Genomic DNA, 233732 nt, shown 5'->3' on the forward strand with positions numbered 1-233732 from the left:
CCTTACTTTCCATGAATGACAAGAACTTTCGAAGTTGTAATGTATCAAAACGTTGAAAAATGCAGTTTCGATTTATTAGAGGCAGTACAGTCTCTCCCCTGGTAGAGATCCCTTTCAGAGAGCCACAAAGCAGCAACAAGAGCAACAACAAATCAGACGGAGACTCGTTGGTGTCTAGTGACGCGGTCTGTAAGGTGGAGCTGTTGTTGCCGTCCACCTTTCCCGCCGGGGGACTTTTTTTTTTTTTTTTTTTTCGGCCATCCTCTGCGCGTTTTCACACGGCAGGTGGAGCTCTACGTCCAAAGATTTGGGAGTCAGGTCCAGTTCCGTGTTTTCCACCAGACAGACAAAACACCCACTTCATATCTCCTTCTTTTCCCTTCCTGCATCCCCCAGGCAGAAATCATCACCTTCTTTCCAAAGCCCTCCACCCGCCCCTCACCCCCTCGCTGCCCGCCCCTCCTTGCCAGCCTTCCTGCCTGCGACGTAGCGCTCCTCTCGCCGGGGCTGCGCTCTGATCGGCCGAACATTCGCCGCGCTCCTAAATTGGTTTGTCATTTCTGACCCCCCGCCCCCTCCTCTCTCTCTTGCTCTCGCTTCCTGACCACGGTCCTCTGCTCCTCTGCTCCGTTGCGCTCGTGGACTTCAGCTGAAGTCAGTTAAGAACATAAGGAGAGAGACGGGGGAGGGAAGAAGGGAAGGACCGGGATACAGACAGACGGATAGAGGAGGAGAGAGAGAGAAAGCGAAGGAGAGAGATACGCCTCTGTCCTCCTCCAGCTCTCTACTGGGCTTGTAGAGCGTTTGGACGGAGTAGAGCTTTTTTTCCCCCCTTCCTGATCGGGATCCTAAGCACGCAGCCATAGCTTTATCCCCATCCCTTCCTGGAGGAACACTTGTCCGGGCTCCCTTTTTTTTTTGCAGCAAGTCGGAGTCCACGCAGCGATAATCAAGTGAAACAAACCGACTAGGAAGGTACATTTGCGTCCTGCTGCCTGTTAAGAAACATCCCCTCTTCTCTGTGCTGGATGTGTACATATTTTCCCTCAGATCCCTGCTGCTGGTGATTGGGTAAGAATCCACTTTTTTTTTTTTAAATTCCCTCTCAAATGATGCAGATCTACGGAGACATGAGCGGTGAGCGTCTTTGAGATCCCTTTTGGCTGCATGTCAACCTGTGCATCTGAGCTGAGATGCTCTACGGCAGCGCTGACTTGGAAGCCTATGGGAATGTGGCCTGCGATTATTGCGCTTACATGTTAAACACGGGTTCGCACAGGATGCTTGTCCGGGGGATCGCGGCTGCGTAAGGGCGTCGCTCGGATGTGACTCAAAGCAATAAGCGATGATCCCTCCATTACCTCTCCGGATCCCAATCAATGCAATCACATTATCCCCGTGACAGCTCCCGTCGGCCTCGGCGTGTATACGCGTTATTATTCTGGTGCTGTACAGCCGCATGTATCTGCCTCACTGCAGGGCGCAATTACACATCACATGTACTGGCATGATGGATGGCAAGACTAAGGCTTCGCCTCTTATTAAGGGTTCTCTTATTTTATGCGGCTGTCACTCGCGTGTACAGATATGGGAATGCAGTAAGCTCGCAGGGCTCGGGGACGTGCTCGGGTTTTTGTCAGCCGCAGTCCAGAGGATCCGAGAGAAAAATAATGGCACTGTGTTTGGGATCAGCAGCATCCAAGAGGCCGGCAGCACAAGTCAATCATGCGGATTCACGGGTGTAAAAACATTGATTATGTTTACAATGGGAAGGCATCTGGAGGTTGGGTTTTTAGATGACCTTGGTGTATAACTGTAAATTACAGAAGGTGGCACACTCCTGCAGAAGAAGAAAAACCCAGCCATTTGCTTCAGAATTAGTTTTAATAATATTGAGTAACAAGTATTGCTTGCCTAATCCTGTTTTAATTCCTCACTAATGATTGACTGGACGACTAATCAGTGATTTGACAGACAAATAATTGCAGATAGCTGCCATTTAAATCCCTCCCCTCTTCAATAGGCACCCCTGGTGTCTGAGAGTCTGCTTGGGTGGCTGTGTACTGGCCTATTTGAATCACATTACCCTCAATATCCAAATGGCTCTTAGCAACAAATTTTCCAACTCTTTGTGGAGATCTTATCCAAGGGGAAGCAGGATGGATGATAATATGTTTACAGGGCGATGCAGCAGAGGAATCTGTTGAGCAAAAATGAAAGTGGTCACATTTTATCATGTTACACGGTGCCTGTTGGACCATATCGGCTAAAAGAGAGGCATGTTTCCTTAGAAATGTTTGCAGCTTTAGATAGGCTGAATGTAGATAAATGAATTTGGATCAGGACGCTTTTCATCTGATCACATTTTGACACTGCTCAACTTCAAACATTGAAGTATTTAATTAGGATTTTTTTCTAAATTAATCTTTTTTTATTTTTGTACATTTCCTCTAACTTCTTTATTTTGCAGTACACAACACGCACACAAAAATAAAATGATGCAATGTAATGATGTGAAGTTAAATGTAGTGATTCACTGATATGAAAATTTGGGCCGATGTGCAATATTAATTTCACTGTAATGGCCGATAACAATTTTTACAGATATATTTTATTACTGTTTTGACAACTTTTGGGGGAAAAAAAACCCTGGTCAGAAATGGATCGCAACAAGACAAAAATAAATATCAGTTGTTCATATCGGACAGATACCGATATGTTAAAAAATTACTAATATAGACCAATACCAATGTCAGTGCCAATATATTGTGCACCCCTGGTTAAAATAAGTTACAAATGGAAATACCGTCACACTGTTATCTCTAGTGCAACATAAAGTCATAGTGATTAGTGCAATCCATCTGCAGACTTCACCCTGAATACATCATCCCTACTGCAAAACATTGTGGTGGCATCAGGCTGGAAGGTTGGTATTTCTTCAGGAAAATAAGGAATCTTAGAGTTGATGGGAATAAAGATAAAGAAGTTGCTGGAAGAAAATCTGGTGTAGGCTGCAGAAGTCTTGAGACTGGGTGGAGAGTCACTCTCCAGCCAAAAGACTTTGAACATACAACTAGAGCTACAATGGTATGGTTTTTAGATTGAAGGATATGCATGTGTTAGAATGACCCAGTCAAAGTCCAGACCTTAATACAATTCACAATCTGTGGCAAGACTTGGAAATTGATGTGCACAGATGCTCTAAAGCAAATCTTTCTGAGCTTCAGCTATTTTGCAAAGCAGAAAGGAATTTCAGCCTGTAGGTCTGCAAAGCCAATAGTGACATACACATACGATAATAAGCAGGAACCTCATGCCTAATTAGATGTAATTGCAGAAAAAGGTTGTTATAAATTATTGACTCATGGGGACTGTTGGGTAAGGCAATTAGTTGAACTGGATTTTATTTAAGGGCATCAGAAAAAAATGGGGCTGAATTCAAATAAAAACCTTCCAATTCGTAATAATGCACCACATTGTGCCAAGTGACAAAATGTGAAAAAGTTCAAGCGTTGCAATACTTTAGGAAGGGACAGAATTTACTTCCTGCCCCTATTCACCATGTATATGTGTGTGTTTGTGTCTGATTTCTGAATCTGTCTCAAACAGTGGAGAAAGATAAGCTTTAATAGTTTTTCGTGTTATCTTGTCTAAATGGTTTACTTTTCTGACAGGCTCAGATAGCCTCTCAAGAGCCAGCCGCAGGACGTTTGTCAAACGGACAAGTGTGAGCGCGGGGTTGTTAAAGAACAACCAGAGTCGTGTTCAGTAACAAAATTCATGTGGCACCAATGTTTCTCAGCCCCTGAAAGTGTACGATGTGCAGCAGCGGACGTCGAGCATTCTGCTTACTGTAGGTCTGTCTGTCCTTCCATAAATTAGGTCACTGCTTCTTTTCTGTTATGATGCAGGAGACGGCTAAAGATTCGTGCTGAGGGAAAAAAAAGGAGGGTGAAGCACGGTGGTTGTGCTAATTCAGATCATTTTTGCTTGACTTGGAAGACCTCACTCTCCTTTGTTCAGAGCTGTTAATATCGCAAATACATTTGGTTTAGATTTGGAAGATTCCATGAACAATATCAACCCCTGAAACGGAAGGAGGTCGTTATTGGAACAAGGGATCGTCTGTTAAACATCTTCTGCTAACATGAAAACCTCCAGATAATGAAAATAAACCTTGGCAGGCAACACGATTCATCTCAGACAGACAGCGTTTGGGAAATGCACACAAGAATATTAAGACAAGCAGGCACATAATCAGTTTTGTTACAACTGTAACCGCTTGTTACTACAGTCAATTTGCATTTTCAAGGGGTAATGAGAGAATTTCATTTCAGCATTTGTGCTGTTAGTTCAGCTTAGTGGCTACGCAGATCCTAAAATCTGATTTACTGAGAATTATTTAGAAACAAATGATGGCAAATTTGCAGCTTTCAGTCAAAAAAAGTGGCTCATAATCCTACTCACACTCCCCTTGTAGATTTTCTCATTTTCTCCCTTTTTTGTCACACTTGTTTCAGATCATCAAACAAATTTTAATTTAATAGACTGAGACAAGAATGACCTAAAAATTGGGATCAAAATGCAGTTTCCAAGTAATAATTAAAATTGTAAAGGGAAAAAAAAACATTCAAACCAACATGGCTTTATTTGAAAAAAGTTATTGCCACCTGCTTAATGACTGGTTGTGCCAACCCCTGTTTGCAAAATATTTGTAATTCAGCCACAACGTAAAGTTTTCAAGCATTATTAGCATATCTACGGTAATTGAGTGGTGTAATCAGAGTTTGACTATACCACTGTTCCTTTTTTTTTGTACTAGTATTTTTCTGCATGTATTTGGTTCCAAAACGCTTAATTTTTGTCTTGTCAAAAATTTTCCAGAAATTCTTGGAATCATCAAGATGTTTCAAGGTAATGATATATGTATATATATATATATATATATATATATATATATATATATATATATATATATATATGTAATGGTTTTTACTGTGGAACTCTTGCATGGACAGCATTTTTACCACATCTTATCTCTGGTATTAAATCCTGAACACTGACGTTAACTGAAGCAGTGCTTTAGATGTTGTTTTGCAACCTTCTGAAATAGTTAACAGTTTGCTCCTAGAGTAATTTTGGTTCCCTGGCCTCTTATGTGAGGGTTCTCCTCTGGTCCAAGTTTTATCCATTTATGGACAGATGCTCTTAACATAGCTTGCTGTACTCTCAAACTCTTAGAATTTGTTTTGTTTTCCTTTCCAGATTGTTAGATGTCTATAAAATTCTTTCTGTGAAAGATTTTACTAAATCCTCAGTAAAATCAGGATTTAACATATTGCCAGGTTTGTTTGGATATTTCTTTCCTCTCAGTTAATGAAATCAAGATTTGGAGACACCGTTTGCATTTACTCAGGTCATCTTTGTCTGATGTGAACTTTTTTGAAGATCTGAAACACGACTCATGTTTCATGGCGGTGGTATAGGATTCATGTGTGACCCAGAACCATTTAACTATCACTGAAAAAAAAAACTACTTTTTTTGTTGCTATTTCTAAATATTTAGCTTACCTGTTGATCCTCCAAAAATATGTTACAATTAGCAGTTATCATTCTACATAAATACAAGGAAAGCATCTTTCAAAAAACTGATAATATCCTCTATTTTTGCAGTGAGTTATATAAATGGAAAGATAGGGCATTTTTTTATCCTATTGTTCTACAAATGATTTGTTTACAGCTTCTCCTCGCTTGACAGCATGGGAAAGCACAAGCCCACCTCCTTCCGGCTAGCAGGTCTCCTCTACCAGCAGCCTTGGGTCCTGCCAGTGCCCACATTCATGAAAAAGAAGTTGGATATTATTTTTGGGGTGATTAAGCTTCTCATAAGTGTGTGGGAGCTGTCTACTGAACGTATTCAACTTTCTGATTACAACTCCTTAGAAATATTGCAAAATCTTCTCTCTTTTGGAAGTGATTGCAGGCATTTTTTTTAAAGTTAGGTGGGCTTGGCCAACATTTCAGAAAGCTGTGTGGGTTTTGGGATCTTGCCAGGAGTAGGAGTTTATAATATCTGCCTGATGGTGATAAACTGCATTTAGCCTTTACATTTTCTGTCCTTTCACTGATACTCTGAAGACCATTTTTGACCTATTCAAATTATCATCCTGTCGTTGACTTTGACATTGACTAAACGAGTTGGACAGACGCATTCTTTTTGTGTTTGTGCATCCTGTTTGCAGTTGTTATCAGATTATTGGAAGATAATGTTGCACCCTGACCTAATCCGTCAAGGTTAGAGTGTATTCTGCCTCTAAAGCTAAGGGCTTTTCACCTCCCGCCTTCAGCTGATAAGAGCTTGAGATAGGCTTAAGTTGCTGAACTTATGCTGACATTACTGTGTTTTTATGTTCTATATCTGCCTGTAAAGACAAAGAGGCTGAGGAAAGTAAGCAGCTCTCTGTGTCCTCAGGTCCATCTCATAAAGGAAGCCTCTGTTTTGCCAGTATCTGTCAGCTTGGGTGTTGTAGTCTGTTGTCCTCGCCAGGGTCTGCAGCCTGCTGTCTGGAGGCTCCTGGCTGCATTCAACTTATTTTAACAAGGTTGACATGAGGAACTACAGTAAAGTGCAAAATTAACCTTTTACAGTTTTTTCATGCTATTACCACTAACATTAATGTGTTTTGGGGGGATTTTAGAAAATAGATTAACATGAAGTGACACATAATGTGAAACGGAACGGAAATTCATGCATCTTTTTAAAAAATTTTTTAGATAACCTGAAAAGCAGTGTTTGTTTGTATTCAAGTCTCTTTAGTCTGACTCTTCAACATAAAATCACCAAATAAATAAATAAATAAAGTTTACTGTCATCATTTTGAAGCAATTCTAATACACTAGAGACACATATGGTTTTGATTGGGGCTGGAGAGGGACTTGGCTCTCTGGAAACAGTGGGGAATCCTATAGCATAGCCATAAACCACGTTTTAATCCATCCACTGCCATAGTGGCCTGGTGCTTGCTCGACATGTTGGGAGGTGTTAGAGGGATCTCCCATTGGTGATGGGCCATTTTGTTGACTGGGGTTAGTGAAGGCCCTGGACTGCTGGAGGGTCTGTGTCCCTGGCTTGTCTAGCACAGGAAGAGATGGCCGTGTGGTTGGTTGGGGGGTTTGGGGCTCTCTGTCTCATGCTATGCCTCTCTGGCTTACAGGCTGCTGCCTGTGTGCTTCACTGATGACCTCTGTGTGGGGCATATGGTCATGCCTTGTGTCTGTCTGCCTGGGCTGCTGCGGCCCTCCAGAATCAGATCCACCTGTTTGTTGCTGCTCTGGGTGCTGTGTTGCAGGCATTGTACCATTTTCAACACTCTTACATCTATGCTCCTCCAGGTGACATACTCGCTCACCTACTCTCAGTGAACACAAACACACTTATTTTTACATATATTTCCACCCAACTACACACACCCACCCACCCGAAATCACATAAATAATCAAAATGGTTGAAGGGTATGCAAACACAGGTTACTGTTATAGCATTGTGGTTGCCTACTTTGATGTTAGATGCTGTCTTTATTTAGTAAAGTCAATCATGCAATTAGGATTCCGTCTTGAGATGTTCTTTTTTATAAAGGAAATCTGCCTTGGCACATCTAGGAAACCTTCTTTATATATAGTATGACTGAAATGCAATAAACAGAACAGGTTAAGACAAAGGAGATTGCAAGAGACTTGCGAGCAGATACTTAGAGACATTTTTCATCCAATCTGATGAAGGTTGAGCTATTTTGCAGTGAAATGATCAAACATCTCAGTCTCCAGTTGTTCAAAACCCCAAAATATTGGCAGCTGTAATTGCGGTTCTACAAAGTATTGCCTCAACACAATATTCAGTTTTCTTTTAAATAAACAAATAAAATCATGTATTTGTTTATAATCACCTTACAGCAGAAACTGTATATTGACCTATCACATGAAAGCACATTAAAAAACAATTCAGTTTGTTTAAGGTTGCAACACACTGCTGCTCTTTAGTGGAAGTTCCTTGCTGTGCGACAGCCTCAAGGGTGAGCCCTAGATGTTACCCTTCCTGGTTCAGGACAGTTTAGGAAAAATCTATATATAGGTGTTGGAGTACACCCAGATCTTGAAGCAGTGGGAGCATGTGAGAGCAACATGCTTGAAAAGGCCCTGACTATAGTTAGGTACAGTTGTTGGCTTGGATTTTTTTTTTATCTTCTAAATGAAGATGATGAAAATAAAGACTTTGTGCTTAAGAGACATAGTTCTAGTGGTGATATGGTGGTTGGTCACTGTAGAGGACATTGCCTGTTTGCAGTGGTGGGATTTGAGATGGTTAAGGTGACTCACTTTGTGGATGATCAGGTTACTCTTGTATTCAAATGTTCTTCATCGTATCCAGTTTTGTATTAAGTTAATTTATGCTTGGCAAGCCAAAGGCCTGTGTCAGAGAGCTTCTTAGATAAACATTAGGTTGTGTTTATTATGCCTGCAGAGACAACCAAGTTCTCTGCACAAATAAACCATCATGAGGCATAGGTTGTAAAAAAAAAAACTGCTTTCATAATAATATTAGTTTTTAATGAAAACACAGCTGTAGAATTTAACTGCTCTTTCAGTGGTTTTTCATAAAGCCACGATGATTCCTTTTGATTGATTCTTTTGAGTACCGAGCTTAACCTAATTCAAAAGGCCTCTCCTGTGCTAAATGACATCTCTCTCCTATATTAAAATAATAATCCATGATTCCTGCCTGGCTTCCTCATCCTCCTAAAGTACTTGGTCATGTGTTAACATATCCGTCCTCCTACCCGTCGGCTCTCTTAAAGAAGAAACCAGATTCCCCTGCATTTTCCATCATGGCCCTTAACTCATTCGTCCTTTCTTTATGCATGAAATCCATGTTGCTCTCTTCGCCATGCGGCCAGAGTATAGTACTTTATGGTGGGAAAAGGGAAAAACCAACTGTGGACTGACTCATTCATTGAGTGATTAGAACTGCCCTCCACAGTGAAATGTCTAACTCTGTAGGGATTTCTAAAGGCTCTAAAATCAACCCACCTCAGCTTTTTAGTGGTCTGTAGTTTTTGTGCCGTTTCCATGTTGTTCACTGTTCGGCTGCCCGCTAATGCCAGGTGTTACGGGCTATTTGTGAGGTGCTGAAAGTGATCCGTCTTGTTTTCCTGCTCACTGGATATTGCAGCGTTAAGCAGTGCAATGTAATCGAATCTTTAAACAACATCAGGCGGTGAAACTGAAGGTAAACGGTAAAAACAGACCGCACAGATGGTTGAATCTACCTTTCCTGATGAATTTTATATTGTGTCTGTCAAACAGAAAATGATAATACATAAATTATAATAATAATAATAGTAATAATATAAATAATAAAAGTACATTGTATTTGCATAGCACTTTTCTAGACAATCAGACACTTTATAGGAATCAAGTGAAATTGCAAACAGAACACAAGTAAATCAAAATCATAAAAGGAGAACACTTATAAATAACACATAAAAAAAATACGACAGTAAAACACAAATTCACTCCCAACTCCCCTAAAAAAAACAAAAAAAAACTAGACGTCAAACATCAAACGAATATATAAAATTGTTAAAAATGCATATCCAACATTGGTTTGACTAGGTAGTGTTGAGAATAAATAAATTCTGTTTTCCTTCTATCTCTTTTAGCCAGTTGCTAAGCTAAACCTACAGGAAATGACATGCAAAGGAGAGCTCTGCTTAGAAGAAATGACACACTAGGGAATGCCCTCTTTGGGGCGTAGCTTAGACAAAGGCTAACAAAAGAAGTTACCAACTGCTTGTCGCCATTTGCATGTTAGCTTTTAAAGGTAGCATGTCAGAATGGACCAGCTGTATTTTGGTATTAATAAATGGAATTCATGAATTCAACTCACTGATTCTTCTTTAGCCTCATACATCAAGAACTCAGCATGGAGAACGGATAATTCTCCACAGTAGATAAAGTAGTGCAAAACTGGGAAGCGGAAGGAAAATTATATTTGTTTCACTCATGTTTTCACAAATACAATCTCAATCATGCAATTGTATTCAATCCATATAACTTTGATACCCCAAAATAAAGTAATATAATCAGGAAACAGAATCCATCTACACTGAATTTAATCTCAGCATAAATCCAGCTGTTTTGTGAAAGCCCCGAAGATTTGTTAGAGAACAAACAGCATCATAAAAACCAACTAAGCAGCACAGCAGAAAGGTCAGGGAGAAATTTAAAGCAGGGTGAAATATTCGAGTCCAAACATTGGCCCTCGTAGAGAGTACTGCTAAATCCATAATCTGAAAATGTAAAATGAATAGGGCAACTGCAAACGTACCAAAACACAGTCGCACACCTAAGAGCATTAATCAGACAAGCAGCCTCGAGGCCCATCTGACTCTGAAGAAAGTGCAGAGATACACAGCTCAGGTGGAAGATTCTGCTGACAGAACAACTATTAATTGTGTAGTCCATAAATCTGGTTTTTATGGTAGAGTCCCAAGATTGTTGAATTGTTGGACGAAAACCAAAAGAATTCCCCCTTAGTTTGCCACAAGCCTCACAATCACACCTGAAAAAAGAAGCTTTGGTGAGAGGAGGCAAAAATTTAGCTTTATGACCTACATGTAAAACAGTATACATGGTGGAGAAAAGCCTGAACAAATGATGCCTCTTTTTGAAAAATTTTGGTGGCAGCATTATGCTATGGATTTCTGTAGTAGAAATCTTGTCCTAGCAACAGGGAAGCTAATAGAGTTAAATACAGGACATTTCTGGAAGAAAATCTGCCAGAAGTGGCAAAAAAACTTGTGACACGGTTGGAGGTTCACATTCACCCTCAAGCAGGAGAACAATCTTAGCCACAGTGGCAGAGCTACAATGGAATGATTTGGATTAAAGCATGACCATGTGCAAAGTTGGCCCAGTCAAAGTCCAGGTTTTCATCGAATTGAGAATTTTTGACAAGACTTGAAATTGAAGGTGCACCAATTCTTTTCATCCAATCTGAGTGAGCCGAGTGTTTTTTTATGCAAGGAATAACGGGCCAAAGCTGGAAGAGATTTGCAGATGTGATTGCAACAACATTCCCTCTTGGAGTCTGAAATGCATGCCGCACTTCTCAGATTTTTAATAGTAAAAGATTTGAATACCATGTTTCATTCTCCTTTCACTTCTCAATGATGTACATTGACTTATTGTATCAGAAATATCCCACTAAAATGCATTTAGGTTTGTGGTTGTTGTGCAATAAAGACAAACTGGCTCTTCGACTAACATATGATAATTTGTTTCTTGCTTAGATTCACAAGCGTTACTGATTAAGTCAGATATTTTTTAGCATAAGACAAAAGAGCTCATTCCCTGTCACATTAAAACAAGGAAGGGGCTTATTAAAGCAGACATTTTCACAGATTTAATTAGATAATCTATTTACTGAATTAAACAAGTTTCAAGAACACAAAAAGACAACCCAGCTTATAATTATATATATATATATATATATATCAGCTATACCAAACAAATAACACACAAGAATAGAAGAGTTGTAATGACAGAAGTGATTAATTAAGATTAAAGTACAACCCTATAATTATCACATCTTCAGACCCATGATTAGAATGAAAAGTTCCACAGAAAGCGCCAGCAATGTCACCTCATAGGAGAAGGTCTGTGGATCACATCTCGCCTGTGCAGGACTTCTTTATGCAGTTTATATGCCCACCCCCACCAACTGCTTTTCCTTCCTGAGTGGGTTTCCTCTGGGTACTCGGTCAGCCTTTGCATGCATGTTAGGTTAATTGGTGACTCCACACTGACCTAAAGGAGTAAGTGTGTGGCTGTTTTTCTTGTGTTGCAATCTGTCTTGGGTTTATACCCAGTACAGATTGCCTGTCCATAACTACCCTATGAGTCTAAGTGGGATAAAAACGGGTATTGAAAATGAATGGACTAAGGAAATTAATTTTACATTAAAATTCAGTATTACAATGTCCTCATGTTTCACAACCCTGGTCCTCAAGGCACACTGCCCTGCATGTTTTAGGTGTTCCCTGGCTTCAGCACAAATGATTTCAATTGACAGGTGTTTACTGAACTGCAATCAGCTGAAACATGTAGGGCTGTGTGCCTTCAGGACCAGGGTTGGGAAACACTGCTCTAGGTTATCATACCATGGGCATCTCACACCAGCTTATGCCTAAATGCCATCTAACTTTGTGTAAGTGTTGGTAAAAGAATAACAATAGAGTAGAGTGGGTATATAATCCTTTAAAACCAGAATACAACAAAGAAAACCTAATGAATATAAAGTAGGTTTTTTCAGGATTTTGTAAAAGAAAAAAGCAGACTTTGGAAGTATTGCTGCATAACATTTACAGATGATACACAATGCATATATACATATAAATATACATTTGAACAATCTGAAAACATCTCTTGCTTGGAGGATAAGGATGTAAATCAATACCAAATGGATCAAAAGCAGACATGACTGTGGAACAAATCATTTCACTATGCATTTTGTACACTGTTTGCACATAAGCAACTAAAAACTATTTTAACTTTTACATTATTAAAGTTAATTAAATTGTAAATCTCAACTGCAGCATCTTAAAGCTGCAATATGGCACTCTTATAAACAATTTGTTTTTTACATATTTGTTAAAACCATCACAATGTCCTCTTAGCATAGTATGAGACAGATATGAGGAAAAACTCAAGAAACGACCAGTAACAACCAGGAGGGTTTTAACACTGTCAATCACCCACGTATATACGAGGAGGAGGGGTGGGAGTTTGAAAGTACATCATACCAACATTCAAACATAGGGGTGATAGTGACAGTCTGGGGCTGCTTTGTTACTTCAGGCTTGCTGTAATTGATGGAAACATAACTTTGGCTTTCTATTAAAAAAAATCCTGAAGGAAAATGCCTAGTCATAAGTTTAGGTTTAGATTGCTTGGGTTGGCAGGAGATAATAATCCAAAGTAGACCAGCCAATCAATCTCCAAATAATTAAAAAATAAATAATAATCAACTCAGTTTTTTATTCTCAAAAACCATCCAATGTGGCTGAAGCAAACCAATTTTGCAAAGAAGAGTGGGCCAACATTTCTCTGTAAATATGTAAATAAATCTCATTTTCAGCTACTGAAAATGCTTTATGTCAGTCATTGGAAATGTTTGAAAACTGCATTATGCACAGTATTCACGCAGGTCCTCTTTATCTGATATTAACATTTGTCTGAAGATATTGTATGAAACATAAGTGTGACAAGAAGCTACAGGTACATTTTCACACCACTATAGGTATACATTGCTACTAACGCTTTTGTTCTTGTAAAGCTTTAGTTCAGACGCTATTACTCTTTCACAGAGACAAAAAAAAAGAACTTCATCCCCTGCTCCACACTTGTCTGCTGTGTCCTTCACCTCCCTGTACACCACTCAGAGCTGTCACCAGTCAATAGACACACATACATGCATGCATTTCCTTCCACACATTAATGTGATGCACATCAACAACAACCACTTTCCTTTAAACAAGCACGCTTGAACTTGAGTGCATAAGATCAGATGCTCGGAGGCCCCACATGGACTTGCCTGCAGCTGTATGTTTACAGGGGCGACAAAAAAACCCAGCGAATACAGAATCAATTATTGTAAGTTGCTCGCTCAAAGGTCTACTGATTATTTTTTGTCTCTGCAGGAAGGCCTTTACAATAGTGCTCACCTCCTTCTCCCAGCCCAGTCCCTTTAAACGAAGCATTTCTGTGTTGTTCTACGTGTGAAGCCAGCCGGCCAATGTTACTGATGGGGAATTCTTTGCTTTTGTTTGTCGGTTTACTGTAGCGTGCCGAGGAGGCCTCACTTGTTTGGAGAATGGGCTTCATGGAAATGAATCACACACAATGTGATGCAACACAGCAGATCAGATTTGAATTATGGGGCAGTGAACAATGAGGTCATCGCGGGGCTGGGGGCATAAATCTCTCGGTGGCATGGTGTATAAGCCGGCATTTCTTATCAATGGAGGAAACTACCGCAGGGTTTCAAAACACAGGATTGTTTAAGGACTTGATGCAAATAAAAGGCAGAAGACAGTTGTAAGGGGAAGTCTAGATTGGCTGTTTTATGAATAGTGTTGCCTTCAATTACTTAAACAGTCATGTTTTGCTGCACAGTAAAATATTTGTTGTAGTCTATTACAGCATGTTGTTGAATAGATGCAATTTATTCTTTTTTTCACTTCACTTTCCAGCACTTGCCCGCCTCTCATATCCCCAATGCTGCAACCAATGATATTTTCCATATCTTCCCCTTCTTCAGCAGATTGTCTGCAATCAACGTCGGCTGTAATACCATCATCCCTTGGCCCCTCTTAAATTTCTTGCTTACTGGGCTTTTACTTTAACTGCATTACATACATCTTCCACTCCCTGTTCATCTGGTTCCTTTCAGCATAAACCAGGCTGAAAGATCTGACTTGAAGCACGTTGATGGGACTCGTCATTTGATGGCAAATTTGGAAAACAACGCTGTCATTTATTGTGCCTGCTTTGTGGCCCGGCTGTGACGCTGATTGATATCGAATGGCATTTTCATTCGGAGTCTTTGGGAGTGAGAATATGTGACAGAGAGTATTGATCTGTAGCTTAGTTGTTCTTGTAGTGTGATAGGATGAAGAAAGGAAAGAATGACTACATGGTCATGCTTGATCGAACAAAAGTATAAACAATAAACATTTGAAACTTTTCACATATTGTCAGCCACAATCTTCAGTGTATTTTATTTGGATTTTATTTGAAAGATCAGCGCAAAGATTTTTTTACGTCTTTTTCTTTTTAAAATTTTTTTAAATTAAATATCTGTAAAGTATTGTGGGCATTCGTGTCCAGTCCCTCTGAGTCAATGTTTTGTAGAACTAGCTTTTGTTGTAGTTGCATCTGCCAAGGGTCCGTTGATCTCTGTCAGCTTTAAACCTCTGGTGATTAAGTTTCTTGCTTAAACCTCATTTGTTTTCACAGATTGTCAAATGGATTCTTGTCTTTACTTTGACTAGACTCATGTTTGTATGTTTAGGGGTAATGTGTTTTGTACCCAGGATCACCCTGTATTTTGCTTCACCCTTCTTCCCATCAACTCTGACCAGCTTCTCTGTGTCTGCTGAAGAAAAAGATTCCCACACAATGACACCGCTGCCATTGTGTTCCTTTTGTGGAATGGTGTTTCAAACTGATGTGCAAAATGAATTCTCTTAGACACACAAAATTGTTCATGATGACCATAAAATGTAACGTTGAGTCTTATTGGACGTAAGCATCTTCTTTGCTGTCCATAGCTTAAGGAAATCTGAAAATTGTCCTTCTTTGAGCTTTCTTATGATAATTGCTTTCAATTTGCAGCTTTTCCATAAAAGCAAAGGACTATATTTATTAATAAAGTTACATAAGAAGGCAATAGCCTACCATACAAATGCACACCACACTTTTCAGTTTGCAATTTATAAAAGTTTTGTTTTGGAATAACATGCATCATTATTGTCTTACTTCTTCACAGTAACTAAAATTTGTGGCTATTTGCTAACAAAATGCAAGACACTAACAGTGGCTAATGGTATGGTAATGTAAGTTTTGTCACTTGTTCCTTTTTGCATCTTGCCTTCCGCCTTTTTAATTTATCCACACAGCCTTCAGGTGCAAATCTAGCACCTTTCTCTGCCCAAGTTCATTCTTTTGACTGGTGAATAATGCTCGACAAGGAGAATTCTCAAATCCGCTGGGTTCCTTTTAGCACATTTACAACGTGTGATTGCAGAATAGACTGCACAAGTCTGAGGCTGACATGGTCCAACTGTCTTCAGATAAAAGCACCATGCTCCCTTTGGTGTGGATGCCTCCCTGGCAATTTGTCCCTGAAGTATCTTTCACATTGTGTAATAAAGTCATTTTACCACCTCTGCGTTGTGCAAGCGAACCTGATAGTGTCACACAAAGACAGATGACTAGGACCATAGCCTGTGGGCCTGCAGCAATAACTAACAACGGGCCATGTGCCTGTTTTCTAAAAAAAAATTGAAAAAGTGTTCACATCCTCCCCTTGAGTTTGCTGACAAGCCTTTTTTTGAAGGCTTTTACTCAAATAGGACTATAAATGATAGAAGATCTGTCATAGCTGAAAGGTAAAGTGTAGGTTCAAGATCTTTATTGGAGGATAGAGTAAGTGAAGTACTTGTTGACCAATATGGTCTTTTAAAAAGCTATCTTTGTACAAAATTAATTTACCAAGGTTTTTGCTATGGTTGGTCCATTGTGTGTAGGAGTCTGGATTTTTGAATGTATCACAAGGATTGTACAATCTCTGCTCAGGACTGCGTACCTGATTACTAGTAGCATTATTAAATCCATATTATTTATTTACAAAGTACTCTCTTATTGAGTTTTTCCACCTTAACTTTTCTGAATTTGAAGTTCTGTAATCAAAACTTCAAATTCAGAAGTTTTGACACTTGAAGGAATCAGTAAAATATGAAAATTACTCAATTTATAAATCTATTTAATCTTAACCTTCCTGTTTAAATCTTTTTTTCAACATAAAAACTAGCTTACATGCTTAATATGAGAGTTAGTTATTTCCTTTTTGTCACTAAATACTCATTCGATATGAACATGAAATACAGTATGTAATATGTTTCATATACATGGTAACATCCGAGGGGATAAATTTAAGTAAAACTTAACAATGAATAAATGTGGTTTGAACAGTGTAATAATTGACCAGCTATAGTCTGTATGCCATATTCTTTATGCTTGTTGTTCCTGCTGGCAGACGGCCTAGCCAATCTGTTTTGATATTCTCAGTGCCCCCCCCAACACCTCCCAACATTGAAAAATGCTGGCTACTCCCTTAACCCCTCTCCCTGAGAATCAAGTTCAATTCATACAAATAGTCATCTTCTTCATTTAAGACATAAATGTAATAATCAATAAATACGTATATAGAGATGTACCGTAGGAAAAAGACAGAAACGGTGCCCACTTTACATATTCTACAGTATTCTGCTTTATAGAATAGGTTTTGTTGTAATTATAAAATTCTGAAAGCACAACCAACCCTTGAAACAAATGAATACTTGGTGATAGGAAGCTTGGAAGCAGGAGCTAATATGCTGAGAGCTGCTTGCACGAGCAAGACATTTTGCTTTTTGGTAAGTGGTGAACAACCAGCACTTTTAATTTATCATTTGCTCCTTTCTTCCTTTTTTCGCACTCTCTCTTTGTCTCCTTTCACTGATCTATATGGGTCACATAGACAAGAGTCTTTCATTTTCTGCCTGGGCACAGCATGCATACTATTGCTCCATATTCTTTATGCTTATATTGAATTAGAGACCAAGGGGATAGCTGTGGTTTTTAAATGAACATTAAGAGGCTCCACCCTTTCAGAGAAAGCTTCAGCTCCGCCATAAATCTCCACCAACAGGCATCGACAAAAATCCTAGACTGTTATGATGCAATCTTTGGTTTATTGCATAATTACAAAGGCTAATACATGAAAAACGATCATGAAAGCATATGGCACAGTCCTAATTATATCCAGAGAACTGATGAATAATGGGGATGATGTGGCACAGTGATCCAACCGCTGCTTCTCACAATAGAAAACACTATTGTTTTCCTGTGGGAAAATGTGAAGCGTGTCTCATGTGAAACCTACTCTTCTTCCAAAAGATAGAACCGAGAGGAACAGAGGAAAAATAATGGAAAGAAAAACTCATCTATCCACTGTTCAGTAAGGCAAGAGCACCCTGACCAAAACCCTTTTCTCCAGTAACCCTCATAAGCTCCTAATAAACGCTCAAGCGCTCACCTGTTTCTGGACTTTTCCTTTTTCTTTAAACATTTAAAACATATATGATTGTAGATTGTAACACATACTACTGGTAGCTTTAAAACATACATTAGCAGGAAGAAACAGAAGACAACGGAGATATGAAATGGAGCTGTCTGTTTACATCAGTACAGACATTACTGATAGACTGATGTGGTTAGCAAGATCAAAAAAAGCACCCAAAGAAAGGACTCTGCTGTTTCTGTTTATAGATAAAAGTGCAACTAGAACAATAAGAGATTCTGATAACTAAGCAAGAAATGCCACAGTGTTTTGGCCTTATGATAATAGCCCCCATAGTTTCCGAATGTTATTAAAAAAATCTCCAGCTCAGTCTGAGGAGAAAACCCTTTAAACCTTTATTCGTGCAGTATATAATGGAGGTGTGAATAAATACGTACTAATAGGTTTAAAAGCAATTTTTTGGACAGTAATTTAAATGGTAACATTAAAATCTAAACATGAATAAATATCTTTCAAATACTGAAAGATTTTATAAAACACTACACATTTGGATTCATAACCCTACAACAATGTATTAGGAACGCACTAGATGGATTTTATATATTAAAGAAATTCTTTCTGCTGCTAGAGAGATGAGACTTGACACTGAATTGGAAAAAAGACTTTCAAGTTGACTTGGACCTGCCTTGCAAAGACTTAAAACTTAACTTGAACTAGGAAAAAATAATTCTTGAACTACTTTTACCGAGAGACTGAGGCTAGTCGTATGGTTGAGCCGAAAGTGAATTTCTACTGTCGTGAAACAGCTCCAGTCGCCAACTGTTTATGTGATCAGTGTTTCATGAATTTTCCCACCATTGTCACTTTGCATTGGGTGGTTGGTTAGAGAGATGACAGTGATTATTTACATTAGAAAGACAGGTTATTGGCGGTCCTCTGCCAATGAATATTTTGTGTGAAACAGAAAGGATTTGTGTGGAACAGGTTTTTTAGTCAAAAATAAATTTCAAATAAAAATATCTTAAGTGAATCCTAATTTATTAATTTTCATAGTGCCTTGCTTCTCTGATACTTTAACACCACATATCAGTTCTCAGAGTGTATTTCTCATTGGAAGATTGTTGGTGGTACACTGTGTCTTATATCCTTGTCCTGTGAAAAAAACATTTTTAATGTAATGTTAATGTTACAATGGGCTACAGTTTCATTAAAGGGCATTTGCATAAACTGCACAGCTAAAAGTTTTGGAGATTGGAGGTGTCTTAGTCTTGGGTGTGGTAGTCTAACAGTTCGAAATAATTTATCTTATGAAGTAAAGACAGAGGGAATATGACTGATCCATACACTTTTAGCAATAAAATACAGAGCTAACCCTTTAAGTCAAAAACACTATGTTACTGAGATGAGTTCTTGTGGCTGTTTTATTTCTCCAATAAAATAATGTAATATTTTGTCCCTTATTTGTGTCTCTTCTGCCTTATTTGTGTTGCCAGGTATTTACTTCCACTGGAAAATTTCTAATCTGCAACAATAAGCCTACATGTAACAAAAACAGGCACTCTAGTTTTATATCCCCACAGTCCTTCTCGAAAAGGAAGCACTCCTTCCTGCGATGGTTTTCAATACGAGTTCCGATTGTTAAGCTGGAATTCTTTCTGTATGAATGTATTGCTAAGGGTAGCTTTTCTCATGTGTGTCTTGGTTAAATCTAACATATTTTCCCATAAAGATGTTGCTGTGGTATACTCTGGGAAGTTGTGCCCTCTGACAGTTGAAGAGCGACTTACAATTTAATGAGTAAATCTTTTACAGGGGTTTAGGAAAATGGTGCCTGGCTATTGGTGTATGCATGGACTTTTCAGTGGCTACATCTTTGACCCTCTCCTACTTGTTCACCTAAACAAGCCTTAATGAAAATCTCATTCTTTTCCACGTTCCACTGCTTACGCAAACCTTGTTTTTCAGTTCCTCTCTTCTGCATCCGAACCCACTTCTGTTCCACCTTTCTTCCTCCATTCCTTCCGCACTGATGCCACCGGTGTTATCCAGCTAGATGTGAATAATGCTTACTGTCTTCCGAGAGAAACAAGTCAGACAAGCATGGATGGGCTGCATAGGTGGGGGTGCTCATCACTTAAGTTATTTCTTACTAATTATCTCTTGCCCGTGGTGGTTCTGCTGCATCGAAGAGCGAGCATAAGTATTACATTTTATATTTGCCTGCCTACACATGATCACACATATAAATAGAGTTCTATGAAGGCATCTAATGCAGAGAAACAGCTTCTGGCCTCCTGTGCTGCCTAATAGACCCAGTTACTGCACAGCCCTGCCCTGGAGCGCCACAGACGTCCAAGCCCAGATTGTTGATCTTGATGTGTGTGTGTATGAATTTTACATTTTGTTTTTTTTTATTTCTTTTATTTGTGTGTGTGTGTTCTTCCTTGGCTCACAGATAAAGACTGCCAGAAAATAAGGGCATACAGATAGACGCTATTTCCTGGACTGCATCATCCTTCCCAGAAAAACAGCAGTACACTCACTGAGCGCAAACACACACTCAGAACTGAACAAACTGCATTTGTCGTGCCAGAGGAGATACGCATGAATCTGTGCATAAAGCAGGGACTGAGAAGGGACGCAATGAGCTTAATCCTAGGGAGCTGGTCAAAATGTTTATCCTTAAACAATGATGAAAATTACTGCGATGAAAAGTTTTTCCAAGCAGATCAATGGAAAACAAGTAGTCATGCTTTTTAAAAATGTTATCACAAACTTCAATAACTTTTATTGGAACATTATGTGATAGACTATACAATCAGAACATGATCATGAAGTGGAAGGAAAACATGACGTATGGTTTTCAAAAGTTTTTAGAAGTAAGTGCCAGAAGAGTATGAAATACGTAGTGTTCAAAATAATCACTGACCATAATATTCTGTAATATAGGAATTAATAGAATGGGCTTGTTCAAAATAAGACCAGTATGTAGTATGTATCAGTCAGTGCAGTCATTCAATCAATGAGAAATCGTGAATCAAAGAGGCGGCCCTTTTTCAAAGACAAAGGCAGCACATGTTGGCCACAGTGCCTTTCTCTCTTTGTTCAAAAGATACTTTGATTAAAAAGTTGATCTGAAAGTAGAAAGCATTGAATGTTTTTATGAAATTTCATTATTGAAAAAACATATGCAGAACTAGGCCTGTCACGTTAGCAAATTTTGTTCAACGATTAATTTTCTCAAAAATTATTGCGATAAACGATAATATTGTTTGAAGACCTTTTTACACTGATTTAATGGAAATGACGTAATAATGCATGCGATTTCCTGCCAAAGATAGATACACTTTATTTTCAAAAGAACATTTAACACTGGAACTGATAAACAAAATAAACAAAACAACCAAAAACAAAAATAAAATGGATTCTCAGTCTCCATTAACAAAAAACTCACTTGGAAAAAAAAAACTAAACAGCATAAAGCCAAAGTGGAAATAAATACTGCATTCAACCAAAAGAGTGCAGATTATGAAGTCTGTATACTATGTTGCCCTTCAGTAATAATTAGATTTAAATAGAGAAGATGGGCACATGGACTACCTGATGCAATAGTTCACACTACATGATTTTTTGGCTCCTATTTTTCCCCTTACAACAATCTTAGATCGTTGGTCTTTCTAAGATTGTGTGGTGTGTTACGGTAGATCGTCGTTGCCGCTGCGATCTAAATCAGGATTTTCCCCGACTGACAGAGTTAACGCAGCCTGTTGAATGCGACAGGTAGCCAATCAGAAAGCGCGGATTCTCCTCTGTGCTTTCTGAGGGGAAATTACGTCGGGGAATCCCAAACAGCTGACACGGCGCAACCCGAAGTCCAGCGGACATCGGAGATGATATGTGGAAACAACATTAATGTTTATTCAACATGCAAAGAATATAGAAATGACAAGAGGAGGAGTTGGAGCCAAATTGCTACCGCAGTTGATAAACCCGGTAACTTTTCAGCTGTTCTTCGTTAACGTGACGTAAATAGGTTCTAATGATTTTCATTCAGTCAGGACTTTACGCTGACACTAGTTACATGCATTGCAGGTAGATTGTAGTAAAGCATTGATTAATGCCTAGTTTTAAAATTAGTAAACTGGACTTGTAGCCATTATTTTGTTCCCATTGTTGGACACCACACGGCAGGAACGAACCCGATCGAACCGTTATACCCAGGATTTCTGTCGACTAATGTGTGGTCTGTCAGGTTTTGAAAATGGGCCGACAATCGGCCGAAGATCTAAGATCTTGCAGGATAAGATAGTGTGCGCTGGGCTTTACACTAAGGAAATGAGGAAGGGAGGAGTCAGTGGAGAGCACCGGAGTTGAGCCTTTTTTCATTCGGTGTCATCAACAGAAAGAGAAAAAGGCCGGAAGAGACGATAATGCCGATAATTAAAATGACGTCGATAGTTTTAATTTATCGTACGATTAATTGATTTACCGTTTATGCGACAGGCCTATGCAGAACTCAGAAAGAGCACATTGGGAGGCCTAAAGAGACATGGTGAAATATTTTGTAAGGTAACTTAACAGTAAATTTAAGCCAGAGGACATTGGGAAGCACAGTGGTTCAAGCATTGTGCTATGGGGGTGTATAAGTACAGGTCATGCTTTATGTTGAAGAAGAAATGCCAAATGAAGTGGGTATTCAACAAGAATACGAACCCATCCATTTTCTAATTAACTAACCAGCTTCATAGATCCTGCAGAAGAAAAATTCTGCTGCAGCTTGATGGTACTTCTACCACCCATCATCGTGGGAATGTAATGTTATGGTTGATGTCTGGAGTTAGTTTTCCAGTACTCACATATCATATTGCATGCAGGCCAGAAAGTTCAGTTTTCTTCTCATCTTAATACAGCACTATACTTTACATGTTTTCTGTCTCACCATTCTTACATAAAGTCCAGATTTATGAAGTACAACTACTGGTTGAAGCAAATGGGCCTAGATACAAATCTGCACCACACTGGGGATATGTTTTTGCAAAAAAGTTTAAAAGCAATATATAATTTTCTTTTCAGTTCATAATCCCGCATTACTTTATATTGGTCTGTCACATATGCTTGTTGCTATAACATGTTCAAAGTTCAAAAAGCATCAGTGCTTTTGCAAGACCATGTATTGTAAAGGTATAATGGGACACGCTGGTAAGAATAACTGAACAAATACAGAAGTCGACAGAGAAAAATTAAATGACAAAGTTGGAAGAGGATGCAAACCATTTTAGATATGAAAGTCTGTCTCTGCATCTGTGAAACACAGGTACCAATTTCCCCTCATCCCTGGCATTTGACAGAGAAATGCTAACCATATCAACAAGCTATCATGGCACAAGAGAGCTTTCCACTCAGTAAACTGCCAGGGAGAACAGAGGTAGACCATTACAGTCTTTGATATCCCAACACTTAAGAGGTCATTACGAGGCGGATTGCACAAGCACACACACAAGCGTGGCGGCATAAACACCAAACAGGCGCCCCTGCAAGCCGCAGCGGCTTTGTGAACCGTCTGGTTCTTGTGTTTGAGTGGGTTATGGCTATTCACACAATCTGGATGGGGCCATTATTCACATGGCACCCCACATTCACTACATATTATAGGTATCTGTCTCTATTGTGAAAAATGACAGGGACTTCAGTTCAGTGAGCTTGAATAACACCCCCTCCTCTCTGTGTTCCCCCCTCGCTCTTCTCTCCAGGTTGAGGACGTCTTGCTGCCACTGAGATGTGATTCTCTGCGGTTTCATTTTCCTCCAACAAAAGAAGATATACACTATCAGGTAAGAATATGTGTGGCGATATTAAATACATGCAGTCTGGTTGTGTAACAATTTTAAACATATTTACCAAGGTACTCTGGTCAGGTCAGAATGCATTTTTATTTACAGCAGCCATATTTAGGCCTGAAGGGATAGCCAAGCAAATGCACACACACACAGCTGGTGCTGTGTTTTTTTTTTTTTTTGCAGACTCTACAGTATGCGTTATGCTTTTTTAGAACCCAAATGCGACCCGGGGTTTTCCCCAGAGACCTCAGGGTTCCATCTGTGCCAGGAAGTGCTTTAATTGGCCCGAACAAATGTGTCCTCTGAAAGTGCTAATCCAATCTGATTCGACCAGGCTTCAGAAAGAATATGGAAGAACGCGCGGCATGCCGTGAAGGCAGCAAGGATGGAAAAGAGCAGGAGAGACGCACTGGAAGCATGGGAGCAAACAGAGTTCTAATTGCAATTGGCCTGCTGTTCATTGAACGCATCAGCAGGAGTTTTACCACAAACGCAGACCTTCATCTGCCCATGAAGCCACTAACCACAACTTATTTACACTGTATTTACAAGCTGAGCAAGACCTGTAAAATGTCGAATTTACGAGCTTCCGTTTAATTAGGAATACTGTCTCCCAGAGTTGGCTGATGAATTGCACAATCAGTTTATTGGCAATAGAGGGAGGCGCAGTTGTTTGATATTGACACACTTGCCAAGGAGCAGCAGTTGACGTCCGTTTCTCACTAAGAGGAGAAATATATTGCATCTTTGCTGTGTAAAAACCCAGAGGTCATGTTTTCATGCAAGATCCTATTCTGTATTGATTGAATTGGCTGAGAGTAATGTGAAAGCAGGGTGCTCACTTTCCCCTACTGTGTGGTTTTGCATTTTTCTTTGCTATTGGTGATATTTCGTGGGTTTCATTTCCAAGTGCGTTTCACCACAGGCCTCAAAATGTCCATTTTGATGGTGCCGTTCAAGACGAGCGTTAGGCATTTTCTGTTTTGCCTTTAGATTTCATCCGTATTGCATCTTAATATTAAAATTTTTTTCTACATTCTGAAATTGTGGTTCAGTCCTCAACAAGTCTTGCAAAAATATTGCTACTCCTTTAATTTTCAACATTTTGTCATGTTCCAAACAGACTCCAGTGTATTTTATTAAGTAATCAGTAAAAAAAACTCTGAAAAGTGTAGCATGTATACATTATTGTGAAAAGATTTTGCTCCTTTTCATATTTCTTTCTTTTTGCTTTATTTGTCACATCTAATTGTTGCAAACCATTGAATTTATTTTAATATTAAAAACATGAGTAGAGTAAGTACAAATCACTGTTTTATTGTTCAGTATAAGGTAGAAAAATGATCCAAACCGATCTGACCCTATGTGAATAAATCAGAGCTTCTTTAACCTAATTACAGGTTGTGTTGCCCTTGCCACCAAGCATTTCCAACGAACAATCTTGGCAATAAGTATCTTACATTGCAGTAGAGGAATTTGGCCACATTATTTTGATTTAGCCACATTGGATGGTTTGCAAGCATGAACAACCGGTTTAGGTTGATGGGGTGACATGACTATAAAGATTTGTTTTTTGTTATTCTCTGATTGATCTAAAAGTTCACTTCCAATTGTCCTATGAATATTTGTCCTGCTGCGTAACGTAAGTGCCGTTGAAGCTGAGGTCACAAACTTTTTGTTGGACATTCTCCTTCAATATTGTGTGATACACAGCAGCATTTATAGTTCCATCAATTACAGCAAGTTGTCAACGTCTTCAAGCAGCAAAGCAGACTCTAACACGATCTTCTCTGATGTTCTGTTTCTTAAATACTGGGAGACATATTTTCTAAAGTGTTTTACTTTTGTCTCGTCAGTCCACAGAATATTTTCCCAAAAGTTCTTGGACTCCTTAACATGTTTTTAATGAAATGTGAGACATTCCTTTGTGTTGCTTTTTGTCTCCTTAACTGAGGTAAGCAATATTTTCTGTGCTTTAGAAGTCACTCTTTGCAGTTTTAGTAGATAAGGCATTGCTGGGACAGTTCACTACTGTTTTATGATTTGGAGAATGACTCTCACTGTGCTCTCATACTCTATTAATCAGTAAATATAAATTACTTTGTTTCTCATCTGTTCTTTCTTTTTTTTTTTTAGATTGGACATGTTTTGTAGACTCTGTTAAGCTTTAGGCATGTTTTTGGACAAGTTCTGTTTGTAGGATTTATTGATTATATGGGTCCAGGAGAAATTAGGCCTTTGTGTGACTAACAAAATTACCGTAAGTATTTATTCTTATTTAATTTGCAATTTAGCAACGAGGGATTTGCATATGTTTTTTCCCTTAATAGCTGAAATCATCATTCAAAATTAGTTTGATTATCTGAAATACTTAAGTGTTGGGAAAAAAAAGAAAAATATGTAGGGTAAGGCTGAAAAACGTTCACATACTTTTGGAAGCACTGTATATGATTTCATTTGTCATACACTTCCTATCCAGGATTTCTCAACCAGCATGCCTTCCTTCCTTCCTTCCTTCCTCTGCTCTCATATGAATCTGAATGCTTGCTTTGAAAGCTAACTTTGTGATATCAAGGCCTCATTTTGTCTTTAATTCAGTGAAACAATGAGTGAGAAGAAAGAACAGTGGGAAATGGGATATGTCATTCTTTGTGTTCGAGTGGTAGAGGGTATGTTTCTGTCCCTGCGAGAAACAGGTGTTTCCTGCTCCACGTACACAACCTTCATTTACCTCATTACTAATGAGAGCTCAGACTGAAATACAATCTGTACTGGCCGGATGTTAAGTGAGTTCACGCAGCAGCACAATGCAGATAAGTAAATTAACACACTCTGAAATTACATGTAGCACTCACTTATGATATACAGTACCTTGCAAAAGTATTTATACTGTATTCACATTATATTGGGGTGGTATATGAGCGACTATAGCAAATAAGCAGATATTATTGCGAAGTAAATAGAAAATGATGCAAGGAAAAAAAACCTAAGTTCTAAAAAGTGTTGCATTTAGATGTATTTGAGGCATCCTTTGTAGCATGCCTCTACCAGCTTCATTTAAAAAAAAAACTGATATGCTTGCCCATGGTCCTTTGCAAATTAGCTCAGCCTCCATCAGATTGGTATCTGTCAATATCCATTTTCAAGTGCGACCACAAATTCTCAATTAGATTTAGACTTTGACTTTGACTAAGCCATTCTCTAACATGCATATAATTTAACCAAAGACATTCTATTGTAGCTCTGGTTGTATGCGTATAGTTGATGAAGTTGTAACATTACTAAATGTGACAAAAGTGTATGAACACTTTTGCAAGGCACTGTGAACACCCAATTTATCTTTAGGTTGACAAACATTTACTAGAACAACTTAAGTGCCTGTATAAAATAATGTATTTGGAATTTTAGCATCAAATATGTTGGTAAATACGACTGTAATTTCAGTAATATCTTCAAATTTCTAGAATATCCTCTACTAATAAATATACAGTTAAATCATTAAATTAAAAGGCTAGATTATTGAAATTTTATTTCAATATGGAGGCCTTGCTTTTTGTGCCCATACTTACTTATTTTTCTAATAAAACAACCTGTGCACACAAACAGTAATATCAAACAGCTTGTGTGCACAAGAAGGGGGGTGCACCCCCCTTCTTGGTGCACCCACCATTGAATGCGCGCTTATTGTTTTACAACATGACCTGATAAGATGGAGCCCATATGTAAACCCTGCCAGTCAATGCCATCCACACAGCTGCTACAGGAAGGCTGCAGATTGTCCAGGGTCCAAGTTGAGGGCTTTGAGGCTGCCACTTGTGGCATGTGTGTTTTCTGTGCTGGCGTACTTTCGTCTGTGCTGTTTGTGCCTGTAAGACAGAAGCCTGTTTCTGAGAGTTGACAGATGGACCCGTGCAATTAGACACAGCCTGGCTGTGTGGAGAATTGCACACAAACAGACGTGTGGAAACCACATGAACCCAGAACCGGGCAGGATGCAGACGTCTCTGAAACTCTAGATCTGACACAGGATGCAATAGAGATGCAGATCTGAGACGTCTGTTTGCATGTCTCTAAGTCTGTCTACCTATTGGGGAATACTTATTTGTGTTTATTTAATAAATGAGATGGGGCTTTGAGCAATATTCATGGAATGAATAGAATTACCTTTATGTCTCTTCAAGCCATTTTTCATTAAATTTCATTCACAAATTTGACATTTAGTGTAAATATTTATTTACTATTTTTTTAATATACAGACACAAATGCCCTGTGAATTTATTAGGATTTATTAGTATTTGGATCATATTCTGTTACAAAATAATATATTATAATACTTAAGATTAGTCAGAATTGTTTCAAAGTGATCTGGATTTGGCTCTTTTTGTCTTCCCAATGACTGACCTTCGGTAGATACAGTAACCATCCCAGCAGAATGATGCTGCCACCACCATGTGCAATGTTAGTTTTAGGCTGTTAAATCTGTTTTGCGTTTAGGCAAAGAATAAAGACTACCTTTTACCTGAACACCTGCTTCCACATGCGTACAGTGGCTTGTGGCACACTTCAAACAGAAATATTTGTGTCTTTCTTTTAAGCAACTGTTTTTTTTCTCACCATTTTTATTATTAATCCCACAACATGCTTTATCATAATGAGATTAAATGATAGATGCCAAAGTAAAGAGGGGTAGTTACAAACTTTCAGATTTGTATTTGTTGAAACATCGGAAAACCATGTATTATTTTAGTTCCTCTTCACTTTTTTGTGCTACTTTGTTTTCACATAAAGTCCCAATAAAAATAATAGTTTAAGATTGTAACCTGATAAGGTGTATAAAACTTCCATACTTTCACAAGAAGAAAAAAAATCATCAGATGAATAAATCATTACATTTATTTATTTATGTAAAAAAAAAAAAAAATCTGCATTTTGCATTAATAGGTATCTGCTGACAATAATAGGCATACAAATGCAACAAAAGATAACAATTCTGAATTTAGCTCTAATAGGTATGTATTGACCTTTGGTAACAGATCGGCCCAGAGGAGATTGGATTCACACTGAAAGGTCATGTTTTAAGACTTGGTTGTGTTGCAGCTGTGAAAATCTCGCTGCTGAAAAACTCGAAAATCCCTCAACAAGTACCACCAGGACCATACCCCGTAAGCACTTAACCTTTAACTTTTCCAGTGGCGGGGCTCTTTGCTCAGCGGTGCGGCTCAGTGCAACTGTACTACATCGTTCCCAGGTGTGATGATGGCAATGTGTGAATGTAATCTGTCTTTCTCTCCTTTCAGCTGCTTCTCCTCTGTCATTCATGCAAACCCGAGCATGTTTTGTCAAAGCACGGATGAAAAGAGATTATGCATTGATAATTTATGAATATATGTCAAATGCTTGCAAATATTACTCCAGGAATTACTGTTTCTCCCATTTTTCCTTGGTGTGGTCTGACTTGTTGACTGTTCCGTAGATACAAGTCAATCCCTTATGTACTGTTTCTTTCCTCCTAAGATCTGAATAGAGCGGCAGGGGAGGACAAACGCACACACTTGCGCACGCCTACGCACGCCTACACACCACAAAGTGACACACATATAGTCAGATTAAAATTCATTTGCAAACACACACATATTGACACTTACAAATACAGTGCATTGGCACCTGAGTGCATTGGTACAACCTCCAGGACATGTACACTTGCATACACATATCAGCTGGGAATAGCCTACAGAGATGCTCTTTGTAAACAAGTTGGAAAAAGAAGCTATTCAGGGCCACACCATATTCCATGTAGGATTAGCCGCCTAATTTGTGTGAAGCGCTTTTGTTAAAGAAAACAAGTCATGGTAGTAAGTTCTGTTCTTTCTTCCTAATCGGTGCCTTTTCCCATTTATGGTGTTTTGCTTGCGGAATAGTGCTAATCATGTAGAGTATATTGTAAATGTAGACTTCTGAAGGGCTCAGCACAGCAATGTGCACATGCTCTCACAGATGTTTTCCCTCCATGTGTCTGTTTACCAGTTCAATTATCCTTATCATCCACTACAGAGATTGTTGATATATTTAGGGGCCTTCAACAGAAATTTAATCAAAAACACAATGTTACATTTGCAGAAAAAGTCCACTTTTGTGTTTACTGTACATCTTGGTCAGAGCTGGCAGATGTTTCATTTATTGTGAGAACATAAAGTGTGTTGCAAAGTAGCCAATTATTGAAAGCTTACATTCTGATTTTTTTTCCAAATAAATTAGTTTCTTCAGTGTTTCAAGAAGAAAAAGTTTAAACTCTTTTTAAACAGTTTACCCTGTTATTATACACAATAAATTGCAAAAATATGCACACACTTATACTTCTGCACATTTTGACACTTTATACAGTTTCGAGGAAGTCAAGTGATGTCAAGTAGCCAAGAAATCTGTACAAGTCGACTTTGTCATATCACTAAATAAACTCAAGAACTGATTTCTTTATTTTTTCAAAGTAAGAGTCTCACATGTATATACAGGTTGTTGGCTTAAAATACTCAGCTTCAAATGTGGGCTCATATTAGAAGATGAGACTTATTCCACCAGATATATTCATACTGAGACTTGCTTCATTAAGTCTCAGTATGAAGCAATTAGATCTTTAAAGATCTAATGCCTTTAAAGATCCAAAGGCATTAGATCTTTATACCAAGATCTAATGCCATGGGAAAAATACTCGATACACCAATAATTTACAATAAAGATAAAGAAAGATTGAAAACCAACATAAAACATATATCTTTCATGTAATTCTGTGAAAAACAGATTAAATAATTCAGTTTAATCACTGTGATCTCACTTTCAATCTCTGCTGAATTACTGTATTTTCAGTGCACCTGCCTGCTTTGGTTTGCTGATTGGAACACATCCGCCCACCAGGGATATGAAACTGCAATAAGATCCAGACCTCAGGTCTGTGTGATTTGAATATGAAATGATTAGATTATTGATTTTGGCTATTTGGATCATCCACCCGAGGTGATACCGAGGCGGCACAATCACCGCAGATGACATTTAGTACTGTGTTTACCTTCGCTGTCCCCATTGATTGCATCAAAATCGCCACCCATACATCCTGCAGGAGCTCATTGTCTCATCAATTTGCAAGAAGTGAAGGATGGAGCTCCTCAGAAATGCAACAGTTGTGGTCTTTCTATGTGCAAATAACCACATTGCCCTGCAATCAACAATAACGCCATCGCTATGGGCTAACATTTCAAGTACCTCTGAATCTCATTTTGAAATGATGCATTTCATGCATCTCCTAATCAATTAAAGCCTGTTGCATTAAATATTTGTCAGGAAATTTAGTATATTGAAAATGAAACTTTTTAATGGATCCTATTAACAATAATGTTTAAGTGTTAATTACATTTTTTAATTTTAAATACTGTATTTATCACATTTTCAAACTAAAATATATACATGGCATTCCTTTACAAAAATATTGACAAAATCCCCTAAGAACAACAAATGCATTCTAAATATCAGAAGTGATACATTTTAACATCAGTTTTTCTGTATTTTAAGAGTTCTTTAATGACAATTTAGGACACATTGTGCATTTTTATTTGCAATTTCATATTACCATTTCAAATGATACACTTTGTACCATCAACCTCTTACAAAGTACATGAAGACATCTTGAAGTTCAACCTTCGGATAAAAGTACAGCATATTCTTGAGCTAAGCATCCAACCTTGTCGAAGTACAGATCTCAAAAATATCTCAAAAATATGTATATCAGCATTGATAGAATAAAGGTTAAATCATTCCAACATAAGTATAATCCACAAAATATATAAAACACATGTAGAGTGAATATAAAACGTCTACATAAATCAGTCTGCACATATGGGGCATGTAAAATCTTTTAGAGTCCTATTCCACATTATATATTCTGGACAATTGAAAAAAAAACAATCCCTGTGGAAGATAAAAGTATAAACAATAAAAACAAACTGCAACAAACTGGCTTTATATGTGTCGACACTATTTAACAAATATTTCGTGAAAACACTTCTTTTGTAGTGGTCCCATGTTTATTTGCTAATATTTCCCTATTCTACCTTTTAAAAGTTCTCAGAATCTCTCATATTACACAATTCTCTTCAAGGGACAGCACAAATTTTTGTCAGACTTAACTCTAATCTGTGACAATGAGGTTAAAAAACATATTTTTCTGGTGAAGTCATTCTCTTGTTATACATACAGCTTTTTCCTTCAGATTGATCAGTTCTAGAAATTCAGTCCAATTATATGGCAACCACATTTAAGCTCTAAGCCTACACACAAGGATCAACCTTGCAGGCACCAACAATAACTCTTAATTTTTATCTATTTATTTTTTATATATCTTGATGCACCAGGTACATTTTTTCCTAGCGCACTGCTGGGCCTCCTCAATCCCAGCAAACTTTGAAGAAAAATCTCTTCCTCAGTGCAGATTCCCGCCTTTGTTCCCAGAGAACTAAAAACGCAACATCAAACAAATGTATTTGTAGACAAATGTTCCTGCTTCACTGTGGACATCCGTCACGGGATGTTATGTGCACATCACAGTGCTCAGCTTTGCTGCCGTCAAAGGGTCTCAAAAGGACTGTAACATTCAATGTATTCTGTGATATGCGAGTGAGGGGTATTCTTTATGAGTCCACCAGTGCGTTTTCTTATGCATAAGTGAAGGTGACAGTCTGAAAACGCATGTATCCTCCTCTTATCCATCTGTATTTTCAATGCCATTTTCTCAGTATTTAGACAATCCAGCCTTAAGTGCTCCCTTTTATATTTATATACCAGTGTTGATGCTTATGTATTATTGAATCATGAAGAGCCTGTAAGCACCCCAGAAAGGCCTATTGGAATAAATATTTCAAGACCTCGATACAGTTCACGACTGCAAAAGCAAAAGGTTAGGAGCTTGATGTCTTATGCAGAAATCTCCTTTTCTTTGCCTGACTTTACTGAATCACTGGGATCTGAAGTTTGCTGATTCTGAGCAAATCTTTGAAAGTTTGCGTTTCTCTGAGCCAGTATTTGGATGTCCTATTAGAGGGATAGGAGAAGCAGTCTTGTTATCTAGACTAGAGGGATCTCTTTCAAGTAAGGTTAGTTTGAAATGCAAAACCAAGGATGAGGAGCCCATGAAGAGCAGTAAACATTTCTAACCATCTTTACTGAGCAGCAGGGAGGAACTGCATTGACAGAGGATGTGGCACAAGAAATCCATTGAACGGAAAACGGGGATTGAAAAAAGATTGCATGAATGTAAACGAAAGGTCCAGAACTTGAAAAAGAATAACTGATAGTTGATGAAGCTCCTATTTATTTAGAGATATTCACCTAATTGAGGATATTCGCCTGTGAAGCCTGCTTCTTGGGGGTTTAAATGTATGCCACAAGTCTTGCATTTGGCCTGTTTTTCTGCCTCCTTCATCAAAGCACCATCACTCATTGCTGAGTTGGCTGTTCTTCATACTGTACGGGACGACTTTCTCTTCCCCCCTCTGACAAATACAATCGCATGTGCACATAAATGCTGCCTCCGGGTTTAAGGCACGGCTTTGACGGATCCATTTTGACAGTACTGGGTTCAGAGCACAGCGACAGAGGGGAAGAGGGAGATGGCGTCGGAGGGAAGAGGGAAGGTGGTATGAAGGAGAAGACAGATGAATCAAAGGGAGGAAAATAACGGCTGTGGCAGTAAAATCAACATCAATGCATCTCTCGCTGACATAATTGAGTGTATCAGAGGCAGTTTTGTAAACCATTAGTTTCCCCCCTCTTATGGGGGACTCTCTTCTATTTGTAGAAAACTGCAGTGTCATCTGTGTGACTACATGTGATCGTAGGTTTAGAAATGTGCAGTATTTTGCAAAAATGTTCATTCATAGCCCTTGAACTTTTTCGCCTCACAAGCAGAAACTTCAAATAATTTAATTGGGATTTTATGTAATGGACTAAAACAGAGGGCAAGTAGAAGGAGAATTATACATCGTTTTCTCATTGTTTTAGATTATTTTTTTGTCCTGGAAAGTTTTCAGTTGTGCCATACTCCTTTTCAAAATGATAAATGTCCTGTACACCCATAGAGCTTTATCAAGTCCAGAAGACCCCAAAGTGCTTCACACTACTTTCAGTCATTTACTAATTCACTCACACATGGTGGCAACAACAGAGGCTAAAGGAGTGGGGATCCAGCCAGCAACCCACTGATTGTGAGACAAACTCCTCCACAAACTCCTACCACCATCGTCCCAATAATTGATAGTTTGAACAGTGCTTTGTAAACTGGAATTGACTAATATTTGACAGAGGAGCAGCGTCTCAAATACATTTCAGTGTAAGGGGCTTTGTTTCTACCTTTAACGGAGTGTAAAGTTCATCATGTTGAGTATTTCAATCAGATTATCTGTAATTTGAGTTGGCCTATGCGGCAGATGTAACGTAATAGGCTCCAGTTCTGACAACATCATATTCAACAGACGTGTGCATCTCCATTTCAAATCTGAAGTGACATTTGCTTTTACCTTTGAAGCGGAGTGAGACATGAGCATACTTATATCCCTGATGAGCACAATTTCATTGTGTTTCTAGTTGCTACTGTGTCTGTGAAATAAGAAGTTTTATTGAAAAGTTTCTGTGTTTCTTGAAACCCACAGACAATCCCAGAAAGATGAAGAAGTTGAGAAAGGACTTTGAGGAAAAAAAAAATCTCTTCTAGTTCAGTGTTTGCTCAGTATCACCGGTTGGATGTTTGAACTTGGTGTGAAAGGGGACTAGACGTGAACAGAGGCAACATTCCTTGAGCCTGTTATGTCCCACACTGGTATAAACATGGATTTGAACTTTCTGCTGTTGTTTTTTCTCAGAAAATAAACTTTCAGCCAACTTTAACCCAAAAGTCCTTACCAGTAAATATTAGGATTCTGATGTTTAAATTTTTGACAACATAAATTTTTACCACTGAGCAATAAAAGATTGTTTATTAAAGAGAACCTTTTGGAAAGTTTTCACACAACACGTTTTTTTTATTTTATGTTAGCCTTTTTAGCGATAGCATTTTAAAGACCAATGTTGGAAATTACATGTTACCTGGATTAGCAAATGGTCCCAAAAAAATGGACCATTTGCTGAAAAACAACATACTCGGAGCAGTAATTAAGCCAAAATTGTACAAAAATGTATACATATTGCATTTAAAAAAAACAAAAAAAACTTTGTCTGCAAATACATTCCAATTCTAGAATTTTAAAGAGGCAGTATTATGTATTTTGATCAAGTTAAGTATGCTACCTTCAGTTGTTTATATATCAAATATGACTTAAAAAATTGACTTTGCAATTTAACGTGTTGAACTTAGGTCTCTGTCTCTTTAATAACTCTTGCTCTCTCTGAAACTCTGCCTACAGGAGGTCATCACATGGCTCCTCTACTAACCCTTTAATAATGTTTTACATGAGAAGTAGCTCATATCATGAGCTCTCAGCAGATGTGCAGTTCCAACAGGTGTTTGCTAATTGCTGCTGGCTAATCTGAAGGAGCTGAGAGGAGAGTAGAGGGGGTGAGATGCTCTGTGAGAAAGAAGCTCGGAAGCTTGGAAACATTTAGATTATAAATCTAAATGTCTTTGATCATGGATGACTTATAGTTATTGTGCTGCATATTTACAATGGGGTTTTTTTGTTGATAAATGTGGACTGTCCTAGTTAAATAATTAAACTTAAATTTAAATAATGACAGATCAAACCATAAGTGATTTTGGACCCTTATGGCTAGATCTAAATAATTTTAGAACAAAGTAAAATCCATCTTTCTGTTATGCATTCTAAATCTTTCTTAAACTTGGAAACAACCATCTCACCTCTAAAGCCAAAACACTTTTCCATGAATGACAGAAAATTCTTATACAGTCACACAGTAAATATACCAAAGGTTGTCGAAAAGAAATTCAGTGTTATTTGAGTCTGAAACGTTTTGTATTGTATCCCAGTCTGATGTTTGAGGATTGTTTTTATAAAATTTTAACCGGGAAAAGACTGCTCCATTGTTTTAAAATTAGCTTCTTATACCCTTACCTTTTGGAATTTGTCTTTGTCTCACCATCTCCTGCTCCACTCCCCATTTATATTATCATCATCATTTCTGCCTTGATTAATCCATCCATCTTTCCATTTTTATTTTTCTGATCATTATTCCTCCCTGGTCCTCTCTGCGCGCTATGCTATTTCATCTTCTGCCCTCCGTTTTTATCCTCCATCTTCTCTTCCTTCCCCTACACTCCCATCTGCTCCGCTTCTCCTCCCCTCGCAGTGTTTCCTTGCATATCTCCACCTCAGCCCATCTAGTCTCATGAGGGAGGCAGCGCGTGCAGAGTTGATTAGACTGGAGCATTTGAAAGTTCAGAGCAGAGCGCAACAGAAAGTGGTGCCTAGCCGGCAGGCAGAGACGAATCAAAACGGATGTGTCTTGCACAACGAGGTTGTTGGCGAAGGATTTTCAGGGTGGTTTCAGTGCATTGGATTTCTGGGAGCGTCCTCAGAGCAGTCAGAGTCAGCCATGCGGAAACTGCAGTGGTCCGGTCAAAGCAGGAGCTTTCCCCAGATGCATAGCATGTCAAACACAGAGGCAGAGGATGGTGTGTAAAAATGTTTTAGACAGGAACATACAGTACATACCTACACCTACACACCCATGCATATATATATATATATATATATATATATATATATATATATATATATGTATATACACACGATGGAAACCATATCACTATTTAGATTTGCATAGCAAGATAGAAAGCCCAGAAGACTTAAAAATCTTGTAGCTTTATTGACTAGAGGGAGCTGAGTACATAGCCATACACACCTTACAGAACCATCTATGATTTTAGTTCCTCCTTACAATTATGACCTAATTTGTGATAGTCTGCTACATAAAATTCAAATAAAATAGATTAATAAAATGTGAAAAAAAAACATGCATAAATACTTTTGCACAATTCTGCGTTTAATCTAAATATCACAGATAACAAGATGGTAACCACTACCTACCACAGATGTTTAAATGAGGACATTGCGTTTATACCATAATGACTAAAACATGTCCCACAGATGTTGGGGTGACCCATACCTTCCAGGCTGCTTTCTAGCACTCTGTGGTTCTCTAGTGCTCAGCTCAGCCACACAAAAGAATTACAAACAGTGCTGCATGAAATAAATCACTGTGCAGATTGTCTTTAGGCCACAGACGACAATTGTGCACATTCCTGCAATGAAACTGCCCCTCACCCATGTTTGTGCACATACACGTTGGCGCCTTCAACTGTGTGCCTACTGTACATGTTGGGATACTGCCAGTGGGATGCTATCGTGCTGCTTCCTCTGCTTCGGTAAGATATACAGAATCAAAATGAAAGACACAAGCTGACACGACTGTCTTGTCGAGTTAAGATTTGACCAGCACAAACACTAACTTGTCATTAATTGTGATTTTAATATAGCCAGAGGGGTCCATGTGTGTGACCTCTCCCTATCCTTAAGTTGAAGCACAACAGATACATGCTGTGGCCATGTTCCCAAGATGTTCATATTGTTTTGGAGCTGACAGTATGTTTCCTCTGAGCCTCTGGTCATGCTGAGGGGCAGCTCACTGCCAGTTAGTTTCTCTCAGCACAGAATTTGTCCCGTCCTACTTTGTTTTGTCTACATGACAATAATTTGTTGTTCTCTTCTTTACATTATATGTACAATATAAGCAGAGATTAGACATGTAATGATGCACTTAACTCACAAGTTGAGACAATATAAAATATTACATGGAATTTTAGCTTTATTTTGTTATGGACAACAAAAAATTTATTTGAGAAGACCTTTGCAATTTTAAGTGTACACTAGGTTTGACTTGTCTATGTACAGTATGTCTATGCATTGTTTTCATGTTTGTGTCAATCTGTGGTGGATACTTATATAAAGTGCAGAGGTGAGGTCATGCCATGTTTAGTTGATGTAAAGAAGGGCATGTAAAACATACTGAATCATTAGGGACTGACATTTTAGAATGCCTTGGGCATTTGATGTTAAAGATTATCGTGGATAGTATGGTTATTACGATTCAAAAATATCATACTTGATGCCCATGAAAATACTCAATCCCATTTTTGACACTGCAGATCTTTTAAATAAATATGGTTCTTTCTGATAAAGATTAAAAAATTATAACCAATAAGAGTGTAAAATATTCCATTTGTTAAGCCAATTTGGCAACCCTATGCTTGGTTTTATAAAAGAGCATTATCATTGTGGATTTACTAGAAAGTGTAGATGCTCAAGAGTTTAACTCCACTGAAAACATCTGCGAAAGTCTCTCTCACAAGAGTAGGTTAGGAATCGACCTTGACTTGCGCTGTTCAACATGCCTGTGTGCCGTGTGCATCTTTCAAATGTGGCCTGTATTTGTGTGCACAGTGGTGGTTTTGCGCGCCACACGCATGATCCACATTGGAGATGTGGTTGTGTTCATGTGGGTCAGGTGCGGTGATCTGTTTTGTGCTTGCCCTCAGATAATATCCTGCAGGCATCCCTGGCTTCACACACACATCCTTATTCTCTTTCGTTGTTGCTCTCAATAACTCTTGAGCTTGTGCTGTCCTCTTCACCACACAGCAGTCCAGTCTTTTGAAAACCATTGGTAATAGAAAGCCATAAATTAGCCGTGTCGCAGTGTTCACAGCGTGTGAGAAAAAGTAGTGGCTTATAGTCCAGATATTACGGTTTGTGGAAAATCATCTGTGACTCAGTGCTTTAGATAAATACAACCAGCTGGGTCAGGCTGGACAGGAATTAATCCGTATTGTTCTGAACAGTGCCCAGACAATGTATATCGATAATGATTATGTTATACCATGGATTATACTATGCATTCTGATGTAACTATTTTGGGCAGAAAATTACTATGAAAATAACACACTACATGTATCTTGTGTGACGTCATTCTAAGGTTTTTAACTAATATCTTAATGTTAGAACAGCGCCCTTTTCCAGCCAGAACCAGTTGGTACTTGCTTGCCCTGTACCACTCCTGCCCTGATATTCCTAATGTCCAGAGAGGAAACAACCGTCTCCATAATCAAAACCAATATGCAAAGTTTTTACATTTCTAACACAGTCTAAATTAGCCGATGTCGGGTCTTGACTTACATTTTAAATAAAACCTTACAACTCTGTGCTCCTACTGGCTTCATTATACCATTTCTTTTGCGCCTAAAATGCTGAGTGCTTGTATTCTGAACAATAAACTATTTAAGGGAGTCTAGGCTTCTTCATTGCTTTTGTAACAGAGTCAATCAGCCTAACCGTCACAAAGTCTTTGTTAGTTAGTTTTCTAGAAACAGTGCCTTCCTACTTCTAAATAAGAAAGTCAAACATAGGTACCAGTTGTTTAGCTTGAAGCACTCACCTTTATATCTGGGGTTCATTATAATAACAAAAATAATAATAACAAAAATAACTTTGTCTGGCACAGCAGCTAGAGAGTAAGACAGACTTTGACAAAATAATTTATTCATCATACTCTGGGCAGGGCTGTGATTAATTGTACATTGTTAGGATTTGAATATACCTCATTACAGTTCACAGGCCAGACTTCTAAGTTTTTCTCCTGATTAGTCATATCCCCGTTGCAAAATTAACTACCTAATTTGTGTGTCCATATGTGTATGTTTAGCCACTCCAATCAAAATTCCTCCTCCCTCCGTACCTACAGTGATGATTATTTGCTATGTCACCTTTACCCATTAGTGCACTCTTTACCCAGGAAACAGCTGTCGTTTCTGATTTTAACCAAAAAACATGCAGGCGTTCACTGACAGAGAAATGGTCCATGGTTGTTAAACTTACCTGGCAAGCCAACTGAAGGTAATTTACCATAGCTTGGCAGACACATGCCATTTTACTGAACATGGTGCATAACCCCTTGAGTTCTGTTCTGCACCAACTTCTCTGTCCAACCGAGCATAGAATGAACAACTGAGGAGACTAAAGAGTGAGGAGTACAGGTAAAAAAGACAAAGTGAAGGAAAACGACAAGGGAAAAAAACATGCATGAACTGCAGAGTGCTTTCTGATTCAATTGTAGCACAATGCAGAACAAACTGGCCAGATAAAATGCATGGGCAACTAGAACTCTTAAAGAGGTGCATGCAAATGTGTTTTTTTAATGAATAGCACAATATACCGTAGATCTTATTACACTGTATTGTTTTAATAATTTATTCAAAGTTAGGGATTTATCTGATTAATGCTAACTAATGAAACTTCTGAATAAGCTCAGTTTTGCTTGCCTTGTTAAAAAGATTATAGAAATAAATGTCGGTATCTTGCAAAAGAATGTGAGTATTTCAATTTTATTTGATTTGGTTTTTGCAAGTTATGTTATGGACTGCTTCACTGAGAATAATAATTCTTCTCAGAAATCCATATACAGTAGTCATGGATTCTACACTTTTTGTTTCTTGAATGATTTGAGCTTTTGTTTTGTTCAAGATTTGCGATATAGACAACATTTAAGTAAAATTATTTAAAGACCAATAAATGGGCACATAGGTTTACATTTTTGTGGATTTTCTCTAATCTGCACAGGGTCATAATTGTACATACAAGTTCAAATGTGTACAACCCTTCTCCCTGCAACTCCCCAAGTGGTATTTAGTTAAATATCATTTAGCAGTCTTTCAGTAGAGTTAAAGTCATTGCCATTCTGGAACCTGAATGTTGACTTACTGTATAATCAGTCACAGTTTGGTTTTCTTTAAGTCATTAACCCCAAGTACACATGAAAACAGGTGTTGGAATGGATAAAGTGTTTGGTATGGCTCTTTCTCGACTCTGTTGAAAATATGTTAACTATTAAAGACGGGACGTTGCCAGAAAGCCAACTACAAAAATTTTACTTTGCCATTACTGATACTCATTATGTTAAGTTTTATATAAGTGGACAGTTTAAACCACAAATATAACATTAGGACAGCTGATAAACTTTGTTTGGCAACTTGGGGTGTACAACATAGCCTAATAAAGTGAGAAGCATTTATGTGTGAAAGTTTGTATGTGCAAGTCAGGGGGTACCAATGCAAGTGCATATGCATGTGCATGTGTCTGCAAATGACACATGTTGACAAGGTAGCCCAAACCGGTCAGCACTCATTAGTGAAAAAGAGAATCCCTGAATGAAGAGTGCTCTGACAGCCAGGGTACCCGTTAGGGGACTGCACACATACACTTAGGCACACACACAGAATTAGCCCAACATAAATTAGCTCATTCATAGATGCAACCGAGTCTGTTAGTCTTGCGACCCTAGTGACAGCTCCGGTTATGTCGACCCTGTAGGAAATGAATATTTGGAGCAGAAAAAATTGAGACATTAAAACTGTATCACTTGTGCATGCAAAACTAGGAAGCACTATGACCTCATGTTTGTTTTAGGCTCATATATTTTTTGCTGATATCAACATTCACTAACTCAGCCAATCATATGACATCAATCTGATGAAGACAACTTGCTGAAGTTCAGGCCGAGCAGCAGAATGGGGAAGAAAGGATATTTAAGTGACTTTGAACATGGCAAGGTTGTTGTGCCAGACAGATTGATCTGGAGATTTTAGAAATTGCTGATTTTCTCACTGGTTCACTGAAGTTGGTTTGAAAAAACAAACAAAACAATCCAGTCAGTGGGATCTGTATGGATGAAAGTGCCTTGTTGGCGTCAGAAGAGAATGGACAAAGTGGTTCAAAATGATTTAAAAAAAAAAACTTTAAAGCCTTAAATCACCAGTGTTTACAATGAAAATATGTGGAAAACCTTATGTGAAACCCTATCATCCTAAACCTGGAAGGAGATGGGCTACAGCAGCAGCAAATCACACTGAATTAAGGGAACTCTAACGACAAAAATTCATTTCACCTGGGTTTGAATTTGTGGTCTCTTGTTACAGCAGGTACATGTAACACCCTAAATCGAGGATTGTCTCATTCTTTTGTTCTGGTCCTGGCTACTAGTTGATGTTTTGTCTCTGTTCCTGTCTGTTTGGGTGTGGCTCCACTGAGATACAGTAACTAGCTCAGCAGAAAGAAATGTGGAGTTTATTCCAAGCGACCTTCCCTATTTTACTCTTTTTACCAGTTATAAGGTTCACAGAGACAAATGATTTTGCCAGAGCTTATTTTCACAGCAGTCTGAGTACAGTGTAAACACATCACATATGTTCTGAAAATTAGCATCATTAGTGCCTGTTTATTCATAATATTTTAACCAATCAGCACATTAAGATGATGAACAGAAATAGGTTAGAAACACATGGCTTTGCTTTGAGGCTATAGCTTTTGTCTATTCATTACAGACTCTGTAGATGGAACATCTTTTTATGTCTTTATTTCAGCATATGGGAGGATGCAGCGCTGCTGAATTATTTACGCAACTACAGTGGTGTGACTTTGGTTTAGCCCTAGATTGCTTCGGGCTATTACAGCACTATCGTCTGTGAGGACACCACAGACAATAAGGGCACAGAAGAAAATGAAAGAGTTAATTAGGCAATGGGAGGGATGCTGGTGGAGCTTAAAGAGTGATGGAATAGCTTTTGAATTATGAAACAGTGGATGGAATGCTGCGACGGGTGGCATCCAGCCATATGTTACCACACAGTTCCTCTATCTAGCCAGGGACAGCTGGTCAGATTGCTCATGTTCAACCGAGTTAGGGACCAATCAATCAAAAGCGGGCAACTTGTTCGGCCGTTTAGGCAGAAGCCAGAATAATACACGGAACACTATTGTGAGTGTATCACTTTGGCGGCAATTAGGAATTTGTCAAGAACTGTTAGCAGACATGAAATCTCTCTACCACGGAAGCTTCTACTTACAGAATTAAACGGGTTTGGATGTTAACTAATCTGTCTATTTTCAACAAAGAAATGCCCAGTGAGTTCTTATTCTGATGCTTCATCAATTTACCAATTTGTATTGAATTTGGTTTCTCATAACAGAAATTGACAGCAGAAAACCTGATATTTTTAAGCTCATAAAAAAACCCCAGAAACGAATAATGTAAAAAAAAAAAACCTAAAAAAAACCTGATATTTTCCAAAGTTAGAAAAAGCAAAAGTAAACATTTTCCAGAGCTGGAAGATTATGATCAAAGTTCTTTAAAAAAAACTCAACTGATTTCATAAAATGTTTGGACTGCTTTGTAATGGAATGCAAATCAAATTTCCTCTTGTGCTGTTAAGCTTCAGCTGAAATTAAGTTTAGCTTGACTGTCCACGATAATAATCTTAAATTAATTTTCAATTTCAAGGATTTCACTTGCCATCCAAAAACAAAACAAAAAAAATTCCAGATAACTTTACATCTCTTATCGTGCCTTATGTTGTCTGTTCTGAGAGATTCAGATTCAGCATAGACTTGCCTAAAGGCATATCCGTCTGTCAAGTGTGCAGAATAAATGTTTTGTTTTTTTTCTTTCCATCTGAGTCATTCTCTTTATGCAACTAAAATTGTTTTCAAGTTCTGAAAAATATCTGAGAAGCTATTTGACTTCACAGCTCTGATATGATTGAGACAGCCTGATATTGTCTTAGTCTCTACTGGGCCAAAATGATATGGCCACATTGATCAATAGTCTCTGTTACACATGATTTATTTCCCATGGCTCAGGCTGTCTGCTTTGTTCCATCTGTCCCCAGCTCTTGCAAATTTCTGCTGCCTCTCTTTCTCTCAAAGTCTCACACACAGACACACAAACTTGACATGAATGCTTAGTTGGGGCTGTGTCCAGGTTCCCTTGAGAATGGAGACCATTTAGGCTCAAAATAGGACTTCTGCTGCCTTTGAACCATCCCTATGAAAAATTTGTTTCATACATAACTAGGTTCATTATATGACAGCTGCACAATGTTGGGATTCTTCTGCATACCTAAAAAAATAAAAAAATGTATGTGTATATTTATATATACTGTATATACTATATATATATATATACATATATATATTAAAACTGGTGACTTTGAAGGTGCAAACACAAAGCAATTGAGTTACTTGCTGAGTGGGCGAGTGAGCCAGTGATTGAACAATGTTGGCCTGCTTTAATCAGTTCATAAAAAAAGAAGTGGAAACAAGCCTCACCAGTCTGTCCCTGTAACAACTTATCTCAGAGACCATCGTCTAATAATTGTTTATTGCTAATGGACCATGAAATGAACAATTAGATCGGGACATCAATGTATTTCACACTTTGATGCTGATGTGGAATGCCAAGTGGAGTGAATCTTGATACAGATAGAACATCAACAGTAGTGAGCATTTAGTCTTGGATCTCTCTCATATTATTATAGATGTTGTGTACGTATTGGCATAAGATCTGTTTTTCTTGTAACATATTTCTTAGCAACAAATCATTCTGTTCCTAAAGCAAGGTTATTTGAATTTAATTTAAAATTAAAATGTATAGAAAATCTTTTTAATTTCTAAATTCTTTACTCTTCTGTCATATTGTTTCCTGACTTGCCCTGTATGCTAGCGGTTTGAAAAATGTTTGCTATTTGAGGTTAATCATTTATTTTGAAGATTTTCTTTAGCATTCAGGTACTTTTTGCAAATTTTTTTACCTTTAGAGCTTAACCATAGCAACATACCATGCAACATTCCAGTATCAAATTGTCTTAACATCATCTATTCCAATAATATCTAAGAGATATGGGAAAAATCTGGCAAAGATATGGCATAAACCTGAACTTGTGTTTAATAATAGCTACCCTACTGTTGCCAACTGTGCAACTTTTTTGCTGAGTTTAGTACAGAAACAAATTGGTATAGATCAGATTTTTAAAATATTGGTTATCAGCCAGAAAACTGCAATCAAGTGCACCCCTAGTTCCTTTAATCATAGCAATAATAACATTTACTCCTGCTGCACTTGCAGGAGAGCAGACTTCTGGAATTAGAAGAAAAAATTTGGGGGCATTTTTAAAAAACACAGATTTTATTACCTGCTCTCTTTCTGTGTGCTTTCTGTCTGCTTGCAAGAGGAAACGCACCTGACTTAGCATGTGCGAGTGTTGGTGACAGAGTAGAAGCATGTGTTTTTGTCCAGCTTTTGTCAACTTTGCTGTTATCACTTTTAAAACTTTGCCATGAGCTCATGGATGTCTAGCCAGCGATGCTTGGTGTGCGTAGTGCCTTGCCCGCTTAAATATGTGTGGCAAATAGAAAAGCCACCACATAGGGACAGAAATTGCCCATGACGTGATCTGGCCTTTCTTATAAAGACTGATTAAAATCAATAACATTTACTGTGAACATCCACAATTACTATATGTGATGATCTTCTTGGCGGGGGTGGGAGCTCTTGTTGGTGAGGCAGGGATGTGACTTCTTTGACAGAGCATCTTCTTGTGTTTTGATATGACATCCAACTGAGCAAATCTTCTTTGTGTCAATCTGCAGGCCTGTATGGTGTCAGGAATACTGAGCTGTGAAAGAAACAGCTCAGCACTCGAGCGCCTGGGCTCAGCAGGAAGCACCTCTATGTCCGCTTCCAGGTCAAAATCAGACGCCATGTGGGCCAGATGCCTGATCTTCATCTCAGCGTTGATCGCACCCATCGCCATAGGTAAGAAACAAGCTCAGATTGATGAGCCTTAAACAGACAGAGTTTTGTTTTCAAAACTGTTTTAGCTCTTAACATAATTTGCAATGATTTACATCATCCTCTGTTTTATTACTGTACACTGTGGCCAAACCCACAGTTATACTACACACACACACTCGTGAGCTGTGCAGATGAAGCCCCAGTAGGTCATGTCCACATTACCTCCTCTCCCCTGTGACAGTGAGCTTGAAAGACTCCAAAAACAGAGCTCTGGCCCACTTGGACTTAATCCCATTAATGGCCATTGTCAATCACACTTTGCCCACTGTGTGCTTGTTCACACGCCTGCTGCCACACAGATGAAATACTTTAAATGCTGAAATACTCAGCGCCCACACAGACCCTCTTCAGACACACACTCAGGCGCACCCCCCCCCACACACACACACACACGCCAGCAAACAAACACACAGTCTTCCCAAGTCGGCAGCCACTCGAGGCACACAAACACCACGGGCTTTGCTTCAGCACCACGAGATGAGTTTCAGTCAGGGGCATTTGCATCAGTGTCTGAAGAATAAGTCGACAAATGCAAATCAGGGTGTTTATACTGGGTGAGGATTAGCTGAAACAAAAAGTGTTCTGCTTGAGAAAACACGGAAGCAAACACACCCTTTTCTCCACCTAACCGAGTTTTGTCATTATCACAGGTTTGTGAACACAAAAATGAATATGATAAAAATTTTCATAGCAAAATGTACATTTCTAAGTTTAGAGTATTTATGAAACAAACAAAAAAAGAACTACTACTGAATGAGTTGACTACATTACAATATTTAAGGGTGGGAACTTAGATCTGTTTTCTGAAGATAATTTGGTATTTTCAGTTTCAGAAAACATATGCATTAAGCCAACTGTTTCAAAGAATTGGGAAAGTTTATATCTTGTCATTGGGATTGATTGAAATATATAAATATTTGGAGATCATAATCGGCTCCAATAAAGAGGTCATATACAAAGAATTGTTTTTTTTACCCCTTCAATCATATTTCTTAATTTTCTGTTGGATTCAAAACTACTACCTCTGTGAAAAACCCATTCATAACATAATTTGTATTTCTTTAGTTCAACTTTTTGTTAGGTTTTTTGTGTGTATTTTTTTAACTGTTGAAATTGTGATATCCTGTTCAAAAGGAGTTTGTACTGAATTTTAAAAGCCTGGCGGGCCACCAGGCCTTACTTGTGCCCCCACCAGGCTAAGCATTGCTTATTTATGCAAGTCTTTTTAAAATGTTTGCATTTTTTAAGACTTTACAGTTGGTGTTCAGGTATTAATCCTCCGATCTTTCAATAACACATAAATATCAAGTGATATTTTCAAATTTCCTGTCAACTTTAAACATTTTAAAACTCAAAAACATGCTGGATGAATGACTGCCCAAGCACCCAACCACTGGGTTTAGCAAGTTTTCTGGGGGAAACCTTGATATTAATATTTCCAATCTTTTCATTTAAAGTACCTTTCACTTTTGAAAATGTGCTGTTCTTTGTTTTACTCTGAAGATGCACATTTTTTCAACCGACACTTTGACAGTTCAGATGAGAGATCACCTTTTAAATCTCTCTCCTCTTCCATCTCACCCTCTCATTCTCTTTCCTTCCATCTTTTCAGCTCTTTTTCCACTCTCTTGTTCTTGGCCCAAATGCAGAAATCAATATCCTTTTGTTTCATCCGCACCCCCCTCGAGGCAGGGAGAGCAACTGAATAAGATTGTCTGTACCGTCCACAGCTGCCAAGTTTCTGTCGCCACTTGCACAACTAATGACAGACACATTAACGTGCACTTACGGCTCACGCGTTATTAGATGAAGGGAAAGATGGGGAGCTGGTGTCTGTGCGTCAGTGGATGTGTTTGTAATGTTTCTGTATCAAAAAGCTGGATGTTCTTTGTTATGAAGTGAAATGTGTGTGGAGGGAGCTCTTCTGAGGCAGATTGAACAATCTGTTATTGGACTTATGGGAGATATTGTAAAAATATAAAGAATAAGGTAACGGATGGGGCAGGATTATCTGTGACAGTCAGGAAATTTTACTCCTTTTGAGTGCTTTTCAGCTCACTTCATCTTATCGCTGCTTGATCATTTTAGATGACGATTTTATTACCCTGGATATTCACTTTTTCTGTGGATTCAGTGTAATTCTTATGAAATTATTGTTCTAACTTTAAAGGGATTAAATGTAGACCACATTTCAAGTAAATGCTTTCCGAAATATGTTAGCCCAGCTGGCCTTTGGGAGGAGGGGAGGTGCTGTAAAGGTTTTGTCAGATTTTTCTACATAATTTAATCTAAGTTAACCCTCCAAAACCAATCTCTCATACTGAAAAAATAGTAATACTGATTGTTTTGTTAATTTGCAAAGTCTTGAACTGTTTATAAATTGGCTGTTTTTTGGGGGGGGGATTTGAATTTGGCTACTTTGTTTGAGTGAAAGGATAATGCTTCAGCAAGTAGGGACATTTTGTACAATTGCATGCTTGTAACAGTCCTGGAGTGACCCTTTACTGTTGTAACATGACTGCACACTAGAAGACAAAGCAAGGTCTATGAAGACATTAATGAACAAATGTGGTGTGTAAAAACTGGAGTAGCCTTCACACAGAGTCTTGGCCAGAACCCAATACAAAACTTTGGGGATGAATTAGTGAAACCCAAGTCTTCTCATCCAATGGTACTGTCCGACCATAAAAATGTGCTTTTGGAAGAATGGTCAATAAGATAAACCTACTCCTAAAACTTGTAGAAAAGTCTTCACATAAATTGTAACTGCAAAGGGTTGAACCTACAGCATACATAAACCCTATGGCGTAAAGATGGCATGTCACTCATGTTGGCATAATACGTATTAGTACTTAGATATTTCTTCCATCTCTATATAGCATTACCTTGAAATGACAATACAGGGCCAAATGATATGTTGTAAGATAAATAGATGGTTTTAGGATTTGAATGGTCAGACAGATGATGTCCAGTGACTCAAGTGTTGACAGCTAAATTACTGTAATACCGTTAAATTCTCACAGGTTAAACCTGGGCTGATTATGTGTATAAAAATGAGACTTTCAGCTGATCTATTTACCACTTGTTATAATGGTGCCTAACCAAGATGTTCACAAACTCACATTTTTTCAAATTTTGCTATGTAAGAACAACAAACTTCTATGTATTTTATTCTAATATTATGTAACAGGCCAATACAAATGACCACATACAGAGAAAGTGCTGGAAAAGGATGCAATTGTCTTTTCCACAAAAGCAGTACCTGTTTTAAAACAGAACTGATTCTAGAATCAGTTTTTATTTGATTTTTTTTTAAATCAAACACTTTGGTTTTGCACAACCTGGCATCCACTGGTTTTCTGTGAAGATCTGTGCAGCAAGTTCAAATACACAAATTGTATCGTCTATGTAAATATCCCTGGAAATAGATGCCCTAGTATCACTGACTTCATTTATAAACACTGTTTTTAATAGCAAGCAGTGTCTGTGAACACTTAGCATTCCCAGTGAGCTGATTTGTAACTGGACCCAGCAACACTAGAAAACAGGAGCTAAAAGCAATGTTTACAGAAGGAATTATTAAGGTCACCTGGGAATGAGGAGGGAGCGAGAGAAGTGGTGCCAAGTAAACAGCAGTGGAACTGGTTTGGTAGAAAATCTTCTTGTACAAAGCTGTTGTACAATTTAAAATCTGAAAAGTTTGGTGTGCACTTTATTCTGTTCCCTTTTGCTACAATTACCATCTTGGGGTTAAGTTTGTTAAAGCTTTGCATATTCAGAGACATGTTTGCACATTTCTTTTGGCAAAATAGCTCATGCTCATTTAGGTTGGTTATATAGCATCTTTGTCGTCAATCAATTATTTTCAAGTTTTGCTGTAGCATCTCAATTGTATTTAGAAATTAACTTTGACTACGCCATAATTAGGGGCTCATTGGTACTGTTAAGGGCCCAGGATGGTCAGACCGAAGTCGAACTGTTGATGCACGATCATGTGGATTTCTGATGTTTGTTTTCGCGCCGTTTCACGGCAAACAAAACACACCGAGCCTAGCTCCCCCTTCTGCTGCGCTAACATCATGGTGTTTTGTCATGTGTGATTTACAATAGCATGTTAAACACAGCGATTGTGGCAAAGAAGAACGACTTTTACTAGTTCATAAGTTCAGAGGAGAAGGACACAAGAACCGAGCAAGAGGAGCTTATTTTAATACATGCTTCCACATGGCCTCCAACAATTGCTCCTCAAAATCTTCTTTCTGATTGAAAATATATATTTAAATATTCTAACTATCTATGCTTCAATCCCTCCTACCTTGCACAGACAGTCGGTACAGCAGCTCATGGAAGCATTGTTTTCCACATAAATAAACACACCCATGAAATTTAGACCAAACCCACAATAGCTCCACATGGAGAATGGGGTGAAAAGTTTGCCACAGGGGTTGTGGCAAGAAGTGACGGACGACATGAGGGAGAGAAGAACATTCCACAATTTTCATCATGCATCTGTGATGAGAACTGCAGGGCCCTTTACAGGTTTCTTCCAGAAATTATCTTTATTTAGCTCTATTCATTGTCCCATCCAATTACCAACTTTCCTGCCTTTTATTGAGGAAAAGTATTTCTCCACTACATGGATACAGAAGTGGAGAATGCAGTTGATTATGCTTGATTTGGGGGTTCGGAGTAAACCAGGAAGGGTTTGCAAAGTGTTTAATGACGGAGACTGAAGATTGCAATCTGACCAAATGTGTAAAGTACAAAAATGAATACTTTTGCAAGGCAAAAAATGTTAAGAAATAATAGTACAAATAAATACATATTTTTATAAATATTCAGGTGTAACGATTGAGGGTTATTTGTTTGTGTAATTGTGTTATTTTTGTTTTAATCTTTGCCTTCTGCCTAGTGTGGACCCAGCAAGGCAACACCTTAAGACATCACATCCAAAGCTAGTCTAGACAGCTGCCTCACAGTACTGTCAATCGATCCCCGCATGCTTCACTTAACCCTTTATCCACAATATAGATTCATACAGAGGCAGCCATGATGTGACCATTGAGAAAACGTAACAAACTAACACTTACTGCGGTAACGACCCAATGCCTTAAGCACCCTTGCTCACACACGCGTAGAAACCCCCTGATGTACCATCAGTGCTTCACCTGCTACCGAGACACACATCCTGTCTGAATGTGTGCTTATGGTCTAATCATGGCCTGCGGTGATACACCTATGTGTGTGTGTGCATGTGTGTATATGACTGTGTGTGTTCATTAAAGAGGACATTTTCAGTAAATGTCACTTATATATCAGTCCTATCTCTAAGCGAGAGCCTGCCATTATCAGCGCCATGCCCGCAGGTAGCAGAACCACATGGATATCATTGACAATGGCTGTGAATTTCTTCCTCTTCATTCCATCACTCAGAACATTTGTATGCATGTCTGGCCGTGACTGCGTGTGTGGGCGTGTGCATGCGCGTGTGTTTCTGTGGTGTGGTGAAGGGCAGTATTAAGTTGAGCTCAGGCAGAGCGTCATTGAGCTCATTCAGATTCTTTGCTGCATATGTGTAACCATGACGCTCCTCCAGCTAATGAAAGAGTCAAGGGAGGGAGGACAAGGTTTCTATGGCAACCGTCACAAGGAGAGAAAGGAGAATGGTGGCGTGTCTTGCTTTTTAGGGTCGTCGTAGGACTGTGTGCGCTGACTGTGGAAGTCTCCATCCATGCACATGCATGTACATGTGCAGCTTATTTTAGCAGCACCAAACAGAATGATACATCTGAGTCACTTATGTTTCAAACCAGTTTGATCCAGATTTAATCTACAATTATTTATCTCTCCATATGTGAATATTTGTAATATATCTGCTTACTTAGCTAGAGCAAAAACATTTCAAATATGATTTTTGAGAAAGAAATTATTCCTGAGACATAGTAGCATGTCTGAGCTTAAATTTAACACGGTTTACATTATTATTTCAGAGGGGTAAGGTGATGGAAAAACACACATCAACACCTCGGCTCATAAATCTATCAGGGGAAGACGGCTAAAGCCCTTGGGGTTGTTGCTCAGAGTGACAAAGAACAACAGTTTGTAAACTGCACCACAACAATCCTAAATCCCTGGGAACAGCCAGACCAACAGCAGCATTTTTATCTCTTTATGTACTTTAGGTAACATGATTTTAGCAGTGCCTTCCACTGTTATACATAACAACTATAGTTGCCTCCATGCACGGATAGCCAAAATCTGAAGAAGATAAATCACAGCACATGTGCAAGTATAAAAAAAGTAAGTTTTAAGTTTGTTTTTTTTTTCTCAAATGTAACTTTGAGAAAAATTAAAGCTACATTTAAAAAAATAATAATCAGATGTTACTTTTCACTTCAACTCATATCATTTCAATGGACTCATCAGGAAACGTATTACTGACAATATGTATAGTTTTCTTGGCCAATTTGGATCAAATCACTAAGTGTGACCCCTGTAACTAAGAGATGGCTAGATGCACATTGCAGTGCCAAGTAGAGGTGATTTAGATTCCAGGTTACAAAAACAGAATTTTTTCCTTTATCAGTGTAGGAACCCCTTAAAAAACTTTGCTCACCTTTGGCCACCACTTGTATAAAAGCCTACTTCTGCCACTGGTCTGAAACAGCAAACTGCACAAATGCAGCCAGCAAATCCATTTCACAAGGAACTTGCTATGATAGAAAGCTTTAGCAATTCTCGTGTTTCTTAATGTGGATAATTACCTCTCTTTACAGGTGAACAAATAAAGCTTATGCTGAACAAAGTTTAGCCCTGCACAGTTTAAGCCTTCACTCCTCAGACATGAGGAACATTTTTGACATATCTTGTTTCACAGTTTCTGAGGCAAAGACAAAAAAGAAGAAAAAAGAAAATCCAAATAACATCTTACCTCTACCTTTTGTGTGTTTGTGTCTAGTTTATGGCCGTGCCCCCATCCCCATGGCGGTGGTACGCAGGGAACTGTCTTGCGAGTCGTACCCCATCGAACTACGCTGTCCTGGCACGGATGTCATCATGATCGAAAGCGCCAACTACGGCCGCACTGATGACAAGATCTGCGATTCGGACCCTGCCCAAATGGAGAATACCCGGTGCTACCTTCCCGATGCGTACAAGATCATGTCACTCAGGTCAGTATTTATTCATTGTGGAGTTCCCCATATTGCAGCACAAATCTAGAAAACTTCAGTTGTAATTTGTTACATGCTGCTTTGTTGATCACAAGTGTTGCATGGTATGCTGCAATGTGCAATCTCGAATCGCTCCATTTGGATAGAGCAGAATGGCATTAATGTCAGCTGCTTTATTTGAGGCAAAGAGATCAGAGCAAGAGTAAGTGTGTGCTGTCAACTCTTAGTTTACGTGTTGAGATCTACGTTCATGTTAATCTGCTTCCAAGGAGATCACAGAAAACAACAGCTAAGAAACAACTACCAACGAAAAAAATAAAAAGGAAAGAAAGCCTAGGGTGAAGGGGAATGCACTTAAGGCAGTGTAACTTATGAGCTCTGTGTCTTGCAGATTTGCTGCAGCACAATATCATAAAGAAACAGGATAGAGATGTGTCAGCTCATCCTCTCCCCACTCACTTCATCTGTGTGAAAACCTCATCTACCAACTGTGTTGCTGGGCAGCTCAGTGATTGAAGGTCATAAAGTGCTTCGCAGAGTATTATCAGTTTATTATTGAACAATTGCTCTGTTTTTATCACTTCACAAGTGATGTGACGGCCAGTTAAAGAGAGAGTTATTTTCCTTTTACAGCTCTGAGTTGTCAGAATCTCATCTAGAGTAGGGTTCAGTCAGGATGGTTTCAGTTTGGAGAGTCAAGCCAACAAACTCCACCAAACGCCTTTGAAGAACAAACTTTAACCATGTAACAATGGTTAATGGATTACCCACATGGATAATAGTTTCAGTTTTTGTACCTTATTGTTTTTGGTCTAAGACAAATGTTTGGCACCAATAAAACATAAATGTGAAAAATAAGACCTTTAAATATAAATTAAGAATACAGTTAGGGATTAGAACCATACATCTATTCCTTTAGGCAAGCTTTAACATTTTCTATATATGTTTACAACTTAATTCTGTTGAATGACAATGTAACTTTTTTCAATGAAGATGGGATTTTTGATGAGGGACCATTAAAATACATTAAGTTAAAGACTGCATGGTGGCCTCTAGAGCACCACGCAGTGCAGTGCCAGGGTTCATTTTACATAAATGTTCCTTGAAATAAAGATTTTAGTGAGAGAAAAAGAAAAGCTAATCACTGTACAACTTCACAATGAGGGTACCGATAATTATGAAGTATTCTTCCAGCACTCCAATTGTTCTTTTAGTACTTGAGGTTGTACTTGTATTAAAATAGATGTGAACACATAAACATTCTTCAGACTTTGTAGCTCTAAGTGTTTAGAAGGAGTGTTTGATTAGTTTGGTTGTCATTTAAAACCTTGTGGTCCGTATCAGTCTCTATTAAAAGCTGAACTACCAGTTCATTCTCTAATAAGCAGGTATATTGGTCAGAACTAAATGGATAATACTACCAGGCCAAAGATAGCAATAGTAAACCAGGGCTCTCTGTAATGAGAATGTCTGGATATAAATAATTCAATTATGTCGCCATTAGTTTCTGGATTTTTCAGATCATGTGTTACTCTGACTTTGAGTGTCCCCCTCCCACTGCCCCATTATTTCCTCCCCTCTTCTTTCTTCTGCTTTACTACTTGCTGTCATTGTGCCTTCTCCTCCCTCCTCCATGTCTCTGGTCAACCACCTGCCTCTGACATGTGCTGGTGTTGTGATGGGCATTACTTTGGCCTGGCTTGGTCTCTCTAAACACTCCAGTTGATGCAGCCTGTGTGGCCATTCTCCTGCAAGCCAACCCCCTTTCTATCTATAATTTATATGCAGGCATACGCACGCACACGCACACACACATCAAGTTCCACCCAGGGGCTACACCAGACTTTAAGCTCCAATTAGCAGAGCCAGAGGCCAAACTTAATCTTGAGGGATCCTCTGCGGAGGTGACTTAGACCGGAAACAACTGTTTATCGCCTATATTTGAGGTGAGAATGTGAGTGTGTGTCGCTGTTGGCAAGTTTTTATTTAATGCACAGAATACCGCATGTGCATAGCAATCAAAAGAGCTCAAGTGTGCTCATGCACTCAAAGTCCTGTTCTGAAGAAATGCACACAGTGAGTAACAGTCGGGGTGTACATGCACATATCTAATAACCTGTTAATGTGCATTAAAGGTTTTTTGTGGGTTTTGCAGACATTGCCGTGAAGATTTTATTTTGTGAATTCCAGTCCTGCACCACACTCGCATCGCTCCTTACTCAGTCTGTTTCAACCTGTCTGGATCCCACTCTATCATTCCCTCTGTGTCTCTATCATCTCTGGCTTTCAAGCTCAGCTCAACTGGCTGATAAAATCAGAGCATGTTCTGCCTGCCCAGTGTTTCCAAAGTATCATATTCCTTCTTTGTTTTCTCCTCTGCCGCACTCCAAGGCCAGGGAGAAGCGTGCACACAAGTGCTGTGTGATGATGAACGTGTGCATATGTGCACATGTGTGTGCCCGCACCGCATAATTGGTCCTGATATCAAAGCCTCATATCTCTAGAGAGTCTCACAAGACTTCTCAGGCAACTTAGAAGGGACCTGATACTGCTGCATTTACCAGATTATCTCCCCATTGGGATACACTAGGTTGAAGTGGAAATGAAGCCTTGGCCATGAAAGTTAAGCTTAATCTGTTTTACTGGTACACTGGCCTTAGTTCAGTGACTTTGTCTGTTTTATCTGCTTCTAAACTGAAGCTCGAAATATTTTTTAAAGAATTTGCTACTGATGATTTGCTTTGTAGATGGCGTTTCAACTTATTTGAATTTTCTGTTAACTTTTTAATCTGCAACATAAAGATCTAGCTTGGTGAGATTCTTTCTCACCAAACTCTTGCCTCTATGGACCTTGCTTTGTATGCTGTGCATGCTCATGTTAGAGCTGAATGGGGCATCACCAAACTGTTCCCACAGACTCAGCAGCACACAATTGTCCAAAATATATTGGCATTCTGATGTTATAAGAGTTGATTTCAGTGTAACTTCTGGACTGATACCCATTCCCCGAACTATAATAGTTTTGTATGCAATCAACCTGCTGGGTACTGAGTATAAAAATTTGCCTTTATTGCAAGATTTGACACATACAGAATGAACAAAAATAATTAATTATTGTGCACTGTCCCTTTTAAGTAAATAACTAAATATGTGCCTTACCAATCTTTATATTTGACATGATGCGGTCAGGTAAGTGCCGTTCTCCTGACAACTGTCAAACTTATACTTGCCCATTGGATTCCCATACAGGGAGGCAAGATTTCTCCACTGCTCTACAGTCTAGTGATAGTATTCTTTACACAACTGCATCCAATTGTTGCATGCACTTACAAAGCTTGACTCCAGTTGCTTGGCCATGAAACCTCAAACTATTTAGTTCCCTCTGCAGTACTAAGGTCTGTAACTACTGACTCTGTAGAAGGTTGAAAATCCCTGCACACTCTGGACCTCAAAACCTCCTGAACCTGCTCTGTTACGTTTAGTGGCCCATCACTTTGTGGCTTAGTTGCTGATGTTTCCAATCTCTATCCCGTTTTTTATAATACCACTATCAGTTGACTGAAATATTTAGCAGCAAGCGAATTTGACGACTAGACTTACTGCACACGTGGCGTTCTGTCACGGTACCTTACTGGAGTTCACCGAGTTCCTGAGAGCAGTCCAATCTTTCACAGATGTTGGAGCACTCTACTTGCTTAGCTGCTGGTTGTTATACACCTGTGGCCATGGAGTTCAATGATTTGGAGAGAAGACCCTATACTGTAGGTAGCAGTGTATATGTCTTTTATAAATATGTCTGTTGTTGTTGGTTGCTTTCTATTTTTAATAACAAACAGTGCTATTCTGGCTTAAATGTATTCATTAATGTTTTTATATACTAAACCCACAAGAACCTCCATATCATTTGAGGCTCCACTAAAAACCCTTTTCAGCCCTGCCTTTTTTCTAAATAAGAAAGCTGGATATGAAATAACCAACACTTTAAAAGTAAACACGAAGAAAGAGCGAAATGTCCAACAGTAACTGAACTTCATCGCTATGTTGTAACTGCCTGAATGAGCAGATGTGGTGCCACTGTAAGTTTCTTTTTAAATAACTTCTTACATAGGACTTCAGTGACTTTATTTTGATAGGAACTGTTCAGATCAAAATTCAAAATTTCCCTGAAAATAGCTAACTTTAAATGTTTTTCACTTAGCTGAGTAGTTTGTGAACTGAGTGCTTGTGGTATAGTATGATGCATTCAAAAATCAGAAAAAAGTTGGACTTTTCAGTCTCCTGGCACGCAGACAGCAGTCCAGCTAGAAATTGTCAAGGCCCCAGTTGACTCTTTGTGCATCTCTGTTAAGGACATATGATTCCACTTTAGAGTGCTTGTTAAGCTCCCTCAAGTTCAACAACACTCTCCCATTCAGGTCCATGCATGTTTTCCAAAAAAAATAAATGTTCCTTTTTTCACTAAATCTCTCAAAGCTGTCACAGTTGGACACAGTCAGGGTGTGATTGGACGACTGTATATTAGAGCAATATTTCATAGCTGGGAGTGCTGCAAGCAAAAATGTTGAAAACCCTCCAAGTTACAGCCATTTGTTCAGATCAAAATTACTTTTTAAGGCGTATAGGTGCTTCACGATGCACTCCCTGCCCCGCACTGATACTTAAGTGCTTTATGAACCAAGCACCTTTTAGCCGGCTCTCTCTCTTTCACGTTCGTCTTCTTAATCCCACGAACACCACACTAGAGGCCAAAAAAATGTGGCCAGCCTCAAGGACGTGTAGACTGTGCACGCAGACACGTAAACTCTCCTCTGCTACCTCTGCCAGAGCTATCGTGTTAGAAAATTACTTTTAGACTTCAAACAGACCTTCCCCCTCCCCCGGCATCTCTATACCACCTTGTCACCTTGTTTGCTCTCCTCTTCCTTCTTTTCCATCCTCCTCTATCTCCCTCCATGCCTTCTAAAAGAGTACCTCAGCACAAAAAGAAAAAGCTCCGACAGGAAAAACATGGGTGGGGTGCTTTTTTGGCCCTTTTCCTTGCCTTTGGAAGTGTTAAATAGCAACATGCTTCATTTAATATTCTCCTATCTGTCACCCTCTTGATATTTCTTTTTTTTTGTCACTCCATTTCCAGCTTTTTTTCTTTTTTCTTTCCTCCTTCCCACTCCTCATTCCTCAAATCGGTTTACACTCCCCCATTTCTCACCCTCACTGTCACTTTCCCTTCCTCCATCGCCATCTGTTTTAGCTTTCACTTCCATTTCTGTTTTTACATTCTCTTTTTTTCTCCTTCACAGGCAATGAGCAAAGGTGGGCTACAGGCCGGGGGCCTAACGGTTGTAGCATGTTTCCTGGATTTAATATGCTGTTTCTATGGTTTTGGGCTCAGAGTGACCAAATTCGCCCCAGTCGTCACCAAGACAGACATTAAAAGTCTCCAGATGAAAAGAAAATATATATGCCACCGCCCTGTGAGCCCACACATGCATGTTGTCCAAAAAATGTACACTTTCAAAGAAATTGAAATAGTTTCTTATCTGTTCCTGCATTGAAGAACTAAGTCTCAGCCTTCAAAGCTTCAGGTTGATTGTGCTTATATGAAAATGTTTTTAACCATATGCATGGAAAGCATGCACTCTCGGGCTCCATATTTCGAAGGTGCACATCCACGGTAGTGTGCTTTTGAGCGTGTATGAGTAAGTTTGCAGCAGCAGCGTTTGAAGCATTCACGCAGGACACAGTAAAGAAACCTCTGAAGTTCTCTCCCTCTGACTCTCTGAATTATAGAAAACCACTTGAATCGCTGACTGCAATCTAGTGTTAGCTGTGCACTGCAGTTTAAGAATGTTACCGGCGGGGCACACCATACGGTTTGTCGCTTTTTTAGGGGTTTGTTTTCCCAGGCTTATCTGCACTTCATCTGTCCTCCCCATTTGAGTCTAATCCATCTCCTGTAAAAGAAGAAGACGAAGGAGAAGGCGAGAGAAGCCGAGCAGATAATGATGCATAAATAAACGTTACCAAACCCTACATAAATCTTACACTTTTGATCATTATTCCACCTCTGTGACTGAAGCCATAAAAGTAATATCATTGACTAAATTGAAGTTTTACATTGAAGTTGTGACTGCTATGTGAATGGGTGTTGTTTTGAAGAGACTGACTAAAGAATTTCTTTAAGTTCAGCGGGGTAATATTTGTTTAATTTTATCGTTGAAACATTGGGTTTTTGATGAATAGGCTATTCCATAAATATAATATAATAATACGATATTTGTGTATTTTAAAGTGATTTTCAAAGTGATTTTCTTTTGTCTTTTTGTGTTTTCTTTACCTTTTTAAGTCAAATGGAGCAGTATGTGTGCTGTCCATGTTTTTGTGCCATTGACTTCAATTCATAACGTAATTTTTGAACATACTACTATTGCAAGTTTAAATCTGATCATTTCTTGCATTTCCTCTTGGTGTGATGGGTTCAAAATTTCATGTTTTGTTGTTTTCCAATAACTGAAGATGCTTTTTTATATACTCTAAATCTACCAATTTGCATATAAAGACTGGGAAAAACTTACTTTTTGCGACTGATCAGAATCAATACAACCAATGCCCCAGACATCTAAAATTAACATTTTTAATTTGCTTAGATTCAAAACAAACACAAAATATCTGCAAATATGAATTGGAAAAAAAATAAGGGTTGGAAAAACCATTAAACTTTAAAAAAAAATAATAATAATAATAATTCCAGCTGCCATAAATGAAATGGCAGAAAATCTAGAATTTATGTATTAAACTAAAATTCAAATTAACATGTATGGATTCGGGAAACATTTTTAATGTTTTTTTTTATTTTTTATTTTTTTAAGATAGACCATATTAAAAGTCTAGTTTCCTTTCTGAAGAAATGTTAACTTTTTTGCCCACTCTGTGAGATGGGGAAAACAATATTTTATTGTGAATATTAATATTAAAATTCATGAAATTTTTTGACCATTGAAGTTAACAGTTCAATTCATTCAAAAAATGAAAGGACTTCAGAGGGTTAAATAAGTAGCATTTAAAAATGTCTTTACTTTTTTTTTTGGATCTATTCGCTCCACCTCTGTCCTGCCTCTCCTATGAATCTTTCTTCCCACTGAATGAGGTCATATCTTGAAACGTCCTACTTAATATGTGTGTGTATGTGTGTAATGGTGTATGCAATTCTACGTGCATGTGCTGCCACCCTCATAAAGTCACCACGGCTACACGGGATGCCCTGCAGCACCCTGAGGGCCCAACTGTCACCCATGCTCAGTGCAGTATTTTGGGCCCCCACACATACACACAGTTGTGAACATACATATGCATACGATGATGCACAGAATTCAGAACATACTTAAATATAAATGCTGAAATACACAGCATTTTTCAAACATGTTTACATATTTTTTGAATTACCACCACAGATTTTTATGAATTTACTTGGGATTTTACGCAAGATACCAACACAAACCTGCACATTTGTGAAATAAATGGACATATGGCTTTCAAAATATTTTTTTTCACATAATACCTGGAAAAGTGACACATTCATTTGAAATCAGTCTTTTTTCTAATACTTTTTAAAATAATACCTATCTGGTGTCAACAGGATTGTTTTGTAATCAAGTGACAGATAACAGTGCCACCAACATTCTTCTAAACTCACAATCAGCTATACCTTTGCACACGGAATGACAACTGGGCACTTTTTCTCTTAAACCTCTGTATTTTCACATGGCAGAGTCTCTGCTGTCTGACTCTGTTCCTCTGTCACTGCAGCTCTGCTAACCTTAGTTATCGTGCTTCACTGAGCAGCAAAGCTACATGGCTGCCTGAGAAAGGCTTGCGAGCGGCACAGACAGCGCTCACTTCCACCTCCTCTCAAACGCAAATGCACACAAAGTGTGACACGTTCAGAGACGACGAGCGTGAATCAGTGGCCTGGACATTGCCTGTGTGTAGACAGTTACTGACTACCTGACTGACTTGATACTTTGACACTGTCACTGAAGCGCAAATTCAAACCAGAACACTAGGCAGCGATCCCCCCACCCTGCCCTACCTTGGTGCCTGCTCCTCTGCAAATGTGCTGCATCCTGAAACCTCTGTGCTTTTATCAGGCGAGACTGACTGAATCCCACAGTTCACCTCTCTTCTGCTTCTGAGCAATGATAGAGGATAACCTCCTTCTTTGTAGGCACTGCATCTTTAGAATTAATACAGACTTAGATATTTTCTTGGCCTTTAGCTAGATTTAAATGGGAGGGTCATATATGTTTATTGTACAAAGTGAAAGAAAATCCACAAGCAAACATAATAAAGAGCGAAAGACTGGGATCTAAGCAAAGGAATGTGCCTAGGTAAAATAAAGAGGAAGAGTCCCCAAGTGTGTCCTGGAATTGGACGACGTGGAGGTTGCTATGGTTACTCCTGGAAGAGGAGAGGGGAGAGGGGGAGACGGCGGAGCTCAAAAAAACCCTGTACTTGGCTGTCAGTCTAACCAGAAGGATGGAACGATGAGGTGTTTTTGTTTGTGTTTGGTGCCTTTCTACATGATAGACCATACCATGTCATAATATTATAAATCAGTTTTGTTTGTGTTCACTGCTATTAGAGATAATAATTGATAAATATACGGAGCTGAGTGTTTTTCTTGGAAATTGTATGGAAAACCTTTACATGAGTTCACCTTTTATTGCAAACACAATATCTCTACCTGGATATATAGAGAAATCTGACCGTTAATTTTGAGTATATTGATGGAATTGTGAAAAAATCCTTAGAGGATGAAAATGTTGAGCAGAATAATTTTGGTTGTTAGAATTTAGCTTATTTACCTGTACAAGTACATTTAAAAACAATGGTTCAAATTTTTACTAAGTTTTTGAAATGTCTCTTAGTTGTTAATCTTGCATAATTACCAAGAAAAAAATGTTGATCAAAATGAACCCAAATAAAATGTATTCAGTTCATCACACAAATTTTATTGCATACATTTATGAGTGGGTTGTCCTAGATGTTTTTAACCCTTCAGTACAAAGAAACGAGGCTGGCTTTACTAGGCTGACCGCAGATTGATGGATTAGACTGAAAATCGAAGTTTAACTTGCAATTCTTGTTCGCCTGACTTGAGTGATCGCTGATCATCTCTCCAGCAGCTTTTTTTAATCGCTGACATCTTCCAAATGGCAGTTTATTTTGAATCCTGTCATGCATGAAGCTTGACAGGGCAGGGAGGGGATGCTGGTTGGTTTTAGACACCCTACAAACCATCCAGCAAGCAATACATGTGATATAGTCACTGTGTGTGTAAATGCATTTCGGTGTATGAAAAGCTCTTTGTTTTAAAAAAAAAAAAATCTATCAAAAGAAAACGTGACAAATGTGAGAAGGTGGCCTCCTCCAGCCAAATATTAATAATATAACACATTTCAAAGCTTTTCCTGTTGGGAAAACAACATTATTTTACCTGTGGTTTGTCTGACAGGCTGACAGAGACACATTCAGTGAGCTCCACACTGTGTTGGTGTTGCTCTCACTTGTGTGCGTGTGTGTGTGTGGGTGTGTATGTGTGTGTGCCGTGTTGGAGGGGGTAGGAAGACAAAAAGTGAGACAGATCTGTCATTTCTTCATCAGTAGAGTGTGGTTGGTCTGGTACAGGTGTGATGCATCTACTTCCATACATCCCCCAAGGTAGACATATACACAGACTTGTACAAACACACAGGCCCCTTGGTTTGCTCCCTATCTCTCCCTTCTGTCAATCACAAACCCTGCATCAATCTTCAATTACTTACTAGATTCCTTGTCTATCTCTCTCCACTGCTCCTCTCCTTCCACTTCCTGTTCTCAATGCACTTCCATCACTTCAGTTGTCCATCTCCGAAGAGCCCTTCTGAATATGTGTCTATAACCACATCAGGGTCCAATAAGACAGAATTGAGGCCAGTAGTGGAGGAATCTCGTGTGTGTGGTATATAGAGGAGGAGAGGGGGAGACAGTGGCTTTTTCTCCTGTAGCAAGATATTGTAACTATACTCTTTCTGCTGTCAAATGACTATCCTGAGCTCCCGCTGGTCATAACGACCCCGGAGACGTCATCTCTTCCCTTTTGTTCTCCTCTTATTTATAGCATCCTTGATTTGGGGTTTATCAATTTATTTAATAAATTTGTCTCACCATGAGAGACTTTATTAAATTTCACTTAGAATAAAATGTTATGTATTATTATTGTGTTACACAAATTGTCATTTTATGGATGCATTTTGGATGTGAATATAATGTTTTTATTAGCTGTTTTATTTAATAGTTTCTGCTTTATTTTTCTCACAGTAATTTGCATCCAGGCACATTACTCTGGAAGTAACAAATACATTATTTGGGATGTAAGCTTTATATAGCATAATCTCTAATGCATTCTTAATTAAAGAGTAGACACACTTGGTTGCAAGGCAAACATATTAATATGCTTTCCCATCATGCACTGACAGCAACTCCTTTAAACTCCTCTTTGAATCTTTTCAGATCATTTCCCTCTATGTCGAGCCATCTAAAATGTGCTCTTGCATAATTCCCCAGATACCACGCCTTGTAAAAATATGCATGCCCTTTTTCTTTTAAATTTTTTTCCCATATTTGGTCATATTTGATACACTAATACAGATTAGTAGGCTATTTTGAAAAATGTTGTCAAAACAATTCAAAGGTCATGGAAATTTTCACATTTTTCCTTGTAACACACTCCACTTCATTGTATTTTATTGTGCCTTAATGTGATGGAGGAGCTCCAAGTAGTCCATAAATGTGAAGTGGAAGAACAGTGTAGAACCATCTCTCACAAGTGCTTCTCTAGATCTCTTGGGATATGTCTCTTGCAACTTCTTTTCAAATAGCTCAAGATCAGTCTGAACTGAAACCAACTGTAGACAGCAATTTTTAAGTATCATCAAAGATGTTCAGTTGGATGCAGGTCTGGACTTTGATTAGGTAATTCAAAAATATATATATATATATATACTCTGGTCTAAATCATTTCCATTCGTGTACTGCTACTTTGCTAGACTGTAATTTTAGACTCACCATCATGTTGGAAAGATAACATCATATAGTCTCACCACAATCTTGAATTAATAATACTGAAATTTTGTCCTGTGTAATCATGCATACGATTTTTTTTTTACTTTGAATTTGCCAACAAATATGTCATCGTTGAAATTTCACCTGCAAAGATTTGCCTGCAAAAAAATTTGCCTGCAAATGTGGTGACCTTCTGGTGACTCAAGCCAAAGCAATCAGTCATCTTTTAGCCAATCAAATTTGATCAGGTTTCAAACAGTTAGCTGGTTCGCGCAGCTAAATATTAAGAGACCAACTTAAGTTCTCTGGGCCAGAGACCTTAAGTTGGTCTCTGGCCCAGACCAATTAAGCATAATTTGAAAGGCTAAAAGATAGTGGACTCCATCTAGTTCCGATGGCTTTAGCCTGGGTCACTACAAGGTCACAATATGGTTGCTGAATTTATGCAAGTGAAATTTTTCAAGGTGAATTTTGCAGGCGGCAATTTTGTAGGTTAGAATTTTTGCAAATGAAATTTTTAATGCTAAATTTAAAGCAAACATATACTGTAAGTCATATATACAATTATACTGGATAAAAATGTAATGTGTAAAACCAGTCTGATTCTAATGAGAGTATATTTCTTCCATAAGATTATGAGCAAATCAGTTTTCTGGATGTCTCTTTACAGCATGGGAGAAAAAAAAGCAAGTCGGTGACATTCACACAAGGAATCCATATTGCATGTTCAGAACATTGCACAACTCTCTAACGGAGGCCCACCCAGAGATTTCTCTGTGTTCTTCACCATCCGTGTTCCTGATGGCGTGAAAAGAGGAGCCAAAAGATTGCTCAGTAATACAGTAATGGAACATGTTACACAATCACATATAGTTTGTGGTTATGAATATATTTTTTTTACATTTCCAGCCTGTTGCTTGCCCATTGACTACTAAAGATAAGCAACATGCTATCTGCAACAAGCACTAGCAGGTACAAAAAATGGCAAGATGGAATATAATGTCATTTAAATTTTTATTTAATTAAACAAGAATCTTTTTATGCGGTTATGCACCGCAGTTTGGCATCATGTTTTCTTGGATTTGCGCCCAGGATAAAACATTTTTCCATGTCTGAGATTATTCATTTTCTGTTTGGGACCAAAGACTTCCTGGGGGATCATAAATAGTGACTTGCAATAGTATTTATGCCCTAAATAAAAATCTGAAATATGTGATTTTGAATTTGATTCAACTCCGTTGAGTAAATACTTTGGAGAATCACTTTTCAATGCAATTGCACATGCAGACCTTTTAGGGTATGTATATCTTTTCCAGCTTTGCACACCTCCACATAGAAATGTTTGCTCTTGCTTCCTCACCAAATGTCTCAGTTTCTGTCAGTTGTAATTTGAAGGACCTGTAAACATCACGCCTTTCCAAACATGTTTAATTGGAGTTATGCCCAGACTTGGTCTGGGCCAATCTAACTCATGAATATGTTTTGATGTAGCCATTCTATTACAACCTATTTGCAGGTGAAACTCTGCATCATCTTAAGTCTGTTTGCTGTCTGTAACAGATTTTCTTCCACAGTTGCCTCTGTTTTTAGCTCCATCCATCAACCCATAAATTGTGTGTAGTTGCTTTGTCCCTGCTGAAAACAAGCATCTCCACTCCATGATGCTACCACCTCCATGTTTCACAATGCTGTGTTCAGGGTGATGTCATTTATAGAACAGCTGTACTTTTACTGAGAATAAATTACACACTTGTGGACTCATTTTATTAATTAATTTACATCAAAAGGCAATTGGTTGCTTTTATATTGTTTTATTTAAGTGGCATAATAAAAGGTTTGTAAAACTTTGTAGTTTTTACTTTTAAAATTGTTCAATAACCATAAATAGTTTTTCTTCTTGTTTTGGAAGGGGCTATTTTCTGCTTTGTCTAAGAACAAAACATGGGAGCATGTAGTATGTATGCATTTAAATATGTTAAATAAATACATTTTTGGTTTTAATGTTTAAAAGCTAAATGTCAAGTTTATGTCTTCCAAAATCAGTTCCAGTTGTCCGAATATATGTATGTGTATGCATATACAATAAAATTACTTGTTCAGTTTTCAGACTTAAAGATGATATAGCACACTAATCACAAATTAATGACTAATTAATCATTGCATTATGTATTTAAAGGTAGTTTTACTGACTTTTATTGAAATCATGTTCACACAGTTCCATCTTAGTGTTCACAGTCTTTTTCCAAAAACCACAAAGGAGAAACATTTAATAGCAACATACATAGTGTTCACAATAATAAACGATAAAAGGCTTTGGGTTGTTTGTGTGGAAATTTAAGAAAATAACTTAAGAGAGATCTATTCCACAATGTTTTGGATGCGCTGTGTGTGCTCACACTCTTGTGGATGACGTCTCTAGGAGGGAATCTGTATTGGTCTGACGCTAGTACAGCTTTCAGTCTTTCACTTTGGTCCTCACACTTACTTTCAGAAACTTCTCGCAAGTCATCAGGATTAGTTTTACATCTTACTTGTTCTGTATTTACATATTGTTGTTCTTTATTTTTTAACAGGTTCACACGTGCAGGCTGCCATACAAACACAATGACCTCTCTGTGTTGTATCTGCTCGCAGGTTGACATTTGCTCAGACACAGATGTTGCCACACACGAGCTCAGTCCGCCACTGACAGCCTCGTCAAATCAGTGACATGGTCCTTTATATTCGCACAGATGATTGAAAGGGAGAGGAAGGCATGAAGAGAAAGGAGTTGTGCCAAAACATCAGAGACAATAACAACAGCAGCAGCACCCACTGCAGAAACACAGCCTCCTTATTCCCCGCTCGCCACAGCTCAACTTTGCTAGTGAATGGTTTGTTTGTGTGAAAGAAAAACCAGCAGGCAAGTCCGTGTCCAGGGCACAGCCTTCTTTGATGTGGTCATACTAATTAACATAAAAGAGGAAAAGACAAAGGAAAAAAATAAAGAACTGTGTTGAGAATAGGTTGCAAAGGTGTATGGGGTTGTGTGCATGGATAATCTGTGCATCTATTTGATGCGTGGAATATGAAAATTGTGAGTTTTTGCTGATGTTTTGGTGTTCTGTTTGGCTGAAGGAAAGGCAGATTTTTTTTGTAAGGAAAAAAACAGAAGGCAATGGAGATACTGGGGACACAAGGAAGTCATTTTTGGATCTGAATCAGGGTACCGGCTCCGTTAGTGCGGGGACGTCAGCTTGGGCTTTACTGTGGATGGAGGGATTGTGAGAGAAACAGAGGGAGGCTGAAGATGACGCCCTGAGGGAGTCAGGGATCAGAAAGGTATTAAGGCAACGGAGAGAGGGAGAAGACGGCAGAGAACGAAAGCAGCAATAAGAGGCCTACCACATATATCGGTGTGTGATTTCGGAAACTGCAGCTAAGTGGGTTTAAGACAGATAAACAGAGAAAAAAATTATAGTTGGAACAACAGACAAAGAAGTAGGAACTGAGAGGAATAATTCCTAGATGGGAAGGATGAAGACAAAGGCAGAAAAAAATTGGTTTATTATCTTGGCTTAGAAAGTGTGTGGAGAAGAAGGAAAAAAGGTGCGGCAGACAGAAATAGACAGTGAGAGAGGAGTGATTGGGGAAAGATATAGCACAAAAGGGATTTTGTCAAATCTTTGCTCCCTGCCCTTTATTTAGTCAATAACCTTCAGTGCTTTATGACTCTGCCAAAAACTTTTTTTGCAGTGTCATAAAACAGAAATATATGCACAAAAATTCATAGCTTCCGTTAGTGCAAGGCCTATTTTTTTAATTTATTAGTGAAAAGGTTCATGTCCACGTAAATCCAGTCATTTACTTTTCTTGTAGCAAACTGAAATGAGCAGTTAACAAGATTTAAAACATGAAAACAGAAGAAAAAAAATTGGCAATAGCTAAAAGGGAATCTAACGGATTTGGTTTTCAGGCACACATTTGCTTTGTCTCATTCTGGTGTGGACCAGATGCAAATCAAAGTATTAAATTCTCCTTTCTGTATTTTCACCAAAAAAATTATGTTTGCTACAACTCCCCCACTCCCTCTATAAATGTGGTGGTGTGGACACTCTCTATACCAGGGGTCTCAAACTCCAGTCCTCGAGGGCCGCTGTCCTGCAACTTTTAGATGTGCCTCTGCTGCACCACACCTGAATAGAATAATTAGGTCATTAGCCAGGCTCTGGAGAACTGATCTACACAAGGAGGAGGAAATTAAGCCATTTCATTCCAGTGTTTTGTACCTGTGGCACATCTAAAAACTGCAGGACAGCGGCCCTCGAGGACTGGAGTTTGAGACCCCTGCTTTATACCAAACAGAACAAAGATGTGAAGAGGGTTCTTATGAACAGAGGCCACATTGGTTTATCCAAAAACTAAGGTAGAATTTCCACAATGACTAAAACAGTCATCATGAAGGTTGTACTAGCCAATTCTGTTGGATCCTTGCTTTTTAGATGGAATATTCCTCCTCCTTCTATAATAATGAGACATTTCTTTTACAAAGCAGCTGACTTTCTCTGTGCTGTCAGTGTTCACATCCCCTCTCCTTAAAGACTTAGTATGGAAATAATTAATATTACTCCCGTTCCTGTAGGAGGAAACACATTCTTGTCTACTACTACTTGTCAGCAGGTGAAATGACATTAATAGCAGCAGATGGATTGTTTTTTTAGTTCATGATAGGAAAGATGTGCGGTCATTAAATGGCATTTTCTGCTCTGATTCACCACCGTGTCCCAGGTATTTGTGTTCATTTGTGGGAGTTGTGAGCAAACTTGTGGCAGCATGTCACTTTTATACCATTCCCACTCCTCACTCCACAAGTTGCACTGGTGACAGGTGACCGATGATGAAGCCACCGGGGCAAGAAATTAAAAAGCACAGAGGCGAGAAAAAAAGAAGGGAGAGAGAGAGGAGGGACATGTATTGTTATTAGAATATGACAGACATGGCAACACATGCAGTTTGAACCTTTTAAACTCTAATAACCCTTAAGTTGACCACTGACAAACTGGTCAGCAGTAAGCACCACGAACGTGACGGTAAGTAGTCCGCAGCCAATGTTCGTTTTCTCACACATGAATATTGCTCTAGAAATCAAATTATCTCTCATGCATATTTCATTATTCTAATTGTTGAATGATACTATGAAAAAGGGAGACCTGAGGGATCCAACATGCTCATTAAAAAATCTCAATGGGAGAGTCTGACTGCTTCTAATGTAAATGTCGTCTGTTTGACAGGTGTGCACAGAGGGAAAGCAAGATCAGTTTAACTAATTGAAAGGGAATATTCAGAGGACAAAAATATAGTTAATAACCCATCTTAAAATATTCCCTTTCTTCTCATATCTCCCCTTTTGTCCTCTCTACATAACGTATTCTTCATGCGTGTTATTTCAATAATTCATGTAAATCAAGAAGTACCATTGAGATAAAGTGGCACTTCAGTGTGAAGAGCATTTTAATGTTATAACGTATATCTGTCATGATAAATTATGGGCACCACCAGGCCCCCCTATAAATCACCTTTGCTTGCGTGGCTTGTTTAATTACACCTACTCATAAATCTGATGTGTGCATTTTTATCACTGTACACCTTATTGTACATGCTTATAAACATGCACACAGAGAAAGTGTGCTGTCTTACATTACCTGCTTTATTAGGAGTGAGAAATACTTACATTTTGTGTGTCAAAGGAGAGGACCCCCCTGGTGATAAGAATTAATTATCCAGAGTCTGGGTCAAAATACTTTTAAAGGCAGGGTATTGTTCTTGCTGCTGAACACACACATACACACCCCCGCACACGCGCACTCTTGTAGTGTCATTGTGAATAGCTCTTCAGCAACCATTGTGGGCCATCTTGCGTATAAGTGAACTCAATAATGTCTACTTCACAAGTATGTGTGGTCTGCTACATTTACATACATAAAGAGGCCTTAAACAGAAACGACACCTGAATGTCGGGGGGGATGCAGAGAAGTGCATCATGAAATTGTATGCGTCTGAGCAGATGTGGGTTTTACTAACAGAGGAAGCATGAAACTAAATGTTACCTGTTAAAAATGTCAAAGAAACTTATACACTCAACTTTACAAGATACAAACTGGAAGACATACTGTATATTACAATAAAATGATAGTAAAATAAACTTAAAAAAAGTAAATAGAGAAATAAAAACAAAAGGCAAATATCCAATATCACTAACTGCAGTCAAACATGAACATTTTGGTCCGCATGCAATGAGGTTAAGTGCGAGGACAACTAACACTGCTCATCACTCTGAACACACCATCCCAGCAACGACACATGCTCATGGCAACATCAGGCTTTGGCAATGCCCTTCCTCATCAAGGGCCCACTAGATAAATACTTCAAAATAAAGTACATTTGTGTAACATGAACGGAGCATAATTATCTGTGCCTTAAGTTACTTTTGAGAAAATTATTGTAATTGCTTTTACCAGTCCTTGTCTTTAGTTTGTATAAAATGTGGAATGTCCTTGGTCGTACATTCTATTTCACATTAGTCACGTTGTCTAATATTGTTTTTCTGTTATTTATTTAGTTAGGCTTTTCTGTTGTGTTTGATGGTTTTGTGTATGTTTGTATTGTGTTTAACTCCTACAAAAAACTGTATTGGTTAAATTGATTGATTAAATGATTCGCTGACTGAAACAAAGGACCGCCTTACTAGAGTGGTAAGAAGAGTATGGAAAAGTTATAATTATATTATATAGAGAGTTAGACGGAAGTGTGCATGTTTCAGCTACATAGACATGTAATAATAAATTTGGTTTGGAAAACGTGTTACCAGTTTGTGTTTCAATGAAAGCTATCACTTCTGTCACTGACACTTTCTGCACACTGTTGTTCCACAAATCCAACGTTGCTTGGTAAAACTGGGACAATAACTGACTACTGACAAATTAAAAAACACATACAGCACAGTGTCTTTCCATCCCTTATTTGCAATGTTCAGGGACACAGGAGTTGCTATGGTTATAGGAGCATTTGATTACACTGAAATTTCACCTTCTACCTTGCTCATTAAAATTGACCTCGGTGATTTTCTTTAATAACTATACCAGATGGTTGGGCTACTAAGAGCAGCTCAAATCAGCCTGTGTGAAATGAACAAGGGAGATTAGAGTTGGATGAATCATTTGAGACTGCAACATACTTCAATATCAAGTTTGTTTGTGTTGGAGTTATTTCGCTTAAGTTTAATTATCCAACCTATAATTTACATATTGTTCAATTTCTTCATTTACATAAATTGCTGTTGCTTTTTAAAACACTTTTCTTATAACAGCCACTAAATGTATCTCATTGTTTTCTTGAAAAATATTATTAAGCAGCTGTGGGCCTAACAATACATCACTGTGGTCCTACTCTGTTACATCATCTATTGTGTAGCTTTGTGTTCAAAAGGCTAAAACATAAACTGGTTAGCTAATTTTTTTAACTTTCCACTCATGTTTGTCTTACAGATGCAACAACCGTACACAGTGTGCAGTGGTGGCAGGGCCTGACGTTTTCCCTGATCCGTGTCCAGGGACATACAAATACCTGGAGGTTCAATATGAATGTGTTCCCTACAGTAAGTAGCAAAATCTCATATATTGTTTATTTCCTGTCCTAAAATGATTCACATATGCTGGACTAACATGCATACTGTATGAAAGACATTTCATTGATCGGGGCAAAGAATTACTTACTCTCACACCTCGTTCTGTATGTTTTATTCACTTAAATATTCTATAAGGACCATTTTCACATATTATGAAATAATGGTAATTATCTGTTTTTATTAATGATGAAAATAATTTCAATTCTGAGTGCCGCTTACATTTCTTTAGCTTTTTATATTTTTATCCTAAATTTTATTTGAGGTTTATTGTTCATTCTTGTTGTAATTTAACTTTGTAGATACAATATGTCGCATTGATCTAATTCATACAAACATATATTTTTATTAGGAAGTTAAATGACTCCATCCTGAGTGACTGGAGATGAGGGAGACTAATCAGAGACAGTGTGAACATGTGGTAAATGATCATGTGGTTTCTTTAATAATTTTAATTTTTTTCCCCTTGCAATTTCCTAAAATATAGGAAAATATAAAATATATCCAAAATCTGGGTTACCCCTCCAAGCTTAATGAATGCAAAGGGGATCATCATGGAGATTTAGCAGATTAAAGATATCTTTTTGTCCTTGATGTTTATTTTACACTCTTTCAGTGAGGAGGGTTTGTCCGTAAGCTTTGGCAAAATGCTTTCTCTGCATCCGCTTTACTAGAAAGCTAAATCTTATAATTTTCCAATATGTGCTGCCATTTTGTGGTTACTGTTCAGAATCAGAAACAGCTACCTATTATAGCTTGTTCAGCTATTTTTTTGTATTTGTTTCTTATACACATCTGTTGAGGTGTGTACTGTACAAAAATGTCCATATACCTAAATTAAAAGTGGATATTTTTATGAGATAAAAGTAAGAAATAGGAATGCATGATTTAAAACTTTTTCCTTATGTTTGACATACTTTGATGACAATTAAATTCAGCAAACTTGCCAGATTAGGAGCCTTTCTTTAGTCAGCGATGAATCAGTAACAGGTGGTAGAAGGACAGCCGTGCATTATTCCATAGTAAGAAGTGTCCAAAATGTCCAGCCTCTCTGGCAGAAATGGAAAACTTGAATGGTTTGAAACCATAACTTCCTAAAAACTTGGCATACCTCTTATTGGTTTATGCTTTCTGTATTATACCAGCTACTGTGGCAGCTAACAGAAATTTATAATGTGAAAAGTTATATTGGTCTATTACAAGTATAAAGTCTAACACTTTGTTAGATTTTGGAATAAGTACTAACATGATGGCCAACCAAAAAGTGGGTTGCATAGAAAGAATAGGTACTCCTCATTTAGTCTCTGCTGTTTTGTGCTTTTAAAATGATGATCTTTTCATCCCCAACTTTTTCTGGCACAATCATTTCATACCAGGGCAGCCAGATCAGATGTGTTTTGTCATTTCAAAAATAAGCCTCCTATATTATCTATTGTGTGATACACACAGTGTCCCCTGCTAGGCGGCTAATCTTCCAACCCCCAGGTGCTGAACAATCTTTGTCAAAACTGCTCTATTCAAAACGATCAATAATCTAACCACTCCTCAGAACTAGTAATTTGATGTGCCCTGGTGCCCTTCACAAGATGCGTCCAGTGTGTGTTGAAGGCACCCACTGACAATTGTCAATTTACATGTTGCACTTTGGCTCTCCTATTATTGCCAAGTTATGGTCAAAGCTAATTAACCAGGCTGACTCATTGGAAGTACATTTTTGAGCTGATTAGAAAAAGTTGCTGCTTCAGTTATTTCCATCAGTAAACTTGGCTTGATGCACCATGAGTAAAACTTTTCTTTCTCACCATTCTCATCTCTTAAAGCATTTTTAATAAGATGGCAAATACAAGGCCAGGGTTCCCATTTTTTCCATCTGTATGAAATATTTGATAAGTTAGGGCTACTCCTCATCCCCTTATTGCTGCACATTGATTATCAGCTGGCTTAAAGAAAGCTGTTGCACCATATTTTCAACGTAAGCTCTTCAAATCTTCTATAGCTGCTTTTTCCAGGGGGGATTCCTACTTAGAAGTTGAAATAAAACTAATAAATAAATGTTGGGCATAAGATTATAGCAACTGCATTACTCAATATAATGTACACTGATGTTTCTATTTCAATCAAAAGCTGGTAGATCATGTTAAATATTTTCATTTTACATTTTTTTACCTGTTTTTGTAAAACTGTTGTATTTAAGGTTTACATACATTGAGACATTTGTATCATCCCAAGCCTAAACTAAACTGATTGTTGAAAAGAAAATGTAACTTTTTTCAAAATTGCGGACACTTTTAAAGTCCTTGTCTCACAGCCATCTACAGTCTTGGCACTACAGTCCACACAGACAGCCAAGGTGATCTCCCACACTGAAGCATTCAATTATGTCGAGCTAAACGGCTCTTGCCTGGCGTCTAGAATGACCGGCAGATTAAATAATAGGACTATCAGAGCCCTCTCTGGAGCAGATGGAAACACAACCTGATACCTGCTTAATGCCCCGCCAAGCACGTGCTCACACACATCTGTTTCACGCCCATGCGAGCATCGGTGTTCTGTGGGCTTTTAGCCTTCTTTCAGTCATTCTTGACTTATCTTGGGCGTTCCCGCTTTTGAAAAAATAACCGCCTTGCAAACATACTTAGTTAATGGGGTTTTCGCAGTAAAGATCGGCAGAGTAAGATCAATCGGAGATGAGTTACGCTCTGATCTGATGAACAGTCGGTCAGTGTGGGTACAATTTCTCTCTGCAAAAATAGGCAGCATATGATACAAAGTCATTAGAGAGCTCGGCTGACAGATAGAGGGTCGTAGTGAGAGAGATGAAGAAACAACCTGCAAAAGTACTGTGAAGGAGAGAGTTGTTTTCGACGGCGCATTAGCATCTTCAGCTTTCTGTCTAAAGTGCTCAGTCTGGATCAGGTAGCACCGTGATACATTGCATTGCTCCTGGGGGTGTGTTTAGCCTGGAGAAATGTTTACAACATCACAAAGAAAGAATCATGTTGTTTAAAGATTAAATAAGTCTTTGGGTGTTGGGAGTCCACATTTCAGATGTTTCTGTCTGAGAACACCTCAACCTTTACATGGCAGAGAGCCATAGTATTGCATTCCTCAAATATTTATGAAATCAATTTTCTTTGAAAGGTGTAATAATGTGGAAATCTTGGAACAAGCTGACATTCAGACTGGAGCTTCAGCTGTCAACCATCACGCAGCACGCATAAAGCAGGAAATCAATTCTGTCAGCGGCATTGCTGCCAGATATATGTTTTGTAAGACATTAAGTGGGAAAAAATCTCCAAAGTATTGCCATGCATCAAACTGATTCAATAGAGATGGCTTATTTTGTGAAATGTGACAGTGTGCTCAGTCTGTTGCCTTTTTAAAAAGAGCACAAGGTCCAACTTTAATAAATCATTATTATGTTTGAAGGCAAGTTTAGGTATAGCTCAGTCAAATGAGTGCAACATCAGGGGATATCCATAACTCTTAGTGCATCTCCCCAGACAGTAGGCACACTGGTGGCGCAGCGTAAACATCTGACTCACCTAGCAATCATCTCTGAGGGCGACCGTTGCTAATCACAAACTAAGTGCACAGAAAGAAAATGAGCCAAACTCCAGAGAGACACAACTTCCCACCGCAGATGCACTTTTCCCTCACAACTGCCATTCAGGCAGAGTTGTTTCCAACTGCACAGATAGCGTAAACAATCCTCAAAGTGGGTTGTAAAACAGGCAATTCAATTATGTACGGTTCAGTTTTCAGTGAAATGATGCACCTTCATCCCCCTCCTCTTTATTCCATCAAATTTTTTTGGCTGGTGCTAGCTTCACCGCTCCTCATCTCTGCAGGTTTCTGGCTGTTTTCCAAATCTACAATCAAGTGCCGTCTCTTTTTTCCTCTCCGGCTCACCGTGGTGCGAGTGTGTGGTGGTCGTGTGCCAAACTAGCCAGCTAGCTTCTGCAGTAATTAGCCACCTGTGTATACTCGCTCATAGCACTGCAGGCATACTATAAATATCCATACATCCATTAGCACACTGCTGTACAAAGTGCTTCACCAAGGCAACTGTTATACATGGATGGATCTGATCTTAGAAAACAACAAAATGATGATTGGTGTAGCTTTAGTCATATTGATCCTTTAACACTGAATATATCAGGTTGTATAACTAAGAAAATATATTATTTGCGTTTTATCTCAAGCAGATTCTAAATTAAGTGGAAATTATTTTACATATTACACATATAATATATATGTAGGTATTATTAAGGCAAATCTGAGAAATTAGGCATTAACTCTGACTGCTAGATGAGGTACTGTATATGGCAAGGGTATGGCAAGGGCTTTTAGTTTGATCCTTTGCATTTGTTGAATTCTTATCCATCAACAGGTTACGTGCATCAACAGGTTGGGTGCAGTAAAATCAAAAGACACCTGAGGGGAATTTGCAAATAAATTACAGAATAACATTTCATGGACAATTCTTCTGACTTTATACTTTGGTGTAAATGTTGCATTACAAAATGTTGCTGCTGCTCCCATATTCATATTTCACATTTCAAAAGACAAATGGACAACTCACGGGAATTCACCCTTTGAAATGGGCACCTTATACTAGCGAACCTGCCATGGTATTCCATGTCTTATTACCCAGCCGTATTTCTAGTGGAAACTGTTCTTGGTAGTGGAACAAAAAGGTTACACCACTTGATGGTATCTTTAAAATAGGAGAGGACACATGGGCCATGTCTATCCATTTCCTCATCTTCATTCAGCATACTGCTGTTCTCTCAACTGCTGTTATAAAGCAATTAGGAATTATTAATCAGGAAAGCCAGTGATACGTTATGCAATACCCATGCAGTCTATTTAAAACAATAGAACTTGGCTCACTAGGAAAGCTAATTAAAAGATAAAATCAACCTTCTTGTCTGGCCAATTAAGGACTTCTGACGGGTTGGACCTTTGGAATAACTTCATCATGATGACACTAGACGAGCTGTGTGTGTGTATGTGTTGTCCTGGAAACAGTCACTCACCGTTAGGATTGCTTGTTTAAGTGTGTGTGCATGGTATGTTCATTTGTTTGGGCAAAAACTGCAGTTGTTTCCTTGCAAGAGAAGAGAAGATGGGAAAGGAACCAAAAAAACAGAGGGAGAGATGGTGGAGCGACAGCTGAGACAGAGATAGAGGGAAATGGGTTAGACGAGGAACAGAAAGAACGAATTAACTGATAAAAGACGGCGCACGAGAGCTGGATAGGGGAAGCAGGGAGAGAGGTAAGTGTTGGAAATACATAGGAGGTAATGGAGAGAACGGACAAGGAGAAAAGCACGTAGTGAAATAATGAAACAGGATGGCAGATGAGGATATGAGGACAACGGGGTGGGAGAGGGTAGAATAATGGAGAAAGCAAAGCAGAAAATGGCTGTGTCCAGATATGACCTTGGGCCCAGGCCTTGGACTGATTGGAGATCAGCGATAATCGCTTTCAGGCTGCTGTCGTCACACATCCTCCACGCCTCACAAGAATCCCACGCACATCGTCTCCGCTCTAAGACGAACACCTTCTCAATAAACCATACGTTTTCAATAAAAATGCTAATTATCTTTACACTGCAGCACAGTTAGGGTAGCACTGCTTGTGTCTCTGTGTGTACACAGGACAAAGCAGAAAAGAACGGTGGGGATAGGAATGGCATCCAAGATGGAGACTTTCATCCTGGTTAAAAATATTGTAATGCAGATTTTAATGAACAAGAAAATTTTTAATAAATGAGAGACAAGACAAGTGACATATCCCTATTATTCTGCTAATGTTTTCTAATATTCATTCATGCCTTTGCTCAGAATAAATGAGCATGTTTTTATTCTGTAGCTGCAAAGGTACAGTAAGTGATTCTGCAAATGATCTGTCAGAGATACTGGATTGATAAAAACCTCCCTCTTCCTCTGCAGGAATCAGTTCTGAATAATGTTAGGGAAGACACTGACAGACGCTGCTTTCTTGTTGATGTTCTTTTAGAATTAAGGACATTTTCTTGCAAAGTTGTCACAGCTCTTTTTTTTTTCTCCCCTCTTCTGCTTTTTAGCTACGCTCAGTAGCTAAATTAACGGTGGTGGAGAAAAACGTCTCATCTCTTTGCATCATCCTCCGTGTGCAGGCCCCCCTTGACAAAACCTTGAGGTTTCAACAGATGTCTCGCTGACATATATTGTCGAATTTTGCGTACAGAAAAATGAACGGCTGTGATCTTATGAGAAAGCTTGATGTCTTACCCTTGTCCTAGAGATTAAAGCAAGAGACACCTGGAAAAAAAAATCTTGCAATAAGCTCCACAGCAGAGGCGTCCATTAATCTAGTGAAACACAGAGCGGCGGTACAAATTGAATGGCATTTGTTTGACATTTTCTGTGCCATTTGGTATACTTGTTGTCCGCCACACTTTCATTTGAAATCTATTAGTTGCTGGCAACCTTGAACTCTTCATGTTTTTGCTCTGTGTATGGGAGGCTGCCTCAGAGCCTCTGGTAATTTGAAGGCCTTGTTCTTTCAATCCTCTGCCCCACAAAGTCTCCCTTTGTGTTGAATCAGTGCATTTAAATTAAAGGAATAATTTAGGATTTTTGAAGAGAGGTTCTGTTAAAAGGCTAAAATTCATAACTCTCTTTGCTTGCTCATTCAATATGCACACATATTTGTTGACTGAAGCTAACCCTGAAGAGAAGACCAAAGCAGACTTCTTCCTTATTTCAACTCTTTCAGCTTTGTTAAAAGAATTACTAATGATTTTACTAATGCTGTTTTATTATTTTTAAACTTGTAATTTATGCAGTAGCTGGTAATTACATCAGTGTAGCACCGATGATTTTCCTATGTGAAACACTTGAGAATGGAGCATGTGAAACATTTACACCCATTTCAACTGTCCGATGTAAAAACAAAGCAGTGTCAAAAATAATTATGGAGATTTCAAGTAATCACCATTTTGTCTTACCTTTCTGTTAGATAATCACTCTGACTGTAGCTTTACACTTCCATTCAACACTATGTGTTTTACACATTAAGATCACTACCAGTGCACAGCCTCCTATTGCAACGTCATTGGCTTCTATGTAAATAACCACCAAATGTAAACATGCCAACAGTGTATACGTTATCAAAATACTGTTTGCATAAACTGCTATCATATTGTTGAGATTTGAGCTACAGTATATCTTGAAAGTGTTCTTGGCGACTCTTAGACTAGTTGTTAACTTTAGTTTCAGGGACTGACTTATATGAGCAGCCAATGGAGCTACTAAGCAGGTCAAGCTGCAGGACAGAGTGAGACAGTCAGCAGATTATGGGAAGACTGAACATATTGGAACAAATATGCTAATTTCTATCCTTTTGAACTTTCAGCTTTGTCATAAAATATGCTGCATTTTGAAATTTTATAAATCTTTGATTTAAAATAAGTTTATTTGCCAAGCTAACCACAAAAGATGCTCAAAACGGTTTAAAAATGAACTCTGTCATCATTTTGTCTTTGTTTTGACTAATATTTAAACCCTGAATGCTATTCTTGTATTAATCTTTCTTAATATGATATATGTAGCTCCAAAAGAGAAACAGGAATAGTATATTCAAAGAAAAATTCAGACCTGTGCATCTTATGACCAAGAATCTGAACCTCTCTTCAAAAATCCTTAACTGTCCCTTTAAATTCACAGATAGCAGTCCTTCTGTCACACAGTCACACCCACCCTGCTACATAGACAGGCTATCTGCTTTCTTTCCCAGTTCTCACGAGGGAGTTGCCTGCATGTGGCGAACCATTTTATATCGTAACTCAAAACGACTCACAAACACACATGCATGTGCACCCATGTTGGGTTTTGACATCAACACGAGCTTCTTCCAGAGATTGCTTATTTATCTGGAGTTGTGCTAAGCTGCACCAGTTACCATGCATTTTTCATGAGCCAAGGATTTAATGGTTGCGTGTGTGCATGTGTGTGTGTGACATGCATTTGTGTTTGTCTTGTTCTTGGTGATGAGTTCAAGCATCAGTGTGTTGAAGAATTTATGCATGGAGAGCGCAAATGTGGTGCATGTGCACTATATATAAACATGTGTCATGCAGAAGTTTTGTGAAATGTTTTTTCCTTTGAGGACTCTCCCCTCTTTCTCTTCTCTCTTCTTTTCCTCTCTCATCTCAGGGGACTACTTCCATCCAGCAGGTCTCTAACAGTCTTGAAAGACACCGGGGCACAGCCTGCAGGATTAGGTTTTCTGCTATGTTCACATTCCACATGGGTTCCCCTGGGACCAAGGTGGAATGAAATTCATATGTTTAAGAGGTTTTCTTGCAAGTACGCACATTTCACTGCAGGGTGCTGAGTAGCTCTGCAGATTGAGCAGAGGAAGAGAATTAGTGTTATGGTATACCAAGATGTCATATTATGAGATCTTCCAATACTCAAAGATCACTGTTAGGTTGAAATTTGCTCCTTCCATTGACCAAACAACAAATTTCTTAAAAAAAAAAAAGGGGGATAAATTAGTTTGAACAGGTGAAAGGGCAGCAATACGCTGTTTTGAATCTGTTCGATGCAGCTGTAACAATTATTAAGAATTACAGTGTTCGAAAGGAAAACATCTATTGGAAGTAGTCATTTGTGTATTTTCATTCACACAAATAACTAGAACAACTAAGAAAACTTCATTTATCAATAAGAATTGGAAATGGATGGGAAAAAAAACAATGTCAATACAGTTAGCTCTGTGATTGACCAGCAAAAACTGTCCAGAGTAGACTTCTTACGCTTTCATTATTAATAGCACTTTACAAATTTTACAGTAAATGTGTTTAAAACAAAAGAAGGTTTGTATGTATAAAAAGATTTTTTATTTGTTAAAAAAATTTAAAAGATAGAAAGAGAGCGCTATAGATGCTTTGTGACATTCTCGGGCTTCCTTAGAAGTAGACAAGATAAAAACTGCAATGTGTAAACTGGTCAGACCTGGGCTGATTTTTCTTTTAAATTTAAAACGGTCTTTTACTTGTGAAAATTATTCTCAATTTGGAAGATATTTATTGAATGTTGTCTTGTCTTTTACTTATGAACCCAAAATCATGTATTGCCTCATCCCATGAGGTGGATGAATAATTACACCCTTAGTGTTGTGGTTAAAGAAAATCAGCGTCCACCTTCACACACACAGATGCTTGCACACCCATACTCACAAAAATGACATGCCATTCACAAATCACCAACTGGACCACTGTGGATCAGAAAGCACTATTATGTAGCACTTTTGGCTAGGCCACTGAAATGCAATCCCACTAATCACATCAATTTTCTAGTTTTCATTGCTCCACTGCTATTAGCATACATTAAAGAGCTCATTATCTCAGGTCATTTTGTTTTGCTCTGTTTTGTTCTGCACAAAGAGGTGAGACCACTAGGGGTACAGCAAAACATCCCTGTGTTTCCCCCATGTTATGCCAAGCTCCTGCTTCATCCGGGTATCCCCTCTCCATCTTTGTGCACATCTGTCTGCCATGTGCATCTCTGCTTCCCGTCTCCATATGCGTGTGCAACATATGCGAGATGCAATCCTGTCAGATAGCTTTCCTGTTGCAGTGCTGCCTCCTCAGACGCTTATGTAATGTTATTACCAATCACACATGGAGAGCATCCTGGCACTCTCACAAGGTTAGGATGAAATATGAGGACGATTATGGAGATCCAAGATTGTATTATCATGATTTCCTTATTATTGCATCATTAATCTATTTTTGTCTCTTGTCTCTTTCTCTCCCTTGTTCTCTGTATTTTTTTACTTCTTCAAATCGTTTGCCTGTGGCTCATGCAGAAGTAGAACAAAAAGGTAAGTCAATCAAACACACATACAAAATCAGGGTGAACCTGTCACTTTTTGATAAAATTGAATTCTTTGTACTTTTGGCAAGAGGACATTTCCTTTAAAGATAGCCTTCTATAGCAAAGCAGCATTTGGTGGAAAATTAGAAACACTGCTTATTAGACATGTTCTTGAGTCGGATTATTCTATGCTATTGTGGGAAATGTCACTTCTCCATCTTGCCACTGGAGTAAATTTTTATAATGAGCCATTGAGAAGAGAATTACATTGACATTTACTATTTCAAAAGCTGAACTGACACCAGTACTTTGAGAAGCCAGTGACTATTCAATCAATATTCCCAGGCTTTCGTGTGAAATCTGGAATTGCACTATTGAGAAGAATGGGAAAACCCCATCTGCCACATCTGGCATGTCTGTATCTGCCGCGCTGATGTGACAGCATTCCAGTTAAATTACAAAGACCTCTATGATTGGTTGCAGCGGCTTCCCAGAACTGACTCCATGTCCCATATCCCTCATCAAACATGACCTCAGTATTCCTTGACGGGAAGGCTGAGGATGGAATGGGAAAATAGTTATTGTAGCAACTGCAAAAACAGCAGACGATTAAAGATGTGCCCGCTTCTGACATTGGCGCTGACTGACGGAAATAGAAAAGGAGAGAAGCGGAGGAAGCATTGTGAGGCTAATCAGGACTTTAGAAGGGAGCGAGGAAGGGGAACCGAAGGAAAGAGTGGAAGTAGAACAAAAGGTGCCATTTTCTCTTTATCACATAACTGTAATACAAGAATGTAATACGTTGAAAGTAAGGGATGGTGCTGCTCTGCTTTAACAATGTGAGTATCATTCACTTGCAATCAGTGCTGTTTTTTTTACATGGACCATATGGCTCACCACCAAGCGCAGCATGGTCCTGAGGGTGACAACTGGAAAAAAAGCTTCGTCAGTAGTGCAAAATGGTACCAAACAAAACAACTTTTGTAGTGCTCGGTCACTGGTGGAGTGGGATTCGATAGGGAACTCCACGGGCCGCAAAAGTTGAGGGTTGTCCAGGGCATCAGTCATTCAAGACCTTCCAATTAATAATAGAATAAAACAGAATAGAATAATCCTTTATTAATCTTACAGTAAAGAAATGAACTTGTTACAGCAGCACAGTAACAAAATACACCCTTTTAACCCTCAAACGTGGTCGAAGCTGCTGTAACAGGCTGCCACACTTGTAGTGCCAATGACAGTGAAGAAAAACAGAGCACAAACTTTGTAAGGAAATGTTTGACATACATCACTACGTGGGTGAGGCTTATGTAATGTGTAATTATCCTCATTTTTCCTCAGTATTTCTGTGCCCGGGCATTCTACGAGGAGTGTACCAAAGTGAACATCTCTTTGAATCTGACCACCAGTCAGGTGCATGGTGCAAAGATCCGCTTCAAGCCTCTGATAAGATATACTACATGCCCTGGACCCCATACCGCACAGACACACTAACTGAATATTCGTCCAAAGAGGATTTCATTGCAGGCCGCCCCACTACCACATACAAACTCCCACACCGAGTAGATGGGACCGGTTTTGTAGTTTATGACGGTGCACTGTTCTTTAACAAAGAGCGCACCCGCAACATCGTAAAGTTCGACCTTCGCACACGGATCAAAAGCGGCGAGGCCATCATCGCCAACGCCAATTACCATGACACCTCTCCATACCGTTGGGGGGGAAAGTCGGACATCGACCTTGCTGTGGATGAAAATGGGCTGTGGGTGATCTACGCAACAGAACAGAACAACGGACGCATCGTGGTGAGCCAGCTTAACCCTTACACCCTTCGTATCGAGGGCTCCTGGGACACCAGCTATGATAAGCGCTCTGCTTCCAATGCTTTCATGATCTGCGGCGTTCTGTATGTCGTTAAGACCGTGTACGAAGATGACGACAATGAGGGGACAGGAAACAAGATTGACTACATGTACAACACGGACAAAAGCAAAGAAACAACAGTTAATATACCATTCCCTAACTCCTACCAGTATATAGCTGCAGTGGATTACAACCCAAGAGACAACCTGCTGTATGTGTGGAATAACTACCACGTGGTCAAGTATTCACTGGACTTTGGCAACAATGGTGAGTTCAATAGAGGATCTCCCTCAATAACCACATCTCTTCTCATTTCTTCTGTCATTTTTGATTCCACATGAGGTATTTTATTGAGAAGTGCTTCTTCAGCTGTGACATATGGAATGCTTATAGGCACTGATCTTCTTTCAGTACTTAATTCTGTGAAATTACTTGGAAAAAGTAGAAAAAAATATTGCTCCATCTGTGCTGTCATGACTCTCAGTTATGACTGTTTTTCACCTCCTCCCTGCAATCTACAGTACACATGTTCTGAACTCAAAATACATTCAAATGACAAATAAATCAGCTCCAGTGTACCTTCACTGCTGCTCCCTGATATACCATTGGAACAGAGTAATCAGTAGTGTTGCTATTTCTAGAAATAAGAGACATCACACATCTACCTAGATCTCTACCTTTAGAAGATTAGTGCTCAGACAGGGCTATGCTGAGCTTCAAACACTTTTACACTCACCAACTTTCTCTTCCCATGACCGTTGAGCATGCTTACAGAATGTAACCCAGAATGTCGGCGTGTACTGTAGGATGAACAGAAATATCTGTGTATGATGAAAGATCTCGTAGCCTCCGCTTGACGTTCATTATAGTTTCCTTTAGCCCCATTCGTATGAGTTTGCTATGACGTACTGTCACTTTTTACGCTTTAAGAATTCTGCAAAGGTCTATCCAATATTACGAAAGCAGGACTTCATTTATTTTTTCAGTGAATTGTTCTCCCAATTTAATTTATGACTGATATTTAACATGTCTTCACCTTTTATTTCACAAGATGACACAACTTGAATCACAATTCAAAACTCTGGAGCTATTTGCTGACATAAATAATTCAGACGCAACATTTTATTAGCCGTAATGTGTTTTACCACGCCCTCCTAACCCCGGACTTTAATAAAGTTAGATTTGACTATTCCTCTTTGCACAATCTCCCCAGATAATTCACAAGTTTAGTGCAACGAGCCAGCTAATCATTGTTTCAAATGTGGTATTTCAAATTAGGTATGTGGCCATGTACTTAACATAGTTTCTATGATTTTTGGAAGATAAAGCCCTCAGCATTACAGATCTGTCTATGACGGTGGATATCAGGTGCACATTTCAACATTCAGATCCCCAGATTTTTTTAAGCCTCCCACCACCTTAATTACCATCACTCTGTGTGACTTAAATGACAAATTGGTCTTAATACAGATTTATTTGCCAGATTTGCAGTTGTGCTAAACTTAATTTAACACAAAGTTAGTTAGTAGTTGTTTGCTTGGGTCCATCCTCTGACTTAAGATTTCAATTTAGTTTATTAATGAAGTTTTGTTTTTCTATTCCAAAAAGGTTTCAACAGTGCCAGTTGAAATACATACATATATTTCAACTGGCACTGTTGGGCCTGTTTGAAAAGGTCAAGAATACTGTCTATCTTAAATGATGTCTTGCTTTAGCTCTGGTATGAGTTGTAAGTTCGACCTCCTGTTCATTTTTCCCCTTGGATGGATGGAAGGGCTTCAGCCCCAGGAGCCTAAAGGGCTATTTGCCCAGCGTAATTGCCTTTCAGCACCTTTCTATGGAGTGGTCAAGGCAGTCTGGCTGCGTGTCTTATTAAATGATGTCTGAATTAACGCATGCTCTTACATGCAGTTAGGCAGCGCAGTACAAGAAATTATAGAAAGAGACAGTTGTAAACTTGGTTTCTACCGATCAGTGTGTGTGTGAGGGGTTTTGTATGTGTGATACTATGCTGTAGAAATTTGCTTGTTTGTGAGTGTGTTTGTAGATGTGCATAATGATGAGTATGCACGTGTAGTAATATATTTGAAGCATGAATTGCTGTTTTGTTCATGAGTGTTTATTCATTATTAAGGTGACATCATACCTATTATAGAGCTTACAGTGTCTCGGGAGGCTCTAGAGTGGAGATCAATGGGGATTCAGTGTGGAGAATGACCTCCAGTGCATAGCAACAAGCCAGAGTGCTGACCAGACGGAGATAAATACATACAATCAATTGAACATCACTCTTTTTATGTGCATCCTCGTTCCCCTGTCTCACTTAGGGAGGACAAAGAATAAATTATCTACCTTAACTACATGATTTTCTCATTCTCCAGAAAATAAAGTGACTGATCAATTCCCCAAAGATTTAATCTGTTGCATGTTGACACTACTGTGTGGTCTTTATCCCTGTGAAACCTGAAGCGAAGAAAGCCTCCTAATGTTGTTTTTTACCTTCAAATGCATGAAGCATTGAGCTAAATGCTGAAAGCAAACTTACTATGTTCCAGGTTTGGCATTTTTTCTTGTTCCTTTTTCTTAGTCTATTCAGAAAACACAGTGAGAAAAGGGTCTTTCAGAATGTTTCAGCTCATTACTGATGTATCCTAATGTACTCGCTGTTTTTGTTTTCGCTTATGTGGACTTCTTAAGATATGAAATGAGACAGGAAATGGGCCATAGTCTAAGAAAGAGACGAGGTTGGCCACCGAGGACAGAGAGTAATTGGGCAACAACAGAGAAGCACCAATTACTTAGTTGTGTCTACCCAGCTGGATAACAAAGGCAGGCGGTTTGAAAGAGTTCCCTCTGAGGCTCTGGGATTGTTCGGTTTCAGCATGCCAGAAAAGGAGCACAGTTTCCTTGGCACACATAAATTTAGCAGGCCAGGTACAAAGAGAATGCCGGAAAACTGAACTGAAGTTTTCGTCAGGTTATAGAACATTATAACACAATGGGTGAAATACCCAAGTTTTAGTAGGTAAATTTTAGGACCTGTGTAGATACAGACCTTTTGGACTGAACATTGCTTACAATGGAATGTGAATATATTTTTAATAAACTTGTAAAAATTGCATCAAAGGCCTATACAAGATCCAAATGATTGCAAGCACTGGGAAAATAGTCTTTAGCTACAAACAATGCTAAGGTTGGAATCTGTTTTCAATTCTAAACTAAAGGACTTTCTGTCATTACTATGGAAATCACACAGAGAAAAGAGCGGCTGTTGTTATCTTGCGTTTATATTTCACATGGTATTAAATAATAATAAGAATATGTAAATATTGTGAACATTTTTGACCGTTGACGGTGTGAATACAGATGCTTGTGAAATGAAATTGATATAATTTGGTTAAGATAAGTCCTGAAAAAGCCTCAATTTTTAAATTGTTTGGTCATATTCCAGATAAGAGCAGCTTGTTGACATTAATGGACAATTAATGTTTTCATGTTGTGAAACTGAAATGCATTTGTTCATCACTACTTTAAAATGTGTGTTCAAAAGACCCTTAAATAGTTTAAGTTTGATGTTGAGTCCTACTGTTTGTATTACGTGATCTCTGTTCAGCGTTACTTTTTTCCCTTAAAGCATAGCGTAGTTAGGGCAGTGATGACGTCTTCACATTGCCGTAACCAATGTTGCTGATATCTGGTGGGGAAGTTTGATGTCCGAGTCACTGTGCAAGAGACTTGCAAGATATGTGTGTTCTCCTTATAAAGTGTGCGTCATTGATAAGTAAGTTGCGATATTTGAGTGTTTACTGCAGCTAAATTTGAAGTTTATTCGTTTGCTCTTATTTCACCTGTTGCTAAGTCTGAGCTATCTGCTATATGTGTGTATTGTAGAGCGTTGTGCTGAACATACATATCTACTTGATGGGCGCAGAGGCATGGTTATTAGTTAACTTGTCTTAGTTTTGCTTATTAATAGTGATTTAGAGGTTGAGCTTATTTAGGTTTTTATCTATTTCCTTCTAAGTTTATCTAAGGTATAATGGCATGGTGTAATGTGTAATGATAGGAGACTTTGAACTTATTTTCCGTATTTTTGTTTATTGTAGGAAACCACACACTCACCCCGACACACCGAAACACACATTTATGCCCATCCATGTTCAATTGGATCAAGATCTGTAATACAGTTTGTATTACAGAACAATTAAAAGGATCTGCCTCGTGTCGTCATTATTCCATCTGTTGCACCTCATCCTAACATCTGGTCCTGAGCTGAATCCTGGCCTAAGTGGTGTTCTGGCCGACACACCAGGTTGAGAGCAGTGATAAACACAAACAGTGCCTTACAATCCTTCAACCCTAGAGCAAGCTCACCTACAATGTGAACTCGTTGGATTCATCAAACCAGTATTGGGTAATTCTGAATTCAATAGGCAGATTTTAAAACAGTCTGAGATTAATGAAAACTTAACTCTGTTTGTAAAAAAGGGGCATTTTTTATTCTTCTTGCACTAGAAAAACTATTGAATTAGTTATTCAAACTTTGAGGAGAATATTAGACATTAATTTCAGAATCAGTAAATATGGTTTTAAAAAAATAAAATTTTTGCCAACAAACATATAGTTTTCCCAAAATATTTCTATTTCTATTATAAATAATATTTCCAAAGGTTTCTACTGAGAGAAAGTGCATTAATGCATTCTCTGCTACATTACCTATTGGTTGCAGTGAGACTCCTGTATGCAAAGTAGTCTGGGACATGCTTGACAACTAAGTGAGGATATCCTTTTGAAATGCATTCTGCATGGTGTTCTGTTAATGAAAACTGTTCCACAAAATATTAGAGAACAAATATTTAATGGCCTTTATCCACATTCTCCTTCTATTCATTACAGAACGGTGTGATCCGCTAAGAAACCCTAGCATTTTCCATCCATCTTTTTGGCAGTTAGTTTGGTTTACTATACAGCAGCTTCTTTTTTATCTCTGTAATGAAGCTTGCCTCTGTCAAATAAACACAACAGAGAACTATTTTTTGTGTTGCAGTTGCACAGACTTCTCATTTGATAGTTATATAGAATTGCCTGTGTATCAGAGGCAGTGTAGCTTGTTGAATTGAAATTCAGTTTTTAGATGGATGTGTGTGTGTGGGGGGGGGGTGAGACCACTGTTAGTTTGAGAAAAAAACATGTGTGAGTGGGTTCAAAATGGGGTAAAAAAACTGGCAATGGACCAATTGACTCAGAGTCACAAATCACTTACTGTGCTACACAGTAAAACAAACAAATAAAAAAACAGTCCCAGATGGAGGATTCCTTGACTGTTCCCTTTTGGTCTGAAAAAATATGTGCCATTAGTTATAATCATTATCAGTCGTTTAATATATTTATGTTTCACAAAGTCAGAATGCTTAGTGATTAAAAAATCTATTTCTGTCATGTCTATATTTTTATCATTACCAAAATGTTAAACAACTGACTAATCACTCCCCAGGAGTATCCTCCATGTTTTTTTAGGGATTTAAAAGTACTACAGTGAAGGTAAAAAGAAAGTGCACCCCCTTTAAAGGTATGTAATGTGCTTCTTGGGTTGGATCTGATATCTCGCAAACTTTTGTATGTTGGCTTCAACTTAGTTTGATTAGTAATAATTTAAAAAATTATTGTCAAATAAGTAAGAAGTTAGTGGTTTTCAACATATTTTCTGGGCAAAATAATGGCAAGAACTAGTCAACCAATCATCTGAAATAGCCTTAGATATCTATCATTATCAGGTGTTTTGAAGGGATGAATCCAAATATCTAAATACAGTGTCACTTTTATATCTGATAGAGTAACAGTGGACATTTTAGGATTTGAAACTGTACTGCAGTTGTGTAAACTCCCACAGTATCTTCATGCTGTTTCTAAGGTTTAAACCGTTTTCATTAACATCTCAGTGGGAGACTGAACACAGATTTCTCTGGTTGTGTAAAGCAAGGAATAACCCCCAACCTCTCTGTGACTGGTGCAAGCTGTTAGTTAATTGTTTATATCTAAACTAAAGGGTACTCTAAAGTTCTTCTTATTGTTTACAAGTCTTGTCTGTTTAGGAATTTTTCCATTAACGAAAAAACACACGTGGCGATTGTTAAACTGCTAAAGATGGCTATAATTTAATTTTTTCTCAACTGTCCCTTTTAAAAGACAGCACTGTGTTGAAACAAACGTGTAACAAGCTAGAGAAGTAGTGTATGGAGGACGAATCTATACTTTATTTAATATTTATTGCTACAATACCTTGTTAGATAAGGTAAGACAAACACAATACTGACATTTAAATATGTTTAAAGTTCTAAAAGGGTGAAGTATTGATAAAAACTGACTAAAAGGAATAAAAGCACTTTTACCGGTGAGCATTTTGCAGCCAGTTTACACTCATCAGTTGTTGTAAAGCTTTAAGCTGCTAGTATTAAGTTGAGCCCATTACCATTTTTTTTAAAAACAATATTAATATAAGAAACATACAGTAAGTGAATGTGTTCACAATAAAGCAATCATTGTAAAACAGGTTTTCACTGTTTTAAAATAAAAAAATTATATAATATTGGTGATTTTTTTAAAAGTCTCTTTAGCATCTTGTATTGTCGTTTAGCATTTTTAGTATAATCGATACCACAATTTTGTCCATTGTAATTTGTCCTAGCTTGTAAGTCTTTAACTAAACCTCAAGACTTCCAAAAGGCGGCCATGTTTCCAAATCCAGAAAGTTCCATCAGAAAAGCTGAAAGTTTAAAATGATAAGCTATTATCTGCCAGAAGTCTTGCTCTGTCTTTTGCAGCCTGACTGAAACATAGCCATGTCTCAAAATACATTGTCCTTTTGAATTTCACATATCTGTGCTTCACTTTAGACACCTCACAGTCACTCAGCAGCCACTTTAACACTAAAGAGTGTTTGCTGTTACTGCAACCAAGAAACACTTAAGCATGCTATGCTCATAAATCAGATGCTCTGAATTTCCAAGCAGGTGGTCACTGGTCAGAATGAGCTGAATTGATTGAAAAACAGTCACAAAGTGATTTACCACTGCTTTTCTGCTGCATACATCTCTGGAGATTTTCTGTGAGCAAAAGAAATCAAACACCAGAAGAAAGTCACATAACACCTTACATGTTTAATTTACCATGGTTTAACAAATAACATTGAAGTTTAATCTCAGCGTAAACAGCAGATGTATAATAGAGTAGGATATGATCTTTTTTTAAAATGTATATTCTTTTTCCCTAGGTTCTTTACAAAAAAGCAAAATGCCTCTCTTCATCTATTGTTTCCCTTGTCTGTTTGTGTTTTATTCCTTTGCGGTTAAATCCCCATTCCTTCTCCCTGTGTTTCTCACACATAAACATAGACTCACAATGGCAGGAATCTTAACATTTCCTCTCTCTGTCTCGTACATCTTTCTCTTTAAATGATTGTTTTTTTCCATTTTTCTCTGTCATTCTTATCTCACGCATAATCTGCCCTCCTTCTCTTCTCCTACTTCTATCCAGCATCACAGGGTGGTTTCATCAAGCACCCTCAGATGTATATATTATAGAGGCCTGGTGCATGAATGCCTATGTAAAGTCAGAGTCAAAGTCGCTTGTCTTCGCATCACCCCTTTCTTCCAGCTGCAGTGCCCCAGCACTGACTTATTCTCTGCTGTTTATGGAGTTGTTTCATCATGTCTTCTTACATGCATATTATAGAGACTTTGCCCTACGCAAGCAGCATGGCTCCGATGAAACATCTGAATAATTTATTACCTCGAGTCTGCCTTGCCACACTTTAGAAAGTTTTCCCAACAAAGTCACAAAATTATTCATGTTTTCTGCATCTTGAAGATGGGTGGGGCGAACAGGGCTAAAACAGTGAACATGCCAACTCACACGCACTGTTATTCCCCACTTTGCATTTTTCTCTCTTTTTTATTTCCACAGCTACCCCACTGGGCTAGATTTCTGTTATTTTCTATCTGGGAAAATTCTTATATGCTGAAGTTGTACAAAATGCTTTATTTGGTTTTCTTTCAGGTTTTTTTCTCACCCTTTGGGATGGTTCTGTACCTAAGTACAGTATGCAATTCTTTGCATGTTTTACTGTTCAGAAACCACAGCCTTGAGTTAGAATAAAAATAAAGTAATTGTGAATCGCCATGTTTGACCTGACTTGTGGGAAGAAAGTTAATAAAGGTGGTAATAATAAAGTATGTGCATAGCTCTTCTCAAACCAGATTAAAAAGGTAAATAGTGTATGCTACATAAATATACACGAGTCACATTCCAATTTGATATATGATATGAGACTTTATAATAAAAAGCAATTTAAAAATACAAGCACAAGTTTTTGATATTTATACACTTTATTTCTGTAGCCACAACATTCAAGAAAATTCTGTAAAGTTCTGCAGATGAAAGTCAGGAATGACCAAAATTTTGTTTTTTAAAAGTAAATTACCACAAAAAATCCTTGAGGAAATAAATATATCACCATAAAAGCCAAACTGCATCTTCTATATAACATTGGATTAAGTCTTTACTGTTCTGTGTGATAATATTTTCCATGATTATAGTAACAGACATGGCATAAACTTGGTACACCCCTTTGTTTGCAGAACCACCTGCAGCAGAAATACCAGAAAGTCAGTGTTTTTTGTATAAGTTTATCCGTCTAACATCTTTGTGGACAGCAATTTCCGTCAACAGCATTTCTCTCAGGGTTGTGTCTGGAGTTTAACCGCACCATTTCAGCAGCTTCATTCTTTTCTCTCACTATGTCTGTTGTATATTTGCTGGTGTGCTGCGGCTCATCAGACTTGGAAACCTGAGTCGTGCTGCCATATTGTTTTAATAGAGAAGAGCCTTTCTCCTGGCAGTGCTTTACAAACAAGCCATATTTGCTTCGCTTTTCTAATTGTGTTTTTAAGTGTGAGTCTAGGACTTTTTTTCGATTTCTCTTAGCATTCCACAGTCTGACCTTTAGGGACATTTGCTGGGACTCCTGATTATATCAGATGTTGCCTTAGGTGTTTTTCTCTTGGGAATATTTTCTCTGAACTTTGAATAGTTTGGAAATGACCTAAAAGCCAGGCCCGCTGCGTAGTCTTCCCTCCTTGGCACTGTGTTAACTGTGAGCTCCAGACCAACACACCTGGAGCGTACTTCAACATTTACAAAGCTGGTCACACCTGCTGGTTATCAGTTATCCAAATGTTTTAATTAGCTGCACTGGCTGCTACTTTTCCCTAAAATAATTTTGAAGTAGCAATAGTGTGCTTTGTTTTTGTAGAGCTGTAGTCTGAATAAAACTTACAAAGAATTAAACCACTGCCTAAAAGTAAATATCAAGTACATCTCAGTTGTTGATGTGTTACCTTTCACCCCTGGACCTTTAAAATATAAATGTTCTAGCTGTTTTGTTTGTTTTATCCTCCAGTGACTTATGGCCCATATCAAACTTAATCCTAGCAATTGTCACCATATTTTCATTTACATACTACTGATTATGTTAATTATCAGAACCTGTTATCACCATTCCAATATGTGGATCTCTTATTAAGCTCAAAACAGATTGAACTTATTTTTTAATACTTACAGATCCAACTAAACTGCAATGTTTAGGCAAATATGTAGTAATTGTCATTGACTATAATCTTATTTATATTTAGTTAATCTACAAAAAATAATTATGACCTTTACTTGCCACTTTGTTAGTTTAGAGGAATTTAAGTGTTCACCCTTGAACTCTTAATGGTTGAAATCACAGAGTCCCATTTCCTGAGGAAGTCGAGCAGAGAATGTCTATTGTCTTTAGAACTCCATTCCCTTGTCTTTTACTGCAAAGTCCCCCCCTACCCTCTCGACACATACTCACCACACACACCCTGTTTCCTTCTCTTCCCCCTTGCCCATGCCTCTTGTCCATTCTCCTACTCTGCAACAGATTGCAATCAAGCAGTAGAAGTGCCGGGAATGCTGGAAACAAGCTTAAGTGGAGAGAACAACAGCAGTTAATGGTTAAAGTGGAGGCCATCTTTCACCGGATTAGACTAACCGTTTCACTGATTAGACTAACCCTTGTCACTTTTCTTGCTTGCCTGCGTGAATTCTGTCCATATCCACACTCTATTAGTTTTTTGCAATTTTCTGTTATCTATTGCAGCACTTGTTTCCTTAATACCCAAACAGTAAGTGAAGTTCTACCATCGTTAATCTTTTTACAGTTCATTCAAAAGAAATATGCATGGGGCTCCTAATACTTTTTCTTTGTTAAAAGGTGTCTCACTGTACCTACAATCTTTTGCTTAGACATGTTTTCCATGGCATGTTAATGCTCCTCTGCTCTTTCAAAGCTTCTGAACTACTCCCAAGATGTCCTGTGTTGTTGGTGCAGCGCCACTAAAGGATAACTTAATGGAAAAGTTGGGAACAGATTGATATCTGATCTCTGTATAAATTGTGTATTCTTTTGCAATGTCTGGTCACTTGGAAGACAAATTGCTACTTTCCTAGCACTTGAAGGGGATCTTTTTAAACTTACAAACAAGTCCAGCGTTGCTTAGGGACAGCTTGATTCTTATAATAATGGTGGTGAAAACAACTGATTGCTGTTATTTATTTCTATGAAAAGAGTTACAGGTGGGGATAGGACTGTTAAAATAGAAGATATGTTTGAATTTAGCACATGCACATACAGTGCTATGTAATAGATTTAATATCCATTGAGCTTTTTCACATTTTGTCATATTACAGTTACAAACTTCAAGGCATTTTTGGGGGGATTTCATGACATGGACTATCTATCAAGAAATGGTCAGCCACCTAAACTGACAGGCCTATCAAGGACAGCAATAATCCAAGAAACAGCAAAGAGATTCATGTTAGCAATGCTAACAGCAGAGATCCACCCCTCAGGTGAAAGAATGTAAAAAGGACAACTATTAGTTGATTTCACTTTTGGAGTTTGGCATTACAAAACCTGTTGCTAAAACTGGTTTGCCACAAGCCATGTAGGGAACGCACGAAGAAGCTCATAAGATCAGAATTCAACTTCTTTGCTTACAAAAGTATTTTCATTTACACCACTGTTTATTCTATCAATTTTTTACTCCTGACATGTATTCTTTTGAATTTCTATTAAATTATCTATTATTATACTCCCTCGAGAAAGACCAGGAACTTTGCCTTTTTCTTAACATTGTAATTTGTTTACCCCTCAAAGATGCCAACATTAGATTGTGAGAAGAATCACCAGGAGCTACTACTTGAATTTACGTGTTCATTTTTAATCAATCAAACTAACCTATGATTATGGGTGATTAGTGATGAGAAACCAGAGTAACAAGCTAAAATAACACAAACATTAATAAAAACAATACAATGATTCACTTCTGTTTATCAGGAAAAAATGATTTGGCTAAAATAATAAAAAATTCTGCACCTTATCATTCAGCTGATTTAAGCTCTAAGATTTTTATCAGACGCTCCCCAAGTTGCTCTCTGGAAAAAGTTATCTCTATCTGATTTTGAGCGGTCACTCGAAGGAATTAGGTCCTGGAGGCAAGAGGGCTAGAGGGATGGATTCCCATCCTAGCTGACTTCTTGTGTCCTTGGCTCTCTCCAGTAAATAACATAAATAATTCCATTTATGCAGCAAACAACATCAGTTGCTCCTCTGTCCAGGGGATGCATGCTTCCAGCAAACTGCAACATCTCATCTGCATTTGTCGAGGCTGAGAAAATTGACTTCATTGCCAAAGTTGACTTTGGGGATCGCTTCACTAAGGGATAGTCAAAGTTTATCTTTCTCATTATAGGTGGACAATACTTCAGATTATGCTTGGTTGTCTGCTATGAACTAAAGGGGGAATTGTTTATGCAATGTCTCCCAAAATCATAATGAAAACCATCAAAACAATGACACACTTTCAAACTGTTCAATTTGTGTTCCAACAAAAGAAGTCTATCACCTAGCTCAGAGTACGTTGACAAATCGCACATGGGTATTGTGTTTCAAAGAATAATCTTGACTTTAAAGGATAATATATAACATTTTAATGAGTTTATAGTTTCATTTCAACTTACCCTAGTTGCATGTCAAACTGTGTTTGGGCAAAGCACTGAATCCCAAGTTGCCTTCAGACAGACATACAATGGAAATCTGTTGATCACAGAATATTCATGGTACCTTAGACCTGAATAAAGTCATGATCTATGCAAAGACTTGATGAGTTATGTCCATAGTTCCCTTCCACTCAGTTTAAGTTCATATATTTATGATTTTTCCATGCCACATTTTCATATTTCTACTAGTAAAATTTTAATTTTCTTACCAGTTCAATATTATGCTCTAGTTTGTCACATAAAATTCCAATAACAGAAAACACTTAAGACTATGCAATAACTTTTGTTGGTTGTAAGGAAAAAATAATGCTATTCAATACTCTGTGCATCCTGTTTATGACATGAGAAATATTTGCTTCACAATGCACCTTTTTTATACGCTGGTGTGTGCTCAACACCCCTGCTAACACCCCCACTCCGCCTCCGCTCGCTCCCTGCCCATCCTTCTCTCTCCTCCAAATAGATTACGACAAAGCCATCTCAGCAGAGCCTGAACTGTGCTTCGGAGAGTCTGCTGCACCTGTTCTTTGCTTGTAGTGTGTCCTTATCAATTGGATAGCCCCAACCAGACCTTCTGTGTGCATTTGGCCCCTGCACAGCATTTCCTCTGCCCAACAGTAGATGCCAGAGCAAGCAGGCCAAGCCAGGACAATAGAGTGGAAGGGAAGCCCACAGCACTTCAGGAAGCTAAAAACAATTATGCAAACAGGTAGTATAGCATGCCAAATTAGCTGTGCTGCTCGGATTTTATGAAATATATATAAAAAAAGAAAAAGTGAAATCTGAAGCAGAGAGAAAAGTTATCAGTAGCCACTGGACTAGTTGCAAAATTCTATAGCTCATGTTGTAGCACATTAAAAAAATTTTGCTAGATGTTTTCTGCAGAATTGGCATAAATTTCAGAAGTCTGAAAAAACACAACCCATGATTTCTTATAAAGTTGAGAAACAAAGGTAAAAACAAAACATAGTTTGTCTTTTGAACAGAGGGACTTCCTTGGATTGTAATAGAAGCATGTAACTGGGAAACGTGCTGCAGGTGTCTTCGGCCACAGCAGGGGGATGATGACACAAATATCCAACCAACAGGCAGGCCACCAGGCCTAAACAGCCATGTTGGCTTATATACGGGAAACGTTAGCTGTGGAATAGGCTGCTGCCTAGCAGCCATTTTAAAACTGTCCTTGTTAGTCAGGATTCTTTTTTTCCCTCTTTTTTAATCTTAAAGCATCACTGCTTTGAAGTGCATTCTGTCTTATCAGCAGGCTTGAGCCACTCGCCACAAGCTCTGTTCGTACTGAGAGGCACATTTCTGTTAAAGTGTGGGTATGACGGAGCGAAAAGTAAGCGCTTGTATTATTGGGTGTATATTTGTGTGCTCTCTGCAGCCATAGGGGATGTGTGTTATCACAGTATGCAGCCCCTTTTTAGTGTGTGTGTACAGCTATTACGCCCAGAAAGCTCCCCTACTCCATGCAAACTCCAACTCCTAATTAGATCACTTTGACCTTACCTTGCTGTACCCATCTCTCACCACTTTTGATGCAAAGATCTCCTATATATAAGCTATTATCGTCATGGATATTGAGAAGCAGAGCAGGCACTTTATCTCACTTCTGCAAAACATTTTTGTCTTAGTTCAAATCTCTCTAGTCTTTGTCTCCTTTGCTTCGTTTGCTGCCCGTCTGTTGGTTTTCGTCTAACGGTGTCAAAAAAACTTGCCAGGGGAAATTCGTTTCACCTGCACCCCAGCCCCGTCTCTTCTTCTTCTTCTTCTACCTTTTTGTGCTGTGGATTTCATGAACCATCTGTTTACCAAGCAAGAAGTCAACAAGAGCTTTCTGGGCAACAGAGCAGAGGCAGAGACATGCAGTCTTACCCAAACACAGAAACAGTGTCTCGCACTCACACAGATACACACACACATATTCACACAGGTTCACGCAATGTCAGTGTGCATGCGAGATGTGCTAGCATCTCAGCCTGACTGACTGACGGCATCCATGTGGCCCCTCCGGTGTGGTGACAGATGACATCTTTGGGAACAAGTTTACTGCCTGCCGCTGTATCACCTTCCCCTGGGCTCACTCCAGTGCAGGGAAACAAAATAGAATAGACTAAGAAATCTGGAAATAAAATTACATTAAAACACTTAGTTTTCTATTTGTTTGAAACTGTTTTTATTCAAATTTATTTTGCTTTGAATGTTGATTGATTTTTATTTTTTAATGAAATGGCCAAAATAATTTTTTGAGTTGTAGTTTTCTCACCATATGATAAATAAAAGTCTTATTGCAGCTCTTGGCAATATTGCAATATAAGTTGTATCGTCACAATTGCTACTGTAAATATTAGCTATTTTCTGCTGGCTACAGAGTGAAGTGGATGAGGACTCGTCTCAGCTTATTTTGTCTCAGGCCCAGGGCTGTCAGCAGGCCTGGTTGCCATTACCTTTATATTCTGTTTTTCCCCATGGAAAATATTCCTGCTGCCACTTACTTTGTTTCCTCTCTTTGTCCTAAGCATAGAAATTACCTTGTGCCAGTTTTGTCTTCCCTTCCCGTCCATTGTTTGCCAGTCAGGACGACAGAGCAACAGGCCTCTCATTCAGAGCCTGGTTTAGCTTCGTTGCCACTGTTACCACATGCTTGCAAAATCCTGAACAACGCCAGGGAAGACAAGCCGATGCTAAAAACTGGGGTTCATTAAAAAATGTTCCTGTCCTTTTTATTTTATTATTTTATTTAAAATCAATTGATTTTCACTGCGCTATTTTATATTTAATATGGAATTAAATTATACATATTTTGACTAAATCTGAATTGAATTGGATACTGTATAATCAGTATGTGAGTTGTATTAATTTTGAATAGTTCATATTTAACCTATCAACTGTCTAAAGTTTACATTTATTGTGAATTGGTGTTATATGAAACAGCTAAACTGAACTAAATATAATATAAAATAAAGAGTTTATGATCCTGTTTGATAGATTAATCAATGGAACTCATAACTTGCAACGTTCATTCCTGGACCTCATATTTTATTAAAATTTTGATTGACATTGCAATATTGTATTAAATGTTGTAATTAACTGTGTAAAATCACATTTTACGGTCATATTGATCTCATGCTAGTTGCCCAGCCATGAAGAGGGATTTTATTGGTTTATGTTGTTCTGAGGCCTTAAGGTTGGCAAAGTAGCAACACATCAAGTCTATACCAAAGAATTTCCTGTTTAGGGATTTGTTTTTTTATTCTTTACTTCATCTGCAGCCAAGTAGGGTTTATAGATAGGATTCAAAATCTTTTTTTCTGAATCAATGTTTTTTTGTGTCATCTGTTTTGGCAAAGAGGACAGTGTTTACCTTAAGCTGAGACTGTTACAAGGCATTTACCCAAGGCCTCCTACTCTTAAATGCAGGCAGATATGTCAGCCCTCATGAGTATAACCTAGCCTTCTTCTCCATAAATGTTTCATGAACCTGTTATGTCATGCTCCCGTAGCTTCCCTACAGCCTTGAGAGACGCGAGTGATGAATTCATCACACTGGAAGATAAAGTGCTGCAAAAGTGCAAGGGAAGTAGCAGCAGAAAAAAAAGTGTGCAGGACCTGAAAGGTGGTGTTGATGAACGTAGAAGCTGATTTTGATGGAGCAAAGAATGTGTCAGGAAGAAAAAGACAATTTTGAGAGAGCAGGAAATAATGCCAGGAGAAGAGATGAGGAAAGGAAGGAGGAGAGACAGAGATTGGCTGGCGGAGAAATGCTGAGGACCCTCGTCTGTGATGCTTTCAGACTTTTTGTGTTACCACACCGGTAAGCTGCCAGTCGCTGTGTTTTCTGGCCTGTACTCAAATGACAGCAGACATCAACCTCAGATACACACACCCGCACACGCACATGAACACACACCATTACTTGCCTATTGTTGTGGCAGGGCCCCTAATGGAGCTTCCTATTTGAGTCCAGATAGTCACACACAGCCTCTGCTTCATAAGTACACTCACTCAGACAAACACGGGGCAGATTGACAGCTGGGCCGCGGCTGCGGCGGATGATTGATGGCAGCATTCCGCGGAGAACGTGCCAGGCAGGGGCAGCAGAGATTTCAGGATTTTGCGAAGCGACGCGGTTTAGGTGCAGAAACACTCCATCGAGCTCTGGAGAACAGAACGTAACAGGATGTTACAAAGGCTGCCAGTCAGGCAGGCAGACGGAAAGAATGAACAGCATCTTTAACGGAACTGGAGGGGGAAAAAAATCCGCAGAAAGCGAATGCTTCCAGTCCACGGTTAAATGAAATAAACACCCGCTCTTTCTTAGCACCACACAAAGTCACACTTCATTCTCCACTCTCACACCTTCCCATCAACCCCAAAGGAACAAAGGTGCAAAAAGATTTGAGAAAAGACTTTAAAAAAAAGGAAAAAAAAAATCAGTACAGGAAAAGAAACTTATTATGTGAATACCCTTAAGCGTGCCTTACAGAAATACAATCCCTTCAGATTTGGCTGATGTTGTTACCTCTAATTAAGCCCCACCAGCACACACTGCTGTACACTGAAAAACTTGTATTGATCTATATGTGCAACTTTATGGCAAGCTGTAATGAGCAGTAATGGTGGAATTTATACAGTTATGCCCTTTTTCTCTAGACACCCCACTAGGAGCTGACAACTCTGTAAGCTTTCAGTGACTGCAATCGACACTATGGGGCAGAAAAATAACAGAAAAATAAGTGCTGTTCTTTCTGATTTTGCTCAGAATTGACTTTCTGCTGCAGCAGGTGATTAAGGTTAACTTTTCTTCTGGCTGCAAACTATAGCTTAAGTGTTGAAGCGTCATTAACGATCTTCAATGAATCTTCTATGTTTAGGGTTTATCTAATTACGTCTGGAAGTTATGCTGCACTGACACAACATGAAAACATTGATAATTTGTACACCCCTGTCCTTCTGATCTGGGAGGGTTCCTGCTGCTTTCACTCCTGCTGCGTTTCTCGTTGCCTTTAAGTGCACTTTAGAAGATATGTGTTTCATGGCCACAGTTTTAAGATGTATGTAGGTGTTTATTTTACATTTACATAAAAGTAGTTAGTATCATAAAATATGAAAAAGAACCAGACACCAAAATAAAGCTGTGGTTTCATCACAGAATCTCTCTTGAACATTTTGAATTGCTGTGCAGTTGCACAATTACTGCAAACAAAAAACATTTATTTAATGTTTGTTTTGTTTTTTTAGCAAAAAACGTTAAATATAATTATATTTACGCCTACAGTGTCTTGGGTTTGGTTGCCATGTAGTGTCAGAGTAGATTTCCTCTACAAGAATTGAATAATGGAATATTCTTGTTGACTTTTTTAAACCAAGGGTATGTGTTGTGGAAAAAACTATTACCAAGCACTGTTCAGGTAAAATCACTCAATCAAGTTTATTTAAGAATCTGAACCTATTTCCACCTCAGTATGATAAACTTCATCTGATTAATGTAAGTACATTAGGAGTGTGGCAATAATATCCCAATTTAGGGAACACATCACTGCTGCTATATTTAGTGGCACCCATAGCTTTTGTTATAGAGTAACTGATGCAATTTTTCAATCTATACTTTAGTTTTCCATTTTTTCATCTAGGACGTTTTGATAAATATTTCCTGGCTTGTTACTTCCCCAGGCTGTAAATATCACATTCCACAGAAGTCCATTTTTTTAGCCACTCTTCAAAATGAGAAAAACAGGAAAATATACTACCCCTCCTTACCGTTCATATATATCTGTGTGTGTGTCAATCATCATGGTTATTAGTAATAATTTAATAGTAACTGTAACTTTTTCAACTTAACTAGATTTTGTAGGAACTCTAAGTTAAAATTGCATATGTTTTTGTGTGTTTCTTTGGGTTCATGGTATGACACAGGGGACATTTATCATATTTTTCCATGTTTGGCATATTAAACTTAAAGATACACACTATCCCAACCAACGTTTCATGTATATGTAGAATTTCCCCTTCATATTACAAATAATACATAATACAACTGCAGCATTTCTTAAATTTAGAATTACTTTTTTTTACTTTGATCAAAGTGAACATAATATTTTTTTCATGCTAATCAGAGTATTAAGGAACTTTTATCTAATAATTTCAAAATTTCTGTTTTTGTAGGAAATAAATGAAGACCCATTGATTCTTGCAGAATTGATGAAAAATTAATAAATCAATGTTTAACAGATATTTCTTTATATTAAGTGACAGGGTGCAAATGATAAATATCAATGTGTGACTTTCAGTTTCCCTGGTGCATGTGTGAAACAGAACCCCATTTCTCTTCACCCAAAATATATTCAAAAATAGAAATATGAGGAAACATGCCATCCCTCTCTACTTTTCATCTGTAAGCATGCATAAAGCTAATGAGAGGAAATAAATTATCCTATAGTTTTTATATATGGTATATTTTGTAAAGTATACTTTTATTTTTTGAGTTGATCTACGTATTGACAAACCTTTAGCTGACATTTAAAGACAATGTGACCTCTTAAAGTAGGAAAAACATGAAAACCTAGAAAATGGATAGAATTTACTATCTCTTTTCTACTTGCAAAGTATAATCAGCTGAAGAGCTGACAGGGGAAAATAAGATTTTAATTACATGGATATTAAGATTAATTTCAGTGTAACTCAAGCAAGTTTCAGGTATTGAAGTTGATCAGATGGTTGAGGAATGCTTAACTACTAACTTTATTTTCACCAGAGTGTAGATATAATGTGATATGAAGGCACATTTTTCTTAACCACTTTTAAAAATGGGAAAGAAAAGTAAGTAAACTTACCATTGAAGTAAAGGAGATGTTCACTGAAGTCAACAAACAATAGCTAAATCAGTTTAAAACAACTGTGACAAACAAAGCTGCCATCAATCTTGGGATTTGGCAGGAAGGAAAAAAAAATCTAAATATTGCAGAAATGAAGTATGAGATTAATTTATGTAAGGCTTTAGGGTGCCAAAAATTTGAAGTGTTTTATACGTTAAGACGCAAAGGTTGTTTCTATCATTAAAGATGTAGACATGACAAATATAGCCCGTCTGTGTACACTGTGATGTTAAAGAACAGTGGAATGTCAGTAATCAACAGTGGGCTGAAGAGGAGCTGTAACACTTGACAAACACACGTTTGGTTACTCTTTCGTTCCCTCTTCTTGTCTATCCATTCTTTATAACTGTCCCCTAAACAGGGTCAGTGTGAATAATTAAGTCCTTTTACGATGAAATATTGACAACAAAGAGTGTGCCATATGCATTTAAGTAGCTTCCCTGCCTCTTGCAATGTCCTCACATCATGAATCATTCATGACACCGAAAGAATGTTTTTTTTTTTTCCGCCAAGTTAGGCTGCGAGAGCCACTGCTGTGAACTGCTCCCTCAGGGAAGACTGCTAATCCTTTCCAGAGAAGGCCAATCATTGCTCTTATTTAGCAGTTGGTGATTTACTTTGAAATAATTACAGATTAAATTGTGTGTTTGTGTAGGTCTCACACACAGAAGCTTAAAGTTTTTTTTTTACTTTTTTGTTTTTATTTGATTGAATGCTTAGAGACATCTCCTGCACTGAAATCTGATGAATTAGGTGGGAACATTTTAAAGTCATCAGAAATATGAGCTACTTGCTGTCACGGCACTTTTGGTTTGTAAATGAATGCCTGTGAATGTGTTTGAAATCGTGCCGTATTATACCACTTCACACTAATGCAAATTCTTGTCTGATCAGTCTTTTAATTACTTTGTTTCATCTGCTATGTGTTACTCTTAGCAACCTGGCTCATGTATAATAAAGTAATAAGACAAGTTGGATGCATTATATTTAGGATAATTTAAAAAGCTCTCTAATTTACTTAATCTTTCTACCTTTCAGACTATCGCCCACCTCCCATGCTTCCACCCAATCGTGGAGGGGCAGGAGGAGGCGGCGGAGGCTCCTCCTCTTCTTCAACTAGCCGCGCCACCACCACACGTTCCCCTCCCTACTACACCACCCCAAGACCTCTCCTCACCACGTCCCCTGGCCAGCGGTACAGGACAACCACCACAGTCCGCCAGCCTATTCTGGTCCCAGCTGGAGGTTCATCGTCCGACTCCAATCACATCCCAGATACCAACCAGAAAGTGGGCCGATCCCCTCCTGTGCAAGTCCCTCCAGTGGCCCCACAGCCGCCTGTGCTGCCTCCTCAGGATTTCTGCACTCCAAGGGTGACTGCAGACATATCGTGGCCCCGGACGCAGCAAGGCCAGACAGCCAAGCAGCCGTGCCCTGTGGGGACCCTGGGTGAGTGAGGTGGATGGAGCATAAAGACATACTGAGTTAGAAACTCTGTGTGTGTACAGTGTTTGCAAACTGAGTTATATGATTCTGTATTTGCAGCAGCAAATCCACGAACCACATTAATCCCAACATTTTAATCATGTAGGGGATGACTCATTAACATATATCAAAACATTTTCAATTAAGAAACTGCAATGGCTGTTTACTCGATTGCTAACAGCCGGCAGATTCCAGATCCACTCGCCAGAAATATGACTGTACACGACAGACAGACAGACATTTTATCCTTGCTAAATGTTTTTGCCAATAGATCAGCGCAGAATATTGTGTGTGGGCAGGAGAATTGCATCCACTCATTTAAAGAAACTAATAAAACATGCATTGGAGTTAAGTTGGTTCTAATAGAATGACTCAGGGTCGATGTCTTTATATTCATACCTATCGAACATTGTCTTGATTTGTCAAAATCACAAACGTTAATAACTTTTATTGGACTTTTATGCGACACAAAGTATTGTGTGAAGTGAAGGAACTGTTTTTTAATTCTTTTGAACAAATAAAAAACTGATCACAGCCACATGTCTCTAGCTGCTTTGCACACATAGAGACTGAATTTTTGGCCCATTTCTCTTTATGAAACAGCTGAAGCTCAGTGAGACCAGATGTAGAGTGACCATCAGTTACCTTTCCTGATGGTCACCAGTTCTGGTTTGTTGTTTGAGTCATTGTCCTGCTGGGAGATGAACATCTGCTCCAGTGTCAGGTCTTGTGCAACCTCTACCAGAGGTAGAGTTTGGTAGAGCTACATTAATACATGTATTAATGTATTTTTGGAGCGGTCATGTGATTAATACATGTATTAATGTAGCTCCGTCCATCTTGTTATCTACTCTGATCGGCTTCTGTGTCCTTGCTGGCTAAAACCATTTCCACATTATGCTACCACCACGTTTCGTGGTGATGGTGTGTTCAAGGTTCTGCATATTTTGCTTTTAGCCTCACATAAAATGTGCATGTAAGTCAAAAGTTTAATTTGGTGTCACTGACCGGAGCATTTTCTTCCACAACTATATGTCCCCAGGACTGGCTGTGGGAAAATGTAAATTGGGCTTCTTGTGGCTTTTTTTGTAAAATAGATTTTCCCCAATGCTCTTTCACAAAGGCCAAGTTTGTGAAACACACAACTTCTAGATGTTATCTTAACAGATTCCTCCATCTGAGCTGGAGCTTTGCAGCGACTTCAGTGTTAGCATATGCCTTGACTGCTTGTCAGCCATAAGTGGACTTTTAATTAGGTGGCTTCTGAAAGCATTTTTTGCCACTTGTTTTATTTAGGTGTACCAGAGTAGTAAAAGATAAATGCTATTAAAGTTGCATATATTTCAGTTGTTATTATTTTTTCCCTTACATCAAAATCCTGCATTAGATTGTGTTAGTCTTTCACATAAAGCATGTATACCTTGCAAGGTCCTGTTGCTGTTTTACATCCTGATTCAGCCAAACACTGCAAACCCCAAAATGCCAAGCAGCTTTCCTGTCTTCTGGAGAATGTCATAGTTGTCTCACTCTGTTTGCTCTTCTTGTCTTACAGGCGTGGCCACATATGTGTGCTTGCCCCGTTTGGGCTACTGGGCTCCCCAAGGCCCTGACCTCAGCAACTGCACGTCACCCTGGGTCAACCACATCATGCAGAAAGTAAGTCTGAATGCTGCCACTGGCTCGGTCAGCCCTCAGCGATACGCTTGTGTTATGACTAAAACCCCGAAGCAGTTTTTCTCACCCATGCCGAAGCTTTGACCACAGGGAAAGATTTAGGCCATGTATCGCTTCATCATTCCTTAGCCCTAACTTTTATTTGAGATATGAGAGATTACATCGCTACAGGGAACAAGAAATGTCTAAGAAGATCATGAACTCACAATGAGATTTCATCAGAAGCGACAAATTAGATAATAGCTTTATTAATTTACTGTTGCATGAAAAACATTCCTATGTTTAAAACTTGCAAGAACAATAAAGACTAAAATTTTTATTTGATTTCAATAAAACACATAAATAAATACCATAAGATTTAAAAATAAGCTGCAAAATGTTGAAGTGAAATAAAAACTATGTTTATTTATCTAAATTCATTTTAGAATTTCGGTAAATTCTAAAATTTATCTACATTTTTGGAGCGGCCATCTGAAAGAGAGATCTTCTAATACAGAACAAAGAAATAAAGTGCACAGTTTTAAAAAAAATTTATTCAACAATATTTTTTGCTTGTTTTCTACAGTTATTTTGTTGGTAACACTTTATTTGACGGGTTGTGAATAAGACTGTCATGACACTGTCATAAACATGACATAACACCTGTCATGAACATGAGTTAGTCTTCATGAATATTTATGACTGTTGGTTCATGTGCAGTCTGAAAATCTGGATCTAGATATTTTTCTGTTCTGGATTAAAACAATGGAAAGATCCTGACAGGGGATACAAAACAATATTTGTATTTGCAAAAAAAAAATTATCTGCAGACACTATTTCATGCCAATTATCAAAATTAATCCATCCGTCGGTCCACCACTGTTGGAATAGCTGCCATATGCAGGGAGTTGTAGAACTGGAAATGTGTTTTTTTTCCTATATAGTGATTTCCTAAACAATTTGCCACACAGTGTGTGCATGCTTTATGTAAATGTCTTTGCTGTACCTGTCTTATGTTTTCACCCTATATGAAGTGAATTTTAAGCTAACCCTTTACATTTTTTTCCTCCCTCCCTTTCACCCATCACCTCCATTCCTTCACATTTACTTCTACCTTGTCCTGTCCATTGTCTTCTGTCTTGTTTCTCTCCATCTGTCATTTTGCTGGAACCTTCCTCTCTCTCTTGCTATTCTTCACCTGACGTCTCTTATAAACTTTTTCTCCTTTGCCGAACTTTTCCCTTCTCTTCTCACCTCGTCTAACTTTTTCCTTTTTTTTCAACTGCCATCCATCTCTCTGTTACTTTCACTTTGTGCTCCCCCCACCGCCTCCCTCCGCCGTCCTTCCCTGGCTTGCAGCTTCGCTCAGGCGAGACTGCAGCGATTGTGGCCAAGGAGCTGGCAGAGCAGACCAAAGGGCTTCTGCGTCCTGGCGATGTGCCATCCACAGTCCGGGCCATGGCCCAGCTAGTCGAACTGTTGGATGTCCAACTGAGGAACCTCACCCCCGGAGGCAAGGACAGTGCTGCCCGCAGCCTTACTAAGGTACTGCCTAAAGACACAGGAGGTGAACATGTACAGAGTGATAGAGTAAAATAGACTTTTCTACAGGCATCAGCATTTATTGGGCTGCGACTCAAAGTGACAGGAAATCAGAAGAAATATGGAGGAAGAAGAAAAGGGAAACAGATAGGGGAGGAGGGTCCTTTAGAGTTAACAGAAAGATGAATAGCATGTTCTTTTGTTTTTGTCTAAAAAAACATCTTTGTGCAGAGTTTGATGAAGTAGCAGGCATAACAATGTAGAGCTCCACATGATAAATAACTGCTTTTAGTGTTTCTGTTTCATCCTCTTCACTGTGTGGCTCTTTGTATGAAGTTTTGCTCGACATACCACAAGACAGATAACTGTTTTTAGTGTTTGGCAGAGTCCTTCCACTCTCTTTACAGATCAGGACCAACATTTAATAAAGCCGTCCTTCAGTTATTTACATTTAAAGTACACTGCAGAGCCCTGTGAGAGAATATACAGATCATTTAATGAACCTCTGTCTTTGAGCTGCAACTATTTAGAGGCAGTTGATAATTGAAATTTTGTCCTTCTTTAGCAGTCACATTAAGTCATTCTTTTGCAGTGGAGTTAGCCATGAGATAGACTGGTTAAAACTGCCTGATTAACGGTTTGCTTCACACAATAATCTGGAAATTTCTCTGAAAAAACTGTTTTATAAAGATCTGGCTCTTTAAAAATATATAGATTCTAGATGAATGAATAAAGCAGTAGTGAACCACAATGTCAACAGATACTTCAGTTGCATCTTTATAAGTTAAAAAATTGTAAGAAAATAATTTATTTCAGTAATTCAGTTGAAAAAGTTCTTTTTTGTAAATTTTGATAATTATGATGTACAGCTAAAGAAAAAAACCAAATTCAGTTACATAACACAAATAAAAATGTAGCTTTTTTGAGACACAATGATTGTGCAAGTCATGTTATTGTTATGACCTAATGGACGTGACAGTTGCCCAGTAGACAATCACCGACACTATCCATAAGGAGGTTCAGCCTCAAAAAAACATTTCTAAAGAATCTGACCGAATCAATGCTCTTTCCAAGAATATTACTGGAAAATTGACTGGATGGAAAAAGTGTTGTCAAAAAAGGTGCTAAAGCAACAGAAATACAGCAGCCTTGAGAGGATTGTAAAGCTGAGCCCACTGAAGAGCTTGTGGAGGAAATTATCAAGGTGTCCACTATGAGACAACAGAGATGTACCCAGGACATGGGCTACAGCTGTGAGATTTCCTTATTAAGTCTCTCCTGAACCAAAATCCATGTAAGAAGTGTCTTAAAGTACTATGGAGAAAAAGGACGGAACCGCTGCTCAGTCTTGTTATGAATATAATTTGGTACTATAACCTGGAGGAAGATAGGCTCACAATCCAAGTTACTTGTAGTAATCTGTTGTTTCTGAGTGAGGTAGTAGCTCTAAGAGTCAACTCACTATAGAACGATACTAACCATATAACCATTCTATAGTAAAAATTCATTTAAAACACAAAACGTTCCCATGTAATTACTACATTTTGGGTTTTTGTTAGAAGTAAGTTCTAATAATCAAAATAAGTACAATAAGTGCTTGAACTTTATCACTGCACATATAATGAAATTACAGCATATGAGTTCCATTTGTTTATTTCAATTACTGACATGGACTAACATTTCAATAATATTCTAATTTACTGACAGGTACTTGTATAAATTGAGTCTGTCAGTACTGCCCTGTAAGGCTGCCAGTTGAAAATGCCAGATGGGGAAAGCTTTGAAGGATAATTTTTCTCACGTTTATGATCATGGATTAGTTTTTGGTTGCTTCTTTTTAGTATAGCAGATTAGATCTAGTGGAAATTGTTAAAAACCTCTCAGAATTTCATGTTTCATATTTCAGACCACAATGTGTTATTGTGTTTACAAACCAGAAAAAATGTGATTTTTAAATATTGAATGTGACAGACACTAGACATACCAGTCAAGGTAAAAATTAGCCCTTTCCGGTCACCAACACATAACTTTTTCTTTCTTTGTTTTTTTTTTTTTAAATAAAAATGCTTTAAGTTGTTATTTGTTTCTAACGGGATGATATATTACTTTGGGATGCTTCCTTATTAACGTTAGGCAACTGACCAGTCACGCATGAAGGACTCTGTAATTAATGGCATCAATTAAGTTGACAGTAGATGCAGAGATCAAGTCAATATTTAAGGAATAAAAAAAGCAGGAAGATAAATATGTTAGAGCGAGAGAAGAAAAAGCAATAAGGGGTGGAGGACTGGGTAACATACAATTTGGCTACCAAAGTGTTTTTCTTTTCCTTTTTTTTGCACACTCTTAATGAAGTTAGTGTACTTCCTTGTGTATGTGTGTAATTGGTGAGGGGTATGAGGGGCCGTTTAGGACAAAATTTACGTTTTGTTTCTCACACACTACCAAAAACTCTCGCATACTCCAAAAAAGTAGCCACGCACACTCCAAAAAATTACGTTTTGTCTCTCACACACTACCAAAAACTCTCGCATACTCAAAAAAATTACATTTTGTCTCTCACACACTACCAAAAACTCACGCATACTCAAAAAAATAGCCACGCACACTCAAAAATTACTCACGCACATTCAAAAAATACTCAAATTGCGTATACACACACTACTAAAATGTCACACACACACACACAAACGTTAACTTTCTCGCTCACATACACTACTACCAGCTCGCGCACATACACACAAACGTTAACTTTCTCGCTCACATACACTACTAACAGCTCGCACATTCACAAACGTTAACTTTCTCGCACACATACACTACTACCAGCTCGCGCACATACACACAAACGTTAACTTTCTCGCTCACATACACTGCTAACAGCTCGCACACACACAGACGTTTATCTCTCACATACACAAGACTAAAGTTGAACACACACACAGTACTAAGACTCGTTTTATGTATGTGTGAGAGCGACACTCTTTATGAATGTGTGAGAGCGAGGCTCTTTTTGAATGTGTGAGAGCGAGACTCTTTTTGAATGTGTGAGAGCGACACTCTTTTTGAATGTGTGAGAGTTGTCACGGAAGAGGCGGGGCATAATTTTTGGATCAAACTGCGCATGCGTAGATCCTAAACTATAAGTTTCGATTGTTGACTCACTGTATGTTCTATTACTTAGTATATTTGTGCTTTTAAATATATATAGAACGTTTAACTTTCTTGTAGATTAAATGTGCTATAGAAATAAATGAATCTGATTGATTGATTAAAAATAGCAAAATTGCTGTAGTACAATCTGTCCACTGGGTGCCAGTATTACAGGAATTATTAACCGGCGCCAACTAGTGCCGAAGAAGAAAGAGTTTGCTATACCGAACATGGCTAACTCTAATTCGAAACGAGAGAGAATTGGTCAGGCAGCTGCCATTTTAAACACCATTCTATCTTCTCCGGAGGCAGCACTTTGACAGGCGCATTAAACGATTCAACGACTGCCCGCAGTGCTACAATCTGGCACCCAGTGGACAGATTGTACTACAGCAATTTTGCTATTTTTAATCAATCAATCAGATTCATTTATTTCTATAGCACATTTAATCTACAAGAAAGTTAAACGTTCTATATATATTTAAAAGCACAAATATACTAAGTAATAGAACATACAGTGAGTCAACAATCGAAACTTATAGTTTAGGATCTACGCATGCGCAGTTTGATCCAAAAATTATGCCCCGCCTCTTCCGTGACAACTCTCACACATTCAAAAAGAGCCTCGCTCTCACACATTCAAAAAGAGCCTCGCTCTCACACATTCATAAAGAGTCTCGCTCTCACACATACATAAAACGAGTCTTAGTACTGTGTGTGTGTTCAACTTTAGTCTTGTGTATGTGAGAGATAAACGTCTGTGTGTGTGCGAGCTGTTAGCAGTGTATGTGAGCGAGAAAGTTAACGTTTGTGTGTATGTGAGCGAGCTGGTAGTAGTGTATGTGAGCGAGAAAGTTAACGTTTGTGTGTATGTGCGCGAGCTGATAGTAGTGTATGTGAGCGAGAAAGTTAACGTTTGTGTGTGTGTGTGTGACATTTTAGTAGTGTGTGTATACGCAATTTGAGTATTTTTTGAATGTGCGTGAGTAATTTTTGAGTGTGCGTGGCTATTTTTTTGAGTATGCGTGAGTTTTTGGTAGTGTGTGAGAGACAAAATGTAATTTTTTTGAGTATGCGAGAGTTTTTGGTAGTGTGTGAGAGACAAAACGTAATTTTTTTGAGTATGCGAGGCTATTTTTTTGGAGTATGCGAGAGTTTTTGGTAGTGTGTGAGAGACAAAACGTAATTTTTTGGAGTGTGCGTGGCTACTTTTTTGGAGTATGCGAGAGTTTTTGGTAGTGTGTGAGAGACAAAACGTAATTTTTTGGAGTGTGCGTGGCTACTTTTTTGGAGTATGCGAGAGTTTTTGGTAGTGTGTGAGAGACAAAACGTAATTTTTTGGAGTGTGCGTGGCTACTTTTTTGGAGTATGCGAGAGTTTTTGGTAGTGTGTGAGAGACAAAACGTAAATTTTGTCCTAAACGGCCCCTCATAGAGGGGTGCTGCACTGCTAACAGCTGAATTGTTTGAATTTGCAGCTTCAGAAGAGAGAAAGGTCCTGCAGGTTTTTCACACAGGTATTTCCGTTTCCTGGTTTGGTTAATTACTTTGCAACACCGTTGTCCCTTGTGTCTTTGGGTTTTGTTTTGTTTTTGTTTTTTTTATCCATTATCCAACACATTATGCCTTGTGGGGTCGCATGTGGCGCTTGTGCCTATCTCCAGCAGTCAACGGGCAAGAGGTGGGGAGACAGACAGGACGAACAATGATGCACGCACACACCCACACCTAAGGAGAATTGAGAGAGACCAATCAACCTAACAGTCATGTTTTTGGACTGTGGGAGGAAGCCAGAGAACCCGGAGAGAACCCATGCATGCACAGGGAGAAGATGCAAACTATTTTTTTGAAGAGAAATTATTTTATACTCTCTTTTAATTTGCAGTATGTTATCTTCCATGCAAGCTTGTGTGTATTTGCTTGTGTGTGTATTATCACACATGACAACACCACACATGAAATGCAATCATGTGCTGCAGCTTCTAGAGATACACCAGTCCAAATTTTCTCTTTGCCAGTTCCTAATACTATTTAAGAATGAAATTCAGATATGTTCATCAACGTCTCTCCGGCTCTTATTTTCCTTAAAACACACAAGATTATCAAATATATTTGGCATTAGCAATTAATGCCATTAATTTAAAAAAAAAAACATTTATTTTTTATCTTTAATTCAGAATTTGTATTTTTAAGAAAGGGTTTGGGCAGTTTGTCTTTTGTTTTGAGTCAAAATATTCTCTTTTGCTCTTTTTAAAAGGAACAATTGATTTTCTAAAGTAAAAACCTTGACATTTTAGTAGAATAAAAGGCCTTTTAGAAGTCAGTTATTTCAACCACCGAAAAGAGTAGAATGTAATGAAAATAAATTACACAGAAACTAAAATACAATGCTGCAACTTTCTTTATTATTAACCCACATAGATTAACTTTGTATCAATGGATTATTTCATTCTTAATAATTTTAAAATGGTCTTCATGCAAATCTTTTGAAAACTTTTAATACACAAATACTGTAAATAAAAGTGATATAATAATAGAATTTAAAATATTTCTTGTCTAGCCTTAATGACCTAAGGCTAGATAATTGTGGTCAATAATTATTTGTATTAGCAGTACATTAGATGCCACATTGTGTTTTTAAGAGTGCATTCAGTGTAAAACAGCGCGTTTAAAGCAAAAACAAAATGATGACAGAGTTAGTGTTAGTGATTAGCACAGTTACATGTCAATAGTTGTCGCTGTGCGTTTAACTGATAAAATGGCATCTCAACGCCTCTAAATTTTTAAAATACACACTGATACCAAAAATAAATATAAGTCCTCATCCTTAAGCAATGATGTTGTTGTTTTAACTTAGTGGCACATAGCTATGGTACGTTTCTCATGAGTTGGTTACCGAGTTGGCCTTTTCCAGCTGAAAGTGACCCGACTCTAGTCACAAGCTATTACTCAGTGCATGATGCTCTTGTGATGTAGCTATACAACCCTTTGAGGTTAACAGGTTTGTTCTGGTCTTGATCTCCACTTTTTATCAGCATCTCTGTATCAAACTGTTTCTTCATTGGGTTTATTATTCCTTGGTTTTTACTTTTGCTCCAAAATATATCACCGATAAGAGGGCATGATCAATATCAATAATAGTTCATCTTGGTTGCATTTATCTCAGCAGAATTGCACACAGGCTTGTCTGGAAGCAAATAACTGGCTATCCATCTCCATTTCTTGAAATGCCGTGTGTGTAGCACACATTGAGAAACAGCGGAACATGATGGATACCCTGTTGCGTGCGGCTTGATCACGGCCTCCCTGTGTTAAAAATAATACCTTCCCATTTTTGTGGCTCTGAATTAATTACACTTTGTCCTTGTTGGTGTTCTTGCATCGTTGTTTGTTTGTGTCGACGCCCTGGGCTAATAGAAAACCTAACATGTTTCAAAAATGTATCTGGTCAACTAAAAAAACCAAGACAAAATCACTATTCAGCGGATCAAAGGACCCCAACATCCACATGCATGGTCTGTAGATCGAGAATTATTTTCTGTCCTCTCCCACCGACACACGCATACACACACACACACGCCAACACATGGTAGATGGGGTTGCTCTTTTTTCTCCTGATGCAGGCTTTTTTCCTTCATACTCCCCTGAAAAGTCTTAACGTCAGCACCAGTCAGCAATGTCACATCATAGAACATGGCTTAGGAGTATATGCAAGCTGACACACACACACGCACACCCACACACGCATTCACACGCATACCTCAAATATTTAAATATATTTTCAACAATAATCTTTCGCTGTCACATCGCAACAGTCAGGCATTTGTAATGCGTCTCCTTAAGCCAAATAAGGCTGCATTTCAGGGGAAAAAGACAGCATGCGCACGACTCTGCACAGGTCTGAATCCAAATGCTAGAGCACACGCCTCAGGTGCAGCAAGAGGAGGCCTGTGAGTGATCGATTATATGATTAGCCTTGGTTATGTGAAACAAAATTATACCAACAGGCTCTTTACTCTGCCAGATAGAAATGTGCATGATTAGGGATGTGGTGTGGCACTGCCCTCTCCTCGTTAATTATCCGTGGCACTAATTGCCAAGTGAGGAGAGTGTGCAGGAGGTCTACATTCTTAATAGAGACAAAAAAATAATTGAATTCCCTCCCCTGCCTCTTTCTGTCTCTCTCTCTCTCTGTTTCTCTCCACTTCTTACACTTCATCTACCCCTCCTCGGTCATTTGGTTTTGGGTAACTGGGGACTCGTTTCATGTATACCAAATTGGCAATTTACCCATGATGAAGTTGGTGGTGTGGAGAGGCTTTGATGCTTTAGGATGCCCTAAAAGGAGGTAGCCAGCCAGATAGAAGAGGGGCAAGAGAAACAATAGAGGACAAATTTGAAGTGAGAGAAAACAGCAAAAAAAAGAGGAGTGGAGCAAAAACAATGTTAGGTTATGGAGAGGACTTTAAAGCTTGATGATGTCTAATATTTAGGGGTAAAATAATACATTCAGCTCACAAGTTGAGACAAAATTTTAACAAAATTTTCAGGAAAACTAAAAATCCATTTGTTTTGTTTTGCTTTTAAAAAATGTTTCCAAAATCATCTTTTTTGTCTCACTCTGAGGTGGCCTTAAAGCCCAAAGACATTTTTTTATTATTATTCATTTTCACAAATACAGCAACTGTTTTAAACAATCTAATTTACATGTTGAATTATCTGATTCAGTTTTGATCAGTTTAGGTGATTTAAATTTTATACTAGAGATGATCAAATGCATTTCTGACTGTCAAAATGGCAAAGTAACCCTTTAACTTTGAGTCATTAAACAATTTTATATCACCTTTAAAGATGTTAGCCAGCATTGCATGGCAATATTTTCAAACTATGCTCATGAATTACTTATATTTTGCTTCTGTTATTACTTCCATTTTGTACTGAGTGGACAAAATGCTGCCACACAAATGACTTAAAAGTTAAGGGAGTCTTCTTTAATGCTAATGTAGCTAAGTGTTAAAAGTAAGTTTGAAGAAGGTCACCATTTGACAATCCATACTTTAAAAGTGGAATTGTTATAAGAGTAAAGTACAGTAAAAAAGAAAAAAAAACATAGGGGTTATTTGGTCATCTGTTGTGTTACATTACACTAAAAACTATATTTTCAGTGTTTACATGGAATTTTAAAAAGACACAAAAACTTTAATTCTCACTGTTTAATATTGTCACTGAGTCCTATAATAATGCCAGAGTTCTATAAGATAATGTTTTATTACATTCTTTAAAGGCACACATTTGCTAAATTTGAAAACATACTGTGTTATTGTGCAACATCATGGAAAAATATCAGGAATATATTTGTGGATATTTGTCCGATTCAACTTCCAGATATTGAAATGTGTGCAAACAATTCTTTAAAACTATCTACTCCTGAGAAATGTCCAATCTGTTGCCAGGTTACACATAAACCCTTAAACAAAATTAAGCATCATGTGAAATTGTGGGTTATCCACATTAAAATGAGTTATGTGCAGTCTTAGGCTGAAAGAGGATGTATAAAGAATTCTACAAAAGTAACAAAAGACCTGATGCTCGATCAAACTAAAATTTAAGTGTTTGACTTAACAGCCATGGCATCACAAAAAGAAAGTAAGCATCTGAAAATATTTGGGCAATATATTGAACCTGACTCAGTTACAGCAGTTTGGTCACAAGAAGCAGGAAATGTCCAGCAAACAATTGTCAAAATGTTTAAAGACAATTCTACTAGATTTTTTAAAGAAAGCAATAAGAAAAACTTCTCAAATGGAAGGAAATCCTCTCATTATTTTGACATTTTGCAAAGAGCTTCATAATTCTACCTGGCCTAAAACAGGAAAGACAAAAACCTCTGTCCTTTAGAAAGGACATGAAAATCTGATTTCCTCCGTATATATATATTGTTATTTGCATGTGGTCTTTCAGTAGCATTGAAAACCTTGTAAATGTGCCAGCTAATTTACTATAAATAGTTTTTTTTAAAGGTGAAGCCATTCTAGTACCAGTGGTTATGTATTTTTGAAATAAAGCTGAGCTGTTTCAGCGCACCACCAAAGCTTTGTAGGAGCAGTGTCCACAGCCAGATTCCTCTCATTCATGTTTATTAAGTCATCTCCATCAAAACAGCCAGAAAACGCAAAAACTACTTTCCCTCTTACTTCAAATTAGGAGTTTCAAACATAGTTACCACAGAATTTGAACTTATATCAAGTCCCTGACACATCCAAGGTGCATAATAATAGCTTAGAGCCATGTTGTTTGATGAAGCCTTGAGTTTTCAACTGGATTGCGTTTTGCAAGACACATTTTACTTTGATGAATAGGCAAAAAAAAAATCTTTTGAACTCCCTACAACTAATAGCAGATGAACACTCTCATGAAAACATTCTCACACTTTGTCCCATCTCAACCAGGCAAAAAAAAAAAGATCCGTCTTTCCTCTCGTGTTGCCTCTGCATATTTCTAACATCCCAGCTCTGGGCTTTTACACAGTACAGCATACTGTACATGTGCTTGTGTGCCCAAGTTCACCTTGGGTGGTTGGGAGTAGTCAACCAGCCCAGTTCTAGTCTGCCTTGCCGCTGCTGTTTACGCTGGATTACCCCTATGCCTCAAAGCATTTCACTTCTGCCCCATTTATTGTCATGAGGCTGTGTGTATGTGCTCACAAATGTGCACAGCTTTCTTGAATTTTGTGGTCTCACTAAGAAATACACACTTCCTAACTGGCGCCCCTTATCTGTCTCTGCAGAGAGTTCTCCCCCTCTTTGAAGAACCCCTTAAAAAACCCTCTGTCTCTTTTAGCCCCTAAGTCTTCCTACTTGTGCACGATAGAAATGTCACCGACGGCACCAGAGCTCCTAGACACACTCCGACACAACCCCACACTTATATTCATTCTGTGTCTGTCTTTCTAATACTGAGATGTCTAGCCCTTAAAGGAAATGGCATCCCTTTTTTCTGCCTTACCTAACTCCCTGCTTCTACAGATGTAATCTCAGTGCTGGTGAATAAAGTTTCAGTGGCGAAAAACATTGATGAAATTAAAAATGTGAGTTCAGTAAGAAGCAAAGAGAAGTTTAATGAGAGTAGAGAAGCTTGGTTATCGCTAACACATAATTGTGAGCATTTGTGAGCATTATGCACAAGCAGCATGAGTAATGGAGAATGAAACGCATCACCAAAGCTCTCATATCTGCCATGGCCACAGTAAAGAATGTCTTCCCCTCGATCTGTTTCCTTTGCCTGGGCAGCTACTGAACAGCAAGTGGAGCAGAATGATGAACAACAATGCTTCCCCTTAGCCCGTAGTCCACACCCCCAGTTGCACACACAGACACACACAAATTACCACAGGCACATGCATGCCGCCCCATTCAGCACATGCCACACAGCTCTGATTTGAACTCCAGACAGCAGTGTGACAGTATGGGAAGTAACTCAAACAACAGTCATGAGAAAGATATGAAAAAGACATGAATGTTAAATGCTAAAAGCAGTTAAGAATAATGACTGTGATTAAAATTTAAAGCAACCGAATCAACTAAAACAAGATTAGCATGGATGAAAGAAATTAAATATGTACAACTCCAGAGTAGCCCCAGGGAAGAAACGGGGACAAGCTTGAGAGTGTTCTGCAGGGTTCCACAAGTTGCTAAAAGTTGCAGGAGAATCTCAAGGAGTGTTGATCTAGAATAAGTCTCATAAAACAAGTCTGATCTTATAAATTATTCCAAGTTTTGCATGTTTAAAAGAAGAGTTGAAAACACTTTTTTCAAGTCTCATTTATATAAACTCACTAAAAATATAAGAATTTTCTTTACATAAATTATCTTTTCCAGCTCCAACTTGAATTTTATACATACTTGAGACATAGGCATTAATGTCCACAATCTTTGCTTGCTGTGCCTTTTTTGGTATTTGTGCAAATGGTGAAGAGTATATGTAAATCACTACACAACGATGTACTTTATACTTTGTAGTAAACTACAAGATTGTAACATTTGTGTGAACTTTGTCCTTGCACCAAGTTATAGGAAAATAAACTAATTCATGTGTAAATAAATAATAAAACAGGCACTGGAAGCAAACTTTGATTTGCTTTGATTCACTTTACATATCTGAGTACCTACACATTACTAGTCACAATGGCTCCTATGTAACAGTTGTACACATTTAGATGGAAAATAATCAACAGACGCAAATCGCTATAAGATGTAATGCTGAAAGCAATTATGTCCCCCAACATCAAATCTAATGTCACAAAACCTGTGGCATTAGGTTTTGCCACAGGTTTGTGGCAAAAAAAATCAGATTGGCACAGATTTTGCTTTGATATTACATCAGAGCAAAATCTGATGTAATATTTATTGTAAAATCAATGAAAAAAATAACATGTGAATTGTTTTCTCTTTTTTTTGAGCAATTGTTTGCAATCACATTACCTGAGAATAAGTACAAACGGCTCTCATAAGCTGTGAAGGTTTCATCGAATAATATAAGTTATTATTTATTATTATTTGTAAGGTAAGCTAAAAACACACGGGGCCAAAACATAATAAGGACAGTTCCTCTTGCGTAATCAATATCTTTATAGAACACTGGACTTGAAAATAAAAATAAAATAATTCAATTTGATTCATTGTTTTGAGAAAGTACATTTAGAATTCACTCACCTTCAGTTCTAAGTTTGTGAGACCACTGTATATTTATTTAGTTCTAACTATAAAACTACTTTTACAACAAGTAAAAGTAGGAATTCATCATTATTCCTGCAATGTAGTATTAAAAAAATATTATCAGGCTGGATGCAGGCTGGTGAAGAACAAATAAACAAACTTTGATTTCTTGTTAAACAAATTACACTTTAACAAAGGTGTTCCAGGTGCAGGAAATTGCCATTTTAAAAATCCCAGGGTGCAGGGAATGTGAAACAATTCTCAGCACACCAATAAGATGATAACACTGATGAGACTCTGACAGGGAAAACAATGCAGAATACATACTGTATATGTTACAGGAGATTGTAAATACAATCAATGATTCAAACCTGTCATAGTCACAGGAGGCAAATGTAGACAGAATGTATGGAGAAATGGAAATCATTTCAAAATAACATCAGGAAATAAAACAAATGACACACAATGGAAATAAAACACCAAAATAAAAACGATGACACCCCAACATAAAACACTGATATTAAATGGTAGCATTATAATTTGTTAGTAGTAACTGGCAGAAAGAAACCAAAAACAGCTGTAGCTGCAATAATGTCAAAACTTTCTTTAAAGGGCTTGAAAGCCTGCAGCCTTCTGTCACTGTGTTGACAGGATGTTGATCGAAACAAGTTTGCACAAGTGTGCTGAACATCCACTGCTGCTTATTTCTGGCTGTTTGCTGAAGAAGTGGATTAATTAGTTTTTGTTTACATGTAGCTCTCCCAAACTCATCCGATATGCATCCCTGCTAATTAGCTGCTAGCGCTAAAAGAGGACATAATATTATCATATTAGCTTGTTGGGAGCAGTGTTTGTCCATGTGTGTCTGTGCTTTACTGTATTTATGTATAGGTATAACCCTCACAAAACACCCCCAAAAAAGAAAACAGGATAATTTCTAAAACAGAAAAACTTGAATTAGATCTCATTTATCATGTTTAGTCTCTTATCAATTTCTTGCAGTAAAACCTTAACTGTATATTTGTGGCATTTTTGGGTTGGAACAACACAAGATAGCACATAACTCTGGTTTACAAAATGAATTAATGTGATACCCCAGCCATAAAACTGGAGCAAGCAATTTCCCATAGAAATCACTTGTGTGTATTTTTATCTCGGTGTGAGTACAATTATTCTGTGAAGGTAATCAAAGTGACCATCATGAAGACCAACAAAGATAGCAGACAGGTCAGGAATAAAGCAGGGTTAAATAATAATTTTCCCATTTTTTGAAAATCTCACTGAGCTCTGTTCACTCTATTCTCTGAAGATGTAAAGAAAATACTTCAACTGGCCAACCTACCAAAATTTGGCCATCTACCTGAGCTGACAAGAAGAATATAAAACAAAGAAGCATTCAAGAGGTTTATATTAACTCTGGAGGAACTGCATAGAACCACTGCTGATGTGGGAGACAACTGCCACTTGTGCACTCAACAAATCTAACCGTTTTAGAACAGTAGCAAGCAAAACACAACTTTTGAAAGAAGTCCTACTTGCACTTTGCCACAAACAATATAAGTGACATAGCAAGTGAAGGAAGATGCTTAGGTCAGACAAGCCTAACACTGAATGTTTGAACGTTTCCAACCTGTAAAGTACTACATATGGTAGAAAACACTTCATCCTGACCCAACGTTCCCTATAGTGGTTTGGATCAAATTAAATTCATGTGTTAAAATGGGCCAATAAAAGTTCTGACCTAAATCCAATAGTCAATCTGTGACAAGACAGGAAAGTTACAGTCTGCAGATGTTCTCCATACAGTCACAGTCTGGGCTCTTTTACACAGAAGTGTGAGCCAATATTTAAGTCTCTTAATGTGCAAGGCTGCAGTAAGCCGAAAATTAAAAAAAAAATTTCTTTTTACTTCACAGAGTACACTGCTTTGCAAAGGTCTATCACATACAATGGGTTGTGACATGACCAAAACTGGAAAAAGTTTAAAATATCTTATCACTTATGCAAGTATTAATACAAAGAACGCAACAATTGCTGCAGCTAATTTTCTTGTTTTCCGTTTCCACTGTGTACTGACACAGGGATCAAGTCGAGTGCTGAATGTGCGAACGGCAAAAAAAAAAAAGATATTTTGCAATCCGTTTCTTTGCCCTTGTCAGTTCCCTGCCGGAGATGCTTTTAGCTTCTTTAATAGCACCTGTGTTACGTTTCCCGCTTTCTCACTGCCCTGCCTCTGAAAACTGAGTTAAAGATGAGCTGTGTGTCTGCATGAGGGCTGGTTTACAGATCAAAAGAAAATAAGGAGACAAAGGGGAGTGTGAGATGTGTGTGTTTGATAGCACCTGTATTTGCTTCTCTGCCTCTCCTGCTCCCGGTGGACGCCTGTCACCATGGACTCACTGGACTGTTTTATCGCTCTCCCATGGCTTTTCCCACCCCCACCTCTGCACCACTTCTCCTTTCGCTCTGTCTCTTTATCTCTCCCTGGGCCTTCCTGAGATGTGTGTAGGCGTGTGTGTGTGTGTGTATGAGCGTGTTTTGGTGTTTAAGCGAGAAAAGCAGGAGCTGACTTCTTGAGACTATAAGGAAATGTGAGCTGAAGATAAAACACAGCAGGTATTATACGGTGGAGAACATTTCATGTTCGGCATAAAGCCTCTTCTCGGTCTTCTATAATATCTTTGGATTCAAAACTGCATCACACCACTGGATGTGAACCAAAAAACCCCAGAAAAAAACAAACTCCAATTTCTTTCTGACACCCACAGTATAATTGTTCCAAGTGGTGGATAAGACTGTTGTTTAAAAGAAGAAAAAAGAGTTTTAGGGTGTCAACATATAGTGATTGCAATCAACTAACAAGCTTGATTTTCAAAACATCTGTGATTATCCTCATAAAAAAACAAAAAAGGAGCCTGGGTACTAAAAATGTGCTTTTCATACAACATTTTAGTTTTTCCTTTTTTTATTCATATCTGCATGGGAATGCCATATTTGCATTGCTGCCATCGTATCGTCCTGACTTCTGTAATTTATCAACGTGATAAATTAAACGCTCCTGCATTCTCACAACTCCTGGCTTCAGTAGTTTGGGGTGTAGCAGCGCTGCTTGTGCCATAGTCATAGTTGCATTTATTTTTACATGCTTCATGACTGACTGAAATGGTGAAAGCATCTGCACTGGCTTCAGCTATATGACCTCTGTGTCTTTATTGCTCCCCCAGGCGATGGTTGAGACAGTAAATAATTTGTTGCATCCAAGAGCTCAGGCGGCGTGGAAAGAGCTGCCCACCAGCGAGCAGCTGCACTCAGCCACTCTACTCCTCGACACCGTGGAAACGGGTGCTTTCATGTTGGCCGACAACCTCCTGAAGACTGACACAGTGCAGGAAACCACCGACTACATCCGTAAGTACATTTTACGGTCCCTTTTCAACAAAACCCTTTACAGCTAGACCTACAGATCTCAACTATTTGGAAGGTCAACCTTGAAGCAAAACTGTTTGGAACATTTATCAATTTTCAATCAATATCATCACAGTTTTGCTAAAAGATGTTAAAATTGTCTGACAAGTCCTAGTTCACAAGGTCGCAAATGGAAGTAGGTTATATTTGTGAAGTTGCTTGGTCACAAAGTTCAAAATACAGAAAAGTGTAACACCAGGGGAGCTTTAATGGTTGCAGTAGCTTCTTTTTACTTTGATTCCATCTTGTAACCACAGTAAATCATCTGAGACAGTGTATTTGGGGAATAATTAAAAACTTTCAAGATGTTAATAATACATTTACAAAATTTAATTATAATTGTAATAGTAATTTCATCTAAATTAATGATATGAACTGGAAGAAATTTTATAATGTTTGTTATCAAAGCTGGTTTTCATTTGATCCTCACAACTGACCTTCTGAGGATGAAAGTTGGAGACTCTTGAGTCTCTGTCAGTGATCTCAAACTGCATTACTAGAGGACCGGAATCCTGCAACTTTTAGATGTGTTTCTTGGCCTACACACTTGAATTAAATGACTAAACTGCCACTCCAGCATGCAGTCAAGCTCTACAGAGCTCTGCTAATTAACTTATATTGGAGCCAGGTGAGCTGAAGCAAAGAGATATCTAAAAGTTGCAGGACACCGACCCTTGAGGACTGCAGTCAGTCTTGAGGACTGTGGTCAAATAGCAATCAGCTGAAATAATCAAACAGTTGGGCGGGCTACCTTATTTTTGTCACCTTAATCATTTGATATGCTGAGGTGGGTGAACCTACATAAGCACAGACAGGGTGTCTGCACAGTGTAGCATGTAATTAGTTGTTGTTGTTATTATTATTAGGTCATTGAATAATTGGGTCACAGCATTCATGTCTTTGAAGTCTTGGTGAAAAGTTTAGTTCTTAAAGAAAGCTGACTCACTCAGAGTTTTGAAATTCAAACTTCACACAGATGGCCCCCTTGGTAATTCTTTTGTTTTTATCTCAAGCTTATGTTTTACCTCTCTATTAAAATACATTAAATTATATGTATTATTTTACTAACATGCTATGTTTCTCTTCTAAATTCCATATCAGTTTAAGAGAGAAAAGGACAATCTTTAAATAATTAAATTTTATTTAATTATTTTGGCATATTCAGTGCAATTCAACAAACCCCCATTGAACCACTGCTTTCAAACATTTTGTGAATCTCCTCCAGGTGTTTAAAGGTAATAGGATGACATTTCTTTCACGTACCACGGAAAAAAGGATTATAATAGCAATATTGACAACAACATTGACAGGTGTCATATCCACATCCTGGTTTATTCTCTGACTTGATGCTGATGTTTCATCCATCTTAATTACGTGTCAGAAATTACTGTAAAACCCTAAATAGTCTTGAATTAAAAGAGAAACTCAGAATTAAATAGACTGTAGTGTTTTTATTTCGAGTTTCGTAATTCAATTTCTCTAAGTGAAAGCTGGGAAAGATGATACTGTTGTTCTGTGGTGGATCTGGTTGGGAAACAAAAGACAAATATTCACACAGGGCTAAGCTGCATGGTACACAAAAACAAAAGCGGTAAAATATAATGCTCTAATAACATGATTAATTAGTTCATATTCTGCAGGGGGGCAGAGCAAAACAAAACAAACAGAACCCCATGAAGCTGTCAGTGATAACACAGCGTGACAGGTAGTCAATAAATATACAAAACAGAACACGTGTGCAGTTTTAGGTGGTCTCTCTGCTGTGCTTCAGCAGATTTTCCGCGGCTGCTAAAGGGGAAAGATGAGGCTTGTGAAAGAGGAGCTTTATTGTCAAATTATTGCTTCTCTCGGTTCTGTGAAATTCAATTATTTGTTTTACATGGAAATAGCTTGTGAATTTAGTTGATTTAAAATGGCAGGCATTGATATTTCTATTGTTAATTACAGTACATTAACATAATCAGGTATGCGACAATGTGTAGTAAACAAAATCAGTACTCAGTAAATAAAATTATTTCAGCAAATCTGATGCTGCAACTTTCAATCTTACCTTTAATTGTTAATTAATGCAACCAGCAACATTCTAACATGGGCCTTGAAAGTCAGAAGTGTGAATGTGTTTTTCACAGAAATTAATTTGAAAATTTTACATTTTAATTCCTCATTCATCACATATGTATAATAAGCCACTTTGTAATAAATGATGGTATTTTCAGATATCTGGTTACTGTTTTAGAAGTCAGCAAAAATGGACTTAAATGCTTTTCCGTAAAAAAAAGTCAACATCCTGTGCATTATTGCAGATCATCTTTGTGAAATGCTGTTTTTAGCAGACTCCTCCAAGTCTTAGTGGCCCAGTCTGCCCTTATTGATCTGCAAGGTATATAGTCGTTTCTTCCAGACATTCATGCTAAACTGGCTGTTCTAAAGGCATCATCCAGAGTTGATTCATAATGACTTACAATGTCCTGCTAAGGTAGTGAAGCTTTTCCCATTTTGTTACAATATAAACACAAACTTTAATGTGTTTTGCTTGGAGTTTGCCGTGGATATCATACACTGGTACATAGTTGTATAGTGGAAAGAAAATGATTGCTATTCAATATTTATTTACAAATAAAATGTAAATGGTGTTGCATGTATTTGTATGCAAACCTTTTGCTGTGATACGCCTTAATACATTCAGCCAACTGTGTTCACAGATTTACTTAATTAAATACTTAATTTACTTAATTTTACTTAATCTAACAGGCAGAGATAGAGAAGGCTTTATGAGACATAAAAACAGAGGAGAAGCTGAGATTTATGGAGGTTTTGCCCCTTGCACTTCTTCTACGTTTTGGTCTGTCAAATAAATTTCTTGTGGAATGTATTAAATTTTAGCTGTTGTGCCATAAGATGTAAAACATAATGTCGAAGGTATGTGAGTAAAAAGAGATACTAACTCCCCTCCCTTTTGGATCTCAAGCTTTGTAATTCAGTAGACCTGTTTACATGCACAACAAGTCATGCAGCAAGCTGAGGGAGAGGAAAAAAATCTAGAACGCGTTTCATCGCCTCTTTAAAGGTTTCCATGCTTTGCTTTATTATGAGGAGTAAATATGCAAAGCTGTCAAGATGGAGGTCAGTATCAAGATGTTTCAAAGGGTCAAACCCACTGAGATACTTATCTAACAAAATGAAGGAAAAATATTGGCCTTGAGGCTGGCATGCTTAGTTTGCTGGAGACTATCATTTTTATTTATTTATTTCCATATTTTCTGCCCTCTGCTCGTAGGCGGAATTGACAAAGGAGAACAAAGCTTGTTATTAAGGCATTGTGCACACCACTTTCCTTTTTTTCTGTTCTTCTTCTTCCCTAATCTCTTTTCTCGCCCGATCATGTCATTACTGGGCTGCGGCACAACAGAGTTTTGCTTCCTCTTTGTTTTTCATGCCTTTAGGAGACGATATATCTGTGAGTCTTCATTTCATCTGAACCCAGACCAGCAAGTCGCACCCACTTAGATCCCCCCATAGTTATCCTCATATTTACTTCCAATGTGATTTGATATTTTTAAAAACTTCCTTCACATCATCCCCTATTACTAGAATTCAGAGTGCTTATGCACTACTCAGTCACAGATGAAAAGCTACGAAGGAGGAGCAGGAGAAGAGAGGAAAATGAAGATAAGAGAAGAAGAAGACTGGATGAGTGCATGCTTGAGGGTGATGGTGGCAGTTGAATGTCAAATGATGCTCTGAGGCCTTTTTTTCTGGCTCACTTTTACATCAGTAAGCAATGATATTACAGCTATTTAAATCACACAGCATGGTGATTACATTACTGCAGTCGGAGACAGACTGTTCAGACAGATAAGATTCCACAAAGTTTGTCCTTTACTATATGACTTTGTCAAATTCTTGATTAGTGTTAAAGGAATAGTCTGGACATTTTGAAGTAAGGTTCTGTGAAAACGTTATTGACTGTTAATATCTTACATACAGCAGATAACTCTCTTGGCATCTTCATTTAGTATAAATCCAGATTAGTTGGTCTAAGGGGCTGCATGCAGCTAGCCACTAGTCCAAGAGGTGACTTCAAACAACTCCAATCTGAAAACTCTCAGAGATTTATGTGAACACATTTAATAAACTTTTAAAGGTTTGCCACATTCCTATTGAGTGGTGATATAGACATAAACTGATGTTTATTTATACAGGAACTGGAAGTAGGTCTGTAATTTTTTTTTTTTAAATTGCCATGGGACTTTTGACAAACAATCTTTGATTAACCGTCTGAATTTTTTAGGACATAGAATAAATATCACTTAACGGAAAGTTACATTTAGGGTACGACACTTTACATATTTTGGGAACAAAACATTTCTATTTCTTTAGTTTTAAACAGTTTTTTCATGAAATGCCAGAGATAATGCAGAGTGCCATATGTAGCTTGCCATAGAAATGTATTCTTCTGTATAAAAATGTTATCTGTTTGCATGATAAACTCCCTTGAGAAAACATTTGTTGTTAATTGGTATTATATAAACTAACTGAATTAAACTGAAGAAAAGAGCTCCCGTTTCACAACTTTAAATATGGCTCCACAAGGTCAAACATCCTAACAATTTACTGTCTTACAAAAAGCACATTCGGCGCTTTGAAAAATTATGTAGTTAACGTAACACTTTTGTGAAACTTATATCAGCTACAGTCTGGTTGGCATGACTTGCAGTAAAATAAACAACTAACTCGGGCCTCTGTCTTGGTGTGTCACTCAGGAAGAGCATGGCAGATGTCACAGTCAGACAGCAGGGAGTGTCCCATCAGACCGTCAGTTCCCAAAACCACACACACACAAAAAACTTTGTAAAAGTCCACTTGAAGTCATTACAACGCCACCAGAATACGCTAGGGTTAAAAGCTTGTGGGGATGTTATCTCTAAAGACCATGGAAGGGTCAATAGTATTAGCTTCATTAGTTAATTAGCTTCCTCAGTGAGTTAGTGAAAACAACTAATTCACAAGCTAAAAATCTGCTTTCTAGGTTGTTGATTTGAAGAGTAGAAAAAATATGATATTGTGTTTATTAAGTATCTTCAGTTATAGCTACTGTTCAGACTAACTTAGTACACCTTGCTTTAATTTCTGTGTTTTAATACATAAATGGTTCATGTTGTTTTAATCTAACATGATTAGATTACACAAATATACACACAGATTTGACTACACTGTTATCTATTAAAGAACGAATAAATTAAAATGGGAACCCTAAAACTCTAGACAAGTACATAACATGCAATTTCACACATCGTAATTATTATTTTATTATTATTATTATTATTAGTTTTTTGTTTTGTTATAATGACACTGTAAAACTGTGGTGCTTTTATGCTAAAAATCCTGCACCATCCTTTTACGTGCAGCAGCTCTGTCCAGCAGTTTGTCTTTCATACCTAGTTTTAACTTATATAATTCCTGCAACCCATCTCCGCCAATTATTTTTTCCCCCAAATGCACCGCATAAATATTGTTACATAAATACTCATCAAAATGTAGGCTACTGCATGAACTTCAAACAAGAATATGCCTTTTTTTGGTGGGCTGCGGGGAGGGTAAAAATCATCTCCACATTCTTCTTTTTTTTGTGTTGTTAATCTTCCCTTCCAGCTAATCCAGTGGGAAGATCCTCCATGATTATCTCTCCCCCTCTATTCATAATCAGCCCCAAACCGCCTGTCATTTTTGCACCTCCCTTCCTTCTTCCTCACTTGCGCCTCCGTCTTCCCTTACACTTTTTAAGCTCATCCCCCGCCACATTCCCCATCCTCTTTTCTTTTCCTAACAAGCCTTTTAGATGAGAGTGAGTGACAAGAATAAATTATTTGACGCAATTTAGAGATTCTACTGCAACTGTAAGTGATATTATTGTGTGAGATTGTGACTGAGGCACGGTACAAGGCAGACAGATAAATAGTGTTATTATTAGAAGCAAAACAGTGATTTTGAAGGGATAACACAGCGGTAACAGCCCGTGTGTGTGATAACGATAATGAACAAGTGTGTTTCTAAGGAGGAGGATTGTCATGACATGGATGTTTTAATTAGATTAGACCCAGCATGTTTCGATACCCCGCCGATCAGGGAATAGTGCATGTGGAGTGTTTGCTTGCACCTACAATACCTTACAAAAAAGTATTCACACCCCTGGAATTATTTTCACGTTACAACTGCCAACTTTGTTTTACATTTATATTACAAGCTAACACAATGTAAAGCATACCCTTAAAGGTACATGGTTTCAGCCTTTTCTTTACAAATAAAATTCTAATTTGAAAAGTGTGGCATCCATTTGTCTTCAAGCCTGTGAATCAATAATTTGCAGAACCGTGTTTTTCATTCCTGTGGGGTCCATGTCTACTAGGTGTGCACTTCTTACTGTCTTTGCATAGTAGTTCAATAAGACTGTGAACAGCAACGTAAAGGTCTTGCCACTACACACACATATACACGTATGACTTTTATTTTGAGGTGTCAGAGTAAAGCTTTTCATTGTAGCTGTGGCTGTATGTTTTTGCCCTGATTTAAAGTGAATCGTTGCACCATTATACATTTTTTTGCAATCTTTTAGAGGTTTCATATTTTAAAAATGAACCTTTATGTAGTTTTATGCATCTTCCTCTCAACTCAAATCACCTTATCTGTTATTTTTAAAGAAAAGCTTTCTCACTTCATGATCCTGCCACCATCATTTATTATATTGGAGATCACAAGCTTAGGGTACTTTTGTTTGTTTGTTTTAGTCATAAAAGTATATTTGGCTTTAATCAAATCAGAGTATCTTCTTCCAAATATTCTCAATTCCCAAGTTATTTCATAATTGTATGTGCATGTGCGAAGAGTAGAAGACTATGCATCTTTTTTCCTTCCTCTTTACAATTTTGCATTGTTTTATGTTGATCTGTCACATAAAATCACAAAAAAATACATCCAGAAATACTTTTGCATTGCACCGTATTGTAGGTGGTTTGGTTCGGTGAAAATGTGAGTTACAGACACATCACCTGTGTGTCTTTCTTTCTCTGTGCATCACTGTCTGTATTTATGTCTGCCTCCATTTTCTCTCCTCTGCACCTCAGTATCTCTTTCCTCTGAGCCCCATCTATTAAACTCAGCAAAACATTATAGTCTTTTTCCATCTGTCTCCACTCCAGTCCTCTCCTTTCAACGCATCCTCTCATTTCCCATCTCATCCATTCTGCTTCTCTGACTGCTCTCTCCTCTTTTTTTTTATTTCCAACCTCCCCCCAGCACTTCTTACCCGTTTTTAGCTTCTCATCCAGGCGCTCTTGTTTTTTATCTGACTTGTCGCCATGTTGTTTACTCGATCTGAGGGGGCTGTTTTCACCATAAAAAGCAGCAGGCTAAATCACCAAATCACTCAGAAGCACAAGATAGCAATACACCAAAGGTATAATTAGTCCTTAATTAGAAACTTTATCTAACACTTTACACGGTTGTAATCAGGAATGTGCTAACGAACTAGAATTGTGAAATTAGATGCCGACAATTCAAACGAGGCAGGGTAATCTACCTCAATGTGTCAGACCAGTTGCTTGGAGACACGACTTCAGTTTGAAGTATAAAAATTTCTCATTATTTCTCTTTAAAGAATGTCAGCATTTTTTTTTATTTAGCTCTTTAGAAAAAGTTGGGAACTCCTCGAGGATTCAAGCCTGTGTTCTACTTTGAAGCACTTTGTGAGAAAACATGCTTGCTACAAGAGTCTGTAAAGCAAAGCAGATGATGTCATGTGTAAAGCAATGATTTGACATTAAGGTGTATGTTTTCTTTTTTTTTTTTTTTTTCAGAGCTGGAGGTAGCCAGACTCAGCACGGATGGAAACCTTGCGGATCTGACGTTTCCTCAGTCAGAGCAACATGGAAACGCCATCCAGCTGTCAGCCAGCACTCTGAAGCAGCACGGCAGAAATGGTAGAAGACAAGTTTCATGGACTCTCTTTCACTAATACTTGCTAGGGCATCTGTGGGCCTTCTCAACCTCTGCTTAACTGAAGATCATTTATTTTCTTTTGTAAACACATTCACTGTTTACCACAAATGTTTAAAAGTGCATGCTTGCTTTTTTCTTGTTTTTTTGTGAAAAAAGTCAATACGCTTTAGTTCTATGTGCCATGCTCATTTGTGAAGGGAAGAAGAGTTTTCTAAATCAACCTAGTGTGATTATCTTTATTTGATGTTAAAATTTGAGGACTGAAACACTTAACAGAGACAAAAACAGGAAATATGCTTGTAAATATTTTTCACAGCACTAATAAGTAACCCCCCATAAACCAGCATGTTATGGTTAATTTAGCATATGAGGCAGAAGATTTTTTTTTTTTTTTACATATATTGAGAGCATCTTGTCCATCTCTTCTCTCACAGGTGAGATCAGGATGGCTTTTGTGCTGTACAGGAACTTAGGTTCTTACCTGCCGACGGAGAACGCCAGCGTCAGACTGAGCAGCGAGGCGGTCTATCCAAATTACTCCGTTATCGTGAACTCCCCGGTCATCACAGCGTCGATTAACAAGGAGAGCAATAAGGTGTACCTTTCTGAGCCCGTCGTGTTCACTGTCCAACACCTGCAGGTAAGTGGGGGCTTTATCAGCAGAATTAAAAAAAAAAAAACGGTATCAGAAGAGAACAAGCCTGGAAGTTACTGTCAGATCAAATATACTTCCCTGCAGTTGTTTTGCACAAAGAGAAAGAAAAGTTTTTTTTCTTTCCTTCACCTGGTTATCTCAGCAGGAACACTGCATTTCATATTTCTCACCCATGGATTTTCATCACTAGAGGTTTTAATATTTTTTTTAAGGTAACTGCTACCTGAATAAAAATTGGTCATTTATTCAAGGTTGGCTGCTTCAAAATGGTTTTTTTGTTTATTTGTTTGTTTTTCTGCTTGTAAATAGTTTATATTTTCAGCCTCACAAGTTTTCAAGGAACTCACAGGAAGTTCATTGAAAAAGTATCACAATCACTGGCTTCCTGTGTGTTTTCAGTAAATTTTATACTTCCTTTAAAAAAAAAAAAGCAATTTCATCTAAAAGAACTTCAATGTAACATGCTTCACACACCCAGCCCTCTTTTATGATCATTAATGTCTGCTGATCAGGTGCTTCTAGCAGTTCCCAAGATGAGGCTGAAGTGAAAAGGGGATCAGACTTTTGCTGTGGCAGCACCAAAGCTATAAAACCAGCTGTCTTCAGACATTAAATCCTCCTCATCTCCTGGTGTTTTTTAAACACCAGGAGATTTTTCCTCTATAGCTTGTAACTCTAATTGAGATTATTAATTTGTTTTTTAGACGTTTTATATTGTTTGTGGTCTTTTTATATTTTCTTTATTGAAACAGTGTGCTCATTTTATCTTCATTTACACTAAGGCCCATAATTATTAATCTTTCTTAGATAATAAAATCATGCAAAAGGTGTATCCATTTTGAACAACCAAAAATGATTTATTTTCATTTACATTTTATAGCCAAAAAATAGATTTTAACTATATTTACGCTTCTCAATGATCAGTGGAAAAATCTTTACTGGCATTACATAAATCAGACACAATTTCAATGTTTCCACTGGTTTGTTGACAATTTATCTAAAGTGAAGAGCAACGAGTCTGCTTGCCATCACCCTAATCTTTATATCCTTTCATCAGATTGAAGTCAGTTTTCTGGCTGAATTGAATTGGATTGGAATAAATTTACCAGCTGACCAGCAGTGCACAGCCACATGTTTATGATTCCACGAGCTTGAGAATCGTCCAGTCAGTTCAACTTTGTCTGGCATCTCAATAAAATTCAACAGCATGGGAGGAAATTTGAACAGTTTTACAGATATGAATTTTTAACATTTCTGTAATTTATCCATTGTGTTTCTTTGTTTTAACAAATTTGTTATTTTTCTTTCAAATTAAGAGCCATTACTCATAAATTATTCCCTCAGAAAGACTTCATAAAAAGAGCAGAATGAAAAACATGTTGATCATCCTCATGTTTGTGCCCCCATCTCAAACTCAAATTGTGAGTGAGACACTCACATTTTATATCTTGAAAAAGTTTTGACACTGAAATGTAGATGTTCATGCAGTAGGCAACTTGGAAATTTCTATGAAACCTCATTCTTAATTTACCACAGTCAACTATCATTATACACAAGTGTTACAGAAACTTTATTTTTAGGTTTTTATTTCCATGTATTTCTTCACACCTTGCAGAGATTATCACATCAGTGATATCCCTCAAACAAATTAGAAAATAGTAACATGATGCTTGAATACAGTTGGGGGAACAAGCTAGCTGTGCATTATTATTAGGACCTATAGTATATTTGGAGCATGAGCATGATGACTATGCAGTGCCATCTCAAACTTGATTTTTTTATTATTATTTTCAGAACTTACACACTCTGTATATATATATATATATATATATATATATATATATATATATATATATATATATATATATATATATATATATATATATATAGGTGTTATGAATCTGCTCGGTGAAGTGATAAGAGGAGCTAGGGAGTGCGTCGCAAGTGTCTGCGGTGGCTTCAGATGCCTTTGTGTTCACTGACTGCAATTATTTTTACTGCAAGGATTTCACCAGCAAAAACTTTATGAAGGCTCCAATCATCTTTGGAAATTTTTGCAAAGTTTTTAAAAGTGGATGTAGTGATACTCTTTGCTTCAATAATATCACCCCTCTAAATTCTCCCCCAGACTAGACAATCTTATATGCAAAATAGCTTTATGGGTATGAATTCAACAGAGGATGGGACAAACTTCAGTTAGATATTTCATTCATTTATGTATTTATGCTATAGTATGTCCTTTATATTTTGTCCTCTATAGCATAACCTAGAAGAGCATTAATCAGAGAAGAGATAAAGGCTCTGGAGGAGCAGCATGGAGAAAGAAGCTTGAAAGAAGCATTATTACAACTAATAATGGTTCTCGCATAATTGTCACATTGCGTAAACCCAGTCAGGTAACCTGCTTCCTGTAATGTAACCAGCAAATAAGATGTGCCTACTCAATAAAGGAGAGTTGCACATTTCTCAAGAATTACTCATGCAAATAGTGCAATACTGACCTTATTTAACTGAGGTAAAACGACATTTTTAAAAATGGCTTTTAAAAAGACTTCTCACCCCTGATGTCACCCTGGACAAGTGCTCTGTTGCCCATATCAAAAAACCCAACAGATTGTTTGAAGAAAGATGTAAAAATTCAATTTTTCGGGGCGTTCTGTGGTGGCGCAGGGGGTTAGCACGCCCCACGTTTGGAGGCCTTAGTCCTCAACGCGGATGTCGCGGGTTCGACTCCTGGTCCCGACGACCTTTGCCGCATGTCTTCCCCCTCTCCTCACCCTCCTTCCTGTCTGCCTACTGTTGAAAAAATACGAGCCACTAGCGCCGCAAAAAACTCTTCGGAGAAAAAAATGGAAAAAAAAAATAAAAAATAAAATTTTTCCCACTAGAGATCACAATAAATTATGTGGAAGTATGTTGTCAGATGAAACCAATATGGAAAATGTTTGCACATGACTGAACTTTTAATTCTGTAGTGAAACATGAACTTGTCAGTATAAAGTTATACAAAGTGTATGTTTTGGGCTAATTTTAAAAAGAATTGGTGGAAATAACTTTGCTCTTAAGCTATGAATCAGATGCTACTATTACACCTGACCCCTTCCCCCTCCCTCCCCACACACACACACCTGCTGTGGGGCAATAAAAGCTGTTTCTAATGCTTGAATGAGTATTAGGCTATACGTTTTTAGGTTCTTTTGTTTCACTCCAACTGTGTTTGACATTCTCTGGATGAGAAAAGAAGATTCTTCTGATCTAACAGACTGAAGTCCATATTGTCTCAATGACGATGGTCTGCACCAGAGTTTCATTATGTGCTTCTCATTCAACAAGCAAATGTGTATCCAGTTGGTGACCCAGCTTGTTGGCAGCAGCAGACTCCTCACTTGCTCTTTCTGAGAGCAACTTTACAGGCCTAACAAACACATCGACAGTTTACACAACACAAGCCGCTCCTGCGCTGCAGAACGGCACACAATGATAGCGAATGCAGGGCTGTCACCTCCTGCCATGGCACTCTGTTTATTTGTTGCTGCACTTTTGCATTCTGTCTCTTCTGTTTGTTGTCATGTTGCTGTGTGCGTGTGACGCGCTGTGTAATTCCTCCTTCAGTTTCTTCCACCGCGTTCTCACACTCTCCAGCCATTTAAATACACAGATTTCAGAGCCTCAAATAAATATTAATGTCACATAAACAAGTTTAACTTGGTCAGTCCACAGAATGGTTTTCAAAAGTATAATCTTCAAAATGTTTTTTGTTTTTTTGTTTTTTTACCATTGTGGTCATTGGTTGGTTTTGGTAAGCAGTGGTTTAAACCTCAGACCCCTAACATGGAGGCATTTTTTTCCTCTATTGTTGATCTCTGAGCGTTGACCTTAACTGAGAAGAAACATGGCTGCTTTAGAAATGCTTCTGGGGTCTTTTGTGTGATTTGGCACACCAGGCACTTGTGACAAGGTTCAACATTGTTTCATATTTTCTACGTTTGTATAAAATTGCTTTCATTGTGTTTTGCATTAAGCCTTGGTAATGGCTTTGTAACCTTTTCCAGAGAGATAAAAGACTTAGACTTTATTACTTTAGATCAGAGAGTGATGTATTTCTTTTTAAAACCTTTTAGCGTTCTTCATGTTGTCACATAGATTCTGTTTGAGTGATTTCTTGCTTCTACGGGTCTGGCAATAATTATTGCTGGGTGTGGCTAGTCTAACAAAAGAAAAGAAAACGCAGAAGAAATCAGCAAGAAGGGACTATTTTTCATCATAGCGTTGTACTATTTTCCTGGCCATGCTGCACCACCCCCACCTCTCTCGTCTTCTTGTTGTCTGTCTTTGGATTTCTCTTTATCACAATCTCTATTTATTTTTTTTCTTCAGCAGTCAGAGAAGAATTTCAATCCCAACTGCTCTTTCTGGAGCTACTCCAAGCGCACCATGACGGGATTCTGGTCTACGCAGGACTGCCGACTGCTCGCCACCAACCGCACACACACCAGCTGCTCCTGCACCCACCTCACCAGTTTTGCAGTACTCATGGCTCAAGTAGAAGTCAAGGTATGTATGCTCTTTAGTTTTTTTCTTTTGCTTCGCCAGCTTGTTACGGCAGAGGGGAGGGTACTGAGAGGTCAGTTATTCATCATTTCATAATGAACAGCTGGCCAGCTGGTTAAAAGGTTGTGAAGAACAAAGGAGGAGAAGACACAGGCCACATGTGTTTTGCAGATTGGATCTCTTCAGTGCTTGAGTGTCGGTTGGTCTTGGCAGAGAATATTTTTAAAATTGATTTGTTAAGCCTGTTGATGACATTTTACTGACAAAATATTATGTAATACTGACAATAGGATCTCAGAGTTCTGGTTTAGTACAGGAGACCCGGAACAAAGCTCCAGATCGCATTTTGCTGTAAAAGTGATATTTGATTAGAAGATGAGAGCATTTATTTGGATATCTGTGAGCCGTAGTGGGTGTTGGATAAAAGCATTACTGTCCCGTCCTGTCTGGAATAAGCACTTTTCATCGTCTTCTTTTGTTACAATAAGGTTGTGCTTCTTTTCACGCAGCTTTGGATCAAGTGCGACACTGGTTCTGTCCCCATGGGGACGCGGATGTGTGTTACATCTAAAGAGGTCATGGTCAGAGCTGGCTTGGCAGGCCTTTGTGAACACTGTGTGAGGTTTTGAGCAGTAGATCCATCACTGCAATGTTACGGTGAACATTGCTCTGCCTGCCAGCTTGCAGGACACTGATGGATAGAGCTAGCACACCTGTGCAGCGCGGCGTAACGCTGCGGCCCTGAACGCTCAGCGACACGCAGCCAGAACCAGATCAGCCAGGGCTGGTGGTGGCGCTCTGTCAGTGCGTGTCTGGTCTTACAGGAACATGACCCGCGTGTGTTTCCAGTAAACCAAGGTTAAACATAGTTATACTGGCTGTGTGTTTACATATTATTAAATTATCCCCCCCTGGCTTCTCTTGTTTTGCTTTTGCTCACAGAAAGCAGACAGCATGCACGACATGCTCCTGGACGTCATCACGTGGGTCGGGATCCTGTTGTCGCTCGTTTGCCTGCTGATCTGCATCTTCACATTCTGCTTCTTCAGAGGCCTGCAGAGCGACCGCAACACCATCCATAAGAACCTCTGCATCAGCCTGTTCATTGCTGAATCACTGTTTCTAGTCGGGATCAACAAGGCCGATCAGCCAGTAAGAAGTTTGTTCTTATTATAATTCTTGTGGACAGCCATATTATTTGTTTGGCCAAAGGCTCAGGAACTCTGTTTTTTTAACAAGAACATAAAAAAGGAAAATGAAAAAGTAAACTTTATATTCTGCTTAAAGGTTCAAATTATGTCTTTTTATTCTTTCCACTGGTCTGATATACTGCTTTGCCCACAGTTATTGGTACCTCTGGTAAAGATGTTTAAAAAGGTTTCATATAAATACATTATTGGCAACTTCATAGTGTCAGACTAAAAATTAGGAAAAATCCAGCGTGTAATTTAAAGGTATTGATTCATTTGGAAAAAAATTATCTTAAGAATTAATTATTTCATTGACCAATCAATGACAATCCAATTGAAAGTAAATGTAATAGAGATATATTTTTTGATATATATATATTTTTTTACTTTACTTTTAAGGTTGGTCAGAATATTTAAGAACTTCTAATTAATAATCAAGAATTTTCCTGTGTGTCATAAAATTTAACAGTAGCCCATTTATTTTAGTTATTGGCCACTATATAGTACAAAAATCCTTATCTGAGGGGTAAAATAGCCTCCAAACCTTACAGTGATAGCAACAACCATCAAACCATTAAACAGTATCTACATGCAAATCAGGTGCTTGGGATTGATGCCATGTAAAAGACTTTTCTGACCTACAATCACAATGTTATTTGAAGTTTGCTGGGATCTAAACTGTAGCAGTGAGTTCTGATAAGATGGAACTAAAACTAAACTCTTTGTCAACAGAAAAAGGATGATGTAAATTTGTGATACTGTGAGTCTTTTGTTTTACCAAGGTCTTGAGAACCTTGTTAGATTGCATGACAACATAAATTATTTTAATTCTTAAAATGTGTCGCATTTGGGACTTTTGGCAGGAAAATATGAATCCAGATGAACACAGTTCACCAGACACACAATCTTCCTACATCCTATTGAAGATCTGTTTTGAGCTGAAGAGAAGAAACCGCGAGAGAGGGGCCAAAACTCTGAATATGAAAAGAGGAATGGCAATAGACATAATTGTATAGTGACCTCTATTGTCTCAGTGCATTTGAGCAAGAGTAAAATGTGAAAAGATTGTCAGTTGATAAGTAGTGTTCCTACAGATGTGTTTTACTCTGAAGTGCCATTGACATAAACTGCCATTGACAGTGACGTCAACAGATCTGACTGGCACTGTAACATTGTTTTCATAATAGATATGAACACATTTTGTAGATCTCCTGAGTATCAAATAATCATAAACAAACATTTCTCAGGGTGGCTTCCTTTTCTCTCATTACCAACTGATGGACTTACTGCAGTGGTTCTTCCCCAAAATCCCTTGTTTTCATTTTAAAGAAAACATAATGACAGATTGGTTGTACAACAATTTCCAGCTAATTCATAAAAGCATTGAGGACCTGGATAGAGTTAAACTGTTGTACTTTACACGGCAAGCTAATTCACCCATGATAAATATGTGCAGGCCGAGGGCTTTAATTTGCCTGTTTGAAATCCATTCCCAGCAATCACAGAAATGATTTACAACACATAGTGCTCTTTACACAGACCTGCCTCATAATCTATTAAAGCTTATGTGCTGGCTTAGGTGATGTCATTGCTGTGTTTCAGTCTTCATTTGTCACCTTCTCCCTCAGGCTGAAGGAGCTGCAGTCTCGTTCTCTCTTACTGCATTATCCTGTTAACTGTGCAGACAACATTAAATAAACCATTTCCCAAAACAAAGAGCCACTCGCTGCACATTTTTGTAAATGTGACCCCACGACTGACCATTTATTCCAGAGCATCACCGTACTTAAAGTGAGTTCACAGTACATGCGTCACTGCTGAAGAGCAGATTAAGCCTGTATGAAACACAAGGTGAAATAAAAGTGCACTTTAAAAAAAAATACTTTCTTTTTCTCAGGTGTTGATTGTTAATATTTGTCAGTGGCACCTTGAAAAGTTTATTCTTTGCAAGTAGTTACAGTCAAGGACTACTGAGATTGAGCAAAGTCAAACTTAAGTTTGCAATGGAGATGCTACCAAAACAAAACATCATATTGCTATTGAATTTTTTTTATTATTGTGTATTTTTAGTAGATAAGTCTGTAATGCTATTAAATCTTCACATGATGATCATATGGTAATATTTTCACAACTCCTCTTCTATGGGATCAGGTCTGATATTAAACACTACTTGATAATATTTGAATAACACTGGAATTCATTTTGAATGTAATTCAAAAGTTCATTTATTATAAAATGAGCTTTGCATTTATATGAAAACTAATCCTTCACACTTGACCTTTCTATATCAAAACAGTGGGAAGCAGTTCCATTTTGTAGAGTTTTAAAAGGCTTTTTCTTAATGTTATTTCTGACAGTGGTCATTCTTATGATGAAAATATATATATATATATATATATATACCGTATATATATACCGTATATATATATATATATACATATAAAAATTTAAAAAAATTCCCTTCTCACCCACCGCGGGTGGTTCTTATCCTCTGAGCTCGGGTCCTCTACCAGAGGCCTGGGAGCTTGAGGGTTCTGCGCAGTATCTTGGCTGTGCCAAGGACTGCACATTTCTGGACTGAGATGTCTGATGTTGTTCCTGGGATCTGTTGTAGCCATTGGTCCAGTTTGGGGGTGACTGCCCCGAGGGCCCCGATGACCACAGGCACCACTGTGGTCTTCACCTTCCAGGCCCTCTCCAGTTCCTCCCTGAGGCCCTGGTATTTCTCTAGTTTCTCGTGCTCCTTTTTCCTGATGTTGCAGTCGCTTGGTATTGCTACATCTATCACAACGGCTTTCCTCTGTTGTTTATCCACTACGACAATGTCTGGTTGGTTCGCCATTACCATTTTGTCTGTCTGGATCTGGAAGTCCCACAGGATCTTAGCTCTGGCGTTCTCCGCCACCTTTGGGGGTGTTTCCCACTTATATATAAGTGTTTATATATATATATATATATATATATATATATATATATATATATATATATATATATATATATATATATATATATACTGTTATATTAAAAAAACAGTTCTGAGGCTGTCATTATTGAATTTTGTATTTAAACTTTTTTTTTAATCAATTTTCTTAATATAAGTTGTGTGCAGTTAGTAGCATGTTTGCATTGCAACAAAAAGTTATTGGGTTTGAAGCCCAGCCTTAGATCAGCATAGCTTCTCTCTAGGTTCGCTGAATTTGTCCCATAATGCAAACATGAATGTGCTCCTAATTCTATAATTTTAAGGCCTCTGTTTTGACTTCTTATATCTTTCAGTACTGATTTTATTTGATTATTTTATTACTTTTATTAATCTTATTCAAAACCATTTTTCTGATATACTTTTGTCTTAGGTGCATGTCAGACCCCTTAGGTCAGAAGATGCAGATATTTTGTTCTGTTTTATAAAGTAAAGGAAACAAAGGTGTGTTCATGATTAGGTGTTTTGTATGTTTCTAATGTTAAAAAAAACACCTTGTTTTACATTTAACCCTTTTCCTTATGAAAGTGCTGAACATGTATGCTGATTTGATTATACACAAAATTGAACTGAACTCTTCACCTTCAGTAAAGCAATTCAAGCTGCATATTAAGCCAACTACAGAGTATTCAAACTGAAATTACTCAAGTTTGGATATTGACAAGCCTCCTTGTGCTTTATTGCTTCAGTTCAAAGTCGCTGAGTCACTTTGCTGCAATTTCTTTTTCTCTTTTGTGCCCATATTTGTCATTGACTAAAAGTCAGTGCTGCCAACCCAGCTCATCCTTTTTTGTCAGTTCCTGATGAAAAAGCTTTGCTACCTTTGTCTGGAATGTGGTCAATCAGCACAGGCTGCAGCTGTGAATGCACATGTCTCTTGTATCTTCTCACTTATCCTCTTAAGTTGTAGACAGCGAGTGAAGTATGAAAGCATGCTCAACCAATGTATCTGTCCTGAAGTGATTTTTGAGTCTTTGGCCTGAAATATGCTGTTATGGTATGGGATATGTTTGTAAGGTGTGGTAAGTCCAGTCTTCTTTAGAAGTTACATATTTAAAAAAGGAGCTCAACATCCCCTCTTGGAACCTGATGATGGCTGTACCATGTTTTAGGAATGCTCACTTTCAGCAGTGGCCAGACCAGGTGGGAAGGTCAATGGATCTAAATCCTTGAAGAAAGTTGACGAAAGGCTTCTGAAGAAAAAAAGGCAGGCGTTCAACGTCTAGCAGGAAAGCAACTTTAAAACAAAGCGGCAGAACTACAATTAAAGGTTTTGCTTGAAACCCATTGGTTAGGATGACCGAATCAAAGCTCAGATCTGAATAAAATTAAGATCTGTCAGGATTAAGAATTGTTTGAAGAAGCAATTTATCCAATCTGACTAAGCTTGAGCTATTTTGCAAAGCAGAAGGAGATTATATTTTCAGTGCTAAACATCTATGGTGAAACATGTCTTGTCAGCATCATTTTGTGAAGAGACTTTGCTTCACTGAGATTCCCAGTCCAGTCTGAGTGAGATGGAGCTGAAATTTTAGCATTTATATGTGCAAAGCTGTGTTAAAACATATCCAGCAGACTTTCGGCTATTGATACATGGAAAGATGGTTTAGCAAAGTATTTACTAAGGAGGGGAGAAAAAATCTTTTCAGATTCATATTTGAAAAAAAACCAAACTGAACAGCATGTGTCCTTTTTGTTTTCATTTGACAATAACACACAGTGTTGTGTTGATTTGTCACATGAAATCCCATGAAAGCACACCCAAGTTTGTGGTTTTTCAAAATGTGAAAAAGTTTAATTCGTACTTTTGCAGGGCACTGTATCCCTGCCAGCAAAAATTTCATCCCTAAAAATGTTCTTCCTTTTGTGAAAATGATAAATTACTGCTCTAAATCGGACTCATATCCTTATCGCCTGCAGTATATTTTCTGCTCTCCAACTAATCAGTGCAGGCATCCACCAGCTTAAATATTTCTGTGTGTATTTCGACTCCAAGTGTAATTCAAGTCTTCTCTTTCTCTCTCACCAGATCGTCTGTGCGGTCTTTGCGGCCTTGCTACATTTCTTCTTCTTGGCAGCCTTCACCTGGATGTTCTTGGAAGGGGTGCAGCTCTACATCATGCTGGTCGAGGTGTTTGAGAGCGAACACTCCAGGACTAAGTACTTCTACCTGGCAGGGTATGGCGTGCCAGCTGTCATAGTGGCCGTCTCGGCCGCCGTGGACTACAGGAGCTACGGCACCGACCGAGTGTAAGTAGTGGGGGTGAAGAATGCATGGCATGAAGCGGAGAATGGATGATGGGGCAAGGAGGATGGAGGGGAGGAAAGTGGGGACTGAGGCTGGAGTGCCTGCTGTCATTTTGGCTGCGACTGCCACAGTGGACTCAACAAGCTTTGGCACTTCTCAAGAGTCGATACAGAGAGGCTGAGAGGGGAGAGAAGCTGAGAAGGCTGAAGAAGAGGAGAGAAATATGGGGACAAGCAGCAGAGAATGCACCACAGAGTGCCTGCGTGAGCACAACAGCAAAAATGTGTGAATATGGAAGGATTTAGCAGGCAGGATAGAAGGAGGGAGCAAAAGAAGTGTGGCTTAAGTGTGCGAATGAAAGCATTTGAAAAAGGGGGTGATAGAGTGGACTGTTAGCCTGTGTACACATCCATTCTGGTTTGCACTTGACTGTGTCAAAATGTGGCTGGCCTCTGCTGCAGGGGCACACAGTGGTGGGGAATGAGGATGTGCTTAAAAAGCACAAGGTCGTGTATTGACATATGGTTGACACCTTTGACCTCAGACGTTGCCGGACTCCTAGAAAACAGCATGCATCTCATTCATATGAAGCATATGCAAAGTAAGCAACAAAAAACTATGAAGGCTATACCCAGTTTCACTTGAGTGTCCGGTCCAAAATCTGTGAATACTATGTGGTAGACCAATGCAAGGTCGTTCATTATTGGTAAGTGGAAGTTTTTTTGTTTTAAAGAAAAATCTGTAGAACCATCTTTTGCTGTAACTACAGCTGCAGGTCAGATAAATGCTAGTACGTACAAGAAGTAAAACTTCATTCATGGTTGCAAGAACAAGATAAAAGTTCATTCTGGCCAGGACATTTTATTCTTCATGAGAAACTTAAGTGCAGAACTGCTAGGAGACAGTGAGAAATGTTGACAAATTGACAGTATTTCCATTTTCATTTATTAACCAAAATGAGAAATAGCTGATCAACACACAACTGTTAGACACCACATGAGAGTCCAGCCCGGGTGATACCTGTCAGTTCAGGTGAACATTCTCATGTTGGTCAGTCTGAAATTGCGCCATACCCTGTCCAGATGAAAGCAACATAAAATCCCAAAAATGTACATTAAAGTTTTGATCATGTAATATTGCTAAATTCGGAAACGTTTGCGTACTCATTAGCTGTCCCTCATTATGTGGCTGTTTGAAATTTAAACAGGACATTAACAAAGTGAATGTTGGAATTTGACAACTGGTATTGGCAGAAAAAAAATATCTTCCAATTAAAATATTGAAATATTGTAAGGTATATAACCTTTAAAAGATTCACTGGCCCAAATGTTCACATTTATTGTTCCATCTGGGACCTACTGTGGCTCAGACACCGCATCGCCTCATAGAAAGCGAAAGACATGGGAGGGACTGAATTTAGCTGTGCTTAACGATCAAGCTACACCAATTCACAGGCCACTTAGATCAATATTTCATTGCAGAGTGATCATTAAAGCATGAGAGTCTGAATGCCAAGTTCTGGATGAATAATCTCACTGCATCCCATTAGGTAGCGAAGCATTGTGGAAAACTTGAGACGGCAGGTTTGAAAAGAGAAACGAAGAAAAGATAAATGGCACGCCATGCGTTAGAAGAATGAAGCTGAGCGTCACAGAAATATCAGGTGTCATTAAAGGTTTGATCTTAGTAGTTTTTGGTAATACTGTACCCAAATATCTTTTTAATAGCTCTGTGCCTGTCGGCCTTCGCAGTAACTGACAGAACTATTTTCACTGGAAATCGCTTTTCTTTGAAAGCAGCAACTTTAATCACTCATTTATCACTCCAGCTTTGAAAATGACACCACTTATCATTTTTAGCATTAACATACTGAGACAAAACATGTGAAAACATCACACATCATTCCTGCTGTGTCACTCCTGAAAATGTCCCCTTTTTTTCCCCTCTCTCGTTCATATCCCGTAATGAACGGTGGCTCTAACTTAGCAAAGGAGCCCTAATGGAGGGTTCTGTGACACAGTCAGGGACCCATAATGGAGGGCTCACTAATGTGTTGGAAATTGAAAGATTAATAATTCAAAAGCAGCTGGTCATGAATCAGTTGGCCATTTTGCCGCCATCTTTCTCTGCAAGCAGCTGGGCCTGACCTCAGCGGAGGGCACTGTGGGACATTTTCTTCCCCCCCCCTCCTGCTTGCTGCGATTTATGAGTGAAAATGTTTTTGGATTGATGTGCGTTAGCATACAGCAGTATATATTTTGCCAGTGCAGCTAACCTCAGTGTCAGAAATTGCAGGGTGTGTCAGTATTTTCATGCAGGTTTTATGTTTGCGTGCAAATATTACGTGTCCGTTTGCGTGCCTTTGCTCTCCACTTTAACTTCAAGCTCCAGACTCTATAAATAGCCTTGTGAGGCCCACATCAGTAACTCAGTATTCAAATGAATTGAGTTGTGTCACATTTTAGCAGCTGCAGTATGTTGCGATGTCATATATCTGAGCCCTGAGGGGGAAGTAAAGGTTTATAAATCACAGGTACTCATCCCGTGCTGTCTCCCCCTCTGTGTGTGTGATGTATGTTTGAGATGTGTGTGTCATCTATTTTCCTCCAACCTGTAACACTTCTCTTACTTCTTTTATTTTCACCCACTTCCATTCTTTGTCCTCCCATATTTCCGCTGCTGTATGGCTACTTTGTGTCTTCTGTTCTCTCCCTTGTGATTGTGGCAGCAACTCTTTGCTAGACTGCAGCCATCTGGGACAGGGGTTGATTTGGTTTTGTTATTTACACTAGTAAAACAAACAGAATTTAAGCTCTAAAATTTACAATTAATTTTATTTGGGATGTACACTTAATAGCAAAATGTTGATGTTTACCAACTAAAAAAAAAGAGACTTTTATTTCTTTTTACAATATGCTTCTTCAAATTACTTGATTTCAATTACTTTATTAAATTTGGTAGGTTCTAACTGTTCTGTTGTATACTGACTTAAACTTTGGACACTAAAATTTAACTGGATTTGCAAAAGGTTGGAAAAATCTCTGAAAACCAACCTCTAAGTAAAAAAGCTAACCAACTTAGAAAGGATCAGTATGATTTGGAATGTTTTGTTCCCTAAATAATATGGACTTATTAAAACATATTTTAGTTATTATGGGTCTACTATAAAATTTGCTTTATAATATGATGTATTTATGGGTGAGACCAAAGCAATAATGGAGGAAGCTTTTAAAGTCCAAATATATTTTCTTGACACTTTATTTCCCACATAAATATAAAAGACTACTAAAGACTACATAGTCCATTATTCAATCAGAAAAGCCTGAATAAATAGATTCAGGCCAAAAATCATCTTCATTTGATTATGTATGGATGAAGTAACATAATGTTGGATTTTGGGAAGTTGCGGTAATGACATCAGTGTGTGAGAACACATTGTATTTCGTTCAATCAAGAGCTAAAAATTAAGAAAGTAGTAGTAAAGACAAAGCTATGCTGCATTTATGTATTTGTACAGTGTGCACATAGCAACACACATGTCCTTAAACATTGAGGTTAAATAGGCTGAACTGAAGGACACTTTAACTCAAAGAGACACTTTAGTAACACACATACAAAACAGATGACTTTGTAAAAAAATATTAAATAATAAAAAAAAAACATGAATGCCACACAGTATTTTTTTTCAGACTTTTGCACATGCAGAATTGGTTACAATAATTGGTGAACATGAGCTATTAATGTCAATATCATGAGTTCAAGCCCTGTTTTTTTTCCATCATTTTGTTTACGCTTGTTATCCTAGAAGAACAGGTCCTGGATATCTGCAACTCACTTCACTACCAAATATATCTACATTTTTGTTTAGACATTTTGATGTCTTTTCAGCCTTTAAAATTGTCACTCTGTATTGATAAACAGACTTGATTAAAATGTTAGTCATTTTATTACCTTCCAACATTTCTTTTTATGGCTTATGCATCTGTTTGCTGTTATGTTTCCCATGCATGATGTCTCTTTGTTTCTGCTTCCAGGTGCTGGCTCCGCCTGGATACATACTTTATTTGGAGCTTCATAGGACCTGCTACTCTCATTATCATGGTAAGATATAAAAACATACAAGCTTTAAATGGCACTGGGTTCACTTTGAGAGAGGCTGTGACGTACTGATGCAGGAGCCAAGGGCTACATTAAGGTGTTTGTTAATCCAACACAAGGTTTGCCTGAGCTCCTCAGCAGTGTTAGAGTAAGCAGAGGGAACTTTGTGTCAACTTAATAATTCCCATTCACGGATTAGCTCTCACAGAGGCACACATTCCTACAAGCTGGAAATCTCTGGAGGGGACACAGAGCACAAATCTCTGCACGTTACACAGATTATGATAATAACTCGGCAAAGTTAAGATGTTATTAGGCATTTACTTTTTCGTCTAGGAGATGTTTTTCTTCCTGACCCAGCTGTTTGACTGTAATGCCAGTTGAACATGAGCTGCCAGATAGTTCCCAGCTCTCCCATAGGAACAAAGCCGAATGAGTTTCAGCAGTCGGCAAGCTGTTATGAGAGGAGACATTCCACTTGAATAACTAAACAGAGACAGAAATAGAGTGAGGTGATCCAACACATTATTTGATATAAACAGAATGAAACAATGGGATACATGTCCAGTTGCCATTTTATTTTTTTATTTTTTGTCAGTTTAGAAATGTCAGACAGTGTCCCTCAGATCTAGTCAGAGCAGCAATAAGAGCAGAGCACGGATGAAAACGACACTATTATGAGCTGATCTGATTGGTGACAGCCTCTGAGACCCTGGCACAACGGTCCAGGCAGTCATCGTTAAAGCAGCCCATCTACACATTAGCGAGCCAATCGAAAACACAGCATCTACGAGAATTGTGCTTCTATTGTTACAGTGGTCATTAAGTGATGTAATGACTGCTGTATTATCCCTCAAGCTCCAGTTGCTGTATTTTGAGCACACAAAGGTGGGTTGATTGTGTTCTGAAATTGTGTTCCCCAAGCCAATTACAGCTGGAAGGAAAATGAAATGATGTGCGCTGTTTTGGAGTTGTAAGTTGCTCCTTTGACATTGCGTCTTTTAATTAGTCTCGTCGCTGCGGAGAATCTAACATGCATGCCTGCATTTCTGTGTTTTGCAGCTGAATGTAATCTTCCTCGGTATCGCCCTTTATAAGATGTTCCATCATACGGCCATCCTCAAGCCAGACTCCGGGTGTCTGGACAACATCAAGTAAGTTTTTCTGTTCGTACCAGTCTGCCTCTACACAGCAGGGCTTATGCTGAAAGCAGGGATGGATTATACAAGCTTGGATAAATTATGCTGAGAAAAGAGTTTGACATTTTGGGGAATAGACTTAGGGTGTGGTTGTTTGCTTGGCAAAGAGGTTTGATGCTGCTCTAATGTTTGGTTTCATTAGATTGGGGTTGGGTAATGAAAGGGTGGAAGTGTATGGTTTGTTTGGCACAGCTGAATGTGTAAGCAAATTATTACGTTTACGTCAGTTGAATTATCTTGCCCACACTAAAAAAGACAATGGAGCTCCAACTTAAAAAAAAAAAAGTATTAATTGGTCACAAGTAATTGAATTAAGTCACACTTACTTTATTTGCCTTTACACCTTAATAAACATAATAATTTAACGTAAGTAAAGTTAACTTGATTTCTTGTGACCACTTGGCACAAAATATTTAAGTTTGATCACTTGTTCTCTTTTTAGTGCATTAAAAAAGAGTATATATCAATAAAGTTGTATCTTTTTGTTTCACTAAAAAAAATAGGAACAAAAAAATAATTTGACAGCAGAATAACCTCGTTAGTTATTAACCTCATTAGAGATTACATTCTCTATCTTTACTTCAATTACAGATTTTTTTAAAAACTAAAAAGAAAAATGACTGTCAAGAACTTCAACTTGTCTGTTAAGGAACATTGTACATTTTTAAAAACCTGACTTCTTATTCATTTAATGCTAACTGTGTTAAACATCCTGTAGGACAGTAATATGTATACCGTTTTTGTCTCTGAAAATGTTAAACAACATTTTTTTTGCTTATTATAGCAAATGCTTTCTCCCACACACAGAAAGCATTTGCTTTTCACAATATTAATAATTCATAGTCTTTTGGCAGAAAGAAGAAACAAAAGTATTTAGAATGCTTACTTATTTTTTTATTTATCTGTGTATTTCTTAAAGAGAAATTGCAGTCAGCTGGATTCGGTATTGGCTGGAAAAAAAATGAAAATCAGTCCCTAACTTCCGACTGATGTTTTAAATCAAGTACAGTTCTTTTATTCTGGAAAATATTCACATAAAACCAAGTGTTACGTGAATATCTGTTTACATCTATGATGTAATGAAGCTCAGAGCCACCTAAGCTGTGTTTAACAAATATTTAACAGGGAGAATGTTATGCTATGTTTGACAGTTTACCTGTCTGAGTGGAGGACAAACACAATGTGCCATTTACCCTCAGGACCACCAGGCTGTGTCTGTCGCTTAGGTGAAGACTAATTAATGAAGTTACAAATGCTGCCACCTGCATAAATGCACAGCACTTTCAGTAGCAGTCAGTAACCCTACGAAGCTGTAGAAATTCAATAAAGTTAGAGGGCATACTCCAGATAAGAGCTCTAAGCAGCAAACGTTCCGATTTAGCTTTTGTTAACCGAGAGTTAAAATTAGATTGGTAACAAGTAACCGTCTACAAACATGTCCACATAAGTGCACTGGAGTTTTATGCTGCAGAAATTTATAAAAGTCTTGTGATTGCAAAACAAGCCACAATTCTCACCCTTCTACCACTATGCTTTACAGCTGGTATAAGTTGCTTCTGCAGACATCTTGTCTTTGATTTCTACACCAAATGTGGCTCTATAACTAATCATCCATTTGATCTCGACTGTCCAAACTGTCCAAATAATTTCCAATACAAGAAAACTGATTAACTCTTGATAGAATTAAACTTTATCACATTTTGTGGCAAAAAAGAATTAATTGTTTTTCTAAATGCTATACTAAATAGCTTCTGGCTAACTGTTGTGCATCTCAGGTCAATGTTTTGTGCCAAGTCTAAATGAAACATATTTCATATTTCCAAGAGTTTATTTTTCCTTTAAATTGCATAACTTATGTCAAGGGTTTTGTTCTACAGAGACTGAACCTGCCTGATATTCTGTAATTTCTTATTTCAAGTTCATACTTGAATGTAATTCAACCTCGTTTGATTTTCCCTGCCAATGAATTCTTTTATGAAATCTGTGTTATGTTAAACGCTTAGCAAAAAGTTATTGAAAACTATTTGCTTATCTCTGTGTGCAATAAAGGTATAATGTGATAAATGACTAAGAAAAGAAATCAATAAATTTAAATTTTATGCTTTTATTTTGTTTTGTGTTTTTCCATAGCCTGGTCTGTCTTAACATGGTGAAAGTTGTCTAAATTGTGTGAAATCATCTTTCCCTTCATTATGTCATATTTTTTATATATTATTTCAGTATTTATTATCCCCCTGTAATCAGCATCATAATTTCTGCTTTTTTATTTCTTCTTTTTACCTTCTATTTATTTTCTTCACTTTGTTTTCTTTGTCTCTTTAATCTCATGCCACCCTCAGTTATCTTTGTTGTGGATTGATTCTGGTAAGGCGTCTTTCTAGTGAGATATTTTGCTTGGTTCGCTTGTTTTTGTTTTATTTGTTTGAACAAACTACTCAAAATACCTTATAAACTTCATTTATTGACCACCTATGATTTATTAGGCTCTAGTATACAAACATTTGACTTGATCTGGTGAAATATGATGCCTAGCAAAAGTTTTCACATTTGTTCTTGGGATTTAATCTATCAGAGTTGTGCAAAAAAACAACAATTCTGACTTAATTACATGTAGTAAAAATATAAAAAGTGTTACAATCATTTGTATTCGGTCCCCTTTACCTGGATATCCCTAAATAGTATAACCAAGAGCTTTCAGAAGTCAACAGTAAACATCTGTTCTTTGATGGGTCAAAGGGTTTCTTAGAGAACAGTCTTGAACAACCATGAGGACTGCAAGATATTAGAAAGAACTTTAGAATAATATAGCTTGTGAGTTATAAAGTAACAGTTCACTAATCAATGATAATGTCTTTCTGCTTTGGGCGTATTGCAAACATTGACCCCAGATAGTCCGCAATCTAGCTAACTGATGTGAAAAAAAGAAAATAATTATTGCTTCCATCTCAACAAAACTGTCTTATTACAAAGGTTGCACATCTGCAGTTTTGACAACAAAATAACTTTGTTTTATTTTCTTAATTGAACTAGAATATCTGAATTCTCTGCTAAAATGTTTTCTGTTGAATTAGACAAGCATATCCACATACAAGTGTCCTAGGGAGTCTGAATCGGTGTTACTTCATTAATTCAGATTTATAAAGTGTTCAATCTGTTATGTGCAATACTAATATTGAACACAGCCAAATTGCAATAACAATTTGCAAAAGCAAGTTCAGGCCTGACAAATAGCATCATAAAGATCAACGGACTTAATAAACCAGTCAAGTTTTATACTTAGATGTTTAAGGCAGGATTATGTTGTAAAACTTTATTACAAGCTTTGAAAATTATGCTTAGCACTGTTGAATCTGAAGATGGAAAGACTATAAATCAGACAAGTAGCCAAAACTATTATAGGTGTAACACTGCATGAGCTGGCATTTATCCATAACTCAGTTGAGAGAATATGTTGACTAAAAACCTATTATCCGCAATCCACAAACATTTCCTTTAAAGAAAAGTGGTAGTAAGAAAATCATTGATAATTCAAAGCTGCAAATACTCCTAACTAAGATTTACCTAAAGCCATTTGGGAAATATAGAAGAAGGTCATCTGGTCACATGAAACCAAATGTAAACTTTTTGACATGCAAGCTGGTATGTAGAGGAACACAAATTATCTCGAAAACATTCACCCTACTGTGAAACAACAGTAGTGGCAGCATTAAACTGTGAGGTCTTTTTTTTTTTTTTTTTACAGCAGGGAGGCTGCTTACTGTTGATGGGAAGACGGATGGAACTAAACAGAGGAAAATCCGGAAATAAAATCTATTAGAGGCTCCAAAAAGTTGAGATGGATGTTAATCTTGAAGCAGGACAATGACCCTAAACATGCAGCCAGAGATATCATGCAATAGTTAAGATCAGTGCATATAAATAGATTAAAATATCCCAACCTAAATCAAACTGAAAATCTGTGGCAAGACAAAATAAAAATAAAAAATGATGTTCACATCCATCATTGGTTGATCTTATCTTTTTCCTTCCACTTCACAAGCATAATATACTACTTTGTCTTGTTCCATTTTACACCAGAGCCCAATAAAATACAGGGGAGTGAATATTTTTGCAAGGCAATGTGTTACAATGTTGGTATGTGAATTTGGGGCAACAGATATGAGAGAGAACCAGTAATTCAAGAGGGATTTGGAGGAAGAGGTGAAATGGTGGGATAAAAGAGAGAGACGAGTGCAGCCGTTATTGAAGAGGGTCATCAGGCGAGCTTTATTGGAGGTTCTGTCTCGCCTGAATGGTGCCACAGAGGGCAACATCGAATCAATCACCTCGGTCTCACTCACTTACTCTCCTCCTCTGTCTCCCTTCCTTCCTCATAGCTCTTCTAATATCTTCCTCCACATGTTGTCCCCCCACACTTCCACCCCCACCGCTTCCCTTTGCTTCTATCCCTCGCATTAGAGGTGATCACTGCCCAGTCAGCCAATCAAATTAACAGTCATCTTCTCGGCTGCGGCAGACCCAAAAGTTTGACCTTTGGAGGGAAATGTCATTTGTAATGGCTATAATGTCCCTCTACTTACTGCCCTGTGAAGCCAATCACATTCACACAGACACACACTTATGCAAGCACCTGCCTGGATGTGCCTCAGCATGACCACATTTCAATGACATTTGGCCTATGATTCATTCGTTTGTAGCCTTTATTTAAAATAAAAGTTTAGAGCCTTGAAAGCTCTTCTTTGGAAAGTGAATTACATCGAACAGTTAGAGTTCTGGACACCATTAAAAGTAGTATTCTTTAACCTTCTGACATGTGTTCAGACTGATGGAGTTGGGCTGCAACTCGCTGAAAGTACAGCGTAAAATACTTAGTGTTTTTGACAGCAGCAGTTGATGTAATCTGCCTTTTTACCCTCCTTCCCTCTCCTGAGATGATATCTAAACGAAGAAATCCACTCTGACTTGTAAGGGTATAACTCTTTTAAGTTAAACTCCCACTGTTCCTCCATCCCTCTCCCACAGTGTCACGGCTCTCTGTGACCCCACTCTGACCCCCTCTCTCCTGATCCCACATGCATCAGCCTCAGCTGACTGGTTTTTCTGATGCAGAGAGCAGGCAAAGTTTTGCCAGTCTGAATCTTAATCATGAGGAACACACTACAGCTGATGGAGTATTGCTCATTTTCAATTACTTCCCTTTCCTGTGCAGGTCCTGGGTGATCGGCGCCATCGCCCTGCTGTGTCTGTTGGGCCTGACCTGGGCGTTCGGCCTTATGTACATCAACGAGAGCACCGTGATTATGGCCTACCTTTTTACCATTTTTAACTCGCTGCAGGGCATGTTCATCTTCATCTTCCACTGCATCCTTCAGAAAAAGGTGAGTCGGCAGGAGGGGGAATGTTTGACATAAGTGAACATATAGCACAGTCGTGGCCAAAAGTTTTTTCTTGTTTTTTTTTACAAACTTTACTGCTTCAGTGTAGTGAGAATGTTCTATCAGATGTTTCTGTGCAGACATTCTATTGCAAATAGGAATAAGGCCAAATGCAGACCTCTTCAAGAAACTTGCAACACATTATATAGATTAATTACACACAAATGGATGCTTGAAAGTTTTGTTGCTGTAAATTATGATTATTTTCCACTTGCAGGTAATGAAAACATGACATTTAAAATTTTAATTTCACATCTGCCCATTAAAAAAAACATATTTAATTCAAAAATGTGGGCTTAATGAAAAGTGAAATGTTATTTTCAAAAGGCACCTTTTAATCTGACAAACTGACCTCGCTTATTGGAATTTATTGAATATGACTGTACAGAACTGGGTCCAGAGCAAAGAGACAAGATCAGATTTTAACAATGTTTTTTGGGGGGGTTTTTTTGCAAAACATATCCAGTTTAATTTTGTTTTTGTAAATAGAGTAAATGTCTGAAGTTTTCAAGAATCTGTTAATAGTATCAAATATTCCAGTTAAGGTTTGGCAGTTTGATTATTTTCATGTTTTCATGGCAATTTCATTTCAAGGTGATCCAAATGCCACTGAAAATTCTGTTTTCTGTTTTACAAGTTGAACTAAGTTTTCATTACTAAGCTGATATTGTGTTCTAACACAGCTAATGATACATGCAATCCTTTAAAATGAGAAAACATGTAAAATTGGCAGGACACCAGCACTGGAGAGCCCTGCCGCTGACTTGGACCTAAGAAGCAACTGGACAGTGCTTCGCAAAACAGAGAAGCACTTTTTTGCGAAGATTTTAATTGAGAAAGGAATATATTTTATTAAAAAGTAGCTTAGAAAAAAAGATTTAGAATGGATCCGTACCCAAAGATTCAGTGTGTTGATCCCTGAGCAACTTACTCACTTTTACCTTTTGACATGGTGCTTGGGAAACACACCACCAAACTGCTCCTGGATCACCGGTCAGCATTTCTCTATGGAGAAATGTTTCTGTGTTCCCTAACCTGGAAATGTAGGAAACATTTACATCAGCAGCTTAACACACAGAACAAATTAGTTTTTTCATGAACTTTCAAATTTGCAACTGAATTTTATATATATATATATTTATTTTTTTGTTGTTGTTTTTTTTTATAATGCTTTGATGTCCGAGCAGCAGTTGTAACAGTTGCACACTGATTTTACTTTGCTCAAATTAATTTCTATCTTTCCTTTTATCTTCAAAGGATAACCGCCTTTACACTTTCACTTTGAATGATGAAGTTACATGCAACTTCTAGACAGAGCTAAGACATCATGGCATAAAATTTTTATGTACATACACTATATATATATAAATATATATATGTGTGTGTGGGTGTGTGTGTGTGTGTGTACATGGGATATGGGATCAGCTATCCAGAGAGTTTGTCCTCAGAGCTGTGCTGAGGTTTTCTTTGGCCCCAGACCAACTCAGTTTCTCCCAAGATGCATGGAGCAACTCGGCACGCAGCTGTTCAAACAGAGCATGTGGCAAGACACGTCTGCCAGTCCAACAAGCTTGTTAAAAATCAATTACGGCTTTATTTGTTCTAACTTGATTGGGATCTAAGTGCAGATGCTCTGTGTGTACAAATGCATCAAACGGCTCTCCAAGGAAAGTCTCCTTTTCGGTTGGATTTGTGGCTTTTTTTAGGGTTAGTGTTAGCAGAGAAAAGTTTATGAATTTAATCTTTTAATGTCTGCTTTTTATGGGTTGAATGTTTACTCAGGGAATATGAGTAAAAGAAGTGTCTTTTACCCTACTTTGTCAGAAGAAAAAAAAATGTCCTCAATATAATTAAGGGTGAGGTAGCATACTTTAGTCAGTTTAAATTTTTCTTTTTCACTTTACTGAATCCGTAATTCATTTGTGCTTAGGTGCGCAAAGAGTATGGCAAATGTCTGCGTACTCACTGCTGCAGCGGCAAGAGCGTGGAGACGTCCATCTCCTCCTCCAGTAAGACCACCACCTCACGGACCCCAGGCCGCTACTCTACAGGCTCACAGGTGAGCTTACCTGCCTGCACACCTGGACGCTACAGCACAGCAGACTCGCAGGTGAGGCGGGAGCGCGCCATGAGGGGTTTGGGTCCATCATTTTTCACTTTCAAATTGTCAAAAAAATGTCACTGCACAGAGCTCTGCAAGACTATTGATACCGCCTAAACTTTCTCACATTTCATGACATTTCATACACAAACTTCAATTTATTTTAATGCTATTTTATGTGACAGACTAGGACAAAAGAGTGCAGAATTGCAAAGTGGAAGATTTTATTTTCTTTCTCCCCAAAGTTAACACTTTTTACAACCAGATTGCTGGCTCTACCGGAATTGAAAACTGGTTTTTATATGTGGCGACCGACAGCTTTGCCTCCAGGAATACCTTGATTTAGCACCACTTCCCATCAGTATCCCCACCACATGGTGCTGCCACCACCATGTGTCTTGGTTGGAATGTTGTGTTCAGGGTATTATTTGTCCTTATAATGTTCTTTTGATGTGTTCTTGCCATGTTTCAATCAAGGCCAGATTTTTTAAGTGTATGGAGAAAAATACTGGCAGCAGATTTTCCCTCCTGAACTGTGGATCTGAGCAGATCCTACAGACTTAACTTGGGTCTCTTTGCTGCTTCTCTGATTTCTGTTTTCCTTGTGGAACCTGGCAGTTTAGGTGGACAGCCATGTCTTTGTCCTTTATGTGAATTTGTGCCACATGCTTTTATTGATGATGGATTAAATGGTCCTCTGAGATAGCCAAAAATTGAGATATTGTTTTATAACCTGGCCTACTTTAAATTGTCCACAGTGTTATGTTTGGTTTGAATGTTGTGTTCCTTGGGCTTTATTATTCTGTTTGTTCACTGATGTTGCAAGAAAAGCTTTCAAGGCCTTCACGGGATTTATGCAGAGGTTACTTAATACACATGTGGATCTTATTAGGCAATTTAGGAAAACAATTAGTTGCAGTGGATTTTTATCTTGGGCTATCAGACAACAAGGACCTAAATTCAAATGTTCACTATACTTTTGCTATTTCTAAATTTTCTTTTTTTACTTAGCATTTTCCTTCCACTATACCAATTATGCACTACTTTGGGTTCTTGTGCCATTTGTTGTGGTAAAGTCATAAAATCAGGAGATCTTACAAGATCTGTGAATAGTTTTGCCAAACACTGTGCATCTTAATGTAATTAGTTCTAACAGCTGATTTTGATTGGCAATTTTCTTTTAGTATGAAAGTGAGGTAACCCAAACCCCGCCCAACATGGACATTGTTGCTGACATTCAGGTTTACAGAGTGAAAACAAGACTGATGCATGACTTTTTGTCCCTTTCTCGTTGGTTTTTGCTTTGTCTTTTTTCTTTACTGCCTCTCCTGCCCTTGTTTTGCACATCATATTCCACTTTTCTCACCCGATTTCTTCCCCTTTCTGTCATCCTTTCTTTCCTCCCTTCACTCGGCCCTGTCCCCCTCACTCGCTCACTCCCTCTGTCACAATTGCGTTTTGCTTTTTCGTTCTTGCCTTTGCCCCGTGCCCCACCATCCTCACTCCTGTTCCCCAACACTTTCTCTCTCCCTTCGTTTCTCCCACGTGTAGAGCCGCATCAGACGGATGTGGAACGACACTGTGAGGAAACAGGAGTCCTCCTTCATCACTGGAGACATCAACAGCTCCGCCACGCTCAACAGAGGTAACCACGGGATACCTACCATTTGCTTCCACATCACTGTCACTACATCTACTTTACTAATAGCAGGAGGGTTGGAGGCTGCATAGGCTGTCATTTAGCAAAGTGGTGGGAGTCCAAACTTCTGATTATTGTATCCTTGAAGCAAAGATGATGAAGAGAATAAGGTGTAAATATCACTTCCTGTTTTTAATGCAGCTTCTGTGGGTGGTTTGCAGGAAAAAAAGAAAAAGGGGCAGCCTCCTGTCAAAAATAGAACACCGGCCAATTTGCAACACTTTAGAGTGGCAAGCTAGTACTGCAGGGGGGTATCTGCATTGAAAATGAAGATGTGTGGTAAAGCAATATTGAAAAAAAAAGTTTGTGTGTATTTCTTAGCGTGGTGGAACTCTATTGCTATTACTTGTCTCTTGATAACTAAATGTTCAGTGCCCTACAGAAGTCTAATTTCTGAATTAATGTGATAGACCAACACAAAGTAATGTATAATTGTGAAGTACAGGATTATACATATACAGGGGGGAGGAGAAGGGCAGGTAACAAATAAAAACTCACAAAAAGGAGCATGCATTTGTTTTCATCTCCTCTGAGCCAACACTTTGAAGGAGTGCAATTATAGCTGCAAGTCTGTTTAAGGTTTAAGGAAACACTGCAAGGTGTTTCTCTACCTTCTCCCTGTGTATTTGTCACCTCAGATTCCAGTAAAAAAAATGAGCAGGATTACTATTGCAACAACACATCATCAGTAGGGTAAAACTAACCTGTCTCACGACGGTCTAAACCCAGCTCACGTCCCCTATTAGTGGGTGAACAATCCAACGCTTGGTGAATTCTGCTTCACAATGATAGGAAGAGCCGACATCGAAGGATCAAAAAGTCCTGAACACCAATTCTCACATCTTGCCACAAATTCTAATTCGCATTTAGGTTCTGGACTTTTTGCTCTAATGCATATTTATGCTAATCTAATTGAAGTTGTGTTCATGTATTTGTAGAGTTGCAGGTGTGCCAAACATTTTCCTTTTTTGATGATGGGAATTGATTAGGTGACTTCTGTGGATAAACCCTTGCACTAGATTTTATTTGGGGGTATTGGAGTAAGAAGCATAGAAAATAAAAGTTTGCCTCCATTTTTAAATTTTTATTTGCAAGAAAGTTTCATTTGTAAAAGAAAAATGTATTTACATTACTCTGTGTTGGTCTGTGAAATGTTCAGCGTCTAAAGACCTTATTACGTAGTTTACACTGCAATATGCAAATGAATAATTACAGTACACTTAGGTAAATCCAGTTATTTAGATAAGCTGATTGTATTCAATTAGGAGTAGTATAATTAGAAAGCTTTTCAACAAAGGTTTAGCTCATGCAGTTGAAAATATCACTGACATTTTCAAAGCTGTCTGTTTCCTTCACTCCAGACTAGGACACTATAATGGACCATAGTAGCAAAATCCATAAGCACAACCAGCTTAGGGCTAGTGTAATGAGGCCGTAGACACCTAAATGGCCAGACAGTCTGACACGCACACACTCACACCAAACACACTCTGCCATTTGTTAGTCTCCAAGTTGAGGGGTGGCCCTCGCTTTCTTCAGGCCACTAATAAGCTGTTAGCATGACAGATGGATACTAAAGCAGGCACGGTGCGTGTCAGCACTTGAATTATCACGCACTTAGTGAGGCTGGGCTTAGGAAACTCACACCTCCTTTCTGCTCTCACTCTTTTAAAGTGCGGTGGACGGAGCTGCTCAGCCAGAACATTTCCAAATGACTAGAAAGGGTGACACAATGAGCGAAGGTGGAATCACATTCAATTATTTCAGTTCGTCGAAATTTGCGGCTGCATGATGCGAGAACTCGCTTGGTTGTTAAATTTTAATACTCGCTTTATCTGATAACACTCAGACAACAGCATTACCAAAAGAAAGAAGTAGTTCTTAATAACAGCATAATTATTCCCGGGAGATGTGTGAATTTTTCCAATCAAATATGTTTGAGTAATGACAACGGTTGCTGATAAAGACAGAATAAATCCAGGCAAAGACAATTGCATCACCGAAGTAACGTGTAAATTGACAAATAATGTGCGGCCGCACGCCAGATAGATTATTGCATAGAAAGAGACAGCAGAAAGGAAAATTATTTTTTTTATCCCGCCTGTGTTGCTGAAGTCACTCAAAGTCTCTTCTGTAAACTGTCTTGAAAAAGTCTGAATCAAGATTTTTCAAACTAGGAAATTCTTTTTGACAGTTTTTGAACCGGTCATCTGTGACAGCTGTAAGTCCAGGCTGTATGGATGATTTTCTACATGGTTCATTTCAGCAGGAAATGCATACAGAGCTAATTTATGTTACATATTATAGGGATAATTTAGCTTGTTCACTGACAAATACCTGATACAAACCTCCAAACGTCAAATACAGCATGTTCCATAACAGACAGATATTTAAGGCTTATAAAGTAAATTAGAAACTTTGCTGCACTCCTTTGTGCCTTTCTGTCATTTTCAGGACAGGATCATTTTGATTCCACACTATAAAAAAAAACTACAAGTCAGTAGGATTTGATGGCCTTTTTGACACAGAGAGTTGAACTTCTTGCATGTTGTTGGTCATCTTACTTTACTTTTAGCATAAGTTTTATTGAAATATTGAAGCAGGAAATTTTCCGTTGGGACATCTCTACTTTAACCATTGATTTTACTTTTTTCCTCTGTTTTTAGATCAGGATTTACTCATTACAATTTCACACAAAGATTCTACATTACCATAGGGGTAAAAATATTATTGTATTGTGTTGACAAAAATAAGCTGTTTGAAAAAAGTTAGGTAAAAGAGACGGTTTTTAAAGCTCTACCATGCCAAAAAAACAATTTGTTCCAATGAAATACTGATCAAAGCAGAGTAGCCCTATGGGTTAAAGTTAGCTATGGCATAGTATGCTACACTTAAGATAAAAAAGTTTACATTTCTTTGATCCTGTATTCAGTTACAGCAAAAACCCAGCCAACCTCCACCTTCAACAGTCACAGATCTTAAGAAACACAAGCTGAGGAACAAGAATATTAAAATCTCTGGGATGTTTGCAGCAGATTAAATCCAAACAACCACAGCACTCTCTAATACAAACACTGCTGAGAGAAATATTCTTCTATCATGCCAGAGATTTATATAAAAATCATTTAGATGTTTTAGTGTCTCTGTTAGCCGTAAGACAAATACTCACTTACGAGTTGAGCTTCCGAGCCAGTTGTTGTTCAGTATAAAAAGAAATTGATACGGCCTGTCAAGATCATTTGTATTCTATGTTATTTTTTATAAATGTAGTGTCTTAATGTATACATGATTTGTCTTGCAGCAGAGGGAGAAAAATAGCACATTTTTTGTGACCCTTTTGTCCATTAGCTATGGTGTATTTATGCGTCTCTGCTGAAGCGTGTTGAACTGCAGCACAGCCTGCTCTGAGCTCTGCCACGCTCTCGTTGTCTCTCTGCCTCCCATCCCCTCTCCTCACTCAGCCTGTACGCATCGGCTGCAAGAATGACTTGTCAAGCTTTTTCTCAGCTTTCTCTCTAAACAGTGTTTGCTTGTTTGATTCACGTGTCCTCTTCTCTCCCTCTTTCTTCCAAACACACACTCGCTCTCCATCTCACTCTCCCTTCTTTTTTCTCTCCTCTTCTTCTTGCTCACTTCCACTCTGCAACGGCTACACGCTCTGTCCTTTAACCTCTGTCTTCCACTCTTCTTCGTTTTTTTACTCGACTGCTTTTCTCTCTTTTTTTTCTCTCTTGACTTGGCTGTTGCTTTTCTTCTCTCCTCCTTTTTCTCTTGCCTTGGCTGTTGCTCTTCCTCTCTCTTTCTCTATCTGCCTGTACCAGGAGCCATGGCTAATCATCTTATAACTAATGCTCTCCTTCGTCCCCATGGTACTAACAATCCTTATAACACTCTCCTGGGGGACTCGGCAGTCTATAACAACCCAGCCGTGGGCATGTACAACACCCAAGGTGTGGCCTAATGTTCCTATTATGAATGTTCAACTTTTAAAAGTTCTTTTACAGTTTTTTTTTATCCTTTTTTCTTTTTTTTTTTTGCATGGCTATTTTATTTAAAAGCATTTAAGCACCTGACTTATGGTTTTGACATGAGCTGATGAATGGCACTGTAACTTACTTGCATGGATACTGTGTCATTGTGATTGTGTGACTTCACCAATGTAGTTGCAGACTGACATTATCTTGTAGAAGCTGCTAAAGGTCTTAAAGAGGGACACCAAGATTGGTTGTGTGATGTAGAATAATTGAAAATGCGTCCAGTTGGCTGTAAATGAGAAGGTCCAAGAGCAAATCCTCCCCAAGTAAAATAACAACGCAAGATTTTCTGGATTCTTTGCTTTTGTGTGAGACGGTTGTTTATCATTTTCTTTCTCTCAGCCAAACTGCAGTACTGTTAGGAAGGTTTGCCCATGACAAGCTTTTTTGTTGCATCTAAATGTTTCAGATCTTCAAACATATTTTAATATCAGACAAAAATAACAAAGAAAAACAGAAAGCAGTTTCCAAAAGATGATTAATTTTGTCAGGTGGAAAGAATTATCTAAATCAATCTGGCTCTTTGTGAAAATGCAGTTTCTTCCTTTATTAAATGATTTTTTTTAAATGATTTTATTTTAACACAAACAAAAGCAATCTCAGAATATAAAGTAGGCTAAGAACACAACACCACAAATTATGAGACATTTTTGTCTGAGCTGCATCATTTAAAATTATGTTCAAAGTAGTTGGCATACAAAATAAAATTAATATTTAAAAAATACAAAAAATAATTTATGCGCTTAATAAAAAAACAAACATCATAAATATCCTACAAGTCTGGAACAGATTACAAAGACGTTTCTAAATCTTTAGCACTCCAGTGAACCGTAGCAACAGCCATATTTTTCTGTTGAAAATAGCACAAGCGTGCAAAACTCTTCACTGAGTGGCCGGTCACCCAAACTTACTTCAAGAGCGTATCAACGACTCATCCAAGAGTTCCTGCAAAAACAGAACACAATATTAGGCACTGCAGGCCTTTCATTCATCATGAAGATAGATACTAGTTCAGAGTGACATGATCTCTATCAACTATGTTTTAAATGTCTCCATTGTGACTGAATGAAAACGATTCCATAAAGAAGAGTTGGCCAAAATTCCCCCGCAGTGATGTAAAAGACGCATTGGCAGCTCTGGCAGAATGCATTACAGCTGTTGCTGCCACCTCTGGTGACAGTAGCGGAAATTAGTTTTAGATGGTAATTACTGTCACGTAGAGCCAGATTGATTTACATAGCTTTTTAATGTAGTCAGAGACCAAACAACTCCTGACGGTGCACGTTTGCCAGCAAGTAGCACTTCCTGCTATAATCTAATGTTTTGTAATTGTTCTGCTGTTGTGGTTTTGGAATCAGACTGTTGGAACTTTTTGGAGCCTAAAAAAGCAAGAAAGATCTACTGTGGTTAAAACAATAGTAGCAACATCAACATCTCTCACACAAACGTAATGAGTAAAAATGTGTCTCAAAACCAGAGGATGAGATCTGGGTGTTCTGGATAGTAATATATTCACTCTTGAATTGGCCCTGCTTTAATAAGCAATTAGCTTTAACTCTGAGGCTCAAAACTAAGATGACTCTGACCTTTATCCTCTGCAGATAAGAGACACAGAACTCAATTATAAGTTAATGGAAGATAAAAAAAGAAATATCACTTTGTATATCCTGATGTATCCTCGATTTTGTGTGCATGTTTCGTTATTGCAGCTTTTTGCTTTGAATGTTGCTTTGCATGCTTTATGTCAAGCTCATGTACATTTATGCAATTGTTTCAGTTTTAATTGTATTTTTTGTGATGTTTTTTTTAATGTTTTTATCTGTGTGAACAATGGTTAACCTTTGTGAAAAGCAGCCGGTCAAATATTAGGGAATACTACAGAATTGACAAACAAACATCTCATTTTGAACTATTGCTCTTGTTAAATTGACTCACACATTTGTTTCTTTTCTCTCTTTCCCCTCATGCTGTCCATTAGCACCTTACCGAGACACAAGTACGTTATGAACTACTTCTGAACTCTTAAGCAGTAACTTTCTTTATTCCCTTTTGATGCTTTTAGAGCTTCTTAAGAAAACATTATGTACATAATTCTACACAATGCTTCTACATCATTTCATACTCAGGTCATTTGGATTATTTTCATACAAATCAAAAGGAAGCCTATTTATCTTTGAAAATGCAATTTGTTTAAAATATGCATTTAATGCATACATTTATTTCAGCATTGTTACTGAGATGCATTACATTGGAAGTATATTTAGCATTTTTTCCATTAAATATACAGGAAAACATTTTTGGATATTGCAGTAAAGCTCTAACTTTTTAATTTGTTTCACATGAAGAGCTCACTTTAACTGCTAAAATGACTTGTGAAGCTTCTCAGACATGAATACATGAATACTTGAAGCATTCAAGCGATTGGGGTTCTTTTGTCAGTTTATTTATGAATTCTAACACGTTTTTTTCTTCATTCTTTGCTCCTCAGAGGGCATCCTGAACAATGCCAGAGACGCAAGTGTTATGGATACGCTCCCTCTTAATGGTAACCATCCCAACAACTTCAGCATGGCCAGCAGCGAGTACTTGAGCGACTGCGTTCAGATCCTGGATCGAAGCGGCGGGTACGGCACCCACAGCAACCACAAGGAGACAACCCTGGAGAAGAAGATCCTCAAGGAGCTGACATCCAACTACATTCCCCCTTATCTCAACAACCATGAGAGAGCCACCACTGAGCGCAGTCACAACCTGATGAACAAGCTGGTCAACAGCAGTATGGCCAACGGAGGTAACTGGTGTCATTTTTTCCAGTTGTGAGGGACCCACTGCTTTAGGTTTTGCTCTCCTCAGAGCCTAGAAGCTTCTGCAACCAGCAACACAACATTTATACAATCTTTCTCCTGTCCAACACTATGCAAAAACACAAATGTTTGAAGCAAACCTAGAAATCCCACTCTCAGTTACAGGCTTATAGAAAAAGGAAATACTATGTAACATTAACTATTTCAAAATTAGCTGTAGTTCGGAGAAGCTTCAGTTTCTCTGTCTTCACCATGTATGAATCTCCTTTATTTATTGGTAAGATTTTTTTAACTGTCTCTAGATATCTGAAGGAGTTGTATATCCTAACATTGCACAGCTCTAAGCAACCTTCATTTTATGCAACACATCAAGCGTTAACTTTGATGTGTTGTACCTAGCAACTGAAATAATTGCAAAATAGTAAATGGTTACAGTGAGGAAAATAAGTATTTGAACACCCTGCAACTTTGCAACTTCTCTCACTCATGGAGGCTTCTGAATTTTTCATCTTAGATGCATGTCTACCTAATACATAATCTAGATGTACATGCACCTAGATAGTGCATGATCTAAAAAAAATATGGAAGTCTCAATGTATGTTTTTTTATTAATTTATTTGCTTTATTTAATTTAAATGCTGTGGTTTCACTGAAAACCAGCTCTGTGTAATCAGAAGAGGAGATTACATTGCAGGAATATGTGGCAATGGTTGTAAGTCTAAAAGATATTTATTTCAAAGAGGAAATTATTGAGCCATCTCTTAACAGTGTAGAGCTAAAATCATAAGAATGCCAGCAGCATAAATTGTTTCTGTAATTTCATTATATCTTCCTATAATAGGTTGACTTTTAGTAGATTTTAAAAGTTTGTTTTTTTCCTGTTCTTTCAGGGAGCATGGCTGGGGGAAGCAGCAGCTCCAGCAGTGGAGTGAGTGGCTGTGTGGGCAGCAGTAAAGAGGACAACAGTCCTATAGTGCTGGACAACCCCGCCGCCTTCCCCCATGAGGAGAACCTGGGTTTGGAGATCATCCGAGAGGAGTCCAACGCACCCCTCCTGCCGCCACGGCCCCCCCCACCGGACAGCCACCCGCCTCCTCCACCTCCTCCTCACAGCTTCTCCCGGCAGCGGCGCATTGCCCAGGAGCCCAGTGAGAGCTTCTTCCCCCTGCTGACCAATGAGCACACCGACGAGCACACGCATTCGCCAAACCACAGAGACTCGCTCTACACGAGCATGCCGGTTTTGACAGACCTCCCCGACGGGCAGATGAACGGGCTGACGGATGGAGAGGAGGACAGCTCTGGGGAGCTCCAGCCCTGTAAGAGTGCCACGGCTCCAGAACTGGATGATGTATACTATAAGAGCATGCCCAACTTGGGCTCCAGGAATCACCTTCACGAGCTGCAGAACTACTACCACATGGGCCGCGGGGGAAGCGATGGATATATGGTGTCTGGGAGCAAGGAGGAGTCTGATTCATCTCCAGAGGAGCCACCAGTGGACCCTTCTCATCTGGTCACCAGTCTATAGAGCCAGCTGAGTCCTTTATCCCTCCTAAACCCAGTTTGACTCTTTCAAAGTTCAAGTGATATCATTCTGTGTTGCTGACTGATAGACAGAGCTGACCTAACCCTGGATTCATACACTGTGCGACACAACAATTGTTTCTGACAATGTGGCTGAGAAATCACTGGTCAAAAAAACTGGTCAAATCAGAAAACGTGTTGTCATAAATGGTGCGAACTGAAAAGGGCGAGTCCCAAAGACAATCTGCGAGCATCAAGCAGGAATGGAAAGTTCAACTCAGAACAGGGAGGGGTTCTGCAATTATGTATCTGTGACTTTTAATTTGGAAACTTGGACTGATTGTAGCCCTGCAAGATCCCCCCGGTATGGACCTCTAGCAGATCCTAGCAAATAGTTTCCACTGACACCTCTACGTTGGCACAAGCCCTGGTTATTGGAGCTGCGTGTCTGTCTGTGTGTCTGTCTCTCTGTCAAAACTCTTATTCCAAGAGGGTAGAGTAGGACCTTCACTGATAAACTTTCCCCAAAGAGGCGTCACAATCCTGCCAGTCGAGTGAAGGATGTATTATATATACCCTCACTAATGATCGTCCACAACAAAACCCATATCATTCTGGCAGTTCAACTGCATCCATATCATAACGATATTCCAAACTCTCTTCAAATCTGCTAAAACTGGAGTTGCGTATGGGCTGGTGTAACATTCCTGCAAGCTGTAGTGGCTACAGAAAACAAAGACAGAATATAATATTACAAATGAATGAACAAGGGGGGGGGGGGGGGAATAGGGTTTCATCGACTCTTCGCTCTTCTGTAAAGGTTTTTCATCATCAGAAGGATTGTGAGAAACCAGAAGCTGTTTATGTATTGTACAGAATAAAATAAAAGATACAAATGTTGCAAGTCTTTTATTTTTGGATTTTACGTTGCAAACTTTGTGTCTCTGGGACTGTTCCTAAGTGTCACAATGAAATATATTCTGGTCACGGACTGACCTCAGAAGGAGCAAGGAACAATCTTTTCGTGTCATTCTTTCGTAAATACGACAAAGCACTCCTCAATTAATATGCATTTACCCTACGCACACGACATTCTGTTTTTTTTTTTTTATAGCAACGGCACTGTCACATTTTGCAAATCAGTTTTTACTGTATGCTTTACCACTGTGTAGATGTAAAACTGGATGGAGACAATGAAGTGATAACGGAGTAGGTACCTTTCGGGGAACTGCGATGCTGGTGGAGGAGCTTGGATTAGAAGTATAAAGATGGACCAACAGACTGCAATAGGACGCTTTATGAAATATGTAATTTCTATTGCCAAGTTTTTTAACTGACATACATTGTTGCCCTGTTTAAAATAGATAAAAGCTGTTATTGTCTGAGCTATCATAAAAGCAGGTGAGGTGCCACGATTCCAACTGGAACATGCACACGACAGCTCCTTCCAAAATCCCAGAAAGCCGATGTTTACTAATTAAAAGGGGGAGGGGAAATCATATGTGTATGAAGTGTAGCTTGCACATGTGTCCCACAAACCCCCTTCATTTCTGCCCCAGAAGAGAAATTATTTATTTATCTGTTCATTGGTATAAAGAAGGCTAAACAAGCTCAGAGGGAAGGAGGCTGGCTTCAGGGAAGAAAGGATTTAATGCGGCACTGGGTTTGTTTTTTTGGTTGTTTGTTTCTTTTTAAGTTATTACGATCATAATTATTATTACAATATTACTGATAATTATTTATTCTTTTTGTATGGGTTCCAAGTTGAATGATCTCATAACTAATATTTGTTGTAACAGTGAAAGTTGTTTGCCAACAAATAAATTACTGACATAGCTTTGAGTTTCCGTGTCTTGGGTCCTTTTATGTCTTTTGTTTATTTAGAACTTAATGTCATATATTAAAGAAATCCATCAGTGTTTTTTTTTCATGACCATCATGAGTCAAAGCTGTAAGTATTTTGCAGTGTGCTTTTTAAATATATTGCTACCCACTTCCAGCTTGTAGCATATATAAACAGCCTATATACGCTGACTGGCCAAAAAAAAGTCGCCACCTGGATTTAACTAAGCAAATAGGTACAAGCCTCCTATTGGATAAGTACTGCATAGGCGATTATCTTTCAGCTGGCAACAAGTTATTTAACCCCAGCTGATGCAATGAGTAACTCCTCATTTCTTAAAAAACCATGGCAAAAGACACATCCTGTGGTCGTGGAAAAGACGTTAGTCTGTTTAAGAAGGGTCAAATCATTGGCATGCATCAAGCAGAGAAAACATCTAAGGAGATTGCAGAAACTACTAGAATTGGGTTAAGAACTGTCCAACGCATCATTAAAAACTGGAAGGATGGTGGGGAACCATCGTCTTCCAGGAAGAAATGTGGTCGGAAAAAAATCCTGAATGATCGTGATCGGCGATTACTTAAACGTTTGGTCAAATCAAATCGAAGAAAAACAACAGCAGAACTCAGGAGTATGTTTAATTGTGAACGCAAAAGCATTTCCACACGCACAATGCGAAGGGAACTCAAGGGGTTGGGATTGAACAGCTGTGTAGCCGTAAGAAAACCTCTAATCAGTAAGGCTAACCAGAAAAAAAGGCTTCAGTTTGCTAGGGAGCATAAAGATTGGACTCTGGAGGAATGGAAGAGGGTCATGTGGTCTGATGAGTCCAGATTTACCCTGTTCCAGAGTGATGGGTGCATCAGGGTAAGAAGAGAGGCAGGTGAAGTGATGCACCCATCATGCCTAGTGCCTACTGTACAAGCCTGTGGGGGCAGTGCTATGATCTGGGGTTGCTGCAGTTGGTCAGGTCTAGGTTCAGCAACATTGTGTGCCCAAAGAATGAGGTCAGCTGACTACCTGAATATACTGAATGACCAGGTTATTCCATCAATGGATTTTGTCTTCCCAAATGGAACGGGCATATTCCAAGATGACAATGCCAGGATTCATCGGGCTCACATTGTGAAAGAGTGGTCCAGGGAGCATGAGACATCTTTTTCACACATGGATTGGCCACCACAGAGTCCAGACCTTAACCCCATTGAGAATCTTTGGGATGTGCTGGAGAAGGCTTTGCGCAGTGGTCAGACTCTCCCGTCATCAATACAAGATCTTGGTGAAAGATTAATGCAACACTGGATGGAAATAAATCTTGTGACACTGCAGAAGCTTGTTGAAACAATGCCACAGCGAATGCGGGCTGTAATCAAAGCTAAAGGCGGTCCAACAAAATATTAGAGTGTGACCATTTTTTGGTGGCGACTTTTTTTTTGGCCAGGCAGTGTATTTCAAAAATCTTTTGAGTGCCTTAAATGAGCATTCCTCATGGCAAGACATAATCAGATTAAGCAACTTATTCTAGGAGCATTTTGTAGTCCTAGAGGTATATATGCATGCAGCAGGTTTGCATTGTATAACATCTATTTATAAATGATTTACATATGCCAAAATAAATTCAAAAAAGCAATTGAACGTAGTGCATGACACATGATGGCCACCCAGGACAAAAGTAGAGGCTTCCTGCTTCAATGTAAGTTCTTGAAGACATTATTTTTATGGGAGCAATTTATGTGATGAGGAAGTCCTGAACTATTTAGCTTGCAAACTTTAAAGAACTGCCCAGATATTTATAAGAACTCTGTGGAAAGCTAGTCTGCCACAGAGTCAGGTCTCTGATTCTGACCAGCATTGCTGTCGGATGCATCATGATTTCCATTTCTACCCCAATTACTTTCACACCAACCTGCTTCATATTTGCATGGTGGCAGTGAACGGAAGCACCTGAAGATTTCATTTCTTTTAGTAATGTTTTACTCACAAGGCTTTACTGCACTACAGAAATTTCTCAAAAAAAATTTTTTCTAAGACGATGTCTGTCTGACGACACTCAAACTCCAGAGCCATTTTTAGTCATATACTGATTGTCACCTGCAGCTAGACTATAAATGGTAACCTACCTGTCAGTACACACCACTGGACAGTAGTCACTTATGATTTAATTTACTGAAGCAAAAACTAATTTTAAAAAAACTGTTTCATTTGCTGAAAGAAACTGTATGCAGACAAAAAAGAAAAGACTTCTGGTCACCTTGGTGGTCTGTCTGCTGACTAACTCTATAGCAATTTGTTGTAACCGCTTGAATAGTGTTGGTTTCTAATCCCTCAGCTTTCAGTATCTTTCTCCCTTGATACTAAGACTCTGATTGAGTCATAATCCCTCTTGCACAAAAACCATTTTTTCATTTACCTCAATGGTTTTTCTGCATAGCAGGATTTTTTGAGGAAAGAGTAGTTTGGTCACACGTACAGTTGAAATCAGAAGTTTACATACACCAAAAGAAAAAGAAGAAACACACTTTTGTTCTCAGTGTCTGAGGTTACATCAGACCAAACATCTCCTGTATTACTGTAGAACAGTTAGAACTGCCACATTTATTTCTATTTGCTAAACTCCACTGTAATGAGATAAATAATATGTCAGTCCATGTCATCAAAATCAAAAGTTTTTATACCAGGGGAGACAGAAGAATAAACTTGATTAAAAGATTCAGCTCTCTTGTTTTAAAAATAAATAATTTTATAATATCTCTTCAGGTAAGTGAAAAAATTGAAAATATACTTTCAAAGATAACAGTAAAATGGTCTGACAGGGTAAACGAAACCATTTTAACTGTGAAAAGGTGATAGACTCATTTTATCTAAGTTTGCTAATTTTTGAGGGAATGATAAGAATGTTTCTACATTTGGTAAATGAATTACTATTTTTTTACATTTGTCAAAATAGTGTCAAAATGTGTTTTTACTTCAAGTTTTCATTGAGTGCTTTATGTAACAAAACATTCCTTAATGATACTTAAACATTAACTAAAAATACACTGTTTCCATCTTTTCCTTACAGTGCTGTCAAGTCGGTAAGTGAATTACAAACAGTGCTGCCATTGTATTGTAGCAAATACAAATTGTATGGGTATTCTTTTGACATCTAAATGAAACCAGATACTTACATACGTTGTGTAAAAAGATACGTAACCTTCTTTTCTTACTGTGTGACAGTAAATCAAGCTAAACATTTCCAATGTGAGGTCATTAGGTGGTGATTACCAAGATCCTCCTTTTATTTTCCAACTTACAGAAAAAATAAATAACTTTTTTAAATTTTGGTTTCCTTTTTTAAACTCACAGCTGGGCATTTCTGCAGAATTTGGTCAAATTGCTGGTTAGACAGTTTTATTTTGACAAAATACTTTAGATGTCCTTCTACAAGCTTCTCACAATAGTTTGCTGGAATTGTGGCCCATTTGCTGCCATCCTTGTTCGCACACAACATTTCAGTTCTGCAAAGAAATTTTCTATTGTGCTGAGATCTACACTTTCTCTTAGCCACTTTATAAATGATTTGTTTGTGCTTTGTTTAAAGTTATCATCCATTCGGAAGAGCCATTTAAGTCACAGGATTGTGTAGAGAGGAGGCAGGTTGTTGAAAAATTACTCTATTAACTTAGCAAAATAAACAAAACCAAAAACAGACAAAAATCTAAGTCTTGGGGAAAAACTACACTAAGCCTGAGAGGACTAGGATACATGCTGGAGGTAACAGTAGAATCTGATCCTGAACTGAACAACAAGGAAATAAGCAAAAGAAAATATTTTTTTTAAGAACTAAGATATACAAAGAACTATAACTGAAGACTGTCACTAAGATCTGAAAATGTTAGGATCTTGGGTTGTTTTGTGTTTTTCTGAGTTTTTAGTTTGGTTTATTTGTTGTCTGTTCTCCTCACTTATTCTCTGACCAGATCATTCTTGTTTTAATTATGTTAGTAAGATCATGCTATTAATTTCTTGTGTTTGGTTATTCTTACTTGGATTTGTGTCTGTCATTTTTCTCTCTCTTTCTCAGCCTGGTTCTGGTCTCCCCACCAGCTGCACTCAATTAGCAATCAGTCCCGGTCCATTGTTCCACCAAACACGCTCCCAGTACACCACCACCTCTCCATCTCTCACTCCTTGCTGGTTCCTCTTGTTCGCTTCATGTCACCTGGTTTCTGTTGCTCTGTGTATTCATCCCACATTTTTGTAAATTGTTTCTGGATTTCTTAATTAAGACTATTTCATTATTTACCACGTGGATTCCACTTCCATTTTGGGCCTTCTCCATACACACACCATGACAGGAAATGAATACATATGGAAAAACCAAGGTTAAGAACAAAGAAACTTAAATCTAATCTAGGTGATAATCTTGAGATGTTTATTAAATATTTCTACACTCCTTATGATTGCAGAACACACCAGTCCCTCTTGCATCACAAGACATATTTTGCATTTGGAGTAATATCTCCTTTATTGAGAGGCCTTTCAGTACATGTTAAGGATAGAACATTTTTCACTATGGCTAATGATGCTGTCTTACCAGCTTGAGCTAGTGTGCTCACAAGGTGTGTTTTGTTGCTCCAGGGTTGATTCAAGCATTTTGCACCAAAACAAGCTTATCTCTGAGCGCCCAGACTCGTCTCCTTCATGGATGCTGTGATGGCTACACATTCCTGTGGTAATTATATTTTTGTATAATTGATTAAACAGATTGACACCTGTAGATGTGTGGTGGAAGTTACACCTAAGGACGAAACAGACGTATGGAGGTCCACAATTTTGTGTCCTGATGTCTTGCATGGTGTTTTACATGGTGTCACACACGGAAGCATCTCTTTGACGTCTTGCCTTAGTAATAGGGCAGTTGGGTGTGGAGGTTCATTTGTTTTAGGAAATAGAAATAGTCGTGGAAATCCTAACTGACATAAATCAGGAAAGGCTTAGGCTAATTTAATGTCAGACACAGAATTTGTTGTGTCTTTCATTACAACATGTGTAAATGTCTGGTTTCAATTTCTATACCATCTAACTGAATTTCTACAAAACTGGTTTAAATAAAATTAAAATATGTTTTCGTCCCTGCATTAAAAACATAAATCCATTCCACCATTTACTTCTAGCTACACCACCAAAACTGTTTTTCTGTCACTCACTTGCATAGTGTCTGGAATTTTGCCATCTTTCATTTGCTTTAATCAGGAAATTTGAAGAACATAACAATGCAACAGGAGTTAGGAAAATGAGAACTAGTAGGGAACAAAAAATATGGTAAAAAAAAATGGATCGAAGGAAGAAGAAAATGAAGTTTCTGTAAAGATATTTTCTTTGAAACCAAGTGAAGCCACCTAACATTCACACCTCCCTCCTGCTCGCTCTTTCCTCTGCCAGAAGCAGCCTGATTAAATGAGCGTTGGGCTATGTGGGTCATATCTCTGCAGGAGTGCTCTGATCGGTTAGTGCTGCCTGGCTGTGTTATCTTCCTGCTCTCTCTGTTTCGCTGCTTCAAGGGAAGGCATTCAGTTATGTCTTACAAGGTGACATGTCTCTCACACTCAGCTCAAAGACCAAAGGCAGAGGGGATGCGATGATGTGCAGGATTTTAAATTGAAGGGAATCAGTCTGCTTATTGTGTTTGTTTATGATTAATTCATAATTTCTTCAAGCTTGTGGAATTCAAATGCGGTGAATTTAATTTGAAAAAGCTAGAGTAGAAAGTGCAAAAATCTGATCTTTTATGAAGTGCACAGATTCAGAAATGTTGCTTCAGTTTTCCAAACTTGAGACGTGGCAAAAAGGAGAAGAAGAAAAAAAACCCGTCAGGATGTCACAGAATACACTTTAGAAGAAGTTTCTAAATACCCTTTACGACATTCATGAGTTCTCAGATGAATATGCATACTTTTTTACAAACAGATCTTTTGCATGTTTTCGAAGGCTTTAATTGCATCTCAAAGTTCATCATAACTGCTAGATTTTGTTGAAGCCCACAGAGAGTGAAGCAAAAGCTGATTGATAGTTTATGTGTTATTTACCAAGTCCTGTGAGATGGGTGTAACCTGCTGTTCCTGCAAAATCATGTTGGGGTTAGAAATTAGTTTCGGTAACTGGCCAAATAAAGATGAATTTAAGAGTGTGATGTAAATTAGGTCAGGCCACAAGCCACAGTGTCAGATTTCTGATTCAAACTAAGAATAAGGTTTAGTTTCAACACCAATGCATCTTGGTGTTGCCTCTCCTTAAAAACGCCATCATTGGTCTTGAATAGTCAGGTGCATTCTACTTGTAATTGGAAGTCAGATTTTCCAAGTGTCCAGTTAGAAATAAAATGCAAGTTGGAATTCCAGCTGGATAAGTTTGTGTATTCATTAAAATCAGATATGACTTCCATACATATAAAACACAGTAATAGTTGCCAGCATAAAGCACTTAACACTTCTGACACTTTTTTGTCCCATTACACATTCCACGGTGTTGCACATTCAAATGCACTCGTTCATAAAGGAAGCTCATTTATTTGAGGACTTGGAACTTAATGAGGCTTTTTCGAACATGATGAAGTTGAACTCAGTTCAGCTCTTCCTGGCATTGTTTAACTGAGCTCTATTCAAGACAGCATGAAGATTAACTCCTTCAGAGGGAAACGTTTTATACTTCTTCCAGAAAAGTGCTTCGCAGCATTTTCATTGTGACAGCTTGGTGGCTGTTGTGTGTCTTTTTGGGGATGTGATTGTGACAATGTCTGTTCCTCCACTATAAACATAACAATCCCATAATGGCATAAACTAATAGATTTTATTGTTTTTGGATGGCTGGCGTTCCACTACAGCAGTGAAGAGGAGAAGACCGAAGCAGCAGCTCAATGCTTTCTGTACGCTTTGACTTTTCTCTCAAGTCATAGCAGAGGTAAACCCCTAAAATAATGGCAAAGATGTTAACTTTACTTTACATGAGTCAGATGTTATGTCAGCTGATTTTTTTTTTTAAATTGAGAATTTTATTAAAGATAAACACCATCCTGGAAGTGCTTTAAAGGTGGCTGAAAAAGAAAACACAATTAAAATAGATTAATTTCCTGTAACATTTTCAGAGTGATTTTACTTTTTGACATTGAAAGCCGGAAAATGTGAATGACGGCAGGTGTTTTGAGATTTCAACCAAAATGAAGCAGCTTATGTGAGCAGTAAAAATGGAAAATGATCAGCACAGATGATTGGCTGATTCTTTTTAACTTTAGCCATGAACATAGTTCAGAAAGTTTAACTGGTGAACTATATGTGTTTTTTGATTTAGAAATAGTTCTTGTAATGAACTGATTAACAAAGCAGCTTTTTTAAGGGAGGTGAAAGAAAACCGACAGTCATTAATGGCTAGTTTTTGTAAAGAGCAACCTATCAGTGTTAAGTTTCCAGTTGTGATTTCATTCTTTCACCATTCTGTACATTTGTGTTTTTTATTGTTTCATGCCCACCTTTTGCAGATGTTTTTTCTTTTAATAAACTTCAGAGTAAAGTGGTTAATGTTGTTGAGCAATATCTAGCTTAGAGTTATTTTAAATTGATCAGGCCTCATAACTTTGTCAGTATTTTTTTATTAATGTCAAGTGGCCCAAAAGGTGATAAGAATAGTAGTCATAGGAAACAGGGAGTGATATAAAATCATTGCATAAATTATTACCGTACCCATTTTTATGATCATCATAAAATAACTAATCAAAAACTCTTAGGTATCATGTTAAATAAACCAAAATATTTTGGATGCATGAGTATGCTCTTGTACAAAACAGAAAAAAATGGAAGAACTGGCAACTTGTGGGTCCAAATTGACAACCTGGTGTATTGAGCTGGAGAGGTCAGCATGTTTATTTAAACATGCATATTTAGACATTCACATTTACACAAATACATTGTAATTTTTCTTTTTACACTATCTGCTTTCACAGAATTAAGGATAGGTAAATATAAGGTTTTTCATTAAACAGGTAAAATTCAGTTTGTTTTATAATAAAAACAAATATTATACCAAACTGATTGAATCAAGTTACCTTTAAAAAAAAAAGTCAAGTAGCTAGTTTATATTTCTTCCTCCAGCTACTGTAGTGTGAAAATGAAAATGTTAATTTCCACCTCTGGATTGGATTTTACCATTGACTAGGAGCAAATGACATGGAAACAAACATCCACCATCTTGAAACTGGCGAACAATGTGGTGTCTGTTAATGAAGGGAAGTGTGACATTTAAAGTGAACTGTGAATCAGCTTAATGTTAAAAAACCAGCCCATCCATTTACAGTATGACAGTTCAATGTTTCCATCTCATTTGCTTCTTCTGCACTGTTAAGCACCATGGAAAACAGCAGGTCTATTTCCGCATCCCTTCAGATCCGTCCTGGTTTGGAGCACATTTCTTCTGAAACCGATTCCAGCAGTCATTAGGCGAAAGGCGGGGTACACTTTTCAAATTCACCAGTTCATTAGAAGGCTAACAAAGACACAGACAAAAAAATGCACTAGAGTTAATGTAGTCATCAGATAATCTGATACACATGTGTTTAGAAAAAAGTTAATAAGAGCTTATTACAACCAAAGATCACTTGTGATATTATTTTGTACAACAGGCATGTAACCACTTCTATTTAAGTTCCCAGGGTGTTAATTTAACATTAACACACAGTAAATACACATTATTGTCTTCTTTTTTTGTTTTTCTTTTTAGAAAAAGTCCAACATTTAATTTGAGTAGGGGGAAAAACTGTAAGAAGTATTGTTAACTAGTATTTTTTAACAAGCTGACCAGTGGCGCTGTTATTGACAACTCTTTAGAAAATGTGATTAAATCATTTAACAAATTTAAGCTACAAGAAGAAAGCCAGGAGTTTGTAGGAGCTTCTAAATAGTAATTTGTGACACAGAGGCCAGTTTCTTTTAGCCATAGGACACAAAGCAAAATAAAGACCGCTCACTTATAGAAAAAGCCTCCACAACATTTCTATTTCTACTTAGGATCCCAAGATCCCAACAAACCTTCTGCACAAGCTGAAAAACATCACAAATGTAACCATGTTCAGATGAAGCAATGATTAAACTTTTTGGTTATTTGGTAAAAAATTGCTAAATATGTGGATTAGCTGTAGACTGTTATGAAATTTAAATGGCATAATACTGAGTAGAATTATAACAATTAAGAAAAGCAATCAAAATAATGCTTTAGATTTTGAGGATACCAACTTTACTTTCCAACTCTTAACTTTCTGAAGGACAGACTTCCTTTCTGGTAAAAAAAAAAAAAAGTGAGTTCTGCACCAAAATAAGACAGGGCACTCTGCTCCCCATCCCATTCAGGAACTTTTTCTGACTTCAACCCCAGAAGAAGTGTGATAGAAGATACTACTGGCTTTGAAACCTTACATTTTTTTTAACCTTACATTGAGTTATTATGTCATTTGCAGAATAAGACCAGTTATTTCGAGATTTATTTTTATCACTGAATTAGTTTATTAAATAAAGTTTGAATTTTCAGAGCAAGATTATACTGCTATAAAATAGAGATGGATTCGCAATAATTCTAATGTGCCATGAGACTGAGGTTTCTAAGTTATATTAACAGTGTAGAAATAGTTTAAACTGCAAAAGGAGGACCTCCACTGACTGCTGCTAACGTGCATAAACAAAGCAATGCCCATGCCAACCCGTCTGTGTCTGGTCCATGTGAGACAGCACAGCTTAGGCATTGTCTCTTCACCTCAATTTTCCATGTGAGCGCCCCGTGGAAGAAAAACACTTAAAAGGTAAACACAGGTCACCGTGAATAATTCACCACAATCGGTAAAAAGGGATGCAACAAGCCTTAGCTTAGGAATGAAACAGAGGGAGCTGAGAGGTGGGAGGAATGGACAATTCATTCCATCCATCCATGCGCTTGCTTCCCTTTTTGAGGTCGCAAACACCCCCATGCATGTTTAATTGGCTTTGGGATGGCATGGATTCTGCTGCCTCTGCTGTGAGTCAGATTCAGCACGCCTTTTCTGGAGTGTGCCTTTTCAGGGGAGACTCATCCATGCTATTTTAGGAACACATTAGGAGCCCAAAAAACACTGACATTTAAACTATCTCCTAGATGGCTGGGAAAAGCGAGAGAGCTAGTCACCAGTACATTTGACAGATAGGCGTTGGGTTGCTGCCAGTGTGCTGCTGGGGGAGTGCCTGTACAGTAGGCCAGTCCAATGTCAAATTACTTTCCCAAAGGAATGCTTATGGTTCTTTTTAAAGTGATCCCATTTCACTTGCAAAAGAATTGATTAAACTGAACCAAATGCGAAAATCAGTCATAATTCCGGAGACTAAATAGGAGGAACAGATGAAATGGAGAAGTACTTTCAATTAATAATTCAGCTTGTCCACACAGGAGCAAAGGCAGTGCAAGTGGAAAGGTGTACTGTCAGCCCTCATGACACCCACGAACATTTTGCTGTAGCAAGATGCTTTAATGAATTTTAAACCCAGACAGTGATGTTCCTGTAATGACTTTCTCCGTTACTAAAGTGAGACTTTACAGAGAAACTATTTCTGACTTTCTCCCTGTGGTCAATGATGGAGGGAAATGGTGTAAATGATGATGTTATGCAGCTTCCCCAAGACTTCCTTGTATGGAAGAATAGTGTCTAATAAAGAAGCAAAAATGACGACATAACCTTCTAGTTTTTCCAAGTTCAGACAGGAATAGAAGGTACCGCTATTCTGTAAGGAGACAAATTTACCATGCATATGAGACTAAGCAATTTAATTTATATATACAATTTATAAAGATTGCTATCTCTAAAAATAATGTGGGCCTTGTGTGCATATTGTGACGATGACATTTTTATAGTCTTTCTTATTGTTGTCAACAAATAAAATACTGCTCTAATCAAAATGACCAACTTTGAGCTGATTGCTTCTGATTGGCTACTGGTGGGCATAATCTTGAAATATCTTTAGTCCATATAGCTGTTTTTCTCTCTCTATGACATGTAGAAAAAATAATGCTAAGTGAGGTAAATCCTTCACCTCACCTGTCGCCTATAATCAGTCTCCCTGCAGGCAATGCTAAGTCATTTAACATTTAGCAGGATGTATGCACTTCTCAGAGTTCTCCTTTTGGCTGTTTAACTTGTAACAAGCTTCTCAGATTTATGGAACAAGAGGCATGAAGTTGACTGGCTTTCTACAAATTTGCGTTTTGAGCTGGTTCACCCATTGTAACCAGTTGGTCTGGATCCCGTTATAAGTTAATTGGCTAATTTAATAAGCTGCCACTGAGAATTTTTTCAAATGTCTGGAATACTTACTGTATATCAAAATAACTTCAGCTCCAGCTCATTTCAGATTAGGCGGTTGTGAATATGAAACTACCATATGTACATCTGCACACACATCAATAAAAAGTATGCAGCATGTTTTACAAAAATCATTTAAAGGTTAGGAACACGTGCTTTGGAGCATTTGTAATCACTTTTAGCTGAATTTAAAACTACCACTTATTAGAGAACCTGCTGCACCTAATTTTATGTAGCCATTAAAAAGTGTACATGTGTTATAGTCTATAGGATTCTTTTTAAATCAAAACTGACAGAGCAAATCTCAAGAGAAAACAGGAGAACTACCCAGTAAAGGCCTGATTGGTGTAGCTCTGAAAGTAATGCTAAATGTAAAATTCACGCCCCAGAATTTGAGATACTACTCACATGTACAGTAGTATCTCACATTAAACATAATGCAAAAGTGGTAGAAACATAGCTTAAAAGATTCCAAGCTGTAACTTCAAAAAAATCGATCTATTCTATTCTGCCTGGAGTGTGACTACTAATTAAATTCTTCCCTTAAATTTTGCCTTTTATTTTTCATGTATTTGTTTCTTTTCACTGATATCTTTATTAATGATTTAACATTTTCTTGTTGCCATCAATTTTTGTATTGTTTAGAACACTGCTGCTGCAATTTTGTTTTTCTATAAACATATTTGACTTGTTGGTATATATTGGAGTTACACACTCCAATATGTACCAACAGAAACTCCACAGCAGAAATTTAAGTTGAATAAATGAAAAGGAATAAAACACAGGCAAACAGAGACATTTCCATCATTTCTGAGGCAAGTGATTCTCTACAACTAAGTTCCAATTATAAAATGGCTTCAGAGGACATTCTAAAAAAAAAAACAGTTAAGAACAAACTTTGACAAAACACCCACATTAACCTTGTCAAGTTTGTTCTTGATGTGTTCACAGCATCAGACTTAAGCGTGAAGGTTAAATAAAAGTTCAGGTGATCTAAGCTTCTGTTTTACTTAAATTGTTCTCCAGGAAAGCTTATTAAGAAATATAAATAGACATTGTCAGCCGAAACATCAAACATGTTGGAATAACTTAATCATTTCATAATGGGAACTGATTTAAAACGTGATGAGATGGAAATCCACCAAGTTAATCTTACCTCAGTTTTGGATTACCTAAAGTAGTTAAGATTTGCATCAGATATTCTTTTCCTGTCATATTGGGCTACATCAGATATAGTAGAACCATGACCTTGTTGCGGGCATTGTCCCTTTGAAAGTAAATGACATGTGAGCACATCTGCATTAGAGCAGACAAAGGAATCAGGAACCAAATGCATTTTTTAGTTTAAACCTCTCACTCGCAGCCATACTAATGGAAGAAGAGAAAAAACAGCTGCTGGTGTTATCCAATGAATTTTTGTAACACCGTGGAAAGAGAGGAGTAGAAGCAGAGAAAGCAGAAAAAGCCTGATGAGGGAAGCAAGGTGTGAATGATGTGCAGACACAAAAAACATGAGACTAACAGGATGGAAGAATAGCACCATCTTTCTCTGCTTTCTCTCCACGCAGGACCACAGCCAAATATGGTGTATCTCTGAGGGCCCATCCCTCACTTTTCTTTTTTGGTTGTTTTGTTTGTATTTTTTTTTCTTTTTTCTTTTTTTTTTTTTGCAATTGGTAATGAACAACAGCTGCCTACAATGGACCCAGCAAGCAGGCTCTTGATTGTAGCTGCTTACCAAAATGAGGAATGAAATACTCCACTGCAATTTTACTCCAAGAACACCGGGGCTTTTCAAAATGGAGACTTGGTCCATGGGCATTATGGTACAGAACACTACTCCCCTGTCTGCTAAGTACAGTTTACAAGTAGCTCTCATCTGCTTTAATGTGATTCCATTGGCAGTGAATATGGTGGTCTTAAATCTTTGCGAATAAATAGGGCTATTGACCTTTACATGAAGCTTTTAGCAGGAAAAATATTACCTACATTGAAATAATATTCCTATTTTTTAGGCCTTTGCTCTGAAAGTGATTCAAGGTCTATCCAAAAGTTTATCATTTTTAGTATGTATCTGTTTTCTTCCACTTTAAGTCAAATTAGTTGCCTTTTTGGAGACCACAGCGTGTGACACACAAACTGGATAAGCAGACGTATGGTGAGCCGGGGTGTAAACACACTGCAGTGGAAGTACTGAAGTTATCAGGGTTTTTCGACGTTACTTGCAGCTTTAATTGCAAGTTGTATTTACTTATATTTTACACAAGAACATAAAACCAAGTCCTGTTGTTGCTCACACTGTCTTCTAGATTATGTTTTACCTCTTTTTGATACAGCATTGTTGCAGTTGTGCTCACAAGTAGAGATACAAGTAGCCCATTAGGGAAAGCCCCTTCTCAATTATTATTATTTTTTTGTCTGAGTGGCGAGACAAACTTATTGCTTGTCCTGAAGGAAAAATAAACCTGGCTGGAATCACAAGAGACAAATGGAGAACAATGACCAAGTCATGTGGCTAGCTCCAAGATTGTGGAGGATGGATGTGATTGTTTTTGTTTATTTGTTTTCTGCTCTGCCCGTCCTCCTCACAGCTGTCAGCTTGACTGTCTGGGGGTGGCAGTTTACCTCAGTATATTTGGAGTCTTGGGCTGTTGTTTGGATATGAATCATGAATCCTCTTCTCATTCCCTCCAGGAGATGCTGAGTGCCAGTTGCTATGGCTACACAACATCTTGGCTCAGAGAGAAACCTTCTGAGGAAATTCAGACCGCTCAGACGTTTTTTTTCTTTTTCTTTTTTCGCCCCTCTCGCTCTCGTTGCTGCTTTACTTGTTAGCTTATCCAAGCTTGTGAATAAAACCTTTTATTAAGCTGTGAATGTTGAGGGCTTGGGTACAAGGTTGAGTGGTTAATATTTTTAAAGTTTTCTTTTCTGTTTTATGAGTCCCAATTTCACCAAACTGAGAGGGAGCTGCTTTTAGTGAGTCAGGTTGAAAGGTCGAATACAAGGTAGATCTGGTTAGTGCAAATTTATAAAAGCGCTAAACAGGTGATTTGTCAGGATCTGTGTTTTTCCGTGTTTAGTTAGAGTTTTTTGTGTCCTTGAGTCTCTTCGTTGTCCTGTCCTCCCCTTGATTGTTCCCAGGTGTGTCTCGTTCTGTGATTACCCTCCCGTGTATTTAACTCCACCTGTGTTCCTTGTTCCTCGTCGGGTCCTCGTCAATGTTTCGTCAATGTCCAGTCTAGTCGTCCTCAGTGTTTCCTTGTGCCTGCTGTTCGTAGTTTTGCCTGGTTTTCATCATTAAATCATCATAATTCATCTAACCTGGGTCCGCTGCATCTGCCTCACCACCAACACCACCCGCACTTCATGACAGTAGGACCCGACCAAACCGAACGGTGAGGCTAGCTTTAAAATGGACCCAGCTGGAGCGAGGTTACCTCCTAAAGGGCAGAGCGGCCCGAGGCGGAGGTCCGGCAGGGAGGACAGGGAGCTGGCTGAAGCCCTCGCCGACCTGCAGCGGGAGCTATTCCGGGGGACAAGACTGGTGTTGGCACCCCCCGGATATGGCCCCCGTCGATACCTCCGTCCGGGAAGCCAGCGACCTGAGCCGCCGGTGGAGCCGGCCCCTCGTCGCTTTCCGGAGCCGCCACCTCCGCTGCCCGCTCGGAGACAGCGACGTGAGCCGCCGGCAGACCCGGTCCCTCGTCGCTTTCCGGAGCCGCCACCTCCACGGTCAGCCCGGAGACAGCGACGTGAGCCGCCGGTGGACCCGGCCCCTCGTCGCCTTCCGGATCCGTCACCTCCGCTGCCATATCGGAGACAGCGACGTGAGCCGCCGGTGCACCCGGCCCCTCGTCGCTTTCCGGAGCCGCCACCTCCGCTGCCCGCTCGGAGACAACGACGTGAGCCGCCGGTGCACCCGGCCCCTCGTCGCTTTCCGGACCCGCAGCCGTTTCCCAGGCTTCGCTCCGGCTCACCTCCGCAGCCGTTTCCAAGGCTTCGCTGCGGCTCGCCCCCGCGGCCGGTTCCAAGGCTTCGCTGCGGCTCGCCCCCGCGGCCGGTTCCAAGGCTTCGCTGCGGCTCGCCCCCGCGGCCGGTTCCAAGGCTTCGCTGCGTCTCGCCCCCGCGGCCGGTTCCAAGGCTTCGCTGCGTCTCGCCCCCGCGGCCGGTTCCAAGGCTTCGCTGCGGCTCGCCTCCGCGGCCGGTTCCAAGGCTTCGCTGCGGCTCGCCTCCGCGGCCGGTTCCAAGGCTTCGCTGCGGCTCGCCTCCGCGGCCGGTTCCAAGGCTTCGCTGCGGCGCACCCGAGGCCGAGTCAGCCGGCGTTCCAGCCGGCGCACCCGAGGCCGAGTCAGCCGGCGTTCCAGCCGGCGCACCCGAGGCCGAGTCAGCCGGCGTTCCAGCCGGCGTTCCTTCCGAGACTCCCAGTGTTCCTTCCGAGACTCTCAGTGTTCCTTCCGAGACCCAGACCCCCAGCGCTCCGACTCAGACTCCCTGTGTTCCTCCAGAGACTCCCAGTGTTCCTTCCGAGACCCAGACCCCCAGCGTTCCTTCCAAGACTCCCTGCGTTCCTCCAGAGACTCCCTGCGTTCCGACTTTGACTCCCTGCGTTCCGACTCTGACTCCCTGCGTTCCTCCAGAGACCCTGACCTCCAGCGTTCCTCCTGAGACCCTGACCTCCAGCGTTCCTCCTGAGACCCTGACCTCCAGCGTTCCTCCTGAGACCCTGACTCCCAGTGTTCCTTCCGAGACTCCCTGCGTTCCTCCAGAGACTCCCTGCGTTCCACCCGAGACCGAGACTCCCTGCGTTCCACCCGAGACCGAGACTCCCTGCGTTCCGACCGAGACCCCCTGTGCTCCACCAGAGACCCTGCCTCGGGGGGCTCGTCGTCGCCGTCTGTGGGCGGCCCCCGGGACTCATCGCCACCTCCAGCGCCGCGGACGGCCGCCGGACGGCCTCCGTGGTTCCCGCCTCCAGCGCCGCGGACGGCCGCCGGACCGCCTCCGTGGTTCCCGCCTCCAGCGCCGCGGACGGCCGCCGGACCGCCTCCGTGGTTCCCGCCTCCAGCGCCGCGGACGGCCGCCGGACCGCCTCCGTGGTTCCCGCCTCCAGCGCCGCGGACGGCCGCCGGACCGCCTCCGTGGTTCCCGCCGCCGCGGACGACCGCCGGACCACCTCCGTGGTTCCTGCCTCCTTTGCCTCCGCCCACCCTGTGGGTAGTTTTTTGTTTGTTTATGGACTCTTGGCCCTTCTTGTGTTTCCGCCCACGATGGTGGGTAGTTTTGTGTTTTTCTGGACTCTGGCCCCCCGTCCAGCGCCCCTCCGCCCACCCTTGTTGTGTTTTTGTTTTTTCTGGACTCTGGCCCCCCATCCGGCGCCCCTCCGCCCACCCTTGTTGTGGTTTTTTTTTTTGGGCGTCTGGTAGCCGCCCTTGAGGGGGGGGTACTGTCAGGATCTGTGTTTTTCCGTGTTTAGTTAGTTTTTTGTGTCCTTGAGTCTCTTCGTTGTCCTGTCCTCCCCTTGATTGTTCCCAGGTGTGTCTCGTTCTGTGATTACCCTCCCGTGTATTTAACTCCACCTGTGTTCCTTGTTCCTCGTCGGGTCCTCGTCAATGTTTCGTCAATGTCCAGTCTAGTCGTCCTCAGTGTTTCCTTGTGCCTGCTGTTCGTAGTTTTGCCTGGTTTTCATCATTAAATCATCATAATTCATCTAACCTGGGTCCGCTGCATCTGCCTCACCACCAACACCACCCGCACTTCATGACATGATTGGATTTAGAAAAATGTCTTATATTTTATTAAATTTCCAGAGTCTTAGTTGTCTATGAGCTCTTTGTCTAAAACATTGACTGTCAATGAGAAAATTATTTTGCTTTTCTTTTTCAATCTTTTTCTTATGGCGACAATGCTCCCATTGTGCTCAATGATAAAACTTAGCAAGCTGCAGAGGTGGGCTTTAACAGCAGCTTGTTTGACTAAAAGGTAATTGTTGTACAGTTTGTGTATTTAATTTTGCAACATGTTCTTTTTCATGAGGCTTCTTTGCACCAAGATTGTCAGACTTACCAAAATGAATGAACCAGTGCATGTTTAGACCTTTGTTATTAATGATAGTTAATTGACAAACACTTGTTTTTGTTTTAGTATGAATTGTAAATGAGGTAAAAAGCAAAGCCTGTGATGTATTTTTAATCTCAACAAAGTTGTTGCTCTTATCCTGATGCATTTAAACTAAAAATGTTGGGAAATATGTCGTGTTCTGTGTTTTCTGTGTGTTAATTTCGAGTTTTCGGTGTCTCTGAGTCTCTTCGTTGTCCTGTCCTCCCCTTGATTGTTCCCAGGTGTGTCTCGTTTCTGTGATTACCCTCCCGTGTATTTAATGCCACCTGTGTGTCTGAGTCTCTGTCGGGTCCTTGTCGAATGTGCGCTCAGTCCTTCGTGTTGTCCTTTGTGATACGGTTGCTACCGGTGTCGAGCCCTGGCTTCCGCTCGGCCGTGCTGCCCGTTGGTTGGACTGTTTTCTGGACATTCATCATTAAAACCATTAATTTATGACATCCTGGGTCTACAGCATCTGCCTCACCACCTCAACACCCGCAACTCATGACAAAATATTTTGAAGTGCGCAAGAAATTTTCATGGGAAAAGAAATATATCTGAAGCTCCACAAGTGCAGGTACAGGAGATTTGGCTCACATCAGTCAGTGAACACATGAATACTGATACACACAACAACCAGAAGAAAACAAAGAGTTTGGCTCAGTAGTTTTAGATCAATGCATGTCAGAGATTTGGTTGCAGAGATGATGTTGAGATTTTGAGGCATGGGATAGCTGAGCAGAAAACACAACTGATGTCACTCATGCCAGCTAAGAACAGGAAACCATGAGGCCACAGATATTAGCCATAACATTCAGACAGTGGGGTCAGAAGAGTGAGTGAACAACAGAAAGCATGAATTCCTCCTGCCTTGTATCATTGTTCAGGCTACTGATGGTGAAATGATGTGGAGGATATTTTCTTAACCTAGAAAATGGGCTTAACATTGTTTAAACCTCTCAGCCTACCTAAGTTGCTCTCTTGAATCTCTTGAATTTAAATAGTCTCAAACTAATTTCTTGAAAATATCAGTGGGTTGACAGATGGCAAATCTCAACATAGCACAACAGGGATGTGGTAAACCTGATGAACATCATGGATGTACAGAAGACAATTCCTCTGTGTCAATTTCATGTCAATTTGAAATTGACACAGAGACTCGACAATTTGAACCTTGTCGAGTCTTTGAAACAAAGAATGTTTCAAATCCAGTAGGGAGTCAAACACAATACAAGCAAGGTGTAATAAAGTGACTGAAAAGTGCATTTTGTTTGCATGTGCTACAGTATTATTTTATAATATATATATTTGTAAATAATTCTCAAGAATTTCAAACCATAATGGGTTAAAACAAGAGGACTCCAACCAGCTTTTCTGCATAAAGAAGCTCTGAAACGCCTGGTACACTTGCAGAAATCTCAGAATTGGCATAATGACATCTTAAATTTGAAAGGTGAGAAGATCTCAGCACCTGAAAACCAGAAAATGTACTGATGGAAGAAGTAGAGTCTCACTGCACAAATTTCTAAAATGCAGGTGATGCACTTGTATGCCAACCAAAAGGGCTTCACAGCATGAGTCTGAATGTACAGATGAAAGGAAAATGGGGGAGAAAGCTGAGAGCACTTTAGAAGAGCAACATCTTGAAGTAAGTGTAGGTATTGATACTCAGTCTCAAGCAAAGATTCTGCCAGAGGACCCAGAACATGTAAGGACCAGAAGGAGAAAAACACTTTAAGATATGATTTGGAGCAACTGAAACTGCAGCTCACATAAAAAACAGCTGAAATTGAGAAGAAGACAACTATTTATGAGGGGTTAGGAAAAAAAAAAAGACAGAACATTGAAATGCTCCAACAAAAGTATGGAAGGAAGAACTCTGAGAAGTGAAAATAGCTGTGGAAGTATGAAAAGTGCCTGAGTGAACAAGCAGAGACTGTGACAAAATACAGAAGCAGCTGTGATGAAGATGGAGGAGGATCTGTATCATGAAAGGTGACTGTGGCAAGTCTTTCTAAGAGACAGCAACAAAATGTCTAGAAAGGAAACCATCCAGAGTCTAATGAACGGAAATGAAAATATGAAACAGCTCACAGACCTTTTACAAATAATCCCCACAAAAGGCCACTATTATGTAAAATTGACAGTTTTAACTTTACAAAGTGTTGTAATGTTATTACTGCATCAAAAACATACCTGGACTGTTGCAAAATGGCTGTGTGGAATTAGCTCTACCTTCGAAGGTGCAGCTTTGTGCATGTAAACCTGTGAAAATGTTTGCTTTTTAAAAAAATCTTTGTTCATAGTTAAATGTGTAAAACCATTGAAGAAATCTTAATCTCAGACAAGGACACCCTCTGTGGATAGGAAGCAGACATATTTAGAACCAGTGTCCCCATGACAGTTAATGGGTTAAAACATGGATTTTACTTTTTAAAGTAATAGAAAAGCCATCAGAACCAAACCTAACTTAAAAAACAGGCACCTCTGTGGAAATCATTAGTTAACTGTAATTAAGAAAACAATTAAATAGAGCCTACCATAAAAGAAGTACACAAAAAGATGTAAAAGCATCATTTTAACCCATCCAAAGAAAGTCAACAACAAATGAAAATCAAAATCATTTTCATCAATGAGTTTCAAAGCCATTCCTAAAGTTTATTTTAGATAATTCTGTGATACATGCATGTTTAAAACACCTAGAAATTACCTGAAGGTTGGCTGCAGTCGTTGTCACTGTCTGTGTCACACTCCTGATGGGTCTCAGGCAGTGATAAACCCATAACCATTATGATCTGAAAGGGTCTTGCCCAATTGCAGAACAAAGTGTGATGAAGTACAAAGCGAAGACATCCCATCAGCTTTTCAGTTTGTGTTTGAACAGAGACGTGGTATCACTTTCCAGAGCTGGGGGCAATGCACAACAACAGTGCTTGTATTTAATGCACTGAATGCATTTGGATAACATTTATATGGCAGATTAGGATTTTTCCATTCTAATATAATTTTATTTACTGATTCAGACCTAATAAATACCCAAGATCAAATTCCAGACTTTTTCATTCTGCGAAGGAACCCTGAGCTCTACTACAGCAGCATCAGGAGGCATCTTCTTCTCCAGCCTCTCCAGCTCCCCTGGACATGTTTGACCTAAAAAGTGAATCCTGAAATCTGTGACAATGGAGCTAACAGACTCCAACAACAATTTCTAGCAGTGTTTATTGCACAAGCTTACTCTGCAGTGAACAAATCACACCTGCAAGGTAGAACATAACCTGTTTTTTTCTTAATAAAAAAACTCAAGTTTTGCAGATAATTTGAGCAGATTTGTAATTTCTGATTTGATGAGATTTGGGGTTATTAAGAAAACATCTAAGATCACAGCCTTGAATGTTTTGGCCTTATGATAGCAATGTGTGCCTTGATTCCGAGGAACAAACATTTACAAAAGCCTTCATGTATCTACCTGTCGTTATTTGCGTGGATCACAGCTATTTGAATAGAGCCAGCATGTGGGCTGAGCTGGTACAGTCGATTTTATTGACAATAATCTACAGATATTTGTGTGAGAAGGAGTTCTGTAAATGTTGGCGTTTACACAGGAAATTGAAGAGGCATCATTAGACATTCATTATGAATAAATCTTTGCTAGCATGATGATCTTGCTTTGATGAATGTGCCTAATTGAAACACTGGTAATTAATTTCCACTGAGGTTATAGGCAAAAAGATATCCCACATACACACTTAAACACGCAGTGACTCTGCATTGCCTGTTGCTCTCCAAAAAGCATTTCATCTTTTAAAAAAAAGGCATGACGGCAGTATGTAAAAATGGGGTGCATATTTTGTTGCCCTTGTGGAATCTGGTGGAATTAAGATGCCCTGAGACTCTTTAAAGTAAACAAGAAGACATTATTGTAAGCTACAAAGACAACACATTTTTCATTTAACAACTAATCTGAAATTTAAATGTAATTTAAGAACCATTCAAATGTATAAGTCACAATTCACCTTGCAATGTTAAAAACTTGGCAACATTCTCACAGCATGAAATTCAGCCAGTTTCTGTGTCTGTGCAGAGAAGTTGGGAGGGTATTGTAAGCTTCTATACATCAATAACTTTGCATGTTTTGATGAATTGTTGCTTTGCCTCACTCTTCTCCTGTCACTAGTATATGTTGTGAATGTTCAACCCATGCAGGAAAAGGATTATAACCAGTATGCTTGCTGTGGCCTCCAAAGACTCTCCATTTTGTATCTGCTGCCTCTTTTTAAATCATTGATGCGTGAAGTACCCACTTATGCAACAGGGAGGGTGGCTTGTCAGGGGTGTAGGCTGCATATGTTGCGTGGAGGAATGGAGGTTGTTGTACTGTTCAAATAAATGTTTCCACAGCAACCACATGCTCCATTAGGCCCTTATCAAAACTCAGGGATAAAGAACCCCAATTTCCCCTCTGTCTCATGCACACATGCATACAATTTTTACAGTCAGATCTGTCAGTGGGATTTAAATTTTGGTCAGCAATTGCACAGTGCTACCCAAGGACATAGGCTACAGTTAATCACTTGACCGACTGAAAAGAGACTCTTAAGCAAGGGTAGCGATGGATGATGTATTACCAAGCATTGCTAGGAAAAAGGAGATGTGTTCAGGAAAGGACACGAGCTCTAGCTTTTTTGATTCTCAACAAGACCTGGTTTAGAACAAGTTCTGTTATTCCATGGACTCCACTGGGTCCATGGAATAACGATATATTTCTGAAACTTAATGATCTTGTCATTTTGTTGAAAATTGTGCTTTTTCTACATCAGTTTCCACAAATAACAAACATCTAAGAGAAGAAAATGTACTGTATCTATGCTTGTTTTTCAAAAGTTTGTTTTCCTATCTTTTAAAACCTTAAAATAGATGAATAATAATGATTCTTTAAAAAAATGACAATACATTTTTTAAGGGTATTGACCTGATTGTATTAAACAATCTTTAAGTTTGCCTTTTTAAAATGTCATGTAATGAGTCTTACATTAGTTTCACGGGGCTAGACTGAAAAATCGATTGTAAATTTGGAAGACCCCTGCACTAGGTGTTTTCTTATAATCATTGTCAATAGAGACGATAAAAACTGTTGGTACAATGAGTCAATGTCTTCTTCCATTTTATGGATAAAGTTGAGGGAATGAAGGTCCCTTGGACCCAATGGAAACTCCTGTCATACTTTCTCATATCTCCTTTATCTCCTGATGAGCTCTGACTGTTTTCCAGAGGTGAATCAGTATAGTCAGTAGGTTGACTCTCTGTTTCTCTAGACTGTTGAACTCCTTCTGCCTTCACAGACCCTCAGTTGACTGCCCTGCCACAGCTGTACTATTACTATCAGCTTACTCATCCGCATCTTACCTGCCTGCCCACTCTCCTTCCTCTGCACCTCATAGAAATGGAATCCCCGCTGTTTGACCTCCAGACCTGAAAACAAGGATAAAGCAAGTTTGCTTTGGATTTTATTCTCATATGTATAAAGGAGTTTCTCATCTCTGAGCTAATGCCTCTCTCCTCTTCCTCCTCCTCAGACAAGAAATGCCAATAAACCCATTCAGGTGTTTAAATAACCTATTTTTCAACTCTTCTGGGACTGTGTGGTCAGTAAATTATAGGCAAAAAATCCCCCAATACTTTATGAAACTTCCCCTACTGCAAAATCACTGGGACTAAAAGTAACAATGTAGCCATGCCTCATAGGTCTGTCTATCAAAAATGGGAAACGATTTGTTTTTGCTCCGTTATGACTCCTAGACTTCCTATAATTCCTAGGAAAGGCTATTGGGTTCTAGCAACTGTTTGTATACATCTTTTAAAAAGTTGCTGAGCTGCACCTTGGGTGGGCTTCAAAAAGCCTTGTAGGCCCTAAGGCTTAACAAAACACTGTAATACTAGGAAAGGCTCCAGGAGCAGCTCTGTTGCCTAATTTTAGGACAAGGGCAATGTTATGGTGTTGGCAAAAAGCTAACAGAATGTGTTGTCCTATATTGTGGGTGTAGCACAGCGGTGCAATAGTTAAAGTTGTTGCCAAATTGCGAAAGATTTCTCATTCAGTTTTTAAAAATAGATACATGTACATGTCTAACGGAAACTTCACATGGTCAGCCAGCAGAATAATAACGTCTATTGTCAAACTAATAGAAAATGAATCAAAAACCAAACATGGATTAGATGTAGAGAATTGTAAAGTCATTGGTATCAATTTTCAAAGAATTAGGTTATATCTCCTTTCAAATTGAGTGAGAACGTACAATATTTTTGATTTATGATTTGGTCACCAATGCAAGCCAGTTAAAGAAGCAAGAGATATTCTAAATTTAAATGTGCTCTTGATCATGACTGCTAAAAAGTCATGGATAGCTGATTAGCCATGTGAATGACCACATTCAGAGTAGTCTGATTAAACTTCAGAACCCATTCGATATTTTATCACCTCTATCCTGCTGATGTGTGTCTGCCTTTTATTTCAGTGGCATAGGAAAATAACCATCTGGCATCGCCCTGCTATGCATCTGACGCTGTAGTAAACACAATTTGTTACAGCCGGTTAAGCCGGGCAGTCACACATTTTTTTAGACATTAAAGAATCCATCCTGAGCGCCACGCCTCTAACATGTCATGGAAAACACACTTGTGCCCAGAACTGACACAACTGCAATCCAATAATCTGAGCAATTACCTAATAATAAAATAACTCTAGCTCACATGACACTATGTTCGACGCACCTGCTGAATGTTTTTAACTGAAAGTGAAACTAAGCAAAACCACATTTGGGATCAGTTTGCTGGTCATCGTAACCACATGCCAACAAACATTTTACAATGGTAAAAATACAAAACATCTTGAAATAAAAAGTTACAGTTTGTGAAATATTGCTTTTGAAGTAGAACTTTTATGTGAGGAAATATGTGTTTCCTGCCTTTAAGCTTTTGAGAGATCTTAATTGTTACTCTATATCCTTACTCATTTTTTGGAGTAAAAATTTTAACTTATGTATAAATCCTCTTGTGTTATGATAGAGAGGGAAGGAGAGTGACAAAGAGTAAAAGCCTAAGAAGGGTAAAATAATGCATGAAGGCAGAGCACAAATGTGGCCCAGGCAGTAACAGCTGGGCTGTATCAATATATCTAATGTTCCATCCATTTCTGTGAGTCACCTTTCTGTTTGTGTATTTAATGAGTTAACACAGGTGGGCAACAGCTTTCATGGAGGATTTCATTTGGATTGCTTATACAGCAATTAAACACTGGCTTTAACTGATGATTTTACATTCCACAAAGTGACTTTTTGAAAATGTATTTCTTAAAGAAAACTTAAATAAATAAAAAAAATACAAAGAGCTTAGAGAAAATTATGCTTGGAGAAAGTAGTAAATTGAGTCAGTTATATACAAAGCCTGCTTGCACAATTGTGAAAGTAGCATTTAAAATATGAAAACTGTCATTTGAAAATTTGTCTCCATCCCACTCATACACAGCCTGAAACACATGCATCCAAAGCATTATCCTAAATAGGTACACACAAACATAAATACACAACAGCTACACAAGCTCATAGTGTGAGCCCAGAATCTACAGACCGACTGATGGCTCAAAGATCTGCTGCGCTAAGCCTCAAATATTTATCACAGAGTCTTGTGGTCTCTCATCTGCTGCCACATGTTCATCGACCCAATGCCCCTGCTGTCTCAGTGTACATGTCTATATGTGTGTTTGTGTGGCCTTGTATTTGGCACATTGCAAGGCCCATTTTCCAACAAATGCTATGTTTTGAAGACCCACTGGAAGTCACTTCAAAGTTCTCAGTTTGGAAAGAAGTACAAGGATGTTTGTATGTGTCATTAAATACACAAACAGAAAGGGGTTTAATACTTTTTTATATTAGTTTGTGTCCTTGGATTATGAAACTAAAGCCTGAAACTTCACAACTTTTTTTTTCTCCCCTCCAGGGGTCTTTTGTGGGCTCTAGTGTCCCTTATATGAAAGTAGGCTGACAGGAAAGAGGGAAGAAGAGGGGGGAAGACATGCAGCAAATATCGCCGGGTCCGGGAATCGAACCCGCTACAGCCGTGTCAAGGACTCAAGGCCTCCAAACGTGGGTCGCGCTAACCCCTACGCCACCACAGCACGCCGAAACTTCACAACTTTTTAAACATTTTTTATTATTATTATTTTTTCCATTTTCAATTTCAACAAGTTATTGTGGGGTCAAGGTCAAACATTTATCCAAACTGAAAACAGTAAAACACACTACAGACGACTTACTCTCACACTGCGTCTTTGCAGAGCTGCTTCTGTACTTGTAGAATTTCATTACTAAAACTCATGGCAACCTAAAGTTATACCTCAGTTTTCAATACAGGCTGCAAAGTGGTTTAGGTTGTCAGCACTGTTTGCACATAGCAAGAGGCTCATTGATTATATGCATTGGCAATGCATTTTTCCAACACCATGCTTGTTTGGTTATTTAATACCAGTCTGCAACTGGACTAGGATTTTAAATGATTAAGAGTAAAGTATTAAATAGGAGAGTAAATATACCTTTAGGTCAGTGGACAAGAAGATATGCAGTACTAGATTTACAAAATCAGATGAGAATTTAGGAATGTTTTGAAGCATTTTAAGTAGGAAAGACAGAATTGTTAAGACAGAATTGAGGGCCTGAACCGACAGAATTAAAAGTAAATGCAAAAATATATAAATGGCCCAATAAATAATCACTGTGTTCAGGGCACATATACAATTTTACTCTAATTTACAGTGATGCAGATTAATTATTTAGAAAGGTGTCGGGTTATTTTTAACTCATGTAAATAACAGGATATAAATGATTATTATGTTTTAAACATTACTAATAACTGGTTTTTGCAATATTTATTTGTTATTCTTGGTGTAGTCAAGTGGTACAAGTTAGTCCCCTCAATTTGTGCCTTTGCCAATTTGTATACGTAGTGTATTATTGCTTGTGTTGTTTGAAACCTGTAAATTTGAATGTTGAGATATGCATTTATTCTTTGTGCCATACACATTTGTGAATTATGTTGTGCACTTACAAATGTACACTTGTGGATCTTATTGTACACATACAAATCTTGCGCTAAGCTTTGTCAAACCTAACCTTTGTTTTGAGAGTAATTTAGGTCCATAAAACTTAATTTACAATCTAATTGGTGATATTACATCAGCAACGACTATATCTAAAAGCTTATACCTTTTAGATATTTTGTTCATGTGTGTCCATTCTCTGATGGCCATAGGCATGCACATGTATATGAAAATAGCATATTGACAGCAGGAGGCTGTTCTGGTGCCTCTGCTTCTGCACTAGCTTTAGGGGCTCCATGTTGGTGGAAGCCTGTGGGTCCAACATCTGCTCACCGTTGGTGGGAGACAAGCAGCGAGCGATCATTACAGCCCATTTCTCTCATCTCCTACCCACTCACACCACGCCATTTCCCATCTTTTTAATCTTTCTCCTTTCCCATTTTCCTGTAATCTTCCTCATTGCGTTATCCACCTCTGTCCCTTGAGTTCTGTCTTCACGCTTTATCTTTTCCTTGCTTATGAGATTCTGTATGCATATATATATATATATATATATATATATATATATATATATATATATAAGTATAAGTATAAAGAGGGAGGAAAGGAGATTGTAAGATGGCATTAAAAATACTGATATTGCTTCAGGTGTTTCAGGGAGCAGGCTACCTAAGACATATGAGATAAGACGTTTAGGTTTTGCATTATGTACTCTAAATTCTCTAAAAGAGAGAATTTCTACGATGTTTCTTTTTCATCAGTGATGCCAGTAAAATAACTTGTTTTTTACTGGCATGCTTTAAAAATTAAAAGCATTTACATTCCAACAGTATCATCACAGGATACTGAATCATGCTTTTAACACAGTTTATATGCAAAAAAGAAACTGCCTGAACCAACCATTGAGGTTTAGGCTCTGGTCTAGGCCCTAAAGCTAAAAGTACAGTTGTGTTTCTGTGTCTCAAGGACACCTGCAGGACAGTGTGCCCTGAGGACCAGGGTTGTATCTGTCAGGATCTGTGTTTTTCTATGTATTTATTTTGAGTTTCCGTGTCTTCTGAGTTTCCATGTTATCCTGTCTTCCCCTTGATTGTTCCCAGGTGTGTCTCGTTCCCTTATTACCTCCTGTGTATTTAATGTCACCTGTGTCTCAGTGTCTTCGTCGGGTCCTTGTCGTTACTTGCCGCCCTTGGCGTTTGTCGTTCCGTTCCTGTGTGCCCAGTCTGTTTTTCATCCCTCGTTTACCGGTTGCTACCGGCGTCAAGTCCTGGCTTCAGCTCGCCCGTGCTGTCCGACTTTGGGACTGTTTTGGACTGTGTTTATTTCTGGATTTACTTTATTAAAACACCATTTCTCATCATATCTTGAGCCTGCTGTGTTTTCCTCACCACCAATCACCACCACCTCATGACAGTGTCCTAAACCAGAGTAAAAATGGCCAAATGCAAAAGCACACCAGATTTTCTGCAAGAAGAATCAATGTATTAGTATCCATCAATGTATTAGTATCCTCCCACTTCAAAATCATCCAACACTTGATGTTATTAACATGAAATCTCGTTGAAATTTGTTCTAGTAATGGGAAAAATGTAGTAAAGTTCAAGGGATATGAATACTTTGGCATGTATGAAGAAACACATGCTTGAACAAATAAGACGACTTTGACTTAACATGTTTTCATATCTTGTGATGGACTGGCAAAATGTCCAGGGTATAAACTTCCCAACGAGAGACCCTGGAAGGATAAGAGTGTTAGATAATGAATGTTTTTATACGTGGGCATTATTTTTGGCATAATGCAGAAACAGGAAGTGTCAGCTGGTATGAAAAAAAAATGCTGCACATTATCAGAGCAAAAGTCAGTAATTTGGACAAAAATCAAAGACAAGTCGATAAGAGGGAAAAGCTGAGCTGTTGATGAAATTTGTTGCTGATGTAGGGCCGGCAGTAAAGCTACGTGTGTTTTTAAAGTTTCTCAGTTCCTGTGGTGTAAACACAGCAGTGTTGGAAAGAAATGTAAAAACAAATTGTTTATGAGGAAGCTACATGGAGTCTATCTTTGAACTTCTTAAAGTCTCATCTTCTCCAGTGTCCATCTGGCAACTCTTTCATTTTTACTCTGGCCACTCATTTCACATCCAACACACAAAGAATACTTTAACTGTGCTGTCATTTATATCACTGCATATATTGCCACTTATGCTGAAATGATGGGGACCCTGGAAGACAAAACTGCCAAAAACATGCCAGGCTGAATTTGGACAGCAAGATCTAGATTTACTCCACTTATCTGAAGCCATGCACTTCTAAAACTAAAGTAACTCATGTAAATTAAAAACTATGCTTGCCAAAATGTCAGACATAGAAATGTCTCACATAAAGCAATTATTAAAACACAGAGGACAATTTACATGTTTCTCAGATTTCTATGCATTTATTTCAGGGTATTGTGGTGACCTCTAACATTTGCGTATTTTACATGTGCGTTAAACATAGCAGATTAGAATTGATCTACTATGATGTTTGGCTGTTACTGTTACAGCTTCTAAAAGGGGGACAATGGTATGCCTGACAAGTATTACTACAACTGTCTAATGGAATAATAATAATAATAATAATAATAATAATAATAATAATAATAATAATAATAATAATACAAAACATTTTTTACCATGAGGTTTGGACAGTTATTCTGCTCAGGCAAATATAATAAACCACCTCCGATTATTGTGCCCCACTAATGCCCCTTGCTAAGAAAATCTTATGTGGATATTATTTTAAATGAATAATAATATAAGAAAGAAGGTAAATGGCTTGAATGAGAATTATTTTTGTCCTTCATGTATTTTTGTTTATGTCAATCTTTGACCTTTGTGCTGTGAGTCTGATATCAGTCACTCATTTTGTATTGTAGCTCTGCTTCCTGTCTGTGTTTGTACCAGAAACATGCAACACAGGTTCTGGTTTTAATGTGTTCAATTCCATGCTATTAACTAATCAAAATTAATGTGTAAAAGTCCAATCCAAATATACCTATATATTCAATATTTGAATTTTGAAGACCTCAGACTGTCTGCCAACAAACTCAGCATATGTCCCACTTGAAGTAGGAGAGTCCACCAACACAGATCAGCAAAAACTTAGATCTGAGAAAGTCACACCTACATACCACATATTCTTTTGGGCTGAGATTTAGCACACGAAAGTGAAATGCTTAAACTCCATTTCTAGAACTAGGAACAGTTATGATACGGAGTAGAGAAAATCCCTAACATAATGTTTCAGGATATGATGTACGTAGGAGAGTATTTGGGTACTCTCCACACTGGAGCATAACTGGTAATGTTGGTTGATTAGGCATTAAATTCCATTTGGGTCAATCTTTAATTTTAATTTAAATAAAGACATTGTGTGATGTGTGGGGGATTTTGGACTGTATGTTTTTTTATCCATTCTCATGGATAAAAATGTTAGATGTTAAGTGATCCAAATAACCAGATGTAAATTTAATTCATGTTTGCTGTTTATGTAAAGAATGAAAAACAGATCAAATTCATTCTTTTTCCCATGACATCACTGTTTTGAATAGTTTGTAAACATGAGCATCTCAGCATTTCCACCTCGTTTCTGTATTTTTAGACCCAAAAACCATTTGCTGCATCGTGCAGACCTTCTGTTTTGTTAGCTGACTTCATGCTGGCTTCCCACACATCTTAATGGCATGACATTAATTAAGAATCCAGTTCTTGCAGACATTTAAAATTTTATAGGACTTAAGGGATATTACTGTGGTGATAGATGATTGAAGTCTTAATGTAGAACACTGAATTCTATTCACCATACTCTTTTTGTGGTAATCGTGTCCGGGTAGTTCACAACAAATATCTTTGAAGACTTTGAATAAAGACAGGATCTTAATTTATCTTCTTAAAATTTACAAAATAATTGCCGTAATGAAAAACACTTATCAGTTCAGTGTATTATGACAGTATAATGAATGTTAATTATGACTAGATATAAAACTAAAACCCTGTTATACAGAGGAATGACATACAGTTCTACGAAAACAAACCAGGATCTTTTTGCTTCAAGACACTGTGCAATAAAAAAAATGTAATATAAAATGAAAAAGAAAAATTTCACTGTGAAATGAAGTGAAAAAAGTTAAGTTAAAAATTTGTATATATTTATTGAAACATAATAAAAACAATAGTTTACATAAAACTAAAACATGTCCAAGTCTGAAACAATTCATTACTCCCCTCTGTTTTTTTATCTGGTCTGTTTAAGATTTTTTTTTTCATGCTCTGTCTCTTACATTCCTCCTTCTGACACCCACATAGAAGCACACTCTTCCTCCCACTGTGAATTAGCTGTACTATGCCCCTTATATTTACTGCATCATTAAAGAGAGAAGAGAAGATAGGTACAGCGAGAGGATTCAGGTAAGAAGGACTGAACGCCTACAGTTTAAGCATTCAGAGAGGCACCACATAAACTGAGATCCTAACACCCACATCCCATCTGTCACATGTGAACCTTACACAGTTTTCCCTGGATATGATACCTTTTCTAATCGTTTCCAGGTAGATATTTGCTGCACCGTGACCAGAGAGGTACACCAGCCCTTTTTTCAATGGGTTTAAAAATCTGAGTGTGGTCTTTGCTGTTGTTTTTATCCTAACAGTGTCCATATATAGTTAGGAAAATATGATGGAGCACTGATAGCATGATTTATAGCACAGCCTATTGTTGCAAAACAATTACTCCGGTTGAAGTAAAAATGATAATAATATTTTTAAAAAACAAAGAGACTAAAATCTGCAAATGACACTTTTTAAACATGTTTTACCTTTATTTTATAAAAAGGTGTAATCCTTTTTTTTTATGTTGGCGTTATTAATATACTGTTTTTTGTGTGTTTTCAAAAACAGGACAGTTTTCAAAATCTGAGAGTCTCTGCTCGTCTTAGAATAATCAAGAAGGTGTCTGACCTGCATAGATATGTAGGTTTTGAACTTATGATAGACAAATGTATTCCAGAATCCCTACAAAACAGAAGTAGCCCTTTAGATACTAATATGATTATTATTTGTAGCTTACTAGTCGTAAGCTACAAATACCAACTTCACTATCATCAGTAAGTTGTATTATACAGCAATATTCGTACAGTGCTTCCCATGCTGTCCGTGTTGACTGGACAACAAAATATAGAAAAAAATTTAAAACTGTATAGGGTGCAAGTGAGAGATAATTCCCTCTTTCCTCTATGTTAGCCATATTAAGGCTTTTCACAGATATAATCAAATATTCTCATTTTACAATAATTAGAATGCTTCTTAAAGCAAGAAATTGAAATTCTGAAAATTCAGACAGTAGACTTACCAATCTTACCAATCTTTTTAAAATAAAGATAGTGAAGTTAATATTAATCATTTGCTTTGAAGTTTGAGTAATTAGGTTTGTTGCTGTGGCATTTCTAAAGATTTTGCTTGGAGTTTGTTTTTAAGTGTGACCCGAACCACCAGGGTCATGTTTTAATGAATTAGAACACGATAAAGTAGAACCGTATCTGTCCAATAACTTTTAAAAACATGTTTTTATTACATTCCAAGGTGTTTCAGAACCCCATGACAAAATGCATCTAATTAAATCATCTGCATGTCGAGAATAAGATTTAAATCTTACATTTAATTAGCATTACTAAATGAATTTAACTTTTCAAACTTTCAAGCCTTCCTAAAAATATCGTGGTTCGCTATGATTCTCTCAGAATTTGAACATTTATCGACTTTCACTTTTAAAAATTTGACAAAAAACGTTTGAACCAAATATTCTTAGTGTTACTGAGCTAACATGTTACTTTTCATTATTGCTTTGGTAAACCATAATGAAAAGTATATTTGAACAAAGGACACAGCAGCCAGCAAACTTTTAAAGAGGTGGCCTTTCAGACCAGAGAAAGCATAGTTAAAGAAAGAAGGATGTTCTTCTTCTCCTCTTTATCAGGCTGCAAGCTGAAGACTTTTTCCAACCTGCTAGAAGTGCATGAAGAGCGGATATTTTACATTCTATCTCCATGGATCATAAAAGTTCCCCCAATATCCTGTCTGAGTTGATTTTGCTCTTTTGCTTCTTTATCTCTCTGTCTCTGTCACAGTAGCATTTTAATACAAAGACTGCATCATTTTATTTACACAACACAACTTGATTTAAGATGTTCTGGAAATAAAAGCACTTTTAGGACATCATTTGATTGAAAAATAAATATGTTAATACTGAACATTGTATTGATAAATAGAGAAAATATGTTTTATCATCATTGCATTGTGTTTTTTTTTTTATCCAGCTATGCTTCTTAACAACATGCCGTATTCTGATTAAGTTAAGCAGAAAGAGGAATTTTTTGCTAGACAAATAACTATTTACCAAATCTCGTTTTTAAAATATTTCTTAAAAATACATTTCACTAATATTAGACTTTGGTAATACTGATCCCCTCATTTCTCACACACTCACAACCCTGATTCTGACAGAAAATATGTGCTCCTTACCTACATCTGCTGATAAATTCACAAAGGGTCATAAGGGCAAACGATTCAAGACGAAGAAAATAATATTGTTATGGTTTGATGTCAGCCTCATGTGCTGTAATCAGAGGGATTTCCCTGCTGTGTTTGAACGCTTTCTAGCCCTTTAGTCTGTGCCAGATCATTGGAAGCTTCTGCCAGTGGAAGTCCAGTGGTTTCCTCCTCATCTGTTCTCCTTGTTACAGTCTTGTTTCTGTGCCCCAGATTTTTACTGCCTTGCCTTGTCTCAGTTTGACTTCAAGCAAGCTTCCGATCTCTGGACACCAACCTTTTTGTGGGCTCTGCCCTCTGAGTTTTGGCCAAATCTTGGAAAATTAATCAGATCTCTCTCTGTTCATGTTTGACCCTTGGCTGTCTCTTGGTTTACCCTCTGGATCCTGAACATACTGCTGACAAATTCTCTTACATGTGTGAACAAATCAAGCCTGTCCTACAGACTCCGATTCCATGTTACCTGCTGTGAAGTTGTCACGCTCTCCTGCCACTTCCTGGTTCCTGGTGAGAGTAACTCCACAGCGTGCAGACTGAAGAGGAAGTGCCTGAAGATGGTCACATCCTTTTGGATCCCAAGGATCCAAAATTCCTGAAGGAGTATTCCGTCTGGATCAAAAACCTCATTCCAGTCCTAAAACTTTCATTTTGAATCTTACATTAGAGTCTTTAACACCTACTAACCCGTCCTCTTTCCTTCAAGAGTTTCTGGGGGGCTCTTGAAGAGTTTTTCTGACTCCCATTTAAGATAAATCTTTTCAAAATATGCACTGTGTTTGGCTGAATTTTCAGGTCCTGTCTGGTTCATTACAGTTATGGAATGTAAATGAATTAAATATTTCTGGGCGATGGTGGAACAAAAGTGATGTACCTGCATGAGAGCCACATAGGTAACAAGACAACAACAAAAAAACATTTGATCTTCAGACCCACAGAAGTTAAATTAATTTCCAATCAATTTCAGCATTTGGTAAAGGAGTTCTTTTTGCTTTAATTGTACTGATGGGCTCCTTATTTTTGATTCGACTTTAACCCAACAAGTTCCCACTACAAAACAGAACGAGGGAATGTGGAGAGCTTTGAAAGCAGGTTCTTTTAGACAAACTCTTTAATCTGTAAGGAATGATGCAAGTATTTGGTCAAATCCCTTTCAGCCCAGAGAAATGCAGTATCCTCATCTCATCTTGCTCACTGTTGGTCTGTGGGGGTGCACGTGCAGCTGTCTCGCAACACTCCTTGAAAGCCAAACATCATGAAACTCCAACACAATCCAATACAGAGAGCAGCTAAGTGGCCAGCAAGAGGAGCAGAAATCATTGGTAAAGATGTATATAAACTCCAGAGGGCAACATTTACAGATCAGTCTCCGGCCAGATGTAACCTCATGTCCATACAGGATGAATGGCACTAAAGTAAAAGCGGTTTTGCAACATCAGATTGAGTAATTCAAACCTGCAGATGGCATTGAAAGATCAATGGATGTCTCAGTTTTATACATCCATGTAATTTGCATAAATAACTAAGTTATAAATATATTTGGTTAATGTCTTTTTACAGATAAAAAAAAATAAAAACGCTTCATGTAAAACTCTGGTATCAAGTTCCCAGCTTGCTTGCCTTTGAGTTTCTAACTGAAAGTAAACATTTTGACCAGGAGTTTCTCTCTTTCAGCTGATTGGTCAGTCGCAAATCAAAATTTTTGATTGACATCCCATGTGATCGTAAAATTGTACTTTGAGGTTTTAAAATTTATTTTATTGATCCACCCCACAGTTACCTACACTGTAAAAATGTGCATCAAGAGAAGCCCACACACTTGAACTTCACTGTATTTTTTGACAACCTTTCGATCTTGTTTGGGCCTTTGTCAGGTCAAAAGTCAAAATTTTATGAAAATCATCGCTTGTACTGAACAAGGTTCAAACAAAATTACTTTGGTGTGTAGGGTTGCGTGAAAAAAATAGGAAAACAGTTTCGAAGAATAAACACAAGCTGCAGCATTGCATTTTGTTTTGTTAGTGAGTTGGTGTTTGAACAAGGAATGAAGAAAGAACCTCCCATGGTGTATGTATTTTAACCAAAGAAGGGTATATTTGATGAAGAGAAGTAGTGGGAGTGAAGTGATGCTTGGTAAATAATAGTGAGAAAAAGAGAGGCTGCACCCACACTATACCTCATTAAAGTAATGATCTGGGTGACAACTAATATGCAAGAGTTTTTGACAAATTGTGCATCCCAGTCATATAATAATGAATCCACAATGGTGAAAATGACACCCTTGCTTCTAGAAGGAGATACGATTCTTTCTTGACATGACCTCTGGCTCAAGTTTCTCCATGACAACAGTGCTGATTGATTCTACTTGCTTGCTCATGCTAATTAAAGCTTTGGGGTTTTTTAATGAAAAGACACACATGAATACACCTGAATGGTGGTTGGAACAGTGAAGGGCTTTAAATAAGGTGAAGATCCAAACATCAAAAGTAAGCGGTGCAATGTTTTCACTTGTCAAGAGCCACTTTTTCCCCCCTCGTACCATGCAACAATCAGCAGCATAATTGCATCAGTGAGTGCCCTCTGGAATTTATAAAAATCAACATAATCCTCTGCCGTGTTTGTGCAGGTGTGCGTGTATGCACATTGGAGTTGAAGTTCTTCTCTCTTTTTTTCACATTAAGCATGATTTACTCTGTGCTATTTCTCCTGACAAATCCCTTTAGGTTGGCTGTTTTATTACCCTCCCTCTCTTTCACCGTCCTGCATGCAAACATGCTCGTACAGAATGTGCTCACCAACACACACAAAACACGGGGATAGTTGACTCAGTGATCATCCCTGCTCTTTGGCTACATCTACACCTGCTCAGTTTACCACCTCCCACATACATTCATGTACACCCCTACACACAAAAAAATTGGTAAACACTTGCTGCACTTCCAAGCAGCTCAAACAACTCCCAACTTAGTTCCCATGAGAGCAGCAGTGGGGGAAAGACATAGAAAGAAAAATTAAATGAGAGCACAAAAAATAAGACTATGAAAGCCCTTTGTTCTTATGTTTCTTTTTCTTTTCTTTCTTTTTTTTTTTTGCTTTCTGCTTTGGCTTGTTTTCCTATCGTTGCACCTCCTTTACCCCAATTCTTATCCCTTTTGCTACTTTTAAATCATGTCTTTCTATCTTTAGAACATTCCATTTTATCTCCTCTCACTTCCTTTTAAACTTTCCCCTTTCCTGCTCATCCTCAGTGCTTTGGGTCATTATTTTACTTCATGGGCAAAGATTCTGTTTACCTCTGGATCTTAAGAGCTTATGCCAAATTCAGCCATTTTGCCCTCTATTTCTCTGGAACCAGCGTGGGCACACAGAGAAAGCTTCTCTACATGGAGATGTCATCCACTCTACATCTGCCTCTGTGGCCTGCTGCCCTATAATACCTATATGTGCGTATGTGTGTGTTTCTTTGCACTCCAGTGCACATGCTAGCCTGTGTGTTCGCTTCGTTGGCTGCCAAACAGTTAGATTTGCTCTTTGAGCATAGAGGTTTTCCCTTTCCAGAACAGTTTGTCCCAGTTTCCTCACTGAGAAACGCTTGTAGCATTTGTGGCAAGCATGACTGTGTGTATGGCTTGTGCAGGGGTGTGTGTGTGTTGAGGGAAGGGTGAGGGTAGAGCATGAGAGAGAAGGAGAGAGAGGGTCTGTGTTGGTGTGTGTTGGCAGTTGTGTTCATTTGATTCTCCCCACTTAAAATAACTTTACTGTTCAACTTTGTGAAAATGTGTCTTCATGTTTAATGAATGCTTGTTACATTCAGTGGTGCTATTTAAAAAGTTAGTTGTGCTAACCCTAAAATACAAATCATAAACATTAGGTCCAGTAAAACTAAAGTGCTATACCAACCGAGTATTTAAGGCGCTAAAGAGCTAAATTCAATCATCTTGATGCCTACCTTGTGTCAGAGACACGTGTTACAGCATAGTATTTTGTCCTAAACAAGATAACTTTCTGTATTGCACATCTTTCTACATGATTTCACTGAAGGAAGTTGTTATTTGAAACAAACCTTTCACTCAAGGTTTCAGTTTTACAGTTATGACTATGGGAAGGCTTCGGACAGAAAGGAATCAGCGTATTTGCTGCACCACATCATAGATGTATAATGTGAGGAGAGTAAGTGGAACCGCTGCGCAAACAGTCTTTGCCCACTTCAAAATAAGAGCATGAGTATAAACGTGAAAACTTGTAGTAGTTGATAACCAAAACTTCAACACAGATGTGAAACTGTACTCAGATTAAAGCTTACAAAACAGCCAAGTAAATTAAAGCTGTAGGGGAAGTTCAGTTAAATGTTTTCAAAGTGAGTTAAAAGTGCTAAGAGAAATATTATCTCCAATATTTGTGAATTAGCACATTAGCGAAAGTGTGCTCATCACTATCTGCAATAATTTACAAAAGTGATGAAAGAATAAGAAATAACTTTAATCAGTTTAGGCAAATTACTGCTCAATCAAAAACTGATGAATTCCACATAGCTCAGGTCTTCAGTCTTGGAAGAATTTGAGCAAAAATAAAATAGTACATTACCTCTGGAATGTTGGTACTTTCATAGTGAAACTTACTCAGACTGATTTCACAACAAGCAGTCTAGCCTATTTCAGTCAGATAGATAACACAAGTCAAGTTAAAACAGGGTTCCTATACCATTCTTGAAATTCTTTCTTTCCTTTTATCATTTTTATTCTGAATAAGTATGAGAAAAGAAAATTTTGTTTGGAAAATGATTTTCTTGTCCTGACTTTTGCTATGCTATTTTGTTTGAAGTTGTATCCATCCTCCACCCGTCCAGTTTTCTTTGTAGGTCCTTTCAAGCCACTGTAGAAATATGTGAGATAAATTTCTTGTAGATCATTTAATGTTTTAGTCTATAAAACTGCACAGAAAACACAGAGAACACTGGAAATATGAATCTAAAAGAGAATGGAATTTTAATATGAAGCCTGGCAAAAACACAAGACACTATTTGACATACACTAAGTTTGTTTTGTGTGCTTTAATGATGATGATTCTGTTCCTGTCATGTCAATGAGAGATCAGGCACAGAAGACACAAAGTATTTCTTGCCTATAGATGCAGAAGCTTTCAGAGCAGCTCATCATAAATGCTTCTGTGGTTTTGGGGCTGTCTGCAAGGCCTGCAATTATGATAGGCTTCAGTCCATACAAATCCATCCCCTGACATGCCTTTTCATCTTCTTGCACTCATCTACAGTACCCCATATTATTATCGTACAGAAGGGGTCTCTATATTCATCTTACAGGATGTGCATGTGTACTTGTCTGAATCAATAAGAACACAGATACAGGACATTGCTTTGTTATTCAGGTACTCATGTAGCGCATGTTTAATAAAATTACAATGAAATAATGCTAATTGTGGTTTACTTGCTAAATCACATACTAAGTTAATCTATTTTGTGTGGCTGTTGATTTGCACATCAATCTGGGGCAGACAATAACCAAGCACTAATTTATCTTCATGCACAAAAACAACTGTTTCTCCAACAGTACAATTATATTTACAAGAAATCTGAATTTTGTGGCCATTTCTCAATTTAGGGTGATTGTAAAACTTTGACTTTGTGATGTTAGACAATTCCAGTTTCTATCTATCTTTAATTGAAAGAAAGATTTTTTTTTCTATTTTTCTGCCTGAATGGTCATTAATTATCTATAATAGGACTACAGGTAATTTTTGCATAGTAGGAAGAAGCTATGAGAAGACTTAATCATATTGTGAATTAGACAATGATCACTTAGTTAATATTTTGTACATTAGTGTAACTACAAGTAGCAGAATTTTGCTCAATGTGTTTATATTGTAGAGAATGTAAACCTTTCTTTTACACTGACATTCCCAAAAGTCTACAAACATTTTCATATCTAGTATGATCCATTACAGAGAATGCTGAAAGCTCTAAAGAATTAAACAATGAAAGTCTTGTTGCTGTGCACATCAGAGTACAAAAGTTGCTAACCTGCATGTTGCCAGAATTTTAGGGTTTGTGAATTGCAGTTTTTGATCAGAAGTGGTCACTCACCACTGGCAATTACAGGCACAGTGAGTTCAGCACAGAGCACTTTTAAATCTCTGGGAAAGGTACAGGTCAGCAACTTCTAGCAACTTCTCGCTTTTTTCCTGGCTGCCTTGTGCTTGCTTTTTTTTTTGATGGCTTATTTCTTGGTTTTAGTCAGACAAAGAAATAAAATGCAACTATGGTAAGCTACAAGCCTGCATACAGTTTAAAAGTAAGGGTTAAAAATTTGGTCTTTAGCCCATTTTTTTGTTGTTGTAAAGAAATATATTTTAATGTCCCTTGAAGTTTAGAAAATCCTATTGAAGCATTCAAAAAGTCATTATTTTTTCAGGAACTTGGACACATGCCCAGTGGATATTATGAAAACCATCCAATCAAACAACATCAGCAGTGACCAGATTTTCCTTGGGTTTCAGGATATTCAGGGTGTGTAGACCTTTATGGCAAAGTTAGAATGTCTCCAACTGCCACCATTGACTTGTTTGCCAGAATGGAGGCCAAGTGAGAATGATTAATTATTGTATGATTAAAGGAGTAATTGATTTTCATGACTCATTTCTGTTCTGTTTGAGTTTCAGGGACAACATAAGGCAAAATGTATCAAAACTCTTTCAAAGCAAAAGTGTAATTAAATGTAATAAGCATGCACAGCGTGTTCAAAGTCAGCCGGAACACCCTCTGTTGAAGGCTGACTTTGACAACAACCCAACAGCTGACCTGCACAATGGGACGTTATTTCACATCAGTAACCATTGGCCTTGAATGCAGAGTGATTAGCTGCTAACAGGGCTGCAACAATAACTAAATGTGGAAGGAAACCTCCTTGGCCTGTGTGAACACATCAAAGCAAATCAGACTGCATTCACTGAGTTTCATAAAGTTAATACATATTTAGTTGTACATATTTTCTAGAAGAAACCCTTACCTTGATGACCAAGTTACTGAAGGAACATAATTGTCCGTTTGTTTCCTTGGAACTCAATTCTACAGGGTCTAGCAAATGTATTCATACACCTTGAAGTCTGCCTCTTTTCCATGTATTTTATAGACATTTTAATGTGATAGATTACTATAGAGTGCTTAATTGTGAAGTGGAAGGAGGAGGATATCAACTTGCTTTACTCTTACACGCCTAAATAAAATCCTTATATAGCAAATAATTACCTTTATTAGTTGTCCAATTAATAGCCTACCTGTGTGTTCTTTGAAGGCAATATAAGTAAATGGAGATCAAGGAACACAGGAGACAGGCCAGTGAGAATGTTTTTGAAGTTTAAAACAGTCTTAATTTGTAAAACAATATCTCAAGCAACATCTTGTAAAAAACACTGTTCAATCCATCAGTCGACAGTGTCTGACATTAAATCTACCTAAACTTTTCCTGTTTTAGATCAGTTAGGATAAACCAAAATTATTTCTCTTTTCTATTGCTCAATATCGATGTAAAAAGAATGATATATTCTTAGAACTTTTTTCAAATTTCAAAGTTTATACACACTTAACTCTCAGGCAAATGTCTTAATAAGTTGCTTCAGCTTGTCCACAATGTTCTTTCCTCATGATCGCATCCTTTTCAATTCTGCAGCAAAACACCTCAATGACATGATGCATCCCCATTTTTTCTAAATGTGACGTTGGACATTATCACCAAAACATTTTTTTTTTCATATTGCATGTCTTCATAAAAAAAGTAGATGTGTGAACTGTACTCTTGATATTATTTTACTTCTGAGTAATGGCTTCTTCTTCTCTGAGTGACCTTCCAGTCAGTTTTGTAACAGGACTCATTTCATAATAGATAATGACACTTATGAGTATGAGCTTTACACAGAATCTTCATAAAGTCTTTTAATTTTAATTTAGGATTGATAAGCATGTGGTAACACCAAATCGTGTTCATTACTGAGACACAGAACACATCTCCACATTTCACTGTGAATAATGAGACTCTCCTGTCTCCACCCAAAACATCATGATGGCTGGCAGTGCAATGGGGCTTACACTTGGACATAAGTGCTTGAAGACATGAATGTGACATCTTTAAGTACATTCAGGCATCTAAAATTTGTACTTGGCTTGCAAAGCCAATGCCATGGCTATGGCTTTGCAAGCTTTTGGCATTGTTTAAAGGCTTAGTAGTCTTAGAGTATTTAAGCAATGAATGAAATAATAATACAAAAAATGTATCTTATTGTCCTGACATGCAGTAAATACAAAATATTTGGTAATTGTAGGTGACCTAAAACTAGAAACATTTAGTTTGATTTGTTATCAATGAGACAAAATGGTCTGACCACTCTTTCCTCCGAAAGTCCTCTGTATAAACGCTCACTTATTGCAACTCTATCACGTATTTGACTGAAACCATACAGATGATCTTGGGTGACCCCATATAAAAAGCCCTAACCTGAGTCAGCCACATCAGCAATAACAATATCAGTTGTCCCAATACCTCACTCCAACGCTAATCTAAATCTATGTGCCCCACACAAACACACATGCCCTTAAAAGCACACACTGATAAATTGCATATATGGCAACGACCAAGATGGTTCCATATGCCTCTGCTCACCCCCTCCCACAGTCCCGCCATCCCTGAACCTGACCTTCAGTGTTATTAAGAAGCCTTCTCTATTCCTGACACTGGCACGGTTCATCCCTGAAGAAAGCAATTCATCCATTTTCCAATAACTTACCACCCAAGGCAATTATGTCTGTTTCCCTGCCACCTCTCTGCTTCTCAATAAAGTGCTTATAAATGGGGAGGGCAAAGATGTGAATCAAGGAAGTGATTCTGAAAAGATTGCTGGGTGTGTGAGGAAATGAGACGGTGAGAGAGTGTGTCTGCCAGAGAGCAAGAGTGATGGTTTTGTTAAGAGATGCGTGAAGATAGCAGAAGTGATATTAAAAAGTAAAAGTCTAAAGCGAGAATGAGTGCGGGCTGCATGGAAGAAGTTGTGAATTCGACATGTCTAAAGCTGTATTTCGCTCAGCTGCATTCACACACTGCTCAGGCGATGCATGCAGACAGAAGAATGAACAAAATCTTTGGAGGTCTATTGGGTTACAAAGGTGGCACCTTCTGTTTGTCAACACAGAACGTTACAGTGTTGTTTGTATTTCACTTGGGTACCTGTAAACATGCATAACCTCTGCATTTCTTTCAATGGATAGCATAGAATACTGCAGGGTGAATTAGTAACTAAGACAGAACAATATGTGAATACATTATCTGGATACTATCAGAAAAACAGAAGTGTTAATAAATGCATAAAAATATGTTTTAATCAAAGGTTTAAAAGCAATATTAATACTGTTATATCAAATAACACATATAGAAATGTTGTCTTAATAACTGATCCCTCCTCAATTATGCCTAGAAACCCTCAAAATAAATACATTTTTATTTACAGGAGCATAATCCAAAGTTTCCTTCCATATTTTGCATTATTAATTTGAAAATTTAGAAAAAGTTGTACACTAATGTCAGTATATTTAATCCCACCTGCTGCATGCCATTTATAATTTGTCTTTTGTTGTTTTCTTTTAAGTTGATTGCAAAGCCCATGGGCATAATATATATATTATGCCCATTGTGATGATACATGATATTCAATTGAGGCAATGTATTGGTATTGGTATTTATTAGTCAGGAAATAGCTACAGGAAAATACTCACCAACAGTTCCTGTATTATGAGAGGTCTGAAAGAAAATGGTAAATAGCCTGTACTTGTGTAGCACTTTATAATGTGTCATTCACATGATGATAGTGGTAAGCTTCACTGCTGCCTTGGTGGTGCATACAATCTCTGCCCTCTGACCGCCCCCAGCAGGCCAGGTAGTTGAACATTTGAGACAGATAAACTGCCAACCCACCGGTTACAGGACAAACTACGTCCTGAGCTCAACAAGCCTCAACAAGAACAGCTAGGAAAGATTCATATCTTTGACTGCCCCTGCCTTGTCAAACTGTACAATGTATTAACAGAAGTAGTCCCAATAAATTGTGTTACACAATCTTATATACGTAATAAGAAAAGGTTATTCTTAATTTGAAAAAAAAAAAAAATTGCACTACCTGAATTTAATAAAATTGAAGGTTAGATTTTTCCAAATGAGTAAGTCTGAGATTATGTAGCTGTCAGGATCTGTGTTTTTCTGTGTGTTTATTTTGAGTTTCCTGTGTATCTGTGTCTCCGTGTTGTCCTGTCTCCCTTTGATTAGTTCCCAGGTGTGTCTCGTTCACTGATTACCTCCTGTGTATTTAGTGTCACCTGTGTGTCTGTGTCTTTGTCGGGTCCTCGTCTCATTTGACTTCTAGTCTGTCGTCTGTGTACCCAGTCCGTCGTCTCGTCCATTTGTGTAACGGTTGCTACCGCCGTTGAGCCCTGGCTTCCGCTTGGCCGTGCTGCCCCTTTGTTTTGGACCATGTTGGACTGTGTTATTCTGGACATTCATCATTAAAATCATTCATTTATCGCATCCTGGGTCTACAGCGTTCTGCCTCACCACCTCTACACCGCACTTTATGACAGTAGCTGAATACAGATGAATTAATTTTGGCCTTACCTCCTTTACAAGAGATGCCACTAACCAGTGTTGTATAGTAACGAAGTAAAAATACTTCACTACTTTACTTAAGTATATTTTGGAGTACTTCATACTTTCCTGGAGTATGAAAATTTTTGATGACTTTCACTTTTACTTCACTATATTTCCGAACTTAATTGCGTACTTTTACTCCGATACATTTTCAATGTGTGGTTTAGTTACTCGTTACAAAAAAGCGAGAGAGAGAAACGCAAGTGTTTTGACCCCACCTACTGATTAGCAAGTAGCAAGTAGGCTACCGAACAAAGTCCGTAGCCTGCTTGCCTGGGCTTGTTCATCACCACCAATAGGATACTTCTTCTTCTTCTTCTTTTCTATTATGGCGGATCACAAGCAACTTTAAGGTGCATACCGCCACCTACTGTACATGAGTGTGTAGAAGCATTACTTCATATCTATTAAATTCTACTTTTTAATTTTGTATTCTTAAGATAAATAAACAATGCTTTCCTTAATTTGTGAATATCTGTTATGTTTCCTTCATTTCCTAATATACCTTTAAGATTCCATTCATGCCCCATATTTCTAACTATTCTCTTTAATTCTTCCCTTTCGAGTTCATTTGACTTACAGTTCATCAATATGTGTTCTACATTTTCTTTCTCTCCACATCTCTCACATTTATCATTATTTTTCCTCCCTATTTTATAAAGCATGTCATTTAAGTAGGTATGACCTACTCTTAATCTACTAATTATTATTTCTTCTCTTCTGTTTCGTTCATTAATGCTTCGAATTCAAACTGACTTTTGTACTTCATATAATCTTCTTCCTTTCTTATCTTCATTCCACATTTTTTGCCATTTCTTGATTTCTTTACTTTTAATTAGGATACACCTGTTTCGCTTCTCCCATTAAACACAAAGCAAGTCTCGCAATCAGTAGCAGTCACATGGAAATTCTATCTTACAAAAACTCCCCGTCCAACTTGAAGAAACACATCGAGGTAACTTCTTATGAAATGGTTATAATCCTCCTGTTTCAGTAACTATAGCTTGGTCACTAGGCACTACTGTATTGTGAAATCTTGACCATAAATGAACTTTGTTTGGTATTGTTTCAGTTCCACACGTGGTGTATTTAGCTTAGGCTTAATGTTGACTGTAGCAGGCTACCTAGACTCCTCTGTTCAAGGGGGGACAGAAGCCATAGCGATAGCAATTTAGACTAAATTTAACGAATATAGGAAAGGCATGCAAGTTCAAAACCAGGTTTACAGATGCCAATAAGCTGCATTTCCCTCCCAATTCTTTTTTTCTTTTGCATAATGACCAGTTGTGTGCACCACCTACTGACTGTAGGATTGACTGATTCACTGATTTGTGAAGTAGAGTAATCGTAACAGCTCTTTTTCTTCATGTTGGCCGCATTTTCTGTACTATTTATTTTTCTCATTTTCAGCACTGACCTTACTTGAAGGGAAAACTTAAGGCTTACAAAAACTTTGTATTTTCTGTCCTGGAGGGTATACTAAGAAGCTGGTTCAGTTGTAAAGCAGGTTAAGTTAACCTTGTGCTATAGGTAAAGCACCTAATTTTCTTAACTAAATGATGCCTGCAGGTATATCTATTAGCAGGTTTAATTTTGCCTGCACTTGGTTGTGTACATTATTTTAAGTGTATTTGACAAGTTTACCAAAATATAAAAAATGTCATTCAAACTGCATTTGCTTTGTTTTACTTTTTACTTGTACTTTTCATTACATTACTTGAGTACATCCATTTTTACAGTAATTTCCATACTTAAGTACAAGAAGTTTCAGATACTTTAAGACTTTAACTCAAGTAACATTTCAGTCAGTGACTTCGACTTTTACCAAAGTCATATTTTGGAGAGGTACTTGTACTTTTACTTGACTCTGAGATTTCAGTACTTTATACAACACTGCCACTAACTGCGATAAACATCATTTAATGTAAAAAATAAAATTATTAACTTTGAATATTGCCCAGCTGAATAAATGAATAAATTGTTATATTTTTCTAAAGTTTTAAAATTATATTACACTATTGCAAATAAAGAACAATTCATGTCATGAATTTACAAGAGATGCCAATATTGTGGAGTGCACTGTAGTTTTAAAAGTCAAGTAAAGGCATCTATTGCCCTTTGCTAGTATAAATTAATCATATATTCACCCACACATTTTTGTTACTGCTTAGAACCATGGTTTCTAAGCAGTAAAAAAAAATCTTGTTAAAAGCATTTTGTTCACGGTTTTCCATCTCATAGCATAAAAGCTGAGAGCGAATCAGGCAGATTGTAAAGGTGTGATCTGCTCAATTCTAACATCTTTCATGTCTTTTGGGTGTATTTTATAATGAATGATTAACTCTGCTTGTAAAATAATTAGAACATTCCCCAAAGCCTAACTTTAACTGATAAACTAGTGTATGCTGCATAATCACCAAGTTATTAGGTTATTAATTAAATCAGAAAGGTAGTTGGGCAATTATAAAAAGAGTTCATGTTCTAAAGGTTCACCCCAGTATTTTCTAAATAAGTTTTAATATAAGCCAAATAAACCTTTTGATGCTGATTTAAATAATTTACTGTTTTGTCCATTTCACTTTCAAAGTTGTATTTGTTAAAACATTACAAAAAATAGATGACGACTAAAGATCATTTCATTTAAACCTTGAAAAATTATTGGTAAATACACATGGATACAACTGGATCTTTTTTTTTTCTTTAACACAAACATGAACAATCACTGTGGAGGACAACAGAATGTCATTAGGAAGTTAAGCTTGTGTCTTCACCACATTCTCCTTCATCTTTGGTTTATAGAACAAAGGAGGCCTCTGATTTAACTGAACAAAAATTAGCTGTTTAAACCTGCCATCACTTTCCTCCCAATTTTAAATCAGATTTTCTATCATGCACGCTCATCATATGGAATTTCGAGGTAAAGTTTAACCAATGAATTAGGATTCAGATTTAGGTTTACAGATCAATGACGGCTGAATAGATTGCTTTGTGAAAGCCGAAATGTAAACACTTAGTTTGAAGACTTTTGTCAAGTCAAGTAGTATTTCCTTTTTTACTAAACAGCAAATAAAAGTTGAAGTAAAAGTGTTGTCAGAGTAACAACACAGATTTCCTGTTACCTCAGGTGTGCCTCTGATTAGTTGATCTTTCCATCAGGATGACTCCTCTCACTTAATCACACTCTGATGAAGGGAACACATTGCTTCATGTTGTATAAAACAACGTGCTCAACATATGTCCAAACTTTGGAAAATGTGTTGAAAAATGTCATAAGAAGTGTGTCTACTTTATTGTAAAACATCCATTAAACATCTGTATGTCAGTTCTTTGTTGCAATTAGATAACCAAAGTAACTAAATATGAACCAATCAGCAACACCCTTATGTCCTCCACGTTACAGCGCTTCTGATTAGGGTTGATACTGAGTTACCAAAGTTTTACAGCTTGTTTAACCTCGTCCTCTGACAGTAGCAAGACTTTCTCTGCACCCGGGAAGACTAATAATAACACTACCCACGACTGAGAAATCACACCTGCCTACACCAGACACAGGCAAGAAAAGTGACACATAAAAAGCAAGACAGGGAGAAAAAGAATAGCATATGTGTTTCTGAGTGTAGACCAGGGGAGAGAAGGAATTACTGAGCAAGGATGATGCAAACAACACATGAAGTTGGTTTACTCTATGTTAAATAAGCAGCTAGTGTGTAGTAGAACTCCCCACACACAGGCTTTAGCCACAATGCTGATACTTTCTTCTTGTTGGTACATTGTTTTATTTACTCAAAACCAGAATAATATCTAAAACACTGCAGACCTCACTTGCCTCAGCTAATGTCAGTGTTTTTTCTTTCCCCCATATTTTTCTGTTTAGGAATTTTAGGAATACTATATAGAGAAGCGTTTTGACTACAGGTGCAAGGGAAACTATCTAAAAAAAAGATCTAAAATAAAAAAGGATATCTAAAGATTTAATAACGTGATTGACTTCATTAAATCCAAATGCATCTGTCATTAAAGTGAACAGACCAAAACAACAAAATAGGTACCTGTTTGTATGACCTTCAGCCATTTGGAGTATTTGTATGGTCTTTTACATTTGTGTGTGTGCGTGTGTGTGGGTGTGCGGGGGGGTAGATGAGTGTGGATGTGTGTATGTAGAGTAGGTGTGTGAGATTTGTCACCTGGGGTGTACGGGTACAAAGCTGTTAGAATGGTGAGAATGACAGAAAACACACAACCCAAGAGCAATAAAGGACAAGCAGCCTCTGTTTCTGTAGGCTGCCACAGCCCTGGGCGGGTGGCCATCCGGCTCCTTCACAGCCGACACAGAGCTAGGTCCACAATCAAGCACAGAAGCACGAGTCCTTTCATACATGGAATCATCAGTTCAAAACTTCAGTTTGTATTTACTCTGGTTATTTTGGTCAGAAAATAACATTTATTTCATGATCCGAAACATGTAATTTTAACGAGAAACAAAAACAGGAGAAATCTGTAAGGTGGCAAATTCCTTTTTCAGTCTGCTGTAAAGTATACACTTACATACTTGAAAACAAAAATGAGCCACAGAAAAGGGATAACTTAAAAATATATATATTTTTTTATCTAAATGTCGTTGATGATGAGCATTTCTACACTATTTTTATGCAGCCTCTATGCTCTGACACTTAAATACCAATGTGCTTCTGAGATGGAGCCGACATTATTGAACTGATTTTTTAGACCATTTGTTTTTGCATGTCTCTTTCAGTCGTTGCGTTGGTCTCTTACATGTACTTACAACTTCTATAAATACACATTCAATTCAAAACCAAAAGAGCGAAAGAGTCGTTTATGCAGCGCCTTCTGAAGGATCTGCGGCTGCATGTGCTTGAACCTCTGCAGCACCAATCAGGATAAGTGATAGAGGGAATGTGAGAGCGTAGAATTGCTGGACAAAATGAACCATGTATTTGGGATGCACAATATTTTATTTACTAAATGGAAGAGAATTTGATCTTTAATTGAAATACTTCTAGGTTGAAATACTTGACTGATTCTATGTTCTACAAGAGCATTAACCACATGTAGTAAGTCATACTTTACACCAACCTAATTTTACTATGTACAACATTTTTATTCCTTTGCTGTAGGCTTAACGCATTTGCCATATAACCACTTTGACATTCTATATTTTTGCAGTTTTGGTTGTTTCAGACCTTATTTTTTTAGCTACGAAGAGAACCCATCAACTATGGGTCAGACTTTTAGACCATTGATCTTTGCAGGAACATTGGAAAGTTTTTAATCACGGACTGTGATTTTAAGGTAATGCCACAGCATTCCAGCAGGATTCAGGCCATGACTATGACTAGGTCACTCCAAAGCCTTCATTTTGTTTTTCTTCAACCATTGAGAGGTGGGCTTACTGGTGTGTTTTGAAACATTTTCCTGCTTTACAACCCAAGTTCACTTCAGCTTGAACTGAAGGAGGCTTTCCTTCAGGATTTTTTGGTAGACAGCAGAATTCATTGTTTCATTTATCATAGCAAGTCTTCCAGGTCCTGAACAGCTCCACTACCACCACCATGGTTTTCTGCAGGCGTGATGTTCCGTACCTTCAAAAGGGTTCAGCTTCTGCATTGTCAGTCCACAAATGTTTTCTCTCATAGTCTTGGGATAATCAAGGTGTGCTCTAGAAAAGTCTTAAGGTTCTTTTTGCTAAGCAGTGGGTTTTGTCTTGGTACTCTGCCATGCAGGTCATTCTTGCCTGGTCTCTTGCTTGTGTTGGAGGCATGAACTCTGATCTTAACTGAAGCAAATAAAGCCTGCAGTTCATTGGATGATGTCTGGGGGTCTTTAGTGACCTTGTAATGAGTCGTTGCTCTTCTTTTGGGGAAATTTTGGTTAGCTAGCCATTCCTGTGCAGGTTCACCACTGTTTTATGTTAAAGCCATTTGTTGATAATGATTCACTATGTGTTTTAGAAATGGATATATGTTTGAAAGCCTTTAGTTCTGTTAATTTTCATGATTTTTTGCTAAAAGCTAAAGCAAACATGACCTTTAAACTTAGAATATTACATCAGACCAATAAAAAACTATTTTTAAAAACAGAAATGAGGTCTTAATGAAAGTATGTTTAATACTTGCTCAAAAGTTACTTTGAAAAGGTACTTGACAAATGAGACACATTGGGCCATATATTCTAATTTGTAGAATATGAGGCAAATCTTCTGCTTCCAGGAGCTTGATGGATTGCTCCATTTCCTAGTGTTGCATCATAAAAAGTTCTCTTTTGCAGCCAGTTCTTTAAGTTTCAGCAAAAATAAATGAAGACAGTTAATGATCTAGAGAAACATAAAAGCTGTTTACTAAATGTGTGCATCCATATTAGCTATCAACTACTCTGAACCAATATTACATGAAAAAGTGAAATTACAACCAAGTGTGCTGGTTTGAAAAAGGACATTGTTAAATCAACACCTAAAAATGCTCTCACAGTTTTAAAGCTAATTGGTACTGCAGTAAATTAAAATATATATTTTGATTAGGCTCATTTGTGTAAAAAAGGATAACTTTTCAAAACAAGATATAAGAAGATATTAAGCATACTTTATATTATGTAAGCATTTTAATATTACAATATTTTGTATTGATCAGATGTATTATTCTCATTTTAAATGTCATGTTTTCATTTGCTGTAAGCCAAATACTTAGCAGAAATAAAGGCTTGAAAACATCAGCGTGTTTGTAATTAATCTGTATAATTTGTTTCACTTGGTGAATTCAGTTACTGAAATAAATTAACTTTTCAATGACTGTAATTTATTGAGTGCAACTGTCTGTTCCCTTTGAGTGGTACTGCTAACAGATTTTTTTGACAAATGCAACTAGCTTAGCTGCAGATCAGTTAATATACTCCAGTACCAGATGTGCAAAAAGAGGATGCCAAAGCAATATTTGCCTAAAATTTCTTCAGATCCAGTCCAACACAAAACAGATACATTGTGTGACAGGAAGGGTTGTGATTACAAAAAATTACAAAATGTTCATGAAATGTGACATCACACATTATTAGGTCCAAGATGAGATTGCTGCAAAATTCTGGGGAAACTTAAAATTGGTTTTAGGGATCAAGGGTAAGGTTTGTTGAACATTTTGAGATGGAAAATTCATCAACCAACCTTTGCCACACTCCATTATCAGGTAATGTTTGGAGAAAAGGGTATTTGTTGAAGATCTTTGTCTCCAACTTCAGCTTTGAAAGCATCTCTTTATAACTTAGTTGTACTGACATATTCCAATTTTAGCAACCACTTATAGGACAATATGTGGAGTTAATGTCAGACATAGCTGATTTTTCTCAGTAATTGGTGGAAATTGCAGCAAAGGAGTGCAAGTATTGGCCTTGCATTCATCAGGTAGACAGAAAAACATTCCAAATGAATGGAAGAGCTGCTAAGATGCCCCGACGACCCTAAGGTAATGATGTCAAATTGTGTTTACAACTTGTTTTGCTGCCCCTGTTTGGCCTAGAATATCTATCAATTCAACTGGAAGAGGACAATAAAAAATGTATGACTTATTTTCATTTGAGGGGCAAAAGAGGAAAGCAAGCAGAACTATAAAATAAATAAAGTAAAGAATGGCATGAGTCCTCCTTTAGCAAAATAATGTCAATCAAAAGTAGATTATCAGCTGTAACAATGGTTTGTGTTTTTCTGTTTGTTTTTAAGATATAAATCTTACATTGTCCCCTTGAGGAGAATGACTCGGCTCCGGATCGATCCATTATTGTTCATCCCACCGTACATTCCTATTCTAGATTCAGTGCATCAAGTAATCAAAGCCTCATGTTGTTTGACAAAGCTTTTCATGATCTGTCGATGATGATAGATTGTGTGCGCAGCAAATATAATTAGGGATTTCAGCAACATAACATATTTTACTATTTTACGCTTTCAGAATAGTGAGTGTGTTGGATTTGTGTGAACTGACAAAATGTTGAAATTATTTTTGTACATTCCAAGAATTTACAATAAAATTACAATTGAAATTTAGAATTATAGATGTAATTTTCATACTGCAGTGCCTCCTCTATTGTTTTCTTAAGGGATGACTATTGCTATCTGTAACACAGCTTGTTAGGCTGTTTGCCTCATTAGTGAAGATGATGAGAAGGAAAACATAAAGTATTTGTATCAGATTTTGCTTCATTATTCAATTGGTTTTTCCACTTTAGTGTGGGAAAACACTTATAAAAAAAAGAGGATTATAAGAGAGTCTGGGAAAGTACTGTGTGCCAGCAGATATCTGGGGAATTCCTGAATAAATTAAGCTCACAATTACAGACACACTAATATAGATGTGTACACGCGCACGCACACACACCCACACACACACACACCCCCCCACGCACACACGCCTCCCCCCCTCCCACACACACACACAGACTTAAGCAGACAAATGGTTGACCTACGGTGTTCCCACGACATCTGTTCGCACAGCATCCAGTTGGTTGAGCAGAAAAGCCACAATGGGCTAAACTAGAATATTACAGGAAATAACAAGTACAAAAATAGCTTAGCATGAATTTCTGGAAATCATGCTTATCCTATTTTTCTCTCCAGTTTATTGACTAGTAGTTGTCAGGAGCACTTTTAATGCTGAAATAGTGGACAATTTTATCTTACTAAGATATAATTATATAGTTAAAACAAGCCATAGTACTTCTAGACCTTTTTATCAACATAATACATGCTCAAATTAAATTAAATTAAAGTTTGCTTAAGAATTTTAAAATTAGAGGCTTTTAAACATCTTTAATATATAGCTGCTGTATATACAGAATTATATTTATTCTATGCAAATACACTGACCATTCAGTTTATTGAGTACATTTTTTAACATCATTAGTAAATAAGCTAGTCTTATGGCTATCACATGGTAGTAACTAAATGTATGCAGATATTCAGACAAAATGAAGATGCATGGTATGAGTTGCAAGTTCAAACAGAGAATCACAATCTGAGGGAACAGGGATTCAACTCACTTCAGCTGTCTACCATACATAGGAAAACACAGAAGCAAAAAAAATATTAATCTAATAAGGCATGCAAAACTGCAGCACAGAACACCACAACACTGAAAACTAAGATGACAAATTAAAATCAAAGTCCTACAGATAATGACAAATTATCCATTCCTCTACCTCAGTGTCAGAATGTCTTGAATGAATAGAGCAGAATAAGATACACAACAGTTTTGTTTTGGTGTCAAATGAGTCTCAGAATAGTTTCACCTTTAGCTTTGCTGTTTCACACTTTTGCTTTGAGTTTGTTGACAACTGGAAAACATGGAATCTTCTTTTCTTTAATCATTCTGGATTTCACAGTAAATAAATAAAACATGCAGCCTGTTTAATGTTGGCTGGCTTTAGATGTAAACATAAAAAGCAATCAGTGCCAAATCACATCAGTTGCTTTGTTTCTTTGATTATTTAACTCCAAAAGGTAATTTATTCCCCTGGTAAACCTGAAAGTTGTGATTTCTCGTAGCAATTAGGAAGATGTAGTGTGAGGGGAGATTTGTTGTTCTAATAATGTATATTCTTCTCTCTAGTTTCAGTTCATTATTATGAGTTCAGTCGATGAGTAGGGCAACCAGTTGTCTTAATAATATCTTTGAAATTGTTTAATAAGCTGGTCTTTTGCTTTATTTTTGCAACCTCTCCACCACAGCCATTAGTGCCACCAGTACTCCCTGTCTCCCACAGAGTTTGACTTTAATAACTGTAAGCATGCATGTTTTTCATGAGCATGTAGCACTGAAACTTAATGTAATGTGCTGTCGCAAGTAATACCTTATAAACACACCTCAGGTGCTTCTCAGTTTGAGATGGGAGTTTGAGCTGCTGCACAACTTAAATCCTCGCTGAAATTCAGTGTAAACTGTTATTTACGTGGATTGGCTGCAGGAAAAATCAATTCTGTTTTTTGTGGGTAATTCTGGACACCTTAATGAGTGTTTGTAACGCAAACAGTGTTTCTTTTTCAATAAAATGGTGAGTGAAGAAAGAAAAAGAGAAAACTGTGAGGAACCAGAGAAGCAAACACTTCAAAATTTGCTTGGCAGTTTGTCATTCTTTCATTCTTTTTTTAGTTGTTTTTTTATTTTTGTTTTTTACAGTCTCCCAGCCGGGAAAATTGATACGCTGCTGCAAAGTCTAAAAACAAACATTAGCATCATAAAGCAACGCCTGATGCATCCACTGTATGTTTTCCACTTCTAAAGATGGTCAATTCCTAAGCAACAATTCAAGGAAGCGCTGTTGCTGAGGTAATTGTTTTCTTTTATTATTATTTTTATAAGCTGTATGGAATAGATTCGGACCGAGTGGTGACAGACTGTGGGTGGACAATGACTGCCTGGATCCAGCACTCAGTTTTGTTTGCACCCACATTAGTCACATGGGAAGGGACTATAATTGAGTCAAGGCATCAATGGGAATACATGAAGTTTTGCCAGACTTATAAAACACAGATGAATTTCACAGTTTTATACATGTATAAATTAATTATTCCATAATGGCCTCACATATGTTTCACAAAGCCTCGTAAAATGTGGGGTTGGATAATTGCAGCAGTGTTATAGAAAACTGGGCCACCATTCGACCACTCACAGAGTTTTCTTTTGATCTACTTCTAACTTTAATGAACATGAAGGAAGACTTAGCTACAAACCGCTTGGGAAGGATATATGAAAATCTGTTTTGAAATTTTATGGTGGACTGGTGTTGTTATGAAGACTTTTTGAAGTGAGTGGCTTTGTGACGGCGAGTTTTCAAAGATGGAGAATGGGACGCACAAGAGAGATATACACAAACAGATGGAGCACTTTGTTGTCCACACACATTTAAGTAGATCTGAGAGAAAAAAAATCTTCACTTTTCAAATGCTTAAAGCAGAGGTCAGGATCTTTTAGAATCCAAAAAGCCATTTATGCCCTCTGCCCAGTGAAATAAAATTTGTTTGAAACCTCAAGGACGATCTTACAAATAAAGATAGCATAGTTTTTCTTTATAAATATCTACTATTGGAAATTTGTTTTGATTTTTACATGAAAGAACCACCAAACTCAAACTAAAAACACTTAAGTTTTTGTGATACAGCATTGTAATAAATGGTAAATGGACTGAACTTATATAGCGCTTTTCCAGTCATTTTGACCACTCAAAGCGCTTTATACTAGTCACATTCACCCAGTTGCACTCACATTTATACACCAATACGCAGATCGGTAGGCAATTTGGGATTAAGTGCCTTGGCCAGAGGCACATCGACATGTGGCAGGAGGAAGCTGGAATCGAACCTACAACCTTCCAATCGCAAGACAACTACTCTACCACAGTCGCCCTGCGACTAATAGCAGATATTACACATATGGCTTCACTTTCACAGTTGTTACTGTCACACAGCATTCATGCATTCAAACTCTGGATATATAGATAACATTCAGACAGTTAAATGCTCTCTAAATTTCCTAATGGCCCAACCCACCCATTAAAGATATTCAGGCTCCTGGAAAAGCATATTTTTATAAAAGTTACTTACTACTTGCTAGCAAGAACAATGATGTGGTTATTAACTATGTTACATCTCTTGCTGGTACTTTAATGCCAGGAATAATCCTAACCATCTTTCATTTTTGTGCAGAAGTTGTGCTAACTATTAATTTTTAATATATTTAAAATGTATTGTTACAACAGAAATAGCAAAGCCAGGGAGGAAACAGCAGCAGGGATGATGATACAGGATCTTCTCAGGTATTGATAGATTATAACTTGTTAAGAAAAAAAGGTTTTTACATATATTTCAGAATTATCATCCCCACTCCAAAATATTGTTGTCTACATTATAACAAGTGTAAGCAGCATACTGTTTCCCATACAATTTATTTCTCACACATCATTGTCTCTTTGTCTGATTTTAGATTAAAGAAGAAAGATTGGAAACATTAGTTTCTTAGATTTCTGAAAAAGTAAGAGCTAACTCTTATGCTGACTGGAACATAATTATTTTTTGGTGACTCATCCACACTTGCATGGTCATTGTTTACATCAGTACTGTTGATTTTGTATTAATAAATAACATGGTTATTTAATTTGAAATGTTACATTAACATTTTTCATATACCTATATTTTAAAAAAGTATTTACTGCACAAAAAAGTAAGCCATTATCTGCTCCGCAGCAGCCAGGTCTGAGTAACACAGACATTGGTCGAACAAGAAGACAGCGACAAACTTGTCTCTTGTAGATATTCATTATCTGATAATGTAGTGTATTATCACGACTGTGAATATTGACTGTTAAAGTTATTTTAATTGGCTAAAAATGGCAGAGGTCACACTCTGACTTGTCATTAGCCTTCCCCAACAGTAATGGTAACTTTTTTACAAATTCACAGCCATATAAAGTCTTTCTAATACAGATAAGAGATCATTTCGAATGATAGCTTCAAACATCAGTTCAAAAGATCTAAGCTATTTCTTTAATGGTAGCAGATTGTACTCCATACACATATATAAACATACACGTGTGAGGGAACACATTATGGGCCCTGCTTCCCAGGAGTTGGCCCTTCTGTGACATTTGGAAAGGGCAGGAGCAGCATCACTCACATAAAGCACACACGTGCCGCTTTGACCTCGGTGTCATGAGGTTTCAACATAGTCCCCCCCTGTACAGAAGTTCAATACTCAGATTAGCATCAGGAATAAGGATTAGCACACTCCTGCGGGGTTTGGACAGCATACACTCGTTTCACCAGGCTATTCCTCAACCCCAGGGGGACAGCCACACAAAAACACAACACACTAACCTGCAAATCCACATGCGTTTGGCACACAGTGTATGGGGGCAGTAGGACCAACGCTTTGATTTATGCTGAATGGCGTTCATCTCTACTCAAGCCAAGTTATTGGTGTATTTGTTAATATTTGTCAAAGCTAAATCTTTGTTTTTGTATTATGTTCTTAGAGTGGATAGTGAAAATGTTTGATGTCTATTCCTGATTCAGTCTTTAAGTAGATTACATCTGAAGGCAACATAAAGTGTTGCCTTCACATTTTGTCACATCACATACACAAACTTCATTGTTTATTTTTACATTTTTGCACAATAGGCCACTGCATGATTATGCAGTAGTAGGAAACATGATCCAAGAATTTCAAGTTTCTTTTCATAAATATAAACCTAAAACGTGTGGTGTGTAACTTAACTTACACTGAGACACTAAAATAAATATGTCACTTAATTTAGTAAATAATCCACCTGCATGTGCTTTAACCACAGTTTGAATGTAACTGTTCTATGATGAGTTTTGTGAAAAAACATTGGGAAAAAAATTAATGAAGCAGCCAGTTTAGAAATAAAGTTGAGGAAAAGTTTAAACAGGATTGGGTTATAACACAATAGTCAGAGTATTACTCAATATATAACCTTTAAATTGAGCTTGGTACAACTATGAAACTGTTGAGGACTATTTATCAAGATTCTTTGAGTGGAAGAAAAGTAAAACCGAAAAAAATCCAGAGTGAAACAAAGTTAAGAGAAAGATAGATAAAACTACAGATAGAGCAATCCTGCCAGACACTTCAGAGGATACAAAATACCTGGATGGCCAAAATCAAAACCTAAATGCAACTCCAAATATGTAGCAGACCCTGAAAAATTATGTTTACAGCTGCTCTTCATCCAATCTGACGGAAAGAGTTGAGTCTTTGGATGTGCAAAGCTGTAAGGACATACCCCAAAATAATTACATGCTGTAATTGCAGCAAAATTTGAGTCTACGAATTTTTGATCCTGTATTGAGGTTTGTGATTGTAATGTAACAAGCAAGTCAAAGAGTTCAAAGGGTTTACATACTTCAGCAAAGTAGTCTAGCTACAATGCAACTAAAACCAAATTAAAATGCCATAAATACTGAGACAATCACAGAATGCAAGCAGCAAGCAAAGCAATGTCAGACAACGCTGATTAAAACATACTTGATTTTCACATACAATTGTTTCAGAGCATTGGACCCAGCCCAGAGAATCCACAGTCCCCACATTTCCACACACTGAGATTTGTCACCCTGTAGGCATCTAGATGAACTGTATGGAGTTACAAGGTCGTTAATGTAAGAAGGAGCCAAATTATATGTTGCTGTAAAGACCTGGAGGTTTATTTTTTACTGAATCCTGATTTTAACTAAAAGCCAGTGAAGGTACATGAGAACTGACAGAGCGCAGTACGGCGAACTGGTAAGCAATTCTACAGCTGGGATTCGGCACGTCTCTGATGGCTGAAGCAGGAATAATGAGAGCTATAATAGTCTAGACATAACAAAGCAAAAACATGAAATATAGCTTCTTGCAGTCAATAGGACAGAAGTTTTTTGTTTTATTTATTGGAGGAAAATAGAACGAATAATATATGTAATTTATTTGTCAAATTTTGATTGTTTGTTAAGATTATGTCTACTTTTGTGACGTCGCATGAAGTTGATTCCTAATAATCTAATGGATTTGAACTAGACTGTGTTTTGAGGCAAACAATAATCTGAGGTATTGCTACAAAAAACAATTAAGGGCCATACAGTGTCTAAACTTTACTAAATATTGAGTAGTGAACATTGTAAAAATCTTAAGCGATAGCCCAAAAGGAAGCATAAACCAATAGAAGGGGCCAGTTCCAAAAATTAACCCCTACTTTTACTACAGATCAGGGATGCTAGATAGATGTTCCCCTTGAGGTCACATGAAACATTCTACTCATAAGTAATAGATGAAATACTGAAGAACAGCTTACAGATCAAGCAGAACTAAAATAGAAATTTGACGATAATCTAAGCTGATATTTTTATGTATCATTAGTAACCCTCAGGAGCACTGTCTCTATGCTGCCTTTGTAGAAAACTTGACTGAAATTCGTCAAACATCTAATTCATAATGGCAGTCTGCAGCTCAGATGCACTGAATACAGCAGAATATTATAACTTTTTTAGAATCTGGCATTTCTAAATCTTTTTAAAATGAATCTGCTCAATTATCTCTGCTGTGAAGTACGGGACAGAGGGAAAACTGTCTCTGCAACAAAATAAACTCTCCTCCATACTTGACTGCCTGTGCAGCCTTACATAACGATGCCTCACAAGCCACCTCACAGCAAGTGAACTTGTTCAGTATCATCAAGAGGCATCTCTTCTATTTTTCACTTTCTCAGATTTAGCGGTGGATGGCTGACTTGAAGTAGGCCCTTCTAAGTCAGTCAGAGTTAGATCATTGATTTTTACTTACGCGAGGTCCGTGGAAAGGACAAGCAAAAAAGTGTCTAAACAAAGCCGCCGACTACTTTATCGTTTGGAGCATTGCTGCGTGTCAGACCTCAGTGTTTGCTGTGTTAGAGGCACTTTTGTCCCATGGTCTGCCCTGTTTATATTTAACAAGAAAACCTGGATGCTTCTGCGGCCACAGTGTGCTTTTCGCTCAGAAAGCTTAACAGAAGAGCAATGGCTTAGAGACTGGGTTCAACGCAGCGGGTTTGGCTGTTTTTATCTCCCCTGTCTGTCTGTCTGAGAGGCTGCAGCTCCTCTCCTTCGATGAGTCACTCACTGGGCTGCAGCAAAAAAAAAATAACGCTTTCCTACTGCCACACTGTGGCTGCTGTAATAATAGAATTAGATATCAAAATCTAGTCCCTCCAGTTACGACTCCGGCTTAATGGGACAGTGGTGGTGTACACCTGCTGCGAGTCTGCAAGAGTAGTGATTTTTTTATTTATTTTAGTTTCAGAGAGGGAGCACAGACTTCCATTGTTCAGCGTAAACCTTTGCTGGAGCCATATTTTAGATCAAAGTAGAACACTAACTGTGAGCAAAATCTTACATCCTTCCCCTTTTCAGGTTATAGAAGTTTTGCAAAGAAGCAAGAAAATGTCATGTAGAGCTACACTGTTAGACCTTTTATTGTAATTTTACAGTAACTTACTGGCAACACTGTTGCCAGCAAGTTACTGTAATTACCATTCTACAGTACCTTTACTGGCCAGTAAGTTACTGTAATTACCATTCTACAGTACTCTTACTGGCAACACTGTTGCCAGTAAGTTACTGTAATTACCATTCTACAGTACTCTTACTGGCAACACTGTTGCCAGTAAGTTACTGTAATTACCATTCTACAGTACTCTTACTGGCAACACTGTTGCCAGTAAGGCAACAGTACCCTTACTGGCAACAGTGTTGCCAGTAAGTTACTGTAATTACCATTCTACAGTACCTTTACTGTTATGATATTTCACAGTTAATTTTTACTGTGAGTGTGCTTTACAGTTATAACTGCATTACTGTAAATGTAGTTTCTAGTATAATACAGTAATTGTATTTTATAGTAAAGCTGGTCTACTGTAAACTTGTTTCACAACATAATGTCAGAGTTTTACTGTAAATTAAAGTTTACATTTCTTTAAGATAAGAATATTTTACCATAAACCGAAAAATTTCATAAAAGAAATTTTAGTCCAAGTACTGTGAATAACAGGTATTTATTTTCAGCAGATTTGTAGAAATAAAATCCATTTACATATTCGCAATGTCATAAAAAACAATGTCACAATACAATATAATGTGCTGTAAAACAACAAAACCATAGAACACATTTCCTACATCAGAAGAACTTTTATTCCATTCGTCAAACAAAATCAGTGGGATCCATCTTGTGGAAGCTGAACTGTAAAGAATAAGACAGACAATGTGGGAGGTCATGAGATGGTCAGGAAGTTATCTACATTTTCAAATCGACAGGAAGTTGACAAATTAAGCTGAAGTGACAATGTTCACATGCATAAAATCTTTGTCATAAAGCAGCATTAAGTTGATAATTTGTTTTAAAAAAAATCAATTGGACTGAAGTGATAATAGAAGCTGCATAAAGAATGAGCAGGACTGGCTTCACTTCAGGTTTTTGGATTGTTTATGGCAAAAGCAGTCAGTCAGTCAGTCTTCAGTAATTCAAAAGATTGCGTACTACAAATGTCCCCAAGGGGACGATGAAGTACAACAATCTTTTTAGTCATTTTGTTGGTGCTGACGGATTACTGCAAAGGTGTGCCTAATAAACTGAAAACTGCATAGTATAAAAATACACCACACTTAAACGACTACACACTTATACATTTCTGTGATTTATTAAGAGATGCAGCGACATCCACTTTTTACCACGGACACAGAAAAGATGTAGGCTACTCTAAAGGGCTATTGTGTAGGAATCACATGGCATTTATAAATAATCATTAAAATCATATTAAAAAGGCTAAAGTAAAGTCAGAGCATGCAAGATAGGAGGAAAAGACAACAAAATAATAAACATTTACATTTGGTAAAATACTTACCTAGTTGGAAGTCCTCCATTCAAATTCAGCAAGTTGTTGGAAGAAGGTGGTGATCTGGGAGTTGACACTGACTACTTTCTTCTTGACAAGACTTCCCGTCTTGCGGCTTGTACCGACTTTGGCTGTGCATTTGGTACCAACATCTGGATTGATCCTCACAAAGAATCTTTTAACAGAAATAAAATATATTAATTGTAATTTTTAATGAAGACGTACAATACAGCAATCAGCTATGGTTCTTCATCATCAGTCAAACTGTCATTAAATTTAATTCATAAATGGCTTGGTGTAGAGTACTTGCCATTGTATCATCTCCAGCGTGGTGGATGCTGACTCCTGATACTCCAGATTGAAGACAGAATATGACCCAAAAAAGACAGCAAGGACGCTGGCAAAGTCATGTAGTTGCTCAGGCTGGAAAAATACCTTCTCCTCCATACTGACCATCCACCGGGTTGCAGACATCAAGCTATTTCCTAAAATAGACAAACCCTTGTCAGGCTAACGCTAGTGAGTAAAAGTACAGACTACCATAACAATTACATACATTGCTACGAAAAAATTATAGTGATAGAAAATATTCCTCTTACCAAGCATGATTACCCTTGGTGTAGTGGGTAAGGTCATTTCCATTTCAACAGACATCTTGGTGGAAGATACCTTTAAAACATAAAAGGAAAACTCTCTTAAATATGAATTACTGGTAGTAATTTATATTTAAAGGGCCAGTTCACTCAGATTACAACAGGTTTTTGAGAACCTCATCCCGGAGACTAGACTAGATTTTACTCCTACATCCTGCTACCACTCTGAAACAGCGGATGTGAATGACAGTTTGTGGGGCTAAATGCATTTTTTAAAGCATTACATTCCACAAGTGTTCAGTCTGACTTCTACAATGGCGGTGACTCCTGTGTATGTGGGACCTGAATGCAGAAAATGTTCTGAAGGAAGCAGGACATTGCTCTATTCCACATGCAAACCGATAATTAGCTGTGTGTTGATGTTTCTTCACATGACTACAAAATTCTGTAAATTCTGAAGTACGAATGCTGCAGAATTTACACCTGTACATAGTTGCACCTGTTAGTACTGACTTAACTTTAAATTTACAGGAGCATGGTTTAAACATGTGAACAGTCCTTAGGTGTAACCAGGGTTGGAAATTAACTTTTTTGTCCACCTGCCACTGTGGCTGAACCAACTCAAAAAATAACAGAAACTACTTTAATGTTTTTCACCTTTGTCCTCATTTACAGACTCTTATACACTATGTTGGAGATGTAATGGTACTTTAGCAGGCTAACCAGCTGTAGCAAGCTCAAAGTTATAGATTAGGTTAGCTGCTCCTCTACATTTCCAGACTATTTTGTGGCTTCAAATATGTTTGAAGAGCTGTCTTTTTACCTGTTGTCTTGTCTTTTGAAGAGTTGAAGCTATGTTAGCAGTCAGCAGGACAGAACTGCACAGCCACTTGGAGGGAAAAAGCTTAGGAGTTAAAAAAAAAGGTCATCTGAAGAAAAGAAAAAAAAGAACAAAGTTAGAAATTCATCCTTGCTGACCTACATAGCTAATCTGCACTTTTAACATCTGCAAGATCATGGTTTAAACAAATGAACAGTCATTAGATGTAAAAAAAAAAAAGAGAAGGGGGGGGATCAATTATCAGTTAAGGTTATATTGTTCGACAAAGGATGTAACAACAATGCTAACAGACACTCAGCACTGAGCTAATCTCAACCCAAAGCCGCCCGAGGAAGATTAAGCGGTAAAAGTCAAGCTAAAACCTTCAGCGGTAAAATTAGCACCTTTGCTAACGTTAATTCCGAACCAGCTCAAAAAGTAACACCATCATATTTTCCTATCTTTCACCTCATTTACAGACACGTAACTTATAAGGTTGCAATATGCCAGTTATATAAAACACCAGAGTTAGTAAAGGTAACGTTATTTTACCAGGCTAACCAGCACAAACGAGCTCATGCTATAATGCTAAGTTATAGCATTATAGCATGATGCTATAAGTTACGTTAACTCCATCTAAAATGTACATTTCCAGACTAGGCTTTGGCTTCAAACAGTTTTCTAAGAAGTGGTTTTTTACCTGTCTTGAAGAGCTGAAGCAGTGTGAGCCCACAGCACGGAGACAGAGCTGCACTTGCACTTGGAGAGAAAAAGCTTCGGAGTTTAAAACAAACGTCATCAGAAAACAGTTGGAAGCGAAGCCACGCTTGATGACGTAGCTAGATAAACTGCATATTAATGTTAGCTAGGATGTGAAAAAAACAAAAGTACATGCTCTCTTTCTGCCTTAAAAATATGTTAACCACTAAAGGAGTAAAAATACAGAAACAGGGAACCACGATGAAGCAGCTATGATGACCGTTGGAAATCAAATATAATTCTTACTGTATATGATAAGTACAGTACCACTACTGTAATGTGTAAACAGTAAATTACTGCAAATTCAAAACATACAGTAAATTACTGTAATACTATGTACTATACCCATAATGCAATGCAAACTACAGTAACTACTTGTAAAGATGTCTTATAGGGTGACCAAACGTCCGTATTTCCCGGGACATGTCCGTATTTCACGTCCTGTCCCGGGCGTCCCGGGTTTTTTTTAGAAAGTGAGGAAATGTCCTGTTTTTTAAATTACCTTCATTGGACCATTATATTTACAGGCACTAGGGCACTGCGCACGGCCCTGCGTGTGACGTAATCCCTGAGCCGCGTCAGTGCGGGCAGCCCTGTTCTTAATCAGAAGATAGATAGCCTGGCTGTCAGTACGCCAACAACATACGAAAGCGCAAATGTATGTTTACCTACTATTTACAAAAGAGTTTCCCCGCTTTCAGACTCCCCCCCCCTCGCTACAACGTGTCCTGGTTTTCCCAACTGAAAATATGGTCACCCTATTTATGGTAGTTTTACTGGGCATTTTGTGGTATTTAACTGTAATAAATACAGCAAAGGCTAACAGTGTATGATGACCGTTGGGAATCAAATATAATTCTTACTGTATGTTATAAGTACAGTACCACTACTGTAATGTGTAAACAGTAAATTACTGCAAATTCAAAACATACAGTAAGTTACTGTAATACTATGTACTATACCCATAATGCAATGCAAATTACAGTAACTACTTGTAAAGATGTCTTATGGTAGTTTTACTGGGCATTATGTGGTATTTAACTGTAGAAAATACAGCAAAGGATAACAGTGTACTAACCAAGAAGAAGAGCTTCAAAACACTCTCCATCTAAACAGTTAAAACACTGTCTGTCCTTTACCATAAAAATTCATCAATCACAGAAGATGTGGACCACATTTTTATGGCATCTCTGCCAAAAATGAGCAAAACTGATCAATTTCACACTGAAAGTATACATTTTTGCAGTTCTATTACAAAGAGCATTCTATTCACTATTAACTCAAGTCTGGCTTCTGGTGTTAAGAGACAGTGAGGTTTTACAAAGATACAGTTTAAAAACTGTGAAACATGTAGTTGAAAATCCTTTTAACGAAATGCCAAGGAAAATGTCAGTGACCGTATGTTTCTCACGCTGTATGGAGTACAGCCACCACTGGCCTTCCCAAATATCTTCAAATGTGGCTTGCAAATATTTGTGGTTGTGAAAAACAGACATTCTTGGTGAACACATTAGAGCAGGGTCTCTTATCAGTCATATCTCATATATAATACATCATATATATCACATAATAAACTCAGCAGACTCGCAGTTTGAACTACTTCTCAGTCCTAAGAATGGCTGCAAACGGCATCATGGAGGAGCGTTATTGTGATAACTTTGGGAACAGCAAGGGATTCTTAAAAAGACAGAGGCCCAATTTCAAGGTGTCAAATTGCAAAATCAAATTTTCTTTTAAGTTATATTTTATATACACAGCATTTTTGCAACAACATAGTTCATTGAGTGTGCTATAAAATGGCTCAGTGTGCCTTGAAAATACATAACAGGTGCAGGCTTGCTTCCTGAGCAGATGCCCTGACTAATTAACCAGCCAGCATCGACCTGTTACTGGCAGAAAAGTACAATATTCTGTCAATTGGCAACTTAAAAATTACAATAAAATGCTTAATCTTATGTTATTGGATTTCATAATTGTCATAATCAATATGTTACAGAGCAGCTCTGAAAAATCTTTTTTATCATTATTTATTAAATGTATCATCAGGAGTGAGAATTCACATTTTATCAGTAAACACAGAAACTAACAGCATGTACTTGGATGCACATGTTTGGGTGCATCAAAGCCTTCAATCAGATCAATGCTTTGATGCATAAACTTAAATAGTCTTGGAATTTCTTCATTTTACACTGGATTTAAATCCACGGCTCCTGTCAAAGAATCTGCAGCACCCACACACGCATGCAAGCACACACACATATTTTATACACATATTAGAAATGTGCTGCAGCTTTAGAAAAACATAAATTCTTAACCATTAAAAAACTTGGCAGGTCTGAATTTGAAAAGAAGCATAAATAGATTTTGGCCAAACATATATAGTCATTTTTGTCTCTGTGTGTACATAAATTAAAGTTTGGATTTTTTTTCAGCATTTTCAGAAAAAAATATCTACTGTGAATAGATTTTATTTTTCTTGCAGCCTTCTTAGACATCTTTATTATGAGTATCAATAGTTAGGGAGAGTGCTGCAGAAACAGCTAGCTAAAGTGAAGGAACTTAGTGCTAAAGCAATAGTTTCACTAACTAACTCAACAATTGGCTCCACCAGCAACCTCCACAGACTTTGCCCAGGGTGTGAATTATTTCAGCTGCCAGTAGGTCACACCCCCACCGGGGAAAAACACCTGGTGTGTAGTTCAGACATGCCAAAATTTTTACAGAAAACTAGCTGGTGCTGTGGGGAAGACAGCAGGCAGGAACAACCTTACAGCTGCACACACGTGACTGGAATTTGTGTACTTACATTTTCAAGCTAATTTTTTCTGTTCTTACAGTAGAAAATAAATGTGAAGATTTGCCATTCTACAGCAAATGCTGCAAAACAAAATCTGTGCATCTGCACATGGCAAACTCAATAACACTGAATTCTGGATGAAAAATTAGTTAAGAATAATGAGTCCTAAATGTTTAAACTGTTTATATCACCTGAGTTCTGCAAATATAAGTGAGATGTTTATTCCAGGAAAAAGAAAAAGAAAAAGGAGACCAGAAAGATTGTGTGTGTTTGTGTTTGTGTGTGTGTGGGTGCACATTTTGGTACTTCAATAATGAAACAGTCAGTGAAGCCCTTAGTTCTGACAGGTAATATGCACACATTCTCACACAAGCACGCACACATCCACAGCTGTTCACATACTGTTGCAATTGAAAGCTGTCAGTCTGAGACTTCGCCCTCCACAGGGATTTGCACCTGACGACAGCTCCAGGACTTCACTCCTTCTCAGCTCTTTGATATTATCCCTCACCTCCAGATTCTCAACTTCTGTCCTACTGCTACACTCACCTCTTTACTGCCATCCATGCACACACAGTGCACACCTGCAGCAAAACCCTTCAACGGTAAAGAAAAAAAAAACACTAAGTACTAAAGCTCCTCAGTATAATAACAGAACCACAGATGACTCCTGAAATTGATATTTCAGTCCCCTGTTCAGTTCACTGCAGACTGACAGTATCAGTCTAATTGGCAGCTGTTGTATGTTCACTTGCCCAGCTTGTTGTGGTTTGAAAGAAACTGCAGTTGAAATGATTATGCAGCTGAGACATCTGGAACAGAATCTATTTTTGTGACAAAGAGTTTCATTGTTCTTAGATAACTTACTTTTCTCTGTCTGCTATGGTTAAATAGGATCATTCATAAATTGGACAACTTTAATTGTGTTTACACAAGTTAGCTTAATCAGCAGAGGCACCTAAATGGGACCTGGTACATATTCAGCAATCATTTTCCAGGGAAGCT

General features: G+C 38.1%; 1 protein-coding gene across 12 annotated transcripts; it reads left to right on the top strand.

The window, feature by feature from the left end:
• Positions 1–458: 458 nt before the first annotated feature.
• adgrl3.1 (adhesion G protein-coupled receptor L3.1) lies at positions 459–166536 on the top strand. Of its 12 annotated transcripts, none has more exons than XM_032562033.1 (26): positions 459–1071; positions 23653–23733; positions 45270–45435; positions 52433–52646; positions 71270–71379; positions 81275–81289; positions 82624–83412; positions 103206–103616; positions 105205–105308; positions 106665–106850; positions 111478–111516; positions 121938–122121; positions 130032–130154; positions 130608–130813; positions 135206–135382; positions 136322–136531; positions 141579–141799; positions 145832–145898; positions 146958–147049; positions 152304–152472; positions 154460–154639; positions 156182–156275; positions 160151–160279; positions 162342–162359; positions 162852–163154; positions 164058–166536. In XM_032562033.1, exons 3-26 carry the CDS (start codon positions 45276–45278, stop codon positions 164696–164698), a joined length of 4842 nt encoding a protein of 1613 aa, XP_032417924.1. In that variant the 5' UTR covers positions 459–1071; positions 23653–23733; positions 45270–45275; the 3' UTR covers positions 164699–166536. The 12 variants fall into 12 exon arrangements, with proteins under 12 accessions (XP_032417924.1, XP_032417929.1, XP_032417928.1 ...); XM_032562038.1 differs by having other exon boundaries at positions 160241–160279; XM_032562037.1 differs by having other exon boundaries at positions 154460–154588.
• The last annotated feature ends 67196 nt before the right edge of the window (positions 166537–233732 follow it).

The sequence above is a fragment of the Xiphophorus hellerii genome, chromosome 5, assembly GCF_003331165.1.
Source record: "Xiphophorus hellerii strain 12219 chromosome 5, Xiphophorus_hellerii-4.1, whole genome shotgun sequence".
NCBI classification, from domain to species: domain Eukaryota; kingdom Metazoa; phylum Chordata; class Actinopteri; order Cyprinodontiformes; family Poeciliidae; genus Xiphophorus; species Xiphophorus hellerii.

What these genes read in the sequence shown, in the direction of transcription:
- adgrl3.1 (XM_032562033.1), top strand. Translation starts at nt 45,276, where the DNA reads ATGGTGTCAGGAATACTGAGCTGTGAAAGAAACAGCTCAGCACTCGAG. An exon ending in GTGCCCTGTGGGGACCCTGG is followed by an intron (nt 103,617 to 105,204) that starts GTGAGTGAGGTG and finishes CTTGTCTTACAG; the next exon opens with GCGTGGCCACATATGTGTGC. An exon ending in ACTGCATCCTTCAGAAAAAG is followed by an intron (nt 152,473 to 154,459) that starts GTGAGTCGGCAG and finishes ATTTGTGCTTAG; the next exon opens with GTGCGCAAAGAGTATGGCAA.